This window comes from Diabrotica virgifera, chromosome 8 (assembly GCF_917563875.1).
Source record: "Diabrotica virgifera virgifera chromosome 8, PGI_DIABVI_V3a".
In the NCBI taxonomy this organism is placed as follows: Eukaryota; Metazoa; Arthropoda; class Insecta; order Coleoptera; family Chrysomelidae; genus Diabrotica; species Diabrotica virgifera.
The window spans coordinates 62,879,134-63,129,183 of record NC_065450.1 but is presented as its reverse complement, the minus strand read 5'-3'; the positions used below and the strand labels follow the sequence as shown (position 1 = coordinate 63,129,183).

The 250,050-nt window shown below is 33.4% G+C and overlaps 3 protein-coding genes across 3 annotated transcripts; 1 reads left to right on the top strand and 2 right to left on the bottom strand.

The window, feature by feature from the left end:
• Positions 1–107,239: 107,239 nt before the first annotated feature.
• LOC126889843 (C-type lectin 37Da-like) lies at positions 107,240–119,934 on the bottom strand. The gene is made up of 3 exons (XM_050658528.1): positions 119,655–119,934; positions 108,622–108,730; positions 107,240–107,641 (listed from the first exon to the last, which is right to left on the bottom strand). The coding sequence occupies exons 1-3, from the start codon at positions 119,814–119,816 to the stop codon at positions 107,373–107,375; spliced, it is 540 nt and encodes a 179-aa protein (XP_050514485.1). The 5' UTR covers positions 119,817–119,934; the 3' UTR covers positions 107,240–107,372.
• A 5,802-nt stretch (positions 119,935–125,736) lies between these two features.
• Positions 125,737–160,108, bottom strand: LOC126890167 (C-type lectin 37Da-like). Its single transcript, XM_050659020.1, has 3 exons — positions 159,935–160,108; positions 126,435–126,543; positions 125,737–126,008 (listed from the first exon to the last, which is right to left on the bottom strand). The coding sequence occupies exons 1-3, from the start codon at positions 160,106–160,108 to the stop codon at positions 125,737–125,739; spliced, it is 555 nt and encodes a 184-aa protein (XP_050514977.1).
• Positions 160,109–168,096: 7,988 nt separating this feature from the next.
• On the top strand, positions 168,097–248,501 carry LOC126890654 (chitooligosaccharidolytic beta-N-acetylglucosaminidase). Its single transcript, XM_050659771.1, has 9 exons — positions 168,097–168,319; positions 182,188–182,239; positions 207,828–208,001; positions 225,716–225,927; positions 233,590–233,911; positions 236,162–236,489; positions 242,744–242,961; positions 243,071–243,275; positions 248,192–248,501. Exons 1-9 carry the CDS (start codon positions 168,313–168,315, stop codon positions 248,420–248,422), a joined length of 1,749 nt encoding a protein of 582 aa, XP_050515728.1. The 5' UTR covers positions 168,097–168,312; the 3' UTR covers positions 248,423–248,501.
• The last annotated feature ends 1,549 nt before the right edge of the window (positions 248,502–250,050 follow it).

Sequence of the window (250,050 nt, the reverse complement as noted above, 5' to 3'; positions counted from 1 at the left end):
TCAAGGATTTTTCCACATGGATAGTAGACCAGGACTAATGTGTAAAAAACGTGTATTTTTGGATGTGAGAGGTGGCATTCGGATTTTTGCAGATAAAGTTAGGTGACACCTTCAGTAATAATAATTGACTTATGCTCCTTTTCAAATATGCCCGGAACATTAATAAAAAAATTAAAATATTTAAAAATTTCAAAAAACATCGATTTTTTTCTGCTTTCTTTGCTTATAACTTTAAAACGGTTCGTTTTGGAACAAAGTCCTACAGAAATAAAATAAAGATAATTGAATTTTGTATGACATACGGCTGGTCAAAAATGTCTTAAGGTATTAACTTTTCTGCAATATAGCAATAAATACAAAATAGGGGGCAAGATACACCTGTTGTTATCCAATGTTTCTTAACCACTTTGGTGGCACTTAGAACCTTAGTAATTCGCTTAGAAAGTTCTTATAACTTACTTAAATGGTCTGCCAAATTTCATTAAAATCGACCTAATAGATTTTGCATAATAAATTTGCAATATATTGTTGTGATCTTGATTATTGATATGAGATAATATTTTTATGTCATTTAATTTAATCAATGCATGAATAATAATCTAATTAATTTACCAGATCACATATCAATATGTTTTCAATCTCAGGGCTTTTTATAAAATTAATTACTTACATACGTGGCTTCTAAGTATTTCTTAATGGTTCCTAATCGGGATAGGAAAGAAAAGAGTAAAATAATAACACATATGGGTTACAATTGTAATCAAAATATTGTTTATTTTATTTAAATGGCAATCACTGCTTAATATTTGCTATATCTTATTATTCTTAAACATAACATTTACACATGGGAATCTTATTTCCTTTTGATTTCCAATTGAAAGTTTTTATTAACATTTAACTATTATGATTTATTAGCAACAATTCTATTTAAGTTTGATGAAGCTTTTCTGATATTATTGATTATGTTTCTTCAATTTTAAATGTGGTATTTACTACGAAAAACCCATACATTCATGTCCAAACAAATGAGACTGACCTTTTTCTGGTGAACTGAGAATGTCTTCACACAAGACCCGTTTCCTGCTATCCTTGGCTGCAATCAAAACCTCGTCCTGGCTTCCAGTAATGTTCTCCTTTGAAACTAGCTCGTATAGCTCTCGTTTCCTGCTTCTGTCGTGATGCTGTGTTCTACCTTTTTCGAAACTGCAATCAGCTACCGGGAACTCTTGGCTCAAGGAGGTTCTTTTACTCTCAACCTGGCCTACCTCTCGTTCTACGATAGATACTCCACACTCACGGAACTACACAGGCTTTCTCACTCTCCGTACACTACCGTCTACTACTCGACTTCACTTCTCGACAGCTCAAAACATTCTGATCTCTATTTGTCATTCATTCCCCTACTTTCTAAATATCCCTTCCAGATTCACAAATCAAACTTCCACCACCAATTCTCATTCGCAGTATTCCTCAAAACCAATTTTTAAACTTTCTAAATATGCTTAATGGATTTTAAAGAAAATAGTTAATTCCCATTCTAAAATTACTTTCTACTATATACAAATTTTAATGACCTATTCTCTATTTCCACTTAGTCTTATTTAGCATCGGCTAATGACCGATCCTTCCGCGAACAACGATAATGACCTATTAACGATTTCACTTGAGTCTTATTTAATCACTTCTTAAAATTAAATATAACAATTTGTTGTATACAGGTTGTTCTAAATTTATATGCCCGTGGTTGAGAAAATTGAAAATATTTTATATTAAATTGAATTTTGTCTATAATTATCAAATTTTAATTTTCATATCAAATAGAAATATAACAAATCCCCGCCTTGTATTCGATAAAATTTATCTGCATTTTTAAATAAATTTTCTCGAGGCAAAACCAACTCCCTGTATATTTCCTTACTTTAATCTACGTCTTATACCCCTTCTTCTTGTATTACTCTAATTAGTCCCACCTGTAGAGTAATTGTTTCCTTATTTTCAGTGTCCTCATCCTGTGTTAGAGTGTCGGCTATTATGTTGTCTTTCCCTTTTTCCCATATCCATCTTCTGTCTTTTTCCTCAGATTTTTCACATACTTTTACCGTGTATTCTGCATCCTCGTTTTCATATGCCTCCTCTTCAAATGCCACTGTTTCGATCATATCTTTTTCGCTTTCATTTGTTAGCTTTATTTCTTCTTCTCCTGAGCTCATCTCTTCTTTTGAGGAATCCCAGTTTTCTTTTGCTTTTGATACTCTCAATTTTTCTTCTTCTGGGCTCAACTCTTCTTTTGAGGAGCCACAGGTTTCATTTTCTTTTGTCTTTTTCTGACTTTTTCTCCCTTTTCTTCTTTGTCCTTGCTTCGTTGCCAAATTCATTTCCACTGTTTGTTCTTTACCTGATCCGTCCGTATTTTGTTTCTCCTGTTCCTTGTTCTGTTCTTCTTCTTTTTCTTCTGTTAGATTCATCGTATTATTTTTAAAATCTATCACTACATGTTTTTCTGCCAATTCGTCAACTCCTACTATCATGTCATGTGACATGTTTGGCATTATTACACATTGTAGTGCATACATCTTCTTACCCAGTCGTACCATTACTCGTATGCCTTCATTTATAGTTGCCAATGTCCGTTTGTTTGCGCCCACTAAATTTACCCTAGGTATTTTGTAAATTAAATTTGTTAATTTAACTTCTTCTATTAGTTTTCTGTTGACCAATGTTATTTCAGATCCAGTGTCTATCATAATTTTAATTGGTTTCTCGTTGATAAATCCATCCACAAATTTTAAATTAACTCCATTTTTCTTTTCGTTGTTTCTTGCCAATTTAATAAACTCCTTGGGGTTACAAAAAATTCCTGTTTGATTTTTGGTTTTTAGTGAGCGCCGTCGTGAAAAAACGCCGGTTGCTCATCGTAGTTTATATTTTCGTCATAATGTCTCTCTCCGTCATATTCATCTGTCTGGGTATTATTTACTTCTCTTCTATTTTCTCTTGGTCTGTCGGATCTGTTTCGGTTTTCTCGATATCCCTGTTCATTTTGTCTACCATTATTTATGTTTTCTTGATTTGCGAGTGTGGTGTTTCTATTCTGGTATTCTCGATTTCTGTCCTCATTCCATTGCCTATTTCTTTGTTCATAATTTCCTCTTCCGTTGTCTCTATTTTCGTTTTCCCTTCTGGGATTAAATTCTCGTCTTGTATAGTCCCTCCTATTTTGATTTCTATCTCTGTAATCCTGTTTTTCTCGGGGCCTGTAATCTTCTCGCGACCTTCTTGATTTTCTTTCTCTTAAACGTGATTCTCTTATTTGTAGGAATTGGCATAAACTATCTATGTCTTTGTAGTTTTGCAATGTGATATGGTCTTCCAGCGTTTCTTCGAAATGTCTTGCAATCAGTTCGACTAATTGTTCCGATGAGTAATTATATTGTAAATGTTTTGCGTTATAGTAAATTTGTAATGCATATGTCCTTTCTGATATACCCATCCTATCATTGTATTTCCCATTTTGCAATTCCTTGTTAATTTCCAATTGTTGGACTTTTCCCCAGAAATAATTCAAAAATTTTTGTTCAAATTGTTGCCAACTGTCAAATTCTTCTTCTTTGCAATCGAACCATAGGCTTGCTTCATATTTTAGATGGTTTCTGATAGTTTCTTTTGCTGTTTCGAAATTTCCGATGTGCTGTATTTTCTTTTTCAGGCTATTTATGAACGGCACTGGGTGTAATCTTCTTACGTCCCCGCCAAACCTTATCTTCACGTCATCTGTGCTATGTATAACCATTTCTCTTCTTTCTCCGACATTTTGTTGAGTATTGATTTCCGCAATCTTTCTTTCCACTTCTTCTATGTCTGCTTGAATAGCGTTTTGCAACTTGTTTTCCAAACTTTCCATTTCTTTTTTCTGGCAATTCGTTATCTGCTTTATTTTGATTTTGATTTCTTTAATCTCTAACTCCTGTTTCTCGCTCTTTTCTGCAATCTCTTCTATTTTTTTAACCATTTCCTTCTTAATACTCTCTATATTTCTGTTGTTTTCTTCTATGGCTTGTTTTGTTTCCTGTTGATTGTCATCCATTTTTTGCTCCACTTTATCCATTTTCTTTGATGTTTCTTCCTGATTTTTATCCATCGTCCTTTTTGCTTCATCCATTGCTTGTTTTGTTTCTCTTTGATTGTCATCCAGTTTTTGTTGTGTTTCATCCATTTTCTGTTCTATTCTTTGTGACTGGAGTTGCATCATTTGCAATAATTTATCTATTCCTGATAATTCTTGCTGTCCTGATGCCATGATTGTCGTGTCTAAAATATCTTCTTGGTCTGAATTATTCTCTTGATTTGAATGTTCTTTTTGTTTTTTTGTTGTCTTTGCTTTGGCTTCTTGTCACAGACATTTGTTTTCAAGAAGTACTGTCCCCGCCAAATATGAAATTTTACTAGTATGTTACCAAGACGACTTTTTCTCACCCAAATATTATAAATTGTCAATAAATATATCAAATGTAAATATCGTAAAAATAAAATATTAAATCAGTTATGTAAAATTTGTACCTAAAGAGATCTAAAATTTTATGTTATCAAATGTAAGTATCTCACTTTTTACCACAGGCATATAAATTTTCAAATACCGGCTTTACTCTTTCTATCCTTCAAATTTGCCACTAGAAATACTTATCAATGCTTTCCACGTTGGACGACAGTTGTTGTGATCTTGATTATTGATATGAGATAATATTTTTATGTCATTTAATTTAATCAATGCATGAATAATAATCTAATTAATTTACCAGATCACATATCAATATGTTTTCAATCTCAGGGCTTTTTATAAAATTAATTACTTACATACGTGGCTTCTAAGTATTTCTTAATGGTTCCTAATCGGGATAGGAAAGAAAAGAGTAAAATAATAACACATATGGGTTACAATTGTAATCAAAATATTGTTTATTTTATTTAAATGGCAATCACTGCTTAATATTTGCTATATCTTATTATTCTTAAACATAACATTTACACATGGGAATCTTATTTCCTTTTGATTTCCAATTGAAAGTTTTTATTAACATTTAACTATTATGATTTATTAGCAACAATTCTATTTAAGTTTGATGAAGCTTTTCTGATATTATTGATTATGTTTCTTCAATTTTAAATGTGGTATTTACTACGAAAAACCCATACATTCATGTCCAAACAAATGAGACTGACCTTTTTCTGGTGAACTGAGAATGTCTTCACACAAGACCCGTTTCCTGCTATCCTTGGCTGCAATCAAAACCTCGTCCTGGCTTCCAGTAATGTTCTCCTTTGAAACTAGCTCGTATAGCTCTCGTTTCCTGCTTCTGTCGTGATGCTGTGTTCTACCTTTTTCGAAACTGCAATCAGCTACCGGGAACTCTTGGCTCAAGGAGGTTCTTTTACTCTCAACCTGGCCTACCTCTCGTTCTACGATAGATACTCCACACTCACGGAACTACACAGGCTTTCTCACTCTCCGTACACTACCGTCTACTACTCGACTTCACTTCTCGACAGCTCAAAACATTCTGATCTCTATTTGTCATTCATTCCCCTACTTTCTAAATATCCCTTCCAGATTCACAAATCAAACTTCCACCACCAATTCTCATTCGCAGTATTCCTCAAAACCAATTTTTAAACTTTCTAAATATGCTTAATGGATTTCAAAGAAAATAGTTAATTGCCATTCTAAAATTACTTTCTACTATATACAAATTTTAATGACCTATTCTCTATTTCCACTTAGTCTTATTTAGCATCGGCTAATGACCGATCCTTCCGCGAACAACGATAATGACCTATTAACGATTTCACTTGAGTCTTATTTAATCACTTCTTAAAATTAAATATAACAATTTGTTGTATACAGGTTGTTCTAAATTTATATGCCCGTGGTTGAGAAAATTGAAAATATTTTATATTAAATTGAATTTTGTCTATAATTATCAAATTTTAATTTTCATATCAAATAGAAATATAACAATATATGTTTTTAAAAAAATTCAAATTTTTTAAAATCTTTCTGAACAAAAAGTATACCATTTGGAAGTTGGCTAATTTTTTTACATATAAAGAGGTGCTCTACCTATCTAATACCCTTTACAGAATTAAAAGCGGATTATTTTTAAGGGGCCTCAGCAATGTTTAAAATTATATACAATTTTTTGGTTTATAAACAAATAGCTTTGTTTAATAATAAAAAAATTTATTTTTAGCAATGCAAAAAATTAAAACCGGTATAATTTGACTTAAACTTTCAAATGCTGTCAGCAGAATTGCTATTTTATTTTTTAATCAAAAGTTATTCTCGTTAAAAAATTGCAATTTTTCGATTTTTGGAATGTTCCACTGCCTTTATCTCGAAAACTATGCATCCTACGAAAAACCTTTTAAGAACATTTTTTGCTTAGAATTATCCAAGAAATACAAAAAAATGTTTTATTTTGCGAAAAATCGATGTTATGTAATTCCTCAAGTTCTTTATTTATAACAACTTTATCGAAATTCGGATCAACTGTTACCCAAAAAATTCGTGTTTTACGGGTCAAAATACATAAAAAAAAACTTGGGTAAGTCAATCTAAATAAAGGAGCCCGTAGCACCCCCTCCTTGACACAGCACTAATTTGTTTATAAGCCAAAAAATTGTTTATAAATTTAAAACATTGCTGAGGCTGCTTAAATAGTCCGATTTCAATTCTGTGAAGTGAATTAGATAGGTAGAGTGCTTCATTATATGTAAAAAAATCGACAAATCTTTGTATGTTCTAGTTTTTGTTGTGCAAGATTTTAAAAAATTTGAATTTTTTAAAAACAGTTTATATTGCAAAATTATTATGCAAAATCTAGTAAGTCAATTTTAATGAAATTTGATGGACGGTTTTAGCATATTACATAAAGCATAAAAATTTTCTAAGCGAATCAGGAAGGTTCCAAGTGTGATGGAAAAACATTGAATAAAGACAGGCTTGTTTTGCCCCCTTATTTTATATTTATTGCTATTTAGCAACAAGGGTGTTAAATTAAGACATTTTTAACCAATCGTATCTGATAGAAAATTTAATTATCTTTGTTTTATTCCTATACGACTTTGTTCCAAAATGAATAATTTTAAAGTAATAAGCAAAGAAAATAGAAAAAAAAACGAAATTTTTTTAAAATTTTTAAGTATTTTATTTTTTTTATTAATGTTCCGGGCATATTTGAGAAGGAGCATAAGTCAATTATTATTAACGATATTATCACCTAACTTTATCCTCAAAAATCCGAATGCCACCTCTCACATCCACCTAAAAACAGATCCTTCCCGGTCTATACAACCTACTAGGAATATGCGCTCGATCGATAGTCGACTATGTAATCCAACGTCAAACTTCCCAGCTGAAAACCCCCCGACATAAGGGTATACCATGGATCAGAATGTGGATCCGACCATAGTTTACTTATGGCCAACGTGATAGTTAACTATCGCAAAAACAATAACAGTCAGCTACAGAATATAGAAAAGGGACAAGAAGTAAAATATCCTAAATATAACCTAGAAAGCTTAAAAGAAGATTCAACGAAATTTCTTTACAAATTACGACTGGCCACAAAATTACAAAATGTGGGACGAGAAAATATAACAGCAGAAGAATTATACCAGCAACTTAAAAAATACATTCATGAGGCTGCAAGTGAAACGTTGGGGTATAAACGAAAACATGAAACAAAAAATCAAGAGTGGTGGTCGGAGGATATGCAAACGTTAGTAAACAAGAAGAAATCTGCTTATCAGAAATGGATGTCAACAAGAAAGGAGGAAGATCACAAGACATATACAGCATTAAATCGAGATGTAAAAAGAGAAGTAGTGAAAAGTAAAAATGAGATGTGGGATCGAAAATGCGCAGAAGTGGATAGGTATATGGGTGGAACAAGAGTTGGGCAAGCATGGAAGGTGATAAAGTCTCTCCGGAGGAAAGGAATGGAAAAATCTAACATAAAGTTGATAGATCTGAGACAGTCGAAACACAATTATGAGGTCTTACTGACAGACGATAGATGTAAATTCCAAGAGATCGAAATGGAAGAATCATCCGAATATACACAAATAGTTGAGATAACCGGAGAGTTAAGCGAGGCCCTCAAAAGATCGAAAAACGGTAAAGCAGCAGGACCTGGTAATAACAGTTACCAACTCATTTGGATCCCAATTGAGTTGGTAAATTACGGACCAAAAATATTACATGAGATGTTGGTTCAAGTAATTTAAATGCTTAAAAGGACAAAATATCCCTGATGATTGGAATGTTGGATACATCAGCTCAATATATAAGAAAGGGGATAAACGCATATGCTCTAATTATAGAGGAATAACTGTTGCCAGCTCAGTAGGGAGGTTGTACGGTCGAATAATAAAAGAAAGAATAGAATCAGAATACGAAGACATGGAAGATGAAAGTGGATTTCGTGCAAGAAGATCGTGCACTGATATATATATATATATATTCGTTATATTCGTTCAGCAGCAGTTAATAGAAAAACGGAAGGCAAATAATCTATCTACCTACCTCTTGTTTGTAGATTTAGAGAATGCATACGATACGGTACCTTTGAAAAAACTGTTTAAAATATTGACGAAAGTAGGTCTTAGTAGAGAATATGTGGATGATATCGCAAATATTTACAAAAGTGCAAGAAGTGTCTTAAAGAAGAAAACTTTATATCTGAATCATTTCCAATAACAAAGGGGCTTAAACAAGGATGTTGTCTGTCTCCGACTTTATTTAAAATATATATTCAATCATTGCTAGAGCAGTGGAGGAAACAAGTATCCGGAATGGGAATAGACATAGGCGGTGGTAAATGTCTAACCACTTTGTTTTTCGCAGATGATCAGGTAGTCGTAGCGAATGATGAGGAAGACATGTACTACATATTTAGAAAACTATGAAATAATATGAAAAATGGGGCCTCAATATGAATATGTCAAAGACAGAGTATCTTAAAATAGGGGATGATGAAGAAGATCCAGATTTAGAAATTAGTACCACAAAAACATGTAAAGAAGATCTCGGATCTATAATATCTAAAGAAGGCACTACCAAAAGAAACATCGAAAACAGAACGCAGCAGGGCAGAAAAGCAGTAAACATTCTGAGCTCTCTACTATGGTCTAAAAAAGATATAAGACAAAAAACGAAATTGACAATCTATCGTACCTTGGCAGAGCCTATTATGACTTATGGGGCAGAAGTTTGCCAGATCACGAAAAAAGATAGAAAAAGGATAGAACTAGTAAAAATGGATTATCTAAGGAGAGCGTGTGGTGTATCCAAAGAAGATCACATCAAGAATAAAGATATTAGAAGGAGGACAAATACTGTATATTCCAGTGTAGATAGAATTTAAACGAAACAACTAGTGTGGTATTGTCACGTGAAACGAATGGATGAAGATAAATGGCCAAAGAAATCTTTAAATTACATATCAAAACAACGAAGAAGAAGGGGAAGGTCTTCAGTTGCCTGAGCCAAAGATAGAGCCATCAAAGGAGACAAATGGATGGACAGAAAAAGATGGCGGTCGAAATGCGAGAAGTGGCAGAGGCTGTAGGAACCTCGCTTATAGATAGATAGATTTATAAAGGATTTTTACCCATAATATTCTGGTGACTCAGGCATGTTATTTTTTGGCTTTTAGTAACACTGATGATGGATTTTTTAAACCGAAAACGTTGTGTGATTTAATGTAACCCTTATTTAGGGAATTTTAAATATACCTTTTACAAAAGATCTCGTATTGTGTGATTTATGGTATACAGTCAGCTACAGGAATTTTATTATCCTCGTGGATTTTTGTAACTTAAAATAAGTAATTCTTTTTTTTTAATTATTAAGAAAATACAATTCATACTTTCTTAAACAAAGTTCCTAAATTTTTTCTGACATGTCACTGGGGATGATGCATTAGCCAAACAGGCAGTGTATAATATAACTAATGGACGACAACACTGATTGAAAAATTTCACAAAACACAAAACGCCTCCAAAAGAGAGAATATGATTGAATGAGAATCCACGTTTCGCTCTTTTCACTGGATGCTGCTGGATGTATCCACCTCACAACAACTACAAACGCAGGTACGATGATAAATTCCATTTTTGTATCTCTTGATGCAAATATTACATTAGCATTAGCATATTGTTGATGTTGATAGCTACAAAGCGTAATAAACTTTAAATATAGGTATTTTAAATTAAATTTTAAATTAAATAATTTTAGATTTTATAAAGAAAACACTGTGTGATGGATTCGACCGTTACATCATACAAATTTATTTTATCTAACAATAAAACACTGAAAACTTTTGTTTTCAATACTTCCACAACGAGAGTACCGAAAAAGTTAATGAGCTGTGAACACGTAGTGTCTCGGCTCTTGATATTGTCTATTACCAGTGAAACTACCAGTTTTTATTTATAGTTAAAGTGATCAAACTAACTTTAAACTGTAAGTTTTATACCACATGTATTATTTAATCGTATATTTGCGTATTTAAACCAGTTTTGTTAGTTTATATTCCTGTCTACTACAGCAGTTATTGTAAATAGACACAGGTTTATAGATTATAAACAATTTTCCAGTTTGTTTTTGCGGGAAACGAAAGTAATTAATTTCGGTAGTACCGTAAATAAATTATCAATATGTCATCAGATGTTACTATACCCAATGTCCCAGCGAATAAATCTTATTCTACCGCAGCTTCACAGCAAAATTTCTTCCCAGGAAAAGAAAACCCAATACTTTTTAGCGCTATTCATAATACACCACTTCAAGATTACCTTATTTTTTTAGGTAACTTAATAAATCCCAAAAATATCTTATTCTCGTCTCGCCTATCTAATAATCGAATATGCATGTATTTAAGTAGCAAGCAAGCTGTTGAGGATTTTATGACAAACTATGGTTCTATAGAGGTACATGGGGAAATAGTCAGGGCTAGAAGGCTCATAACGCCTGCAGAAAGAATAGTGCTATCAAATGTTTGTCCAAGTATCACATACGAAGTAATCATCCAAGAATTAAAACATCTCGGTCTAAACTTAGTTTTTCCAATCACTTTCTTAAAGATCAGTGCCTCTCTTCCAGAATATAGCCATATAAAAAGTTTTAGAAGGCAAGTGTTTATTAGTCCGCATAACGCAACGATCCCAGATTCAATTCTTCTAAATTATGATAATACTAATAATAGAATATTCATTTCGCAGGATAGTATAACATGCTATATCTGTAAACAAATAAATCACATTGCTAGTAACTGTCCTAGCAATAAAAATTCCTCTTCTCAGCCTTCAGGACCCTTAGCCTCCCCTACTGTTCAATCTTCTGACTCTCATACCAATGCTGGTAATCAAGTAGACCAAACTTCTAATAATGATCAAAATAAAAATACCGAAATATTTCTACAAGTATCCACACCAAACACCTCTAACTCTACATCAGTGGAAATTATACAGCCCGTTTACAGCCCGAAAATACTCCACTGGAATCTTCTGCTACAGCCGAAAATATAGAGATAATTTCACAGACTTCACTAGCGATCACGAAAGAATCACCCTGTCCCTCCACCAAACGAACCATAGAGAAAACATTATCTCCGCCTGTCGAAAATATTGTTGATAATCAAACATTTCTTCTTCCTGCTGAGCCTCATAAAACCAAAACTCAAAAGAATAAAAAACCTAAACACTCATTACCTATCCCGGAATCGCTTGAATCATATCTAAGTAAACAATCAACACCGTCCATTTTAAGCTATGACCAATTAATGATGCTTATTGAAAATATTCAAGGCAACCAATCTCCTATCAAAATTGTTAAAGAGTTCACATCTGATTTCTTTGGCCTCATAAATTTGCTTACCGTCTCTTATCAATATATTCAAGACAGAGCTACAAGACATCGTTTTACAAGGCTCCGATGCAAGGCTAAAATTTGAATAGGATGCTTCACAGCTACTATCAGAATTATTTATTCTAGTTAACACACATTTTTCTATGTGATAGGTATGTCTGAAACCATTTATGTGGTGTACCTCTAATGCCGTAATAGTAGATCTTGTCCAGTAGTATTTGATGGTCTACGCAATCGAATGCTTTTGATAAATCACAGAAAATACCAAGAGGATGGTGTTTTACTTCCAAGATTTTATGCACATTTTCGATTAGAGAAAATGCTGCATCTGTAGTGCTCATATCAGATCTAAAGCCTCTAATAGACTCTAATAAAGACAGCTTACGGCCTTTATTTTGAATATGAAGAATTTGTAACTATTTATTAAAATAATGATTATGATCTAGAAGATGGATGTTCGTAGAATCTGTTTTTCTCTTATTGAAATATGTTCTGCTATGCGTTTGTCAAAGGTTCTGCCAGTTAAAATATTATTGTTAAAATTTTTGGTAGCGAAATGTTCATTCTAAATGTTTGTATGTAATAAAATTGTTAAAAAATAGTTTTTTTCAACCTAGTTTTGTTGCTTTTGTATTTATTTTTCTGATAAACTAATCACTTTAAGCATCATGTGTTATACATTTTTGAAATCAGTACAAAGAGGAGAATCCAAATATAAAATAAAAAAAGAGGGTAGCAGTTTAAAAAAAAAATTAGGGATGATAAGGATGATAAGGGTGAGAGGGTGTCTTCCCGGCAAGCTTAAATATGGCATAATGTCTCCCCCTTCAAGTATTATATTTGAGGTGTTTTACGTTTTTTCTAAAAATCAGTGGTTCAAAAGTTATTTAAGGTGGATAGTTTTATCTGAGGAGGACTGTGTATTTATACTTTATTATATTATACTATTATCGTCGGCTGTATGCAATAGTGGCTTAACTCAAAAATTGACAAAATTGAGTTAACATCACCAGAGGGCTAGAAAAAACCTTATTTATGACCTGCAAAACTGGCACAATACTAATAGAAAAAATGTCCGCTAGACGTCACTAGTGCCACTATGTGTGTGTGGAAAAAATGGCTTGGATGCGGGTCCGTTAGCCACAGATTTTTATTTTATTTTTACCTCAATTTATTAGTTATGTGATATTCCCACCTATCTGACTCAAATGACTATATTTGTTTCTTTCAAGTAGTTTATGAGTAATTTAAATATTTCCATTTTATGACAACTTAGTAGATATTCTATACTAATTGGAAAATGAACTTGTGTTTGTCGTAAATTTTAATACAATTGATTTATATATCTCTCGTTAATTTTGCATTCAAAGAAAATATGGTTCAAATCTCTAATCGAAACATTATCACAAAAACAGACTGATGAATTAACTATTCCTAATTTGTGCAGATGTGCCTCATATTTTCCGTGTCGAGTTTTTAATCTGACGATAGTAGAAATATCTTGCTTTGGCAGGTTATACTTAAATATGTATTCAGGTGGCGGAGGAAGTTCCAAGTAACTTGTAGTATTCTTTATTGAACCTTTATTTCAATTGATATTAATAACAAAAAAAATGCCAGTTTTGTATTTGCCTTAATTAGTTTTTGAAGGGCAAAATATTGATGTGCAATAGTGGCACAACTCAAAATAAGGGTCGAATATAAGAGGTCTGTGTTAAATCCCAATCTCAAAAATCCCGATCTATGGAGTAAAACAAATAAGACAAAATTATGGACACTCAAACTTTAAACGCCTGTTTTGGCAAATTACCAGTTTTTGTGTTGTGCCACTATTGCATACAGCCGACGATATACTCCTAACTATACTATATATACTATATAACCTATCTCTCCTATATAATATACTATATTATACTCCTAACATGGCTCTCTCCCTCGCTCATACGTTTATCTTCCGTGTTTTATAACTTTCATACAGATTTAAAGAACACTAACTAAAGTTAATTATAAATATTTTTTATTTAAGGAATATTTCAAGGTGATTCATATTTTTTATCTTATTTTATTTTAACAATCGTATACTAAAGCATTCAAATCAAACGCTGCCAAAGAGAAATTCATTAATTATCCACAAACCTATAGAGAAAATCTAAATTACCATTAAAATTAGTCCTGTAACTAAAGGGTGACAACGTTGGAATACGAAATACTTGACAACTTTTAATTCAAATACTAATAAATCTTATATTAAAGATGAGCCAAGAAATGTGTTAAATAATTATATTCTAAGACAGCTAAGCTTTTGTAATCTTTCTATCAACATCCGTTTAAAAACAAAACGAATCTTTTGATCAATACAACCAAAGAATTCCAATGACCTTAACATCAAACAGTCAATTGCGTCCACTGCTGGACATAGGTCTCTCTTAGTTTTTCCAGTGTTCGCTACACTTTTGTTTATGTGTTTTGATATTTTTCTGTTTTCCATTTCTTTCGTTTCACAGATTTCGTCGCATGTCTATTAATGCTTTTGTATCCTTGCAAATATTTTCGCTTTCGGTGTCATTTTGCAAAATTCTTGCAAAACATGAGTTGTGTGTTTTTAACCGAGTCTGTAATTATTAATTTTGTATATGTGGCAAAAATTTTGGAAAAGTGGCAATTTATTTCTCTAGATAGTCTCCTTTTAGCTTGATACACTTGACCCAGCGATGCTCCAACTTCTTTAAACCGTCTGAAAAATACCTTTTCTCGAGGTCTGCAAAATAGGCTTCCGTGTCGGCGATGACCTCATTCGACTTAACTTTCTGCTCAGCGAGTGTCTTTTTCAAGTATGGAAACAAATACTAGTCGCACGGGTCCAAATCTGGAGAATACGGTGGATGGGGCAACAGTTCGTAGCCCAATTCGACCAATTTAGCCATGGCGACGGCGGAGGTGTGAGTGTGTGAGCCGGTGCGTTGTCATGGTGGAAGGGCACTTTTTTCTTTGCCAAACGGGGTCGTTTTTTCTTCAATTCGGCGTCGAATCGGTCCAAATTTCGGCATAATAGGGCCCTGTAATAATCTGTATTTCGTTTTGCATTTTATATCAAACTATTCAGTTTGCGTACATGTCAAAATATACCAATATTAATCGAATTACCACAGAAAGTTAAGGGTATAATGTACAATAAAATTCCAACTAACTAGGGGAGCCGATTATTAAGGCTTCACCTAGCTCAGTCACTCAACCGTAAGTTTGTCTTATCGTAGTGAAAAAAGCGAACAATGAGTTTTAGAAGGGACAAATAAAACATAAAATTAATTAATCATATTTCTTTAGAATCTGACATTAAAATGAAATGAGATTTTATTATTACAAGTAAATCCCTGGACATAGATGGACAACTTATAGAACCTATAGATATAGGCAGCGGAATATGACCGGGAGACTCATTGAGTCCTATGCGTTTCAATTTAATCATGGATGAAATCATCAAAAACGTCAACAAAGGAAGAGGATATAGAATGGGAAACAAAGAGATAAAAATACTCTGATACGCAGACGACGCAATATTAATAGCCCAAGATGAAGATAGTCTGCAAAGATTAGTCCACAGATCTAACATAAGAGCAAAATAATTCAATATGGCCATTTCATCTCAGAAAACTAAAACAGTAGTAATCAGTAAAGAACCAATCAGATGCAAAATAGAAATTGATGGCATCAGTATTGAAAAAGTAATGGAAGTAAAATACCTTGAAATTACATTGTCAAGTTACGGAGACCTAGACAAAGAAATGAGAAATCAAGTACAAAAAGCAAATAGATTGGCAGGATGCCTTAATGACACTATATCCCTAATAACACAAAACATTCCAGGAATGTTCCTAGAAGATACACACAGGACATTGAAAACATTCCTGGAATGTCCCCAAAAGCACACGAATGTCCCTGGAAAGTCCCAGGAAAGTGCTGTGTCAGCATTTTAAACATTCCTTGAATGTCTTGTTGGAACATTCCATGAATGTCTACGAATGTTCTTTGAACATTCACAGTATATTGTTTAGACTGAATGCCTTTTTGAAACATTCCATGAATGTTCTTAGGACATTCAAAGTATATTTTTTAGACATTCTCTGAAATATATCGTCAGTGATGTGACAATACCTCATATATGTCTTTTTATGAGTTTTGCAGGAGACGAAAAACATTTTTTACGGTCACCTCCTGTTTTCATACGTAAGTTTTAACTTGTTTTGTAGTAAATAGATAGTTGAATTTACTACAAAACAAATCAAAAATATATGAAAACACGAGGTGGCCCAAACAAGTTTTTCATCTCCTACAAAATTCATGAAAAAGCAGATAGGAGGTATTGTCACATCATCGACGATATACCAGAAGTACAGTAGGAAAAATGAACGAATACCCATGAACGAACATATAAAACACGCTGTATTTTCCTGTCACCGTGTCACACAAAAAACTTTTCAGCACAAGTACATGTAATAATTATTGTTACTTGCACTGGACAATTTTCTTTTTGACACGGTGACAGGAAAATACAGCGTGTTTTATATGTTCATTCATGGGTATTCTTTCATTTTTGCGACTGTATATGTAGCCATACCAAACAATACATCCTTGATAAATATAAACATTTTTATTGCACAAAATCTTGTCATATATTTTTTTTCCATAATCATCACTACGATGACGATTCATTGTATTAAATTGTTCATTAGAATTACAATCTGGTCATAACTCTGACCAATGAGCAATTTTAATTTAACCTAAATTACTACTGTTCCTTAAAATGAAGAGCTTACCCATAGCGTCTCTTATCTAATCTAACAGGCACACAAGCACTATGCTCTGATTTTCTAACCGCACTATTCTAACATACACATGCACACAAGCATTATGCTCTGCTTTTCACTATCACTCAAACTAGTTCAAAAGGCTTTGTCCTCTTCAATCTTCTAGTTTGCCCAGTAGTATCCAGGAGCTGGATTTCCTCAATATTCTTGTAGGTACTTAGGAAGTTGTTGCTTGTGACTTCCAACTTTACTCCAACTTTAAAAACAAATCCAGCTGTAAAATATTTATGTACCTGAAGGCTTTTGTATGCTTTCATCTATAATATCTATAATAGTAATTTGGTGGAATTCACTTTATGGTAAAATCCAATTCTGACTGAATTGTAGGTATATGGATCTAAATTCCCAATTATTTTCAGCTTCAATAAATCTAAAACAATAAAAGAAATAATGTTATTGCTTGCAAAATTCATCAATATTGATAAATATCAGAGAAAAATGAACATTGATAAAAATTGTTTGCCCTAACTTTCTCCAAACATCTTGTGTCTCCAATAATAATTTCCTTAAATAATCACTTTGCAATGTGGTAAAGTTTATAAAGTTCACAAAATACAGCAAACGAAATCCAAATGAATCCAAAATATGACCATAAACAGTGAAATGATGAAATGAAATATTACAAACATAACCTCTGTAGTAACCTAGTTGCCATACCAACCAGAACCAGAAGTCACGTGGTTTGGATTGCCTAAATACATATACACGCGCAGCAAATTTGAAAATGAATGCAAATTAAATAGTAAATGGCCTCTCTTAAAATATAGGACATTGGTAGTATGTTCATAGAATGTCTTGTGGTAACATTCCACGAAGAACTTAATCAGATATTCACCGAATGTTCCTTGAATGTCCAGTACATTCAAACATTAATAGAACTTTGATAGTACATTCCTGGAATGTTTTGTGTTGTTAGGGATAGCGAAACCGACATATTAACACTGAAATGAAGTCAATAATTTATAAAGCCAGTGTAAGACCAATATTGACATATGCATCAGAAACAAGACTCGATACAGCCACAACACAAAAACTACTGGAAACGGCAGAGATGAGAGTACTGAGAAGAACTACAGGAAATACACCGAGAGATCGAAAGAGGAGCGAAGATATTAGAAGACAATGTAACATATATAATAGTGTATAAACGAATGGACACTACATAGAAAAAAGAATGGAACAACCACCCAGAATGGGGGAGACACGTGTGGTCAAAATAGCACGAGATAAATCACCAATCGTTAGAAGAAGTATCGGCCGACCGCGCAAAATATGGAGTGACAACCTTTCAGAGAGGTAACAATCCGCCAATTACCAAGCAAAATTGCTTATTAAGAGGAAGAAGAAGAAGAAGCAAACCCCCTTATGGCTTTATAGTAAAAATGATACTTACGACACTGTTGGATTGCTTGCTGATTATGGAGGATTGATGAACCTATACTAAATTTACAATCAAGATGCAGTAGAAATAAACAAACCAAGACACGTTAATACGTTAAATGCTACTAGGAGCACTTCCGAATCATTATTTACAATGTATATACATTGTAAATCCCAAATCATGATTACCGAAGTTTATACATTGTAAACTATGATTCGGGCTCCTAGTAGCATTTAACGTGTGTTGGTTTGTTTACTTCTACTGCATTTTGATTGTAAGTTTAGTATATTTGGTTCTGGATAATGTAGGTAGATATTAGGTATTTGCCATGCGAGTCCCTTAAAGTATCTGTTGTGGTCTTCAAGTCAGCTGCAGTTTTGAGTTGGTTTGTTTATTTCACGTGGGGGACCAAAAATTGATAAAAGGCAAAAAATCCAAGTGTTGACGAAATAAAATTAATTTTGCAGAGAAACATCGTCTTCAAATGACACAAGGTACAGAAAAATGTAATTGCAACTTTCATTTTAAAATTATAGCTGACGTGACACAAGTTTAATAGCTGCTAACTGACAAATATATTTTGTCGCTTGGAGTGTGGCATAGAACTATAGAAATTTTATATGCCTCTGTTTGAATTAGATATTGCCTTTGAATGTGGGAAAAAGGTAAAGACAGAATATTTTAAGTCAAAGTTTTAAAGTTTTCAACCTAATAAAAATATTAAAAATATTGAAAAATATTAAAAATATTCCTAAAAGATATTTATTTGAAAACTTATTGGACCATTTTCCTGGTAAAACCTCCATGGCTTCTAAAAACTGCAAGCCAGATAAAGGCTGAAGCGAAGAAGACAAGAGGGAATTCAAAAAATTACAATTTACGACCCAGTCTGTTCAGCTGGTATACATTTTTATTTTAACAGAATATTTAGCTGATAATAAAATTGGGCGCCAACTATTTTTAGAAGAAAAATAGTAAAATAAAACTGAAAACTAAAAAATTAATCAAATCAACAGAAATAGAAACTATAAACCGGAAAAAAACCTATAAAAACAAAAAATGTCTTTTCCTTCCCCCGGAATAAAATTATTCATTAATAAATTACAAATATGTGACTTTTATAATATTACATACCTTTATATTCAATACTACGTGCTTCACAATTAACTTGAATAAACTGAAAATTTGTCGAGGTACCGGACTAATTTTCTAAAACGAAAGCGACCACAATTGGAACTCCAGCGCCATCCAATTTCCCGAAACAGCATTAAAATTAGAATAGGTGGAAATCAGTCTGAGAAAAGGATGCAGGTTGTGATCTTGTCTGCGGTTGGTTCTATGAATACACCAATGATCAATGCTGTTAATAAAGCAAGCAAAGCAAGCAACTCCGAGTTGATTAATTAACCATCGCATCGGTACGTGTGGCGAGCTTTCTCTTATAGATACTCATTTCGGTCGGTAGATCTTGCCCCGAATGAATTTCGAGCAGATGAAAGAGGGATGTTTAATTGAATCCGCTTCAATTTGCTTCTGGATTAATTAATAAATTAGTCTTTTAAAAGTGACACAAGCAAAATTCAATCACTAAAGTAAAAAACGTCAGCCACAACATACCAAAGCTTTGTTCCATAAAAGTTTTGGTATTTCCTCTTTTTCCACGTTATAAACGTAACATGTTTTTTATTTTTTTTAAATGATTATTTAATTCCAAACTGGCGCCCAACTTTTCGAATAAATAATAATTTTTTCCAAATTGGCGCCCAACTTTTCGATCAATTAAATATTCTATTAAATCATTATTCTTACTTTTAAACTTTCACTTATTTCAATTATACCAACATTTACTTAGTGTTTGTATACCCCCGTTTTCATACCTCGTATCTCCTCCCAAGGTGCTACTTCTAGTCATAAAAATATTTGTATATTTTCAAGTCTGACTTCCGATTTGTCATATCAAGTTTTACTTTAAAGTAATGGAAGGGAAAGATTTTTTTGTGCCTTTTATCTATTTAAAGTGGTGTTTTAGTTCATAAACCCATTTCTTTCATATAGAAACCCGACACCTCCAACTGTCTATTCCTCTTCTCCTTTGTAGCACCACAAATGGCTTGATGGGAGTGAGATAAGATTCTCTCCCTTTTTACTAACTTCGCTGATACCCAAAATATCCCAATTCACTTTTGAAAGTTCTTCCTCCATTTCTTCGAAGCTTTCTTCGGTACAGAGTGACCGAGCATTACATTTGGCGATGTTGAGGTTTGTCTTTTTGATGCACTTTGAATGTGCTTGGTTTACAGTGGTCGGGTTTTTGGCATTTAAACACCGTGCTTGCCTTGCATATTGGTGAGTATTCATATGTATTCCCACGAGTAGCTGGGGATCGTTGTGGATTCCTCTAGAGCCCCGCATACAGGTACAAGGCTACTTTTCCATGGCATTTCGCCCGGTGTACCAAGAGCATTTTTTTTGCTTATTCCTTATGTTTTCATTGATACCCAAAGCATGGGAAGTGATACACTATCATATGCCTTTGTCACATTTATAAAGACTACAATGAGTTGAAAGTTTGTGGGATAATATTTTCTCAATAACCTGCTTTAGAGAAAATATGGTGTTCATACAAGATCTGCCTACACGAAAGTCATTTTGTTCTTCTACATCTGTCATCTATTTTTCAAATTTTTTTTTGATAGTATTAAGAGTGAATGTATGACACTGAGCACCCTGTAGTTTGAACAATTATTTCTATCTCCTTTTTTTATATTTGACTTTCTCTGATGGCACTTTTCGAGTGCCACTAGATAATTCTATTTTATAATCTTATTGTTTAATAACGGTTCATTTGGATTTTGTACTTTTTGTTGTTGCTACAGTTTTTATAATCCCTAATTAGTATATTTAATAAAAAAGGTCTTGCTGCAAAATTGGCATAACTCAAAACATTTTTTCTAAACTGTCATCTAAAAGATAATTTTAGGAAAATAAAATCAAAATGATTCACATATTATTAAAAATGATTCTTTAGGAAAGGTATCAACTTGAAGGTAATCTTCGTAAGCAAAACTAAAGCATTTTTATGCCTTTTCCTTAGCAATGAAAACTTTACCTCCATTTTCTCAAAGCATGATTTTTTGGGTTATGCCAACATTTTAGTTCGTGAGCGATACCTATTGTTCGAGCATTAATAACATTTTCTATTTTTTGTATATAAAATTACTAAAACAATACATTTACTTCTAATTATGGTCTAATATTTTGCTCACTTTTGAGCAAAAAGTCATTTAATTTTGAGTTATGCCACTATTGCAGAAAGATCTTTGTTCATTAAATAGTCTAACTAGAGAATATAAAACCTGTAGTAACAATAAAAATTACAAAATCCAAATTAAAATGATAAAATAGGAAAACCAAATATTTCTACAACACTGACCCAACTCAAAATATGTTGATCACAAAAACGTGCCCTGATCCTGTGGAGCGTAAACTGAGTAGTCAGTAAAACAGCCAATATTTGGGACTAATCACATAATATCACAGCGACACTCTGGCATCTTACGGCCTAAATTGAATTATGAGTTATACCGGTTTTGACGCTAAAAATGTGTATTTTATTATTGACAACTATTCCTAGTCCAAAACAGGTGATTTTTGAGTTGTACCACTATTGCAGCTCTAGAGCGATATTATAGGAGAATTAATACATTTTTTTATTTTTTCCGCATAAAATTACAAAAACATCACATTTACTTTTAATTATGGTCTAATATTTCGCTCACTTTTGAGAAAAAAAATCTCATTTAATTTTCCCTCCACCGTTTCAATTCTGAACTAAAATTAATTATTTTAAAGCTGGGAACAGCTGCGCTTTGTCACAGCTAGCTCTGATGTGATATGACAATCAGATTTCCAACAATGGGCGACGTCACAACATCGAGTTTTGTAATTAATAAAGTAGGAGCGCACTTGGTCTACTCGGTTCCTCTATTTCGACATTACACATGGAACAATTAACAGGGAAGAGGCGTGGTAGTTTGTTTTCAACAAACCCCGTTTATATGACTTTAATCATTGGGATAAATAGACTGCTTGCTCTATATACATAGAATTGACCATAAAATATCGAATATGTTAGTTAAATGTGGTAAAACAAACAAAACAAAAGAAAATAAAGAACAAGAGGTAAACAGTGAAGATACTAATCCATATTTTGATTTTTATCCAAGAATAATATTGCTCTCTATGATATTTTGTTTCCCTTGTTTGCTTTATTATTATCTTACAAAAAAGTTAAATGACAATATTTCCCTTCCGAGAAATGGAAGGAGGGTGAGCCAGGAGAGATTTTTGTATTACGACGTTATAAAACATTTACAATTTTTTTAAATCATCACGCAAAATTTATTGTTTTCACGTATGCAGTAATCTAATTAATATTTATTTTTTTTTATAATTGCCTTGATTTTAAATGATTCGTAATATCATTAAAAGAAGAAAAGTTTGGTTTTACAAATGTTTCTATTAAACGGCACACAGACGATGCAATTTGTTGTAGGTATTACAAGTTTTCAACAACAATTATGCAACATGTGTGTTGTTATAGTTCAGACGTTTTATGCGATTAAACTGTTAGGCGAAGAAATGAAGCACTAAAAAGTCCAAAACTTAGGAATTTTGTGCAGTAAGATGAATAGTCATGCAAATTTTTGCATTCGATTGGAGAAAGTATCAGGCAATAATTAATCTCCGGTAAAAAATTTTGTGCATAAGAAAATGCATTTTAAAAGTGCATCTCGAAGAGATGGAAAATGAATAATTTAGAACTCAGGAAATATTGACGGAAATGAGTTCAATTTTTATATTTGGGGGTTCTGGAGGTCACTGAACACGAATTTCGGCGATGGTCTCCGAGGAACCTGGTACCCAGGGTGGAACTCGTCGCCTGGGCCGATCGAATAATTCGCGGGACTATTGAATAATTCGCGAAATGAAGATTGGAGCGAAGAACTGAAAAATACATGTTCAATATTTTTCAAAAATCTATCGAATGACACTAAACACGATCCCCTCACTCCACCCTCTGGAGGTGGGCTGGGGTAACTTTAAAATCTTAAATAGAAATCCCCATTTGTTATTGCAGATTTGGATTGCTTACGTAAAAATAAGCAACTTTTATTCGAGATATTTTTTGAATTGTGAATAGAATAGAATAGAATAGAATAGAATAGAATAGAATAGAATAGAATAGAATAGAATAGAATAGAATAGAATAGAATAGAATAGAATAGAATAGAATAGAATAGAATAGAATAGAATAGAATAGAATAGAATAGAATAGAATAGAATAGAATAGAATAGAATAGAATAGAATAGAATAGAATAGAATAGAATAGAATAGAATAGAATAGAATAGAATAGAATAGAATAGAATAGAATAGAATAGAATAGAATAGAATAGAATAGAATAGAATAGAATAGAATAGAATAGAATAGAATAGAACAGAATAGAATAGAATAGAATATCTTTATTCATCCAATTCGATCACAATGCGATATAGGACAAGTCATGTAAGTACATAAAACATAATCAACAAAACATAATCAACATACAAGTCATATAGGACAATTACATAAAATACAATCAACAAAATACAATTTAATAAAAAAATAATAATTATGCAATATAGAGCGTTTCTCAACCCCGTCGTTCCTCATTCCCTGTAGTCTTTTATTAAGTCAAAGAAATCATTTAAATTGTAAACGCATAATTGGATCAAACATGATTTTAATTTATTTTTGAACCTTTGAATATTATTTTCATTTCTCATATCAAGTGGCAAACAGTTGTAAAACTTAGATCCTGCAAAATCAGGGCTAGTTTCAAAAAGAGTTGTGGAATGTTTACACACGCTTATCAACCTCCCGTGCCTTGTCAGGTAACTATGATAATCAGAGTTCAGGGTAAAATTTTGAAATTTAGACTTAACATGAATAATACACTTATAGATATATAAAGCATGGAAAGTCAGCAGTCTATGTTCAATAAAATATTTACGACATGATTGTCGATTATCAATATTCAGTATCAGTCTAAGAATTCTCTTTTGAATTATAAAAACTCTAGAGGAGTTCCTAGAGTTTCCCCACAAGACAACGTTATAGGCCATATATGACTAAACCAATGCATAGTACACACTTATCAATGGATTGGTATTAAACAGAGTTTTCAACTGGAGGATCGTATAGTAACCCTTATTCATATTTTTGCAGACTTTAGTAACATTCTCATCCCATGTCATATTACTTTCTAGAATGCTACCAAGAAATAATGTTTTATCACTAAAAGGTATTTTCTCAGAACTAACTGTGATCTTATAATCATGGGATGGCTTACTGCGCGAGTAAAACTGCATACATACAGTTTTCTTTGCATTTACCATTAAAGAGTTCCTTTTACACCAGGTTGTAAATTCGTGTGCTACCAAGTTCATTTTGGATATGAGTTCAACTTCAGTTGACGCGTCAACTAAAACTGTTGAATCATCTGCATAGAGAACTGTATGATCTGCAGTTAAAAAATTTATCAAGTCATTGACATATAATATAAATATTAAGGGTCCCAATACGGAGCCCTGCGGTACACCTTGATCAAGATTAAAAACAGATGACTTCTTATTATCGATTTTTACTAGGAATTTACGATGTTGTAAGTATGCCCTTAACCAGTTGAAGAAATGACCCCGAAAACCAAGCGCTTCTAATTTATGCAGTATAATTTCAATGTCAATAGAGTCAAAAGCCTTAGTTAAGTCAAAAAAGAGTGCACCCACATACCTTTTTCGATCCAAAGCAGCGTGGATATAATTAAATAATGAAATAGAAGCACTCTCTTTAGATTTATTAGGAAGAAACCCATGCTGACATTTATTTAAGATATCATATTTGTTCAAAAAATTTAACATTTTATTGTAAATACATTTTTCGATAATCTTGAAGAACGTGAGACAGAACTGGAGATATTATGAAGAAATGTATTTTATTATTTTAGTAGGGATTTGGTCAATACCTTCTGAGCTGGTATTATTTAAGGAAGATATAACATTCTCAATATCAAATGGTGAGACCTCAGAGAAAACGAATGTGTTATTAATTGTCATAGTTGTGAAATCTTTAAAGGTATAGTTATTGAAATATTTTAATAATGTGTCTTTAACTGATGTACAAAAATACTCACCAAATTTGTTTGGCGCTATAATCGGAAATCGGCGCTATAATCGAAAATCTCTCTCTTCAATCCTGACCCCCCGGAGGGAGTGTAGTGGTCGACGTGATGTCGTGTATTTTCCGTCTCCAAAGATCTCTGTCTCTGGTCATTTCTTTTAATTCATGCATAGGTCTTTTGCATATTTCTGTAATCTGATCGATCTATCTTGTTGGGGATCTTCCTCGTGATCTTCGACCTTCCACCTTTCCTTGTATAATGAGTCTTTCCATGTTTTCTGTGTTGGCTCTCATAACATGTCCAAAGTATTTTAATTGTTAGAGATGGACTTTACTGGAGAGCCGTTGGCTAACTTTTAGCTCTCTTAAAATCGAATTATTTGTTCTATAGTCGGTCCAAGGAATTCGTCTCCAACAGAACATTTCAGTGGCGTCTATCTTTCTTCTTTCCGAATTTCTCAGGGTCCAAGATTCACATCCGTAAGTCAGTATTGGGAATATTAAGCAGTTGATCAACCTCATCTTTAACGCTCTTGAAATTTGACAGTCCTTCCATATTGTGGTCATTTTTGCTGTGGCGACTTGTGCTAGATCACATCTACGTTTTATTTCCTCCTGTAGTGACCCTGTGTTTGTTATTAATGATCCCAGATATAAGTATGAGTTCACAACCTCAAACCGATCAATTGTGGTTATATGTGGATGATTGTTATGTAGTCTATCCACTATCATGATCTTTGTCTTTGATATGTTTAATTGCAGACCAAATATTTGACTTTCGTTTTCAACCAGTCGTATAAGATCAATCAGCTCTGCTTGACTATTTGCAAGAAGGGCTGTGTCATCTGCGAAACGTAGGTTATTTATTTTATGACCATTTATTGAGATGCCTTTTTCCCATCCTTCAAGTGCTCTTCTCATAATATGCTCTCCATATATATTGAAAAATTGTGGCGATAGTATACATCCCTGTCTGACACCCCGTTCTGGATGAAATTCGTTTGAAAGTGTGTCAAGCACTTTAACTGATCCAGTAGTGTGTTCGTAGGGGAGGTGGGCCTAAGACGGGATATGTAGGTAAAACGGGAAATGCTATTTTGGACAACACGGCAACGTCGCTAGTTTAGTTTTCCTACGGCTAAGTGTGACGCATACCGGTTATTGTTGATGTGTGTTGTCGTCGGTGAAATTTTGCAAGTAAAACGTAAGTATTATTTTTTTATGATTTATGTAAAGGGTCGAGCTGATATTTATGATAACCTAACGAGTTCCTAGCATGTGCAAAACGCATGGTAAACTCGATAAGATTAGGTTAGATTTCATGCATGAACTTCTGCTGCCAGTGTCACACAGTCCTTACGCGCTAAATTTAAAAGTGTGGCTGCAGAGTGTAGGTAAAACGGGATTCCCATGTAAAGGTAAAACGGGATATCCCGTTTTACCTACATATCTCTTTTATATATGATTTTATTTTTTTCCAGATGCCTTCCAATTATAAACGGAAATCTAACCGCAATTCGTGGTCCGAAGAGTCGATGGCTAGAGCCCTGGAGTCTGTATGAGATGGTACTCATGGTTTTCTGAGTGCTGCGAAAACGTTTAATGTTCCCAAGTCAACACTAAAACGAAGATTTAAGGATACAAATCAAGTAGCAAAAGGAACCGCAAAGAAACTTGGCAGCAGGAAGTTAACATTCCCGGTGGAATTGGAACAAAAGTTAGTAGAATATGCAAAAAACATGGAAATGATGTTATATATGGATTAACAATAAGAAGTATTTGTAGTCTTGCATTCCAATTGGCTGAAATTATTAATATCGAACATCATTTCCACAAGACCACCAAACTAGCTGGATGGCACTGGTTACGTTCGTTTTTGCAGCGACATAAGCTCTCTTTGCGATTGCCAGAAGCTACTTCTGTAGCTAGGGCTCGACGCTTCAACAAACAAGCAATAACTTTTTTTTTGATATTTTGGAGCCCCTTCAAGATAAGATGAAGTTTACTCCAAATCGAATTTTCAATGTGGATGAAACGGGGATCACAACAGTGCAAGGGCGTCCATCAAAGGTAGTGGCCTTGACAGATATGCAGCAGCACTTTATGCATGGCGTTCCACAGGAACTTTTGGGGGTAACACATAAATCTGGCTGGATGCAGATTGATCTATTCACTAAATGGTTTGATCACTTCCTCATCCACACTCAAGCCTCTAAAGACAATCCAGCATTGCTTATACTCGATGGACACAAAACCCACACTCAAAATATTGCCGCTATAGAAAAAGCAAGGGAGAATGGTGTGACAATTTTATGTTTACCTCCACACTGCAGTCACCGTATGCAGCCACTCGATGTTTCGTTTATGGCACCGCTAAGTACCTTTTATACTGCACAAGTGGAAGTTTGGCTGAGGCAAAATCCAGGCAAGTGTGTAACTCTACCTCAAATTGGTTCATTATTTGGCCATGCTTATCTACAAGCTTCAACACCGTTGAACGCCATAAATGGGTTCAAGAAGACCGGAATTTATCCAGTAGACCGTACTGTCTTCACACAGACGACATGTTTGCAGCTTCTCTGCCTACAGAGAGACCATTAACTGAGCCTAATGGAGACGATGGAGCAGTATTATCGGAAGAGCCCCCAGAACGCACAGATTCTATTAAAATTCCTAGGGAAGTTACGCCAGTGGAACAAATCGGACAAATCGGGCAGTCACTGGGTTCAATCGAATCCGAGGAAAATTATTTTCCAGTTGAAGACGATATTAGACCATCCACTAGCAAAATTCACCACTATATTTCTCCTCAAAAAATTGCCCCCTACCCAAAGGTGGCAGATAAGGTAGCTCCGAAAAAACCAAGGAAGGTGAAGAAAGATAAAGCGGCTATTCTCACAAGTACCCCTTACAAAGAAGAATTAGAGAAGTCTTTCAAAGAGCAAGAAGGGGAAAATAAAAGAGTGAGCGTTAAAAAAAATGAATGCTAATACAAAAATTAAATCTCTTCAAAGCAGTAGCCGAAATAAACAGTCTACAGAAATAAACATTAAGAATAAAAACAAGTCAATGGAGTTGGATAATATTGAAGTTACAAGAGGGAAAAGGAAGAAGTATATGAAGAAGGAAAGTAGCAGTAGTGAATCCGAAACTGAAGAAGTCAACGTCGCATGTTTATATTGCAGCAACAATTTCTTAGAAGACAGGCCCGGCGAGGGTTGAATAAGGTGCTCTGGTTGCCATAAATGGGCGCATGACGCTTGCGCCGGTGCCGAGGATGACGAGGACACATTTGTATGTGATGTGTGCAAATAATGTCTAATAATCTTTTGTTTCAGTTCTTTTTATAAAAATTAACTTTAAGAATATATCATTTGTTCAAAATTCTTATCCCGTTTTACCTCTATGCTATTTCCCGTTTTACCAACACTTATAGGTAAAAAGAGAAACTGTGCATCTGTTTGAATATAAATTTTTTCTGACTAGGTTTTTCAGAATTATTCATAAGTTTGATAACAATATTTTACATAATTGACTAATAAGAGACAAGCACCATAATTGAGTCTTATTTGACTTTATACTTGTGCTTCAGAAAATTTCAAAACAAAAGTATCCCGTCTTAGGCCCACCTCCCCTATAGTTCAGTTATAAGCGAAATAGGGTGTTGGGGTACGCCCACTTCTTTTAGTATTTGCCATAAGTGTCTCCACTTGACCCTGTCGAACGCCTTACGATAATCTATAAAGCATATGTACAGTGGATTATTGAATTCCCTAGATTTTTCGATTATCTGTCTTATATTTAACAGGTGTTCTCTAGTACCCCTCCCTTTGGTAAATCCAGTTTGCTCTTGTGGAATTTCTCTTTGAAGGAATGTTTTTAGTCTCTCGTTGATTATATGTAGCATTATTTTACTGGCATGTGATATAAGAGAAATAGTTCTATAATTGTCGCATTTATGGAAGCTGCATTTTTTATGAATTGTGGTTATTGTAGATTTTGTCCAGTCTTCAGGCCATTGTTTTGAATGCCATATTTGGTTACAGAGTAGATGAAGTAGTTTTACGCCAGTTTCTTCTGTGGCTTTGAGCATTTCTGCTGTTATCATATCTGGACCTGGTGTTTTATTATATTTGAGCTTACTGATCGCGAGTCTTACTTCATTTTCAAGTATATCAGGTTCTTCTTCCACCTCGTCAGAGATTTGGTTAACAGGTTCTTGGCGTTGAGCATCTTTATATAAGTCCCTGCAATACGATCTCCATGTCTCTGCTATATATTCTCTGTTTGTTCTCAGAGTTCCAGTGTTGTCTTCAATGGCCCAAGTTCTGGCTTTAAAGTCTCTTGTTAAGTAGCGTATTTTTCTAAATAGATCTCTCGGCTGATTGTTCTGATCATGTCTCTCAATTTCTTTGCATATACCCTGGTAGTACTGGTTTTTGTCTGTCTTGCATCTTCGTTTTATTTCTCTATTGAGGTTTCTTAAACTAGCTTTTTCCCTTTCACTATGCACGCCACTTTGACAAAGATTTCTTCTATTTTCAATGATTTGAAAGGTTTCATCTGTTATCCAGTGTTTCCGTTTCACAGGATTATTTATCTTTGGATGATCAATTGGTATTGTTACACAATGTTTAAAAGTCTCCCATATTTCTTGTGATGTTCCGTTACGAATAGAGGGCATTATTTTCTGTACTTCCTGGAGAAGGTCGTCCTTCTTTCTGAGTTCTATCCTATTTGTCTCTTTTCGTTTGTTGGGCGCTTTAAGTCTAAGCTTTACTTTAGCTACGAGTAGAGTATGATCGGATCCGCATATCGCCCCTGGATATGATCTGACTGTTTGAATTGACGATCTCCAGCGAATATTGGTAAAGATGTAATCGATTTGATTTCTAGACCTATCTCCAGGACTTTTCCAAGTATAAAGTCGACGTACATGGTGTTTAAATCGAGTATTCATGATCGAATAATTGTTTGTGATAGCAAACTCGATTAAACGGTCACCTCTTTCGTTTCTCTGGCCTATACCGAACTTCCCCAGTACATTCTTTATGTCGTCATTCTGTGTAGTGTTGCCAACTTTTGCATTGGAGTCGCCACATATTAAAGTAAGCTCTTTATTTGGTATGTTGGCGTTTGTCATTTCCAGTTTTTCGTAGAACTCCTCGATATTTATGTCATCTGATGTGCTGGTTGGCGCATAAACTTGTATGATATTAAGTTTATGTGGTTTGCCTTCCAGTTTAAGGAGAAATATCCTATCGCTCACAGCTTTAAATTCGACGACAGACTTTTGTAATCTTGGTGAGATCAGAATGGCAACACCTGAATAGTTCAGGGTCTCAGCACCAGAGAAGTAAATATAATTGCCATTATGTGTTCTGAAATGGCCCTCTCCTAACCAATGAGTTTCAGCTAGTCCAGAGATTTCTATATTGTATCTTGCTAGCTCGTTTTCAATAATTGCTAGCTTACCTGTGATCGTCTTTAGCCCTTGTACGTTCCATGTACCGACCTTCAATATTTGTCTGAGTTTCAGTTTTTCTTTTTGCAGACCAGTAGCTGAATTTCCACACGATGCCTGGTCATTAACATTTGCGTGGCCGGTGGCCAATTTTGCACTACTTGACCCAGACTCAAGGTGGCGCCGGTCGTCAACCGGGCTGCGTGACAACATCCCAGGCATTTCATTCGACGACATCACGCATAACTTTCTTGGGAATGATTATGCAATGGTTTCCCCTGCCCTATTGCATCGCAGTATCACAACCTTTCTGCTGGTACAGCTCCGCTTGTGAAAATCCAATGATAAGCCGGTTCAGGATAATTTCCTATACGCCTTAACTTGGTACTGACGGTCGCTGCTGCCCTCCGTCAGGAACGTTTATCGACCTTTCGGTCAAAGTTTGAGGAATTTAGGAGTGTGTGAATGGGGAGAGGCGCAAGTTACGCAGTTTTTGTGTAGGGTGCGCGACATGTATATGCCACACACCCCCCGCGCAAAATGGACCCCATCCACTCAAACACGGTCAAAAGGACTCATCCAACACTCGGGGTGTGGTTGAGATAGGTTTTAGGTAAATAGGTAGGTAAAGGACGAGATGGAATTTTAAGTAAGGACAACGGTCAGTTGCTCCTGCAGTCGCTTCTTACGACAAGGAGGAGATCCTGTGGGTGTATTCTACTTAGTGGCCCGCATCCCATATGAGATAGATGGCGCTATAATCGGAAAAAACAATTTATCGTAATACCATAGGAAAATTATAGAAACGATCAAATATCTCGAGAAATACACTTCCAAATAAAAAACCAAAAAGTACGTGTTTGTAGTGTGTTACTCTTTCTACATGGGTTTTCTGGTGTGGAGTTGACCTTCTGTTATATTTTTCTTGTTAATGAACATACCATTTGTCTTCATTACGTTTATGTTGAGTCCATATTTTTAACTGTAATACGTGATTTTGTTCATAAGGAGTTGTAGGTCTTCTAAGTTGTCCGCAAATACTATGGTGTCATCTGCATACCTAATGTTATTTAGCCGGTACCCATTTAATACAATACCTTTTTCAGTTTCGTACAATGCTTCGATGAATATTCTGTCAGTGTACACATTGAAGATTAGAGGAGACAGCCTTGCCACACTCAACGCATGATTTTCACATATTCGGTGTATTCACCTTCAACTCTGAGGTTTGCACTCTTAAAAGGATTCTGATTATTTTCGAATTTTGGTTGTTATTTCCTGTTTCTCTTAGTATTTGCATCACCTTGGCGTGCTGTACTCGATCAAACGCTTTCTCGTAATCAACCAGATAGGCTCGTACCAACAGCATTGATAAATCACAACTAGTTAGGGGAAATTAGACTTTCACATAGCTTATAAATTCTCTCATGGATTATACTTGGGGACAATTTTAGGAGCTAACCCATTAAGAAAAATTAAAAACCTTATCTTGTAAAAGGTATATTTAAAATCCCAAAAAGGGCTCTATCACAACAAAACGTTTTCGGAATTAATATTCCATCATCAGTGTTATCACAGCTTTACATGCTTTAAGCCACCAAAATGTACGGGTAAAAACCCTCAAACTGATTTTAAACAGTTGGAGTTACATTATACAGGGTGTAACGAAAATACAGGTCATAAATTTAATCACATATTCTGGGAGCAAAAATAATTTGATTGAACCTAACTTACCTTAGTACAAATGTGAATATAAAAAAAGTTACAACCCTTTGAAGTTACAAAATGAAAATCGATTTTTTCCAATATATCGAAAACTATTAAAGATTTTTTATTGAAAATAGACATATGGCATTTTTACGACAGTAGAATCTTAAGAAAAAATTATAGTGGAATTTGGACACCCTATAAAAATTTTATGGGGGTTTAGTTTCTTTAAACCCCCCCAAACTTTTGTGTACGTTCCAAATAAATTGTTATTGTAGTACCATTACTTAAACACAATATTTTTAAAACTTTTTTGGCTCTTAGTACTTTTTCGAAAATTCAGTTTTTATCGAGATATTTTAAATGTTTGTCAAATCCACCACATATTTGTATATGGTTAAGTACGATTATGGAGACTGTAAAAAATATGAAAATTTATGTACGATTTACATTTTTAGGTATATTTTGAACCGTATTAAAAAAGAAGCCATATCTCGATAAAAGTTGCCTTCTTGAAAAAATACAAAGAGGCAAAAAAGTTTTAAAAACATTTTGTTTAACTAATGGTATCACAATAATAGTCTAATTGGAGCGTACACAAACATTTGGGGGGTTTAAAGGAACAAAACCCACATAAAATTTTTATGTAAACATATTAAAAAAGAAGCCGCAACTCGATAAAAACTGCCTTATCGAAAAAATACTAAGAGCCAAAAAAGTTTTAAAAATATTGAATTTAACTAATGGCACCACAATAATAATTTAATTTGAACGTACAGAAAAGTTTGGGGGGGTTTAAGGGAACAAAACCCCCATAAAATTTTTATGGGGAGCACAAATTTCACTATAATTTTTCTTTAAGATGCTCCTGCCGTAAGAATGCCACATATCTATTTTCAATAAAAAATCTCTAATAGTTTTCGATATATTCGAAAAAATCGATTTTCATTTTGTAACTTCAAAGGGCTATAACTTTTTTTATGTGCATATTTGTACCAAGGTAAGTTAGGTTCATTCGAACTATTTTTAGTCCCAGAATATGTGATTTAATTTATGACCTGTATTTTTGTTACACCCTGTATTATCCGATTTTAAAGGATGTTAAAAATATTTCCAGAATAACCTGTGGCACATGCCAATCACATGACATCAACCATATTTGTTGGGAAATTGTAGGTAGAACCTTACATGGCAGAGTTTAGGTGACAACTGTTGTCACAGTAGTGACCTAAAGTGACCTCCTTGTAGTTTAGGAGTTGTCACCTAAACTCTGCCGTGTAAGGTTCTACCTACAATTTCCCAACCAATGTGGTTGATGTCATGTGATGCCAGGGGTTAATATGGAAATATTTTTAACGTCCTTTAAAATAGGATAATATAATGTAACCCCAACTGTTTAAAATCAGTTTAAGGGTTTTTGCCCGTACATTTTGATGGCTTAAAGCATGTAAACCTGTGATAACACTGATGATGGAATATTGATTCCGAAAACGTTTTGTTGTGATACAGCCCTTTTTAGGGATTTTAAATATATCTTTTACAAGATAAGGTTTTTATTTTTTGTGATTTATGGTATACAGCCAGTACAGGAATTTTTCCTTGTGATATTTTTAACCCATTAAGCTTATCGTACAGTATTCTTCGCATTTTTTGGCTCCTGGATTTTTTGGAAGTGCACTCTACTCACACTTCATCCATTCTGTTGGTATTTCTCCAGAGTTGTATATGTTGTTGAACTGTTATGAACAGATTTACTGACAGCAAATGGACCAAAATTACTTCTAGGATATGCGGATGACATTGACATTGTGGGAAACTGAGTCACCAATGTAAAGGAGACTTTCAATAAATGGGAGAGGCAAAGAAAGCTGGTTTAAGGGTAAATGAAGAGAAAAGCAAGTACACCTGCATCAACAGACAAAAGGCACGAGGATTGGGCAAAATGTTACGATAGACCCATATAACATATTGTAGGGGAGCCCAAGCGGGGATCTTTGCAGTTACTCGAGCGCGTCGGATTATCATATGGAAAGAAAACTGGTACCCTGCAGATGTACCTCTACCATATATTGGCTCTTCATACAGGGAAGTTCGTTAAGGGGGGCACGAAAAAAAATCTATCCTTAAAAATACTCGAAATTGGTAGATTAAGATAAGGTAAGTTAAGTACGTGCAAAAGAGTGTATTTTTCAAAAATCTGACGATTTTAGCGGGGCGTAAGGAAATGGCTGAGTCAAAAATTTTCACAAAAATAAAAAGCGAATATTTCGCGAAATGAACATCAAATCGAAAAACTAAAAAATACGTTTTCAATATTTTTCAAAAATCTATCGAATGGTACTAAACATGACGGCCCACGGAGAGAGGTGTGTGGTAAATTAAAAATTTTAACTAAAAAACCTGCGATATTTCGCAAAATGAACATCACATCGAAAAACTGCAAAATACACTTTCAAAATGTTTTTGAAAAATCTATCGAATGGTACCAAACACAACCCTCAACGGAGGTGGGGTGGGGATTTACTTTAAAATTTTAAATGGGACCCCCAAATTTTTATTGCAGATTAGATTATTTACGTAAAAATAAGCAACTTTTATTCGAGACATTTTTTCAAATTATGGATAGATGGCACTATGATCGGAAAAAACGATTGTTGGAAATGGAAAATTAAATTAAAAAATGGAAAGTCCCCACTAAAATGGAAAATTTTACTTAACTTTTTTTTGGTTTTAGGACCTAACAATCACTAGTACAATCAAATATAAACATCAATGCTGGTAAAAATAAATGCGTAAAATTCTTGAATGGGAAAAATCAATCTATGTAATTAAAATCTCTGTAGGTAATAATCTATATACAGTGGAACCCCGATAAGTCGGCATCCGATAACCCAAAAGTCCGGCTAACCCGGACTGATTTTCATCAAACAAAACAAACATTTTTTTCACTTTGACTGAGTTTTTTACCAAGAAATAAACAATATTGTATACAACTGTACGTAACTTAGATTGTATTGTGTATTGTGCATATGTATTTCTTGTTTTTGCAATTATAATGTGTATTTGTTTATTATTTTTATGTATTTTATTAATTTTTACCATATTATCCGGCTAATCCGGATTTTCGTTAACCTGGATCGGTCGCGGTCCCGATTAATCCGACTTATCGAGGTTCCACTGTATATGAAAATCTATGTACATCAATGTCAATTTATGTATGTATCAACATTGTAAACAAAAACCTTTGTAATACCAAGCGGCGCTAATAACCACATATGTTGATGCGCCTTAAATGTAAATAAAAAAATACATAGTATTTATTATAACACCTTACCTACTTTACAAACATGTAAAAAAATTAAATAATTTATTAAAATACAAAAGACCTAATATTTGGTCTTGGTCCGTTCGATTAGGTTCTAACTTTTTTTTAATCAAAACCGTATTCTAAAACTTTGAACAAAAGCCAACAAACAATGTACCAACAAATATTAAAAAAGAAGTGTATAATTTGCGTAAAAGCATCAATTATGATGTTTTTTAGATTGATTAAAATGGGGCTGCAGATATTATACGGCTGTAACAATGGCCAGATGTAATGATTGATTTTGAATGAAATGAATGATTTTTAATTCCGGAGTTCCGGACTCTTTGTTCGATCGAAGCGTGCACCAGATGAATATATATGATTTTATTCATTGCGCGTTGTTGCCACCCCTACAGAGACGAACTGTTCTAAGTTGTAGATGTCTATTAAATTGCTTATAGTTCAGAAATAATGTATTATTAAATTAGCCCAGAGAAATAAGATTTTTCTCGTGGCACATCCCCTTCCAGGCCGAAACCAAATTTTTTGAGTAGTATGGACATCTATAACCTTCCGATGACCAACCTTTTTTTGTTACACGGATGACCAACGGGGGTAAAAAATGACCCCAAGTCAAAAATGGCAATTGACAAAAAAATGAAGTTGTTTTAAGAAATGTAATAATGTATTCGTAATTTTAATGTTATTATTGTATTATTAAATTTTAAATAAACATTAGTAAAACATATTTTTAACTAAAATTGAACAAAAACAGGAATCATTATTCTGAACTTAGAACTAAAGACATTTTAAAATAGACACTAATTACGTCCCCAAAGGTTTAACAAACAATTTTTTTTCAATTTTGAAAGGTTTCTTTCATGCAATTCCACATAATAGACGGTATTTACTTAATATAAAATTGGAATATGGAAGACCAAGGGTGTTCGTCCTTGACCCCAAATTCAGAAAATATTTTTTTTTTCGTATAATATAGGGAATTTTTTTATTACAATCTATGAGGGTACCTAGAATGATATTAAGTCAAATAAAAAAATAATGAGTTTAAAATTGAAAATATTTCTGAATTTATTAAATAAAAACATACATTGTCAAATTTGCCCCCCTTGGTCATCCGAAGGTTAATAACCTATTATGTTTCCTGCAGCCGATTTTGATGATATACATAGTTATAAACAAATGAAAATCAAAAACGGTAAATTTTCGCTTTTTTCGTCTATTACTAAAAAGTAAAGCATCCTAAAGAAATTTGAGAATAAGAAACTCATAAATCATATAAAAAGCTTCAATATGGCGTTCGCTGAATATGTCTATCCTTATTTGTTGCTTAGAAAATTACAAAATAAGTCATAAATTTTGAGATTTTATAAATGTTCGTAACTTATGTAAAAATTAAGTTAGAACCTTCTTTTTTTTTTTATTTAATGTTGTAATATTTACAATCTGTCCTCAACTGAGAACAATAGGTAAATTATTTGACAAAAATTGAAAATTTTGACCTGTAGAGGGAGATCCAGTGATCACCCTCTTTACATAAATTAAATTAAAACAAATTAAAATAAGTTTAGTTATCACAGATTATTCGAATCTTCTTGCTAGATCCACTACTTTGAATCTCTTCAGGCGTCGTACATCATTGTGGTCATCAGTAAGGTTGCTGGCTAACTCATTTGGATGAGATTCTAGTCTCTTGGAATATTTTTTGTAATATTCCGTTATTACTGTTTTTATGGATGGCACATTGAGGTCTTGCTCTATCACATAGTTTGGCACGTACCAAGGGGCATTCAGCATTGTTCTAAGGACTTTGTTCTGGAATCTCTGCAATATTTCTAGTTTAGTTTGACTGGCTGTCCCCCAAAGTTGGATACCATAAGTCCACACTGGTTTTAATATAGTTTTATATATCAGCAGTTTGTTTTCAAGTGATAGTTGAGATTTACGACCGATGATCCAGTACATTTCTCGAAATTTTATTCCTAGTTGTTTTCTTTTTGTAAAAATGTGTTTTTGCCAAGTTAATCTCCTATCAAGATGGATTCCTAGGTACTTGACAGTATCGGTTTGTGGGAGTTGAGTTTCATTTAGTGTTACAGATGGACATGTTTGTCTTCTCATGGTGAAGGTTACATGGATGGATTTACTCTCATTCGCCTTTATCTTCCATTTTTTAAGCCATATTTGTATATTATTAAGGTATTTCTGAAGGGTTCTGGATGCTGTATTTGGATCATGGTGAGAGGCTAGTACAGCAGTGTCATCAGCAAAAGTTGCACACGTTGTTTTGTTACTTGTGGGTAGGTCAGCAGTGTAGAGCAAGTACAATATCGGTCCCAAGACACTTCCTTGTGGTACTCCGGCTTTTATTGGTCTTAAGCTTGTGTATTCATTATCCTGCTTGACTAGGAAATGTCGGTTGGAAATATAGCTTTTTAGGATTTGATAAAAAGGATGAGGAAGGTTTTTCTTTAGTTTAAAGAGCATACCAGCATGCCATACCTTGTCGAAGGCCTGACCAATGTCCAGGAATGCAGCAGAACAATACCTTTTATTTTCTAGATCACTTCTGATGTGTTTTACCAGTCTATGTACCTGTTCTATCGTTCAGTGTTGTGTTCTGAACCCAAATTGGTGTTGGGGAATTAGTTTCCTTTCTTCTATAACTGGGGATAATTGTTTAAGGAGAAGTTTTTCCAAAATTTTTGATAGAACAGGTAGCAGGCTTATTGGTCTGTATGAAGTCACCTGAGTTTTATTTTTCCCTGGCTTAGGTATGAGAATAATTTGAGCAACTTTCCATTGTTCTGGGTAGTAACCTAGCCTATATATTGCATTAAATACTTGCGTTATCATTTTCAGACCTTTGCATGTCAATTGCTGCAGTACTTTCCCGTTGATCAGGTCATACCCTGGAGCTTTTTTTGGACTGATTTCATGCTGGATCATATTTCTAACTTCTTTAGTGGTGATTTTTTGTATAGGTAAATCCATCTGGTAGGGCGATTCCAGGAAGTCATTTATTTCTTCCTCTGTGTCACCATCTTCCATGGGATGTGGCTGGAATACATTATTGAGGTGATTTGCAAATGCTTCGGCTTTTTCCTTATTATTTCTACACCAGTTTCCCTCTTGGTTTCGTATTGGTGGTATTTGTTGTTTCGGGTGTTTGATTTTTCTCGTGGCCTTCCAAAGGGTATATTCACTATCTGCGTTTGCTGATAAACCTGTAAGATATTCTTGTATTTTGTTATTTTTGATATTATGCAATTGTAGTTTAATTTCCTTGGTGATTTTATTTAATTTCGCCTTGTTCTCATGTGTTCTTTTTCTTCGCCACTCTTCCTTTATTTTTCTCTTTCTAGCAATCATTTCCTTTATTCCTTCTTGTTACAGGGAATGCTAAGACTTTTTGTGCTTAAATTATATTTTAAATTTCAAAGCAATTGGTCAAATAGTATAAAAGTTATTTAATTTGTTTATCCCAAATTCATTTTTTTGCAACATTTTAGGTCAGAAAATTATGAGGTTACAGTAACACTTCGCACAGTTTATGAAAGAAGAATATTTTTATACTATTAAATTATTAAAAAAAAATACAAAAAGTAATTTTAAACAGTGTAAAAATATTTTGCAAAAACATGTCGATTTTTTGCTTACTTATACAACAATGAGAATAACTTTTTAACCGTTACCCGTAGAAAAATTATTTTTTTCATATTTAGAAAGACTGAATTTTTATACACATTCAGAAAGAAAAACAATGGTCCTAGGAAAATTAGGGAGGAAGTAAGCCCCCCTTTTTTAATTCACATGTTTTTGCAAAATAATTTTGCAATATTTAGAATTATTTTTGTCATTTTTTTTTAATTAAAGTAATAGTGTAAATGTTCTTCTTTTATAAACTATCCAAAGTATTACTGTAACTTCATCATTTTCTGACTTCTAGGGTTGCAAAAAAATTAATGTAGGATAAACAAATTAAATAACTTTTAAACTATTTAACCAATTACTTTAAAATGCAGGGTATGATTTAAGCACCAGAAGTTTCAGCATTTCGTGTAATCAGAAGGTTCTAAGTTAATTTTTGCATAAGTTATGAATATTTATAAAAACTCAAAATTTATTATTTATTTTGCAATTTTCTAATCAACCAATAAGGATAGACATATTCAGCGAACACCATATTGAAGTTTTTTTATACGATTTATGAGTTTCTTATTCTCAAATTTGTTTAGAATACTTAACTTTTTGGTAATAGACAAAAAATCGAAAATTTACCGTTTTTTTATCTTCATTTGTTTATAACTATGTATATCATCAAAATCGGCTGCAGGAAACATATATATGTTCATTTAGATGTCCATTATTATAGATGTCCATACTACTCGAAAAATTTGATTTCGGCTTGGAGGGGGTTGTGTCACCAACAGGAACTCCATATTTTTAGTTGTCATTTGATACTTTTTGCTAACCTACATATACTCATATACTTAGTACGAAAATTTGTTTAAAGACCAATTTATTTTATTTTATTTCGTTTATATTTTTTAGGATTTATTAGACGCTGTTTAGCGCTTATTAAACAGGTATAATTGCTTTTAAAAGCTCTTCTTATTATTCGCCTTTTTCTTCTTTTCAAAACTCCTCCTACCCTCTAGAGTGTCGAATTTTTTTTTGTGTTGGCGTCTATTCTCTTTTTCCATTCTTTTTGTTACTCAATATCATTTTCATTTCTATGTAGTTCATCCCTCTGGCCTTACCTGCTTTTATCATTTCATTTAGCTATTATCCAGCCCTTTTTGGCCATTGTCTCTTTCGTCTCTTTACTATTTTAATTTCTAATATTCTCTTTGGCTTTCCATCTTTCGTGCCTCATTCTTTGCATGCATCAAATCATTCCAATTGTATCTGGATACTTTACTCATTATTTTTTAATTGATCATTTCCGATTCTCTCTTTCCTGGTTGTGTGTGTTTTTGTGTGTGTTGTATTTTCCTTAAGAGTGTAGGCTGTACGACTATCCCTACTTTTATTTTCTTAAACGGCAAATTATGTGTAGGAAAATTCTCACGCATGGAGATGTAAATATTAATTGACAATGACATTATTATTAACTTTAGAGATGGCTATTGAATGTTCTTCAATAACCATTACTTGTATAATGGCTCAAATTAGCAATTCAGTTAACTAATATGATTATTTTTTACTAACTATGTATTCAGTGATTACAATAATTCATATACTATACAATAAAAACTAATAAAATTGAGGATAGAGGAAAAGTGATAAAGTGATTTTTTTAATAATATATTGTTACTATGGAATGCTTAGATAAGTTTTAAACATCTCTAACAATAAAATACTTGGATCACAGAATGTATCCTGGTGTATTCTCTGCTTAGATCTTCCATAAATAATAAACAATAAATAACTTTTTATTAATTTCACGTCTTAAATCAATAAATTATCAAATACACTATCAACATAATTTAATAAAAAACTCAAAATATTCCTGAAGCCTAGTCAAATATTTAGTTGTTTCGTTTGTCCCCTATCTTGTCACAAAATTCTGTTCTACTGAAAATATCACCACGGATATGGTGTTCATTTTTGCGAATATTGGAAAAACTAATCAAAATTTTTGAAAAATTTAGACGCAGAATGAAAGATTACCGAGGGTAGAAAGTCCCTTAGAATAAACAAAAAGTTTTACAAAAAACCACACTCAATTTTCTCGTCTTTTTCACCCACGAGTAACTTATTAAAATAAACATTATAGAAGTTTTCAGGGACTTTCTACTTTCGGTAATAATGTAATCTTTTATTCTACGTTTAAATTTTTAAAAAATATTTATTAGTTTTCTCGGGATTAAAAAAATGTATCCATTTAAATAGCATTGGAGCCGAAAGTTTGCGCCTATCCCCTTAATACTTTTATTTCGATAGCATTTAATTTACTTTAATGTTTCTTTTGTAGAATTTCTCAGAAGAATTTCTGAGATGCATTGTTGGAATATTTTCCTAGTGTCGCCGGTTGGTATTTTAGTACCTGGGTCGACAGATTACTTGATTCGTTGTCGACATTCATTTCTTTCATTTCATCGTTCCCCGTTAGAGGTCGTTCTAACCATACTCCTGTATAAATATTTCATTAGTGATACCGAGCAGAACAGGGAGCGTTCAAGTATTACGTAACGCGAGTTTTGAAGATTTTTGACCCCCCCCCCAAGTAACGCACTCTAATGGGCGTTTAGCTATTGCGTAACACAATTTTTGAAGATTGTTGCCCCCCCCCCCACCTGCATTACGTAATACTTGAACAGTCCCACAGACATTTTGATTCAGATTGGTCTTCTTGTAAAGCTCCCTTGATAACTGGTAGACCTAGAAACAAAGTGTCAATGAATGGCAAGAGACCCGATTTGAATCAAAATGAAACCGTTTATTTTCATTTTTAAACTTATTTTTGTTTCTAAATAATAGTTTTTAATTATATCACGTCATACGATAAACTTCGCATATAGCCAATCCAGTCCTGCTATTCACTCTCACCCACCCCAAATCCCCCGGGTTTTAAAAAATCTCGGCTCAAATTAAAAAGTGATTCGTTGACTGTGTCGCTGCAGTAATTATTGGACGAACTATCGGTATTTTTAATTTTATATTTTGCGAATGCGAATTTTCAAGACCGCGCTTGGTTTGAGGCTATAGGCGGAGAGCGTAGAGAAGTGTGGTAAAAAATACATACCTACCAACTTTTACCAGAAACAAATTGTTTGAATTTTTTGTGTGGGTGGTGTTGGTTTTAAACTCACACTACACTCATTAAAATGTTTATGAACATGCCACATTCCACATCAAAATCAATGAAGACAAAAACCCGAAAAAATTCGACGTAAAGGTATTAGACAAGGATACTATTCCACCAAAACTTTTTACCTTAGTATTGGAAATTGTATTCAAACAGCTCGACTGGGAGGAAAAAGGTCTAACATTGATGGTCTACGTTTGAGTCATTTGAGGTTTTTGTCCAGGGTAATAAGGTTTTTCCCATGACACTCGAGCAGCCAGGGTACTGAAACGTTTTTTCGACAGGTAATACCTATAAGAGCAAATTGTAACTATTTCCTGCGTATGATATGGCGGGCATTTTTATTTATAAATAATTAAGTGTCAAAAAATGGCATTTTTCCCTTTTTTTCAAATCAATGGAAAACAGTGAAACTTATGGTTTTTTTAGTACAAATATCTTTGAGATTATGGAAAAAGCTTTAAAATGACGTATTACAAAGTTTGATATACTTATTTGTTGTTAATATAATTGCGAAAAAAGGTCGGAATTGCAAAAAAAATTAATTTCGCAATATCTATTGTAAAAATTAGTGTAGAGCTTTGAAATTTTTGTCATATAAGGGTTCTTTGGTGCTTAATATGTGATAAAAATTTCAAAGCGATTCATCTAATTGTTTAAATTTTATTCAAATTGTTTTTCCAAGAGAGCATTTTTTTGCAATAACATAAGTCAGAAAAACATGACGTTAGAACCGTTCCACAGGTGTAAAATGAAAGAGCGTGAGCTATATTTTCAAATTTGTTTAAAAAAAGCGATTGAAAAAGCATTTATTAGTAATAAATAATTATGCAAAAGTATCGTAAATCTTTGCTTATATTTTATTTTGTTATATAAGAAATTATATATATTTATTACAATTTTTCATCAATTATGATATAAATAACAGTAGTTGGTAGTTGTGCACTTAAAACAGGGTAAAAAAGTTAATTTTTTTGGAAAAAGTTATCCAAAAAGTTTATAAGGAAAGATTTACGATACGTTTGCATAATTATTTATTACTAATAAATGCATTTTTTATTCGCTTTTTTTAAACCAAGTTGAAAATATAGCTCATGCTCTTCCATTTGACATTTTCTAAAGGCATTTTTTTCTGACTTATGTTTTTGCAAAAAAAATGCTCTCTGAGATAAACAATTCGAATAAAATTTAAAGAATTGAATGAATCGCTTTGAAATTTTTATCATATATTAAGCACCAAAGAACACTCATTTGACAAAAATTTCAAACCTGTACACTAATTTTTACAACAGTTATTGCGAAAATAAATTTTTTTGCAATTCCGACTTTTCTTCGTAATTATAGTAACAATAAATCAGTATATCTCACTTTGTAATATGTAATTTTAAAGCTTTTTCCATAATCTCAAAGATAATTTTGTACTAAAAAATCATAAGTTTCACTGTTTTCCATTGATTTGAAAAAAAGGGAAATATGCCATTTTTTGACAGTTAGTTGTTTATAAATAAGAATGGCCGCCAGATCCTACGCAGGAAATAGTTACAATTTGTTCCTATAGGTATTACTTGTCGAAAAAACGCTTCAGTACCCTGGCTACTGAAGTGTCACGAACATGGTATATTTTTGCCTTATTACCCTGGCCTATTTGCGGACGACATAGTATTATTCAGTACACATATCAAGGAACTGGAGCAAATGATGAAGGCATTAAACCAGCAGTCAAGTAAAATCGGTCTCAAAATGAATCTTCAGAAAACAAAAATAATGAGTATTATACAAACTAATCTTGTTATTGGCAACGTCAGTCTTGAAAATGTAGACCACTATATTATAATATATCTTGGACATACCATTAAAATCGGCAAAGAAAACCAAATAGCCGAAATAAAAAACGCATACCATTGCCTTGGGTAGCTTTCGGCAAGTTAAGCTTTATTTTGAAGAATAAAGATATACCAATGTGTCTAAAACGTAGAGTTTATAACAGATGTATCTTGCCTTTAACTACATATGGACTGGAGACCATGACCTTTACAAAGAAAACCTTAGAGCAGCTCAGTACAATCCAAAGAGCGATGGCGAGGGCCATGCTAGGGATTAGTTTGAGAGACAGAATTCGAAATATCGACATTCGTGAAAGAACAAAGATTACTGATGTCGCAGAACGTATAGCAAGGCTCAAGTGGCAATGGGTCGAACATGTTGCCCGAGATAATCCTGAAAAATGGACACAGAGACTAACAAACTGGAGACCAAGAGAGAACAGGCGAGGAGTAGGCAGACCGCTGAAGAGGTGGGCACATGATATGGATTTTCTCAGAGAAACAATCTCTTCTGCCACTGACATTTCGGGTTTCAATTCCTCGAGTGCCCTTTCAGCTACAGCGTCAAGCCACATCTTCATCCATGCAGAGGTTAAGCTTTTTGTTGTAACACCCAGCCAGGTTTGATCAATAATTCCTAGGCATATCACAATGTTAAAGTAACTGGAAGGACAAAAAGGACGTAAGTTTTTAGCGAAAATTTTATTTTAAAATTGAATACTTTAGTAATAGTCCTGTCGCCAGGGGGTACAACGGCCTCCTTTATTCAGATGAACTTACCCAAGTTTTTTTTATGTATTTTGTCCCGTAGAACACGAATTTTTTGTGTAACAGTTGATCCGGATGTCGATAAGATTGTTATAAACAAAGTACTTGAGGAATTACATAACAGCGATTCTTCGCAAAATAAAACATTTTTTGTATTTTTCGGGTCATTCTAAGCAAAAAATGTTCTTACAAGTTTTTTCGTAGGATGCATAGTTCTCGAGATAAACGCGGTTGAACTTTAAAAAAATCGAAAAATTGCAATTTTTGAACCCGAATAACTTTTGATTAAAATAGCAATTCTGCTTACCGCATTTGAAAGTTTAAGTTAAATTCTATCGGTTTTGATTATTTGCATTGCTAAAAATTAATTTTTTTCTTGTTAAACAAAGCTATAAACACATAGTGTTTGAGTGATGTATTCAATGCATTTATCATTTAAAATCGAACGAGTAGGCTCGCCTACAAACAGGTGATTTATACATAGCATGCATTAAAACGCATGCATTGGGTACGGGAAACACTATTTGTTTATAGCTTTGTTTGACAATAAAAAATTTAATTTTTCGCAATGCAAATAATCAAAACCGGTATAATTTGACTTGAACTTTCAAATGCGGTAAGCAGAATTGCTATTTTATTTTTTAATCAAAAGTTATTCGGGTTCAAAAATTGCAATTTTTTGATTTTTTTAAAGTTCAACCGCGTTTCTCTAGAAAACTATACATCCTACGGAAAAACTTGTAGCAACATTTTTTGCTTAGAATGACCCAGAAAATACAAAAAATATTTAGTTTTGCGAAGAATCCCTGTTATGTAATTCCTCAAGTTCTTTGTTTAAAACAATCTTATGTTCATCCGGATCAACTGTTACCCAAAAAATTCGCATTTTACGCGTAAAAATACATAAAAAAATTTGGGTAAGTCCATCTGAATAAAGAAGGCCGTTGTACCCCTCCCCCCCTACCCACCCTGGCGACAGGACTATAAACTGACACATATTTTAAATTAAATGTAGTTAAATGAAGTAAAAACAAAGACGTACTCAGAATCATTCAACATTTAAATGTAATTAGTTTACGTGGTTTACTGTGCGATTCCTCGTATCTCAAATGTTGCTCTCATCTCACAGCAAAACATCGCTCGCTCGGCGGCTCGTGTCTCAAAACACTCTTATATTAGGACAGTCATATGTCGAGGTACATACCATGTTTATAGTTTAGCCGTAACCAAACAAAACTAGAATTTTGGCGCACCCTATATAATCGCATAAACACAGAACTCTTGGGGATTATATTATTTCTCTATTTTTTTTTTATTTACGAATTTAACAATAAATAAAAAAGATGATTTTAAAGAAATCAAAAGTAAAGTCTAAATTAAAATCTCTTTTTACCAAAGCATACCCTTCTCCTTTAAATAACGTTTGTATACAATGTAATAAATTAATCCGTATCTATATAACTCTCAAAAACAAGTACCTGTCTATACATTAGAATTTCGATTTATCAAAGCTTACCCTTCAATTCTCTCCCAACGTAAGGACCATACGTACATATGTATGTATATGTATACGAAGAGGAGGGTGAATGAAATTCTATTAACTAAACGCGTTTGAATTGACTTGTAAAGGATCCCACCCCTAATTTGATATAAACACCAGCTGATCTGGATAATGGGCCTATTTGCCAGAATTAGGTTTGACCCGTTTGATCATTCGCAATTATAATGTGATGATTTGGTTGTTTTTGTTTAAATGCATTCGGTTTATTTAAATAGATTAAATTATTTATAGATTAATAGACTAATTATATTATTACTATTATATCAGTATTATAGCAAATTAGATTATAATTTCAATATACAGGGTGTAACAAAAATAGAGGTCATAAATTAAATCGCATGTTCTGGGACCAAAAACAGTCCTTTTAAACCTAACTTACCTTAGTACAAATGTGCACACAAAAAAATGTTACAGCCCCTTTCAATTACAAAATAAAACTCGATTTTTTTCAATATATTGAAAACTATTCGAAATTTTTTATTGAAAATGGACATGTAGCATTATTATGGCAATAGCATCAATAGCGAAATTTGTGCACCACATAAAAATTTTATGGGGGTTTTGTTCTCTTGAACCCCCCCAAATATTTGTGTAGGTTCCAATTAAATTATTATTGTGTTACCATTAGTTAAACACAGTATTTTTAAAACTTTTTTGTCTCTTTTTAATTTTTCGATAAGTCAATTTTTATCGAGATATTTTGAAGATTTGTAAAATCCAAAATTTTTACATGGTAAGTAAGATTATAGATACTTGCTAATAATATGAAAATTTATTGTGAACTAGCTGACCCGGCAGAATTCGTACTAGTCCTGTCGCCAGGGGGGTACAACGGCCTCCTGTATTCAGATGGACTTACCCAAGTTTTTATTATGTATTTTGGCCCGTAGAACACGAATTTTTTGGGTAACAGTTGATCCGGATGTCGATAAGATTGTTATAAAAAAAGAAGTTGAGGAATTACATAACAGCGATTTCTCGCAAAACATAACATGTTTTTGTATTTTTTGGGCCATTCTAACCAAAAAAATGTTCCTACAAGTTTTTTCGTAGGATGCATAGTTTTCGAGATAAACGCGGTTGAACTTTCAAAAAATCGAAAAATTGCAATTTTTGAACCCGAATAACTTTTGATTAAAAAATAAAATAGCAATTCTGCTTACCGCATTTGAAAGTTCAAGTCAAATTCTATCGGTTTCGAATGTATACATTGCTAAAAATTTATGTGTTTATTGCTAAAAAAGCTATAAACACATAGTGTTTCCCGTGCCTAATACATGCGTTTACATGCATGCTACGTAGAAATAGCCTCGCTTGCACTTGTACCTACTCTACCTACTCGTTCGATTTTAAATGAGAAATCATTGAAAACATCACTCCAGCACTAGGTGTTTATACTTTTGTTTAACAATAAAATAATAAATTTTTAGCAAAGCAAATAACTAAAACCGATATACTTTGACTTGAACTTTCAAATGCGGTAAGCAGAATTGCTATTTTATTTTTTAATCAAAAGTTATTCGGGTACAAAAATTGCAATTTTTCGATTTTTTGAAAGTTCCACCGCATTTATCTCGAAAACTATGAATCCTACGAAAAAATTTGTAGGAACACTTTTTGGTTAGAATGGCCCAAAAAATACAAAAACATGTTTTGTTTTGCGAGAAATCGCTGTTATGTAATTCCTCAACTTCTTTGTTTATAACAATCTTATCGACATCCGGATCAACTGTTACCCAAAAAATTCATGTTCTACGTGTCAAAATACATAAAAAAAACTTGGGTAAGTCCATCTGAATACAGGAGGCAGTTGTACCCCCCCTGGCGACAGGACTATACTGCCTCAATAGATAAAAACAAACTTTTGTATACAATAAACTTAAAATAAATAAATGGAATTCGTAATTAATAAACCAAAAATGATCGATGTGAATGAGGTTTTATTATTATTTTTAATTAATTACACATGATATTTGAAGTGCATAATAAAGTTTGTAGTGCCAACCTTAGTTATAACCTTAAATGTGTTTATCTTATAATAAATATAACAGCTTTATTTTATCTACATTCAAAACAACCCTGTATTTATGATTGGGTTCGGGGTTGTCCAACTATATAGGTGTTGATTAATCAAAATAAAATTAAATTAAAATTATATATCATTAAATAAAATAAAAAAATTAAAATACTTAAATTATATAAAATTAAACAAAATTAACACGTTGACGGACAGTGCGTCAAATGTATAAGCAAGTGCTGTGGCCCTATTTGTATTTTGCAAAGTATATAAGGAAATAACTGAATTTCTTTTAGCGCTTATAATTTATGGAAACAATGAGTGTTTTAACATTTTTTGCAACCATGTGAACGACCACCATGGATATCGTCTCACATGTAATATGCATCTGTAGATATAATGTGACATTTTTTGCTACCGATTGTTTGTAACAACTCGTTATTTTAAAAATGTCGTCTATAGACGTTGTCACATTACATCAATGGAAATTAGAGGTCTATTGACGTTATGTCCGTTAACGTGTTAATTAAAATTAAATAAATGCTTGCCGATCGCCAGAAAAGTTCCGTTTAGAGACATTTTTTGAAAATTTCGATAAATTAAAAATTCATATTTTGCCCAATTTAATTCCAAAAGTTAAACAGTTACACTTTTCTTCGGTAAAATTTGTTGCTCTTTCTTCTTCTGTCCTCAGAATATTTCTACGGCTTAAGATATTGTATTTCGGACACCGATTACGCTGAGAAAAAATTTTTAGTACGGTTCTGCTCGGAATTCAGCAAGGAGTCTACCTACTTAATTTCATATTTTTCACGTCATTATTGTGGGAGTTATGGCGTCATGGGTAACCTTCTTATGACGAACGGGTATGAAATATAGATAAAAACCTACTCCCAGTCCGGTCGAATATACCTGCCAAATTTCATAAAAATAAATAAAGTCGTTTCGGAGGAGTATGGCAGCAAATACTGTAAAAATGGCATTTTATACATATAGATGTACGAATTTTGGTGGCTACTAAAATGACAATATAAAACCGTACAAACCTTCCCTGAACTTCCACAAATAATTCAACATCAAAATTAGCCAAATCGGTCCAGCCATTCTCGAGTTTTAGTGAGACTAACGAACAGCAATTGAGTTTTATATATTATAAGATTTACATTTTTGAGGTATATTTTGAACCATATTAATATCTCGATAAAAAATCGTTTATCGAAAAAATACTAAGAGGCAAAAAAGTTTTAAAAACATTGTGTTTAACTAATGGTACCACAATTATAATTTAATTGGAACGTACACAAACATTTGGGGAGTTTAAGGGACCAAAACCCCCATAAAATTTTTATGGGGTGTACAAATTTCACTGTTATTATTTTTTTCAGATGTCCCTGCCATACGAATACCACATGTCGATTTTCGTTAAAAAATGAATAATAGTTTTAGATTTATTGGAAAAAATGAATTTTTATTTTGTAACTTCAAAGGGCTGTAACTTCTTTTATGTGCACATTTTGTACTAAGGTAAGTTAGGTTCAATCGAACTATTTTTGGTCCCAGAATATGTGATTTAATTTATGACCTGCATTTTTGTTACACCCTGTATATAATATTATGTAGATCAATTCAAATTTTTTGTAATTAAAAAATATTGTATTTACTGTTTGTAATTATTATTTAAATAATGTGTTACCTTGCGACGACAGTAACCTTGTACATTCAGCAAGTTATTAAAAGGGTCACGACCTGATTGAGGTAAATACACACAGTTTCAAAAGTTATGCACCACCTAAAATTATGCTCATTTTCAGAGTTGCTTTTTTCGCGAAGAGATTAAAGAATTTCGCTATTTTTTACTTTAGATTAATCTTTGGTATTTACACAGCTGGGCAAAGGTTTAATCAAACTTAGTTTAGTCAAACTTATACGGGGTGGATGTTACAAATGTTTTTCTTATATTCAGTTTGAGACACCCTGTAGGGAGTACAAATTACAAGCATGGATACACATCGAAATGGTAATGTAGTCTTATGTTTTGTGGACATTTTATTTTTTTTTTAAATGCCCGTGATAACTTCAGAAATAAGAAAATATATTTTTTTAACTGAAACAAAACTAAATTCACAATAAAATATAACAGTTGACAAAACTTTAAAAACAGACAGGAACACAGCTCTGAACACCGGTAATTCGGATTTTTATGTAGAAGTTTTGCGTAAAAATATTGATATTTTGTATAATATCGAAAATGATCATCGATTTATATAATAAATACAAGACATTTTTAGGTTTCATCTAAATAAAACTAAAAAAGTATTTTTTGTTTTGACCATGATGACCCTGTATTTCGGAATCATCTTGAAAGCAACGCAGCAAAGACTGTAGAAAATGACACAAACTCACATTTAATTTTGGAAAATTGCAATGTAAACTTGTGAGTCGAGAGTAATTCAGATGTTTTTAAGAGCTGCATTATCAACGTAAGGCAAAGAATAAAACAAAATAATGAAAATGCATTCATTTTTGAACTCATTTTGAAATGCATTCAAAGGCAAACAATTTTGAAATGCATTCAAAGGCGAACAAGTATATTTCATAGTGAGCCTGAAATAACACGGCAGAGTTAATAACTCCTCGGAATATCCTGGAATAAGATTTGCTACAGCGCTTCCGGCTTACTCTGGATCGAGGATCGAGGTGATGATCCACACACTGTTGCGATTGTTGACATGAACAAAGGATCATCATCATCATCTGTGGCCACTGACAGCCGACGGAGAGCCATGGTCGCCCATAAGGTTTCTAAACTCTAAAGTTTTAGAAGATGTGAAGGCCAGCCACACGCATAACTCCTCAAAAGTTCCAACGTTATATCTAAAATAGTTACTTCCTAGTTGGTATTTTTTAATGAGATCATTTCAATGTCGTATATATTTTGCTTCCTATATTTGACCATTTTTTTCTTTCCTTTACCTACTTGTTTTTCGCATTCTCGTATTCCTAGTTATTCTAAATTCTGGTTAATATCATCGATCCATCTCTTTCTGGGCATACTTTTTGGTCTCTTCCCGTTTAACAATTTTCTAAATACTGTTTTTGTATTTCTCTTATCTTCCATACTTTCTACGTATCTCAACCAACTCAATAGTTTACTTCATATTTATTTTATGATAGTCGGTCTATTAAATATTGTATTTACTTTGGGGTTCATTCTTATACGCCATTTCCAATTCTCCTGTATAGGTCCAATTATATTTTCCTTAAAATTTTTCTTTCCCATCTAAGAAGTGTTTCCTCTTGTTCACTGGTCAAAGTCCATGTTTTTGATGAATACATTAGGTACAACGGATCTCATAACTGTTGTGTATATTTTTATTTTTGAATTAATAGATATCTACTAATAGTGCGGCAGATTCGTGCAAATATTATAAGAATTGTGCATTTAATGATAGAAGCATATAATTTGGACCACATATACTACACATATAAACGTTAAAATTTAGATGGGAGGCCATCTTAGATTTTGCCTTTTACAAAAATGGCGGGGATTCAAAATGGCGACTATACATATGTGACTAATAGCACGATAACTTTTGAACGAGACTTCAGATTTCAACCAAATTTGGTACATACATAGGTTCTTTTTTTGATGTATAAGATCGAGGTCTTGAACCGGAAGAATAGGTTTACCAGAAGTGGTGTATTTTTTTTAATTCTTTCACCCTGTATGTATTAATTTTTCAAAAAGTTAATACGGCCATTAAAAAAAGCCTAAAAATATTTTTTAGGAAATATTTTGAACTTTTTAGTTATGTTAATTACCATTTAATAAATGCAAAATGTATCTTCACATGTACCTATATGCTGCAGATTCGTGCAAATATTATAAGAATTATTGTGCATTTAATGGTAGAAGCATATAATTTGGACCACATATACTACACATATAGAGGTTCAAATTTAGATACATGGTCATCTCAGTTTCTGTTCCTTTTACAAAAATGGCGGGCATTCACAATGGCGACTATACATATGTGACTAATAGCGCGATAACTTTTAAACGAGACAACAGATTTCAACCAAATTTGGTATATAGGTTATTTTTTTGATGAATAATATCGAGGTGTTGAACCGGAAGAATCGCTATACCATAATTTGTGTTTTTACTGTTTTTTTTTTATTTAAAAATATGTTGTTTTTGCTTCAATTCTTTTACCCTGTATATGCTAATTTTTCAAAAAGGTAATACCGGCGTTGAAAAGAGCGTAAAAATATTTTTTAGGAAATATTTTTAACTCTTTAGTTATATTAACTACCATTTAATCAATGCATAACGTATCTTCACATGTAAGTACCTATGTGCGGCAGATTCGTGCAAATAATAATATAAGAATTATTGTGCATTTAATGGTAGAAGCATATAATTTGGACCACACATACTACACATACAAAGATTCAAATTTAGATATGAGGCCATCTCAGATTTAGTCTTTTACAAAATGACGTGCATTCAAATTAAAACTGCCGCCCATAGGTACATGTGAACATACGTTATGAATTTATTTAATGGTAATTAACACATCTGAAAAGTTAAAAATATTTCCTAAAAAATATATTTACACTCTTTTCAATGACGGTATTACCTTTTTGAAAAATTTATATGTACAGGGTGAAAGAATTAAAAAAGGAAGAACATATTTTTACAAAAAAAAACAGTAAAAACACAAATTCTTTTAAACCGATTCTTCCGGTTAAAGACCTCGATATTATTCATCAAAAAAACAACCTATATACCAAATTTGGTTCAAATCTGACGTCTCGTTCAAAAGTTAGCGTGCCATTAGTCACATATGTATAGTTGCCATTTTGAATCCCAGCCATTTTTGTAAAAGGCAAAATCTGAGATGGCCTCCCATCTAAATTTGAACGTTTATATGTGTAGTATATGTGGTCCAAATTATATACTTCTATCATTAAATGCACAGTTGTTTAATTTGTATTTGTGTAATTGTATAATTTCTACTTTATAATATTCTGTAGGCTGTAGAAGCATTTGTTTAGAAGTGAAATTCTCGCTGTTACCTCATCATTGTTTTTATTTCCTTCTGTAACTATTGATCCTAAATATTAAAGATGGTCTACTCTTTCAAATTTTTGCCCGCTTAAAGATATATGAGTGTCTTTAATTTGTACTTTTTTCCGAGTTGTTTTCATGTAGGTACTTTGTCTTTGAGACATTAACCTCTAGACTTGCGTAAATCCGGCATAGACGCCGTATTTTTACTGAGACATATCACAGAAAAGGCCATCAAGTACAATAAACCAACATATCTATGTCTTATATACCTCAAAAAGGCTTTCGATCACATCCAAGTCAAAGACGTCTTACACCTACTGTATAGAAGAAACATACCAATCAATATTATACAAACCGTCGAAAACATCTATTTCCTTAATCGAATACAGGCAAAGATAAATGGAAAACTAACACAGTTTATGCCAGTACAAAGCATAATCAAACAAGGTGACTCGTTAAGCCCACTACACTTTAATATATTAATGGACGAAATAATCCAAGCAGTACGTATAGGTCATGGTTACAGAATGGGGAACCAAGAAATTAAAATACAATAGAACCTCGATTATCCGTCAGGGCACCGGACCAAGGGTATGACGGATAATCGAAAAGACGGTTAACAGAACATTAAAAAAAAATTAAAAATTCATAGTACAACTCTCAAATTTTATTTGTATGATTTGTTTGACAATAAAAGAGGGATTTGTGTTCGTACAATCGAATCAATTTAAAATATTCTGAAATCTGTGTTTGTTTTACTGTTGCTTCACATTTTGCGATGGCTGAATTTCTTAATCGGCATACAATCTACTTTATTGGCTTCTTCTTGTTGAGAATACAACTCGATGACTTATTGCATATTTTGCGATAAGGTCAGTTACAATAAGTTCATCAACATAGCTATAATCAAATTCCAAGTCTGTGTCAGCTTCTTAATCTGTCTGGTCCGCCTTTGTTGCCATTTCAACGATTTCTTTATCTGTCAGCAATGGATAGCCGTGTGTGTCCTCATCACAAATCAAATTAACTTTTTTTTATTTTTTTGCATTAACATTATTGCTAATGTAGTCAATACAACTCTGTATGTACCCTGACGGTTAACAGAGGTGACGGTTAATGGAGAGACGGATAATCGAGGTTCCACTGTATTATGTTATGCAGACGACGCCGCATTAATCGCCGAGACAGAAGACGATGTTCAAAGATTAACACACATCTTCAATACAACAGTCAAGAAATACAATATGATAATATCAGCAGAAAAAACCAAATATATGACAATATCTAGATACCCACTACGATGTAAAATCGAAATTGATAGGAAAATAATAAAGCGGGATGCAAGGTTTAGATATCAGGGAATAAGTATAATTAGTTACGGAGATGTTGAAGAAGAAGAACGAGAACAAAGCTTAAAAGCAAGTAAAGCGGCGGAATCTCTTAATGACAGAATCTGGAGGAACAAACAGCTAAGACAAGATACAAAAGCAAGAATATATAAAGCAGCAATTAGACCTATATTGACATACATTTAAAAATAAATAAAATAAAAATTATACACGCTAAAAAATAAAACAGGGACTAAAATTTGAGTGTTCGATTTTTTATCTAAAAGTTTATATAAAAATATTAATATTTTGTATGCAAAGTCAAAGAAGTTATAGAAATATAATACCAACTGATTAATGGATGTTGTTGTTGATAGATACATATTAAATACACGAGAAAATTTCAGGTTTCATCTAAATAAAAATAACAATGTATTTTTTGTTTTGACCCCGATGACCCTGTATTTCGGAACCATCTTGAAAGCAATGCAGCAAAGACTGTAGAAAGTGACACAAACTCACATTTAATTTTGGAAAATTGCAATGTAAACTCGTGAGTCGAGAGTAATTCAGATATTTTTAAGAGCTGCATTATCAACGTAAGGCAAAGAACAAAACAAAATAATGAAAATGCATTCATTTTTGCAAAGGCGAACAAGTATATTTCATAGTGAGCCTGGAACAGCACGGCAGAGTTAATAACTCCCCGGAATATCCTGGAATAAGATTCGCTACAGCGCTTCCGGCATACTCTGGATCGAGGATCGAGGTGATGATCCACACACTGTTGCCATTGTTCACAGGAACAAAGAATGGATCTGGTATATTCTTAATATTCTGCATTGTCGCGATGAGAAGATTGCTATAAATACTCGGATTCGGATTACTTTTGCTTTTTTGCCTACAGGGTGGCTACTTTCTTCTTTGCTTAAGTAATTACACGTGTTGACTTTTACAGAACAGGTAGCAGATAAATACGGCAGTAGTGTTATCAACCTGCTTCCTTATTGTTCTAATCTTATTGTTCTATAACTTAAAAAAATATGTTTATGCGGTGGCGTAACAAACTCCGTCGCCCCCCCGCATAATTGGAAATGGGGCCCCCTTTAAAAAATTACTAAATGCGACATGTGTAATAAATACCTATATATTGTTGTGAAGCTCTTTCCTTGTGGCATTTTTATAGTTAACTATTTAGATGGGAAATAAGCCACAATTAAATTGAAAAAATAATTTTATTAACGTTTCGACGCTCAAATATGGTTATCCATACTGAAAGAGGAAGTCAATAGAAAGAAAATACAACGATTAATAAGTCAATAACGTATGGAGTTAGTACATATTTTATATTTTAGTATTACTTATATATCTATGTATTATTAATAATATTTTTAATTTAAACACCATATATATTAAAGTCAGAATTTGGTATTATTTTTGAGAGGAAACTAAATGTAAGACCAAATACTTACGATGTCGGGCTAGTATCACGAGGTTTTTCCTGGTTTTCCCTCGTGATTTACTATGGAATCTCTAACGCGAGAATTTTACTGTCACCGTTGCATTTGGTTATCTTTTTAAAGACAGATCACATGCTATGATATTTTTGTGACGGATATTCTTGGATTGGGGTTGATTTCATGTAATCGAATGAACTCTCTTTCAGTAAAGTCGTCCCAGGAACGCAACTCATAAATATTGGCAATATCATTTTAAAGTCTTCTACTTTAAAATGTATAATATATGTTTGAATTGCTGATATAAATGAGTCAGATTAAATAAATTATTGAAGTTATACTTCTTTATCGGCGATAGAGGGTGAATTTTTATATGGTAAAACCTAGCGACCGGGCGCATGCGCATTATAACTTTGTTCTGATTGGATGTTCAAATGACATGTCAAAAATTATTCAATATGGCGGCTGTGGCACAGCTGTAGTTAGATTATTTATGGTTGTTGCGTTTTAAAATTTGTGTGAAAAGAAACAACAAAAAAAAGTTAGTTAATAGTTATACTGCCTTTTTAAATAGTTTTCATATACCTATATTTTTGGAGTTTTGGACTATTTTGGACAAGGAAAACTCATTCTAATTTGGTAAGTAGTTTTTATTGTAATCATATTGTAATTATACATTTGGATTTGGTTGAAATACATACATTTATTTTCTCAAGAATGCGGATTTTAGAGGGAAATCCCAAATTAGGTTCGATTTTTATTTTTAAATTATGATTTTTTGGCGTAGATTTATTTATCTAGTAGGTATGTAATGCTTTGATTTACATACTTAATTTGATTACCAACAAAAGTTCTACCAATCTTCATCTAATATATTGTTTTCTTACTGTTTTGTTATATTATAATATTTTCTTCCACAAAATTTAAACTACATAATTTAATTATATTCAAAACAACTGTCAAACAGTAAAACGTTCAGTTACCCTATTTTTCCAAATGATAAATAATGTGGAATTGGCTGAGTGAGTTTAGGCTTCGATTACGAATCAAAGCGTCCCGAAATTCACGGGTTCGATTCCCGATGCAAGTTTTTATTTTTTTATTTTTTTATGCATTTTATGATTGTAAGTATATTTGTTATATAATTTTTTTTTTCAGAAAATGCGTATTTAAAATTTTTGCCAACAATTATTATCGTTCAGAAATCATTTTTTCTTTGTGGCATTTTTCAATGTGTTTGTGTGCGTTTTATTCTTTTATTTTTTAAAATTTTTGGTATTGTCTTAAAAATCACATAATATGTAGTAGAAGTATAACTTCTTACGTGCGTACAAAGTACACACACATTCTTTTTTAGAAGAATTTTTTACTAAGCAACAACATTCTTGTTTAATCTAGTAGTATTTTGTATTTTGACAACGACACCCGATTTGGGCGTCGAAACGTTAATAAAATTATTTTTTCAATTTAATTGTGGCTTATTTCTCATCTAAATAGTTAATACCTACCTATATGTGTTACAGTCCAGTAAATGAACGTAAAATATGGCAATACCATGTAATTTCCAGTGTTAACACCGAAGTGGTCAACTCAAGACTTTTCGAGTTATTTATGAGTTAAAATGTTTATTGTTTAGCAAAAAAAACACATTTTTAGGCGATTTTTTGCAAATAGTTCAAAGAGTAAGTATTTGATCGAAAAGAACATTGTTAGCAAAAATGTAGCTCCAGTAAAAGAAAAGCTGTAGCTCATGAAAAGTTTTTCTTATGCGTCAAATTGAAAATCGAATATTTCAACGTGAAATAACAAAAAAATAAAATAGTTTTCGGGGAAAACTCATTAGAACTTTTCTTTAAAAAGCGTTATTTTTATTTTTTACAAAAGTTTCTATCGTCAAAACTAAGCCAGTTACGCTCAAAATACAGTTAGTCCCATTGTTTGGAAAAAAAATTATGAAAATCTCCCCTATTTAGCATCCGAAATGAAACTAATCATTATCGCTTTACAAATTTCTTAACTTTTTTATATGTCTTGTAAGATTCACCGGTTGAAAGTGCTTATTTTTAAAAGGGTTCTAGTTGAAAGAGCTTGAACGAGTCACTAATCACGAATATGCGCAAATTTTAAACAGCCATAACCAATTTTTGTCTTACAGAAAAACAAAATAAAGTCAAAATATTTATAAAAGCAAAACCTACATTTCTTTACTCCTTGAGATTTTTCGTATCACTAATACTTTTTACGTTATTTTGAAAAAAGGCATTTTTCCAAAATAATAAACTTTTTTTACTATGAAACCAATTGTTTTCAAAAATAAAAACTTTGAACCGGTCAAACTTACAGATCATGTAAACAATAAATATTTAAAATAAATGGTGTAGCTCTAAGGATAAATTTTATTTGGGGTGCGAAATACTAGGAGATTTTTACGATTTTTTTTACCAAAAACTTTATTTTCAGCGTAACTCGTATAGTTCTGGCGCTAGAAACTTTTATAAAAAAAATAAATCTTTTTTTTAATAGTTAAACAAAGTTTTAATGAGTTTTTTCTGAAAAGTGCTTCATTTTGGTTATTTAAGGTTGAAATATTCGATTTGGAATTAGACGAATAAGAATAATTTTTCATGAGCTTCAATTGTGCTTTTACTATGTCTAAGCTACTAAGCTACTAAGCTAAATTTTTGCTACAAATATTTTTTCAATATCTAATATTTAATTCGATAAAATACTTACTTTACAGTTATTTTCTAGAAACCCTTCTGAAAACCTGTTTTCTTGTTGAAAAATAAACATTTTCATTTGCAAATGACTTGAAAAGTATTAACATAGATAAAGAAACTCTATAGAAAAAAAGTTGGTTATAATTAGTCAATTTACACATTTCCTGACTTATTTTAAACGTATGTTTTCACCACAAGAAGGGATGTCACCCCCTGAAGTAAAATTAACCAATGGCATAAGTCCAACTTTGAAGTGGAGTGTAACTAGAACCTAAATCCAAATTGTCAAGCATCGTGACTCTGAGAATTTCACTCCAAATCTGTCATTTTATTTGGAATTGAATGGCATACTTGTTGGTATAGAATAAAATAGAAAAAAAATTACTAAATGATTACATTAGTATTATTCTATGAGATAACTTTCTTCGTGCACTACTATTAGCGAATATATCTACATTTATTAATTCGGATGGGCAATATCATTTGCAATGTTGCACTGCTTAGAAAACGTATGTATGCGAATAATATAACAACACATTTTTACATATATTAGACGACAAGATAGGGCCCTGACATATTGGGACCCCCCGTAAGCTTCATGCTGCGGGGGCCTCTGTTACGCCTCTGGATAATTATATCGAAATACTAAACGTAGGTAAAGAAAAAAGAGAAACGAAATTTTTAGATTTAGAAATATTGTTCTAAAATTCGGTAAATTGCAATTCTCAAATCTTTCAATAGTCACGTACAAAGCATTATAGTTTATTGTCGTCACCATAAAAGTTCGAAAGACCGAAAAGGATTAAGTTCTAGATATGAGATGAGTCACTAGCTGAATACGCCTATTTAGAAATTTACGTTTTTAAATTTAACCACACAACGTAAAATAATATATAACAGATTTTTAAATAATATCAGATGACAAGATGGAACCCCTAATCGATTGGGACCCCCCCCCCGCAAGCTTCATGCTGCTTAGGCCTCTGTTACGCCACTGTGTTTATGGTACATTCCATGTCAAATCACTCAGGCAAAAACATTTGGATCTTTGATTTTTCTGAAACTTGGTGTATAGCTTCTACGGGACGTAAAAATAAAATATATAAGGTCAAAAAGTCTTCTTCTTCTTCTTATTTTTTCTCAAAATGTTATTTAATGCGATTTTACAGTTATTTGGTGTTTATTTAAACTCATTCTTTAAATATAATTACTTTTCATTCAAGCGCTTACTGTTTCAAATTTTTTATTAAGAATTTTTTAATTTAGTAAATTTTAATAAGTCAATATTTTCTCAAGTTTTACGGTCTGCCGCCTGATAGGCGAGGAAACCTACCGGTTTCCATTTGGTGATTTTTTGATAACTGCTTCTGAATTTGTCCTTTCTATATTTCCATCTGAGTCTCTGTGCCTTGATAAATCTGACGATAATTTCTGTTTTCAAAAGTTCTCTTTTTTTTTCATTATTACCTAATGTAATGCTAATGCTGCTCAGAAAATTTCCAGTTTAGTATTCTGAGTAGGCTAACGGAATATGCAACGGAATGTGATTGTATATTGTAGAAGCCTTTCCGTTTTCTATCTTCGTCGCCTCTATGCCTTCTAATATAGGCGAGGCAACGGAGCATTAAACCTAGGAATCTTGTGCAGTAAGATGAATCGTCGTGCAACTATTTGCAATCGATTCGAGAGAGTGTCAGGCAATTTTGTGAACTAAATTAATCTCTGGCAAAAATTTTTGTGCATGAGAAAATTCATTTTCAGTGCATCTCCAAGAGATGGAAAATGAAAAATTTGGAACTCAGGAAATATTGAAGGAAATGAGTTCAATTTTTTACACTTGGGGGTTTTGGAGGTCATTGAATACGAATTTCATGACGGCGATGGTCTCCGAGTTTTCTGGTGCCCAGGATGTAACTCGTGGCTTGGGATGATCGAATTATTCGCGGAACGATCGAATAATTATCGAAATAAAGATAGGATCGATAAACTGAAAAATACGTGTTCAATATTTTTCAAAAATCTATCGAATGACACTAAACACTGAAACCTCTTTACTCTGGGTATAGAGATTTTTGAAGAGAAGAACTGAATAAAGATGGGTAAAATAAATGATAAGAGATTTAAGACGACAAGAAGAGGGGCTTAGCTCAGGAGAAAAAAAAAATTAAAAGGGCAGAGAGACACTAAATCTCAAGTGAGTATTCGGGCTAGCTTCAATATACCGAATATTGGCTTTGGAGATATGAGAAGAAAATTTGGTAATGAAATGATAGTAACTAGGAAGAAAATGAGACTGTTAATACAAAAATGGAAGGAAAATAGATCAGAATGCTAGAGATAAAATAATATCGAGTTACAACAAAGAAAGAAGAAGAAAAAAGGGCGCCAACTCGAACGAACAACTCGGCTCTCAGAACCAAGAAGTTGGACAGGTTCGAGATTTTGAAATAACGAACAACAGGAACTCTATGACACTGGTTACAACCACCTGAAATACAAAATACTAAATACTGATCTTGTCTTGCTATGTTATATACTGGTAATACAGACTGAAATAAAACACCAACCTTAATACATACAAATATATTAATGATAAATGTTAAATACTAACAATTTACATATAACGCAACGTGATAACAGTGATAGTGGATGGGGAAAAGATCAAATAGGACCGCAAAGGCCACTTAACAAGCAATTATCCACTATCACTGGCCAAGCAAAGGTATTAAAATCAAAATCCAAAGCAAAAGTCCGTCAGAATAGCACTAAGTCCTTACAACTAAAAAGTTAGTAAATATTTCCTAAATTGAACTACGCTAGAGTGAGATCCGCAACAAGAACGCTACGGTTACCAAAAATAATAAAGATCTCACCTAGCAAAACAAAAACACTAATAAATAAATATATAATGAGTTATATAAATGAGTTATATAAATGAGTGATATAAATGAGTTGTATAAATGAGTTGGTCAGTTACTCTTTATATACAATGTAAAAACCTACAAGACATATTCCCTATTTGAAATCCGCGACAAACCTTTAACGACCCCTTCCCTATCAAATTTTTAAGCTACAATTATTATTTATAATGATTATTGAACAAGACCTAATTTTATTTATTGGAAACTACTACTTATATTAAATCAAAAAAAACCAACGACCTAAAACCTTATGTATCAAGAAATATGTACCTAGTTTACCTCAATTGTATGCATACAAGAAGTTTACAGTGCAAGCAACTATAGAGTACCCAAAATATGTAAATAATAAGATTAAACAACTTATCTTAACCACAAGTCCTATTTAAAAAGGTCCAGATAGGAATGAATTTCCTCTTGGCACGGCAAAAACTAGTGGGCTGCTGTGGTGATAAATCCAATCCTGGATGTTGTGAAATAGGTACTATCCAATCCAATCAAAAGTAACTCTAGGGGTAACCCATACCCTAGCTGCTTACAGTAACTGGCACATATTTATATGATGGCACATTAAATGATGATACAATCTATATAAATTGACTAGGCTAAGTGTCTATGTGACAAGTAGCTAAGGGACGGAATCTAAAATAAATTTTATCAATTTAATTACATTATTTATAACACTATGTGTAGACAGCACAGGGTCACTGCACTGGAAACCAAAACAAAAAAACTCAGGTTAGGTATACATATGTCATGTCAAACTGAAACTAATTCAAATCATCAAATCAGACATGGCAGGGACATGCGCATGACATGTCTGATATTCGTTAAAACTTTTTTATATTATTACCTCAAAAAAACCTAGAGCAAAAAGTCTAATGAGAAATTGGAATTTAACTTTAGCACTAAAACATATGGCCTTGACTGTTCCTTTGCAAATGGAAATGAATATCCTTACCGTAATATAACTTATAATGTGACATTTAAATTATTTCTTAACTGAAATTAATATCTACAGATAACGAACGAGATATCTAGGATGGTGAATTTGATTTTATAATGAAGAAATAAAGAGAAATATATCAATATACTCACTTGAGCAAAGCAACACATCGGCGGTATTATAACCTTTTCCTTTCTTGTAAATAAGTCTCCAGATATAACTACTGCTTGATTTTTATTAGTATGGGTTATTGGCTGATGTTCGAGGTCTTTTAGTTATATATTTTCCCAATTTTGCCCAAACTCCGTCACCTAAGTAATGACGATGTGTTGCCTCTTTGTGAGTTCGTGACCAACTAAACTAGAAATCGACAATCATCGATTTTCTTTCTATTGGCGCGCCTGTGCACCGAAAAATCGTAGTTGGATCTTCGCGGGCGTCACCCAAGGATTTTGTAGAGGGGTATATTTTAATCCAATTTTAATTAAAGTAATTTAATTAGTAGCGTGGTCGCTACAACACGACCCCACTACTCCACCCCCTCGAGGTGGAGTGCGGGTAACTTTAAAATCTTAAATAGAAACCCCCATTTTTATTGCAGATTTGGATTGCTTACGAGAAAATAAGTAACTTTTATTGGTGACATTTTTTCGAATTTTGTATAAATGGCGCTATAATCGGAAAAAGCGATTTATTGTGATACCATAGGCCAATTATAGAAACGTTCTAATATCTCGAGAAATACACTTCCAAATAAAAAATTTAAAAACACTTGTTTAATAATTTTCAAGACCCTATCGAATAACATGAAACACGACCCTTCACTTCACCCCTGGAGGTGGGGTGGGAGGTAACCTTAAAATCAAATAGGAATCCCCATGTTTTATTGCACATTTGGATTCCCCATGAAAAAATAAGTAACATTATTCGAAACATTTTTTGGAATTGTTGATAGCTGGCGCTAACAAATAGTATTTTTCCGATTATAGCACCATATATCCATAATTCGAAAAAATGTCTTAAATAGAAGTTACTTATTTTTACGTAAGGAATCCAAATCTGCAATAAAAAATGGGGGATCTTATTTAAGATTTTAAAGTTACTCCCCACCCCACCTCTAGGGGGTGGAGTAGAGAGTCGTGTTTCATGTTATTCGATAGTTTCTTGAAAAACATTAAACACGTATTTTTTGGTTTTTTATTTGGATTTTTATTTCTCGACATATTAGACCAGTGATAGTCAACCTGCGACTCGCGGGTCGCATGCGGCCCTCTAAGCTTCTTTATGCGGCCCGAAGGCCAACTAAAGGGCCCTGTGATCAAATTATTTGTCAAATTTCACGTATTTTTCAAATTATTTGATAGTGTGCCGATGTGTTTGAGGCGTGTTTGTGCGTGAGGCAGACAATTTAATGACTTTAATTTTAAATTATATTGACATTTTTAAGAACTCTGATTTAAAAGCAAGGTATTATTGACTTTTAACAATAAATTATAAAAGTTAATGAACAAATACTCATTTCAAAAATAATCAACATTTATTTATTACATAGCAACGACCCATTTAGTAATCACAAGAAAAATTCAGGTTCAGATTAATAAAAAAAATTTAAAAGAATTGTGACCTTGAAAAAACACCCTCTATATTAAAATTTTCAAAATTCTTCTACACATTTGAAAAGAGCACAAAAAACTAAGTTTAATTGCTCGCTTCAATTTTTTGCGCAAATAATTTAGTGACATTAATTTTGAAATTATATCGAAATTTTTGTTTTGAAAGTTCGAGTCCTTAAAAATTTCGACATATTTTATGTAATTTCAAAATTAAAGTCATTGAATTGTCTGCGCAAAAAATGGAAGCTCCATTAAAGCTCTTTTCAAATGTGCAAACGGGTTTTGAAAATTTCATTATACAGGATGTTGTTTCAAGGTCACAATTAAAATGGATTTATAATTTTGTTTAATCCGAACCTGGTTTTTTCTTCTGATTAGTAGTTGGATGGTTTGGGTTTTAAATGTGACATATGTGTAGCAAATATCAATAAAATATACAAGGTGGTTATAAAGTTATGGGTCCAAAAAGAAATGGGCAAAATCGATAAAACACCCTGTAACTCGGTTATAAGGTCGATAGAGCAATAAATTTAGTGTGTCTAAAACCGCCTCATTTACCTCTATTCTCTATTCCAATATTTTCGTTTCCCAATTGAAACACCATGTATACTATTTCATCTTGATTGCGACCCGCAATCTGTAGCAATAGCTACTATGTGTCCCAGGAAAGAAAAAGTTTGAGTATCGCTGTATTAGACCGTTTTTGTAATTTACCTATAACAACACGATAAATATTTTTATCCGATTATAGCGCCATCTATCCACAATTCAAAAAAATGTCTCGAATAAAAGTGGTTTTATGTAAGCAATCCAAATCTGCAATAACAAATGGGGTTTCCATTAAAGTTACCTTCACCCCACCTCCAGGGGTGGAGTGGGGGGACGTGTTTAGTGTTATTCGATAGATTTTTGAAAAATATTGAAGAAGTATTTTTCATTTTTTCGATCCAATCTTTATTTAAAGAAGTATTCGTTCGTCCCGCGTATTATTCGATCGTCCCAGGCGACGAGTTCCACCCTGGTCACCAGGTACCTCAGAGACCATTGCCGTCATAAAAGTCGTGTTCAGTGACCTCCAAAACCCCCAAGTATAAAAATTGAACTCATGCACTCATGCAACTCGTGCAAAGTGTGCAATGCACACGGACGCCATCCTTTAGGAGCGCCAAAACCCGGGGTCAAAAATTCCAAAAAAAGCAAAGAAACAAAAAAACAAAAATTAATTTTAAAATAAAAGTTGAGAAATTAAATAGGATTCAGCTTAAACACACACGAAATTTTATTAGTATATTCAGGTAGTCAGGCATTTTAATTTATTTTGTTATGCTTTTATTCTATTTGTTTGATTTTGATATTTTAGCCTACTAATAATAGTCCATTTACTCACGGTTTTTGTTGTAAATTTTAAAGAACCGCTTATATTGACATAAAATTTGTCATACACCTGGGAGTATTCTCGGGGGTGACAAAACATTCGTTCAAAGTAAGTCCGGAATTGGATAAACTGACTAATTCTAAGCAACTTTTGCTGTGTAGAGATTTTCACTAAGTCAATTCTTTTCGAGTTATTTGCGAGTGAGTATGTTCATTTTTCAACAAAAATACCCCGTTTTTAGACGGTTTTTCGCAATTAAAAACTAATTATTTTATCGAAAAAATACCCTTGGCAAAAATATAGCTTACAAGAAAGTGAAAAAAATAATTTATATAATAATACAAAGTCTGCAAAACCCAGTAGAAAGCAGAGTTGTAGCTAATGAAAAGTAGGTTCTTATTCGTCAAATTTAAAATTCAACGTTCAACATGAAATAATCAAAAAATTAAGCACTTTTCGAGGAAAACTCATTACAACTTCTTTAAAATGTTCAGTGTAAGAAAAGCTTTATTTATATTATCTGTAAGTTTCATCGGTTTAAAGTGCTCATTTTTGAAAAAAATTGGTTTTAAAGTATTTTTGTTTCAATCTTGAAAAAATTTCTTTTTGCAAATAACTTTAAAATTAATTAGTGTTACCAAAAATCTCACGCAGTAAAAAAATGTAGATTTTGCTTTTCTGAATAATTTGGATGTTTTATTTTCCTGTAAGACAAAAATTGGAAGCAATGGCTGTTAAAATTTTGCATACACTCATGATTAGTGACTCATTCGGCCCTTTCGCCCTTTTAACTACAGCCTTTTCAAAAATAAGCATTTTGAACCGATGAAACTTCAGATCATATAAACAATACATAAGTAAAGTAACTTGTGGTGAAGCGGTAACGATTAATTTCATTTGGGATGCTAATTAGGGGGTGTTTTCATGATTTTTTTTAACAAAAAAAGGGACCAACATTATTTTTAACTTACTTACTTTTGATGTTAAAAAAATATAGCTTCTTTTAAACACTTTTAAAAAGTTGTAATGATTTTTCCCTGATAAGTGCTTGATTTTTTGGTTATTTTAGGTTGAAATATTTGTTTTGTAATATGACGAATAAGAACCTCCTTTTCATCAGCTACAACTCTGCTTCTACTGGGTCTGCAGACTTCATATATAGGTACATACTTACACCATTTTTTTCACTTTTTTATAAGCTATATTTTTTTTGATATAATAGGGAGCGTTCAAGTATTACGTAACGCGATTTTTGAAAATTTTTAACCCCCCCCCCCTACGTAACGCATTCTTATGAGAGTTTAACTATTGCGTAACGCAATTTTTGAAGATTTTTGACCCCCCCCACCTGCGTTACGTAATACTTGAACGGTTCCATACTTACTTTTTGAGTTTTTTGAAAAAATCCGTCTAAAAACTTGTTTTTTTTTTTGTTGAAAAATGAACATAAATTTACTCGCAAATAACTTGAAAACTATTGAAAAGTACTGACAGAAAAAAATCTTTATAGAAGAAAAGTTATTTAAAATTAATAATTTTATCCAATTCCGGACTTTTTTGAACGTATGTTTTTTCACCCCCGAGAAGGGTTGAAACTCACATTCTAAAGTTTAGTTTTCTGGTTTATTTCAAGCATCTACCTACCTTCACAAAATAAATAAAAAACATGATCCAAAATGCCTTAAGGGGCGTCAAAATCCTTTTTGCACACAGGCGCCAGTACCTCTTACGGGGCCCCTGTCCGTCAATATTTCCTGAGTTATATAATAGCAGTTACTATCCATCTATCCATCTTAAGTCATCTTCGTTTTTAGCAATTAAGATTGCATCAGCTGAAACAAATAGACGACATGGAAGATATGAACGGGAGCTGGGAGAAAATTAAAAATAATATTGAAGAGGCAGCAACAGAAGCTCTAGGGAAACGCAAAGTCATACTGAACAAAAGAAACAACAACAATACATCATGATTCAGAAAAGAAATAAAAGAGAAATGTAAAGAGAAGCAAGAGGCCTACATGAAGTATAAAACATCAAACACTCCAGAATCCAAAGACACCTATAGAAGAATACGAAATGAAGCAAAGTAATTGGTAAGAAGAACAAAAAATGAACACTGGAAATAGTTTACAAAAGAATGGAAAGCGACATCTACGGAACACAAAAACAAATATGAAGATTTATAAGAAACCAAAGGAATGAAATGGCAGAATTGAAGGAATACAATAACATACCAGCAAACGAATGGGAAAGATACTTGACGGAACTGTTTGAAGGAAAGGAAAATAATAATCGAAACAATAACCTACCTGAATTAGGACACGAAATAGAAATCAGTTTTCAGTAAGTAGAGATAGCCATAAATTCACTCAAAAATAGAAAGTCACCAGGACCAGGCGGAATAACCAAGGATCTTCTAAAATACGGAGGAGAAAGTATAACCCTAGAGATGACAAAACTTATACAAAAACTAATATTGCACTGCAAGATACCAGACGCATGGAGAAACAGCATAATGTTACCAGTGTTCAAGAAAGGAGACAAACAACACCCCAACAATTATTATAGAGGTATAAATCTACTGAACACCGCACTTAAGCTAACCTCAAAAGTCCTAACCAACAAAATCAATAAACTAACAACTTTATCAGATGAACCACAAGAATTCAAATCAGGAAAATCCTGCGTAGACGCCATATTTGTACTGAGACAAATCACAGAAAAGGCCATTGAGTACAATAAACCAGCATATCTATGTTTTATAGACCTGAAAAAGGCTTTCGATCGCATCCAAGTCGAAGATGTCTTACATTTACTGTATAGAAGAAATATACCAATCAATATTATACAAACCATCGAAAACATCTACTTTCATAATCGAATACAGGCAAAGATAAATGAAAAACTAACGCAGTTTATACCAGTACAAAGCGGAGTCAGACAAGGTGACTCGTTAAGCCCACTGCTCTTTAATAGAATAAGGAACGAAATAATAGAAGCAGTACGTAAAGGTCATGGTTACAGAATGGGGAACAAAGAAATCCAAATATTATGTTATGCAGACGACGCCGCATTAATCGCCGAGACAGAAGACGATCTCCAAAGATTAACCCACATCTTCAATACAACATCCAAGAAATAAAATATGATAATATCAGCAGAAAAAACAAATGTGTGACAATATCTAAATACCCACTACGATGTAAAATCGAAATTGATGGGAAAATAATAAAGCAGGAAGCAAGGTTTGGATATCTTGGATATAACCAGTTACGGAGATGTTGAAGAGGAAGTACGACAACAAAGCTTAAAAGCAAGTAAAGCAGCGGGATCTCTTAATGACACAATCTGGAAGAACAAACACCGAAGACAAGACACAAAAGCAAGAATCTATAAAGCAGCAATTAGACCTATATTGACATACACGGCGGAGACAAGACCTGACACATCTAAAACAAGACGACTACTAGAAACAACAGAGATGGAAATACTCCGACGAATATCAGGGAAAAGTCTGTTGAATAGGGAGAGAAGCGAAGACATACGAAGATCATGCAATGTAGAAGACATAAATGGATGGGTGACAAAAAAGAAACAGGAGTGGAACGAACACATTAGTAGAATGGCAGAGGATAGGATAGTACGAATAGCACGAGATAAGTCACCAAGAAAAAGATGGTGCGATAACTTAAACAATTTAGTAGGCTATATAGTATTGAAGAAGAAGCAGGCTTTAAAGGCCACATACAAGAAGGAAGAAGAAGAAGAAGATTGCATCATCTGCATAGCAAAGTATTCTCATGGTTCGGTTAACCATTTTGTATCCCTTACTCATTTTGTTAACACTAGCTATGACTTTGTTCATTATTAAATTAGATACGCATGGACTGAGGCTGTCCCATTGTCTAATGCCGACGTTGATTTTGATTTCTTCCGTGAGCACGTGTGTGGTTCTTATTTTTGTTTTGTTGGATTTATTGAGCTCTTTTATTGTGTTTCTATATTTCTGACTTATGTCTTTCCTTCCAAGGATAGTTAGCATGTTCTTCAATCGTACTCTGTCGAATGCCTGTTTCAGATCTACAAAGAATGTGAACACGGGCTTGTCGAATTCCATTGATTTCTCAACTAATTGTCGCATGATGAAGATAGCATCGATTGTAGATCTGTTTGGGCGGAAACCCAGTTGTTCTTCCGAGACACCGGCTTTCTTGATAATTTTTCGGGATAGAATTTTTGTGAATAGTTTTGATCTAGAATTGAGTAGTGTAATTCCCCGGTAGTTCGTAGGATCGTATTAAAACTTAATTAATTAAATTAATATTTACTTATGAAATTAAAAATAATTCTTAATTAAAAATTTGAAACAGTAAATGCTTGAATGAAAATTAATTATATTTGAAATCTTTAATGCTGAAAAATTAACTACCCATTTCAAAAACGAAGATAAACAAAAAGACGGTGTACAGTATTGTATAACAACCTACTACCGAAATCTCCACAAAATCGAGTAAAGGAGGAACAACAGACTTGTTGCAGTTAACTCGGCGCACCAATAATAGCATTATCTCATTAAGGGAAGCAATGCGTCGGCGTTCCGAGCGTCGCGGCGCCTGGAAGGCGTCCATCAAGCGCCAATGAAAACAAACGCAGGGTGGAGTCTCCTTTAATTTCAACTATTACATGCTATTCCGAAGGCACAGTTTGATTTTAACTGCGTTAACGAAAAGCCAGCAAATGGCAGGGCCGTACTTGCCCTCGTTGCCTGGAGATCTGTTGACTGAGTATATGTTCGGTAGAAGACGCCAGAGAAGAAATAGAACTACGTTTAGTCCTCAGCAGTTGCAAGAGTTGGAGGCGTTGTTTCAGAAGACGCACTATCCAGACGTTTTTCTGAGAGAGGAAGTCGCTTTGAGGATTAGCTTATCTGAAGCTAGAGTTCAGGTATGTACTTACCATTTATACGTTTATGTTAAATTTACTGCGATTTGACATGTGACAGTTTAAGAAAATTTCAACTATTTTCAATGGGAACTAAGCCACAATTTGACCAAAATGATGATTTTATTAACGTTTCGATGTCCAAGTCGGGTGTCGTTGTCAAAATAAAAATAGTACTAAATTAAACAAAAATGTTGCTGCTTAGTAAAAAATTCTTCTAATAATTTATTTAATCTGACTCATTTATATCGGCAATTCAGACATGTATTATAAATTTTAAAGTAGAAGATTTTAAAATGATATTGCCAATATTTATGAGTTGCGTTCCTAAGACGACTTTACTAAAATATAGTTCATTCGATTACATGAAATCAACCCCAACTCAAGAATATCCGCCACAAAAAAATCATAGCATGTGATCTGTCTTTAAAAAGACAACAAATGCAACGATGGCAGTAAAATGCTCGCGCTAGAGACTCCATATTTTTTTGGTAAAATTGTGGCTTATTTCCTATTGAAAATAGTTGATTATAAAAATGCCACAAGGAAATAGCTTCAGAACAACATTAAGAAAATTTCGTAATAACTTCGTTTATCTTTCTCTTTAATGGATAAAAATTATTTGGTATGTAATTTAGTGTGTTAAAAATTATAAAAAACAAGTGGTGTCCGAAATAATTTTGTTCAGAATAATATAATTAATTATTAATTAAAAAATATGTTTTTTATGAATTCAAAAAAAATTTCGGTGCGGACAGATATTATTTTAGATTTTTTGGATAATTCAAAAGAACAAAGGTCTTTTGTAATTTTTCTCTTAAGTTATTCTTTTTTGAGTTATATACAATTTAAAACTAAAAAATAAAGAACAGTGATGATTTTCAGGGCTCAAAACCACAAGTAAAAATATATTATTCTTGTAATCATTAAGTACCTAAGTTCAATTCCAAACCTTCAAACGTTTATTTTAAAATATATTTTTTTAATTGTTAATGAGGAAAGTTCCCTATTGTCATTTTGCCTAAAATCGGAATTTTTCGATTTTTTAGTTTTAAATTGTTTATAACTCGAAAACGATAAACTTAAGAGAAACATTACAACATACCTTTTTTGTTTCTAATGATCCAAAAAATTTAAAATAATATCTGCCCGCGGCAAATAATTTGAGTAGAATTTATAAAAAAAGTGCTTTTTGCATTATTAATTAATTATAGTTTGGACAAAATTATATCAGGCAACCCTTGTTTTTTTTTTATAATTTTTAACATGCTAAATTACATATCAAATAATTTTTATCCATTAAACAGATCGGATTGTGTTAAATTTACAATTTAAAATACAATTTGACACGTGAGAGTTTAAGAAAATTTTTTGGACTGAAAGTTGTAATTTGATTTTTGGCGTAAAAGTTGTTATACATTTATAGAAAAGATTGGTCATAAATTATACCACATATTCTGGGGTCAAAAATAGGTTGATTGAGCCTCACTTACCTATATACAATAGTGCACACAAAAAAAGTTACAGCCCTTTGAAGTTACAAAATGAAAATCATTTTTTTTTCATATATCGAAAACTCTCTATCGAGATTTTTCATTGAAAATGGGCATGTGGCATTCTTATGGTAGCAGCATATTAAATAAAAATTAAAGTGCAATTTGTGTACCCCATAAAAAATTTAAGGGGGTTTTGTTCCCTTAAACCCCCCAAACTTTTGTGAACGTTCCAATTTAATTATTAGTGTGGCACCATTAAACACACTGTTTTTAAAATATTTTGCCTCTTGGGAATTTTTCGATAAGCCAGTGTTTTTCGAGATATTTTGAATATTTATCGAATCCACTACATATTGGTTAAGTAAGATTATAGAGACCTGTAATGTATAGAAGACATGTACTGTTAGTAATGTGAAAACCTATTTATAATTTACATTGCTAGGTACATTTTGAAAAAGAAGCGTCATCTCGATAATAGGTGACTTATCAAAAAAAGACTAATAGGCAAAATAGTTTTAAAAACACTGTGTTTAACTAATGGTACATACCACAATAATAGTTTAATTGGAACGTACACAAACGTTTGGCAGGTTTAAAGGAACAAAACTCCCATAAATTTTTATGTAAATATATTAAAAAAGAAGCTGCATCTCGATAAAAGCTCGCTTAACGAAAAAATACTAAGAGGCAAAAAAGTTTTAGAAACGTTGTGTTTAACTAATGGTACCACAATAATGAATTAATTGGAACGTACACAAAAGTTGGGCGGGTTAAGGGATCAAAATCCCCATAAAATTATATGGGGTGGACAAATCTCACTATATATGATCCTGCCATAAGAATTATACATGTCCATTTTCAATAAAAAATCTTTAATAGTTTTCGATATATTTAAAAAAATAAATTTTCATTTTATAACCTCAAAGGGCTTTTTTTATGAGCACATTTGTACTAAGGTAAGTTAGGTTCAATCGAACTATTTTTGACTCCAGAATGTGTGGTATAATTTACGACCAATCTTTTTGGGACACTATGTATGTTATACTCAGTATTGTAAGTAGTTGTTTTTACTTAATTTTTGTACAAAAAATATTCCTGAAATTTAACTATTCCAAATTATTTCATGTTGTTCATATTGTTCTGAGCTATTTTCTTGTGGCATCTTAATGCAATTTAGTATTTTTGGTAAGAATAGGTCAAAATTTTACTTTAAAATTAATTATTTGACGTTTTGATTTCCATTTGGAAATCGTTATCGAAATAAAAAATATTTATAAATTAAACAAATTTTGTTTTTGTCGCTTGGTAAGAAAATCTTCTAATAATTTAATTTTTTCTGACTCATTCATATTGGTACAGGAGGAAAATATGCTGAATTTAGAGTTACTCGAGCGTTATGGGGGTCTATTAGGTTGTGAAGAGTAGGTCCCAAAACCAAAAAAGTTAAGTTAAGATTTCCATTGTAGTGAGGACTTTCCATCTTTTAATTTAATTTTCCATTTCCAACAATCGTTTTTTCCGATTATGGCGCCATCTATCCATAATTCGAAAAAATGTATCGAATAAAAGTTACTTATTTTTACGTAAGGAATCAAAATTTGCAATAAAAAAATGGGGGCTCCCATTTAAGATTTTAAAGTAACCCTCCAACCCACCTGCGTGGGTGGTCGTGTTTGGTATCATTAGATAGATTTTTAAAAAAATATTGAACATGTATGTTTTAGTTTTTCGATCTGACGTTCATTTCGCGAAATATTCGCTCTTTTTGTGAAATTTTGCGACTCGCCCGTTTCCTTACGCCCCGCTCAAATCGTCAGATTTTTTAACTATACACTGTTTTGCATGTACTTAACTTACCTTATGTTAATCTGACGATTTCGAGTTTTTCTAAAGATAGATTTTTTTTCGGGCCCACCTGAACGAACTTTCCTGTATTAAGAGCCAATATAAGGTAGAGGTATATTTACAGGGTACAAGGTTTCTCCCCATGTGATAATCAGACGCGCTCGAGTAACTGCAATAATCCCCGCTTGGGCTCCCCTACTATATCGATAATTCAGGCATAGAAATCTCGAGATAAAAAAAAGTATCGACATGCGTTTTCGCTATTCTATTGCTAATTTAATCTAATTTTATAATACAGGATTAAAAATACATACTTGTATTTTATTTAATATTTTCCAAAGAAAACTAGATTTCTGGAAAAATTAAATAACCCCTCCTAGCTGGCATATTACTTATTAGGCTGGTTCGAAATTAGAACTCTTACATTGACGAAAAAGATTTGTTTTTAACAAGACCAAGTTTGCAAAATTCGATTTAGCAGAACCGGACTTACAGCCATTTTTTCAAAACAAGGTTCCCACTCACCCCTATCTCTTATTTGCAAAGGTCGACTTAAACTTGTGAAACCAAATATGCGTAGAATTTTATGAAGAATACGATGATCAGATTTCCAGTGCACTTTCATTAGCCAAATTTTGTAAAATTTAGATTTTTTAATTTTTGATATTCAATTACGGCTTCTAGCGGTGAACCTACATTTATGAAAATAATTTCCAAAGCTTTTCCCGAGACAATTTTTGTTATAATTTTTTTCTTCTCAAAGTTGTACTATAAACGGTTCCTCAGACACGAAGTTCGAATATTTCTCAGACACGATTTTTTCTTTCTATTTCTTCCACTTGTCCTATGTGTCCAAAATATGTGGCCTTTCGTAATTTTATTGTTCCTGGTTTCTTTTCCTCAATTATCGTTCGCACATCCTCGTCATTTAGCATAACAATTTGCTCTCATGAATACATTACCGGGACTTCGCTCCATCGATTACAACCATTAATATGGTTTGCTGCTGTGTTGAATTCAAACTCGGTCGTGCCGACATTAATACTAACAGCTCGTTCCCACTCGTCGTGTGTCGGATCCGTATTTTAATCGGAGAATTAATAGATTAGTCAAAAATCATTACTCTGCGGTTTTTGGGTCCGTTAACGATGAATATGACATCAGAAGTGATCTACGGAGTACCTGGTGCCCAGGGTACCTACTGTTTACCTCGTCTTGTGGAGTTTTCAGCAAAAAAATTATTAAAAAATTAGTCAAAAATAATTACTCGGGTGTTTTTGGGGTCGCTGACGACAAATATTACATAGGAAGCGATCTCCGGAATACCTGGTGCCCAGGGTATGGTTCTTATGCAGTTTTCGGCAAATTCATTAAAACATTAGCCAAAAATCATTACTCGGGGTTTTTTTATGGGTCTCTGACGACGAATATGACATCGGAAGTGATCTCCGGTGTACCTGGTCCCCAGGGTACCTACTGTTTATCTCGTAGCTAATGATGTTTGACTAATTTTTTAATGAATTTGCCGAAAACTCCGAAAATTGTTTTAATTTATATCGAGAACCTACAATTGTGTTGGTGTAAATTTGTCTTCCTCAGAGCCTCCTTGACAACAGGTAGACCTAGAAATAGTACTATCGGAGGATAAAGGGAGACAGATTTGAATCAAAACGAAACCGTAGATTTTCTTATTTTACTAAAGCCATACTCTGTATTAGAGTACATAGACTCGTTTCATATATGTTCTCTGAACCGTAAATTGGAATATTTTCCTAAAGGTGCCTTTTGGTATTGTCATACCTGGGTTAAACAGAGAACTTGAATCGGGTCGAAATTCATTTTAATATAATATGTATCCAAAAATGTATATGATTTAGGCATAATTAGGTCGTCACAGAAGGTGTTGTTTCTATAATCACAAACAAAGCGAAGGTTGATTGATAGAGTTTGTCCAGGTAACCCCGCAAGTAAGTAACGATACTCACGTACCGTTTACTTTCAAAGTCCAAAATAAAGAAAGATATAAAGAGCCCGAAGAGGAATAAAATAAATTATTATTAATAAGATTACTATTATAGTAGCAGTCATGCGAGACAATTGTAAGCGCTCTGGAAGCAAAATTATTAAAAAATATCAAAATACATCAAGATACCCGATAACATCAAAAAACGCTGAAAATTATTATGGAAAACCACAAAGTGAAGTTGCAGTAAAGAGCTGATATCCTAAAGTTATCAAGGGGTAGTGTTTTGGTATGGTAATATTCGAACATTTCGGTAAGAGAAAGTTGTTTTCCAATTCTGTGCCGCGTTTTCTCACACCACAGCAAAAACAACAACGAATTGATGACTCTCATCACTATTTGGACATGTTTAATCGAAATTAATCGGAGTTGTCACAATGGATGAAATATGGATCCATAACTTCACTCCGGAATCAAATCGGCGCAGTCATAATGAGTGGCCGAGGTCCGGACAAATAATCCCCGGACAAATAATCCCAGACAAAAAATCCCTACAAAAAATCCCGGACAAATAATTCCTACAATTTTTTTTTAACAAAATACTCCCACAAAAAAATCCCGGAGAATAAATCCCCAAGAAATATTTGCTGCCGAATATAGTTCTCTAAAAATGTTTCCCGAAATTTTAACAAATTTTGAATTCCAATTCCACGCTGAAAACTTCATATTTTACATGAAAAAAGAGTGTGAGTTTTTTCAGAAATCGTGGAAGATATGGGGAATGAGCTAAGGCCCCGTTTTCATGACAGGCGCTTAACGCGAGATTTGATAATGCGCGATTACAACTATACATTTTACTGAAGACCGTTCACATGCTAACGTGCGTTTTAGAACGGTCTCAAGTAAAATGTATGTAGTTGTAATCGCGCGTTAAGCACCTGTCATGAAAACGGGGCCTTAGCTCATTCCCCATATTTTATACGATTTTTGAAAAAACTCACACTTTTTGTCACGTATAAAAGTTTTCAGCCTGGAATTGGAATTCGAAATTTGTTAAAATATCGGGAAACATTTTTAGAGAACTATATTCGGCAGCAAATATTTCTTGGGGATTTTTTGTCCGCGATTTTTTGTGGGAAAATTTGGTTCAAAAAAATTTGTGGGGATTGTCTGGGATTATTTGTCCGGGAATTATTTGTCCGGGGATTTTTGAAAAAACTCACACTTTTTTGTCACGTATAATTTAAAGTTTTCAGTATGGAATTGGAATTAGAAATTTGTAAGAATTTTAGGAAAACTTTTAGAGAACTATTCGACAGCAAATATTTCTTGGGGATTTTTTGTCCGGGATTTTTTGCCCGGGGATTATTTGTCCGGGGATTTTTTGTCCAGGGATAATTTGTGGGGATTTTTTGTCCGGGATTATTTGTCCGGGGCTTATTTTTCCTAGCTTGAAGTGGACAGCACCTGGATAAAGCAGTCCAAAGGGACCAAAGACGCAACATGCCGCCGGAAAAGTTATGACCTCTGTATTTTGGAACCCGTAAGGAATTATTTTCATTGACTATTTAAATCAAGGAGAAGCAATCAAATTGCAAAGAAAATGCATCATTTGTTCAAAAAAATTGTTGTTTCACCAAGACAATGCACCGTGTCACAAGGCGATGAAAACGATGGCAAAAAGGCACGAATTGAGCTTTGAATTCATTCCGCACCAAACGTGTAGTCCAGATATGGCCCCCAGCGATTACCCCTTTTTTTAAATCTATAAAAATGGTTCCTTGGCAAGAAATATCGCTCCGTTGAGAAACTAGTAATGTCATAAATGATACCTACTGTTATAACTGTGTAACTTGAGTATTCATCAAAATATAAGTTGGTTTATTATTGTTTACGAAAACTTAAATAGGATATTTCTTTAGGTGTGGTTTCAAAACCGGCGAGCCAAATGGAGAAAACAAGCGAGACTGCAACTTCTTCAAGACGCTTGGAGAATGCGATGTCTGGGAATAACTTCACCACAATTAATCTTATCAGGTAACCGATCAATTATTTATAATGAACTAAACCCTGTTTAGACTAGGGGGAGTAATTCAAATATACCGTATTTTAAAGGAGTAAATATAGGAGTATTCAAACAGAGTAATACAAATAGGTAATGAAATTTATGACACTATTGACATTTACGAAATTTTAACACTATTGGCAATTCAAATTCATTCTTGACATTTTGATTAAATTAAAAAATTAAAAACCAAAAAAATTTGAGAAATAAAAATTATATAAAATTTAATTCTCTCCATTTCTGTATAAGGTACTTTTTTATCGTAAAACTAATAATAAACGAGACAATTCAATATATCTACTCCGAAAATATCGACCGCACAAAAAAGTATACCTTTTTATAAAAGAAATTACGTATATAAAATCGCATTTCCAACAAATATTTTGAGACCTCACACTTTTTGTCGAAAAGTTGAAAATGGCATGGAGATATTGAGCAAAAACGGTTCTCTTGAAAATCACGATTGCGATTAATTCAACAGCGGAGTTCATTCACGATTTTAAAAAACGTACACTACTATTGACCCCCTAACTAAAGAGTGGACAAATAAAATTTTGGGCATCTCGGAATGCAATGTCAAATGCTATCCCAACAGGACTATATCTATATTTTTTACTCTGATATGACTGCCTGTAGCTTTTTTTATCGTAAAAATATAAAAATCCTTTAAAGTCCTGTATTTTGGTTATCTTTGGGAAAATTTTCAGCCAAATCGAAGGATATATATTTTGGGAATTGAGCCTTTTAACGTTTTATACACTAAAATATGACTAGACCAGGGCGCATCTGTAAAAATATTAGTACATTTGGACGTTGAGAGGTGACTCAAATTTTTTTGCAGAAAATGCTTGAAAATAAATCATATAATAATATTTGAGTTATCCTGCCTCTCAAAAAGGTCCGGAACATTGTTTAAATAATCAAAATGTCAAAAAATTAAGGAAAAATTCGACATTTTTCTTGGTTTTTTGATTATAACTTTATAAGTATTCATTTCCGCGAAAAGTTGTACTGACATGAAAGTTGCGTAATTAAATTTACTACAATATAAAATTGGTTAAAAATTTAAAAAATAGTCACCCTTGTTGCAAAATAGCAATAATTGTGAAATAAATATACAAAAACAAGTATTCGCATTTTACGTTTTTCAACCATTTATGCTACACTTAGGACCTTCATATTTCACCCTGAAAAACTTTATGATACAATAAAATAATACTGTAAATTTCATTAAGATCAATTCAACAGATTTTGCAAAATAAATTTTGAAATCCAGCTTTCGCAAAAAAAATTCATATTTTCAAAATTTTACAGGACTGAAAATAAAGCAGATAGCAAGTTGAAAATTTTTTTACGTATAGAAGTGTACTGTACCTTTCATTTGCAATTTTGCAAATTTAAAATCGATTAACACCACGGCGTCAGGATTTTTTTTAAATAAACATTAGTTATTGGTGCTACGCGCAGGACAGCGGATACTTTGCTCTGATTGGGCATTCCAATGACCTTTGATAATGATTGATGCATTTTAATTTTCATTATATTTCGATATAAATAAATAAATTTGTTTATTGCAAAATAAAAACACATGCTCTATCCTTTGAAATAACCCTTTTATTAGCAAAAACTTTCTTTGTTCATATATTTTAACTTAAATAATAAAAGTTTATTATTTTTAAACATATGCAATTGTTTAAACAATATTTCACAAACAATAATAAAATTAGTTTGATTTTTGTGGAATTAAAATATTAAAATACAACAAAATATAGAGTAAGAAAATAATATGTTAGATAAAGTTTGGAAGAAATTTTGATGGAAATCAACTTGTGTGAATCGAACACCGCTGTCCTGCGAGTAGCACCAAAAATTATTGTTTATTTCAAAAAATTCCTGACGCCGTGGTAATTAATCGATTTAAATTTTGAAAATTGCAAATGAAAGGTACAGTACACTTCTATAAGTAAAAAAAAATCAACTTGCTATCTGCTTTATTTTCAGTCCTGTGACATTTTGAAAAAATGAATTTTTTTGCGAAAGCTGGATTGCAAAATTTATTTTGCAAAATCTGTTGAACCGATCTTAATGAAATTTAGAGTATTGTTTTCCTGTATCATAAAGTCTTTTGTGGGTGAAATATGAAGGTCCTAGGTGTAGCATAAAAGGTTGAAAAACGTAAAATGCGAATACTTGTTTTTGTATGGTTTTTTCGCAATTATTGCTATTTTGCAACTGGGGTGACTATTTTTTAAATTTTCAACCAATTCTATATTGTAGAAAATTTAATTATGCAACTTTTATGTCAGTACAACTTTTCTTGGAAATGAATACTTTTAAAGTTATAATCAAAAAACCAAGAAAAAAATCGAATTTTTCCTTAAATTTTTGACATTTTGATTATTTAAACAAAAGGGAAAAGAGAAGCTTTCAAATCCTTCCTTGCTAAGCTCGACTTCCAAAAAGACGGCGTCAAAGCGCATAGGTTCGTTACTACGCTAAACAATGATGGAAACAAGCAACAGCAAATGCCAATGAGAGGCATGGCTAGAGAACTCACTACACATGCCGATATAGCAAACGAACTCTGTAAACACTACACAAAAGTGAGTAATATTAAGATAAATACGAGGGAGAGAGCAAGACTGTTGCGCTATCCCCCTCTCCGGCTGATGAGCAAAAGTATAAAGGACATCTGTACAGAAGATTTCTCGATATCAGAGCTGGAAGCGGCTCTCTCTGACACAAAAACGAAAAAGGCAGCAGGGATTGACGAGTTGTACCCGGAATGCTTAAATATCTGGGAGCCGCAGCCAAAAACACCATTCTGAACTTGATTAACCTAACATGGAATTCAAGAGTCCCAAGTCAATGGAGGAAGAGCGAGGTCATACCCACCCTAAAGAAACAAAAAGACCCGAGCCTGACTGATAGCTACCGGCCAATATCCCTCACAAGCTCCTTATGCAAAGTAGCCGAAAAAATGGTTCTGGACAGACTGAACCGAGCCATAACCCATCTTGAACTGATTGACGACGCACAAGCTGGCTTCAGGAAACACAGGAACACCATGGACCATGTAGTCGAGTTTGCTCAAAAAGTCAAGGATGCTTTCCACCGTAAGATGTCAACAGTTGCAGTGCTAGTAGACCTCAAAGCTGCATACGACACAGTATGGAGAGGTTTGCTGTTACACAAGATAGCGAAGTCTGGAATTGACGGTAAACTGTTCAATTGGATAAAATCTTTTCTCGGTGAAAGGTATCAGAGAGTCAAATTTCACAACCATTGTTCCAAATTCAGACTACAAAGACAAGGGCTGCCACAAGGAGCTGTCCTCAGCTGTCAATTGTTCAACCTAATGATAAACGATGTGCTCGCAATGATTAGAAAGACACCTGGTGTTGATGCCCTCCTGTATGCCGATGACCTCCTAATATGGGCATCAAGTAGCAATCTGAAAGCGCTCGAGGGAGTAATGAACCAGGCTCTCAAAAATCTAGAAAAATGGGCGGATAAAAACTGCCTAACTGTCAGTACAACCAAAACCGTATATCAAGTACTTACCCTTTCAACAAAGCAGACTGCTGTCAAGCTGACATACAAAGGAGTCGACCTGGAAAGAGAGGATGTAACAAAATACCTGGGGGTGTACATAGATAAGAAAATCACGTGGAAACCTCAAATCGACGACATTGCAGAGAAAGCCACAAAGAGATGTCGACTGCTCAAACGTCTCACAGCAACAAAATGGGGCGCTACGCAAGATGTCTTGGTAGCAACATACAAAACCTATGTCCGGCCGATACTAGAATATGGGAGTGAAGCTACAATAACTGCGAGTACAAACACCACCTCCAAGCTTGAAGTCGCCCAGAACACTGCCCTTCGCGTCATCACCGGTGCTCCAAAATCAACACCGATTACATCAATGGAAGCCCAGACCGGTATTGAACCAATACAATGCCGCAGAGAGCAACACGCGTTAACCTTCTGGGAAAGGCAAAGACGAATACTTCCACAAAAATGGGACGAATATAGGCAAGCAGCCTCACGTCTTAAAACACAAACCCACTCCGCTTACAGTAGCAAATCAAATCATGGAAAAATACCACATTGACCTGTCGAAAGCCGCCCCCTTCCCAGCGCAAACTACACTCGCCCGCTGTCTACCAAACACAGAATTGCGTCTTGAAAACCATAACGACCCGAAGCACTTATCGTCAGACATTGTCCTAAGGAAAGCCACCCTAGAGACGATACATACCAATTACCCAGCGCATGAGTGGCTCCACATCTACTGCGATGGCTCCTCGTTGCCGGACTTGGGAAGAACAGGAGCAGGATATGTCTCAACGTTCTCCAAAGGCTCCATAGCTGTGGGTGCCCCTCTCACCAACTATGATGGCGAAATTGCTGCTATACACGGAGCCGCTAAAAGTCTCGAGAATCTTTAACACCCCCAAAAAGTTGCCTTCTTCATCGACTGCCAAGCCGCAATCCTCGCCCTGTCGACAAATCGATATACCGACTGTGCCCAAACAATATCTTGCCGCGTCCAACTATCGAACTTGCTGGAAAAAGGGTGGCTGATTACTTTACAATGGATCCCTAGTCATGTCGGTGTTGAAGGGAATGAAGCGGCGGATGAACTTGCAAAAGAAGGCACTACTCTTCCACAGCCCCCTAGCTTCCAATCGTACACATCAGCAAAGTCCACCATTAAAAGAGGAATCAAAGCGAAGATAAAAGACCAGCAAATACAAGCCGGTGCTGGAAAATCTTGGGCCCACCTAATAGAGTCACCAATCCCTCACAACTTGCCGAGACCCATCAGTGTAGCCGCGTTCAGAACAACTACGGGGCATGACTACCTGGCCTCCCATCTACATCGCATCGGCGTCCGTGAAAATGACAACTGTCCACTAAGTAATCAGCCCCAGATGGATGCTGCTCACCTCCCAGAGTGCCCAGCCCTGATAACAGACCCACCCGAGGAGGATGAAGATCGCCTACGAGAAACGGCTCGTCTATACTGGTCAGCGCGCCGCCAAATGGCTAACATGCCAAGGGTGGGCGTTGGCTAGTAAGTAAGTAAGTAAGATTATTTAAACAATGTTCCGGACCTTTTTGAGAGGGAGGATAACTCAAATATTATTATTTGAATTATTTTCAAGCAATTTCTGCAAAAAAAATTTAGTCACCTCTCAACGTCCATCTCAAAACAGATGCGACCTGGACTAGACCGATAACATCAAAATAACTTGTTATAATGCCGTTTATTGACATTTTTGAGTCCCTTCGGTTGAAACATTATTTTTCCATTGGTACTTGATGATAGAGTGACAAATTTATTTGAATAACTATCAAATCGTTACCACAAGATCTAAAAGACAATCCTGGATAAAATATGTAGATACGATCAATAATTACACTCCTGTATCAAAAGTTTGGAGGAAAATAAAGAATATAACAGGCTCGAGTTCATATCAAGGAATAGAATCATTAGAATTAGACAATAAATCATCAATAACAGACCATGCAGAAATCGTAGAAAAAATAGCGGAAACATTCCATTTAACATCCTCAAATTCTAAGTATGATAAAGATTTCCTAACATATAAAGAACAAAAAGAAAGTATTCCTATCAACATAGTAAACAACTATGAACCTATAAATGTACTTATCACAATCAGAGAACTAAGAGAGATGTTAGATCCTTTAAAGGACACATCTCCAGGCCCGGATGACATTCCAGCTTCTTTTCTGAAACACCTACCTGAAGAAGCTGTAGAAATTTTATTAAAAATAATATACAATCGTATATGGACTAAACATGAATTTTCCAGATTATGGAAATCTGCTATAACTGTTCCCATCTTAAAACCTAATAAGCCACCAAACAAAGCAGATTCTTATCGTCCTGTCTCTCTAACTTGTGTCATGTGCAAGCTTTTAGAAAAAATTATAAATAAACGTTTATTGTGGTGTCTGGAAGAAAATAACCATCTAATTAATGAAAAATCTGGATATTTAGATAATAATGAACAATCTGGACTTGATATTTGAGGAAGGTGGAAAAATCATATGTATAACATGGGAGTAAAGTGCCTTTTTCTCCGTTGTACAAATAGCTATTAATTATCAAACTATAAAAGTCCAGCCTAAAAGATTCACTCTATTAATTTATGTAATAATTTGCACTAAAACCGATGCGACTGACACAAAGAGACGTGTGCCCAAATACGAAGGTGTCTGTGACTTCACTGATTGTTTTTTGTTTATGACAAATAGTCGTTTTTTAACGATTTGCAGATTCAAACTGGTTTATGCGGCTAGAAAAAGGCTGAAATATTTTTCGTTTATTGAGATTTATCTGTTATTTATCGATTCAAAGTTTATTGACGTCGTAGTATTTTTTCGTTGGTTGTAGTTAAAAAATATATACCTATATGTTTTGGAATATAAATAATCAAAGGCAAAAATAAATTATTTTAACAAGAAAAACAATTGATTTAAACAAAGTAACATAAAATTGTGTTCTACAAAATCTAAAATAACGAGATACCTAATTGACCTACAAAACTTAACTAAAAAATGCTAATAGTTTGTTGGACCTTATCGTGAGCCAATTACATTTATACTCTATTAGGTATATTCTCAATTAGGTAATGCATTCAAACAATTCTGATCCAAAGTTGCCCATATCGCCGCTCCGCAAAAACGCAGGCTTAAGTCAAAATTTGACGAAATTGATTTACTAAAGATTTACTAAAAATAAAAGTATCTATTGCGTGAATAAAGACTTATGACGTTAATATTAATAGTCGCTAAGAGATGGCACCAAGTGTCTATATTTGTTTAGCGCGAAATTAGTTAAATACTTATTTTCGTATGAATACAGACCCAAGCTTAACTAAAAACTACTTAAATTGCGAGCCAAAATGCTTCATTTCCTCAATCGACTATTGGGGCCGACCGACCGGCTCTGTCCCGTCATACAGCTGGCCGACTATAATAACTTTTATTTATATTTAATTTAGAATGTGTTGTGATTTTCAGCCTTAGTAAATGGAAATAATTATCTTCGTAGGAAAGCAAATTTTATACCCTCTCAGTAACCCCTGTTCTACGTTTCGCTTGATCGACCGCAGTATGTTTCTCTACACACTCACAGTAATCAACTGAAAAATCTAGCTTTAGTAAATTCAAATAGATTTTTCAGCACTGCCTCTCTGTCTATAAGTACGATTATAGAGATCTGGTAATAATATGAAAATTTATTTATAAATTACAGTTTGAGGTATATTTTGAACCATATTAAAAAAGAAGCCACATGTCGATAAAAGGTGCACAAAGTTCACTAAAATTTCTTTTTAAGACGCTCCTACTATAATAATGCCACATGATTATTTACATTGAAAAATCTCTAATAGTTTTCAATATATCGGAAAAAATCGATTTTCTTTTTGTAACTTCAAAGGGCTGTAACTTTTTTTATGTGCATATTTGTACAAAGGTAAGTTAGGTTCAATCGAACTATTTTTGGTCCCAGAATATGTTATTTAATTTATGATCTGTATTTTTGTTACACCCTGTATAATATACAACTAATAAATAAGAATACCTACTCAACGTCAAAAAAACTGTCAAAGTGTTTAGACAAATTTAAGAGTTCCTCCGGAAAATTTGTAGATTTAGTTAGTTCTAAAGTCTTTTTTCATTCAACTCAAATCGATTGTGAAGTATTAAAGTGTGTTTCAAGAGATTCTACAGAGTGTTTAGCCGATTTTGTTTGTTTTTCCGTATATTTTAAGTTTTGTTATTTGACAACTGTACTGTAAGTAGAAATTTTTTTTATATACTTATATTTGAACGTCGCTCGTGCCCCGGGATGTCCGTGGGCAAAAATGGAAAGGATCCACCAGATCCTGGTGTAGAAAATATTGGGTTCACAGATGAGAGCGATATAATTATGCAGACAAATGATTTAAATCAGAATAATTCTCATAGTGAATGTTTAAATGATACTAGTAAAAGTACTAATGATACCATAAACTTGACATCTACTTCAAATAAAACAAATACTATTCAAAAAAGTCAGGAATTTAATTCATCTAATCGATTTAGTTTAAATGATACTGGTCCGTTTTTTATATTTGTTCAACACATAAATTTGAGTATCGGTCGTTTGCATCCAATGAAACTTGAAGAAAAGCTACTTTCGCTATCTAGTTATGATAAACATATTATTGAAATTGTTAGTGTAGGTAAAAATCGCATTAAAATTCAAGTCAATTCAGGTGCTGTTGCGAATAAATTAGTAGTTGAAGATTTTTTCGGAAAAAATAACCTAATTGCATATATTCCAAATTATTTAACGGAAAAAAAGGGTCTCGTTCGCGGAGTGGACACTACTCTAACTGAGAGTGCACTACTTAATACTATTAAATCTAATATTCCAATAAAAAAAGTTCATAGAATGACTAGAATAGTTCAAAGTGACGGTGTATCAGAAAGAGTTCCTAGACAAATGGTTATTATTAGCTTTGAAGGTAAATTAATTCCCCAGTATATTTACATCAATAAAGTTAGGTGTCCAGTTGAAATATATGTTAGTCCTGTTATGCAATGTTTCAACTGTCTTCGTTATGGCCATTCAACGACTCAATGCAAGTCAAAAAAAAGATGTAAGAAGTGCGGTAATGAAGGTAACACTGATTGTCCCGATAAATGTACTACATTTTGCGTTTATTGTAAAAATAGTAGCCACGAGTCAGTTTTTAAAGAATGTCCCGAATATTTAAAACAAAAAAAGACTAAAGAAGCTATGGCTAACTTAAATATTTCATTTAAAGAAGCCGAAAAAGCTCTTGAAAATCCATGTTATTCCAGTTTAGTCCAAAAAAATAAATTTGCACCTTTAATGACCTGTGACACAGACTTTCCTCCATTAAAAAGCTCCTCCCCTAAACCCTCGAATTCCACCACTACTTATAAAAATAATAATCATCTGAATATAGCCCCCCCTAACGATAACCCCCCCCAAAAAAAGGAAGACTACTGATACAACTCCTAATTTTCCTCCTGTGCGTAGGGAATACCCGACCAGTTTCTGTTCGGGATCTGTATTTCAATTTGGAAACCATGAGCCCCGTAATGAATTTGATATATTTATAGGCCAGCTCAGTGCTTCACTCAAAAATTTAATCAAACAGAGTATCCTTGACTATTGTAATTCTTCATCAAATGTAGAAACTAATTTTAAAAATTACGAAATTGAATTAGAAAATAAAATTAAAGATATTATAGGTAATATTTTTACATAATTTTAATGGATGACAAAAGTATTAAAATTATTCAATGGAATATTCGTTCGCTAAATGCGAACCGATATTCTTTACAGCAATTACTGTTTGAAGAACGTTTTGACATAGGTCTTTTATCAGAAACTTGGTCAAAACCATCTGATACTGTTTGCTTCAATAATTTCAATGTAGTTAATAAAAGTAGAATTAGAGGATATGGAGGAGTTGCCATAATTTTAGCAAATAACATTATTTATAATCCCATTTCATTTGTTAACAATTTCAATCCTAATTTAGAAGTTTGTGGTGTAGATATTAAAATTGACCAAAAAATGTATACTATCCTGAGTGTGTACCGTCCATCAAATGTTAGAGTAACAGTGCAAGATTACGTTAGTCTTTTTTCTCAAATTAGCAATGATTGTATTATTACCGGAGATTTTAATGCACATCATGGATTATGGGGATCAAATTCATGTTGCGTCGATGGTAATATACTAGTAGAAGCATTAGATTTCTTTCCTAATTTAATTGTTGTTAATGACGGGTCGGCTACTAGAGCTACTCCTCCAGGGAATATGAAATCTGTTGTAGATCTTACTATTATATCCTCTAGTTTATGTCCATCCTTTGACTGGACTGTTCTTCCAGATACCTATGGATCAGATCATTTTCCAATTAGACTTTCTGTGCAGAATATGAAAATTGAAAATAGAACTTTTATATCTTCGGCTAAATGGTCGATGTCTAATGCAAACTGGGATAATTTTAGAAACAACGTAGAAAGTGCCTTCAGACACGAACCAAATAAAAACCAAACAAACGAAATGATTTTCTTTTTATTAGATTCTATTACTGATGCAGCCAACAAATCTTTCAAAATTATCAAACCGTCAGTCAAATCTTTCAAATCGCCACTATGGTGGGATGATGAATGCCTCACTGCTTCTAACGCTAGAAAAAATTCCTTTAAAATTTATAAATCTTATCTTACCCTTTCAAACTTCATGGAATATAAGAAGAATGAAGCTATATGTAAACGAACTTTCCGCTCAAAAGCTAAATCTAGTTGGGCTCGGTTTTGTTCCTCACTTACTAGGCAAACTTCACCTTCAGAGCTTTGGAAAAGGGTAAACAAAATTCAAGGTAACAAAAAGTACACCGCTAATGATGAATGTATGGTAGAAAGGCTCTTTACAAAAATCTCTCCGGATTATGTCCATTTACCACTATTTATGCCGAGCATCTCTACTAATGACCACTTTTTACTAACCCCCATTTCAGCTGACGAACTTAAAGCAAATATCAAGAGTTCTAAAAATACAGCCCCTGGTATTGACGGCATTAACTATAGTATGCTATTAAACCTACCTGCAATTGCTATATATTATTTGTGCAAAATATACAACAATATTCTACTTAAAGGAGATCATTGTGACGCCCTCAAACAATGCCTGGTTATTCCTATACCCAAACTAAACCAGCGTACCGACTTAAGGCCTATCTCTCTCATGTCCTGTTTACTTAAAACATTTGAACGAGTTATGAAAAGCAGAGTAGAATGGTGGTGTGAGAACAAAAATATATTTCCAGTGTCTCAGTATGGCTTTCGTAGGAACAAGGGAACTATTGATTGTGTTTCTCAATTAACAACTGATATTCAATTATCATATTCAAATAATAATTATCTATCTGCCATTTTTCTTGATATTTCTGGGGCTTATGACAACGTCAATTTAAATCTATTGTTCGAAAAACTGAAGCACATAGGTATTCCACCTTTGTGTGCTTATGTATTAGTAAACCTATTCCTTAATAGACAGGTATTTATTAGATGTAATGATAGATTGATTGGCCCAAGAGTAGTGCATCAAGGTTTACCACAAGGATCAGTCCTCAGTCCCTTGTTGTTTAATGTATACACTCTAGATCTCCACAGTATAGGAATTAGATGCAGTATATTACAATATGCAGATGATTTCTGCTTTTACAATGTGAATAAATTGTACCAACAAAGTATTAATTCAACTAAGATGGTACTGGGTGATGCAAGAGAGTATTTTTTTAAACAAGGATTTGACCTTACTGCAAATAAATCAGCGGTGGTGTTTTTTACGCGACATCGCTTACCAGTTATGACCAGCATCATGATTAACAACCTAAGTATACCCGTTCATAAGCACTACACTTATCTTGGTATTACTTTGGACACCAAGTTAACATGGGATGAACACATTAATAAGTGCTTAATAAAATGTGAGAAAAGTTTAAATATTCTTAAAGTAGTTAATCGCTATCGATGGGGTGCTGACCCTAAAATTAATTTAATGTTTTATCGTGCATATACCAGATCCATTCTCGACTATGGAAGCATTCTATATGGATCTGCCACAAACAGTCGCCTTAAAAAACTAGATCGCATTCAATATAAGGCTCTGCGGTTAGTTCTAGGTGCGCTCAAGTCTACGCCTATAGAGAATCTTTTAGCTGAATCCATGGAGCCTCCTTTACATTTAAGACGACTATTTTTGGCTGAAAAATTTATTCTTAAATGCCAATCTTACAACCAAACTGAACTACTACAAAAAATATGTGACATCTCTGTTTCTAATCTTGTCGACAAATGGTGGCACAACAGGAATTCTCCTATTTTAGCAGTAGCATACTCGAACGTTTCTCAGCACCTAAACAGTCCAGGTGAATTAACTTTCTTTAAATCGAGTTTTAATATATCTTATGCCAATGTTAATGTTTGGTTCCCAAATTTTGACAGTGAGAATCCAGTTGACTTTCAGCAACATATAGCCAAGCTTGATAATCCATGCAGGATTTTCACGGATGGTTCAAAATCAAGATTGGGAGTTGGATGTGCTGTATATATTCCGGATCACCAAGAATCCTTGATGTTCAAGTTAGATAAACAATGTTCCATATACTCTGCAGAAATGTTCGCGATTTATCAAGCTCTAGAATGGGCTGTCAACAAAAAAATTTCTAACAAGCAAGTTGTAATTATGTCAGATTCAAGATCTTCGTTATTAGCTCTAGAAAACACACGTAAACATTTATATAAAAATAGCCTTGTCGTCAAAATTTTAGAAAACCAACTAAAGCTACTGGAAAAACAGACTTCTGTAACTTTCGTCTGGGTAAAAGGACATATTGGTATTTCCGGTAACATAAAAGCAGATTTTTTTGCTAAAGAGGCAATCTTAAAAGGATCGGAAATAACTTGGCTAGATAGAAGCGATCTAACAGCTACTCGCAAGAAAAGTTTGAAACAAAATTGGGATATTGAGTGGCAGGCTTTCTGCAATCGAAGCAACAATCTCTACACCAAAATTCATCCTAGTTTACCTACTGAGCCTTTTGCTATCAGAAGTTATCCCAATAGAAATATATATGCCATGTTTATTAGATGTCTCTTTAATCATGCCACTGTCAAGTCATACCTCTATAGATTTAACCTATCCGAATCAGATCTTTGCGATTGCAATGGATATGTTGACGATATTAATCATTGGTTGTTTGGATGCAAACATAATGATGTTGCAATTAAGTTTTTGATGAACAATCTGGTTCAAGAAGAAATACCTTTCCCACAAAATAATGCTTCTCTTTTATATTTGTCTCGTAGAAATTCTAAAATTAAACAAATCATCTGGGAGTTTTTAAAAAGGACTAAGAGGAAAATTTAACTTGCACTGAATGAGTCCGGTTGAATGTGTTTAGCAATAATTATTGTTTTTTTATGTTTATCCTTATTATGTAATATTGTCTCCCTGTGAAAGTTCATTAAGTAGATTTTGCAGGGAGGTAATAAGAATAGAATTGTATAAAAGTTTATATTGAAAAAATTAAAAAAAAAAAAAAAAAATTATACAAAAAAATATGTATACAAAAAAATGTATAAAAAAAATTAAATCTTATAAAAAAAAAATAAAAAAATAAATAAATAAATAAAAAAAAAGTATAATAAATTATAAAAAAAATAAAAAAGAGAAAAAAAATTAAAAACACAAAGAGGGTGTAAACCTCCGCGGGGTTGATCCGGGTTGAAGCCTTATGGCTGTGTAAAAAAAAACATATATTTATTAGCATTTAGTATTAGTATTTAGTATTAGCATGTAGTTTTTTTTGTCGATTTAATTATTTGTAAATTAATTTAAGTTGGTTAGGGCCATGAATGAGGAGTATACCTACTGGTCAATTAAATGTTTCCACTTCTACATATGTATGTATGTATGTGCGTGCATAAGTATTATATGTGCGCACATGTACCTAATGTATTATGTAATGCAATGTATTATATTTGGAATATTGTAGCAAACAGTAATTTATTATCTATCGTGGCTGAATGGATCAAGTAATCCAAAGCCAATAAGAAAGAAAAAAAAATACCTACTCCACTATTTAAAACAACTGAACCCAAACTGTGTTAATATGTACTTACTTACCTACCAAAATGAATAAAAATCGTGCAAGAGGTTTGCGAGATAAATTTTTGACAATGCTCTTTGTTTCCAATATTAACAATGCCGTTTTTGTTGTTGGATTTTAGGAAGACATCCACCTCCACCTCTTCCAGGAAACCTCCAAGACATTCCAGACACTCCACCTCCAGAATATCATCAAGTTGGAAACCCCAGTATCCCGTTGTCGTGCAGCTGTTCACCAGGAGCTGAAAACAGAAGTCCGCAAAGCTACCGAAGTTCGCCTAGTCCTACTCAATTATCACCAGGTGGACCAGATGACTTGTCACTCACCAAAAAAATAGCGGAAGATAATTTGGAAATCAATAAGTGTTTAGCTCCAAATGACACTCACCGAGTAGCAAAACCTATTCAGTAATAATGTTTTATTTGTGAATAAATTAGAGGTAACGAAAAGCAAAGTAGAATACAAATATTAAAAAAATAATTATTTCAAACTAATTATTTGCAGGAAACAAAATATTTTTTAGTCTGTCTTCAGTCCGATAAGCTTTATAAATCATAACCTAGGCACGACAGTATTAAGGTAGTAAGGCCGGCATTCACGCTACTAGTAGAGGATCCGATATAAGGTCGATTTGCACCGATCTGTTTAACGGATAAAAATTATTGGATATATTAACATGATATTTAGCAATTACAAAAAACAAGTTAAACAAGGGGTGCCCGATCTAATTTTGTTCCAACTATAATTAATTAATAATTAAAAAATGACATTTTTTATGAATTTAAAAAAAATCGACTCGGCCAGATATTATTTCAGATTTTTTGGATCATTCTAAACAAAAAAGGTCTTTTGTAATTTTTCTCTAAAGTTGATCGTTTTCGAGTCATAAGTAATTTAAAACTGAAAAAAGAACGAAAGATGAAAATTTTCAATGCTCAAAAACACAAGTAAAAAATATCATTTTTGTAATCATCAAGTAAACAAATTCAAGTTCAAACCTTTCTCCATCAGGTTTCGATAAGAATTTTAGCCATGTCTTATTCTAAAATATATTTTTTAATTGTTAATGAGGAAGGTTTCTTATGGGGAGACGGGCAATAACAACTAAAAAAACAATATTTTAGAATGAAATAAGTCCAAAAGACTTATCAAGAACTGATAGAAGAAAGTTTTAACTTGAATTTGGACACTTCGTAATTTCAAAAGTGATATTTTATACTTATGTTTTTGAGCCTTGAAAATCGCCATCATCGCCAAATTACAAAAAACTTTTTTTGTTTAGAATGACCTAAAAAATCTGAAATAATATCTGCCCGGATCAAAATTTTTTTTAATGTATAAAAAATGTCATTTTTTAATTATTAATTAATTATAGTTAGAACAAGATTAGATCGGGCAAACTTTGTTTTTTGTAATTGTTAACATGTTAAATTACATATCCAATTATTTTTATCCATTAAACAGATCTGTGCAAATCGACCTTATAGGCCAGGAACAGAAGCTTTTCACCTCGCAATTTTTACAGAATGGATCGATTTGCTTGAAAATTCGAGAATAAGTAATGGATAATCCAAGGATCAAAATCTATATGATGCCGAAAGCCGCTTTTACCATGGGGGTAGTTGTCACCCCATCTCGGGGGTGGAAATTTTTTTATTATATTTTGACACATTCATTCTATTTTTTTCAAACCAATTTCTTGGGAATTAAATAATCTACAATTTTATTTGAAACATTTTTTTGTATCTCTGATGCTAATCTTTCTATTCTGAAGAAAATGGCATTTTTACCAAACTACAAAACTCGGTATTCGCTTTTAACTCAAATTTTTTAAAAACTAATTATTCTAAGCCAGTCAAACTTCTAGAATATATTAATAATACATAAATAAGTAAGAATGAATAAGGCCAATGACTTAAAACACCGCTAACTTACATTATTATGCTTCCAATTGGTTTCCCCCTTTTTGTTTTTCAAAAAAATATATTGATTTTTTAACCGTAACTTTTTTATTTTCTATTTTAGAAAGTTTGGAAAAAAAGAATTTTGTAGGTTTTTACAAGACCTATAAGACTATTAGTTACAAATCTTTTTAAAATCCTCAGTCGCAAAAAGAGGTGATTTTGAAAGGGTTGGTAAAGGTGGTTTTTGCATGTTATTAAAAGTTTTAATTGTCAATAGCCCACTCAATTTTTATCGTAGAATAAGTTATTGCAAAGCAGGTTCTTGGGAACTAAGTAAGCTACAATTTCATATTTAAACATTTTTTCGTATCTCTGATCCTAATCTTGCTATTTTGAAGAAAATGCCATCTTTTCCAAACTACAAAAATTCGTTATTCGATTTTAACTCCATTTTTTTTTTAAACTAATCATTCTAAGCCGGTCTAACTTCTAGAACCTATTATTAATACACAAATAAAAAGACCAAATAAGGTCAACTACTAATTTTAATTAGGGTGGTGATTAGGGGGTTGCTTCCGAACACTTTTTCGGTGAAAAAAATAGGGACTGATATTCTTTTTATAATAACTCAATTAACTCTTGAGCTAGAGACTTTTTTTATTTCTGGAGATAGATATTTTTAAAAACTTTAAATTAGTTAGAACAAGTTGTCCTCGACAAATGCATAGTTTTCACGTCTTTTGACTTTGAATCTACAATATTGACGAAGAAGAGCCAACATATAATAAAATATAGCTCGATCACTATTGGTCTTAACGAAATTAAAAAAAAAACGGTTTTGTTTATTTTTTCAAAAGGTACATTTTTGTTAAGTAAAGTTGTTTTGATAAAACGAAAACTTTTTGAGTTATTAGCAGAAAACTTATAAAAACATTGATTTTTTCGATATAAAACTAACACTATCGATAGCGAATAAATCGAAAACTATCAATTTTATCACAAAAATGTATAGACCGTTTTTTGCTTAGAATGAACGTTTGGAATACTTGGAATATTATATCGTATCTTACTACTATACGTTGTATTATTGTCGGGCAAAACGGTCGACAAAGTGTACGTTTTATCCACTGTGTTTAAACTCAATTTATTCACATAAGCCATGCAGGAAAAGTAAACATTAGTTGACAGCGATGTCGTCATCAGCCACGAACGAGATGGCTATTTCGTTCAGATTTTAAATATTTTTGGTTAACATTTACTTGCATAATCGCATAAATTATTCATTAATTTGATTAATAGGATTATTTTTCACTATCTATAGGACCTCAGTTCCAATCCACAGTCTTGAGGAGTGGAAAGTTTGTTTAGTGAATCTTTTTGAGAGACATTTTGTTGACTGTGGAGGATACACAGCGGTTTTTTTTATTTTTACAATTATGTATAACGATACAACGACTGAGAAGCAAAGAAATGAAGAGAGAAAAGATAAAATGATCAAGGGAAGTGACTTCTGAATATAATCCACTATTCACACGTTCATTCACTTTACTGAAAAACTGAGAGGCAAACCTAATGATTGGCGCAATTATTTACGAATGGACACGTCATCCTACTGTCATTTCCTAGAGGTGGTAACACTATTCATACTAAAAGAAGATACTTACATAAGAAAAGCCATTACAGTCCATGAATGCCTCACTGCCAACTTTCAGATATCTTCTGAAACTCATGGTCATCCTTTATAATTTCTCGTGGTATCTCTTGATCATTAAAAAATTCCAATAGGTCGAAATACATACCACAAAGATGGTTTGTATACCCATATGTTCATCTCTACATAGTTCCAAGCATAACTCATACCCTCACCTTTTTTAATTCTTCTTTTATAAACCAGTCTCGACGAGTTTTTTTTGTAACTTCTCTTTATTTACCATGGTATCTATTTCTTTGAATTTTTTTTTCAAAAATCTTTCAAAAAAAAATTGTCTTATCGACAAAATTTATAAAATTCAAATTTTTTTTAAAAATCAATTGTCTTATCGACAAAATTACACTCATCCCTGCTGTTGTAGTACTCATTCCTTGTTAATATTGCCTTGTAGAGATCGATAAAATTGATCAGTTAATAATTTTGTACAAAATACAAAACATTAAACGTTGCTTCAAGTTTGATCTCTAAAACTAATCTAATCCGTTTTCTGCAATGTAAAAATACCTATGTATCTATACTAAATTTACAATCAAGATGCAGTAGAAATAAACAACCAAAGACACATTAAATACTATTAGGAGCACTCCCGAATCATAATTTACAATGTATAAACTTTGGAATTCATGATTTGGGATTTACAATGTATATACATTGTAAATTATGATTCGGGAGTGCTCCTAGTAGCATTAAACGTGTCTTGGTTTGCTTATTTCTACTGCATCTTGATTGTAAATTTAATATAGCTGTCTACCCTTTCATAAATGTATAATACTTTGCTTTGCCATTAATGTACATAAATTTGATGAGATGTAAATAGATTTAATAATTGAGGGGCAGGAGTTAAAGGGTAAGAAAATAATGAAGAAAATAAGACTCGTTATAATTTAACAATATGTTTGGTGAATATTACTTATGTTTCTATGTACTTACTAATCAAGTTTATTTTTGTTTATTGGTATATTGATTTACTACTTCAGTTGGTTGTTTGTTTTTACTCTGGGCTAATTAGCCAAATACAAGAAAAAGTTATTTACCAGCAATTTTATTGCTGGAATGGAATCTTATGATTGTATATATTAATGATATAGGTATGCAAAGTCCACAGATAGTGTGCTACTTTTTTTATAAAAAAATGGCGCCCGAAAATCGTGTTTTTTTCAATTTTTTCTCTATAACTCCGAAGATTTTAACTTTAAAACAAAAACACTCAAATAAAAATTCACCGCAATTAAATTGTGCATAGAGACGTGTTTTTCCCGATTCACTTCGACGAAAACTTTCCCCGGAAAAAGCGGGTTTTTCCAACAAAATCTTTAATTTTCAACTAAAATTTTAGATAAGTAATTGTTAATCAACAATTAAATAACTTGGTAATATAAAAGCCCTTTTCGTATAAATTATAATTCCGGAAGTCGATAGAAATTGAATGAACAGTTTAGCAACAATTGAATTGTTAATTAAAAATTTACGGTCACTATAATAACGACAATAATTATGATACATAAGAATAACTATGATTTTTTCATAAAAAGACACTATACCTATTTGATGTACTTTACAGAATTGAAATTGGAATATTTAAGCGGCCTCAGGAATATTCTAAATTTATAAACAATTTTTTGGCTTATAAACAAATAGAATATCTCGGGAAATATTAAACTAAATTAAATCGTGAAAACGGTATTCGAAAAACAGTGGCAGGACGCTTCTTTTAAAAGAAAAAACGTTTAATTATGACGAGTGGTTCCTGAGATACAAATGGTCAAAGTTGACTGGAATTTACGGCAAAGGTATAAACAATAGGATCATAATTTTCAAACCATCACCTTTTTATTTTTGTCCTCTTTCTCCACACCAATTTTCATATTTTCAAAATGCTCATAACATATATTATTATAATAAAAACTATCGATAATACGTGTGAAAGTTGCCAAAAATAGCCAAATTCCACTCAAAAATTAGGTTGGAGAAAGTGTAACCCTCAAAGTTCAAAATCGGTATACGTTAAAAAAATGCATTTTCTCGGCTTTTCATGGAGCAATTTCCTTCATTATTTTTTTGTTCCCTAATAACTCGAGTAGAGCCATCGAACTAATGCATTATTAAATGTCAAACTTGCTTTTGTTTTGTTATAATAGATTAATTTATTTATAAGAACAGAAAACTACATATTTGTTCCAGTTGTAGGCTTTTTTTTTAGATAAACTTATGGTAGGGGAGCCCAAGCGGGGATTTTTGCAGTTACTCGAGCGCGTCAGATTAGCATAGGGGAGAGACCTGGTACCCTGCAGATGTACCTCTACCATATATTGGCTCTTAACACAGGGGAGTTCGTTAAGGGGGGCCCGAAAAAAAAATCTATCCTTAGAAATACTCCAAATTGTCAGATTAAGATAAGGTAAGTTAAGTACATGCAAAAGAGTGTATATTTCAAAAATCTGACGATTTGAGCCGAGCGTAAGGAAATGGGTGAGTCCCAAAGTTTCACAAGATAAAAGCGAATAGTTCGCGAAATAAATGACAGATCAAAAAACTAAAAAATATGTGCTCAATATATTTTAAAAATCTATCGAATAGTACCAAATACGACTTTCCTCGGAGAGGGGTGGGGGGTAAATTTAATATTTTAAATACGAATCCCGCGATATTTCGCGAAATGAACATCAGATCGAAAAACTGTAACATACACTTATTTGATACTTTTAAAAAATCTATCGAATGGCACCAAACACGACCCCCCAAGGAGGTGGAGTGGGGGTCACTTTAAAATCTTAAATAGAAGCCCCCATTTTTTATTGCAGATTTGGATTCCTTACGTAAAAATAAGTAACTTTTATTCGAAACATTTTTTCTAATTATGGATAGATGGCGTTAAAATCGGAAAAAACGATTATTGGAAATGGAAAATTAAATTAAAAAATGGCAAGCGCCCACTAAAATGGAAAATTTTACTTAACTTTTTTTGGTTTTAGGACCTACTCTTCACAACGCAATAGGTCCCCATAACGCTCGAGTGACTGCACATTTAGCATACTTTGCTCCCCTACCATTACTACAAGTGTACCTTTTAAAGTTAAAAACATAAATATTCTCATTTGAAAACTGTATAATTATTTAAACAATTTTTATTTAAACAAATTAAAATTTTGTGTTATAATAAATAAATTAATTTATTATAACGAAACAAAAGCAAGTTTGACATTTAATAATGCATTAGTTCGATGGCTCTACTCGAGTTACTTGGGAACAAAAAAAGAATGAAGAAAATTGCTCCATGGGAAGCCGAGAAAATCCATTTTTTTAACGTATACCGATTTTGAACTTTGAGGGTTACATTTTCTCCAACCTAATTTTTGATTGAAATTTTGCTATTTTTGGCAATTTTCACACGTATTATCGATAGTTTTTATTATAATAATATACGTTATGAGTATTTTAAGGATATGAAAATTGGTGTGGAAAAAGAGGACAAAAATAAAAAAGTGACGGTTTGAAAATTATGATCCTATTGTTTATATCTTTGCCGTAAATTCCGGTCAACTTTGACCGATTGTATCTCAGGAACTACCCATCATAATTAAACCTTTTTTCTTTTAAAAGAAGCGTCCTGCCACTGTTTTTCGAATACCGTTTTTACAATTTAATTTAGTTTAATATTTCCCGAGATATTTTATTTGTTTATAAGCCAAAAAATACTTTACAATTTTAAAATATTCCTGATGCCGCTTAAATAGTCCAATTTCAATTCTGTAAAGTACATTAGATAGGTATAGTGTCTTTTTATGAAAAAATCATAGTTATTATTACGCATCATAGTTATTGTCGTTATTATGGCGACCGTAAATTTTTAATTAACCATTCAATTGTTGCTAAACTGTTCATTCAATGTCCATTGGATTCTGGAATTATAATCTATACGAAAAGGGCTTTTACATTACCAAGTTATTTAATTATTGATTAACAATTACTTATCTAAAAGTTTAGTTGAAAATTAAAGATTTTGTTGGAAAAACCCGCTTTTTCCGGGGAAAGTTTTCGTCGAAGTAAATCGGAAAAAACACATCTCTATGCAGAATTGAATTGCGGTGAATTTTTATTTGAGTGTTTTTGGTGTAAAGTTAAAATCTTTGGAGTTATAGAGCAAAAATTTAAAAAAATACGATTTTCGTACGCCATTTTGTTTATAAAAATAGTAGCACACTATCTGCGGACTTTGCATACCTATATTATTAATATATACAATCATAAGATTCGATTCCAGCAATAAAATTGCTGGTAAATAACTTTTCCCAAAAATGGCCTATTCTCCGATAATCAGCCCAGACTATTTGACTTGTACGGTCGATCCCACTTTGTCCTCGTCAGTACAATAGCTCCAACTTAACACTCTCCCTAGTCTCCCATCACTTTTAGATTTGTTTTGACAGTTACTTCCCAACGGTATTTTTAAGTCCGCCTTATTTTTTCAGTCGTATCTTTTTAAAATAGAGTACATATAAATCTTATTGTGTATTTAACACGAAATCGTTTGAATGGCATTTGAAATATTAAACATTTCTAAAAAATTACTTCAACATTTGGGATATAAGATATAAGGATACCCGAATCTGGTGGTACTTAAAAGTACCGTCGTGAGATTATTGTTAACTCTGGTCTGTTATTACTCATATGCTACTTAATTGTATATACATAGAAAAAACTTAGGATCCACCCAATAACAGACTGTCCCTTTAAGGACATAAACTTTAAAATTAATAACAATATTAAGAGTTATATCTTAGAGATTTTTAGTCTGCTAAATAATTTATAATGTACAAATTTGCAATATGTAAATTATATATCTAATATGTATTAATTTTTTATTTGTAGAATTTAAGAATGTTTCCTTTTTAGTATATGAATAAAATGTTGTTTATTATAAACTATTTTTTTTATTTTGTATTACTTTATCAAAAAAATGTTGATTGTACATGTACATGTATTTATTATTTTACTCCTCCTTATTCTGTTATATAATTCTGTTTCCTTATGTTATTATTAGTCATATGACTGGAATAAAAATATTTATTTTTCTTAGAAAAGAGAAGGTTGGCCATCTATAGGGCTATCTTAACTTTTGATGCTGCTGGTCTAAATATGTAGTTCAACAGAGTTTTGTATCAAATTGTTTAGCCAGGATATAAGTGATCTTAATATGCTTCTTCTAACCAGTATATTTCTCTGTATCTTCAGCCACAAATGGGCCATGACTGACATGGCTCAGATAGGTACTATAATACCTTTTTTAATTGTATTCGAAACCCCTTTTTCTTTTCATTCTTTTGAATGGTGTTCGTTGCTTAAACTGTCCAGTTTATTTTTAAGATTTTAAGATAAGAAGCAATGGAAATACGACATGTTGTGAGACAAGGGTGTATTTTATCGCCTCTACTTTTTAATATCTACTCCGAATTTACTTTCAAAGCAGCCTTAGATCAAGATGCAGGCATTTAAATCCACGGAAGTCAACCACTTGTAAACAGGACGACCGAAACATATTGTTACAAAACTGACTTGACTTTCCTATGATTTTTTAGGCACTAATGTTTTAATTTTAATTGACTTTATTTATTTTTAATAACTTACAACTTAAACAAATGAAAAACACTGAATTTGTATCCTTTATTTTACAAACTACGATATTTAATTTAATTATTACACCAAATCTACTAATTTGTCTAATTACAAATTCATAAAAATACCGCGACCGTTACATATCAAAGTACACCGACGGTTTCAAATTCACAACTAACTTCTGCTTAAAAATCATGCACTTATATAGATACGGCTCTGCTTCGAGAATCCACCGTCGAACATTTCGAACGCCTGGAACAGGTTTCTGGAAAATTCTCGCTTAAGCAGGAAACCCATTATGAACGCCCGGCACGGCACAGCAGAGGCCGGCACGTCCAAAAACCCATTTGTAACGGCCGGCACGGCACGGCACCGGAAAAATGATCATTTGCCATGTAGACCTCGTCAGAAGAAGATAATAATAGTAAGTGAAATTTGTGCTGAGATTGAAACAGACGAAAATGCAAAATTACGACGGAAACATCGGTTTTTGGGTTCACGAAATGTTAAAAAAGAAGAGAAAATGGCGATTTTCATCATCTTTTCCCGCTTAAAGATGATCCAAAATTTCTCAAATATTTTCGAATGTCTCAAACCAAATTTTATATTTCCATATTTCAAAACAAACAACCCGTTTTCAATTAAAAAATCAACAATATATCTGCTTACTACCAACAATTATGACGCACTGGCGCCGACTGTTCGACTTCAACGGATTTTATTCTCCTAGGAGAATTTTGACCGCCCGCCGTTTGCGTGCTGGACTGTGCTGGGCCGAGCTGGCCGCTCATATATGAATTTGGACTGTTGTTTGTTTACTGCTAGGGACAGGGCCGGTCTCAGTTATAAATTCGTCACAATGTGATGAATATGGGTTAAAACTTAATACTTCTAAGATAAAACCTATAGTTGTCAACAAAACGAAATTACAACCAATGAACATCACAGTGTATTGTATAACGCAATATTACCTATTTGGGCGCCAACGTTAAAGATAACTGGGATATAAACGAAGAAATAAGAATACGCATTTCAAAGGCCAGAGCCGCCTTCTGCTAAAGATAAACTAAATACCTAAAACCCTTATTAACAGCGCTATTATATTAAGCGATAAAATATGATTAATACGTTGTGACATATTATCCATATTGCTGTATGACATAAAGAGTTGGACCCTTACAGATATGCTGATGAAAAAATTGGAGATTGTATGTAAGTGTAAGATGAATATTTATCTTATTTATTTTACAATCATTTTTAAATCACAATAATGACTTAGCTATGGAATGAGTTAATGAATAAGTGCCTTAATATCATAACATACAGTCAATTTCTTTCTGCGAACATACCTACTCATCTTCTACATTAATTTCCATATTTGTAACAAATAAAGCTAAGTTCGTCCAAGCAATATCGATCGTTCCAATAGAGCCCTTTGGGCCCAGCTAGTCTGGTTGCCTCTACGCAATTTTCGGTCAAATTCTTTCCGTCTGAGCTATTTCCAGAAGGTTCATCGGGATGCATCTAAACATTCCGTATATGTATTTGGCACCTAGGAGTTTTCTATTGGTTTCTTGCGGCACGCGGTCATATTGCAACCAATACGCAGCGAGATGCCAAACGCATTTGCGGAATGTTATTCGGTGCGAAATTCACATACGGAAAGTTAAATATTCGTAGACGGAAAAAGATAACTTTCCATTAGTCAGTTAAAAGGAGATTGATTTTAAAATACTTGTTAATGTATTTTTAAATAAAAATAAAAAAATTAGGTATAGTATTTGGAATGTTATTTGGTGCGAAATTCATATGCGGAATGTTAAATATTCGTTGACTAAAAAGACGACTTTTTATTAAGTCAGTTGAAGACTGATTTTAAAATATTTTGTTAATGTATTATTAAATAAAAATATGATGGCAAACTTAACGAAAGAGACACAGGATCTGAAAATTCACGTAAAATAAATTAAAGAGGAGCAAAAGCAATACAGAGAAGAAATGAGGGAACTCCGAATTGAATTAGAATAATTAAGACAAGAGAATAGTGAAGTGCGAAGAGAAAATGAACATATGAAAAAGGAACTGGAAGATGTAAAAGTGCGTCTTGAAAGACTCGATAGAGCAAGAAAAAAAAAATGTTATAGTACAGGGAATAACAATACATACGGAAGATAGAAGATTACTACAAGAAACAATGAAGAACTTTATAAAAAAATAACTAGATATTAATATAAAGATAGAAGAAGCTGTGAAATTAGGAAACCAAATATGTTTAGTCAGATTGCCAAACAAAGAGGAAAAAATAAAAGTAATGGAAAATAAAAGAAAACTTAAAGAAATGAAAGAAGAAAGAATATATATAAACAATTATTTAACGAAAGAGGAATTACAAATACAAATAGCCAAAATAGCAAATGATGAAATAAAGAAAGGAAAACGTGTCCAAATTAAGCACAATAAACTGATAATAGATGGACGGGAGAGGAAATGAAATAAGAACAAGAATCAGTTGGGGGTTTTTCAAAACGTTTCAAAAAACTAGCAACTGATGAGAGAATACAAGACAATACTTATTTGGCGACGGACGAGGTAAATAAAAAGGAAATGGTTGCAGATAAATTGATGTATCAGAAAAAAGAAATAAATAAGAGCAGACAAAGTAACAAAAATAAAAGACGAAAGCAAAAAAATAAAAGACATAAAGAACTGAAAATAAGCACAAAATAAAACAAGTATAGCATATGGAATGCTACTTGGTGCGAAATTCTAAATGTTCGTAGATAAAAAAGATGACTATTTTCGTCTGGTAGCACACAGCCCTAAACTTCAACAGAAATAACAGAATTGAATAGCTGAAACATAAATCTAAACGTACTATAAAACACGTGCAAGTCATTAAAAATTCTGCGAAAGAGAAATAGTCAAATAAAGAAATAATAAAATCTCTTAAATCTATACCATACCATTCCATTTATAAATTTCGCATCAAATAACATTCCATAAAGGTAATAATTGTTTTATTTTCTTTAATATACATTATCAAAATATTTTAAAATCAGTCTTCTTTAACTGAATTAATAAAAAGTCGTCTTTTTTAGTCAACGAATATTTAACATTCCGCATATGAATTTCGCACTAAATAACATTCCAAATACTATAATTGTTTTATTTTTTTTTATAATACATTAACAAGTAGGTATTTTAAAATCAATCTTCTTTTAACTGACTAATAAAAATCATTTTCCGTCTACGAATATTTAACATTCCGTATATATGCATTTCGCACCGAATAACATTCCGTATAGGCGTTTGGCACCTCGCTGCCTATTGGTTGAAATATGACCGCGTGCTGCAAAGAACCAATAGAAAACTCCTAGGTGCCAAATACATATACGGAATGTTTAGATGCCACCGGGATACCAGTTACTGTAAACTATAGCATTAATAGAAGACATGGAAAACCTAGATACCCCAATGAAACTCATAAAGTTTACGAAAATGACAATGGATGGATCGACGGCAGCAATAATAACAGATGACGGCATCTCCAAAAATATAGAAATAGAAACTGAAGTACAACAGGGCGACTCTCCATCAACATCACTATTTAATGTCGTTATAGAAGGAACAATAAGAGCTACCGAAATAAAATGTAGCGACGCCGCAAATTGTGGCGTGCGCGCATTGATTTAGCAATAACCAAAACAGTTTAAAGGAAGAATTTGAAAAGTTGTGCAAAGAAACATCAAAGAGAGGTTTTGCAATAAATCAAAATAAAACAAAATACCTAATATGCTTTAGACAAAATACCGTTAATGTGACAAAGTTAAATAATATAATGTAGGTATTGGCGAATATGAGTTTGAAAAGGTAGAACATTTGAATAATCTTGGGGTCTCAGTAAATAGAAGTATAGACAGAAGCATAGTAATCAATGAAAGAATCCTGGCAGGGAACAGAACCTACTGGAAATACAACAACTTCCTTAAAAATATGAAGCTTACTCAGAAAACTAATCTGAGAATTTACAGAGCAGCAATTAGACCAGTAGTCACATATGGTGCTGAAGTAATATGCTTGACATAAAAATATGAAAAATCATTCGGAAAATAGCAGTCCCACTAAACTTAGCTAATAATGAATTTATAAAGCTGATGAACTACGAAGTAAGAGAACTTTTGAAAGGAGAAGATTAAGATATCGTCAAATTTATCAAGGCATAGAGACTAAGATGGATGGAACATTATACAACGGGAAATCCAGAAGCAGTTATCAAGAAAATCACCAAATGAAGACCAGTGTCAGGCAGACCACGAGGAAGACCCAAAACTAGATGGGAGAACCAGATAGTGGAGGACCTTAAGAAGATAGGAGTTAGAGATATAGTTAGAAGAGAGAGAGAGAGAGAGAAGGAGTTAGAGAAGGAGTTAGAGTTAGATAGGAGTTATTACAGAGACGGTTATTGAAATACTTGGGTAAACGTCAGGAAAGAAGTTTGAGGATAAAGAGACTTGGTGGTGGTCAAATGAAGTACAAGGAAAAATAAATGAGAAGGAAAAATTATATAAAAAGTGGCAAGAAACCAGATCGGACATAGATCTTCAAAACTATATGGTCGCCAAAAAAGAAGCCAAAGTAGCAGTAGCAAAAGCTAAAGCAGAAGCGTATTCAAACTTGTACGATCAACTTGATACCAGGGAAGGCGAAGCAAAGATATATAAAATAGCCAAACAGAGAGCAAAGAAAGCAAGATATTTTAATCAGATTAGATGTATCCGAGATGAAAATAATAAAATACTAATAAAAGGATGTCAAAAAGAGATGGAGAAAGTATTTTGACAGTTTATTAAATGAAGAATTTGACAGACAGCCTGTGGAGTTAACGAAGACAGTAACAGGAATGGTTACCAGAATAACAAACGAGGAAGTGGCTCAAGCGCTTCAAAAAATAAAGAAAGGAAAAGCAGTCGGACCAGATGCTATTTATGGGGAAGTATGGAGAGCATTGGGAGAGACAGGGATAAGTTGGCTAGCAGATCTATTTAATATAATTATGGAAGTTGGACAAATGCCAGACGAATGGATAAGCAGTATATTAGTACCTCTCTACAAAAACAAGGAAGACATACAACAATGTACAAACTACATGGCTATAAAACTACTTAGGCACAACATGAAAATATGGAAGACAGTAATAATTGATAGACGGATACGTGAAGAAACCGAAATATCCGATAATCAATTTGGCTTTATGCAGGGCAGATCAAAAACAGATGCAATTTTCATTGTAAGGCAACTGATGGAAAAATATAGGAATAAAGAGACCAACGCTCATATGGTATTCATTGATCTTGAGAAAGTATATGATAGAGTTCCTCGAGAGATTCTGTAGTGGGCACTCAATAAGAAAGGAGTCCCTGGCGAATATGTAAAGATTGTGAGAGATATGTATGAGGGAGTAACGACTAGTGCTAGGACAGGTGTGGGAGAGACTGATAAATTTAATGTGAAAGTAGGATTGCACCAAGGCTCGGTGCTTAGTCCTTATTTATTCTCATTAGTTTTGGACCAGATAACGGCGAAACTACATGACATCTACACTCCGCTAGGAGTGTAGATGTCATGATGATAATGACTAAAAGTATTCTAGGACCATATAACTACAATCTTTATTTTACAAGTATCTATAAAACTTCGAGATAGAATAGTTATGCAATAAGTTAATGAATACTTAATATAATAACATACAATACAGTCTATTACGTTCTGCGAACATAATATATTCATCTTCTACATTCATTTCCATATTTTTCGCATATAAAGCTAAGTTCGTCAAAGCAATATCGGTCGTTCCAATAGAGCCCTTTGGGCCCAGCTAGTCTGGTTGCCTCTACACAATTTTCGGTCAAATTTTTTCCGTCTGAGCTATGTCCTGAAGGTTCACCGGGGTACCAATTACTGTAAACTATAGCGCTACCAGTTGATAACCAGATAAATCTGTAGGGATTGGCTAAGTTGGTTCCAGAAGTCCAAAAATGTTCATATTGTAAGCCTAAAAATAAAAAAGAACATGTAAATAGTGTATTTCATGATCATCTCGCTCCCTATGTAAACTAAGCATCAAAATTAACGCACCACTTTAAAAATGGGACATTTTTGATGTCTCGTATTTCCTAAACCTGTTGTCCGATTTGAGTGATTTTTTTAGTATATTATAGCGTTGTTGTTCAAGAATATTAAAGTGTCATTGCATAAAAAGGTAAGTGTCATTGCATACCGGGTGCAACAATGATTCCTCAAAGTTTGGAAAACCCTGTGGAATATTCTATCCTATATAAAATATTGAAATTAAAACTTAACTGTAGCCTTAGGCAACAGGTTTAGGAAATACGAGAAATCAAAATGTCCCATTTTTAAGGTGGTGCGTTAATTTTGATGCTTAGTATATATCGGAAACTTATATGTACATATTATGAAAAGTGGTTTATGAGTACCTATAACGAGATATAACGAACTTAAAGAAAATATTTTGACAGAAACCCCACTTCCTGTTATATGAATTGAACAGCAACTTTGTTATTTAAAATGGAACACCCTGTATATTATTCCATTTTCACATTCTGCGTAAGATTTTAGATCAAATTTGTATAAGGAACTATTGCTCAAAACTTTATATTTTTTGAGTTAATCATCATTTTCCAAAAATTTTGACAGATAAAAACAAACTTTTTAAAGGTAATAGCTCATTCATTTACAAACATAATGGCTTGAAAACTTTTGCACCTTCATCGAAATCGAATTTCTAAATATAGGGTGTTCACAAAATGATACACCATTTCTTTAAATTTCAAATTATATTAAGTAATTAATGTTAATTGAAACCCCCTATGTTTTATAATTTTAATGAAAAAAGAAGTGAATTATCTTTCAAATAATATTAGGGTTCTTGAATATTAAAGATAAGATCTTTATTGTTTTATTTTAGAAGGCCGTGTATGAAGATGTCATAATCAGTACCTAATATTTTCTTACCTATTTCATCTGCAAATTTTCCTAATCTATCGTTTTCAGCATCATTCATAATACTAACCAATTGCATTCCTTGCTGACGGCAAAATTGAAAAGCACCGTAAAAGTTAGCCTAAAAGAATATTAAGTCTTGAGAATTAATTTAACACACATAATTCAAACACACTCTTGGGCACACTTATAAATAAATGAGTCAATTGAAAAAAGAATTTGTGTGTACTTTGTACGCACGTAAGAAGTTATACTTCTATTATAATATAATCTAACTTCATATTATGATTTCAACGAAATCAATATACCTATCTACTTTAAATAGTTTTTTGTATTGTATTTAAATATTAAACTAATTTTAGAAAGAAAAAAAAAGAATACCAAAAATTAAAATAGAAAAAAGAATGATATGACTTTGTCAGGATTTGAACAGGGGACCTCTCGATCCCTAGGCGAATGCTCTACCGATCAGCTACCACGGCTTTTATATTCAGTGGATCATTTCTCGGACATAATTACAATCTCGGTGAGAGATACTTTAACCCTTAAATGCATGATTTTTTTTATTGATGTCAAATATCAAAAAAAGCTTTTAGCAGAAGCTTAGAAATGATGAAAAAATAATAAAAAAAATTAAGTTTAATTTTAAACACTTTGTTTTTGACAATAACAGGTTTGTTGCCAAAATGCTACATTGTGCATACAAGGTCAAGTTAGGATATAAAATCTGCATTGTTACTTTACATGAAAATTATAAAAACAATTATAATTTTTATTGAAACACAGTGCCACACCACATTTCTGACATTTTGTATGTGTAAACCCCTTACAACTGGGATATTTATACCGTTGTTTGTTTCTATAGTCGGCCAGTGTCCATATTGGTCCCTACTAATATCTTTGGGGGGAATGTACTGAGCTAGTCCTCTCTTTTTCTTGTCTTAGATGTCAGCTTCCAATGTACTTGGTCTCCCTCTTTTTGCTGTGGCTGTGCTCATTTTGCACAGACACTCTGCAAGTTCTCTGCGAAAAGCTGCTTGTGTTAAAAGCTTTGCCTTGGGTTCTTAGCAACCGTCGCTCTTTTATAGAGTATCCAGTATTGGCAACTGTTTTTTTCGCAGTCTTATCAAAGCGTTTTATTTGTATATAGGAGATATACCTGCAAAAGTGGAAAGCAAGACGTTATTTTTATTATCTTTGTAGATGAGATATCTACGCCGTCAACCGTTGCAGTATATTCATGACTGTCACCACGAGGAAATTCTTCATATTCGTATGTGTTGGTAATTTGCAATATGGTATCCGGTGCCTTTGAACTGTTCCCAATGATAATATTCCCCTTTTGGCATTATGTACAAGCAGCGGTACACCTGTTTAATAATTATCATGATAAAGACGGAAATTTTGATGCTCTGGAATAATGCGAGCCAAACGAACAACTACATTACCGGGTGCTACAAGATCGGTAGATGGCAAGCTTTCATTCTCCTGGATGATTTGCTCACTTTCTAGCATTTCCATATTTTTTGTTGTGTCTATCTCCTCTGCCATATCTTTAGCCCCATTGCACGTTTCTTCATCAGATTCGTCGCCATAGTTAGGTTCAAATTCAGGGTCTGCAATACTATCTGTGTCGGAGAAATCACTTTCATCTTCACTACTCAGGCCTGTGAAATTTGCCCAATATTCCTGCAGATCCTTTTCCGACAAATAATTCTGACGATGCATTCTGTAATAAAGAATCAGATGTAAATATTCTGTGTCGGAGATTCTTGAGTGCGCACTGTAGCAAAACAGCAACAAAGAATGTTTTTCATTTTTCTCATGAATGCGGTAAAAACAACAGCATAATAAAAGTAAAAAGTAGATAACTTACCTAGTAACTAGGATATTTTTTCAATAATAAATCACTAATATTCTAACTAGATACGACTCACAAACTTCATCAAATAATACACGACGTTACAGGTTAGCTGCCAAACAACTCAATGGGTCGAAGTGCATGTTTATGCCATCTGTGCAAAAAGTGCCAAACTATTTAATATTTACACTATGTAGACTACAGGCAACGCCATGCAGTTACTTCAAATTCGAATCAGAATAGACATATTATTGAATCGTTTACCTATGTTGCCGAACGGCAACACGATGCATTTAAGGGTTAAATGAAAATAAACATTTTCAATAATACTTATTAGGATGGAAGACAAATCCACAGACTTAAAAATTATAATAAATATATTTATTAAAAACACTAATAATATATTCTTTCCACGCACACCTTATTTGCGCTACATAACTTAAAAGATGTAGCGACTATTACCATACTGTCCGTGTGCACATGCGTCGGGGAATGTAAAAATTCACCCTCGTGCCTAAAGAAGTATAACTTCAAAAAAAAAGTACATTAAAAGTGTGAAAAGCATTTAATTCCTAGAAGAGTAGTTTTTCGCCATCTTCAGAGCTATGGGCAAATTTCGAAAAATACTACTACAAGAAAGCGATCCCATCATTAGAAAAAGAACAAAAACTTTAAAAATTTTTCGAAAAGATATTAAAAAGACAGCAGAAAAAACGTATTAAAATGTAATTGTATGTAATGTATTAAAAGGTTGACTTTCAAATCAAATAGTCCAGAAAGCCACTGCGCATCCGCTAGGAAAAATATTCGAATTCGGATTTTTTGCACAATCTTACTCAAAAAGGACTCCTTTTAACAAATTTGCATGTTGCCAGGACCAAAAGGTGGTCAAAATTTTTTAAACGTTTTTTTTTGTTTTTTTCCTAAAATTATTTTTTTTGCATGGAAAAAAGTTTTTTTAGGTTTTTTGGATCATTCCAAAGAGAAAAGGTCTTTAGTGACTTTTCTCTAAAAATGACAGTTTTTGACATATAAGCGATTAAAAATTGAAAAATTGCGAAATCGGCCATTTTTAACCCTCAAAAACTATGTGAAAAACTGAAAATTTGAATGTTGCCAAGGTAGGTAGATATTCTTTAAACATCGATTGATGAAATCCCGAAGAGTTTTTTGCAATACAATATTCAAAACTCCTGTGTTTTTTAATTGCTAATCAAGCGTGTGCGACACTATTTTCCACCGACAGTATGGTGCAAATGAAAGGAATAAATTCGTTATTTCGTAAACCGGCGGCTTTAAGGAAAAGTCCCGAAACAGGTCGATTTTTATTTTTAAGTTATGATATTGTGGCATATATGGTATACTAGTGACGTCATCCGTCTGGGCGTGATGACGTAATCGATGATTTTTTTAAATGAGAATAGGGGTCCTGTGGTAGCTCATTTGAAAGGTTCTTCAATTCTCTATTCAGTAATGTAAACATTTACATAATTATTTATACAGGGTGTCCTTCTACTTCTTTTTTTGTCAAATAATTTAATTTAATAAAAATTGTTTGGACACCCTGTATAAATAATTATGTAAATGTTTATATTACTGAATAGAGAATTGAAGAACCTTTCAAATGAGCTACCACACGACCCCTGTCCTCATTTCAAAAATTCATCGATTACGTCATCACGTCCAGATGGATGACGTCACTAGTATACCATATATGCCACAATATCATAACTTAAAAATAAAAATCGACCTGTTTCGGGACAGCTTAAAGCCGCCGGTTTACGAAAATACGAATTTATTCCTTTCATTTGCACCATACTGTCGGTGGAAAATAGTGTCGAGCACGCTTGATTAGCAATTAAAAAACGAAGGAGTTTTGAATATTGTATTGCAAAAAACTCTTCAGGATTTCATCAATCGATGTTTAAAGAATATCTACCTACCTTGGCAACATTCAAATTTTCAGTTTTTCACATAGTTTTTGAGGGTTAAAAATGGCCGATTTCGCAATTTTTCAATTTTTAATCGCTTATATGTCAAAAACTATCATTTTTAGAGAAAAGTCACTAAAGACCTTTTCTCTTTGGAATGATCCAAAAAACCTAAAAAAACTTTTTTCCATGCAAAAAAATAATTTTAGGAAAAAAACAAAAAAAAACGTTTAAAAAATTTTTGACCACCTTTTGGTCCTGGCAACATGCAAATTTGTTAAAAGGAGTCCTTTTTGAGTAAGATTGTGCAAAAAATCCGAATTAGAATATTTTTCCTAGCGGATGCGCAGTGGCTTTCTGGACTAAAAATAGTGCAGTCACTGAAGGTTTTCATGGTCACTGAAGACTGAAGACATGGTGTCACTTGCGCCTTTACCCTGGGGGTGGATGCCACCACTTCTAGGGGGTGAAAATTATTTTATTAAAAATAATACCATAAATCGATAGAGAAACAAATTCTAAGCAAAATTCGTTATATAAAGATATTAATATAAATCAATACTTTTTGAGTTATTAAAGATCAAAGATTTTATTTTTTCGTAAAAGAAATATATATATATATATATATAGTCGGTTTAGAACGTCTTGCGGCGTTGTCCGATTCCCAAATTCCATTCCTTCCTATTTTGCCACAGGTCGTAAAAGAAATGCATATTTTAAAGCTGTTTTTCACGTATAAGTCAAAAACTATAAACTTTTACAAAAAAGTTATTATTACCAAAAAAAAAGATAATAAAAAATTGAATACACTCCTCACTCTCACTTAAAGAACTAAACTAAGGTTAATTCAAAGTAAGTTATGGGTAATTAAATGTATATTTTTGTCGACGAGTACTCAAATCTAAGTCTTCTTCTTCTTCTTCTTCGTCTAGCCATTCACGTCCACATCTGAACATAAGCCTCTTCAAGTCTTCCTTTCCATTGTTTTTTGTTGTACGCTACTTGTAGCCAATTTTTTCGGCAGTTCGTTTCAGATCACCTGTCCATCTCATAGGAGGTCTACCTCTGGGTCTTTTGTGTTGGTATGGTCTCCAGGTTAGAATTGTTCTGTGCCATTTGTTTAGATAGCTCCTAGCTACATGTCCAGCGTATTCCCATTTCAATTTTAATGATTTTTGTACCACATTCGTGACTTTGGTTTTCTGTCTTATCCATGTGTTTGTTTTCCTGTCCTTAAGTGATATGCTAAGCATTGCTCTTTCCATCGCGTGTTGAGTGGCTCTGTGTATGTTCATATTCATATTCTCTAGTAAAGTCGTCCCAGGAACGCAACTCATCAATATTGGCAATATCATTTTAAAGTCGTCTACTTTAAAATGTATAATACGTGTCTGAATTGCCGATATAAATGAGTCAGATTAAATAAATTATTAGAGGAATTTTTTACTAAGTAACAACATTTTTGTTTATTTAGTATTATTTTGTATTTTGACAACGACACCCGACTTGGGCGTCGAAACGTTAATAAAATCATTTTTAGGTAAAATTGTGGCTTATTTCCCATTTGAATATACTTGATTATAAAAATGCCACAAAAAATAGCTTCAGAACAAAATTCATATTTTTTTTGTGATTGTCCAGGTTTGCGCCCCATATATTAATATCGGAATAATGCATGCATCAAAAAGTTTAGATCTAAGATGTAGTTGAATTTTCTGATTTCTGAGTACCTAATATAGTTCAGTTTACCGAATGCTGCCCATGCTAACTTTCTTCTTCTTTTTATTTCTTCCGTTTGAATTTCCCTATTTAGTATTATTTTTTGTCCTAGTACCTATATTCTTCAACTTTTTCTATAACTTTTATTATTATTTATTATTCGTTTATTATTGTCACGGTTTCTTCGGAGTGCATGACTTTTGTTTTGTTTAAATTCAGTTTCAGCCATATTTTAGAAGATTTTGTGTGTAGTTCTGAAAGCATGGTTTGCAGTTCTTGTAGGTCAGTAGCTATCAGGATTATGTTATCGGCAAATCGTAGATTACTGAGGTAGCGGCCATTGATGTTTATTCCCTTATATTTCCAATTTAGATTTTTAAAAACATCCTCCAAAACTAAAGTGAACAGGTTGGATGATAGAGTGACTTAAATCTAAGTAGGTACTCAAGCTGAAATAACGGGAAAACGATACAATTTATAAGATATACCTATTAAATACTTGTCAAACTACTTCGAAATACCTATCAAATGAACTCTAGAAGTTAATACATAGCATCAAACTTAAGCAAGTTATGATGAAAATAAGAGAACCTTTCCGATTTTTTAGGAAAAAGTGAAAAAGTAAAACATTCGTCATTTCCACAAAAATTAAAATGTATAGTAATCCTTACAAGATTTTTTTTTATATTAGGATAACTAATGATTTCAACAATTTTTACCGGTTTAGAATGCATATTTTTGAAAAAAGATATAATTAAAAAAAATCAGAATCTTTAAAATTATCCTAATTTTCATTTCCTCTTGATAATAACTCCAAACATACTCAATATACGGAAAAAAGATATATAACCAAATTTTACTTTTTTCTATATCAAACATTTTACCTGTCTTACTATTTCTTTAGGGTAAAAAATAACCGAGATAGAAACGTCTAAAGTTTAAATTTTGCTGCGAAAACCATATAACCGGGACCATTTAATCTTTTATTTTTAAAAAAGAAAGGGGTTGAAAAGATTAAGTTTATCGTGATTTAATAGTAATTGTCATTAGCTTTCAAATGTTTTTTAGGTGAACCTGATATGTTAAAAACTAATGAAGTTATTAAAAAAAAAAAACAATAACATTTTTTGGCAAAAGTTTTAATAGATAAATTTTGAAAAATTTTTGCAGCATAAATTTTAATGCTATCAACTTGTTCGGGGGCTCATTTGTTAGATATTTCTAAGTACTTTGACAAATATTTAGTAAGTTTATTTCATAAAATGCAACATTTTCCCGTTATTTAAGCTTGAATACTCGCCGAAAAAAATATACATTCAATTACCTATAACTCACTTCTGTTTAATATTATAAGATTTTTCTAGCAAGAAGTTTATTTCATTATTTATTATCTTCAATTTTCTAGAATAACTTTTTTGAAAAAACTTATAGTTTTTAAGTTATTTATGAAAAATCGGTTAAAAACATGCATTTTTCTCACGTAAAATTATGATCATTAATAACCCTGAAAGTTTTGATTTATTTTAATAACTTTATATATCAAATTTTGCTTATGATTTGTCGCTCTATCGAATGAGGCGGTTATTTTTTATAAAACAATTTTTACTCCGGAGAAGGGGTTGCATCCACCACCTAGGATAAAGGCGCAAGTTGGCACCATGTTACCTTTGTTCCTTGAGATATCCTCTAACCACTAACCAATTTTCATGCAAATCGATGGAGGTTCAACGAAATGGGAGGTAGTAGCTCATGTCCACCTTCAGTGACTGCATTAAAAATGATTTTTCTATATTTGAAAAATAAATAAAACGTAATTATGTAAGTTTTTAACTATATTTTCATCAGCACTGCCTCTTTGTTTTTGAATAAATAGTAACTATTTATTAACATTGTTTTTATAAATAATTAAAAACACATCAAACAAGAATTTGTCGATGTTTTGTTAATTTCTTAGATCGTTTAGATTCTTTTACGGTAATTTACTAAAACTACTTCGAAAAGAGGATGTATTAAGTAATTTAAAACTCATTTTAAATAACTACAATAATCTGCAGGTCATTCATATATTTTTAATAAATTTACAATATATTATTTGGATGTACCTAAAGCCAGAGAAGTTAAAAAGAGATCATTATTCCAGTTCAATCAGAGAGTACAGCAAGCCCCTCTACCGGTTTCGAAACTTATTAGTCTCTCATCAGGAGGCACATATGCTGCTCTCTGACCCAACTAGGACAAACCCCGGCGTGCAGTCACGGATTGCAACGAACGAAATGGCATGGATGCCCTAGCGGCAACTGCTATCAAAAAACTAAGTTTTCAATCTAATAGCACATAAAACAACATCCACAAATGCTATTCCACATCCTACCAGACTGAAAACAATGGGGACTTTCTCTGGTAACACCTCCGAGGCTTCTACAATTTGCAAGCCATAACGGATGCTGAGACTAAGGAAGATGAGGGAATTTTACAATTTATAATTCACGTCCCATCTGCTGAGCGCGGTAAAGTTCCAACGAGAATGGTTACCTTCGTACTCCAATGGGAGTAAATGTAAATCAAAAATAAATAACCATTTTCAATTTCGTTGCAACACGAAACTACAGCCGCATCATTATTCCAGTTCAATCAGAGAGTGCAGCAAGCACCTCTACCGGTTTCGAAACTTATTAGTCTCCCATCAGGAGGCACATATGCTGCTCTCTCTGACCCAACTAGGACAAACCCCGGCTTGCAGTCACGGATTGCAACGAACGGCATGGATGCCCTAGCGGCAACTGCTATCAAAAAACTAAGTTTTCAATCTACTAGCACATAAAACAACATCCAAAAATGCTATTCCACATCCTACCAGACTGAAAACAATGGGAACTTTCTCTGGTAACACCTCCGAGGCTTCTACAATTTGCAAGCCATAACGGATGCTGATGAGATATGTGCCTCCTGATGAGAGACTAATAAGTTTCGAAACTGGTAGAGGTGCTTGCTGCACTCTCTGATTGAACTGGAATAACGATGCAGCTGTAGTTTCGTGTTGCAATGAAATTTAAAATGGTTGTTCATTTTTGATTTACATTTACTCCGATTGGAGTACGAAGGTAACCATTCTCGTTGGAACTTTACCGCGATGAGCAGATGGGGCGTGAATTATAAATTGTAAAATTCCCTCATCTTCCTTAATCTCAGCATCCGTTATGGCTTGCAAATTGTAGAAGCCTCGGAGGTGTTACCAGAGAAAGTTCCCATTGTTTTCAATCTGGTAGGATATGGAATAGCATTTTTGGATGTTGTTTTATGTGCTATTAGATTGAAAACTTAGTTTTTTGATAGCAGTTGCCGCTAGGGCATCCATGCCATTTCGTTCGTTGCAATCCGTGACTGCACGTCGGGGTCTGTCCTAGTTGGGTCAGAGAGAGCAGCATAAGTGCCTCCTGATGAGAGACTAATAAGTTTCGAAACCGGTAGAGGTGCTTGCTTCACTCTCTGATTGAACTGGAATCTGGAATAATGATGCGGCTGTAGTTTCGTGTTGCAACGAAATTGAAAATGGTTATTCATTTTTGATTTACATTTACTCCGATTGGAGTACGAAGGGAACCATTCTCGTTGGAACTTTACCGCGCTGAGCAGATGGGACGTGAATTATAAATTGTAAAATTCTCTCATCTTCCTCAGTCTCAGCATCCGTTATGGCTTGCAAATTGTGGAAGCCTCGGAGGTGTTACCAGAGAAATTTCCCATTGTTTTCAGTCTGGTAGGATGTGGAATAGCATTTTTGGATGTTGTTTTATGTGCTATTAGATTGAAAACTTAGTTTTCTGATAGCAGTTGCCGCTAGGGCATCCATGCCATTTCGTTCGTTGCAATCCGTGACTGCACGCCAGGGTTTGTCCTAGTTGGGTCAGAGAGAGCAATATATGTGCCTCCTGATGAGAGACTAATAAGTTTCGAAACCGGTAGAGTTGCTTGCTGCACTCTCTGATTGAACTGGAATAATGATGCGGTTGTAGTTTCGTGTTGCAACCAAATTGAAAATGGTTATTCATTTTTTTTTAATTATGATCAAAATCCATCAACAGCCTCCGAAGATATTAATCGCAGCATGTGTTTGAAGAATCAATTTCATTTTTTGAGTGCCCGGATTTTAATATTTCCCCTCCACCGACCACGAATCGATTTCGTCATTTTTAAAGCTTTATGTTGAAGATCAAAGTTTACTCAAACTTGTACACATAAACTATATACCTTTAACTTTAAAATGGTGGTAGTTAGGTTGCTTGATTGTTATAAACAAAGTAGCTGTGAATTAAATAAAAAAAGTGGATACTTTGACCATAATTAACCTAGGCAAAAGTTTTTTTTTTGAAAATTCGTGTAAAAATGCCAGCTTTTCAAATCTCAAAGCAGTTTTAGTCTACAGTCAACATTAACAAAATTATTCAAATTGTTTATAAGCCAAAAGTGAGTCTCCTTTAGTAAAATGTTTTCGGTATGATTAAAATGACTTTTTAATGATTTTTTTAAACACGTTGAAAACATAACTATTTTCCTTTCATGCGTTTTCCACAGAATTGCTATATCGTTATAATTTTTTGAACAATGACATTGCAAAAAAAAGCTCTTTGGGATAAACAAATTGAATAAAATTTAAACTAACTAGCGAATCGTCTTAAAATTTTTTGTGTATTATATTTTACTCAACTTTTCATGCAATTTGAAAGTCTTAAGGTTATTTTCGCAAATTAGTAAATTTTTTATTTTCGAAATTTTAGTTTTTTTGAAATTTCCGAAGCAACAAATGATTAGACCAAAATTCAAAAACTGCCATTTTAAACCTTTGCTCATCTACTAAAAGAAGCATACTATAAATAAGATATTTAATTACTCTATTTTTACCTGTGTCGATTTAAATGAAAAAACTGACATTTTTGACACTTATTTGTTAATAACTAAAATTCTCGTCCGAACTATGACCAACATTTTTGTATTTATAATGTATTAGGTATATAGTACTCAAAAAACCCATTTGCAACCTGGCTGCTCAACCCATGCTGATCGTGTTTTTCTATGTATGAAATTTAATAAAAAAAATGTTTCATCCGGTAAGCAGATAGGTGCATTTCGTCCTCCTATTCTGAACTTAGACTATGGCAACAGTAAACTTTTTCTGCCAAAACTGACTTATTGTGCTCAAAATTTACACGTAGGACGCTCAAAAAAATAAGGGACAACGAACAGAATGTATCTAGTCACAGACAAAGAGGATACACAAAACGAAGAAAACAACTGAAACTTCCTGACAGGCAAGATATAGTAAGACCGCGGGAAGAAAGGTAAGACGTAAAGAGATTTTATAAATACTGAATTCTTAGACTCATTTAAATAATGAAAGTAAAGAAACTAATAAATTTAGTGCCTTCTTTGAAATTAAATTAAATAATCTCTTAATTATTATTCGTTATTATAAAAAATACTTAAAATTTTATTAAAATACTTAAAAGCACTTAAAATTTACATTACTTGGTACTTACCCTAAAAACATTTCCAAAATAATACGTTTTGCCAGCATAATTTAAATAATTTGTTGGCTTCTGTTTCTTAACATGCGATGTGAAAAGAACATCTTCTGGAACGCCAAATGCAAAAAGAAAAACTGTCAAAAAATTCACAAACCAAAACAGGATCTTATACATTTTTTATGCCTCTCGGTCGCTCACCGTTGAGTGTTTAGTTAGTTTCTTCTTGTCAGGCAACATTTTACAATAATAAAAACATAGAGTTGGGCAAAGAGCTTCTGAAACTGTTTTCTTCTTAGACCATGTTGTGAGACTGATTCCGTACGAAAAAAATTCTGATTCGGTTTCTTTGCGGATTTCGACTCTAAAATACACTCACTGGCACAAAATTCCGCCACTAAAATTTTTGATTAAGTTTGACAATTTATAAGTTTATTATTTGTACTCCGATTTTCAAGATCCTTGCATCAGTTTGTAGGTACATGTATTGATATCGTTTGTTATTATTTCGGCAACAAAAAATTGTTGCTTAGACAGCATTATATTTTCTCCTAACTTTAAAAAATTCTGGTGAAAATGGAATTTGTTTAACACCCCTGTCGTATTACTATCACTAATATTTTGTTTTTTTAATTATCCGAATATCTCTTTTCTTGTAAAAGCTGTAAATAAAAACACTGCTTTAAAGGTTTATTTAGTTAAAAATATTAAACGCACTAAAATTAACAACAAAAACAAAATTAACAACAAAACAATTCAATAGCGGGTATGACCTCTCGCAGCAACGACTGCTCGCAATCTAGGCATGGATCCTGCGTACCACGTACCAAAAGAAAGTTGATTAATAGCAAGCTGAAAATTTGTTAATAGCTTAACGGTGTCTAGTCGGAAAAATTTTGATATATGGTAACACTGGAACAGGGAAAGTTTTAAATGTGGAAGAGGTTAAAAATTTGGAACGTCAGACTACGAAAACGTTCCATGTATTTTGTCGGACAGAACTTCCAATTGATTTGTTATCATTTCATTAAACTCTCATGTAAAAATCAGACGGGTATTTACCACCAACTGGGAATTTTAATAAGTCCAACACGAAGAACATGTCAAATGACAAGAATTATATTGGTGATAAATAGCAGTCTGATTTTTGCATGCTAGTTTAACAGGTTGGCGGACAGAACGTGTACAGACATCTAATTTCCATTGATGTAATGTGACACGTCTATAGACGTCATTTTTAAAATAAAGAGTTGTGACAAAAGCTGTCACGTTACATCTACAGATGCATATTAAATGTGACACGATGTCCATGGTCGTCGTCCACATGTTTACAAAAAATGTTAAAAAACTCAACTCAAAAAATTCAACAATATCCCTAATTTACTTTGCAAAATACAAAATAGTGTTACAACACTTGCTTATACATTTGACGCACTGTCCGTCAGCGTGTTAATGAAACGGTAACAAATCAATTGGAAAATCTGTCCGACAAAATACATGGAGCGTGTTCGTAATCTGACGTTCCAAATTTTTAAACTGTTCCACAATTAAAACTTCCTCTGTTCCAGTGTTCCCGTATATCAAAGTTTGTCCGACTAGACACCGTTAAGCTACTAAAAAATTTTCAGCTTGCTATTAATTAACTTTCTTTTGGTACGCGGGATCCAGGCCTGGCATCGAATAAATAAGATTGATGTTTTTCCTTGCCTGGGCAATAGCCCCATATTCCTCGACCAGGGTCATGAACGTGCCAAATTTTCTAGAGGACTAGGATGATGGCGAATAGCTATTTTCAATTCATCACATAAATGCTCAATTGGATTGAGATCTGGGCTGCATGCGGGTCATTCTAATCCTATCAATCCAATCTCTATTTAGTTCAGAGAAATAAGAAAAAAAATATCCTGTTGGTGACACAACCCCCTCCAGGCCGAAACCAAATTTTTCGAGTAATATGGTCATCTACAATAATAACCTATATGTTTCCTGCAGCCGATTTTGATGACAAACATAGTTATAAACAAATGAAGATCAAAAAACGGTAAATTTTCGCTTTTTTCGTCTATTACCAAAAAGTTAAGCATTTTAAACAAATTTGAGAGTAAGAAACTCATAAATCGTATAAAAACTTCAATATGGCCTTCGCTGAATATGTCTATCCTTATTGGTTGCTTAGAAAATTGAAAAATAAATCATACATTTTGATTTTTTATAAATATTTTTAACTTATGTAAAAATTAATTTAGAACCTTCTTATTACACAAAATGCTGAGACTTGCTGAGAGCTTAAATCATACTCTAAATTTTAAAGCAATTGGTCAAATAATCTAAAAGTTATTTAATTTGTTTATCCCAAATTAATTTTTTTACTAAACACTATAAGTCAGAAAATGATGAAGTTACAGTAATACTTTGGATAGTTTATGAAAGAAGAAGATTTTTCATCAAAATTAGATTTTGAAAGAATGAGAGAAGAAGATGATGAAAGAAGAAGATTTTATCAAAAAATAATTCTAAATATTGCAAAATTATTTTGCAAGTACATGTGAATTAAAAAAGGGGGGCTAACTTCGTGCCATATTGTTTTTCTTTATAAATGTGTATAAAAATTCAGTCTTTCTAAATATGAAAAAATAATTTTTCTACGGGTAACAGTTAAAAAGTGGTTCTAATTGTTTATAAGTAAGAAAAAAATCGATATTTTTTGGCAAAATAATTTTACACTCTTTAAAATTACTTTTTGTCATTTTTTTTTAATTAAATTAATAGTATAAATGAATTTGTGATAAACAAATTAAATAACTTTTAAACTATTTGACCAATTACTTTGAAATTTAAAATATAATTTAAACACAAGAAGTCTCAGCATTCCGTGTGATAAGAAGGTTCTAACTTAATTTTTACATAAGTTATGAACATTTATAAAATTTCAAAATTTACAACTTATTTTGCAATTTTCTAAGCAACAATAATTGTTGCTTAGAAAATTGTTGCTTAGATAATTGTAATGAATTGTCTAATTGTTGCTCAGAATCTCCTATCGGAGATTCTGAGCTCATTAGAAATTCTACAGAGAGCTCATTAGTGGTGCAGCCAAACCACTCTCTTAACTTCCGCAACCATGACATTCTTCTACGGTCTGGATTCCGTTTTGCTTCTATTTTTCCTTACAGTATATTTTAAAGTAATGCGTATTTATGTCCTCTCAGCAGGTGACCCAAATATTCGAGTTTTCTTCGTTTTATCGTTAACAAAATTTCTGGGTTTTTTTCCTATCCTTCGTACTACTTCACAGTTTGTGACTCTTTCAACCCAACTTATCTTCGGCATTCGACGGTAGCACCACATCTCGAAACTTCAATATTTTTTATGTTGTTCTGTTTGAGAGTCCAAGCCTCTACACCGTATAACAGCGTATTAAATACGTAGCGTTTTAGCATTCTTAATCGTAGAGGGATGCTATATCTCTGTTGCAGAAGAAATTTCTCATCTTTATGGTGGTGTCCCTGGCAATTTCGATGTCTTTTTATTTCATTGTTTTGGTCTTCTTTGTATAGTCCGCGCATCGAATATTATTTAACATTACTTAACATTTTCATTAGGTGGTGACACAAGTGATAAAAAAAGGAGTTCATTGCAAGGTCTTTCTTTGGTGGTTGAGATAAAGGTTTTATTATTTTTTGACCATATATGTTTGGACATGGAAAACCAACTTTTCAAAAAATATTCGTTGAATTTCCTCAGCGATCTCATTTGTGTCGTTAACACACTGGTTATTTGCAGTAAATATTTCTTTGATTTTCATTATTATAGTTATTCATTATTTTCCACAAGATTTTTAAAGACTTGTTTTTCATAATTTCTTCTTTAATGTAATTTTTCTCTTCTAGTGAATGAAAATTATAGTTTATATTTATTTTTGACGTTTATACTTCACTTTGACATCGAAAATCGTTTTCAAAAAAATTATAAAAAAATTTAAATTAAAATAAGGTTATGTAGGTAGGTACCTACCTAAATACCATATACATATATAGAGTTGGACGATGCTCAGATTTTAGTTAACGTTAACCGAATCTATTTTGAGGCGGATGTGAGAGGTAGCCTTCTGATTTTTGCAGAAACAGTTGTGTGATAAGTTCAGTAATAATAATTGTATTTTCCCCACTTTCAAATAGATCGGGAATATTTTCGCTTTGTTACTCCATCTTTTGCGCGGTCGGCCGATACTTCTACCATTTGGTGATTGGTCCCTTGCTATCTGAATTTCTTCTTTTTCTACTTTTTGTGTAGACATGACTGTGTCAGTTTTTCAATGTGCCTCCAGTAATTTGTCATTCCATTGTTTTCTTAGTCTTCTTACTGATCGTCTTCCTATTGGGGAACCATCTCTCGCCGTCCTTACTACTCTATTTTTGTTGTCATTCGGCTTATGTGGTCGTTCCATTCTACTCCTCTGTTTTTCTACCAGTTATTAATGTTGTCCACCTTGCATCTCTGTCGTATATCTGTACTTCTAGCTCTATCCCATAGTGTCTCACCATAAATTTTTCGAGGTGTTTTCATCTCTGCTGTTTCTGGCATTCTTTTTGTCCTTTCTGTATCAGGTCGTGTTTCTACCGCATTATTGGTATGATGAACTTGCCATCTGAACTTGTTTCATTCTACGCCATTCTATTGATATGAGCGTTCTATTCCTTTTTTATTTCTATTTAGTGTCTACTCGTTTATACCCTGTACAATACATTTTGTTCCGATTTCGTCATTCCTTATTAAGTATCTCAGTGTGTTTGCTGTAATTTCTGGGAGAATTGGAGATAAAAGAGGAAAACCACTAGAAGGAGCGAAATATACAGGTTATAACAAAAATACAGCTCATAAATTAAAGTACATATTCTAGGACCAAAAATAGTTCGAATGAACCTAACTTACATTAGTACAAATATGCACATAAAAACGTTACAGCCCTTTGAATTTACAAAATGAAAATCGATTTTCTCGAATATATCGAAAACTATTAGAGAATTTTTATTGAAAATTGACATGCTGCATTCTTATGGCAGGAATATCTTAAAGAAAAATTATAGTAAAATTTGTGCAGCCCCTAAAATTTTTATGGGGTTTTGTTCCCTTAAACCCCCCAAACTTTTGTGTACGTGTTAATTAAGATATTATTGTGGTACCATTAGTTAAATTCAATATTTTCAAAACTTTTTTGCCTACTAGTATTTTTTCGATAAGGCAGTTTTTATAGAGATGCGGCTTCTTTTTTAATATGTTTACATAAAACAATTATGGAGGGTCTGTGCCTTTAAACCCCCCAAATGTTTGTGTACGTTTCAATTAAACTATTACTGCGGTACCATTAGTTAAACACAGTGTTTTTAAAACTTTTTTGGCTCTTTATATTTTTTAGGCACCTTTTATCGAGATGTGGCTCCTTTTTAATATGATTCTAAATATACCTAAAAATGTAAATCATAAATAAATTTTCATATTATTACAAAGTCTCCATAATCGTACTTAACCATATTGTACAAATATGTGGTGGATTATACAAATATTCAAAATATCTCGATAAAAACTGACTTTTCGAAACCGCACTAGGAGGAAAAAAAAGTTTTTAAAACATTGTGTTTCACTAATGGTACTACAATAATAATTCAATTGGAACGTACACAAAAGTTTGGGGGGGTTTAAAGGAACAAAACCCCCATAAAATTTTTAAGGGGTGTCCAAATTTTATTATAATTTTTTCTTAGGATACTACTACCATAATATTGCCACATGTCAATTTTCAATAAAAAATAGCTAATACTTTTCGATATATTGGAAAAAATCGATTTTCATTTTGTAACTTTAAAGGGCTGTAACTTTTTTAATGTGCACATTTGTACTAAGGTAAGTTAGGTTCAATCGAACTATTTTTGGTCCCAAAATATGTGATTAAATGTATGAGCTGTATTTTTGTTACACCCTGTATATTAAGTGAGAAAAAAATTGAAGGGAATTGATAAAGTAATAGCTGTGAGTAGCTTTGACGTTTTGTGTGGAGCGTAAGATGAAAAAATAAAGAATATCAAACAGTCTTTATTTTTTAGCAGTTATTATCATATTTCTCACAAATGAAATTCATTTCATCAAGACAATATCGGTCATTCCAGGAAAAATCATGCAACGATGAATCCCTTTGCAGCTGCACACAGTTTTCAACATAATCCTTTCCATCTCTGCGTCCAAGTCCAGTAGGTTCCGCTGGAGACCAACGTTGATATGTGAAAGGATTGCCATTCGATAGCCAGATAAAAAATTTAGGCTTTGCTAAATCAGTTCCAGAAGTCCAGAAATCTTCCCTCTGGGCCCCTTGGCCTGAAATAAATAAATAATAAATTATCAATAATTGTTAAAATAAATAATGTTATCTTCTAGTTAGCTCTGTTTAAAACCCTAGATGCAGAGATAATACGAAAAGTGTATATCCAAATCAAAATCACAAATAAAAATCCATTTATTTTTACTTTACTTGGCTTAGACCGGAATATCTTTTATGTATCTCTAGGCAGTGAGGACATAAAGGCTTGCCTAAATTTAAATTTTTTGCAACTAAAATTATTTTGACCAAATTCTCGGACAGATCGATTTATATTTTTAAATTATAATTTTTTTGTCATATTTTATCATACTAGTGAAGGCCTATATCTGGGCCTGATGACGTAATGGATGATTTTTTAAATGAGAATAGGGGTCGTGTGAGAACTTATTTGAAAAAAATTCTTAAAATAAATTTTAACTTACCTATCTGTGTGGCAAACTCACTAATTTTGTGATTTTCAGCATCACTATTAATAGTTAGCAGTTGCATTCCCTGTTGTCGACAGAAGTGGTGAGCAGCATAAAAGTTCGCCTTAAATAAAAAACATTTGACTATTACAATTAATGTGAAATCTTTCCTGGCTATATCTAATATTTGGATTCTTCTGGAAAACGCCCAAAACTACAAATTGGTCAACCTATGTCATTCACGTTAATAGCAACAAGCTAAATAACCTCAGATTCACTGATGATATTGTGATTATAGCGAGCTCATTCAAGGAACTGCCAATAATTTTGATGGAGGAACTCGCAGGTTGCTCCCAATACGTCCTCTTAAAAATGAATGTGAGAAAAACAAAAATAATGACAAACGCAGATGACTCCAGACTTATGACTATAAATGGCAGTGAGATAAGTCCAGGAATATAATATCTACATAGGCCAAATCCTGAAACTTGGCAAAGAGAAGCAAAGTGCGGAAATTACTAGGACAGCCAGACTAGCATGGACAGGATTTGGAAAAGTTAGTTGGATACTAAGGGCAACATACCCAAATACTTGAGGTGCATCCTTCCCATCATGACATATGAATATGAATAACATGAATATGAATTAGTGCTGTCGCCAGGGGGGTACAACTGCCTCCTTTATTCAGATGGACTTACCCAAGATTTTTTTATGTATTTTGACCCGTAAAACACGAATTTTTTGTGTAACAGTTGATCCGGATGTTGATAAGATTGTTATAATTAAAGTATTTTTGTTGTTGTATTTTTTGGGTAATTCTAAGCAAAAAATGTTGCTACAAGTTTTTCGTAGGGTGCATAGTTTTCGAGATAAATGCGGTTGAACTTTCAAAAAATCGAAAAAGTGAAATTTTTCAACCCGAATAACTTTTGATTAAAAAATAAAACAGCAATTCTGCTTACCGCATTTGAAAGTTGAAGCCAAATTATATCGGTTTTGATTACTTGCATTGCTAACAATTAATTTTTTCTACGGCCGTGCTAAAAGGGCCACTTTCACGCACGCATTTCGTTTCCGAAAGTTGCACTTTGCGTGCGTGAAAGTAAATTTTCCCGCACGGCGTGCGGGAAAGTAAAATATCTTGTAATATGGCATTATAATATATACATGCAATAAACTAATATTTAGATATTATTTACTAATTTATTTCAAATTTATCTTATTGTGTTCATGTTTTTATGAAATTAGTGCGATTATTTCATTCATAGGAGATTCTGACCAATAGAAAGTTACAGAAATACAAATGAAACTGATTATTTTTTAATGATTTGATCTTCCAATCAGTAAGATATTTTATCACGTGTTTAATTCTGTCCAATCAGATTAAAATTATACTGATAATTATCTACTCTAGAAAATTACCGATAGAATTTTTTTAAGTAGATTGTTTTTGTTTAATGGCAACCAGTTTCCTAGTTTTGACAACTGTCAGATTTAAGAAAATATCCATAATATACGTATTAAAAAATAATCTTACGAATATCACACGACAGTAAGAATAAATAAGAAAATATTGCTTCATTTTTACTCAAATTTGTTGTCATTGGGCAATAGCCACTCTAGTGCACTCATTGAAGCCTTTTAGCTCAGAAAAATAGTTGACTATGAACCGATTTACATGAAATTTTGGAATTAGGCTTATCCTACTCTTAACTTCAAAAGTGATATTGACCCGAACTACGTTTCACCCTGGGGGTGGTTGCCACCCCTTTTCGGTGGTGGAATTTTTTTTTCAAAAGAACCTTAGATATTGATAGAAGACCTAATTTTAAGCAAAAAATGTTGTATAAAGTTTTTTCAAAAACCCAATACTTTTCAAGTTATTGGCAATTGAAAATTCGGAATTTTCTCTCGATTTTCAACAGTTTTGTGCAAATACAGTATTGCCCAAAATAAACAATACTGAAATTGAAACACAGATGTATTTTTGTGCGCGCTGTCATATTCAAATTAACTAGCATAGACCTGTCGAGTAATCTTTAAATAATTACTTATTAATGCCTAATTGTTAAAAATGGTGTTAAATACAGAGAAGAAAGTGTTTCTCGTGGGGCATTATTTTCGCTCATACGGAATCAGCCGACTTAATAGTGCACGTCTGCAATACGTGTGTGATCAATTCACACAACGCAACGGTTTAATAAACGTTCTAATGCTGTAATTTTGAACAACTTTCCAAATTACTAGTCGGAGAGATAGAAGCGGATTTTGTGCGTGATAAGTAATATGGAAAAACTATACGGCGATATGTTGAATCAGTTGTGTACATGAATTTCACCAACGGCCGGAAACCAGAGTTGGGGCCGAGGGTAGTTATAAGGGGTCAAATTCGCGGATTTTATTATTTTTTTATGACGCTCATGATCGAGATAGTGCACCAAAATTTGGGAATATGTAGGTCATGACGTAACTAAGTAAAACCTCTAGGGGCGGAACGCTGCGTGGCCGACAAAGGGGTGGGGGTAGGGGTGAATATAAAAAATATAAAGGGTTTTTTGCGACGTTCCTGATTGAAATAGTGGACCAAAATTTGGGAATAAGCAGATAATGACATTAATAAGTAAAATCTCCAGAGCCGGAAACCAGAGTTGGGGATGAGGGTAGTTATAAGGGGTCAAAGTCGCCGTTTTATTATTTTTTTTTGTGACGCTCATGATCGAGAGAGTGCACCAAATTTGGGAATAAGTAGGTCATGACGTAACTAAGTAAAATCTCCAGCGGTGGCACGCTGCGTGGCTGACAAAGGGGTGGGGCAGGGGTGAATAGAAAAAATATAAGGGGTTTTTTTGCGACGTTCGTGATTGAGGGAGTACACCAAAATGTGGGAATAAGTAGACCATGACATAACTAAGTAAAATGCTCAGAGCCGGAAACCAGAGTTGGGCATGAGGGTAGTTATAAGGGGTCAAAATCGCAGTTTTTATTATTTTTTTTGTGACGCTCATGATCGAGACAGTGCACCAAAATTTGGGAATAAGTAGGTCATGAGGTAACTAAGTACAATCTCCAGGGATGGAACGCTGCGTGGCCGATAAAGGGGTGGGGGTAGGTGTGAATATAAAAAATATAAGGGGTTTTTTGCGACGTGCTAGATTGAGATAGTGCACCAAAATTTGGGAATAAGTAGACCATGACTTAGCTAAGTAAAAGCTCCAGAGCCGGAAACCAGAGTTGGGGATGAGGGTAGTTTTAAGGGGTCAAAGTCGCAGTGCGTATTATTTTTTTGTGACCCGGCACAACATTTGTCCCCCACGCAGTATTCCGCCCCTGGAGATTTTACTTAGTAATGTCATGATCTACTTATTGCCAAATTTTGGTGCACTATCTCGATCACGAACGGCAGAAAAAACCCCATATATTTTTATACTCATCCCTGCCTACCACCCCTTTGTACCCCAAGCAGCGTTCCGCCCCTGAAGATTTTACTTAGTTACGTCATAACCTACTTACTTCCAAATTTTGGTGCACTATCTCCATTATGAGCGCCACAAAAAAAATAATAAAAACCGCGACTTTTACCCCTTATAACTACCCTCGTCCGCCACTCTGGTTTCCACCTCTGGGGATATTACTTAGTTATGTCATGGTCTACTAATTCCCAAATTTTGGTGCACTATCTCAATCACAAACGTCGCAAAAGACCCCTTACATTTTTTTAAATTCACCCCTGCCCTACCCCTTTGTCGGCCACGCAGCGTTCCACTCCTGGAGATTTTACTTAGTTACGTCATGACCTACTTATTCCCAAATTTTGGCGCGCTATCTCGATCATGAGCGTCACAAAAAAAATAATAACAAACGGAAATTTGGCCCCTTATAACTTCCTTCCTTCCCGACTCTGGTTTCCGGCTCTGGGGATTCTAATTATTTATGTCATGGTCTACTTATACCCAAATTTTGGTGCACTATCTCAATTACGAACGTCGCAAAAAACCCCTTATATTTTTTATATTCACCCCTACCCCCACCCCTTTGTCGGCCACGCAGCGCTGAGCCCCTAGAGATTTTACTTAGGTACGTCATGACCTACTTATTCCCAAATTTTGGTGCACTATCTCGATCATGAGCGTCATAAAAAAAATAATAAAATCCGCGGCTTTGACCCCTTACAACTACCCTCGGCCCCAACTCTGGTTTCCGGCTGTTGGTGAAAGTCATGTACACAACTAATTCAACATATCACCGTATAGTTTTTCCATATTACTTATCACGCACAAAATCCGCTCCCAGCTCTTAGACTATACAGCATTACTTGGACAACGTTTATTAAACTGTTGTGTGAACTGACCACACACGTATATAGGCCTTGGGCCCGCATATACAATTATTATTTATGACCACACCGTTGAAACTTTTTGTACTTGTTATTTGGATGGAGTCGGACAAATTTTGAGCTTGGCGCATTATGGTAGTGGGGCGTTTGTCTGTCAAGCGGTGACGAAATTGTCAATTTTATGCAAGAAAAAAATTTATTACCACATTGGTCATTCTATTTTAATCAATGGATTTTATCATATAAACAACGAAAACAATTTTGTCGGACAAAAATATTGGGGCATATGACGCGTCGGACACGCTAAATATGTCAAATTTATGAAAATAATAAATTTATTACCACATCGATAATTTTAACGGTATCTATCATAAAACCTTTTTACAATAATGTGGTAACCTTGTCGGACAATTTTCACGGGGCATATGCGCAGTCGGACGCGCCGAAGATGTCAATTTCCTGAAATTTTTTTATTTACGACCATTTTTCCGACAGCATTAGTAGGTTATGAGTAATTATATTCTTAACCAAAAAATCAAAGCGTCGGACAAAAATATTGGGGCAACTCGACAGTCGGACAAAAAATTTAATTTTTATTAGTAAAGTATACTTTCAAATTATGCTGGGTTCGTGCATCCCTTATCTTTACAACCATTTTTCCGACAAAAGTAGTAGGCTAAAAGTAATTATATTCTTAAACAAAAAATGTAATTGTCTGACAAAAATGTTGGGGCAAACGAACAGAAAACTTAATTCTTTTAGGCTATCGACGAGGAGGTATTATCAAAAAAAAAATTTAAAACAGTGTTTCTCGGTTACTTTTGAATCGATTTAGCTCAAAATTGGTACACACACTAAGTAAAGCATTTAAAAGGGTATGACGCAGATCGGAACCCAAAATTTTCTTAAAAAATTTTCCGACAAGAGGGAAAATTTTAGAAAAATTGTGATCTGATAATTTGTGTACATACTCCTTGAACAACGACATATATCGTTCTGTATTTTTTTTCTCAAATTAAAAAAAAAATTTCAGCACATGTATCAGGTTATAAGTAGTTATATTTCAAATCAAAAAATCTAAGTGCCCGACATAAATAGTGGGGCACATACAAAGTCGGACAAAAAATTTAATTTTTATTAATAAACTATACTTTTAAATTATTCTGGGTTCGTACATCCCTTATCTTTACAACCATTTTTCCGACAAAAGTAGTAGGATACAAGTAATTATACTCTTAAACAAAAAATGTAATTGTCTGACAAAAATATTGGGGCAAACGAACAGGAAACTTAATTATTTTAGGCTATGGACGAGGAGGTATTATCCAAAAATGTTTTAAAACAGATTTTTTCGGTTATTTTTGAATCGATTTAGCTGAAAATTGGTACACACACTAAGTAAAACATTTAAAAGGGTATGACGTAGCGCTGTACCCAAAATTTTCCCAAAAAAATTTCGGACAAGAGGGAAAATTTTAGAAAAATTGTGATCTGATATTTGCGTACATACTCCTTGAACAACGACAAACATCGTTCTGTAGTTTTTTTTCTCGAAATAAAAAAAACTTCCGACACAAGTATCAGGTTATAAGTAGTTATATTCCAAATCAAAAAATCTAAGTGTCCGACAAAAATATTGGGGCAAATCCAAAGTCAGACAAGAAATTTAATTTTTATTGATAAACTATACTTTTAAAATATGCTGGGTTCGTGTATCCCTTATCTTTACAACCATTTTTCCGACAAAGTTAGTAAGTTACAAGTAATTATATTCTTAAACAAAAAATGTAATTTTTTGACAAAAATCTTGGGGCAAACGAACAGAAAACTTAATTCATTTAGGCTATCGACGAGAAAGTAATATTAAAAAATTTTAAAAGAGTTTTCTCGGTTATTTTTGAATCGATTTAGCTCAAAATTGGCACACACTAAGTTAAACATTTAAAAGGGTATGACGTAGAGCTGTACCCAAAATTTTCTTAAAAAATTTTCCGACAAGGGGGAAAATTTTTGAAAAATTGTGATCTGATATTTGCTTACATACTCCTTGAACAACGACAAACATCGTTCTGTAGTTTTTTTTTCCAATTAAAAAAAATTTCTGACGCAAGTATCAGGTTATAAGTAGTTATATTCTATATCAAAAAATCTAAGTGTCCGACAAAAATATTGGGTCAAATCCAAAGTCGGACAAAAAATTTAATTTTTATTAATAAACTGTCTTTTAAACCTTACTGGGTTCGTGCAACCCTTACCTTTAAAACCATTTTTTCCGACAACATTAGTAGGTCATAAGTAATTATATTCTTAATCAAAAAATCAAAGTGTCGGACAAAAATATTGGGGCAACTCGACAGTCGGACAAAAAATTTATTTTTATTAGTAAAGTATACTTTCAAATTATGTTGGCTTCGTGCATCCCTTATCTTTACAACCATTTTTCCGACAAAAGTAGTAGGTTACAAGTAATTATATTCTTAAACAAAAAATATAATTGTCTGACAAAAATGTTGGGGCAAACGAACAGAAAACTTAATTCTTTTAGGCTATCGACGAGGAGGTATTATCAAAAAAAATTTTTAAAACAGTGTTTCTCGGTTACTTTTGAATCGATTTAGCTGAAAATTGGTACACACACTAAGTAAAGCATTTAAAAGGGTATGACGTAGATCGGAACCAAAAATTTTCTTAAAAAATTTTCCGACAAGAGGGAAAATTTTAGAAAAATTGTGATCTGATAATTTGTGTACATACTCCTTGAACAACGACAAACATCGTTCTGTATTTTTTTCTCGAATTAAAAAAAAAAATTTCAGCACATGTATCAGGTTATAAAAAGTTATATTCCAAATCAAAAAATCTAAGTGCCCGACATAAATAGTGGGGCACATCCAAAGTCGGACAAAAAATTTAATTTTTATTAATAAACTATACTTTTAAACAATTCTGGGTTCGTGCATCCCTTATCTTTACAACCATTTTTCCGACAAGAGCAGTAGGATAAAAGTAATTATACTCTTAAACAAAAAATGTAATTTTCTGACAAAAATGTTGGGGCAAACGAACAGGAAACTTAATTCTTTTAGGCTATGGACGAGGAGGTATTATCCAAAAATATTTTAACACAGATTTTTCGGTTATTTTTGAATCGATTTAGCTGAAAATTGGTACACACACTAAGTAAAACATTTAAAAGGGTATGACGTAGAGCTGTACCCAAAATTTTCCCAAAAAAATTTCGGACAAGAGGGAAAATTTTAGAAAAATTGTGATCTAATATTTGCGTACATACTCTTTGAACAACGACAAACATCGTTCTGTAGTTTTTTTTCTCGAAATAAAAAAAAATTTCCGACACAAGTATCAGGTCATAAGTAGTTATATTCCAAATCAAAAAATCTAAGTGTCCGACAAAAATATTGGGTCAAATCCAAAGTCGGACAAAAAATTTAATTTTTATTAATAAACTGTCTTTTAAACCTTTCACGGTTCGTGCAACCCTTACCTTTAAAACCATTTTTCCGACAACATTAGTAGGTTATAAGTAATTATATTCTTAATCAAAAAATCAAAGTGTCGGACAAAAATATTGGGGAAATTCGACAGTCGGACAAAAAATTTATTTTTATTAGTAAAGTATACTTTCAAATTATGCTGGGTTCGTGCATCCCTTATCTTTACAACCATTTTTCCGACAAAAGTAGTAGGTTACAAGTAATTATATTCTTAAACAAAAAATGTAATTGTCTGACAAAAATGTTGGGGCAAACGAACAGAAAACTTAATTCTTTTAGGCTATCGACGAGGAGGTATTATCAAAAAAAAAATTTAAAACAGTGTTTCTCGGTTACTTTTGAATCGATTTAGCTGAAAATTGGTACACACACTAAGTAAAGCATTTAAAAGGGTGTGACGCAGATCGGAACCCAAAATTTTCTTAAAAAATTTTCCGACAAGAGGGAAAATTTTAGAAAAATTGTGATCTGATAATTTGTGTACATACTCCTTGAACAACGACAAATATCGTTCTGTAGTTTTTTTTCTGGAAATAAAAAAAAATTTCCGATACAAGTATCAGGATAAGTAGTTATATTCCAAATCAAAAAATCTAAGTGTCCGACAAAAATATTGGGTCAAATCCAAAGTCGGACAAAAAATTTAATTTTTATTAATAAACTGTCTTTTAAACCTTTCTGGGTTCGTGCAACCCTTACCTTTAAAACCATTTTTCCGACAACATTAGTAGGTTATAAGTAATTATATTCTTAATCAAAAAATCAAAGTGTCGGACAAAAATATTGGGGCAACTCGACAGTCGGACAAAAAATTTATTCTTATTAGTAAAGTATACTTTCAAATTATGCTGGGTTCGTGCATCCCTTATCTTTACAACCATTTTTCCGACAAAAGTAGTAGGTTACAAGTAATTATATTCTTAAACAAAAAATGTAATTGTCTGACAAAAATGTTGGGGCAAACGAACAGAAAACTTAATTCTTTTAGGCTATCGACGAGGAGGTATTATCAAAAAACAATTTAAAACAGTGTTTCTCGGTTACTTTTGAATCGATTTAGCTGAAAATTGGTACACTCACTAAGTAAAGCATTTAAAAGGGTATGACGCAGATCGGAACCCAAAATTTTCTTAAAAAATTTTCCGACAAGAGGGAAAATTTTAGAAAAATTGTGATCTGATAATTTGTGTACATACTCCTTGAACAACGACAAACATCGTTCTGTATTTTTTTTCTCGAATTAAAAAAAAATTTTCAGCACATGTATCAGGTTATAAGTAGTTATATTTCAAATCAAAAAATCTAAGTGCCCGACATAAATCGTGGGGCAAATCCAAAGTCGGACAAAAAATTTAATTTTTATTAATAAACTATACTTTTAAACTATTCTGGGTTCGTGCATCCCTTATCTTTACAAACATTTTTCCGACAAAAGTAGTAGGATACAAGTAATTATACTCTTAAACAAAAAATGTAATTGTCTGACAAAAATATTGGGGCAAACGAACAGGAAACTTAATTCTTTTAGGCTATGGACGAGGAGGTATCATCCAAAAATATTTTAAAACAGATTTTTTCGGTTATTTTTGAATCGATTTAGCTGAAAATTGGTACACACACTAAGTAAAACATTTAAAAGGGTATGACGTAGCGCTGTACCCAAAATTTTCCCAAAAAAATTTCGGACAAGAGGGAAAATTTTAGAAAAATTGTGATCTGATATTTGCGTACATACTCCTTGAACAACGACAAACATCGTTCTGTAGTTTTTTTTCTCGAAATAAAAAAAATTTCCGACACAAGTATCAGGTTATAAGTAGTTATATTCCAAATCAAAAAATCTAAGTGTCCGACAAAAATATTGGGGCAAATCCAAAGTCAGACAAAAAATTTAATTTTTATTGATAAACTATACTTTTAAAATATGCTGGGTTCGTGTATCCCTTATCTTTACAACCATTTTTCCGACAAAGTTAGTAAGTTACAAGTAATTATATTCTTAAACAAAAAATGTAATTTTTTGACAAAAATCTTGGGGCAAACGAACAGAAATCTTAATTCATTTAGGCTATCGACGAGAAAGTAATATTAAAAAATTTTAAAAGAGTTTTCTCGGTTATTTTTGAATCGATTTAGCTCAAAATTGGCACACACTAAGTAAAACATTTAAAAGGGTATGACGTAGAGCTGCACCCAAAATTTTCTTAAAAAATTTTCCGACAAGAGGGAAAATTTTTGAAAAATTGTGATCTGATATTTGCTTACATACTCCTTGAACAACGACAAACATCGTTCTGTAGTTTTTTTTTCCAATTAAAAAAAATTTCTGACACAAGTATCAGGTTATAAGTAGTTATATTCTATATCAAAAAATCTAAGTGTCCGACAAAAATATTGGGTCAAATCCAAAGTCGGACAAAAAATTTAATTTTTATTAATAAACTGTCTTTTAAACCTTACTGGGTTCGTGCAACCCTTACCTTTAAAACCATTTTTCCGACAACATTAGTAGGTCATAAGTAATTATATTCTTAATCAAAAAATCAAAGTGTCGGACAAAAATATTGGGGCAACTCGACAGTCGGACAAAAAATTTATTTTTATTAGTAAAGTATACTTTCAAATTATGCTGGCTTCGTGCATCCCTTATCTGTACCACCATTTTTCCGACAAAAGTAGTAGGTTACAAGTAATTATATTCTTAAACAAAAAATATAATTGTCTGACAAAAATGTTGGGGCAAACGAACAGAAAACTTAATTCTTTTAGGCTATCGACGAGGAGGTATTATCAAAAAAAATTTTTAAAACAGTGTTTCTCGGTTACTTTTGAATCGATTTAGCTGAAAATTGGTACACACACTAAGTAAAGCATTTAAAAGGGTATGACGTAGATCGGAACCAAAAATTTTCTTAAAAAATTTTCCGACAAGAGGGAAAATTTTAGAAAAATTGTGATCTGATAATTTGTGTACATACTCCTTGAACAACGACAAACATCGTTCTGTATTTTTTTCTCGAATTAAAAAAAAAATTTTCAGCACATGTATCAGGTTATAAGTAGTTATATTCCAAATCAAAAAATCTAAGTGCCCGACATAAATAGTGGGGCACATCCAAAGTCGGACAAAAAATTTAATTTTTATTAATAAACTATACTTTTAAACTATTCTGGATTCGTGCATCCCTTATCTTTACAACCATTTTTCCGACAAGAGCAGTAGGATAAATGTAATTATACTCTTAAACAAAAAATGTAATTTTCTGACAAAAATGTTGGGGCAAACGAACAGGAAACTTAATTCTTTTAGGCTATGGACGAGGAGGTATTATCCAAAAATATTTTAACACAGATTTTTTCGGTTATTTTTGAATCGATTTAGCTGAAAATTGGTACACACACTAAGTAAAACATTTAAAAGGGTATGACGTAGAGCTGTACCCAAAATTTTCCCAAAAAAATTTCGGACAAGAGGGAAAATTTTAGAAAAATTGTGATCTGATAATTTGTGTACATACTCCTTGAACAACGACAAACATCGTTCTGTAGTTTTTTTTCTCGAAATAAAAAAAAATTTCCGATACAAGTATCAGGTTATAAGTAGTTATATTCCAAATCAAAAAATCTAAGTGTCCGACAAAAATATTGGGTCAAATCCAAAGTAGGACAAAAAATTTAATTTTTATTAATAAACTGTCTTTTGAACCTTACTGGGTTCGTGCAACCCTTACCTTTAAAACCATTTTTCCGACAACATTAGTAGGTTATAAGTAATTATATTCTTAATCAAAAAATCAAAGTGTCGGACAAAAATATTGGGGCAACTCGACAGTCGGACAATAAATTTATTTTTATTAGTAAAGTATACTTTCAAATTATGCTGGGTTCGTGCATCCCTTACCTTTACAACCATTTTTCCGACAAAAGTAGTAGGTTACAAGTAATTATATTCTTAAACAAAAAATATAATTGCCTGACAAAAATGTTGGGGCAAACGAACAGAAAACTTAATTGTTTTAGGCTATCGACGAGGAGGTATTATCAAAAAAAATTTTTAAAACAGTGTTTCTCGGTTACTTTTGAATCGATTTAGCTGAAAATTGGTACACACTCTTAGTAAAGCATTTAAAAGGGTATGACGTAGATCGGAACCCAAAATTTTCTTAAAAAATTTTCCGACAAGAGGGAAAATTTTAGAAAAATTGTGATCTGATAATTTGTGTATATACTCCTTGAACAACGACAAACATCGTTCTGTATTTTTTTTTCTCGAAATAAAAAAGAATTTCCGACACAAGTATCAGGTTATAAGTAGTTATATTCCATATCAAAAAATCTAAGTGTCCGACAAAAATATTGGGTCAAATCCAAAGTAGGACAAAAAATTTAATTTTTATTAATAAACTGTCTTTTGAACCTTACTGGGTTCGTGCAACCCTTACCTTTAAAACCATTTTTCCGACAACATTAGTAGGTTATAAGTAATTATATTCTTAATCAAAAAATCGAAGTGTCGGACAAAAATATTGGGGCAACTCGACAGTCGGACAAAAAATTTATTTTTATTAGTAAAGTATACTTTCAAATTATGCTGGGTTTGTGCATCCCTTATCTTTACAACCATTTTTCCGACAAAAGTAGTAGGTTACAAGTAATTATATTCTTAAACAAAAAATATAATTGTCTGACAAAAATGTTGGGGCAAACTAACAGAAATCTTAATTCTTTTAGGCTATCGACGAAGAGGTATTATCAAAAAAAAATTTAAAACAGTGTTTCTCGGTTACTTTTGAATCGATTTAGCTAAAAATTGGTACACACGCTAAGTACTACACTTAAAAGGGCATGACAAAGAATTGTACACAAAATTTTCCAAAAAGATTTTCCGACAAGAGGGAAAATTTCGGAAATTTTTTTAAAAATTTTAGAATGTTCTCTACAAGGCGGAACCCGACATCCAACGCCCTGAAGGGCACTAAGGTTTATGAGAAAGAAGAAGAAGAAGGAATGTTCTCTACGTTACGTCCTTATAAATATTATAAGGTGTATTTCTACAAATTTTCAGTTTGATCTATGTAGATCTAACCGAGAAAAATTGTTTATAGTTCGCTTTGGTCTCCTTGATGCTTATTATTTTTTTATATCCCAGAGAACGGCTGTTCCCGTACATGCGACACTATATTATACAAGAAATTTTCGATTTTCTAAATGTGACTGAATTGAAAAAATTGGGCCAAATCCAATCTTAAAATATAGGAAAAGAGATATATGTCAACCATCCATTTTGGTCCAAGGGTGTGGATTTTACGTCCCATTTAGAGTCTGTTTTTCGTTCTCGTCCCCAAAACTCCCAAAAATTTAGAAAATTTAAGTCCGACTTTACAGCTTCCTTTAGTACTGAACATTACCTTTCCAAAGCATGTTTAATTTTGAAAATTCTTCTCTTCTTCTTCTTCTTCTTCTTCCTTTTATATAGACATTACTCTGTCTGTTTTTCAATGTGCCTCCAGTAAGTTGTCATTTCACCTTTTTCGTGGTCTTCCCACTGATCGTCTTCCTATTGGGGAACCCTCTCTGACCGTCCTTACTACTCTATTTGTTGTCATTCGGCTTATGTGGTCGTTCCATTCTACTCTTCTGCTTTTCACCCCATAGGCGTAACCAGGGGGTGGTTTTGGGGGTTATAACCCCCCTTTTGGGTGTACTTTGAGCTCTATACGCTTAACACAATTATTATTCCATACCCCCAGAGACCTTCAAGTAGACGTAACTCCCCCTTAGGATCATCCTGGTTACACCTCTGTTTCACCCAGTTATTAATGTTGTCCACCTTGCATCTCCTTCATATATCTGCACTTCTAGCTCTATCCCACAGCGTCTTACCATCGATTTTTCGCAATGTTTTCATCTCTGCTGTTTCTATAGCATTCGTTTTGTCCTTTCTGTATCAGGTTGTGTTTCTGCCGCGTATGTCATTATTGGTCTGATGACTCTTTTGTAAATTCTGCCTTTCACTTCTTTTCTGATGTTTTTATTTCTCTATATTGTTTCATTCAGGCAACCTGCGGCTCTGTTTGCTTTATTCACCTGATCTTCCACTTTTGTTTCGAGCTTTCCGTAGCTGCATAGTGTGATGCCTAGATATTTAAACTCCATGACTTGTTCTATGGAGTCTAGGTTGAACCGTGATAGTGTGTACATGTGTGTGTGATCGCTCCGTATCAAAGTTCATACATTGGGCCGGTACGAGTTTAGTCATCCACACTACATTCACTGAGACAATTACAGGTAACATTAGATTGTAATTAGCATAAAATAAATAGATAATTCTTTATACGTATTTGTGTGAAACAGTGTTATAAAGAAAGATAAACAAACAACAGAAAAAGCTAACAGGGATAAGCTTCTTGACCTTCGCAAGGTTGAATTGGGTTGGGTAGCTTTGCGCTCTGTCAGAGTTCTATTATTTACAACAACAATACATTGTTATACACACACAGATATATTTATACAGAGTGATACAAACCACATAAGGATGAGCGACTGGGACGAAATCAAAAATTAATAACAAATTTGACGTCGGAAATGCGTAAAGATCTGAAAGAAATTAAAAATGATTTTCAAGAATATAAAAAAACACTGAAAATTTTCAGAGAAGAAAATATAGAATTAAAGAAAGAAATTAACGAACTGAAGATGAAAGTTGAAAATTTGGAAAAATTGGAAGAAAAAGTCGAAAACATCGAAAAATACAAGAAGAAAAATAACATAATTATAAGTGGATTTAAAATACGGGACAATGAAGAAGAAGCGCAAGAAGAAATAGAAAAATTTGTCGAAAACAAGCTACAAGTTGTTATTAAAGCGAAAAAATTGACAAAAATAAACGAAACAATGTGCGTACTAAAACTGAACAATCGAGAAAAAGCAGATGTAATGAAAAATAAACACAAACTAAGACACGTCAAAAGCCAAAAAATAAAGCCTACAAGAAATAGCAAAAGATAAAAGAAACCAGAACAAAAAGGTAGTAATTGGGTACCAGAAATTAATTATAAATGGCGAAAAATTTATATGAAATAAAAAGAAAAATACGATTGAAAGTACGAATACTCTTCATGATAATTCAAAAAACTAGTGGAACATATACAGGACGGAAACATGGAGACGACCAGCATAAGAAAAGGAAAACGAAATATGATAAAAGGAAGAGCGAGCACATGGAAAATTGGAACATGGAATATTCGAAGTATTTACGGAAAAGAACAGGATTTAATAGAGGAATTTGAACAAGCACAACTAGATATACTAACAGTATCGGAAACAAAGAAAAAAGGCAAAGGCGAAATTAAACTTAATAAAGGTCATTTGATGATATATAGCGGAGTGGGCAATAAACAAAGAGCTGCAGCCGGAATAGGATGCATAATACATGAAAAGCTAATAAATAGTGTAAACACGTGGGAGGCAATTAACGAAAGAATATTAAAAGTAGAACTAACAGGCATAAACGGAGAAAACTGGATAATATTAGCCGTATACGGACCAAGCGAAGACGAGAATTCAGCAATAAAAGATAAATTTTGGGATGAACTGACGAGAATTACAGAAGAATGCAAAGGAAGAATATTAATTGCTGGAGACTTCAACAGCAGAGTTGGTAAACAAGATCACAAATATAACACAGTAATAGGTACACATGGGGAAGATACGAGGAACAATAACGGCAAGAGATTGCTTGAATACTGTCAACTACATAATCTAATAATAACAAACACACTCTTCGAACATAAAAATATCCACAAATACACACGGGAAGTTATAAGCAGAGGAGAAAAATCAATAATCGATTATGTAATAGTGGAAAAAGACTATAGGGCAAACATTACCGACACCAAAGTACGAAGAGGTGCAGAAATCAATAGTGATCACTATCTGGTGGTAACAAAAATTAAACACCAAATTATGAAGAACGAGGAGCGGAAAATAAATAAAGAAAGAAAAGTAGAATTTGAATCAATAAGATCTTACAAGTTGACAGAAGAAAAGTGAGAACTAAATATGAAGAAATAATAAATCGATAAATTGAAAAAAGGCTATTAATAATGAGAGATGCAGATGTGGATCAGTTATGGAATAGTATAAAAGAAATTATTATTGAGGCATCCAAGGAGGCATGCGGCGTAAGTAGAACAACTAGCAACAGGAAACAGACATCGTGGTGGAATGAACAAATTAAATCAGAAACAAAGGAAAAGAAAAGACGATGGAAAATATACCTATCAAACAAAACAACTGAAACGTATGAAAAATATAAAGAACAACGAAACATAGTAAAAAATATGATAAAAGATGCAAAAGAAGAAAGTTGGAAACAATTCGGGGAAAAACTAGAATCAGATAGTAAAAGTAACCAAAAGCTGTTTTATAAGACCATGAAAACATTAAGAAGGGGAAAAAATACAGTTCAATTGACAATTAGAGACGAAACAGGAAACATTTTGACACAGGAAGAAGAAATAATGGAAAGATGGAAAAGGTATTTTCAAGAACTATTATCAACTGAAAACGAAACACCACATTATACCATTAACGTGACAAATACCGGAGAAACCATAGAAGAAACGCAAGACACTGCAATAACATGGGAAGAATTTACACAAGGATTGGCAAAAATGAAAAATGGAAAGTCACCAGGGCATGATAAAATAACAACTGAGATGCTCAAATATATGGGAGTACAAGGACAACACATATTATTACAATTAATAAACAAGATATGGAAAGCTGAAAGAATACCAGAAGAATGGAAGATCTCGTTGATACTACCCATATTTAAATCTGGAGATAAAAAAGAATGCAAAAACTATAGAGGCATAATGCTCTTATGCTCGGCGATGAAACTGTACGAACAAATATTACAAGAAAAGTTGACAAAGATAATCGATACAACATTAGCAGAAACTCAAAGTGGCTTTAGAAAAGGAAGAAGTGTGCAAGATCACATCTTCACTATTAAACAGATCATTGAGAAAACGAAACTCAGAAGAGGAAAAGCATATTTTGCGTTTATCGACTTACAAAAAGCGTTTGATCTTGTTCCTAGGCAAAAAGTATGGTCGCTCCTAGAACAAAGAGGAATAGCAACCAAACTAAGGAAAAATATTGAATGTCTATATAAAAATACGACGAATTGTGTTATAACTAGAAACCTCAAGTCAGAAAATTTTATAACAAAAGATGGTCTAAGACAGGGAGGAGGACTAAGTCCAACATTGTTTACGTTGTTTATGGACGAAATAATTAAAAAATGTAGTCAGAGAACAAAACACCTATTTGTAGGATACAAAAACTTACAACCGATCGAAATATCAGAGTGTGCTTTTGCAGATGACATCGTTATAATGGCAACAAAAGAAAAGGACCTACAAGAAAACTTACAAACGTGGAGTGAAATATTAGAAGAAAGTGGCATGAAACTAAACCTAACAAAAACAAAAGTGATGGTAGTAGCAGAAACTAAAGAAAACGTGAGTATACAGATGAATGGTATACATATACAACAAGTTGAATGCTTCGAATACCTGGGTGTAAAAATTGAAGATTCAGGTCAACAAGGTTTAGAAATCGATAAACGTATAGAGAAAGCAATAAATTCATATTATGCAATGAACACAACTTTTATAGGAAAAAAGGAAATAGCGCAAAGTACAAAAATGAAAGTTTTTAAGGCAATATATAGACCCATACTCACCTTCGGTTGTGAATCGTGGACATTAACAGAGAGACAGAAGAGCAGAATACAAGCGACAGAAATGAAGTACCTAAGAAGAGCGAGAGGAGTTACAAGACTTGACAGGGTAAGAAATGAGCAGATAAGGGAGGATCTGGAGGTGGAATCAATCTTAGAATTCATAGAAAAAAGACAAATCAGCTGGTGGGGACATTTACAAAGACTAGACCATAGAAGACCGGTAAAAATGATTTGGGAAGCGAAAGTAAATATCAAGAGGAAGAGAGGAAGACCAAGAGAAACATGGGACCAAGCTATTGAAAAAGTTCTACAAAAGAGAGGCAAATCCTGGAAAGAAGCAAAAGTATTGGCACAAAATAGAAGACAGTGGCGTAAATTTGTACACAATATCTAAGTTAATATTGTAATCCCGACACCAATAGGTAGAAGGGAATTTGATTATATATATATATATATATATATATATATATATATATATATATATATATATATATATATATGACTTGTTCCATTATTTGACCCTCCAGCTCTAATTTACACCTTATTAGATCTGCTGTTATAACCATGCATTTAGTCTTTTTTAGGGAAATTTACATGTTAAATTTTCTAGCGGTTATATTAAATTCGTGCAGCATACGTTGTAAATCATCTTCACTTTGAGAGATTAGTATTGCGTCGTCTGCATAGCAGATTATTTTAAGTGGTTTTTCTCCCATTTGGTATTCTTTTTTTGTTCTTACTTTTTTTATTATTTCGTCCATGATCAGGTTGAACAACAGAGGACTCAGGGAATCTCCCTGTCTTATCCCATTGTAATTTTGAAAATTGTATATACCATTCAAAAGTTACCGATCTCAGAAATTTTATTCAATTTCTATTTAAAAAGGGAAAAATGTTTTTTCTCAAAGTTCGCATCACCCCGTGGAATATTCTAGCATCTATAAAATACTAAAATTAAAACCTAACTATAGCCTCATTCCTTCTCAACATTCAGTTTTTTCATTCATTCGTTTATGTTGGATAATAAAAAAGTTAAGGACTTTAATAACTAGCCATGTTTTTCATAGACAAAGTGTGTTTTTAAATGGCAAACTTTAAGGAGTAATTGTGCATGACAAAATAAAGTCAGTTTGCTTTACGAGAAAAACGTATGTCCACAAATGCATCGTTTCCGAGATAGGGGGTGTTGAAGTTTTTCTGACAAATTGACGATTTATTTATTGCTTTAAAACCAGTTGAGATATGCAAATGAAATTTGGTGGGTTTTAAGAGGTAGTTATTGCACATTTTTAACTACAGTTAAGAATTTAATATTCACCATTGGCGCGCATACGGGTAATATGAGCCGAAAAATACGTAATTTAATATGAAGTCAAAAATGTATAAAAATTAATTTTTTTTAAATTGTACCAAAACGCCCCATTATTTTTGTCCGACAAGTGATCCAATATGCATTACACATGTAAAAAAACAGTACAAAATAAAAATAACATCTGTGGTAATAAATAAAAAAATTTCAGGAGATTGACATTTTCGGCGGGTCCGACTGCGCATATGCCCCGTGAAAATTGTCCGACAAGGTTACCACATTATTGTAAAAAGGTTTTATGGTAGATACCGTTAAAATTATCCATGTGGTAATAAATTTATTATTTTCATAAATTTTAAGTTATTTTTCGGGTGTAACTTCAATGATATTATGCTAAAAATGATGGTGTATCGCATATTTAAAATGCGTTTATCTCGAAAACGGTTGAGTTTAGGAAGATGAAAGAAGTATACCTTTATTAAGTAAAACTAATAGGAAAATAAAAATTTTAATGTCAAAATTATACAGAGTGAGGGATAAAAAAAATTGAACGTAATAAATGAGTGCTGAAAGGCATATGTGGCGCCCTCTGGGCAATGCATAATTTTTGGTAAGGAATTTAGATTTCTCGACCCAAAAAACCCCCAAATATAAAATTTCATGTTATTATCTCATACCTATCAGGAAATATTAAATAATAAATAAAAAAAAAGTTTAACTTTGACACCCTGTATCTCGGCTATTATAAACTTTGTACTAAGGTAAGTTAGCTTAAATCGGCCTATTTTAACCTCAGGAACCTGAGGTTAAGCTATGGCCCATTCTTTACCAAACACCCTGTATGCATAAAAATTACTTCTTCTTTTAATTGTACCAAAACGCCCCATTATTTTTGTCCGACAAGTGATCCAATATGCATTACACATGTAAAAGAACAGTACAAAATAAAAATGACATCTGTGGTAATAAATAAAAAATTTTCAGGAAATTGACATCTTCGGTGCGTCCGACTGCGCATATGCCCCGTGAAAATTGTCCGACAAGGTTACCACATTATTGTAAAAAGGTTTTATGATAGATACCGTTAAAATTACCGATGTGGTAATAAATTTATTATTTTCATAAATTTGACATATTTAGCGTGTCCGACGCGTCATATGCCCCAATATTTTTGTCCGACAAAATTGTTTTCGTTGTTTATATGATAAAATCCATTGATTAAAATAGAATGACCAATGTGGTAATAAATTTTTTTCTTGCATAAAATTGACAACTTCGTCACCGCTTGACAGACAAACGCCCCACTACCATAATGCGCCAAGCTCAAAATTTGTCCGACTCCACCCAAATAACAAGTACAAAAAGTTTCAACGGTGTGGTCATAAATAATAATTGTATATGCGGGCCCAAGGCCTAATAGCAGACTTGCACTATTACGTCGGCCGATTCCGTATGAGCGGAAATAATGCTCCACGAGAAACACTTTCTCCTCTGTATTTAACAGCATTTTTAACAATTAGGCCTTAATAAGTAATTATTTCAAGATTACTCGACAGGTCTATACTAATTAATTTGAATATGACAGGACGCACAAAGATAGGTACATCTGTGTTTCAGTTTCAGTACTGTTTATTTTGGGCAATACTGTATATCCAAAAATATGCATTTTAACGATAATATTATACTAAACAAAATTATAGCAGGTAAAAAATGAACAAATTGGTTTTTAAAGAGTGTTCCAAATGCAATATTAAGCGAGATATTGAAAATCAAAACCGTTTTTTATTTTGTGTAAAATTTAATCGATGTATTCAATGCCATCTAGCGGAGACCGAATAAATTTTATGCATGCTAATGAGAAAGGATTTTATAGTGCTTAAAATAAGGTTTAAAATGAACACTGTTAAAAGTCTTTTGTACGTAAAATGTGTGAGGTGTAATGAAAAAAAGAGAACATCTAATGGTTTTTTTGTTAAATCAATGGATTTCATAAATGCCATTTCCACCAAAATTAAAATTAATCATATTCCGTCTAGAATCAACTTTAATATAAAGAGTTTGATGGATTCTAGCAGTTTTGCTGCTTTGGAACACATATTTTTTGAAAAAAATCACGATTTTGAGAGAAAAAAAAATTTAGAATTTAAAAAAAAACACCTTCTTTTAATAATATCTCAAAAATAATGAAAGATACATAAAAAAGTGTAATAATAAAAAATAGGTTTTTTGTCAAAAATTTCGGTTTGTTGGTTTTTCCTATCACACAAAAATGGACGAAGATATGATTGATTAAAGAGCGCGCGGTAGCGCAACCACAGTCTCTCTCGAGCCTTTTGACCCTTCACCGTTTCAAAATAAAAGCTTTTTCACTACATATTATAATAAAAAAAGTTGTAGCTCTTTTAATTACCTTCAAAATGTTTTTTTATAAGTTGTGATAGCTTCAAAAGTGAAGTAGGTACGGCCCAAAAACTAATCGTATTTTTTTTTTCTACTTAGTCAACTAAACATTTTTAAATGTATAATCATACATATTCAGTGTTTTAATTTAGGAGTAGTTTTAAGGGTTAAAGAACTTGAGCATATGATTTTCCAGCATAGCTTTTTCGAGAACGTGGAACGATATTTAAATCCCTTTTAGTTTATCAAAAGAAATTTTTTATACAATTTTTAATCGAGGGGTTGATTTTAAGGGTTGAAAGGGGTTAACAATTAAATAATTATGATAGAGAACGTAAAATATTATTTATTCTATTTTTAAGTCTTCTTGTCAACCCAAAGTAATTTTTTGTAAATTTTTTCTATTTAGGGGTGGTTTTTAAGGATTGAAAGGGGGTTAACAATATGATAATTACGATAGAGAACGTATAATATCATTTACTCTATATTTAAATCTTTTTGTCATACTAAATTAATTTTTTGTAAATTTCTGCGATTTAGGGGCTGTTTGCAAGGGTTGTACAGTTTCCAAGGGAATGAAAAAAGGCTTAACATGAGGTTATTCTGTTATAAAACACTTCACAATGTCACTTTTTATTATTAAACACGTTTTCTGGCGATGTTTCTGCTCAATGTCAATTTTTCCATTAAGGGGTTGTATTCATCCCTTAAAAATAAAAAGCGGAGTTCGGATCAATATCACTTTTGAATTTAAGGGTATGATAAGCCTAATTCCAAAATCTCATGTAAATCGGTTCATAGTAAAAAATTTCGGAGGTAAAAACCTGTTTTTCCACCTACCTCCACCGAAAGTATACTTTTCCGGACCTAATTGTAGGGAGCAAAGTTGTACTTTTCCTCCCTAGGGAGGAAAGTAAAAGTGACGTCACGGTATTTCATTCATAAAATATAACTTATTGACGCCCTGTACAATATCTATTTTCTATTACGTAAGTATCTATACATTTTAACGTTTATTTTTAATACACCCTGTATTTTGCAAAATGGTAAAAAACAGTAAATTTCTATTTTGATTTAACAATGTTTACATTAATAATTTAACTTATATTTGACAGTTGACAGTTATATTGTACCTACTTGTTAGATTTAGTTTTAATAAAATTTGTTGGTTACTTACATAAATAAATTAAGTAAAAATGAAAAATGACTTGTTATTAATTTGAGGAAGGTGGAAAAACCATATGTATAACATGGGAGTAAAGTGCCTTTTCCTCCCTTGAATGATTACTGCCCTCCGCTACGCGTCGGGCAGTAAACTTCATTCTCGGGAGGAAAAGTAGCACTTTTCTCCCTTGTTATACAAATAGCTATTACGCTTCAATGACTGCACATTTGTGTATTTTCGCTTCTAAATAAAAATTGATATAATTCTATTTTTTGTGGCTTTTTTTTAAACGTACGGCCCTAGAAAAAATATTGTTCCTGACTCATGCGGAAAGTATCTTCACCGCACTCGACTGCTTGCCCGAACTCCGCTATTGCGTCGTTCGGGTCAACTAGTGTTGCCCAAAATCGGTCTTGGTCTTGCAGTCTTGGTCTTGTTCTTGCGTTTTAGCAAGACCAAGACCAAGACCAAGACAGCCTTATTTTAGCAAGACCAAGACCAAGACTGACCGTGCAAGACTTGAGCAAGAACAAGACTAAGCCTGCGAGACTCTTGCGTCTTGCAGTTAGGATTGAGTGTTGTTTTATGTAATAATACAGGGTGTAACAAAAATACAGGTCATAAATTTAATCACATATTCTGGGACCAAAAATAGTTCCACTGAACCTAACTTACCTTAGTACAAATGTGCACATAAAAAAAGTTAAAGTTAAAGTACAATATATCGAAAACTATTGGAGATTTTTTATGAAAATGAACATGTGGCATTCTTATGGCAGTAGTATCTTTAAAAAAATTATAGTGAAATTTAGACACCCCATAAAAATTTTATGGGGGTTTTGTTCCTTTAAACCCCCCCAAACTGTGTACGTTCCAATTTAATTATTATTGTAGTATTATTAGTTAAACACAATGCTTTAAAAACTTCTTTGCCTCTTAGTACTTTTTCGAAAAGTCAGTATTTATCGAGATATTTTGCATATTTGTCAAATCCACCACATATTTGTATATGGCTAAGTACGATTATGGAGACTTGATAATAATAGGAAAATTTATTTATGATTTACATTTTTAGGTATATTTTGAACCATATTGAAAAAGAAGCCACATCTCGATAAAAGGTGCCTTATCGAAAAAATACAAAGAAGCAAAAAAGTTTTAAAAACACTGTGTTTAACTAATGGTATCGCAGTAATAGTTTAATCGGAACGTACACAACCATTTGGGAGGTTTAAAGGAACAAAACCCCCATAAAATCTCTATGTAAACATATTAGAAAAGAAGCCGCAACTCGATAAAAACTGCCTTGTCGAAAAAATACTAAGAACCAAAAAAGTTTTAAAAATATTGAATTTAACTAATAGTATCACAATAATAATTTAATTGGAACGTACACAAAAGTTTGGGTGGGTCTAAGGGATCAAAACCCCCATAACATTTTTATGGGGTGCACAAATTTCACTATAATTTTTCTTTAAGATATTCCTCCCATAAAAAGCCACATGTCCATTTTCAATAAAAAATCTCTAATAGTTTTCGATATATTGGAAAAAATCGATTTTTATTTTGTAACTTCAAAGGGCTGTAACTTTGTGCATATTTGTACTAAGGTACTAAGGTCGAACTATTTTTGGTCCCAGAATAGGTGATTTAATTTATGACCTGTATTTTTGTTACACCCTGTATATTAGTTCGGGTATATGCTTAGAGACTATGAGATACAAAAAAATATGTAACAAAAATTTGGAAAATTGGATTTATGCGCATTATGAACAATACGATAAACATATGTACCGAATTAAAATATTCATATAAGAACACTCTTATTTATTGGATACGTACTCAGAGGTCATAATAAATTATTATACAATGTAAAAATAAAATATTTCATTCTTTCCTAATATCAGACGACGCCTTCGCTCCGAAATTAATGACAATTGAGTATTGTCTAAATTTTGAGAATAGCTAACCTTTCATAAAATAATCTTCTTGTGTTGTGTTACGCCGACACGACAGTATAATATCGCATTGAAACTTTTAAAGAAGTATGTCGCCTAACAAAGGTAATAAAAATATAATACGAATAGCATATATCAAGTGTTACGGACAACCGCTCAATTGTTTTTTCTTATCCATATCGTAAAGACTAAACGTCCTACTTATAAACTGTTTGCCGTGTGTGCAATTAGATATTAGATCAATCGGCCAAACAAAATTTTTTACTGAAAAAGCACTAGATTAGATAATGCTTGGCTACCCTGTATAGTCCATTCACGCACGGTAAAATGTTACAAAACCTTAAAATTTCAAACAAAGAGATATTATTATATAAAAAGAGATATTGGCCGATGTGTGATTTTGCCCTGGGGATGAGTTTCACCCCTTCTTGGGGGGTTAAAAAACAAAGGTTCAACATAAGTCAAGGTTGAATAAGCTGACTAATTCTAAGCAACTTTTGTTATATTTTATTCATCTACAAATAAACCAAGTCAATACTTTCCGAGCTATTTGCGACTGAATATGTTCATTTTTCAACAAAGAAAAAACACGTTTTTCGACGGTTTTTGCGCAAATGACTCAAAAAGTAAGTATTCTATTGAAAAAAATATTCTAAGCAAAAATATATCTTATAAAAAATTGAAAAAAAAATGATGTATTTAATGGTAGGGGAGCCCAAGCGGAGATTTTTGCAGTTACTGGAGCGCGTCAGATTATCACATGGGGAGAAACCTTGTACCCTGTAAATGTACTTCTACCATATATTGGCTTTTAATACAGGGGAAATCGTTAAGGGAGGCCCGAAAAAAATATATATCCTTAGAAAAACTCCGGGGCCAAAAATATTGATTTTTGCAATTTGATTAAAAAAATTGTTAAAAAAAATTGGACCACTTTTCGCGAGGGCGACTTCTTGAACCTTATTCTGGGGTGTCTCACGAATGTGATTATGCAAAAAAATCTCACGGGAATATTTTTTCCAACGAACCCGCCTTTTTCTCCTTGTCTATTTTATCTGACAGTCGTATATTCTCCTTTCATGACCATTTTTCAGTGCGTCACAAATTATAGAAAAAAAGGTAAGTCCGTGATAATACCAATGAACTGTCAATACAGATGGAATGGCCCCGTCCCATTCAAATAGTGAAGCGAGATTGACGCCAACATACAAGAGAGAGGTGGTGAGAGAGACAGAAAAGGATCAGGTAAAATTTGACAGGCAATTCAATTGCCAATATCAACTTAAATCGGGGAAATGGACCTTATATTTTTTTAACTTGGTATCAGGGCTGATAGACAGTATTTAAAAATTAAGTTAATTTAATAAAATAATATGATGTTCATTTTCCCGCAAATTACACGTCCTGTCAAATTTTACCTGATCATTTTCTGTCTCTCTCTACTCTCTCAGGACCTCTCTCTTGTATGTTGGCGTCATTAACTTTCTTCATGCCTATTCCATCCGTATTGACAGTTCGTTGGATAATACACATTTATGACATTTATTCTAACATGACATTTTAGTTAAATCTGACAGTTGTCACATTTTATTTTCAATTTGGAATAAAGACAAATCAATTGTGTCTGTTGCATTTATAAAATGGTATTTTCTTTGATTTGTATAGTCTTATAAATTGTACAAATTATATTGATAAGATTATTATTTTATTTAATAAATAATTATTTTTTGATTATGGCGCCATCTATCGACAACTAGAATAACTAGAAGAAATGTTATAAATGTCTGTAATCACCGACGTACCTTTTTTTCTGTCTCATACAATTTAATGCGTTAGAGAGAAATCGAAAAACTGTTACGCACTGAAAAATGGCCATGAAAAGGACTATACCTAACATTGCTTTTTCCATTGGTCTTTCTGTTTTGGCTAGTTTATTCATATTTGTCGTATTTAGTCCTGTCGCCAGTGAGGTACAACGGCCTCCTTTATTCAGATGGACTTACCCAAGTTTTTTATGTATTTTGACCCGTAGAACACGAATTTTTTGGACAACAGTTGATCCAGATGTCGATAAGATTGTTATAAACAAAGAACTTGAGGAATTACATAACAGCGATTTTTCGCGAAACAATACATTTTTTTTGTATTTTTTGGGTCATTCTAAGCAAAAAATGTTCTTACAAGTTTTTTCGTAGGATGCATAGTTTTCGAGATAAACGCGGTCAAACTTTCAAAAAATCGAAAAATTGCAATTTTTGAACCCGAATAATTAAAAAAAATAAAATAGCAATTCTGCTTACCGCATTTGAAAGTTCAAGTCAAATTATACCGGTTTTGATTATTTGCATTGCTAAAAATTAATTAATTTATTGTTAAACACAGCTATAAACACAGCTATAAACACATAGTGGTTGAGTGATGTTTTCAATGCAACCCTCGATTTAAAATCGAACGAGTAGGCTCGCCTTCAAACAGGCAATTTCTACGTACTAGCATGCATTAAAACGCATTAAAACACTATTTGTTTATAGCTTTTTATAGCTTTGTTTGACAATAAAAATAGTTACATATTTTCCTAACTAGTTCGGAAAGTGATACTTTCACGCACGAGACTGCCGTTGACCCTAGTGTTGCCCAAATGCAACACCAAGACGAGACTTGGACAGTCTTGGTCTTGGTCTTGCACCAGTACACCTGGTCTTGGTCTTGGTCTTGGTATTGCACTCCAGTCTTGGTCTTGGTCTTGGTCTTGCAGCAAGAGTCTTGCAAGTCTCGCAGTTACCCACTAGCATATTGCTATTAATTAATAAACAACTCACATTAGGTGGGTTTGTACCCACGATCTAAACTATCCCTGCCTATACTCTAACTAACTGGGCTATCTACCATGCACGGGAGTCAGTCTGTACATCTTCTTTTTTGGTTGACCATATCGGCTTTCGACCGTAATCCATACATACTATATTATACTAATACGTCGCTAAAGGGTCCCAAAAACAACTACTGTTTTTTATATAAAAATAGACTAAAAATCTAAAAATTAAAGGAATAGCACAGAAAACACAAAAATCGCCGATATAACTTAATTAACCTATGAAATACCAGTAGTGTCAAAATTTCATAACAGAGGAGTAAATTTGGCGGATGTTGGACCAGTTACCAACTAGCATTACTGTACGGTAAATTTAAATCCTCTTTTGAAAAAATTCCTTTTTAATCCACTTTTTTAAATTCATTTTTCATTTCCAATTTTTGCGTTCCAATTTATTTTTACGTAAGGAATCCAAATCCCAAAATTAAAGTACCCCCCACCCCACCTCCGCAGGGATCGCGTTTGGTGTCATTTGTCATTCGATAGATTTTTCAAAAATATCGAATACGTGTAATTTTCAGTTTTTCGATCTGATATTCATTTCAATATGGTCAACCAAAAAAGAAGATGTACAGACTGACTCCCGTGCATGGTAGATAGCCCAGTTAGAGTGGGTGTATACAAACCCACCTAATGTGAGTTGTTTATTAATTAATAGCAATATGCTAGTGGGTAACTGCGAGACTTGCAAGACTCTTGCTGCAAGACCAAGACCAAGACCAAGACTGGAGTGCAATACCAAGACCAAGACCAAGACCAGGTGTACTGGTGCAAGACCAAGACCAAGACTGTCCAAGTCTCGTCTTGGTGTTGCATTTGGGCAACACTAGGGTCAACGGCAGTCTCGTGCGTGAAAGTATCACTTTCCGAACTAGTTAGGAAAATATGTAACTATTTTTATTGTCAAACAAAGCTATAAAAAGCTATAAACAAATAGTGTTTTAATGCGTTTTAATGCATGCTAGTACGTAGAAATTGCCTGTTTGAAGGCGAGCCTACTCGTTCGATTTTAAATCGAGGGTTGCATTGAAAACATCACTCAACCACTATGTGTTTATAGCTGTGTTTATAGCTGTGTTTAACAATAAATTAATTAATTTTTAGCAATGCAAATAATCAAAACCGGTATAATTTGACTTGAACTTTCAAATGCGGTAAGCAGAATTGCTATTTTATTTTTTTTAATTATTCGGGTTCAAAAATTGCAATTTTTCGATTTTTTGAAAGTTTGACCGCGTTTATCTCGAAAACTATGCATCCTACGAAAAAACTTGTAAGAACATTTTTTGCTTAGAATGACCCAAAAAATACAAAAAAAATGTATTGTTTCGCGAAAAATCGCTGTTATGTAATTCCTCAAGTTCTTTGTTTATAACAATCTTATCGACATCTGGATCAACTGTTGTCCAAAAAATTCGTGTTCTACGGGTCAAAATACATAAAAAACTTGGGTAAGTCCATCTGAATAAAGGAGGCCGTTGTACCTCACTGGCGACAGGACTAAATACGACAAATATGAATAAACTAGCCAAAACAGAAAGACCAATGGAAAAAGCAATGTTAGGTATAGTCCTTTTCATGGCCATTTTTCAGTGCGTAACAGTTTTTCGATTTCTCTCTAACGCATTAAATTGTATGAGACAGAAAAAAAGGTACGTCGGTGATTACAGACATTTATAACATTTCTTCTAGTTATTCTAGTTGTCGATAGATGGCGCCATAATCAAAAAATAATTATTTATTAAATAAAATAATAATCTTATCAATATAATTTGTACAATTTATAAGACTATACAAATCAAAGAAAATACCATTTTATAAATGCAACAGACACAATTGATTTGTCTTTATTCCAAATTGAAAATAAAATGTGACAACTGTCAGATTTAACTAAAATGTCATGTTAGAATAAATGTCATAAATGTGTATTATCCAACGAACTGTCAATACGGATGGAATAGGCATGAAGAAAGTTAATGACGCCAACATACAAGAGAGAGGTCCTGAGAGAGTAGAGAGAGACAGAAAATGATCAGGTAAAATTTGACAGGACGTGTAATTTGCGGGAAAATGAACATCATATTATTTTATTAAATTAACTTAATTTTTAAATACTGTCTATCAGCCCTGATACCAAGTTAAAAAAATATAAGGTCCATTTCCCCGATTTAAGTTGATATTGGCAATTGAATTGCCTGTCAAATTTTACCTGATCCTTTTCTGTCTCTCTCACCACCTCTCTCTTGTATGTTGGCGTCAATCTCGCTTCACTATTTGAATGGGACGGGGCCATTCCATCTGTATTGACAGTTCATTGGTATTATCACGGACTTACCTTTTTTTCTATAATTTGTGACGCACTGAAAAATGGTCATGAAAGGAGAATATACGACTGTCAGATAAAATAGACAAGGAGAAAAAGGCGGGTTCGTTGGAAAAAATATTCCCGTGAGATTTTTTTGCATAATCACATTCGTGAGACACCCCAGAATAAGGTTCAAGAAGTCGCCCTCGCGAAAAGTGGTCCAATTTTTTTTAACAATTTTTTTAATCAAATTGCAAAAATCAATATTTTTGGCCCGGACAATTTTTTTTAGATTTATCGGACCATTCTGGACAGAAAAGGTCTCTTGTAATTTTTCTCTAAAGTTGATCGTGTTCGAGTTATAAGCAATTTAAAATTTAAAAACCCGAAAATGGCCATATTTAAGACTTAATAACTCGGTTTAAGATTATTATTATGAAAGTCAGAAAGTGACTAAATCAAATTTAAAGCCCCCCCTTCATGATTCTGAAGAAATGTGTGTCATTAATTTATTACTAAGCTGTTATTTTTATTTATTAATAATGAGCGGTAAGATCGTATTGACGCGGCTGTAAATGTGAGTGCGAGTGAGATGCGCTATGGACTGCTTGGATGGCATCTCTTTCGTACTCATCATGGACGGCCGCCTAATACGTGCATGGCGCTCATTATTTTTAAGTAAAAATAATGAGCGCTTAGTAATCAAATAATGACAAAAAATTCTGCAGGATCTTGTAGGGAGGGCTTTAAACTTTGATTTAGTCACTTTCTGACTTTCATAATAATATCTTTTATGTAACCGAGTTATTATGCTTTGAAAATCACCATTTTTCCTTTTTTTTTTCAATTTTAAAATGCTTTTACCTCGAAAACGATAAATTTTAGAGAAAAATTATAAGAGACCTTTTTTACCCAGAATAGTCCAAAAAACCTAAAAAAATATTGCCAGGGCCAAAAATATTGATTTTTGCAATTTGATTTAAAAAAAAATTCAAAAAAAATTGGACCACTTTTCACGTGGGCGACTTCTTGAATCTTATTCTGCAATGTCTCACGAATGTGATTATGTAAAAAAAATCTCATGGGAATATTTTCTCCAAAGAACCCGCCGTTTTCGCCTTGTCTAAAAAAGGGAACGACTGGGTAAGATCAAAACCAAAAGTCAAGGACATAACAATAAAAGTAACCAAACTTTAATTGAGCTTCGCAATCGCAGGCCATACTGCTAGACAAAAAGACCAACGTTGGAATGCAACAATACAACACTGGTAACCTTACGAAAGTAAACGACCAAGAGGAAGACCACAGATTAGGTGGGTTGATGATATTAAAAGAGCAGCCGCAATAAATTGGAAATATGTTGCTCAGGATAGAGACCTATGGAAGAAGTTAAGAGAGGCCTTTGTCCAAACGTGGACGATAGAGCGCTAACAAGAAGAATAAGAAGAAGAAGGAGAGCGTCCTGTAATAATATGCATAGAATTGGAATAGTTCCGTCAAGATATCTTTTGACCTTGCATAGCGAGCTGCTCCAAATTTTATTATTATAATCTTTAATAGTAGTAATACTTAATAGTAGTTTAAATTTATGATTGCGACTGCAATAAATAAAAAAATATTTCTGCAATATTCAAAAATATCCACGAGGAAAAAATTTCCTGTAGTTGGCTGTATACCATTTATTACAAAAAAAAAACATGAAATCCTTTATAAAAGGTATATTTGTTAAAATCCCTCTACAGGGCTACATCATAAAACAAACAGAACTAGTTTTCAATCGGTTGACCGATCATCATCAGTGTTTCTTGAATCAAACATGCTAACCACCAAATTAAAAATATTAGGGTAAAAACCCTTTAAAGTTAATCCGTCATAGGAACATATAAAAATGATGTGATTTTACACATGGATGTATAAAATATCCAATGTTTCGCTCTAGAGGTACCACTGAGCTAAATATGACTTGATCACATCATGGCTGTGTAGAAGCAAGTGACTCTGATAGCGGAAACCCTGAATGGTGACATGACAGAAATGACAGTTCCACAGGAAGTTAAAATTTCCCTGATGGTTTTGTGATATTTATTGTAAAGTTTGTTAAATCATTAACAATAAAAACAGTCGCTCACACTATGGTAAATGATCTGTTTAAATGAAAATGAACTTGATGTAAAAGGTAGAATATTTGTAGTGAAAGAGATAGGCAAACCACATTACACGTTGAACGAAAACCGAATAAACGTTATCAAGCCCTGTTATGTGGACATCTAGAGCTTAAAAAAGCCATTTTATGTTGGTATCAAGTTATCGATTTTATTCGAATGGTTGGAAGTTGCCATAGTATGTGAAAGTACCATAAAAAATCACAATGGGGAGACCTAGATGTAGAAATGTCTCAAAATCAGGGGGGATGTATAAGACAAGCTCAGATCCATGCCATTATTTCCCAAGGCCCCCGCAGGCTACCCGGAACTCTAAGGGTTCGACAAAACAGACCATCATATAATATAGTCAACCATAGGAGAGAGGGTTGAGTGTTAGAGGTTTATGAGATTATAATGGAAATGAGACATGAACGGGACCCAGAAAGAGTAGTGAGACTATTAAATTTGGTAATAATGTGAATAGATGAGGTGAAGATAGTCATTGAAAATTATGGATGAGTTTAAAGATGGAGATGTGTGTGAGTGATGATATAAGATGTCAGTTTGTATGTGTATCATTGGATAGATGATAATGGTTAAAGGGTAGAGATGAATAAGAGAGAAAATCATTATGGATTGTGCCAAGTCAACTGTAGATGTAACTATAGGAAAGTGATGGGGGTAATAAAGAGGTGGAAGTAATATGGTAATTAAGAAGAAGTTAAGAAAAGAGTTGTCGATGAAGTGGGTGGAAGTCCCGGTTGAACGATACATGACGGTTGACACAATTTGGACTTTTTTGTTTTTCTTCAACTATTTCTAGGTCCTCGTACAAGTCCAACTTTAAGAAGTCTCTCTGTGGGATGTTGTGTAGAAGAGAGACGTCATCTGGGATATTCAGAGTATGATTTTTCTCTTTAAGATGTTGTGAGAAGGTAGAGTTCTCTCTTTTAGTGTGTTCAAGAGAGCGAGAAGCAAGTGATCTACAAGTTCTTCCTATGTAAGTGGCATCACAGTCAGACATTGTAGCTTAGAAACACCACTACGATTCATATAGTTGATAATATCTTTGGAGTTGGATAGAGACTTTCCTAAGTTATTGGATACCTTAAAAGAAATTTGAACATTATCAACTGATCTTTTTATAATATTTAAAATATCCCCAGACAGCCTGTCTTCATAGAAAGGTATGGAAGCATAAGTAGGTTTGGTTGTCAAATCCCTAGGGAACGCAGCATGTCGTAAGACCTTGAGCTGTCTTTTATGAATGAGCTTGCTTATGATGTGTGGATCATAGAGAAATAAAAAAAAAATTAAAAACTTCTCTTTTTATTTCTCTATGGTGTGGATCGTATCCGTTATTGTAAGCTATTTGACGTAGTATATTTAATTCTTTCTTGTAGTTGGATTGTGATAAGGGAATGGTTTCAAGACGGTGTATGTAACTGTGAAAAGCAGCAAGTTTGTGTGACATAGGATGGTTGGAAAATGATGGGATAACATGGTCGGTCTGTGTTGGTTTCCCCGAAGTGTTCATTTAATCTGGTAATAGTAAGGTCGAGGAAAGTTATTGATTGGGAAGACTCTAATTCTATGGTGAATTCTAAAATATGTTATGGTTCAACAGAACTATTTCAAATATTTTCAGAGCAGCAGTGTGCAAGGTACAGATTGCCATGATGGTCGCCGACATCCGAAACGGATAGCCTCTGCAAGAAAAAGAAGAAGGTAATGGTGGATTAAACTTTTATTTTACTTACCTTAATTGTCGTGGAAAAGTAATATATTTTTCCAGCATAATTGAATATATTGGGACTTTTTGGCGGTTTCACGTGCGATGTATATAGAACAGAACTGGTATCTCCCGAAACCTGCGTCCAAACAAACAAACACACCAAAAACACTTTAATCACCCACGAGAGGAATGTAGACATTTTTAATATCATTAGGTAAAACAGATACAATGATACAGATGTTGATTCTATATATGTTTAACGTAAAACCCATTTAAACAAAATAATAGTAGAGTTGGGTGTTGGGTGTTTATGTTTGAAAGAAATTAACTCTTTGTAAGCTGCTGTATGTAGGTAGATAGTAAGTATTCAGATTGTCAAGGTTCTCCCACCTCCTACAAAAATAACAAAAAAATTTAGTAAAATTATAAAATATGGAAATATTATTTGTCTCAAAAAACTTGTTTGGGAAAACCCGTGATCAATTTGACAGATGAATAATTATTTAGATGGAGGTATAATATTAAAGTTAATATTTATTGTGGATCAATCTATACACAACTCGATTTTATTTTTTTTTATTTGAAGAACTATTGTGTTCTTAAACATTATTGGTTATGTTATCAGATTACAAAAGACAACCTAACGAATTGGACATACAGAGAGAATTCGATTACACAGAAGAAATGGAAAGAAACGTAGAAGAAATTACGAGGAAAATTCATCAAACAATGGAAAACGATATACCAAAATAATTTACGAACAGAAGACTAAAAATTACGAACGAGCTAAGTCATAAAAAAAGACAGAAGAACCAGAAGAGCACACCAAAGAAAAAGAAAAATAGAATTCAAGGCCTCTTCGAAAATAAATGTCTTCTTCTTCTTTGAGTGCCTCTCCTATCGGAGATTGGATATCATTAGGGCGATTCTAATTTTATTTACTGCTGTTTTGAACAATTCGTTAGTGGTACAGCCAAACCACTCTATCAAATTTCTCATCCAGGACATTATTCTACGGCCTGGATTTCTTCGTCCTTGGATTTTTCCTTGCATTATATTTTGTAGGAATGTGTACTTTTGTCCTCTCATCAGGTGGCCTAAGTATTCAAGTTTTCTCTTTTTTATACTCCGTAGAACTTCTGGCTCGTTATTTATTCTGCGTATTACTTCTTCATTTGTAATTTTATCCACCCAACTTATTCGTAGTATACGGCGGTAGCACCACATCTCAAAGCTTTCAAGATTTTTAATATTCCTCTGTTTAAGAGTCCATGACTCAACACCGTAGAGCAAAGTACTGAATACATAGCATTTTAACATTCTAGTTCGTAGATGAATACTAATATCACGATTACAAAATAATTTTTTCATTTTTATAAAAGTAGATCTGGCAATTTCAATACGTCTTTTTATCTCGTGATTTTGGTCACCTGTTTCATTGATAAGGGTTCCCAAGTATTTGTATTCGTTTACTTTTTCAAGTTGGGTACCGTTTATTGTGATACTAGTGTCATTTATTGGATTCTTACTGAAGGTCATATATTTGGTTTTTTTGACGTTCATCCTTATGCCGTATAAATAAATGTCACAAAAGCATAAGAAAAGCAGAAGAAAAGTACGGAAATGTATAAAAAATACTAAAAGTCAAGAAAAGCTTTGCCAGTTTCGTTACAAAAAAAAATTAATTTGAGATAAATAAATAAAATAACTTTTTAACTGAATTTAGTTATTAAGTTACCAAGGGTATTTTAAGGATAATAACGCTTGAGGTATATACGTTGACCGAAAGCGTTATTGTCTATAATACCCGTGGTGCCTTCAACGTTTAATGTCCGACTAAATTCTTCTGTATGTGCAAAAAATTTGAATGAATTTTGAATTAATTAGTTTTCAAATAAGTACATTTAGCAGCAATAGTCGTAGCGTAATTGTGGTAACCATAGTTTTACTTAGGTTTTTATTTGTCAACTTGACAGTACTTAACTAGTTATTTAAATATAACGCCCAAGGGCGTTATTTTTTAAGGGCTTTATATCATATTATTTAATTGACTTCGAAATCATGTCATTATTTGTCAAATAATATACCAGTCAGATATTAAGACTATTTTAAGCATCACAAGTCCAAACACTCCTTGTGTTATGTAGGTTTATTTTTAAAAAGTTATTAACATTCGTACAAAACCAAATAGGTCTGGATCCCGCGTATGAAAAAAAAGTTGATTAATAGCAAGCTGAAAATTTGTTAATAGTTTAAGGGTGTCTAATCAGATAAACTTTGATATATGGAAACACTGGAACAGGGGCAGTTTTAATTGTGGAACAGGTTAAAAATTTGGAACGGTCAGAGCACGAAAACGGCACATTTCGGCGTCTCCGAACAGAAATTAAACTCTCATGCAAAAATCAGACTGCTATTTATCACCAAATGGGCGTTTTAATGAGTGGAACATGCAGAATATGTCAAATGACAGGAACTATGACAGGTAATAAATAGCAGTCTGATTTTTGCATGAGAGTTTAATCTCTGTTCGGAGAGTTTAAGTCTATTCTGTCGGACAAAATAAACGTGCCGTTTTCGTGGTCTGACCGTTCCAAATTTTTAACGTGTTCCACAATTAAAACTGACCCTGTTCCAGTGTTCCCATATATCTAAGTTTATCCGACTAGACACCCTTAAGCTATTAACAAATTTTCAGCTTGCTATTAATCAACTTTTTTTTCATACGCGGGATCCAGACCTAAAAATTTCGGACTCATTTTGCAATTTTCTAAGCAACAAATTAATATAGAAATATTAAAAAATGCCATTTTGAAAGTTTTTTATATGACTTATGAGTTTCTTGCTCTTAAATCAGTGTAAAATACGGATATTATGTCGTCAATGGTCTCTGTGATACCTTGTGCCCATAAAGTAGATGGCGCTTTTTTACGTCCTCACTGAAACTGTGTAGTTTCAAGACACGGCGTTCATCTTCTGGTTGTGTCGTTGCATTCAGCTCGGATGACTGACCAAACTGAGAGTTCGAAACATGTATCATTCTATTTAATGCCATTTCATAATCAGAAGGAGAACGATTTGTGCTCTTTTATGTACCATTTATTAATTTATTTGGTCTTTTACATCGTAGCGTTGACAGCGCTCTCTGCCAAAGGAAAAATGCACTACAGATTAGGTTTTTTCCAACCCGTCACAAAAACCATTCTTGGACGGTTACGAGTATGCGCTGTAATGAAAAATGTGCGCATAATTATTCAAGAACGGTTTTGCATGGAGTTGAAACAAACCTATTGTATACAGTACAAGAGAAAACAGAAACCGTCTGCATTCGAGAATGCCCGCCCGCACAGCCATCAGAGTAGATGACGCTCTTGTATATTCTTGCAATCAAGAATTTCATATTCACCATTGGCGTGCATACGGGTAATATGATCGGTCATATTACCCATATGCACGCCAATAGTGAATATAAAATTCTTGATTGCAAGTCAAAAAATTCGCAATAACTATCTCTTAAAACCTACCAAATTTCATTTGCATATCCCAACCGATTTTAGGGCAATAAAATAAATCGTCAGTTTGTAACAAAAATTAACATCCCGTATCTCGTAAACGAAGCATTTGAGGACATAAGTGTATAAAGCAAACGGTCATTATTTTTTCATGCAGAATTGCCCCTTAAAGTTTGTCGCACTTATTTACAAACAACCTATACTGATGAAGAACATGACTAGCTGTTAAAGTACATAACTTTTGTATTATCCAACACAAGAGAATGAATCAAAAAACAGAATGTTCAGAAAGCCTGAGGCTATAGTCGGGATTTCATTTCAGTATTTTATAAAGGCTAGAATATCCCACAGGGTGTTGCGAACTTTCAGAAAAAAATACAGTTTGATTCGTACACCCGGTATACAATGAAAATTTACCTGTTTAGCAAAAATATTATTACAAGGATATTGACAAAAAATAACGCTATAACATATTCAAAAAATCACTTAAATCGGACAACAGGTTAAGGGGATACGCGACATCAAAAATGATCCATTTTTTAGGGTGCCTGTTTTCTATGACGCGCAGTGTATTTAGATGTCAATTGGTGACATATCTTTAAGTGAATGCATTCATGTATGAATGATGTATCTAGGTCCGGTCGTCGTTATAAATTTGTATCAGATTTTCAGCTTCTTTAATAATTTCTTCATTGTTTATTTTGTCAAATTTGTTATTACACGAAAATGTTGAAAAAGAAGTCAATAAGATTCCAGACGTATATTCAGGTCTCCTACCAGAGTGTCGATGATAATATTTAGAATGTGTGGATTTTCATCTCATCACTAGCTGAAAAGTTTAGTTTATCATCGGTCCCTCGCCAAATTGAATTTTTCTTTTTCTCTTTCTTATTTCATTATATGTTTTATTTGAGCATAATTTTTTGGCTTCCTAATAAACGACAAAATTATTTCTGATTAAGGTAAAACAATTTTAAAGAGCTTCATACTCTTTAACGACAGAACCCAGATCCATTGCAGGACTATGGATATATTTATTGGATAGGTTCACTCTTTCTAAAATACCGGGTGTCCACTTATATTTTCCCCCATTTTAACTGCCTTTTACTTCTAAACGGCTCGAGATAAAAATATGCGGTTTTCACTGAAATGTTTTATTTTAGTAAAAGTTTTGTCTGAATGGATTGAGTCTTTTATATCGCTTTCAAATACGAAATAAAATATAACGGATTTTTGAAAAAAAAAAGTTGCTGACTTTTATTTAATGGAACACCCAGTATATTCTTTTGTAAATTGAAAGAAAGGTCATTCACCTATCTAGCGATATAAAGTTTTTCAAAATCGGTTGTCAAATCACTGAGTAATTAATTTTTAAAATGAGAGGTGCAACGTGGATATCACATACCTAAATAGCATAACTAACCAAGTTATGTGATTTCCACATTGCATCTCTCATTTTAAAAATTAATTTCTCAGTCATTTGGCAACCGATTTTAAAATATTTTATATAGCTGGATAGGTAAATGACCGTTTTTTCAAGTTTTTAGGTAAGTGACCATTTTTTATATCGCTTTTAAATAAAAAATGGCGGATTTTTTAAAAAAAAAACGTTGTTGACTTTTTTTATTAAAACACCCAGTATATTTTTTGTCTCTTGAAAAAACGGTCATTTACCTATCCAGCTATATAAAATATTTTAAAATCGGTTGCCAAATGACTGAGAAATTAATTTTTAAAATGAGAGATGCAATGTGGAAATCACATAACATAATATCATTTTGCTCAGTTATGTTATTTAGGTATGTGATATCCACGTTGCACCCCTCATTTTCAAAATTAATTACTCAGTGATTTGACAACCGATTTTGAAAAACTTTATATCGCTGGATAGGTGAATTACCTTTCTTTCAATTTACAAAAAAATATGCTGGGTGTTTCATTTAAAAAACAACGTTTTTTTTTTCAAAAATCCGCCTTTTTTTTCGTATTTGAAAGCTATATAAAAAATTCAATCCATTCTGACAAAACTTTTACTAAAATAAAACATTTCAGCGAAAACCGCATATTTCTATCTTGAGCCGTTTAAAAGTTATAGGCAGTTAAAATGGGGGAAAATATAAGTGGACACCCGGTATTTTGCAAAATGACAGCTAATACAACCATTTCAAAAGTGTAATCTTTTCAAATATAGAAAGTGCTTGATGGCTCATAGCTGCAGTTTGACAATCGTCGTTAGAGATATTAAAAAGTGTATTTCTTATTTCGTTGAAGCCAGTGTATAACGCTTTAGTTGCATCCGCCCTTGCGGATCACCTAGTTTCACTAAGAGATTTCACAATAGGTGATTTTATGTGGTCATTCAAAATTTTCCATCTTATATATTTTTTTTTCTCATATATTTTACACATGTGTGTGGAAGCCGAGAAAAATGTATAAACTGTGGAAGCCCACTTCTATTCCATTGATGGATGTATTTAAATGTTATTAGATTTTACTTTTTATATACAAATATTTTTTGCACAATATTTTTGCAGCCCTCTCAAAATTTGCCGCCCTCTCAAAATTTGCCGCCCTAGGCAACTGCCTATATTGCCTAATGGATAAAGCAGCCCTGGTCACTAATAGTATGATATACACGTTAAAAAATCATAATTTAAAAATAAAAATCGACCTGTTTCAGGATTTTTCCTTAACAGACTACAGTAGCGATTAACAAGTAGCAACAAACGCGGTCCAAGATTGCGGCTGTAATTTGTCGAGGTATTTGGCACACATACTCGTAATATAATAAGGAATGGCGGTATAGAGCCCAATTTGAGAAATATATTAGTATTGTCCTTTTCATGAGCATTTTTCAGTGCGTAACAAATGATAGGAAAAACGGTAAGTCCGTAATAATACACATTTATGACATTTATTCTAACATGACATTTTAGATAAATCTGACAGTTGTCACATTTTATTTTCAATTTGGAATAAAAACAAATCAAAGGTGTTTCTTGCATTTATAAAATGGTATTTTCTTTGATTTGTATAGTCTTATAAATTATACAGATTATATTTGTAATATTATTATCTAATTAAAAAAAATTATTTTTTTATTATGGCGCCATCTATCAACAACTAGAATAACTAGAATAAATCTTGTAAATGTCTGTAACCACGGACGTGCCTTTTTTTCTGTCACATAAAATTTAATGCGTTAGAAAGAAATCGAAAAACTGTGACGCACTAAAAGATGATCATGAGAAAAAGAATATGTGGAAATTACTCTGTAATTAAATACAGTATTAAAAAACAAGCCTGTACCGCCATTAAGAAGAACAAAAAAAATACACTTTCTTCAAATAAACTTATTTATCCCATGCCTAGATTTTGTGTCATTTTGGACCTACTAAATTTTTTTATTTCTAACAAGAAGTCGAACATATTATACCTAATAACTAAATAGGCAACATAGAGAAATTGTCACTGTCATTTTGACAAACCTGCGTCAGATTTTCTCTTATCTGTACTATCTTTATCGATATATGTTCAGTGCAGTAATGTATTATTTTAAGGATTCGTTATTATTGTTTCATAGGAAAGTAATATTTATTTATAGTTAATTTATTATATTTTTTTGTAATAGAACGAAGTTGTTGGCCTATTTGAAAAAATAGATTATCGTTAATTGTGAGTTTTAGTTATATGTAGGTAGGTAAGTATATTTTATACTAAAATATTTCGAATTCTAATGCGAGTATACAGTGATGAGCGCGCTAATAACCGGCAAAATAACGCAAAAGATGGAAAACATAATACATTGCGAAACAAAAAGAGATGAAACTAGTGGAGGTGGAAATTATCGTTACAAACGTATAAATTAACATTATATTACATAGTTTCCCACCTTTAGACGTATCTTAGGAGTATGACAACTGTCACTGTGACAGTAGAATTTTATAAAATACTCCTATCATAGACGTCTAAAGGTCGAAAACTATGTAATGCAATGTTAATTTATACGTTTATACCGATAATTTCCACCACCACTAGTTTCACCTCTTTTTGTTTCGCAATATATTATGTTTTCCATCTTTTGCGTTATTTTGCCGGTTATTAGCGCGCTCATCACTGTATAAAGTTAGAGTGCGTTTGGCGCTCTATGAACTAAATAAAACAAGGCGGGTCTTGTTTCGCTTAACAACGAAATGATTATTTATTATTATTATTTCGTGCAAATACCTATGTTAACATAAAATTTTCACCCATTTTGGTTTATTTTTATGAATATTTATTTACTAATAACAAAATTGTTTTCTATTACTTTTATTTAGCTCTCTTATGAGTACCTATAATTATTGTCAATATATTGATCTTAGATAATGTCAAAGATTACCACTGTTGCCAAAGATTCGCAGACCTTACGAAAAAAGGTATGATACTATATCCCGAAGTTATATTGATGACGCGCTACTGTATGGTCTTAAATTCGCCGGCTTATGAAATATCGAATTTATTCCAAACATTTGCACCACAACACACTGTGTACCCAAAACATAACCTTTATTACATAACAAATAACTATTTGTTTATAAATATTTATGTTTATAAGTAATTATCAAAAAACTCTTATCAAACTCTTTTCCATAGTAAACGCCCATTACAGTATTAACGTACATATTTATTATAATATTGACAGTATGACAGTAAAACCATAATCAGCGCGATTATAATCATTGAGTACCCCACGCACTCCAATTTAGTATCGTCTTTTCAAAATACTATTCACAACATCGTGCAGTCTATAAACAGATATTATTGTTCATACAAAAATGCCATCGTACAGTAGTGTTCCGTGATTTTATGTTTAGTTTGAAACTGTATAATTTGCCTACTATTTAAAACAATGATTGGTAAGTTAACGGCTCATTAACATTTTATTCAAATTTCACTATTGATATAAAAAATTAAGCAGAAGTTTTAATTTATTTTTGCTTTCCAAACATATTAAGAAGTATAAATTATTTTCAAATAGTAAAATTTTATTAACACCGATGTTTTCTACATGATACATAGTTCGCTCATAGTCCAATATCATATTTTATAAAAAAAAAACTTATTATTCTAAAAATTATTATTTAGTAATTATTGGTACCTAATGGATATAAGAAACTATTCTTTCAGTACCGGCTTACTAATAGTTGATACGTCTACATTAATTCAAGTTTATAATTATTAATTACCGTCCATTTATTATATCATTGAATATTACTTATACGCCAGTCAATGGGAGCAAGAATAGAATATTACCACCGAATTCTATCCTACTGCATGGATTTTAACGAAATTTTGGGCCTAGCCTCTACTTATCTCCTAATTCAAAGTCTACCCTATGCCGATGTGTGATTTTATCTTGGGGGTGGTTCCCACCCCTTCTTAGGGGTGGAAAAATGTTTGGTTAAAATTGCCACGGAATTCGCTAGAGAATCTTATTCTAAGCAAAAACTGTTCTATAATTTTTTTTTAAACTAAATACTTTTTGAGATATTCGTGGTTGAAAACTGGCAATTTTCATTGAATCATATTACCTTTTTGAACGGTTTTTGCGAATACCTTAAAAACTCTGCATCTAACTAAAAAAATTATATTAAACATTTTTGTAGGTTATAAAAAAAAACAAAGAGACACTTGCCTTCATAAATCTTCTAGTTGTAATACAAAAAGGGATATATGATAGGTGAAAATAGTTTGTTTTTTGGTACATTCTCAAATTAGTGTATTCAACTTGAAATAACAGAGAAACGGCCAACTTTAGGTGTATAATGCTACTAATATCTTTTGCAGTGCTTGAGAAGACCTTTAAAGTGAGCTATATTAGAGTTCTATTACATTAAAACTAAGCGAGATATGCTGCAAACAAAATTGATAACTAATGTATTTTAAGAAAAAAATGAGAAGTTATTTTAACCCCCATCAACCAAAATGTAAATGCATCGTTTTCCTTATACAATACCTTTTATTATAGTGTTATTTCTATATTCAAACAGTTGGACGGGTTTAAAATGAATGTTTTTTGAAAAAAAAGATCAAATTATAGAGCGCATTTTTAAATTTTCTTAAAAATCTTCCTTTTTCTCCATGTGATTTGAAAACGATAATAGATACAGTAATGAAAAATAAAAATCAAATTTATATCTGAAAATACCCTATATTTTTGTGTGGTATCTTTTTTTCCCATATCTTATCTTTTTCGAGTTATATGGAGAAAAAGAAAATTTTTAAGAAAATTTAAAAATGCTCTCTTTAATTTAATCTTATTTTTTTCAAAAACCGTTCATTTTAATCCAGTCCAACTTTTTGAACATAGAAATAACACTATAATAAAAAGTACTGTAAAAGGAAAACGATGTATTTAAGTTCTGATGGATGAGGGCTTAAATATACTTCTCATTTCTTCTTAAAATACATTAGTCATCAACTTCTATGCAAGATATCTCGCTTAGTTTGAATGCGATCGACATTTAGTATTGCTCATTTTAAAGGTCTTTTCAAGCCCTACAAAAGTTATTAGAATCATTATACACCTAAAATCGACAGTTTCTCTGTTATTTCAAGTTTCTCTTTGTTATTTAACTAGAAGATTTATGAAGGAACAAATCTCTTGGTTTTTTATAACCTACAGAAATATTTTATATAGTTTTTTTGTTAGATGCATAGTTTTTACGGTATTCGCAAAAATCCGTCCGAAAAGGTGTAATTTTTCAATAAAAAATAATGTGTGTGTACTTTGTACACACGTAAGAAGTTATACTTCTATTATATGATTTCTTAAAAGTAAATATATTTTAAACAGTTTGTTTTAATTTTTTTTTAAACACCAAATTAATTTTGTGCTTACCGCTTTCAAAAAACTAAAAAAAAGTATAGGATTGCGCTGGATTCGAACTCACGACCTCTCGATCTCTGGCCGAATTAGTCGAGGTATTGAAGCACAAAAAAAGGCCTTAATCTCGATTTTTGGCGCAGTAAGACGGATTTTAATGCAGTTTGGTGCGTTGGATTCGTGAGAATGTCAGGAAATTTTGTGAACTATTGTAATGAATAAGAAATCTGAAATTGCATTTGTGCATAAGAAAAATTCATTTCAAAAGTGCATTTTGAAATAGGCAATTATTATAAATTTGCAACCCGGTAAATAGTTGGGCAACATCCCGATTAATTATTTTAATTATTTTTAATTATTTTTAATCATTTATAAGTCCATATAATAATAGTCTAAGATGTCAATAACCATTAATAATAAACAAAAAAAATTTCCTTATGTGGGAATTGAACCAAGTACTAACGGGTCCGTAGCTAAATACACATACCGCTAATCTACGCAGACACTTGCTAGACAACGGCGGTATTAGGTATAAACAAAACAAATTGGTAAGTAAAAATTGTAAAGAAAATTACTACATACTTAAATGTATTATAAAATTAATATATTCCTAAATTTTAGAAGAAACATTCGTAAATAGGTATTATTAATATCTATTAATGTTACTAAATGAAATATAAATATTTTGACGTTTCACAATTTGACAATTCACTTTTAACTGCAGTGCCTTAAAATTTTTAAAGCATCGGTGCTTTAAAGTAGCATTTTTAACGCTCCTATGGAGTGCTGTAAATTGCATTTTTAACACGTTTGTAGAAAAATATATTTAAAAACACTAATATATTCTTTCCACACCTTTTCTGGACTGATAAATACATAAATTAAAACATTTAGTAACGAACTCCTGCCTGTGTGCGCAGATTACTAAAATTTGACCCTCAATGAAATCGCGCCTAAAGAAGTATAACTTCAAAAAGGCAGTATAACTATTAACTAACCTTTGTTGTTTCTCTTCCCACAAATTTTAACACGCAACAACCATACATTACATAACCAAACCGTCAACCGTCCACACCACAGCTGTGCTACAGCTGCCATATTGGATAATTTTTGACATGTCATTTGAACATCCAATCAGAACAAAGTTATAATGCGCATGCGCCCGGATCATAGGTTTTAACATATAAAAATTCCCCCTCATATCGCGCGTAAAGAAGTATAACTTCAAAAAGGCCAACTTTCAACCACCAATAACTCAAAAATTATTGAGTTTTCAAAAAATAATTATGGAACAGTTTTTGCTTAAAATTAGGTTTTCTAGCCTATTCCATGGCTATTTTAACAAAAACATTTTTCACCCCCGAGAAGGAGGGGGAACCACCCCAAGATAAAAGCTCACATCGGTATAGGGTAGACTTTGTTTTTTGGGCTATTGCCTACTTACTGTGAAAATATCAAGTAAATCGATGTAGTAGGATGGAATTCGGAGCCAAATACTCTCATTGACTGCCCTATTATTGATCAGCTGTTTATTTTTATTCTGTCAAAATTTACAATGTTTCCTGTTCTTGTAGGGAAATAAACAGAGAAGAAAGTACACACATCAAAACTGTGTGTTTGAACAGTAAACAAAGTTTGTTTCTTATCTTCATAAACTTTGATTGAATTTTAAAAAGTGACATCCCATTTTAATATCTGAGTAATCAGCAATAAATCTGTGGTTCCTTCAATAGCACTAATAACAGGCTGACACTGCGTTGGCATGGTATGGTACGGTATGGTACATCGGGGCAGGGTCCACTTGTGAGCCCTTCATACTCTTGGACCTGCTGTATTATAAAATAGGACATTCTGTATAACATATGTTTAAAACTCATTCAAAGTCATTACTTGATGTAGTATCTGTTCTTGGATTCAATAACCGCGAATAACATTGGATTATCATGTTTGTTATTATTTAAAGGTGTATATACGGTGTACATTAACTCGGGCGATAAAGATATTATGATTCATCATCATCAACCCGTACGCGTCCACTGCTGGACATAGGTCTCCCTCAGCTCTTTCCATTCATCTCTATTTTGTGCGGCTTGCATCCAGTTACCGACAACATGTTTCAAATCATCGGCCCATCTGGTTAGTGGGCGTCCTCTGCTCCGTAGTGCTTCTTCTCGCGGCCTCCACTCGATAATACGTTTTGTCCATCGGTTGTCTGGCAATCTGGCGACGTGTCCTGCCCAATTCCACTTAAGCGACGCGATTTTTTCGACAGCGTCTGTTGTTTTTGTTCTACGGCGTATTTCTTCGTTTGGGATTCGGTCTCTCAGGGAGACACCCAACATCTGGCGCTCCATAGCCCTCTGAGTTACGCGAATCTTGTTCACTACCTTTTTTGTTAGTGTTAATGTTTCGGCTCCATAAGTGAGTACAGGCAACACACATTAGTCAAAGATTTTCCTTTTGAGGCATATGGGCAAGTCCGATTTAAATACATAGTTAAGTTTACCAAACGCTGCCCAGGCTAATCCTATGCGACGTGGGAGTTCGCACGTCTGGTTATCTCGTCCCAACCGAATTTCATGTCCTAAGTACTTATAAGATGCAGTCTGCTCAATATCCATTCCATCAACAACAATATTACGATTTAGCACCAGATTAGTCATTATTTGCGTCTTGTTGATATTAATCTTTAGTCCGACCTCTAAGGAAGCGTAATATAATTTGTTCAACATTATTATTGCATCATCCATACGATCGGCTATAAGGACAATGTCATCTGCGAATCTCAAATGACTGAGCTTCTCTCCATTTATATTGATACCATATTCGTTTAGATCTGCCTTCTTAAATGTGTGTTCTAAAAGGGTTGTGAACAGCTTTGGTGAGATGGTGTCTCCCTGCCGTACTCCTCGCTGTATACAGAATGTATTTGTTTGTTGTTCAGACAGTCTTACGCTAGCCGTTGCCGTTTGGTAGATATATTTGATCATGTTAATGTAGCGATGGTCTATTCGGCATTCTGTCAATGCTTTTAACATTTTCTGCTGGCTTATGGTATCAAATGCTTTCTCGTAGTCCACGAATATCAGTGCCAATGGTTTGTTGTATTCCGCAGACTTCTCTATTAGATTTTTTATTACCAGTAAGTGGTCGTTAGTGCTATATCCAGATCTAAATCCAGCTTGTTCTCTAGGTTGATAGAAGTCTAACTTAGCCTCCAGTCTTTTTTTGATAATTTTTGTGAAAAGTTTATATATGTGTGATAGCAAACTGATAGGACGGTAGTTTTTCAGATCTGTTATGTCACCCTTTTTGTGTAATAAAACAATGACTGCATTGTTCCATTGAGAAGGAGTTTTTCCTTGGTAAATGCATTGGGTGAAAAGTTTGGCCAAAGCCTGGATAATTTTATTTCCACCTTGTTTGATTGCTTCGATTACTATTCCGTCATCGCCAGGGGATTTATTATTTTTTATTTCTGAAAGTGCCTTTTTAACTTCATGTGGTGTTACTTCTGGCATTAATTCTGATCCCTGGTTTGTGATTTTGGGCAGGGGCTGATCTTGCCTTTCGTTGGTGCTCTCATACATTTCGCGATAAAACGATTCGACAACCTTGAGGATTTCGGCTTTATCCGTGGCAATGTTGCCATCTTTGTTTCTGATTTTGTACATATTTTTGTTACCAATGTTATTCGTATTACGCCTCAAAACTTTTAAACCTTTGTTTTCTTGAATTATGTGAGTTATTTCTCTTGTGTTGTTTTCTCTTATGTCTTTTCGGATTGATCGGTGGATATCTTTATTTAATTTCTTCAGTGTTGTGTAGTTGGAGTCGTATTTTTCCGTCAATTGTCTTCTTTTACTTATTAACTCTTTGGTATTTTGGCTTAAATTTTCTTTATGGGTCACGACAGTCGGGCAGCACTCCCTTTCTGTTTCTTTTAGTGCTTTCGTTATGACATTATTTGCTTGTTCAATGTCTTCTATGTCGTTTTCAAGGTCTTGTATACGTCTGGTTAGTACATCTTCATAGAGGTTGTTGTTTCCTGGGGGAATCCATTTCGTCTTTCGTGTTTTGAAGATCATCTTGGTTCTTTCGAAATTGACATTTAATCGTATCTTTGCTCGGATTAATCTGTGGTCGCTTCCTACCGAAAATTTGTTAAGTATTTCAATGTCTTTAATGATTTCTTTTCTGTTTGTTATGATAAAATCTATCTCATTTTTGACACTGCCATCTGGGCTTATCCATGTCCATTTACGCTGAGGCTTTTTATCGAAAAAAGAGTTCATCATGGATAAATTTTCCTGGTGTAAGAAATTAAGCAGTCTTTGTCCTCGTTCATTTCTGTCGCCATACCCATACTTGCCCATTGCTACTTCTGCATCATCTTGTTTGAAGCCAATTTTCGCATTAAAGTCGCCCATAATTATTGTATAATATGCTGGTGTAGTATGTAATGCTGTTTCTAGGTCATCAAAAAATTTTTCAATTTCTTCATCGGAGTGGCTTGTCGTTGGAGCATATGCCTGGATTATCTTAAGGTTATATCTTGCATTTAGTTTGAAGATGAGGTATACAATCCTGGGGCTTATGCTGTTAATTTTAGTTATATTTTGGGTGTGTTTTCTATGTATAATAAATCCTACTCCACCGTGTGAAGTGTCTTCTTCTCCTCTAAAATGAAATAAATGTCCCGATTTAAGAGTAATTTGGGCTTCTCCTCTTCGTCTGATTTCGCTGAGGCCGATGATGTCCCATTTTATTGTTTTCAGCTCTTCCTCCAGTTCCATCATCTTCTGGTCCGATATAAGGGTTCTAACATTGTATGAGGTGATATGCATTTGTCGTTCTTTGTGGTAGCCTGATCTTTTCCGGGGATTCTTAGCACCCTCTGCTCCAACCCTTTTCCATCCGCTACCTTGGTTGGGGGTATTGGAGCGGCCGGAGACTGAGGGCCGTTCAGTACTATCGTCTTTCATGAAAATTTGCCTTTGGGGTTTTAAGCCATTAAAACGCCACACTTGGCTAGTGCGTGTTGGCGAGTTGGACTGGATGTGGAGGGAGGAAAGGGTGGAGATGGGATTGCTTTGGGATAGGACATGGTTTCCCCGGTGAAGGGATGCTGGGGAAATCCATGAGCTCGCGTGGGCAGGTGTGCTATTCCTGAAGTAGATCTATTCCCTGCCGGGATCGCAGAGAAGTATCTACCCGCTACCACCTGATTATCCAAGTGATCCACCCGCTACCATATTATGATTATGATTATTGTTATTTTAGCTAGTATTCACGGTTATGGTAGGTCGCGTCTTTATTGTAAATAACTTATGGTTGAATCACCGAGAGTTCGATTTAAATATAATGTTATCGAATAAACGGAGTTTTAATTAATTGGGACCAGAAGGCATTAACAACACGCATATTTATGACATGGCGAATCCTGCAGACTATAGGAATGTCTTCTGAAAGGAGCAAAGATGGTGGCGCCAGCTTGGAAATGGAGACGGCTGAAATGGACCAGGGCCCAGGAACCGAACAGGAAACCCAGTGAAAAAGACACAAGTGATAAAATGTAAGTAAGAATGTCTATTTTTTATTAAAAATGCTTCCCTCGTATGTTTATATATTATTATTGAATATTTTGAATATTTACCTTTGCTTATTTTTGAATATTTTATGAAGTGTCGATTTTTTTTTAAGAATATCTATGAATTTTTAAACATGAAGTGATTTTTGAATTGAATATTTTTTTATCGAAAGTTTATTATATATGCTATTATTAAATTTTTATGAATTTTTTTCGAATGTGTATACTAGTATTGAATTTTAATAGCCAGTTGTTTTTACTATTGATATTTATTGAGTATATAGATACAATTTCATCGATTTTGTGTTAAATTTTGTGTGATATGAACCTGAATTAATAATTTTTTGTGTGGTAAATGATATATAAATGATATTTTTTAATGATTAGTGATGACATATGTTGATATAAGAGCTTAAAGACAAACATTGCTATAAGCAAGAGATATATTTTTAACGAACCGACCTGATGAGTCGAGATAAGGAATTTGGAGAAGAATTATATAGATTAGAAGAAGAACTGAAAATAATATAAGCTGAATATTATGAGACAACTTGCAGTAGCGTATAACTAGTCTGACTGCTCCCCAATGCAAGTATTCCCCGTGCGCCCCTATTAGTAGACTCATTTTCCAGAAAATCAGTTTTTTGCGCCCCCCTAAGGCCTGCGCCCCAATGCACCGCATTGGTTGCATTGTCGTTAGTTACGCCACTGGCAACTTGAGACAATAAGAAACCCACTGCTCTTGTCAAATTAAGAAGGTATTAAGTGATTTATAAAAGCTTGAAAGCTTATTAGAGACCCACTCTGTGTTTTGAAGGGAAACTATTTTATTCGTGATTAAACAATGGATTCAAAGCAAGCAGTTGAGGTTGTGAAATAATGTAGAAGAATTTGATATATACAACGAATTTATACCCGCTTTTATTTAGTTAAAATGCAGAGGTTTCGTGGCTAGTATTGAGTATTATGATTGTTATATGGAATATGTAGAAGAATTGGAACTGTCCTCTTGAGGGAAGCAACTTTGATTAGTCGAACGTAGGCATCGAGGGATAGGTAAAGGAAGTGATTATTATGATAGGATATGAAATAAAATGATAAATGATATAGTTAGTTATATGTATTTGAAGATGAATTATGTACACGGTAGAAGTGTTATTATACATACAACTGTATGAAGAAAAATGAAGAAATATATAGATGTAGTACTAGACAAGAAGAAGAAGAGAAAAAAGAGAGTTTTTATTAAAATATTGGAAGGGAAAAATATAAGAAGAGACATAAAAATTTGTCAGAAATGTAAAAATAAACAAGCAAAATTAAGAATAATATACTAATAAAATAAGTAGCTAATCATTCAATTAAATCTAAGAATTAAGCTTAAAATTTTTTTTTGAAATCTCTAAAGTAACGTAAATTATAAATAACTTAAAAATGTTAAATATAGTTAATGAATTCAGGTTATATTTTCGCGAGAAATAATGGAAGTGTTTGAATTAAGGATAGACAGATCTTACAATAAGTGTTAGTAGATAATAAGCAAAGAGACACAAAAAAAGTGAAGTTTAAGAGAGATTAATATTTATTATAGGTACATTATCCAATAACCGCGAATAACATTGGATTGTCATGATTGTTATTATTTAAAGGTGTATATAAACATTAACTCGAGCGATAAAGATATTATGATTATGATTATTGTTGTATTTAGCAAGTATTCACGGTTATGATAGGTCGCGTCTTTATTGTAAATAACTTATGGTTGAATCACCAAGTGTCCGATTTAAATATAATGCTATTGAATAAACTGAGTTTTAATTAATTGGGACCAGAAGGCATTAACAACACACATATTTATGACACTCCTACGGCTGGTCCATTGTATCAACCCTATCTTACGGACCAGGTCCATAAGAACCTAGTCTTCGGCGTTTATGGGGCCCAGGCTGCAGCGCTCTCCAATGTCTGTCAAAATCAAGAAGGTCTGCAAATCTGCCGACGAAATCTTCCCATGAAACCTTATGGTCTCACAGAAAGCCACAAATCTCTTAAGAGACAGCCCCCTTACCTGGCTCGGCTGCCTAGATACCGATCCCAAGATCTGATAGGCCAATGCCGAGCATTCCCAGAGGATATGTTTCCTCCTTCTCATTGCATAGACGGCATCGTGAGTCATCCGTAATCAACACTACGTATAAAATATTGGCTTCGATATTATTAAAAAGATTAGTACCATACGCTGCAGAAATAGTTGGTGACTACCAGTATGGTTTCAGGCCTGGCAGATACACTATTGGTCAAATATTTACAATAAGACAACCGCTTGAAAAGTATTGGGAATATAATCAGAACGTGCATCAGATCTTTATAAGCTTAGTATGGTGTAACTAGACCCAAACCCAGATATCCAAAGTGAAAGTTATCCTCCAACACCAAATTGTTCTATACGGTCCACATAATGTTCAGAAAAAAGTCACACCATTTTGAACGTCTGGTTTGGGGGGAGAGGGGGAGAAATCGGTAAATTCGTAGTTTTTTAGGTTTTTCGTAAATATTTCTAAAACTATACGATTTAGCATAAACAACCTTTTATACAAAAATGTTCTACATTAAATTTAAAATAAAAAAGGCTCTATGCATAATCCTTCTAAAATGAACAGTTTCAAAGTTACGGAGGTAGTACAGTATAATTTGTCCAAAAAAAGGCCTAATCTAAACATCCAAATAAAAGTTTTCCTCCAACACCAAATTGTTCTATATGGTCCACATATTGTTCAGTAAAAATTTACACCATTTTGAACGTCCGGTTTGGGGGGGGGAGATGGGGGAGGAGTCGGTAAATTAGTAGTTTTTTTAAGTTGTTCGTCAATATTTCTAAAACAATGCTTTAGCGTAAACAATGTTCTATACAAAAATTTTCTACATAAAATTTAAAACAAAAAAGGCCCTATACATAATTGTTATAAAATCAACGGTTCCAGAGTAACGGAGGGTGAAAAGTGGAGGTTTTCGATACTTTTTATATTTGTTGGGCAATTTCCTACTGATTTTCTTTAACAGGATTGGGTTTTATAAATCAAATTTGCTATTTTAGTGGCCGATGGTATGTTAGTAATAAGCCCTTAACCCTTAAACGCCCAACCTTTTTTAGGTTCCATGTACGCCCAAGGGTGGGTAAAAAATGTCCACCTCGAAAACAGTTAAATATTTGTTGAGAGTTGTTGGAAATGGATTAAACTTAAGAATATTATTCTTAATAAACACAGCATCTTCTAAAATATTAATATAAACAATTTACAAACCTTACAACAAAATTACAGTGTACATCAAAATTAACATAACAGTAAAAGCCAGTAATTCAGATTTGTCGATTTTCTCCACATTCTTCCTTTCAGCCTTCTCATTGGCAGATAATTATGTCGATTATGTAATTATACGTCGATAATTATATGGATTATGTTCCTACCAATAAGAAATTATATAGAAACCTTTAGTAACAAATTTTATCAAGGTTGTACTTTTTATGCCGGCTCATATTTAACTCAAGATATTACTTTTATCTTTAAAAATATTGGTAAACCAAATTAACATTCGATAAAGGGCTGTCTTTTTAACAATAAATAATTTTTTTTAAATTTTAAAACACGTAATAAATATGTTACAAAGGAATACGCATTAGGTGGACATTTTTTACCCACCCTTGGGCGTTTAAGGGTTAAAGAAAGGTCAACCTCACCACCCAAAATCATCATCAATTGCCCAAAAAATATAAAAAGTATCGAAAACCTCCACTTTTCACCCTCCGTAACACTGGAACCGTTAATTTTATAATAATTATGTATTGGACCTTTATTGTTTTAAATTTTATGTAGAACATTTTTGTATAGAATATTGTTTACACTAAAGCATAGTTTTAGAAGTATTGACGAAAAACGTAAAAAACTACTAATTTACCGACTTCTCCCCCATCTCCCCCCCCCCAAACCGGACGCTCAAAATGGTGTTACTTCTTACTGAACAATATGTGGGTTATATAGAACAATTTGGTATTGGAGGAAAACTTTTATTTTTGATGTCTGGGTTAGGCCTTTTTTTGGACCAATTATACTATACTGCCTCTGTAACTTTGGAACCGTTCATTTTAGAAGGATTATGCATTGGACCTTTTTTATTTTAAATTTATTGTAGAACATTTTTGTATAGAAGGTTGTTCATGCTAGACCGCATAGTTTTAGAAATATTGACGAAAAGCGCAAAAAACTACGAATTTACCGATTTCTCCCCCTCTCCCCCCCCCCAAACCCGACGCTCAAAATGGTGTGACTTTTTTCTGAACATTATGTGGACCATATAGAACAATTTGGTGTTGGAGGAGAACTTTCACTTTGGATGTCTGGGTTATGCCATCTTTTGGATTAATCTTATCATACTAACTTCAAACAGGCTTATGATTCAATTAATCGTGCAACGTTATGGAAGGCAATGATCGAGCTCGGCGTACCCAAGAAACTAGCTGCGGTAACACAAATGTGTGTTATATCAAACGTGGGGGGGAAATATCAAACGCTTGCTGCGTAAATTCTGGACTGAGACAGGGAGATCCGTTGCCCCATTGTTGTTTAACCTGGCCTTAGAATATGTCATGCGGAAAATATATCACATAATCAAACCAGACATAACTGCTCGGGGAGCAAAAATCATACTCGCCTTTGCCGATGACGTAGATGCAGTAGCACAAACAACATTAGAAATTAAGGATATTTTCTCGAGCTTTGAAGAAGCTGCATTAAACATCGGTCCCAAAATAAATGAAAACAAAACAAAATACATGGTCGTCTCAAAACAAGAACGACAGCTAATAAGGCAAAACATTACTATAAACGATCACAACTTCGAAGTGGTTGAAGAATTTAAATATCTAGGAGCAACAATCACAAATGACAACAAATTAAAGCGAGAAGTTGAAACGAGAATAATGACAAGAAACAGATCTTTCTTTGCAATGCAACATCTAATGAAGTCAAAACTTCTTTCACGAGGTGCAAAAATCCAGATATATAAGACCATAATACGACCAGCAGTCGCGCATGGAAGCGAAACATGGACGCTAACAAAAAGAGAAGTTAATAAATTGCTGGTGTGGGAACGTAAAATCCTTCAAATGATATATGGCCCTTGCAAAACAGCGCGACAAACGAATGGAGGCGCAGATACAATAACGAGCTAGAGTCTCTATTCGGAAAAGAAAATCTAGTCAGATATATAAAGGCCAATAGACTCAGATAGGCAGGGCATGTGATACGCAGTAACGACAATCGCATTATAAACAATGTGTTCTAGGAAAGGCCAGATGGAAGAAGGTGTATAGGCCGGCCTAGAAAAAGGTGGAAAGATGCAGTCAAAGAAGATCTAGAGACAATGGTAGTGCGACAATGGGAATTAGTGGGAGAGGACCGACAAACATGGAAGTCAATAGTAAACGCGGCAAAGACTCACAAAGAGTTGTAGCGCCATTGATGATGATTATTTATTATGCTAGATAGGATTAAAATCTGGCCATTGTGCTGGCTACGATGAAAGTATATCGCCTTGATGAAACCTATTTGTTTATGTCCTTCTTTCTTAGATTTCGTATGAATATCCAAGCCTCCTAAGATTTACTTCCACCTAAGCATAATTCCACTTCCTTTTATTTCCGTTCCCATGTTTGGTTTTTATGTCTTATAACAACCATCCTTTTTAGTAAATAGGATTGCACCAAGTCTTCGTCCGTAGTAGTAGGTACTTATTTATATTCATATTAGTGTTGGATTATTAGATCACAGGAAATAGTAGACGATCCGATGTCAGAAAGTTCTTTTTCGATCTGTTTAATAGATTGATAAAAATTATTTGATAAGTATGTAATTTTAGTATGCAAAACATTATAAAAAATAAGGGGTGTTCGATATAATTTTATCTGGACTATAATAATTAATAATTAGAAAACGACTTTTTTTATAGAGGCTACTAAATTTCTTTCGGCCTGGGCAGATATTATTTTAGATTATTTGGATCATTCGAAACAAAAAAGGTCTCTTCTAATTTTTCTCTTGTTGATCGTTTTCGAGTTATACCCAAACAATTTAAAACTGAAAACAATTGGAAATTATTGGATTTGATGGAAACATCAAAATATTAGTTAATTAAAAATGTAATTTTCATTACACGAATAATAATTGTCGCTTAATCCCTATATACATATAAAATTAGATATGATGCCATATTAATAAACTTTAATTTTATTTAATTTTATTTATATATTTTAGGTGTTAATGTAGTACTAGCTGTTTTATGGGTAGTAGTCAATGCTGCCGATAGGTAAGTAAAAGAATTTTTTTTAATATACAATAAATGCATCTTTAAATATACAGGGTGTTCAGAAATTCTCCCGACAAATGAAGACCGGAGATTCTTCAGATAATTTTAAGACAATTTAACCCAATTCACCTTATCCGAAAATGCTTCTTAAAGCAACTAGAGCTCTTTAAAAATGGCAACCTTGTTTTAGCTTTTTTTTTTAAATACCATCAGAAAGCCTCTATTTAGAAAAACTAAAATTGGTACGCCTATTTATCTTCCAGAAGTAAATCGATTCCATCAATTATGAATTTCTAATACCAGTCATAGGTGTCCGTTTTGGGTTGGGAAAAGTTATTTTATCAGCATTATTGTTACTGGATTATTAAATTGTGAGGTATTATAGTACTAAAAGGTACTCTTGATTTAAGTCTGTAGAATGCACCGTTTTCTAGAGAAATCTATTTGAAAATTTTTCGTTTTTTTAATTTGAAAAAAAATTTCCAATAAAACTATTTAGAAAAACGAAAACTGGTATATTTCTTTTTCTTCCACAGATAAATCGATTTCCTCTATTGGGAATTTCTAGTAGGTACCGGTTATATGCTTCGATTTTGGGTAGGCTATTTTGTGTCATAAATTTTTTGTCTTCAATTTTTAAGCATTTTCGACACTTGACTATTAAATTATAATGTACTAGTACTAAAAGCTACTCTTGCTTTAAGTAAGTAAAACACACCGCTTTTTTTAAATTTTTTAAATTTTTTGTCAAATTCAAAAAACGAAACATTTTCAAATCGATTTTTCTAGAAAACGGTACCTCCTACCGACTTAAAGCAAAATTACCTTTTAGTACTAAAGTACTCCACAATTTAATAATTCAGTGTCAAAAATACTTAAAAGTTAAAAACAAAAAAATTATTCGTTAAAAAATAATCGTTGCCCTACCCAAAACGGACGCCTATGACCGGTACTAGAAGTGTGAAATTGTTAGAATCGATTTAGCTCTGGAAGGTAAATAAGCGTACCAGTTTTAATTTTTCTAAATAGAAACATTCTGGATATATTAAAAAAACTAATTACAAGGCGACATCTTCAAAGAGCTCTAAGCTCCCTTAGCATTAGAAAGCGTTTTAGGACTAGGTGAATTGGGTAAAATTGTCTTAAAATTATCTGAGGAATCTCCTGTCTTCATTTGTCGGGAGAGTTTCTGGACACCCTGTATAAGCAATAATTTACACGCAAAATGAAACAATAATAGCAAAATTTAGTTACTTAATAAATTTTGCGGCTTATTCAATGGCACATAGACCGCACGCTAATCTTTTAAACTAGGTTTACTCGTACGGTCAACCACTGTCGGGTATTTTCATATAAGATTAGATAACTAAATCTATTTTATGTAAATACACAAACAATTTAAACAAATTCATTTTGCACTGAATACGATAAAACAACCAAGTGAATTTCCGGTATTGATAGCACTACTATACTCGGTTCGCTGATGCAAATTGTCAGTAACAGCGTTTTCTATAATTTTTGAAGTTATACTTCTTTACGCGCCATGAGGGTGAATTTTTTATATGTTAAAACCTATCACCCAGGCGCATACGCGCATTATAACTTTGTTCTGATTGGATGTTCAAATGACATGTCAAAAATTATCCAATATGGCAGCTGTAGGACAGCTGTGGTTTGGAGGTAAAGGTAAACAAATGTATAATATATTAGTTTTATTGTTGTGAGGACAGAAACAAAAAAGTTTATAATATTGTAGTGACTTTTAAATAGTTTTTAAAAGCAACAGGTACGTAATAATTGTTAATGTATCATGGGTATAAACCTACCTGTTTGATCTGCCAAAATACATAGTATGTAATACTTTTATTTATATAATTTGATTACCATCAAAATTTCTATCAATATTCACAATATATTGTTTTCTTACTATATGTTTTGTTGTATTTTTTCAATTCTAAATCATTTCAATTCAAAATTAAAATGATTTGATCAATTTTCAAAATATCACAAGTTTAATGACGTTCTACACCTTCGGCAAAGAATTAAGGATTTGCATGAAATTTTAGTATGTTATAGTTTACTTCAAAAAACTAAGACTTGATTTTTTAAAAAATGTTTTACCGTGCCGTTTAATTACTATTAAGGGTCAAAGTTAAGTTTTAACATGGGCTCTTATGGGAATTCTTAAAAAGTTAATAACTTTTGATCCAAATTTACGATTTTTAATTATTTGTACTTAAATTAAAGGTATTTTTGTAAGGAATAACATATTAAAAAATGAGGATTGTTTACCGTACCATTATTAAATAAAAGTGAAATTACTGTTTCGAAATTTAACAAAGTTGGTAGTAGTGAGATCAGCTGCACTCATAATTATTATAACGTGTCAATCAAATGAGCCTCGGTGGTCTAGTTGTTGAGCGTTCGGTCAGAGATAGAAACGTCCCGGGTTCCAATCTTCTACGATTCATTTTTTTTAGTTGTTTTAATTAAAATTTTTTGAAAGTGGTAGATAAGAAAGTTAGTTTAATATTTAAATAGAATACAATTACTTCGTTAAAATTATATAATAGAAGTATAACTTCTTACGTGCGTACAAAGTACACACACATTCTTTTTTTAAAATAAGGACACAAGTAATTTTATTCCATAAGTTATTTTTGCACACTATACTTTCAACAAGACTAAAAAACCGCTAAGCGCGGTAAAAATGAGTGGCGCACAGTGGCGTATTAAGACGATTGGGGGCCCCTGGCGGGAAAAATTTCGGGGCCCTTCGATAAAAGCGAATAGTCTTAACGATAACGATTTTATGGATCTTTTAACTTGCCAGTAACCAATTTGTCTGCAACTAGCAGTCGTTAGTAGGTGGTTTAAATAATACACGCATGCGATTTTGAACGAAACAAAATTATGTTTATTCTGAAAAAAAAACATTTACAGTAGGTAGTATGTACATATGACTTAATAATTACTATTGTTATATAATATATAAGTACATATACTTTCCCTGAATATACATACGCATTTCAAATGAATTTACGCCTCACTTTTTCTTTTGAAAATTCATCAATTATTTTGTCGATCTCAATTTTATCCAATATATCTTGTTCTATACAGGGCTGGATTTACATAAGGGCTGAATGGGCTATAGCCCAGGGCGGCATATTTCAGGGGGCGGCAAAATTAGATAAAAATTAAAAAAAAATTATTCAAAAAGTTAAAAATATATGAAAAAATACTTGTAATAATTTGTAAAATAACAATTTGTAAATTAGAATTAAAAAAAAATCATTCACTTAATATATTCTATTTATTTTGTAGTTCTAACGTAACGTTAATCAAATATAGTATGTTCCTTGACGCAATAGTATTCGCGCGCCGCGCGCAACTAGTCAGCCGACGGGCTCTGAGGCTTTGAGGTTTGGAGGTATCGTTTGAAGTAGCCGAGCCCGCCGCCGCCCGTCGGCGCCGTCAGGCTAGGTCGCCGCTCCCCTCCCTTACTATCACTGCCCCCCCCTACAGTGGTTGGCAACCACCGTACGCCACGCGCCGCCGCTCCGCGCTTCCGATCGCATCAGTCAGTAGTCAGTTCAGTTGTTCAGTTTGTGTTGGTGGTTTACTGTGACTTTATAGGTTATGTGTGACAGTTTATGAGTGTATTGTTTTCTGAAATACTTTTAATTGAAGATAAGACAGGTAAGCAAGGGCGCCCCCAGGGAGGGGCCAGGTGGGGCCATCGCCCCCCCTGAGAATTTGGCGAAAGCGTGTAAAAAATATTTAGCTCTCTCTTACTTTATATTATAAAATAAATTCCATATTAATCATAATCGCTCACGAGATATGCCAGTTTAAATGTATTTTTTCTCAATCCCTTATCCCTTCTGACTGAGACGCATATGTTTGGATGGAACTTCCTTGGTTTCACCCCATTAAAAAGTTTAGATGCTGAACATATAGCAAATGCTATTACTTTAACATTAACAAATTGGGGCTTGAACTTGGAAAATGCAGTTGGCCAAGGATATGATGGTTGTAGTACAATGGTTGGGGAAATAACTGGAGTACATAAAAGAATAACTGAGAAATACCCAAAAGCTCTATATTTTCATTGCGCCAGTCATCGGCTAAATTTAGTAGTCAATGATTTAAATGACATACCACAAATCAGGAATACAACTGGCACAGTTAAAGAAGTTATAACATTTTTTTCGGCAGAATGGCCAAAGAAGGGCAATAGTGGGAACTCTTCAAAAACTATGTGAAACCAGATGGACCGAAAAATATAAAGCAATTCGAAAGTTTAGTGAGCAGTTTGTTAGCATCGCTGAAGCACTTCAGACTCTATCGACTGAAGGTAACCGTGACACAAGGCAGAAAGCTTTCCAGCTTCATTGCGCAGTTACAAATACAGCATTTGTGATATGTCTACATGTGATTGCCAAATACTCTGCCAAATTAGAAATCGTTACGCAAATGTTACAAGGTGTCAGTGTAGATATTTTGAAGATATCAAAACACATTCAGAAGGTTACTGAGCTATTCAGTTCAGACCGACAAAATGGAGAAAAAGAGTTTGATAACATTATGGCAAATGTTGAAACAACAGCAAACAAGCTTGGAATCGAGCTCACATGTCCTCGTGTTGCTGCGAGACAGGTTCACAGACCAAATCACTCTACCCAGACTATCAACGAATACTATAGAAAGTCCATTTTCTTGCCTTATTTGGATTCTTTGGTTCAATCGTTGAAAGATAGGTTTTCAGATAGAAACAAACCATCATTTGAAATTTTCAATCTGCACCCTAAAATCATGAAAGATCTTTCTAAGGAAGATTTTGAAAAGTCTATTAACAATATAAACAGCACGTATTGTGAATTGTTAGACAACTTTAAGGAGCAATCAATTCTGTGGTTCGAGCTTTGGAAAAACACGGAGATAGATGCCAAAGCCTTGGAAAAACTGAACTTAATAGAGGTTCTTGAGCATGAGCATGCCTGCTTTTTGCCGTCAGTAGCAAAAGCCATCCAAATAGCTCTTTGTCTGCCACCAACAACTTGCACCATCGAGCGATCATTCAGGTAACTAACTATAATTTTATTACGTTATATTCTTATCCATGTGTTTCAGTTCTTCTAAAACTTACATTACAATATAACAACCTCGATACTTTTTTACAGCACTCTCAAACGTGTGAAGACCTGGATAAGGAATACGATGCCGAACAATCGTCTAAGTGGGCTATGCCTGTTATCTGTACACAGAAGAAAAATAAAAGAAAATATAGAAAACTTCATGCAGAAAGTAATTGATTTATTTGCGATGGACACCAGAAGAATTCAATTATTATTTAAGTAACATTTTACTGACACTAACCGTGTTGCGTTTTAAACAGCAAAACAATTTTTCTTGCATTTTTTGTTTCAATACCCTTTGCCCCCCCTGAGGAAATATCCTGTGGGCGCCCTTGCAGGTAAGTCAAAGAGTTTAGTATACAATCATTTTATTTCATTTTTGATTTAAACACCAAAAAGCGCTATCCCGTTATTCTGATTAGCTTATAAGGGAAATTTATCAAGTCGTCCTAACTGCTTAACTTCTAACCCTAACCACATATTTTCAGGCCACTTGTATAAATATTTTTTTGTAAAGTCTTTTATTTATACAGTAATTTATTTATATGAAAAGATTTTTTTGCTCATATATTACAGTTCGCCCAAAGTATCTGTGCACATGACTAGCCATTCAAAAAACATTCAAAATATTTCCATACAACAACACAGAACTGTGTAAGCCAAATAATAATGGAAATAAACAGTTTTTTCTCTCTATCGTCCTCAGTAGACATGTTTTTCATCGGCTGCCTAAAACTTTAAGGTCGTGTTGTGATGACAGCAGAAGGAACCAATAACTAATGTTTTTAGAAAAGAGCCCACTCTCCATTTAACTAATGTTATTACAGCTGTTACAGTCAAGTGCACAGATACTTTGGGCGAACTGTACGTGATCCAGTAACAACAGTGCTCGTATAAAACCTTTATAAAACCCAGGCAGTAGGCCTACAGTAGAGTCCCGCTCTTGGATAATTAATAGACCTTGTAAAACATACGTTACTACATAGTGCTTAAAGTAGTCCTTCAGAATAGTTTCCATTTTTTCTTTACATTTGTTTTTAACAGTTAAAATTGAAGTTCTTAGTTTTGTGTTATGTAATTAATCAATTATTTTTGTAGACATAACATCCTAAACTATTTATACTTTTTCTACTACAGAAATACTTTATACTACAGAAATATTTTATTTTCAGAAAATATTAACGATGAGTGATGGGCGGAAACGATTGAGTGGTTCTGGCTACCGAAAAGAAGCTCAGAAAAAACTGGAAAAACAAAGAGAAGTAGTAGAAAAAACCGCAAAGATATCAAATTTTTTTAAGAAAAGCAACTCTCAAGATGAAAACTTAAAATGTACCCCTACCGACGACAATGTCACTCCGTGCGGTAGTGGTAGGCCTAATTATGGTCAGACTCACGTAAAAGAAGGTGATGATGCTCTTAATGACGCTGAAGCATCGATTAAGGAACCAGAGCGTCCATCCTCATCACGGTCTTCAAATGAAGATAAGGTGATACCGTATCCTTTGGATGTTAAAATTGTGGATGACCCAGCTTTGTGGGAGATAAATGACCGTACTCGTGAATATGTGGTTACGAGAGGAATCAACCAAAACATAGATGAAATGGATTTATCACGGTAAAAAAGATTAATTGGAGGGCAAAATCGATATTTATCTAAGTCCCTTCTGAAAACAAAGCTGATAAACGGCAAAGAGATGAAAAGATCCTACTTGATGTATTCCGAGAGCAGTGGCAAATTGTATTGTGTTCCCTGCCAATTATTTGGTGGCACAACAAAACTTGCGAAAGAAGGTTGTGATGACTGGAAGCATGGCAATGACATTTTGAAATCGCATGAAAATTCCTCTGACCACAAAACATGTGTATTGGCAATGAAAACCAGGATGTCATCAAAGGGAATACAATCACTGCTCAACAGTCAAATTGAAGACGAGCAAAACTACTGGCGCAATGTACTGAAGAGAGTGGTTGCAGTAGTTAAATCCCTAGCAGCTGCAGGTCTTCCTTTAAGAGGGCACGATGAGAAATTCGGGTCATTGTCAAACAGTGGCAATTTCATCTTGTGTCTAGAATTGATTGCCGAATTTTACCCATTCATAGCTGAGCACATCGCTAAATATGGAAATCCCGGACAGGGTCATACTTCATATTTATCCTCGACTACTTATGAAGAGTGTGTAAAACTAATGGCCCATAAAGTCGTGAAAGAAATAGTAGAAGAAGTTAAAGTAGCGAAATATTTTTCTATTATTGTAGATTCTAGCCCAGATATTACGCATACAGACCAACTCGCAATAGTCCTTCGGTATGTGTTACCTAACGGAAAGTCCGTTGAAAGATTTCTTTGTTTTCTTCCATCAGTTGGCCACAGATCAGAAGCTCTGTTTGATGCAGTTATTAAAGTTCTGGCCGAAAATGAAATTGATATTGAAAACTGTAGGGGTCAGTCATTCGATAATGCATCGAATATGTCCGGTATGTATACTGGCTTACAAGCCAGGATTCGTGAGGTTAGCCCTTCTGCCATGTATACTCCATGCTCTGCACACTCTCTTAATTTAGTTGGAGACAACGCTGCCAGCTGTTGTACAGAAAGTACTAATTTCTTCTTACTTCTTCAAAACCTTTACGTTTTTTTCACAAGCTCTACCAAGCGATGGGAAATATTGAAAGAATTATTGGTGAAAAAAGAGAATGTTAGTTTAAAGAAATGATCAGACACTCGTTGGTCCGCACGTGATGATGCTTGTCAAAGCCTTAACAGAGACTGGAATGAAGTAATTGAGGCACTCACCGTCATATCAAATGATGAGAATGAGAAACCTAAAACAAGATGTGAAGCTTCTGGATACCTTCAGCAAATACAACGGCTAGAAACAGCGATTCTCTCTATTTTGTGGGGAGACTTGTTATCTAGGTTCAACCTGACAAGTAAAAAGCTACAGTCAACATACGTCGACCTATCAACTGTCGCAAAACTCTATGAGTCATTAATAGAATATGTTAACAGTATTCGAGATGAGTTTGAAATCTATGAAAATGGAGCCCTTGAGAAGGCTGGTATTGCTGAGTACGAAGACCAGACCAGAAGAAAAAAGAAACGAAAGCTTTTAGCGGGCGAAACCAGAGATAATGAAACTGAGCTCAGTGGTGGAATTGCATTTAAAACCAACACTTATCTCGTCATCGTTGACAGGCTCATATCCGAATTGACCAGAAGAAAGGAAGTGTACAGTTTGCTTAGCGCAAGATTTGATTTTTTAATCAGTGGAGCAACTATGAACTGTAATGACATAAAAGATAATGCAGCGAGGTTGAGCAAAGAATATCCTAATGATTTGCCAGATGCGGAAGAATTCGGCAATGAATGTCTACATTTCTTTGGATTCATTGATGTATGACCTTTTCATATGATTCATGACTTTTTGATGTATGACCTTGTAATGAATGTGAGTTTTATTTAATACACTATAAGAATTACAACTCAATTAATTATCGTCCAGAATTTCATTTTCTCCCGTTTCCTTTTTAGTATTTTAATTTTTAATTTAATACGTGCAAATTACAAAATAATAAATTTTAGATGACCTTAATTCTAAATCTAAGTACGCCTACAGTATTATTAAAATCCTAGGCAAGTAATTGTATTGAAATTCCTAAATACATCTTCTTAAATCTATTGATTAAATCCAACAGGAATTTTTCGATTAATTCATGATCTTTTTAATAATTTGCCAGTTGATAAAAATGTTGGAACATACGTTATCATACTTTATGGTAAAAACAATAACTGCAACTATAAGAAGCGTAACTTCAATGTTGACAGTTCAACCTATGTTATTTGAGCTTATTACAAGCTTAGCGTGGCCGCCTCGCCGCCGCTACGTCGCGTCGGCCCATCACGGTACCGAGGTAATCCTACATGGTTCCCGGGGGGGGGGCGGCAATTTGTAGATAGCCCAGGGGCGGCAAATCTTCAAATCCGCCTCTGGTTCTATATACAATATAGCCATATTATTTAAACGTTCCTCCCCCATCGAACTTCTTAAATAGTTTTTTACTCTTTTTAGTACAGAAAAAGATCTCTCGCCTGATGCGTTCGAAATTGGTATCGTTAAAAATATTTTTAAAATTGGCTCAACATTAGGAAAAGTCGATGACATTTCTTTGGCAGCTCGGTACATATCTTTTGCGGTGGTCATTAACTCGTTATTTTCCTGCAGGAAGAGTAGAAATTGGTTTAATTCGTCTTCGAAGTTGGACACATCAATATCGTTCTTGTAAATTTCTTTCAGAGAATTTACTGCGGATGTTTTTGATTCGTCTGACAATGCTTTATCAAAAAATACCATAAAATGCTTTAGGTTTGCATCGTATGTCTGATTTCTCCGAGCTAACTCTGCCTTGGTGTTGTCACATATAACGTAAAATGAATTTACAAGGAAATTTTCCTTCTTTCCAAATTCGTGTTCACCTCCTTTCACTTCGTCATGAAAAGTTTTTCTCTTAAGAGGTCGTCGACTTTGTCCGTCTTCTTCAAATGTCAGGCCTGACAAATCAGTTGCATCTTCTTGTACTTTTTCAAATTCATCTCTGAAATTGTCAATAAAATTGTACAGAGACTTCAGGAGAGATGAACCTTTTGACAATTCACACTCAACTGATTGAAGTGATTTACTCGTAGCGTTTAGTCGCTGTAGAATCGTGTTCCAAATCACTGTCATCAGCGCGGTTTCAAATTTGCCCATTTTTTTCAAAATTGAATTTGCCTCGATAATCGTGACTTTTTTCTCTTCGCTCGAATTGCAAATCTCAGTTAATGCCGCTTTTATATACGTGTACCCAAGTCTTATAGCTCGTACAGCATCCGCTCTTGCTGACCATCGTCTATCTACCAGTCTCTTCACCGAAACGGCATTTTCACACTTATTTAACTGTTTGCACAAAATTTGCCAACGATGAGTTGATGAAGAAAAAAAAGTAAATAAATTCTGCACAAACATAAAATATTCAATCGCAGCGTTGCAACTTTCTGCTGCAAAATTTCCAATCAAATTTAATGAGTGGCTGGCACAAGGGATATATGCCGCACTCGGACTGTGTTGTTTAACCCGCGCCTGAAGTCCCGAGTATTTTCCTGACATATTGGCAGCATTGTCAAACGATCGCCCCCGACAGTTTTTAATATCTATTCCCAATTTGTCCAACATATCCAATATTTGTTGTTCCAAATATGAACTTGTATGCCCTTCTATTGGTATAAATCCGACAAATCTCTCTTTGATGTCACCATTGGACGTAACATATCTTATGACAAATGTCAATTGATCTATATGCGAAACATCAGGCGTAGAGTCAACGATGATCCCATAATAATTTGCAGCCTTAATTTCATCAATTATGTGTGCTGTGACTTTTCTACCAATAATGGTGATAAATTCATCACAAACATTGTGAGACAGATAATTCACGTTTCCTCGTCCTTTATTGCCGTATTTTTGTAGGTGCAATTTCAAGAAGTCGTCATACTCACTTAGGTATTCTAAGCATGTTAAATAATTCCCTTTTCTTGTGGAATCCTTGCCTTCGTTATGCCCTCTGAACGCAATCCCCAAACTACTTAACAGTTTTATTGTGGATATAACCCGCTGCAAGACTTTCTTCCAGTAGTTTGCCTCATTTTCTTTTCTCAATAATAACTGAGTATCAACTCTGTTAAAATTTGAAGTTCTTTTATATAAAGTGCATATAGCTGCCATGTGCTCCTTTGAAAGTTCGTGGTCCGATAACGTAACGATAATCGTTTTCCAGTTCTGGAAACCAGTAATCAATTTCGATTTTGATGCAGAAAACAGTTTGCAAGGGTAGCAATAAACACTTTTGCTTGTTTCTGAAAACTTTAACCAGTCTCGGTCTTCCTTAATTCCATTTGACTTCGTTCGATAAAAATGTTTGTGAGAAAGTCCTCTATAATAAACTTCATCTCTATCTTTGTACGCTGATTTTAATTCTTCAATATTCCCTACATTCGTTGGCTTGTTTCTAAGAATATATATATATATATATATATATATATATATATATATATATATATATTGATGTGATCTTGATTATTGATATGAGATAATATTCTTATATGTTACTTAATTTAATCAATGTATTAATACTAATCCAATTAATTAACCAGATCACATATCAATATGTTTTCAATCTCAGGGCGAATTATAAATTAATTACTTACTTCCGTGGCTTCTAAATATTTCTTAATGGTTCCTAATCGGGATAGAAAAGAAAAGAGTAAAAAAAATACACATATGGGTTACAATTATAATCAAAATATTTTTTATTTTATTTAAAAGGCAACCAATGCTTAATATTTGCTATTTCTTATTATTCTTAAACATAACATTTACAAATGGGAATCTTATTTCCTTTTGGTTTTCAATTGAAAGTTTTTATTAACATTTAACTATTAGGAGTTATTAGGAACAACTCTATTTAAGTTTGATGAAGCTTTTCTGATATTATTGATTATGTTATTCAATTTTTTATGTGGAATTTAATACGAAAAACCCATACATTCATGTCCAAACAAATGAGACTGACCTTTTCCTGGTGAACTGAAAATGTCCTCACACAAAACCCTTTCCTGCTATCCTTGGCTGCGATCAAACCTCGTCCTGGCTTCCAGTGATGTTCTCCTTTGAAAAACTAGCTCGAATAGCTCTCGTTCCTGCTTTTGTCGTGATGCTGTGTTCTACCTTTTTCGAAACTGCTATCAGCTACCGGGACACTCTGGGCTCAAGGAGGTTCTTTTACTCTCGACCTGGCCTACTTCTCGTTCCACGATAGATACTCCACACTCACGGAACTACACCGGCTTTCTCACTCCTCGAACACTACCGTCCACTACTCGACTTCACTTCTCGACAGCTCAAAACATTCTGCTCTCACTTTGTCATTCATTCCCCTACTTTCTAAATATCCCTTCCAAATTCACAAATCAATCTTCCACCACCAACTCTCATTCGGAATATTCCTCAAAACCAATTTTTAATCTTTCTAAATATGCTTAATGGATTTCAAAAGAAAATATTTAATTCCCATTCTAAAATACTTTCTAACTATTTACAAATTTTAATGACCTATTCTCTCTTTCAAATGAGTCTTATTTAGCATAGGCTAATGATCGAAACCTTCCGCGAAAAACGATAATGAACTATCATCTATTTCACTGAGTTTTATTTAGCATAGGCTAATGATCGACCTTCCGCGAAGAAACGATAATGGTACGCGTCATTCACTTTGTTTATTCTAAGCACATTGTTCCGAGTTTCGTACGCTTATTCTAATCACTTCTTAAAATTACATATAACAATTTGTTGTATACAGGTTGTTTTAAATTTATATGCCCGTGGTTGAGAAAATTGAAAATATTTTATATTGAATTGAATTTTGTTTATAATTATCAAAATTTAATTTTCATATCAAATAGAAATATAACAAATCCCCGCCTTGTATTCGATAAAATTTATCTGCATTTTTAAATAAATTTTCTCGAGGCAAAACCAACTCCCTGTATATTTCCTTACTTTAATCTACGTCTTATATCCTAACTTACTATCTACTTCATGTAATTCTGTCTTTTATTCGTGATATTTGTATACATCGTGAATATTATAAATTCCTCGGATCTTTTCCGAGTTCCTGTGCCTCAACTCATAACTATTTATCCCATTTTCATTATTCACGATGTACGGGCCTTCGAAAACAGGCATCAACTTTGCGCAAATGCCCCCAGGAAGATTTGATACTCGTAATGCCCTCACGAGTACTTTTTCACCCTTTTGGAAAGTCACTGGTCTTCTTTTTCTATTTTGTTCCTGTCTTTGGATATATTTTTCGTTGCTTCGCCGTAATCTTCTCTGTACGGTTTCAATCACCTGTTGATATTCTTTTGGCTCTTGGTCTTCCCATGGCCTTATCGGCAATACACCCTTCATGATGTATTCTGGGGTCTCTTTTGTTACTGTGCTCGGAATTGTATTTAGATACCTTTCTATTTCCGCCATTTTCCTGTCCCAGTGGCGATGTTGACCATCTGTTGCAATGCGAAGAAATTTCGTCACTTCCTGTATGAATCGTTCCGAAGGATTACTCTGTGGATGCCTGATGCTGACAAAATTTGTCTCTATTCCTCGTTCTCGAAGTTGTCCCTTGAAACGATCATTTCGGAAATACGTTGCATTGTCCAGTAGGATCTTTTTTGGTGTTCCTACTATGGCTATAAAATTGTCGATTTTTCTTAATATTTCCTCCCCCTTTGTGGTGCGGCAACTATATAATTTTACGTATTTTGAAAACACATCCACCATTACCAGAATATGTTTGTTCCTTTTAGTGGTCATAATTAGATCGCTTAACATATCTATTGCTACAATGTCTAGTTTGTTTCGGGCTTCAATATTTTTGGCAACATTTTCGTTTTTGAAATTCCGACTCTTATATTTTTGACATACATCGCACTTCTGGGTAATTTCCTTTGCAATGCGGTAATCCTGTCGGCTGATGTAATTTTCCCTAAAAACGAGCCAAACTTTTCTGCTACCGATATGCCCATTGTCCTCATGTAATTTCTTTATTATCTTTTCGGCCAATGTCTGTGTCACTAAATATAGTTCCTTTCCGTCTATTCTCTTAAAATATATGTCATTTTCTACTTCCGCTCTTCTTTTCTCTCTTTCCTCTAGGTCTTCTTGGTTTGTCCTTATCTCATTTAACGAATATATCCCTTCTTCTTGTATTAATCTATTTAGTCCCACCTGTAGAGTAATTGTTTCCTTTTTTCCCGTGTCCTCATCCCGTGTTAGAGCGTCGGCTATTATGTTGTCTTTTCCTTTTATATATCGGAACTCAAAATCATACTCCTGTAATAATAGAATACCTCTATGTATTCTATTATTTACTAATCTATTCTTCATGATATGTACTAAAGCTGCATGGTCTGTTTCGATTGTGAATTTTGCTCCCAATAAGTAAAACCTCAATTTGTTCACGCAATATAGTACACTGGCAAACTCCAATTCTGTAACACTATATTTTCTCTCATGTGTTTTAGTCACTCGCGATATAAAACATATCGGAACTTCTTGGTCGTTTTGTATTTGAGACAGAACTCCTGCAAATTTTTGTATGGACGCATCAGTTCGGAGTATAAAAGGTAAATTGTAAATGGGGTGGTATATTTTCGTTCCTTTTGCGAATTCTCGTTTTAATGTTTCGAAAGCTTCCTCCTGTTCTTCTTTCCAATTCCATTTTATTCCTTTTTTAAGCAACTTTATCAGAGGGATTTCCTTTTGGCTCAAATCGGGAATCAGTTTTTTAAAATAATTAATCGTGCCAAGAAAACCTCTCAATGTTTTCAAATTCGTTGGTCTTGGGTATTCATCTATGAGCTTGACTCTGTCTTCGGATAATCTTACTGTTTTGGTGTCCAATTGAAAACCCAAATAAATGACTTCTTTTTGAAAAAATTGACATTTTTCAATGTTTAATTTCAATCCCGCTGTGTCCAATTCTTCCAGAATTATTTCTATGTGTTTCAGATGACTCTGAGTATCTTGTGAAAAAATTAATAAATCATCGATATAATGAACTATGAAATCTTCGTGGCGATTCAAAATGGTATGTAGAGCTCGGACGAGTGCAGCACAAGCACTCTGCAATCCAAACGGCACTACCTTAAACCGGTAGACAATACCATCAATAGAAAAAGCGGTGTAGTTTCTACACTTTTCAGCTAACGGTATCAACCAAAAACTGTGTTTTAAGTCAATTTTCGAAAATATGTGTGACCCGGTGATTCTTCCAAAAATGGCCTCGATGTTTAGAGGTGATTCATATTGTGATACAGTGTGCTGGTTGATATTCCTGGCATCTAAACATAATCTCAATTCTCCACTGCTTTTCTTTACTATCACAATCGGGTTAACATACGGTGAATCACATCTTTCGATGATTTGATCTTCCAACATTTTATTTATTTCTTCTTTCACCTCTTGTCGATACTTGTATGGAATCGGGTAAGTCTTTGATCGAAAATTTCCCAAGTTTTTCACCTCAAATGAATGTTCGTACTTTTTAGCCACTCTGTTTTCCTCATTGATCAAATTTTCGTAGTTTCTTAACATCAACCGCAATTCTTTTTCTTTCCCTTCTCCACATATCAATTTTCTGTCTTTTTTCTCAGATTCTTCACACATGTTTACCGTGCATTCTGCATCCTCGTTTGCATATACCTCCTCTTCAAATACCACTGTTTCAATCATATTCTTTTCACTTTCATTTTTTAGCTTTATTTCTTCTTCTCCTGAGCCCGTCTCTTCTTTTGAGGAATCCCAGGTTTCCTTTGTTTCTGATACTCTCAAATTTTCTTCTTCTGGGCTCAACTCTTCTTTTGAGGAGCCACAGGTTTCATTTTCTTTTATCTTTTTCTGACCTTTTCTCCTTTTTCTTCTTTGTCCTTGCTTCGCTGCCAAATTCATTTCCACTGTTTGTTCTTTACCTGATTCGTCCGTATTTTGTTTCTCATGTTCCTTGTCCTGTTCTTTTTCTTTTTCTTCTGTTAGTTTCATCGTATTATTTTTAAAATCTATCACTACATGTTTTTCTGCCAATTCGTCCACTCCTACTATCATGTCATGTGACATGTTTGGCATTATTACACATTGTAGTGCATACATATTCTTGCCCAGTCGTACCATTACTCGTATGCCTTCATTTATAGTTGCCAATGTCCGTTTGTTTGCGCCCACTAAATTTACCCTAGGTATTTTATAAATTAAATTTGTTAAGTTAACTTCTTCTATTAGTTTTCTGTTGACCAATGTTATTTCAGATCCAGTGTCTATCATAATTTTAATTGGTTTCTCGTTGATAAATCCATCCACAAATTTTAAATTAACTCCATTTTTCTTTTCGTTGTTTCCTGCCAATTTAATAAACTCCTTGGGGTGACAAAAGATTCCTGTTTGATTTTTGGTTTTTAGTGAGCGCCGTCGTGAAAAGACGCCGGTTGCTCATCGTTGTTTATATTTTCGTCATAATGTCTCTCTCCGTCATATTCATCTGTCTGGGTATTATTCACTTCTCTTCTATTTTCTCTTGGTCTGTCGGATCTGTTTCGGTTTTCTCGATATCCCTGTTCATTTTGTCTACCAGTATTTCTGTTTTCTTGATTTGAGCGTGTGGTGTTTCTATTCTGGTATTCTCGATTTCTGTCCTCATTCCATTGCCTATTTCTTTGTTCATAATTTCCTCTTCCGTTGTCTCTATTTTCGTTTTCCCTTCTGGGATTAAAATCTCGTCTTGTATAGTCCCTCCTATTTTGATTTCTATCTCTGTAATCTTGTGTTTCTCGGGGCCTGTAATCTTCTCGCGACCTTCTTGATTTTCTTTCTCTTAGACGTGATTCTCTTATTTGTAGGAATTGGCATAAACTATCTATGTCTTTGTAATTTTGCAATGTGATATGGTCTTCCAGCGTTTCCTCGAAATGTCTTGCAATCAGTTCGACTAATTGTTCCGATGAGTAATTATATTGTAAATGTTTTGCATTATTGTAAATTTGCAAAGCATATGTCCTTTCTGATACACCCATCCTATCATTGTATTTCCCATTTTGCAATTCCTTGTTAATTTCCAATTGTTGGACCTTTCCCCAGAAATAATTCAAAAATTTTTGTTCAAATTGTTGCCAATTGCCGAATTCTTCTTCTTTACTATCGAACCATAGGCTTGCTTCATATTTGAGATGGTTTCTGATAGTTTCTTTTGCTGTATCGAAATTTCCGATGTGTTGTATTTTCTTTTTCAGGCTATTAATGAACGGCACTGGGTGTAATCTTCTTACATCCCCGCCAAACCTTATCTTCACGTCATCTGTGCTATGTATAACCATTTCTCTTCTTTCTCCGACATTTTGTTGCGTATTGATTTCCGCAATCTTTCTTTCCACTTCTTCTATGTCTGCTTGAATAGCGTTTTGCAACTTGTTTTCCAAACTTTCCATTTCTTTTTTCTGGCAATTCGTTAACTCCTTCATTTTATTTTGAATTTTCATTTCTTGTTCTTTCATGTGGTCCTTCATTCTCATTTCTTGTTTTTGCATGTGATCTTTAATTTTCATTTCATACTTTTCTATGCGTTCCTCTATAGACCTAGGACCAGATGGAGCCATGAAGTTAATGATGACCTGAAGTATCTCAATGCAACCAATTGGAAAGAAAAAGCGAAGAACAAGCAAGAATGGAGGAAGATTGTAAACCAAGCCATGAGCCTGCTTGGCTCGAAGTGCTAATGTATATATATATATATATATATATATATATATATATATATATATATATATATATATATATATATCTATATATATATATATTGTTATATTTCTATTTGATATGAAAATTAAATTTTGATAATTATAAACAAAATTCAATTCAATATAAAATATTTTCAATTTTCTCAACCACGGGCATATAAATTTAAAACAACCTGTATACAACAAATTGTTATATGTAATTTTAAGAAGTGATTAGAATAAGCGTACGAAACTCGGAACAATGTGCTTAGAATAAACAAAGTGAATGACGCGTACCATTATCGTTTCTTCGCGGAAGGTCGATCATTAGCCTATGCTAAATAAAACTCAGTGAAATAGATGATAGTTCATTATCGTTTTTCGCGGAAGGTTTCGATCATTAGCCTATGCTAAATAAGACTCATTTGAAAGAGAGAATAGGTCATTAAAATTTGTAAATAGTTAGAAAGTATTTTAGAATGGGAATTAAATATTTTCTTTTGAAATCCATTAAGCATATTTAGAAAGATTAAAAATTGGTTTTGAGGAATATTCCGAATGAGAGTTGGTGGTGGAAGATTGATTTGTGAATTTGGAAGGGATATTTAGAAAGTAGGGGAATGAATGACAAAGTGAGAGCAGAATGTTTTGAGCTGTCGAGAAGTGAAGTCGAGTAGTGGACGGTAGTGTTCGAGGAGTGAGAAAGCCGGTGTAGTTCCGTGAGTGTGGAGTATCTATCGTGGAACGAGAAGTAGGCCAGGTCGAGAGTAAAAGAACCTCTTTGAGCCCAGAGTGTCCCGGTAGCTGATAGCAGTTTCGAAAAAGGTAGAACACAGCATCACGACAAAAGCAGGAACGAGAGCTATTCGAGCTAGTTTTTCAAAGGAGAACATCACTGGAAGCCAGGACGAGGTTTGATCGCAGCCAAGGATAGCAGGAAAGGGTTTTGTGTGAGGACATTTTCAGTTCACCAGGAAAAGGTCAGTCTCATTTGTTTGGACATGAATGTATGGGTTTTTCGTATTAAATTCCACATAAAAAATTGAATAACATAATCAATAATATCAGAAAAGCTTCATCAAACTTAAATAGAGTTGTTCCTAATAACTCCTAATAGTTAAATGTTAATAAAAACTTTCAATTGAAAACCAAAAGGAAATAAGATTCCCATTTGTAAATGTTATGTTTAAGAATAATAAGAAATAGCAAATATTAAGCATTGGTTGCCTTTTAAATAAAATAAAAAATATTTTGATTATAATTGTAACCCATATGTGTATTTTTTTTACTCTTTTCTTTTCTATCCCGATTAGGAACCATTAAGAAATATTTAAAAGCCACGGAAGTAAGTAATTAATTTATAATTCGCCCTGAGATTGAAAACATATTGACATGTGATCTGGTTAATTAATTGGATTAGTATTAATACATTGATTAAATTAAGTAACATATAAGAATATTATCTCATATCAATAATCAAGATCACATCAACTGTCGTCCAACGTGGAAAGCATTGTAAAGTATTTCTAGTGGCAAATTTGAAGGATAGAAAGAGTAAAGCCGGTATTTGAAAATTTATATGCCTGTGGTAAAAAGTGAGATACTTACATTTGATAACATAAAATTTTAGATCTCTTTAGGTACAAATTTTACATAACTGATTTAATATTTTATTTTTACGATATTTACATTTGATATATTTATTGACAATTTATAATATTTGGGTGAGAAAAAGTCGTCTTGGTAACATACTAGTAAAATTTCATATTTGGCGGGGACAGTACTTCTTGAAAACAAATGTCTGTGACAAGAAGCCAAAGCAAGGACAACAAAAAACAAAAAGAACATTCAGACCAAGAAGATATTTTAGACAAGACAATCATGGCATCAGAACAGCAAGAATTATCAGGAATAGATAAACTATTACAACTGATGCAACTCCAGTCACAAAAAATGGATGAAGCAAAAAGGACAATGGATAAAAATCAGGAGGAAACAAAACTAGCAATGGATGAAGCAAAAAGGACAATGGATAAAAATCAGGAAGAAACATCAAAGAAAATGGATAAAGTGGATCAAAAAATGGAGGAAACACAACAAAAAATGGAACAGAAAATGGATAAAGTGGAGAAAAAAATGGATGACAATCAACAGGAAACAAAACAAGCGATAGAAGAGAACAATAAGAAAATAGAGGAACGCATAGAAAAGTATGAAATGAAAATTAAAGATCACATGCAAAAACAAGAAATGAGAATGAAGGACCACATGAAAGAACAAGAAATGAAAATTCAAAATAAAATGAAGGAGTTAACGAATTGCCAGAAAAAAGAAATGGAAAGTTTGGAAAACAAGTTGCAAAACGCTATTCAAGCAGACATAGAAGAAGTGGAAAGAAAGATTGCGGAAATCAATACGCAACAAAATGTCGGAGAAAGAAGAGAAATGGTTATACATAGCACAGATGACGTGAAGATAAGGTTTGGCGGGGATGTAAGAAGATTACACCCAGTGCCGTTCATTAATAGCCTGAAAAAGAAAATACAACACATCGGAAATTTCGATACAGCAAAAGAAACTATCAGAAACCATCTCAAATATGAAGCAAGCCTATGGTTCGATAGTAAAGAAGAAGAATTCGGCAATTGGCAACAATTTGAACAAAAATTTTTGAATTATTTCTGGGGAAAGGTCCAACAATTGGAAATTAACAAGGAATTGCAAAATGGGAAATACAATGATAGGATGGGTGTATCAGAAAGGACATATGCTTTGCAAATTTACAATAATGCAAAACATTTACAATATAATTACTCATCGGAACAATTAGTCGAACTGATTGCAAGACATTTCGAGGAAACGCTGGAAGACCATATCACATTGCAAAATTACAAAGACATAGATAGTTTATGCCAATTCCTACAAATAAGAGAATCACGTCTAAGAGAAAGAAAATCAAGAAGGTCGCGAGAAGATTACAGGCCCCGAGAAACACAAGATTACAGAGATAGAAATCAAAATAGGAGGGACTATACAAGACGAGATTTTAATCCCAGAAGGGAAAACGAAAATAGAGACAACGGAAGAGGAAATTATGAACAAAGAAATAGGCAATGGAATGAGGACAGAAATCGAGAATACCAGAATAGAAACACCACACGCTCAAATCAAGAAAACAGAAATACTGGTAGACAAAATGAACAGGGATATCGAGAAAACCGAAACAGATCCGACAGACCAAGAGAAAATAGAAGAGAAGTGAATAATACCCAGACAGATGAATATGACGGAGAGAGACATTATGACGAAAATATAAACAACGATGAGCAACCGGCGTCTTTTCACGACGGCGCTCACTAAAAACCAAAAATCAAACAGGAATCTTTTGTCACCCCAAGGAGTTTATTAAATTGGCAGGAAACAACGAAAAGAAAAATGGAGTTAATTTAAAATTTGTGGATGGATTTATCAACGAGAAACCAATTAAAATTATGATAGACACTGGATCTGAAATAACATTGGTCAACAGAAAACTAATAGAAGAAGTTAACTTAACAAATTTAATTTATAAAATACCTAGGGTAAATTTAGTGGGCGCAAACAAACGGACATTGGCAACTATAAATGAAGGCATACGAGTAATGGTACGACTGGGCAAGAATATGTATGCACTACAATGTGTAATAATGCCAAACATGTCACATGACATGATAGTAGGAGTGGACGAATTGGCAGAAAAACATGTAGTGATAGATTTTAAAAATAATACGATGAAACTAACAGAAGAAAAAGAAAAAGAACAGGACAAGGAACATGAGAAACAAAATACGGACGAATCAGGTAAAGAACAAACAGTGGAAATGAATTTGGCAGCGAAGCAAGGACAAAGAAGAAAAAGGAGAAAAGGTCAGAAAAAGATAAAAGAAAATGAAACCTGTGGCTCCTCAAAAGAAGAGTTGAGCCCAGAAGAAGAAAATTTGAGAGTATCAGAAACAAAGGAAACCTGGGATTCCTCAAAAGAAGAGACGGGCTCAGGAGAAGAAGAAATAAAGCTAAAAAATGAAAGTGAAAAGAATATGATTGAAACAGTGGTATTTGAAGAGGAGGTATATGCAAACGAGGATGCAGAATGCACGGTAAACATGTGTGAAGAATCTGAGAAAAAAGACAGAAAATTGATATGTGGAGAAGGGAAAGAAAAAGAATTGCGGTTGATGTTAAGAAACTACGAAAATTTGATCAATGAGGAAAACAGAGTGGCTAAAAAGTACGAACATTCATTTGAGGTGAAAAACTTGGGAAATTTTCGATCAAAGACTTACCCGATTCCATACAAGTATCGACAAGAGGTGAAAGAAGAAATAAATAAAATGTTGGAAGATCAAATCATCGAAAGATGTGATTCACCGTATGTTAACCCGATTGTGATAGTAAAGAAAAGCAGTGGAGAATTGAGATTATGTTTAGATGCCAGGAATATCAACCAGCACACTGTATCACAATATGAATCACCTCTAAACATCGAGGCCATTTTTGGAAGAATCACCGGGTCACACATATTTTCGAAAATTGACTTAAAACACAGTTTTTGGTTGATACCGTTAGCTGAAAAGTGTAGAAACTACACCGCTTTTTCTATTGATGGTATTGTCTACCGGTTTAAGGTAGTGCCGTTTGGATTGCAGAGTGCTTGTGCTGCACTCGTCCGAGCTCTACATACCATTTTGAATCGCCACGAAGATTTCATAGTTCATTATATCGATGATTTATTAATTTTTTCACAAGATACTCAGAGTCATCTGAAACACATAGAAATAATTCTGGAAGAATTGGACACAGCGGGATTGAAATTAAACATTGAAAAATGTCAATTTTTTCAAAAAGAAGTCATTTATTTGGGTTTTCAATTGGACACCAAAACAGTAAGATTATCCGAAGACAGAGTCAAGCTCATAGATGAATACCCAAGACCAACGAATTTGAAAACATTGAGAGGTTTTCTTGGCACGATTAATTATTTTAAAAAACTGATTCCCGATTTGAGCCAAAAGGAAATCCCTCTGATAAAGTTGCTTAAAAAAGGAATAAAATGGAATTGGAAAGTTTGGATGTTTTTTTATATATAATATTCTGTGTGTCCGTCGAATGTACACTAGATTTTTTTTCTATTCGGAATAGACAGAATAGAAAAAAATATTGGGATGACTGTCAAATGAACTCAGCTTGTCCGATCAACTTTAACGTCGTAACCACTAGAACTAGACTATTTCGGAGATGATGGTTAAACGGATTATACTTTTGAAGCTCGATAGCTTCTAAACAGTTTAACTAATTTTGATCATTAAACATGAATTTGAAAGGTATTAACAAGTAGTGACTGATTTATCCAAGGTCTAATATGATATCTGAAGGTAATATAGGATTTAGTGAGCTTTAACACCCGTTTCTCCCATAGGAAATGGATTTGATCATACTTATGAGACTTATAAGTTATGTAAAAATTTGAATTTTTCCAGTTATGCGATATACATCGTTAGACCCGTGTGTAGTACTCCTACAAGCGCTTAGTTATTGGCGGAGTTCGTACCTGTAAATTTTGAGTATTTGTCGAAAAGTTAAATTTTTCAAAGATGAAGTAGTTTTCAATCCTAATACAATATTATTAATATTTAAAAATATTAAAATATTAATAAAAGATTTTTAAATTGAAAACTTATTGGTTTATTTCCTTAGTAACACCTCCATGGCTTCTAAAATTTGCAAGCCAGATAGATGCTAAAGCGAAGAAGACAAGAGGTAATTCAAAAAACTTACAATTCATGACCCCGTCTGTTCAGCTGGTAAATTCCAACAGAAAATGGACCTAAGTTACTCAAAGAAGTAACGACCAATATAAAAATAAAATAAAAATTACATTTGTATTCAGCTGCAATGCGAAGGCAAAACAATCTTATTTTTCACTTAAAATACGGAGAGCAGTCCAGCCCTCTGAATCGACGATTTTCGACTCTTGTTGGAGTCTCTTCGGAGATAACGTAGGCCTGCTTCTCCATACTTTAAGTGATCAACACCGAGAGTTTATCCCCCACACCGCAACCGACGTGAATGGACTAGGTGACTAGCGTCATCTGGTAATTGAAAGATGAAGTAGTTTTCAATCCTAATAACAATACTATTAATATTTAAAAATATTAAAATATTATTAAAAGATTTTTAAATTGAAAACTTATTGGTCCATTTCCTTGGTAATACCTCCATGGCTTCTAAAAGTAACACCTCCATGGCTCCATGGCTTTTAGAAGCCATGAAGGTGTTACCAAGGACATGGACCAATAAGTTTTCAATTTAAAAATCTTTTCTTAATATGTTAATATTTTTAAATATTAATAATATTGTTATTAGGATTGAAATCTACTTCATCTTTCAATTGCCAGATGACGCTAGTCACCTACTCCATTCACGTCAGTTGCGGTGTGGGGGATAAACTCTCGGTGTTGATCACTTGAAGTATGGAGAAGCAGGCCTACGTTCTCCCCGATGAGACTCCAACAAGAGTCGAAAATCGTCGATTCAGAGGACTGGACTGCTCTCCGTATTTTAAATGAAAAATAAGATTGTTTTGCCTTCGCATTGCAACTGAATACAAATGGAATTTTTATTTTATTTTTATATTGGTCGTTACTTCTTTGAGTAACTTAGGCCCATTTTCTGTTGGAATTTACCAGCTGAACAGACGGGGTCGTGAATTGTAAGTTTTTTGAATTCCCTCTTGTCTTCTTCGCTTCAGCATCCATCTGGCTTGCAAATTTTAGAAGCCATGGAGGTGTCACCAAGGAAATGGACCAATAAATTTTCAATTTTTAAAATAATTTTAAAAATCTTTTATTAATATTTTAATATTTTTAAATATTACTAATATTGTTATTAGGATTGAAAACTACTTCATCTGGCAATTGCCACCTAGTCACCTAGTCACCTAGTCACCTAGTCCATTTACGTCAGTTGCGGTGTGGGGGATAAACCCTCGGTGTTGATCACTTGAAGTATGGAGAAGCAGGCCTACGTTCTCTCCGATGAGACTCCAACAAGAGTCGAAAATCGTCGATTCAGAGGGCTGGACTGCTCTCCGTATTTTAAGTGAAAAATAAGATTGTTTTGCCTTCGCATTGCAACTGAATAAAAATGGAATTTTTATTTTATTTTTAAATTTTTCAGTTTTTCGGCTATTCTGAGCCGTGTGTTGTGTATGTCCGATCCTGACCACTTAAACACGATTTGAAAGCTGAACTCAATAGCCATTGATTTAGTATATCTGCAGTTTTCCTGTCTCTATTTTAACCTAAGATACATACACATACACATACCCCCGAATAATATGATTAATATGCCGTGTTGTACCTAACCAGTCATATAGATGGCTTATGGGTGGTCAAAAGCCATAAAATACAGTGGTTATGAATCGGCCCTGTCCGTCTCTTGAAACATGGAAAAAAATTCAGATCAGTGGATCTTTTCCACACACATGCAAACATTCATACCTATAAACATTTTCCCCTTTTTAAATAGAAATTGAGTCAAATTTCTGAGCTCGGTAAATTTTGAATGGCATAACCGATTTTCAAAATTAGACATGCGTTGGAAATATCATGATCAGTACCATCAGAAGCCGTAGAGGTTGGATTAAAATTTTCAAAATTTTTGGAAGTTTTGGGGACGAGAACGAAAAACAGATCCCAAATGGGGAGGGCCGTAAAACCGTAAAACTTACACCCTTGGACCAAAATGGATGGTTGACCTATTTTATCCTGTAATATTCGTAATAGACCCTATATGATATAGTTCATTGATTGAGCTGTTAAGCAGCTTTTAAAAATGTGCAGGGTATTCCATTAAAAATAAAGCTTATGAACCATGCTACATGAATCACCCTGTATAACTAAATTTATGTTTAAAAAGCGCATTTATGTATAAAACTCGGTGGGCCTCACCGTTTTTTTTAGAATTCTGTACAACAAGGACAGAATTAAATTTATTTCATAAGTGATTTTCACACTTTATATAATAATTTATATATTTTTTGCATTTGTAGTTCTAACTGGTTATGTGAAAATGGTCATTGTATAAAAGAAAATAGTCAATCCGAACGTGAAGGATACGTTTCACTAGAACTATGTCGATTAGTGTGTTCCAAGTACTTGAATATTTGGCCTCAACCTACTGGAACAGTGCAATCTACACAGGAGACCATTTTTATTAATAGCAAGTAAGTCATAAAGGTTTCTTTTATTTGTTAACTAATATTTATACTTAAATCGAGAGTTTTTTGGGAGATCATTTGAGAGGAATGAGCCTGTGATGACTTATGGTGCCGAAACTTTGACATTGAGAGCTACAACTTCTAAAATGCCGCAGATAGCCCAGAGAAAAATGGAAAGGTCAATGCTGAGTATATCGCTTCGTGACCGAGTTAGAAATGAAGACTTAAGACGAAGAACATGGGTTAGACCGATGTAATTTCCCGTATTGCCACCCTGAAATGGAACTGGGTTGGACACGTCGCCCGAATCAGTGATGGGAGGTGGACGAAGAGATTACTTGAGTGAAGGCCGAGATTAGACAAAAGAAGTAGAGGAAGACCACCTACTCGTTGGACTGACGATCTCAAGAAAATGTCACGAAATTGGATGCAAAGTGCTCAAAATAGAGCACAATGGACAAAAATGAGGGAGGCCTATGTCCAGCAGTGGACGCAAAGGGCTGGAGGAGGAGGAGGAGGATGATGATGATGATTTGAGAGGAGATGAGAATTTCCATATTATTATACAAACTTCACAGCGGACAGGGGACTTGAAAAAGAAGAAAAGATATCAAACTCGAGCAACACTGAAAATATCTAAGTAAGAAAAAATCAAGCAACACTACAGAAACAAGGTCTGAAATAAGTAGAACAAAACAAATAATTGAAACAACAGAGTTGAAAATGCTAAGAAGTGCAAAATATTTTGAGTTAATACATGAGTACACATACGCAGACGATAAAGTAATTCTGTCAGACAATATTGAAGGTCTCCAAATTCTGCTTGATCATATTCATGAGGTAGGAGAGAAAATGGCTTTCAGTTTTAGTCGTGGTCGTGACCAGTAGCGGATCCAGGGGTGAGGCTCGATGGCACCTACCCCCCCCCCCCCCAGGCGGATCAAAAATACACTAGATAGAATAGATTTTATTGGGGTATATTCCAGACTCCTTGAGTTTGTACCCTATGTGCCCCCCCTAATCGATTTTCGGGATCCGCCCCTGGTCGTGACCCACATCCAGATGCAGAGCATCAATTAAATGGAGTCCAAGTTAAGAAAGTTCACAAAATGACATAATATTTGGGAACTGTGATAGCCAACTAAATCCAGATATAGAAATAAAACGTAGAATAGCAGTGACTAAAACTGTTTTTATGAAAATGAAGTTATTTCTTTGCAATAATCATCTCAGTTTAGAACTAAGACAAAGAATGGTTAAGTGCTATGTTTAGTCTCTACTTTTGTATGGTGCAGAAGTGTAGATGCTAAAAGTATCGATCATGAACAGAATTGAAGCACTGGGATTGTGATTTACAGACGGATGCTGAAAATACCTAGAACAGCAAGAAAAACTAATGAAGAAGTACTAAGGATGGTCAACAAAGATATAGGACTGCTAAAGATTGTTAAATACTGAAGAATGTCTTATCTGGGACATATAGTGAGGGAAAATCGATATAAAATATTACAACTGATCCTTAAGGCAAAATAGAGGGCCGTAGATGTGTAGGAAGAAAACTAGTTTCTTGATTAAAAAACATTTGTGAATAGACTCAGATATCAAATGCAGGACAATAATAATTATTCTATATTGCAGAAGATCGGGAAGCCTTCACAATTAGTCCAGAGAAATAAGGTTTTGGTCGGGACACTTGAGCAGCCAGGTTGCGAATTGGTTTTTTTGGGTACGATATACCTAATATATTATAAATACAAAAATGGCTGTCACAGTTCGGACGAGAATTTTAGTTATTAACAAATACGGGTCAAAAATGGCAGTTTTTTCGTTTAAATCGCTACAGGTAAAAATAGGGCTATTAAATATCTTATTTAGAGTATCCATCTTTTAGTAAATGAGCAAAGGTGTAAAATGCCAGTTTTTGAATTTTGGTCCGATCATTTGTTGCTTCGCTAATTGCAAGAAAAAGTTAAAATTTTGAAAATAAAAAATTTGCTATAACTTTTGCGAAAATGAACTTAAGACCGCAATTTTTACAGAACGGATCGATTTGCATGACAATTTACGAATAAGTAGTGGATAGTCCAAGGATCAAAATCTATATGATGCTGAAAGGTGCTTTTACCATGAGGGTGGTTGCCACCCCATCTCGGGGGTGGAAATTTTTTATTATAGTTTGACCGCAAAAATTGGTAAAAACATTAATTCTAAGCAAAAAACGTTCAATACATTTTTTTGATAAAATGAATAGTTTTCGATTTATCCGCTATTCAAAATATTAGTTTTATATCGAAAAAATCAATGTTTTTAATCAGTTTTCTGCTAATAACTCAAAAAGTTTTTGTTTTATCAAAACAACGTTGCTTAACGAAAATGTACCTTTTGAAGAAATAAACAAAGCCTTTTTTTCTAATTTTTTTTACGACCAATAGTAATCGAGCTATACTTTATTGTATGGTAGTTCTTCTTTTTCAAATGCTAAATATTGTAGTTTCAAAGTCAAAAGACGGGAAAACTAAGCATTTTTCGAGGATAACTTGTTTAAACTAATTTAAAGTATTTAAAAATATCTATCACTAGAAATAAAAAAAAACTCTATCTCAAAAATTAAGTGACTTATAATGAAAATAAGTCCCTAGTTTTTTTCGGCGAAAAAGTGATCCGACACAACTGCCAAATCACCACCCTAATTGAAATTAGTCATTGAGCTTATTTGGTCTTCTTTACTTATGTATTATTAACAGGTTCTAGAAGTTTGACCGGCTTAGAATGATTAGTTTAAAAAAAATGGAGTTAAAAGCAAATAGCGAATTTTTGTAGTTTGGTAAAAAATGCCTTTTTCTTCAGAATAAAACGATTAGCATCATAGGTACGATAAAATGTTTCAACAAAAATTGTAGCTTATTTATTTCCCATGAAGTTGGTTTGCAAAAATTTTTTCTACGTCAAAAACTGAGTGAGCTATTGACAATTAAATCTTGTAATAACATGCAAAAACCACCTTTACCAACCCTTTCAAAGTCAGCTCTTTTTGCGACTGAGGATTTTAAAAGGATTTAATATCAATAGCCTTATGACCTTGTAAAAATCTACAAAATTTTTTTTAAAGAACTTTCTAAGATAAAAAATAAAAAAGGTACGGTTAAAAAATCAATAAATTAAAAAAAAAGGGAGAAATCCAATTGGAAGCATAATAATGTAAGTTGGCGCTGTTTTTAGTCATTAGCCTTATTCGTTCTTTTTTATTTATGTATTATTAATAGATTCTAGAAGCTTCACTAGCTTAGAATGATTAGTTTTTAAAAAACTGAAGTTAAAAGCGAATAACGAATTTTTGTACTTTGGTAAAAAATGCCATTTTCTTCAGAATAAAAAGATTAACATCAGAGATACGAAAAAATGTTTAAATATGAAATTGTAGGTTATTTAATTTCCAAGAACTTGGTTTAAAAAATTTTCTCTACGGCAAAAATTATGTGAATCGTGAGTATAAGTTCGAAAAACATTGATTTTTTAGATATAAAATTAACACTTTCGATAGCGAATAAATCGAAAACTGTGAATTTTATCAAAAAAATGGATAGAACAATTTTGGCTTAGAATGGATGTTTTTATCAACTTTTGCGGTCAAAATATAATAAAATATTTCCACCCACAAGATGGGGTGGCAACCACCCCCATGGTAAAAGCGCCTTTCTGCATCATATAGATTTCTATCCTTGGACTATCACTACTTATTCTCAAATTTTCAAGCAAATCTATCCATTCTGTAAAAATTGCGAGGTAAAAAGTTTCGGTTCCTGGACTATATTGCAGGAAAAGTTGAGTCAACCAGTATATATAATGCCCTAAAAATGTCAAGATTATTTGGCGATTAGTTTAAATTTTATTGAATTTGTTTATACCAAAGAGCATTTTGTTTGCAATGTTATTGTTCAGAAAATAATAATGATACAGCAATTCTGGGGAAACCTCTTGAAAGAAGAATACTTATATTTTCAAAATGTTTAAAAAAATCAATAAAAAGTCATTTGTATCATTCCGAAAACATTTTACTAAAGTAGAGTCATTTATGGCTTCTAAACAATTTGAATAGCTTTGTTAATATTGACTGTATTAGAGTAAATCTACTTTGGATTTCAAAAGCTAGTATTTTTACACGAATTGTCAAAAAACTTTTTGCGTAGGTTAATTACAGTCAAAGTTAGCCATTTTTATTATTTAATCCACAGTTACTTCTGTGTACATAAAATTCTCCTGTAACAGTTCTAGTTATCATACTCCTTCGAAACATCTTGGCCGATTTTTATAAAATTTTACACATTTATCCTGAAGGATTAAGAATAGGTTATAACCTATTTTTCATACCCATAAGTTGTAAGGGTATTGCTCCCTGAGATTTTTTTATTTTTTTGCACAAAACTGTCTATCTTAATTTTTTATTATGTAGCATTAAAAAATACATGCAACCCTTAATTTTCACTCTTCTATCCGCAACCACTATTTTTTAATAGCCATCCATATATTTACATCTATAAAATTCTCCTCTCGCAGTGTTAGTTGCCCTACTCCTCCGAGGCCGCTTGACCGATTCTTATGAAATTATATATGTATATTCGGTAAGTGTAGAATCGGTCGTAATCGATTTTTCATATCCCTGAGTGATAAGGGGGTTCCCCTAACATTTTGTAATATTTGGTAGGGGTATGTATACATAACGTTTTCTAAAGGACTACGAGTACATGCAAATTTAAAAAATTATGATCAAAATCCATCAACAACCTACGGAGATATTAATCGCAGCATACGTTTGAAGAATCAATTTCATTTTTTGAGTGCACGGATTTTAATATTTCCCCTCCACCGACCACGAATCGATTTCGTTAGGACGTCATATTTAAAGCTTTATTAACCACTCTGTTGAAGATCAAAATTTACTCAAACTTGTACACATATACTATATACCTTTAACTTCAAAATGGCGGTAGTTAGGTTGCTTAACTGTTATAAACAAAGTAGCTGTGAATTAAGTAAAAAAAGTGGATAACTTTGACCTTAATTAACCTAGGCAAAAAGTTTTTTTTTGAAAATTCGTGTAAAAATAATAGCTTTTCAAATCTTAAAGCAGTTTTAGTCTACAGTCAATATTAACAAAGTTATTGTTTATAAGCCAAAAATGAGTCTTCTTTAGTAAAATGTATGATTAAAATGACTTTCTAATTATTTTTTTAAATACGTTGAAAACATAACTATTTTGCTTTCATGTGGTTTCCACAGAATTGCCATATCGATATAATTTTCTGAACAACGATATTGCAAGAAAAAGCTCTTTGTGATAAAAAAATTGAATAAAATTTAGACTAACTGACGAATCGTCTTCAAATTTTTGTGCATTATTTGGACTATTTTACTCAACTTTTCATGCAATTTGAAAGTCTTAAGACCATTTTCGCAAAAGTTATAGTAAATTTTTTATTTTCGAAATTTTAGTTTTATTTTGAAGTTTCCGAAGCAACAAATGATCGGACCAAAATTCAAAAATTGCCATTTTAACCCTTTGCTCATCTACTAAAAGAAGCATACTATAAATAAGATATTTAATTACCCTATTTTTACCTGTGGCGATTTAAATGAAAAAACTGCGATTTTTGACACTTATTTGTTAATAACTAAATTTCTCGTCCAAACTGTGACGGGCATTTTTGTATTTATAATGTATTAGGTATACAGTACGCAAAAAACCCATTTGAAACCTGGCTGCTCAAGTGTCCCGAACATGGTATATTTTTGCCTTATTTCCCTGGTGTAAATGGTGATCGGCAACGTCGGAGAATTCTGATGTAGAACATGAAGAAGTAAAAGAAAACATGGGTATAAAAAAGAAAAATATAGTTAATTGAATTAACATATTGACAGAATAGCATAATACAAATTAGTAAAAATATAAATAATTTTTTTATATCTCTACTCTAATATGATTGTTAAGAAGTTACCGAAGATTGGAACAAATATTTTGGCTATTAAGAAGAAAAAAGAAGAAGATCGATACGTTTGTAATGTTTGCTAATATTTTGTTTAAAATATTTAAATAAACTTTGCGAGGAAATAATGAGGTAACAATGAGATTAAATAGTTCATGCTGAATATATTAATTTCTTATTATATTTGAAAAGGTCAAAGTCTTGGAGATCACGGTTAACTGCTGATTTTTTATGTGTTTCTATTATAACGTATAATCATCTACGTGAATGCAAGCGATCTAGGAAAAGTTTATTACTTAAGGGCATAGGCGCAAAATTTCGCACCAATGCGTTTTAAATTCATTAATTTTTTTCGAATCTTGAGAAAATTAATAACAGTACGGGATCTGAATCTAGGTCGACCTTCACCCATCGGCTTTCCGAATGAACATTTTTTTATTAAAAAAGACTAAGTTTTCAATCTAATAGCACACAAAACAACATCAAAAATGTTGCTCTACATCCTATCAGATTGAAAACAATGGGAACCTTCTCTGGTTACACCTCCGAGGCTTCCAAAATTTGCAAGCCATAACGGATGCCGAGACTAAGGAAGATGAGGGAATTTTACAATTTATAATTCACGTCCCATCTGCTCAGCGCGGTAAAGTTCCAACGAGAATGGGTCCCTTCGTACTCCAATCAGAGTAAACATATAAATCAAAAATAAATAACCATTTTCAATTTCGTTGCAACACGAAACTACAGCCGCATCATATTCTGATTCAATCAGAGAGTGCTGCAAGCACCTCTACCGGTTTCGAAACTTATTAGTCTCTCATCAGGAGGCACATATGCTGCTCTCTCTGACCCAACCAGGACAAACCCCGGCGTGCAGTTACGAATTGCAACGAACGAAATGGCATGGATGCCCTAGCGGCAACTGCTAGCAAAAGACTAAGTTTTCAATCTAATAGAACATAAAACAACATCAAAAATGTTGCTCTATATCCTACCAGATTGAAAACAATGGGAACCTTCTCTGGTTACATATAAGAGGCTTCTAAAATTTGCAAGCCATAACGGATGCTGATACATTTTATTAATTCATATTCACTTACTTTTCACATTTTTATTAATTCCTTTTCACATTCATACATAGACAAGGTTGCCTATAAAAATCTTGTCATAGCTATCTTTAAGGGGCGGGCGTAAGGTTTGAAATCAACATTTCAAATACATTTTTGTGAATTTTTTTTAAAGTGTGGTAGAATTATTTTATTTTTAAATTAAATAAGCATTATTCAGTAAGATTCACAGAGTAATTAAAAAATTCAAGGAAAAATAATGAAAAATAAGCCAACTGTGGCAAATTTTTAAAGACACCTCAAAAAACAATGGATTATGCGGTGGACATAAAACTCATCATTGGATCATGATAAATAGAGTTCGGATTTAAAAGCATAAAGAAACGCAAAAAAAGCGCTTAAAAAGCATAACAATTTTACGAAAAAAAGCATTTAATTATACAAAAAAAGCATGAAAATAAGCATATAAATTTTGACAAAGCGTTTTTTTAAAGAAAATATTATATAATTATCTTTAGGCTTAGCTTAAGAACTAGTAAAAACCTATTATAAATATTATAATAAAATAGAATAAACAAAAAAAATAGATAACTGAAACAAAAATGCTTTAACCTAATTTTTATCGACACTCTTTAGATGAAGGAAAATATATCATATTTGTTTAAAGCATGAAATAACTAATTACTCATTTAAATGTTCCATCGTAAAGTTTCGGCACCTATCACTCAAAATATTTTTGTATATCTAAAAGCTTCTTTCAACGTCCACACTGGTTATCGTTGCATACTTATACTTTGCCACTACTGCCCGATCCATATTATTTATATCTTCAACGTGTTCTCAATTTAAAACTGAAAATATTTTCTTCATCTTTTGAAATCCTTCATTTTTTGGTAATACATCTTTGAATTTTGTTAATATTATCTGACCAATTTTTCCAGGGATACCTTCCATCTTTTTTTCAAAACTGTTTATTTTTTGGATCGACTCAACTAATGACATTTGCTGTTTCTCCAAATATTTTATCGTTTCACTCACAGAACAAAAGTTGCTTTTGTTAAAAGCAAGATTGTTTTGCAATTATGTTTCACCTAAAACATCCTGACAATATTTTATCGATTTGCTAGCAGTCTCTTTAAGTTCCAATACGAAGCTTTTAAAATTTTCGAAATATTCGGCGTAGTATAAAGCTACATCTAACCATCTACCCCACCGAGTTAACACTGGTTCCGATGGTAATGGAGTGTTAGGGAATCTGTCTTTAAAAAGTTGCACCCTTAAAGTAAAGGAGCTTTAATGAATTTTTTTCCATTTTTTATCAACTCATTAACAAGTGGAAAATGCAGCCGTATAGTCTCAGCAACGCAATTCAGGCCGTGTGCTAGACACGTACAATGAATTAGATTTGGAAAAAACACTTTAATATTTGATGCTGTTTTGATCATATTATATGGTGCAGCGTCGAAAAGCATTAATACTATTTTGTTGATGGGCACAGCCTCGGGAAGATAAAAATTTGTTAAAGCGTCATTTACGAATCTTGGAACTGTATTGTTATTTGTTGCTTCTAGTTCTTTTAAGCACACTAAATAACCCTTCGTCAAGATTTCTTCGTGAAGTACACCTATGGTAATAATTGTTTCCCACTAGTGTTTTTTTTTGTGGTTTTATTGTAAATGCAATTTTTTTTTTTTTATTTAAGAAAGACAAAGTCGCATCCACCCGAAGGTTATTAGCGACATTTCTGTAACATTTGTAACAATATTAAATCAAAAATTGGTAAACATTAATTACAATTTGTAAACAATTAAACCTTTGGAGCAATAATTGGATTCCACGCACTAACACTTTATTTTTGAAATGAACTTTCAGATCTATAGCGACACTCCGACACTCTCTTTCTGATACATCATTAGTGATAGCGTTACGCGCACTAGTATTCTGCTTGTTTATATTTCCTTCTATGCCTATGTGAGATGGTATCCACAGGAAGATTCTTCTGAAACTTTCTTGAGCTTCCATTAAATCGACCTTGATTCTTTTCTCAATGGGGTGTTTGTGGTATATATTTTGCATAGCTTTGACTATGCTAAGAGAGAGTCGGAAAGGACTAGACAACAAGGGAGGTTTTTAATATTTACACGTTTGATGGCTTTAAACAAACCAAAGAGCTCTGCAGTATAGATGCTGGAATTTAGAGAAAGATGTTGAAGCATAGCTAGGCGATGGATAAATCCATCAATATTCGTTTGAAGTAGAAACTTAAATCTTAATGTTGACTTAATTGAGATGTGTCACTTTCCCAGTCCGATGCCTCCTCATTACCAAGGTGTTTAAAAATTTTTTTCTTTAAGGACGTGATTTTGCGTTTTATAGATCTTTCCTTTAAATGGGGGTAAACCTCAGTGAGCATATCGGTTAAGGCTTCTAGGTCTGTGGTATATTCCTTAATCGTGGCTATATGATCTGTTGATCCCGTGATATTCGTTAGGAGCATGTCAAGTTGATCAAAGTTTAGAGGGAAAGGTCGAGGGTGATTTTCTATGAAGTTTTTGGCAGGGTCAAGTAAGAGAGAAAATGAGCGTTCAGAAGTGCTTGCTGAACTAATTTTAGCTTTTTTAGATTTTGCTTGGGCTTTAGGCGGTGGAAAAATGTTACGTTCTTTTGAAGATGGGTCTGCTTCAGGTGAAATAATTTCATCAAAGTTACGTTTTGGTTGATTGATTATGTGACTGTCCTTATTTGATGCATCTACTTTGTTCGGTATCTTCGGGACATTAGAAATAGACATTTGTTCACACTGAGAAGGGTTTGTATCATTGGGTGCTTGCGAAGATATATTTGTTGCGCTGGATACCGATGCTTCATTGTTTTGGTTAATGTTTAGTTGAGCTAGTGGTTCGGAGCAATGGGATGCAATGTGACCTGGCTTCTTGCATCTAAAGCAAACTAAACTGTCTTGAGAAATGAATATTCTATATATCGTGTTGTCAAAAACAAGAGTAAATGTATCTGGTAGTGTTAGACTGTGAGGACTGATATAGATTTGTTTTCGAAAACTAAGGATGTGATTGTACTCAGGCATAGAAGCACTAATTTTGAGGAATGTCATGGGGGAGACAGGAACTATGCCGATTTTTTGTAACTCATTGATTAGCAAGTCGTGCGGTATTGAAGGACATACGCCGGAGAGCACAAGTCGTTCCGCTGGTGTAACTAACCTTCTCGCTCTGACAATTTCACCTTGTATTTCTATTTGACCATGATTATTCATAAAATCATCCACCATTTGTTTACTGGATAAATACATACATATGCGATTATTAGATAATCTAGAAGAGAAGATTATATTTTTCGGTTGAATTATATTTCCAAGTGGGAGAAGGTAGTCTTGAAGTTTGGTGTTTTCTAATGCACTAAAGATAATTCCTTGGGACTTTAAAGGAAATTGCACTCTCGACGCTGCCAAAGAGTATGACTGTGGTGCGTTTATTTGACTTTGATGGTCTTGTATTGTAGAACTGTTGTGTGATTCCATGTTTGAATGCATTTCGATAAACGTTAAGTGAAAAGTAAGTCCGACCCTGTATACCTGCAAAAATAGGTATATGGGTCTTTACTAAAAGTGGTTATTTTGCTGGTAAAACTGGATTTGTTTATTGACAACAATAACAAATAATTGCAATTTGCTGACTTCAATGCTAATTTAACTGGATATTAGGTAACGAGCTTGTACACTTACAGTTTGTTTCCATATATCACTGAGATTCACAATTTATAACTTATATTAAACTTTGTTAATATTAGAAATATTCGGAGCCCACATTGAATACAACATTATAGTTATCGATCGTATCTACTTTTTTTTTTTTTTTCGTAAATGCAATTAATAACATATTTTTTCGCAGAGTACTTTCATATTATCGCAGAGTCAGAGTACTACCTTCGATAGTAGGTACTTTTCCAAAAATGATTTAAAACTTTCATTTTACAATTATTTATTTAATGGGAGGTAACCCTAATAGCACACGACGTCCAATGGACGTCCAAAATAGGTCCATTTTTGGTCCTAACGTCCATGGACTATAAATGGACGTCCTTTGGACGTCCCATGTTGGACGTCCTTCGGAAGGAATAAATATGGACGTCCTTTGGACGTCCGACGTTGGACGTCCTTCGGACGGAATAAAAATGGACGTCCTTTGGACGTCCGACGTTGGACGTCCTTCGGAAGGAATAAATATGGACGTCCTTTGGACGTCCGACGTTGGACGTCCTTCGGACGGAATAAAAATGGACGTCCTTTGGACGTCCGACGTGGGACGTCCTTCGGAAGGAATAAATATGGACGTCCGACGTTGGACGTCCTTCGGACGGAATAAAAATGGACGTCCTTTGGACGTCCGACGTTGGACGTCCTTCGGAAGGAATAAATATGGACGTCCGACGTTGGACGTCCTTCGGAAGGAATAAATATGGACGTCCTTTGGACGTCCGACGTTGGACATTCTTCGGACGGAATAAAAATGGACGTCCGACGTTGGACGTCCTTCGGATGGAACAAATATGGACGTATATATACTGGACGAAATACGGACAATTCCCTAATAGCACACGACGTCATTTGGACGTCCAAAATAGGTCCATTTTTGGTCCTAACGTCCATGGACTATAAACGGACGTCCCATGTTGGACGTCCTTCGGAAGGAATAAATATGGACGTCCTTCGGACGGAATAAATATGGACGTCCTTTGGACGTCCGACTTTGGACGTCCATACTGGACGAAATACGGACGTTTTATGAACGCTTATATTGGACACATTATACCAATTACGAGATCAAATAGCAAAATAATTCAATAAAATATTAACTTGCGTTAACTTTACGTTAATGAAATACAGTCAAACCTGTCACTAACGGCCACTAAAATGAAAGAACTATTGGCCGATATAGAAAAGTGGTCGTTATTGCCAGTTTTTGTAGCCTAGATATACAGTACAACCTGTGTTACTGGCCACCTGTACTAACGGCCAGTTTAAAAATTCCCCAAACCAATTATATCTAGACTACAAAAACTGGCAATACCGGTCACCTTTCTATATCGGCCAATAGCTTTTTCATTTTTAGCGGCCGTTACTGACAGGTTTTACTGTAATTAGTGTGGGGAATTTTTAAACTGGCCGTTAGTACAGGTGGCCGGTGTTGGCAGGGGGCCGGTAACACAAGTTTTACTGTAGTTTAAATCGATTAGATCGAAAGATTAAATCTTAATTCAAAATTGTATATTAAATTATTACAATTATAAAACTATATAGTTTAATATCCAAAACATGTTTTGATTTCATGTAATGTAATGAAAATCTTATTTGTAAATTATTGGTTACAATGTTTAACAACAGGAAATATTCAAGAATAAATAAAATAAAAGTTTCCCCTAACAACAAAACATTCCAGGAATTCTACTATCAAAGTTCTATTCCGTGAACATCTGATTAAATTATGGCTGGAAAGTTACCACAAGATATTCTATGAAAAGAGTACAATGTCCTCCTGGAGGGGTAAAATTTTCCATACTCTAAAGAGAGGCCATTTACTATTCAATTTGCGTTCATTTTCAAATTTGCCGCGCGAGTATCTATGTAGCGTCGCGTGGTCATTGGTCATCAAGTCATCAATTATTTCATTTTCATCATAAGATAACCTAAAAATTTAGTAAAAATTTTGATTGGAAAAAAATGCATCGATAAGGGGGTGAAAAATGGAAATTAGTGGCTTTTTTTGCTATACTCAACTGTACTGTTTAGTATGCTAGTTTTGGCTATGGCTGGATCTCTTAAACAATTATGTAAGTATTATAAAATCCGTTTTCAATTTTCTTTATGAAACGAATCATTTATGCATGTATTACCTGTAAATATTTTGATTTTTAATTGTAAAGAATAGAAAAATTACCGTTCATTTTAATTTTTTTTAGAATCAGCTGAAAGTGGTCTACAAAAAACCAGATATAACCAAAATAAAGATATAAAAAGTGTATTGGCTAATTGGAAGAAACAACATTGTCCATGCATAATAAGTTATTACTTTATAAACAAATATTAATACCTAGGAATGGAACCTGGATATAATCATCAAGAAGATAGCAGGAATCCCGACAAACAACTTAAATAAGTACAAGAATATTGAGGAAATCCTCCTCGATACTACTGGGCAAACTAGAAGATTGAAGAGGACAAAGCCTTTTGAACTAGTTTGAGTGATAGGTGATAGTGAAAAGCAGAGCATAGTGCGTGATGTGGCTGTGTATGTTAGAATAGTGCATGATCTTGTTAGATTAGATAAGAGACGCTATCGGGTAAGCTCTTCATTTTAAGAAACATTAGTAATTTAGGTTAAATTAAAATTGCTCATTGGTCAGTTATGACCAGATTGCTTTTTTTATGTTTGGCAAAAAGGGCGTAAGTCAGAATTGCACATTGCTAATGTTTTGATGATTTCTGGACCAGCAAAAAACTGTTGTAGACGTAAACTGTATGTACCAATAAAAAGAGCCGATTTTTCTGGTCCAGAAATCATCAAAACATTATCGATGTGCATTTCTGACTTAAGCCCTTTTTCCCAAACATCAGAGAATTGTAATGTACAAATTCTCCTATCTGATTTTTCATGAATTTTGTAGGAGACGAAAAACCATTTTTAGGATCATCTCCTGCTTTCACATGTAAATTTTGACATGTCTTGTAGTAAATAGATAGTTGAATTTACTACAAAACATGTCAAAAAATATATGAAAACAGGAGGTAACCATAAAAAAGTTTTTAGTCTCTCTTACAAAACTCATGAAAAAACAAATCGGAGGTATGTCACATCAGTGACTATATCCAGGGAATGTCTAAAAAATATACTTTGATGTCCCAAGAACCAAATATAACCTTTATATATATACAGGGTGTAACAAAAATACAGGTCATAAATTTAATCACATATCCTGGGACCAAAAATAGTTTGATTGGACCTAACTTACCTTAGTACAAATGTGCACAAAAGAAAAGTTACAGCCCTTTGAAGTTATATATTAATAGCACCAAGGGCCTTAGAGGCCCATGGCTTGAAAAGTTTGTTTTTTCTTCATTTTCACGTTTCTTTATGTACTGAGATCTTCTCTGGCTTGATATGTGATTTTTCTCCATTCCTTCCTCTTATTCATTTTTCTTTTCTGACCCTGTAACACCATTCTTTCCAAATCTTTTTCGACCTCTTGCTTCCATCTATTTTCCGGTCTTCCTCTTCTCTTTCTTGAAGCTATAGTGTAGTTTAGTACCCTTTTCGGAGTCCTCGTTTTTGGCATCCTTTCAATGTGACCTCGTGATCTAAGTCTCTGTGCCTTTATCACTCATTTGAAGTTACAAAATGAAAAGTGATTTTTTCCAATGTATCGAAAACAATGTGCTTTTGTGCACGTTTCAATTTAATTATTATTGTAGTACCTACCATTTAAACAACGTTTTAAAAACTTTTTTGCCTCTTATTGCTTTTTCGAAAAGTCAATTTTTATCGAAATATTGTGAATATTTGTCAAATCCACCACATATTTGTATATGGTTAAGTACGATTATGGAGACTTGGTAATAATATGCAAACTTATTTATGCTTTACATTTTTAGGTATATTTTGAACCATATTAAAAAAGAAGCCAGACTCGATAAAACGTGCCTTATCGAAAAAATACAAAGAGGCAAAAAAGTTTTGAAAACACTCTGTTTAACTAATGGTACCTCAGTAATAGTTTAATTGGAACATACAACATTTGGGGGGTTTAAAGGAACAAAACCCCCATAAAATTTTTACGTGGACATATTAAAAAAGAAGTCGCAACTCGATAAAAACTGCCTTATCTGAAAAATACTAAGAAACAAAAATATTGAATTTAACTAATGGTACCACAATAATAAAATTGAATTGGAACATACACAAAAGTTTGGGAGGATTTAAGGGATCAAAACCCCCATAAAATTTTTATGGGGTGCACAAATTTCACCATAATTTTTCTTTAAGATATTCCTGCCATAATAATGCCACATGTCACATGTCCATTTTCAATAAAAAATCGCTAATAGTTTTCGATATAATCGAAAAAATCCATTTTTATTTTGTAATTTCAAAGGGCTGTAACTTTTTATGTGCATATTTGTACAAGGTAAGTTAGGTTCATTTGAACTATTTTTGGTCCCAGAATAATGTGATTTAATTTATGACCTGTATTTTTGTTACACCCTGTATATACAGCCCATTACGCACCACCTTAAAAATTGGGCATTTTTGATGTCTCGAATTTCCTAAACCTGTTGTTGCATCTAGGTGATTTTTTTTATAATATTCTAGCCTAGGCCCTAGAATATGTTACCTCCTTATGCTTGTCATGCACAGGGAGCTATACTGTAATATATATTATATCACATTACTATAGAGAGCGATATGATATAATATACATATATTACAGCATGACAAGCTTAAGGAGGTAACCTATAGCCTAGGCTATAATATTATAAAAACATCACTTAGATGGGACAACAGGTTTAGGAAATACGAGACATCAAATATACCCCATATTTAAGGTGGTGCGTTAATTTCTTGGAGAAGTGTATTGTAATTTAATGTAAATACTGTAATATCCAATAATTGTAATTTGATATAAGATGAAATATAAGTTCCTTAAAAAATATATTTTTTATTTCCCACAATACATTCTCCACAGGTCTAAATATCGTCGCTAGACGTCCACCGAATGACCTTCCAGGACGTTAGATGGATGTTCAGCAGCAAGACATTGGACCAAACTGGGACATCCTATGAATGCCCAAATGACGTCCACCGAACGTCCCCTCCGACGTTAGGTGGACCTCCATTGGACGTTTAACAACTTGGCCTTTGGACCAAAATTGGACGTCCTGTTAAGGTCCAATTCACGTCCCCTAGGACGTCCGATTAAGGTCCAATTCACGTCCCCTAGGACGTCCGATTAAGGTCCAATTTACGTCCGATTAAGGTACAATTTACGTCCGCTTAAGGTCCCATTTACGTCCGATTAAAGTCCAATTTACGTCCGATTAAGGTCCAATTTACGTCCGATTAAGGTCTAATTTACGTCCGATTAAGGTCCAATTTACGTCCGATTAAGGTCAAATTTACGTCCTATTAAGGTCCAATTTATGTCCGATTAAGGTCCAATTTAGGTCCGATTAAGGTCCAATTTACGTCCGATTAAGGTCCAATTTACGTCCCCTAGGACGTCCGATTAAGGTCCAATTTATGTCCGATTAAGGTCCAATTTACGTCCGATTAAGGTCCAATTTACGTCCCCTAGGACGTCCGATTAAGGTCCAATTTGCGTCCGATTAAGTTCCAATATACGTCCCCTCGGACCTTAGATGGACGTCCAATGGACGTTCGGTAGCGCGACATTTGGACCAAAATAGGACGTATAAAGGACGTTCCTCGGACGAAAACGGACGTCCAAAGGACGTCCCTAAAGTCCGTGAAGGACGTCCAATGGACGTCCATTGGACGTCCTTGTGCTATTAGGGAAGAGTCCACAATTGCACTACATAGATCAAAATTAAATTTCTGCTGTTCGCAAATGCAAAAAATGATAATAGCATATAAAAAAAGCACCAAATAAGCACAAAAATTAAAAAAAAAAGGCATAATAATTTAAAAAAAGCAAAAAAAAGCATAAAAAAGGGCTGTCAAAATAACTTATTTTTGCATATTTCGTTCATATTTAAAAAGAAAATAGTCCTGCTTGTATTATTTAACATAAGCATTATGCTTAGAAATCCGGACTCTAATGATAAACAAAAAATTCAAAAAGATTTTATTGGCTTATGAGTTTCTTGAGGTAACGCCAAAATTCAGAGTTGGCGCAATGATCTGAAATGATTGTAATCTCGAGGCAAATATTTTAATGTAAATTTTGTTGCATGATATTGAGTGATATTACAGTTTATAAGATGTGTGCGGTGTCCTTCCAATTCTTTTTTAACACAGAACGAAGAGAGTAAAATTTTAACGCAGAAAGTAAAATTTAACGTTAAATTTTTTATCCAGAGTAAAAATTTAACGTTATAACTGTGTAACGTTGTAACAAATATGTGAACCACATATATGTATTTTTTGCAGGAGCATCGTATTTTCTTTCAGTGGACCAAGTATCTCATATCTGCATTAAGGCAGTATAGTTACTCTAATTGGCTTAGCTAACGATAAGTTAAGCCGTTTCCAGTAGCGACTAGGCTAATAATATTTACGAATATGACAGTTTTATGGACTTCAAAATTGTGATTTTCATAAACTTTGATTACAATTTACGCCGTTACTAATGAAAATTCAGAGCTGGCGCAATGATATGAAATGATTGCAGTTTAGATGCGAATATATTAATTTTAATGCATTTGAGTGACATTACATTTTCCATAAGACGTGGGCGGTGTCCTGTCAATTTTATTTTAACATAAAATTTATTAAAACAGTAAAATTTTAACGAAAGGAGTAAAATCTAACTTTAAAATTTAACTCTAGAGTAAAAATTTTTACTGAAGAGTAAAAATTTAATGTTACAGAGGTGTAACATTGTAACAAATATGTGTAGCAAATATATGTACTTTTTGCAGGAGCATAGTGTTTTCTTTCAATGGACCAGCAAATACAATCGGCCATCTAAATAAGTTCACACATTATTTCGAAGAACAGTTAAAAAAGGAAGAACCATTCTCCTGTGAAGATAATGCATACAATCTCAAAGTGTATTTAATTCCTATAAACGATGATTTAAGGTTAGACTTACACACTGATGAATCGTACACCATAAAAATGGATTACAAAGGTAAGATCTAGTTATATACAGCCATGGGACTTATAGGCCTTAATGGCCCACGGCTTGGAATTTCTCCACTGTTTTCCTCTATTTTCTTCTGTCCATGGCCTTAGTTCTCCAATTTATTATCCTGATTGTTTATTGCTCTTCCTTACACAACTTCTTTCCTTCTCCTCTCAAAAGCGAGTCCTTTGTCCACCTTTCATCAGCCATTTCCGGTACAGCTCTCTGATCCCTGCATTTTTTCGTCTCCTCCAACGGTTTTTGTTCCCCCGAATGTCTTCTTTAGGACACTCCGCTCCCAGATGTTCAGCATATTGTCTTGATTTTTGTTCATAACCCATGTTTGGCTTCCGTAAATGACTGTGGGCTGGATCACTGTTCGGTATAGTCTCAATTTGGCTTCTCTGGAAACGTTTTTGCTCTTAGTAGTTTGTGTAGGGCATCGACAGTCTTCCTTCCTCTCGAAACTCGCTTTTCAATTTCTTAGTTTTCTTCCCCTTTACTTGTTATAGTTACTCCTCTATACTCAAACTCCGTCACCTTTTTGAAGCAAAACTCTTTACTCTCGTTGTTTGTGGTAGTCTTCAGTTGTGTGTCTTTATATGTGATCTGCCCCATTTCCATGTAATTTGTTTTTTGCTCATTAATATTCAGTCCATACTGCCTATCCGTCGCGTCGCTTCAGAGTTTGAAAATCCTTAACAGTTCCCTTTCAGCTCTTGCCATTAACACATCGTCCACAAAGACCAAGAACTTGGCTTCTGTTGTCATAGCTCATACCTTTCTTTCATGTTTCTCTCTCTCTCTCTCTCTCTTTATCTTTCCTGTCTGTTGAATACCTTTTTCTTTAGATTTATTAGAATCTTTTTGTTTTCCAAAACATCACTGGGTCCATTAATTTTAATTCCGCGTCGTTCTATATCTTGTTGTTCTATATCTGGAATCAATCCTTGCTTTATTCATTCCTTCTAATACGGCCCAGAGTTCTATGGAATCGAATGCCTAATTGTAATCCACAAATGCCAAATGAAGTTTATTGTATTCGTTATACTTTCGATAAGTATCCTTATTGTCTGGAGGTGTTCTATGGTACTATAACCATTGCGGAATCCCGCTTGTTTAACAGGCTGGTAACTATTGTATTGATTTGATAGTCTGTTGGTAATTACTTTGGTAAGCAGTTTGTACAAATGTAGTAAGAGGCTTCACTTATTCACTTATTTCTCTTATTAATATAAATAATTATTTTATTAGTAAATACAATGAAACTAAGACGAAAAAAAAATAGATATAGGTATGACGTAAAAAAGAAGCATAACAACTTAGAACGTGAGAAATTTTAACATTATCACAAAACATAAAAAATTAAATAATAATAAAATAGAAAAATAAAAAAATAATAATTATTGGTAGATCATGATTTTAATTTTTTATGCTTTGCGATAATGTTAAAAATTTAATGGACTAACCTCACGTTGTAAGTTTTTATGCTTCTTTTATACAATGTTTATTATACCCGTGTTGAGCTGGCCCCCCCCCACTTGCAAAAATTGAAAAACAAATAGCCCTGATTTATGAGCTATTTATGAGCTCTCATATTCCGCAAACTAAAAATTTTGAGCTCGTTCCACTGAGCAGGAATTTAATACCCTAGTGGGGGGGGGGGGCTGAGTCAGCCCCCCCACTACTTAAAAATAGGAATATTGAATCGGTTTTTGCGGCAGAATTACGAGCTATTTATGAGCTCTTGAAATTATATAGTTTCGATTTTTGAGCTCATCCCCTTCACCCCCAAACAACCCTTTAATTGATTTAACTTAAGAGAAAGATGCTGAGAAAACTTAAAATATATCGTATTGCGGATATAATTCCTATAGCTTATATACTCTAAGAATAAACTATTAAATCAAGGGCATTTCGATTATTGAGCTACAACCCCTTCGCAAGAAAACCACCCTATCTTCCCGGCTTAAGAGAAAGTTGTACTTAAAATGCGTTAAACTAATTATTTGGCGACTACATATCATTTAATAATTTATAAGCTTCCAAATTACGCGCATTTAGATCAGTAAATTGCAATTTATTTTGTATAGTGCAGTCATTGAAGGTAAAAATCAACGATTACCTTCAATTTCGGTGAACCTTCATCGATTTTCACGAAAATTGGTCAGTGGTTAGAGGATACGTCAAGAAACAAAGGTGACATGGTACCAACTTGCGCCTTTACCCTGAGGGTGGATACCGCCCCTTCTCCGGGGTGAAAATTATTTTATAAAAAATAACTGCACAAATCAATAAAAGAACAAATTAAAAGCAAAATTTATTATATAAAGTTAATAAAATAAGTCAATACTTTTTAAGTTATGAAAGATCAAAGATTTTAATTATTTGTGAAAAAAAATGCATGTTTTGAAGAGGTTTTTTTAAATCACTGAAAAAGCTTATATTCTAAGAATAATCTCTAAAATCACGCGCCTTTCGATTATTGAACTACAACCCCTTCGCAAGAAAACCATCCCATATTCCCGGCTTAAGAGAGGGTTGTACTTAAAATAATTTAAATTAATTATTTGTCGACTATATATTGTTTAATAATTTATGAGCTCGCAAAATATACGCATCTCAATTATTGAATTGCCATTTTCTTTCTATAGTGCAGTCACTGAAGGTAAAAATCAACTATGACCTTCGATTTCGGTAAATCTTCATTCATTTTCACGAAAATTGGTGAGCGGATTTTGAATAAAAATTTTTGATACTATCAACTTTTTCTGGATCTTATTTTTGATGGGTATTTCTAAGTACTTTGACAAGTATTTAGTACCTAAGTGTTATAAATTGCATCTTTTTCCCGTTATTTAAGCTTGAACCCTTAGATTTGAACAGTCGCGGAAAAAAATATACATTTAATTACCAATAACTTACTTTAAATTAACATTAAAGGTTTTTCAAGTAAGCAATTTATTATATTTTTTATTAGCTTCAATTTTAGTGATGAAAACTTTTTTGTAAAAACTTACAGTTTTTGAGTCATTTATGAAAAATCGCTCTAAAGCATGCATTTTCTTTCCAAAAATTAAAATATTTGATCTTTAATAACTCAAAAAGTATTGATTTATTTTAATCACATTATGTAACAAATTTTGCTTACAATTTGTCCCTCTCTCGATTTGTGGGGTTATTTTTAATAAAGTAATTTTCACTCCCGAGAAGGGGTGACATATACCCCAGGCTAAAACCCCAAGTTGTTATTGTCAATTCGTGAAAATAAATGGAGATTTACCGAAATCGAAGGTAATAGTTGATTTTTACCTTCAGTGACTGCACTATAGAAAGAAAATGGTAATTCAATAATTGAGATGCGTATATTTTGCAAGCTAATAAATTATTAAACGATATGTAGTCGCCAAATAGTCAATTTAAATTATTTTAAGAACAACTCTCTCTTAAGCCGGGAAAATGGGGTCGTTTTCTTGCGAAGGGGTTGTAGCTATATAATCGAAAGGTGCGTGATTTAAGGGTTTATTCTTAGAATATAAGCTATACGAATTAAACTACTATTAACTTTCTTGTAAAAATTTACAGTTTTTCAGTGATTTAAAAAAACCTCTTCAAAACATGCATTTTTTTCACAAATAATTAAAATCTTTGATCTTTCATAACTTAAAAAGTATTGACTTATTTTATTAACTTTATATAATAAATTTTGCTTTTAATTTGTTCTTTTATTGATTTGTGCAGTTATTTTTTATAAAATAATTTTCACCCCGGAGAAGGGGCGATATCCACCCTCAGGCTAAAGGCGCAAGGTGGTACCATGTCACCTTTGTTTCTTGACGTATCCTCTAACCACTGACCAATTTTCGTGAAAATCGATGAAGGTTCACCGAACTTGAAGGTAATCGTTGATTTTTACCTTCAGTGACTGCACTATACAAAATAAATTGCAATTTACTGATCTAAATGCGCGTAATTTGGAAGCTTATAAATTATTAAATGATATGTAGTCGCCAAATAATTAGTTTAACGCATTTTAAGTACAACTTTCTCTTAAGCCGGGAAGATAGGGTGGTTTTCTTGCGGAGGGGTTGTAGCTCAATAATCGAAATGCCCTTGATTTAATAGTTTATTCTTAGAGTATATAAGCTATAGGAATTATATCCGCAATACGATATATTTTAAGTTTTCTCAGCATCTTTCTCTTAAGTTAAATCAATTAAAGGGTTGTTTGGGGGTGAAGGGGATGAGCTCAAAAATCGAAACTATATAATTTCAAGAGCTCATAAATAGCTCGTAATTCTGCCGCAAAAACCGATTCAATATTCCTATTTTTAAGTAGTGGGGGGGCTGACTCAGCCCCCCCACTAGGGTATTAAATTCCTGCTCAGTGGAACGAGCTCAAAATTTTTAGTTTGCGGAATATGAGAGCTCATAAATAGCTCATAAATCAGGGCTATTTGTTTTTTAATTTTTGCAAGTGGGGGGGCCAGCTCAACACGGGTGTTTATTATAGTAAAGTTTAGTATTATTATAAACTTATTTTTAGCATATCCTGATTAAGCAAATAAATTTTGCGAAAGCTCGATATTAGCCAAGAGTTTCTCTTATCATACCCTTTAAATTAATCATTTCATTTCAAAAATGAATAAGCATTTTCAATTTCGTTGCAACACGAAACTACAGCCGCATTATATTCTAGTTCAATCAGAGAGTGCAGCAAGCACCTCTACCGGTTTCGAAACTTATTAGCCTCTCATCAGGAGGCACATATGCTGCTCTCTCTCTCTCTCTGACCCAACTAGGACAAACCCCGGCGTGCAGTCACGGATTGCAACGAACGAAATGACAGGGATGCCCTAGCGGCAACTGCTAGCAAAAACTAAGTTTTCAAGCTTTGAATTACATGTTTACTCTGATTAGAGTACGAAGGGAACCATTCTCGTTGGAAGTTTACCGCGCTGAGCAGATGGGACGTGAATTATAAATTGTAAAATTCCCTCATCTTCCTTAGACTCAGCATCCGTTATGGCTTGCAAATTGTAGAAGCCTCGGAGGTGTTACCAGAGAAGGTTACCATTGTTTCAATCTGGTAGGATGTTTAGTAACATCTTTTGTTACTTTAGTTTTTTTTTCATTTCATTTCAGTTCAGAGATAATACACCATCCCCATACGTCCGATTCGGTCTCTCCAGGCCTCTTCAGTAGGGCTATATAAACAACTCTGAATCGAAAAGAAACCAAGCTGCCCATTTGAACAGAATTTCAAAAATAGTTCTGCATATCGTACGCTGTGTGGTAGCGACATATATTAAAAATAAATGAGAAGTCCCAGTTCTAAGCAATAAATCTGAAAATTCTCTTTTAACCACTTTCTGGTAATATCCTTAATCGCTGCCTTTTACCATTTATAAGGCAAGGAGACGACGAATAAAAGGAGACCATATTCTTCTCTCCATACTCAACTATCTTTTTCATTAGCTTTTGGAGGTCTTGGAGCTATTCTGATAGTATCGTCCGCATTTCTAATGTTGTTAATTGTCGTTCCATTTACCTTTATTCCTGCTGTTTCTTCCTCAAGAGCTCTTTTCATAATTTCTTCCGAGTATGCATTGAATAGTAGTGGTGACAATACACACCCCTGTCGCACTCCTCTTTTAATTTCGAAGTCTTCTGATGTGTATTCGTTGATGCGTATGTGTGCCTGCTGATTATGTATTGCTATTATATATTTGGTATAATTCGAAGATCATTGTATTGTAACTGTTTTGCTTTGAGGACCTTCATTGGCTCTTTGTGGCAGACTTTATCGAAAGCCTTGTTGTAATCTATGATACAGACGTACATATCCTGGTTCACATCCAAGTATCTCTGTATTAGTACGTTGAATGCAAAGAGAGCTTCACAAGTACCTGGGTACGCCTCTACGGAATCCAAATTGGGTTTCTTCAATATCCATATCAAGTTTGGTAAATGCGTTTATTAATGATCTTTAAAAACATTTTATGCGTGTGAGACATCAGGCTGGTGGGGTTATCGGTATGATAGTCCAGGATTACTAGGGCTATCTTCTCCCGGTAAGGGTGGTTAACCCTTATCCGAGGGGTGGAATGATTAATAGCCGTTTCACTGTTAAAGTTGTTTTATTATACTCGCATGAGTACAAGCTGGTAGCAACCTACGTAACGTCGTCTCGCGGAGTGTAGATGACACTATCTTTTAATGTGAATAATCTTACATCTAATAAAATAGAATGACGAATGTGGAATGTGTAATGAGGATTCCCTTATTATGTTTTGGTTGTATAAATATATTTAAAAGTGCAAAGTCAGCGTCGACCCTGAAAAGTGTTTATAGTGGCTGTATGTATAATTACACCTCACGATCTAGGTCAACAATGTTTATGTAACGAAAGAAGATTGGAATTGTTTATGATGACATTTAAATAACCGAAAGAAATTAGCGTAGATAATTAAAGGGTGTTTTTAAAAGATATCTAATGAGTACAGATGAATTCTTGTACACCTTTCCCTCCTAAGAATTTTCTGACTACGGGCAGAAAATTTTGCAAGTAGTGCTACCAACCCATACTGTGTTGTAATCAATACAAAAAAATTTATTTTATATACAAACTTCCTAAAACTACGTAAATACATAAATAAAAATAAAAATGTTCGTTTAACAACATTGTTTCATCACACTTGTCACTCACTGTGTTTTCGGATTGTAAGCATATAATCTATTCTTATGTATTTCCTTGATTTTATTGTTTTCTATTCTGATTTTACAATTAACGTTATTTACTTCTGTTATTGTGAAAGGACCTACATAAAGACTATCAAACTTACCATTCTCTTCCCTTTTTACCAGGACTAGGTCTCCTATTTTAAAGTTTTGAGGTGTTGCTTTGAGCTTATTCTTTTCTTGCCGCTCTTTTTTGTGTTTTAATAAGAAGGTTCTGGCTCTCTCGTGTGCGCTTTGTAGTTTGTATCGTAACTCATTGTAATCCTGGCAGGATCGCCATATGATAGTCCAGGATTACTAGGGCTATCTTCTCCCGGTAAGGGTGGTTAACCCTTATCCGAGGGGTGGAATGATTAATAGCCGTTTCACTGTTGAAGTTGTTTTATTATACTCGCATGAGTACAAGCTGGTAGCAACCTACGTAACGTCGTCTCGCTAAGTGTAGATGACACTATCTTTTAATGTGAATAATCTTACATCTAATAAAATAGAATGACGAATGTGGAATGTGTAATGAGGATTCCCTTATTATGTTTTGGTTGTATAAATATATTTAAAAGTGCAAAGTCAGCGTCGACCCTGAAAAGTGTTTATAGTGGCTGTATGTATAATTACACCTCACGATCTAGGTCAACAATGTTTATGTAACGAAAGAAGGTTGGAATTGTTTATGATGACATTTAAATAACCGAAAGAAATTAGCGTAGATAATTAAAGGGTGTTTTTAAAAGATATCTAATGAGTACAGATGAATTCTTGTACATCGGTGCATTCTCTAGCATTTTTCTTTTTTGGGACACAAATAAATGTTGAGGTCAAACACTCATTGAGTATGTCACCTGACTGATAAACATTAAAGACTAAATACGTTTAATACTTTTACTAAATAGATTTTTAATACCACATACATTTAATTATAATTTTAAGGTACCGACCTCTACGCGAATATTACTGCGCCGACAGTGTTTGGAATAAGGCATGGTATGGAAACGTTACTACAATTACTGATACCTATAAATGAGGATGGTACGAAATGTTTAGTTACCGTAAACAATCTAGTACTAACTGACAAACCCAAATTTCATCACAGGGGCCTCCTAATTGATACTGCAAGAAATTATTTAAGCGTTAAAACTATCAAAAAACAGCTGGAAGGCATGGCTGCTTCTAAACTCAACGTATTACACTGGCACGTGACTGATTCGCAAAGCTTTCCATTGGTTTCGCCTAGGTTGCCAAATATGACGAGGTAAGTCACTCAACAAAATCCCAATCCTATCACCTGTCCAAGGCTCTTATCACCTGCCTTACCTTTACTATCCTTTCTTTAATATTTTCTTCGTTTCGTTGTCCACTCGTTAGTTTTATTCCCAGATATACAATTTCAATTGCCTCTTGTTCCAGGTTTAGTTTCTCCGTTTGTTCCGTTCCTACGCATAGATATTGTGTTTTTTGGTATTTACCTCCAGACCCCAATTTCTATATTCCTCTATTAGTTTCCTTGCCATAAATTCAAGATGTTCCGTGTCCTGTACAATTACAATTTATTGGTCATCTGCACAGTGCAGCATGTGTATTGAATAATACTGGCGACACACAGCACCCTTGCCTTAATACTTTAGTTGCCAGGAAACGTTTTGATATTTTCTTACGAGTATAAATTTTTGAAACTATTTTCTTAAAAATTTTTTTTATTTGCAAACTCGCATCAGCCTGTATGGCTATTATTTTGCAAACTATTTTCTTAAATATTTTTTTTATTTGCAAACTCGCATCAGCCTGTATGGCTATTATTTTGGAAACTATTTTCTTAAATATTTTTTTTTATTTGCAAACTCGCATCAGCCTGTATGGCTATTAGCGAATTAGGATCGATATAGATCCTGTGGAATTTGAACAAATATGCATTTGAAATATAACTACATACCATTTAAAGGGTTCTCACCCTGGAATTTCATTGGTGGATCACCTAGCATTCAACCTGTTTATTATAACACTGATGATGATTTTGTAAGAAAATCGAAAACGTTTTGTTGTGATGTAGCCTTTAAAGGGATTTTAATAAAAGTTTTTATACCTTTTACAAAGGATTTTTTCAATAAAATTTTTGTAACTGATGGTATACAGCCAACTACGGGAAAATTTTTTTTCCTTGTGGATTTTCAATAAAAAATGTTTACCTAACATGGGGCGGTGGAAAGGTTGAACTACACCATCACTGTCTTCATTTTCTTAGATGCCTTATCCTTAAGGACGTTGGCAATTACATTTGCCCATTTAATCTTATTTGCAGCCGCCCTGAATAGTTCTATGGAGGTCAAATTCGTCCATTGTCGTAGGTTTTTAAGCCAAGAGTTGCGTCTTCTTTCTGGTCCTCTTTTTCTATTGATTTTGCGCTCGATTATAAGTTGTAGCAGTTCATACTTTTGATTTCTCACGATGTGATGAAAATATTGTGCTTTCCGTTCCTTTATTATAAGCATAAGCTCTCTTTCCTTTTTCATCCTCCGCAAGACTTCCGCATTTTTGTCGTATGCCTCATGTAGGATATTCTGAGCATTTTACGGTGACACCAGCGTTCGAATGCTTGGATTCTTTTTTATGTTGCTTCTGTCATTGTTCAGGTTTCAACACTGTAGGTAGAGCAAGGTGGAGAAAACATAGAACTTAAGTAGGTGTTCTAGTTCTCAATGAGATACCCAGCTGGCGGTTGCATAGAATTTTTTGCATTTTGTCAAACACTGTATGTGCCTTTTCCAGGCGTGTTCTTATCTTCAGTGAGTGGTCCCAAGTTTCATCAAGATTACTTCCAAGGTAGGTACGTTATTCTTGTTACTCTTTCCTGATCTGTTCTGTCGACATTGACCTTCACCCTTCGGTTTTGGTGCTTGCTGATGACCGATTTTGTCTTCTTTGTATTCAATTTCCTATATGTCTCAAAAGAAAAGTCTTTGATCAGTGTGTGTTGCCAGTACTTACCTATGGTGCAGAAATTTTAACAATAACCAAGAAAGTAAGAAATAAAATTTGTGTTACCCAAAGAGCCATGGAACGCTCAATGTTAGGCATTTCTCGTCGGGATCGAATTATGAACAGGGAGATAAGACGGAGAACAGGAGTGACGGATGCCATAGAAATAATTATGACTCTAAAGTGGAACTGGGCTGGACACATAGCTAGAATGTCAGACAACAGATGGGCACAGCGAATAATACACTGGAAACCAAGACAAGAAGCATATCGAAGTAGAGGTCGTCCGCCAACTAGATGGTCTGATGACCAAACAGCACAAAACAGAAATGTATGGAAAAGACTGAGGGAGACCTATATCCAGCAGTGGATAGATCCGGGTTAGATGATGATGATGATGATGTATTCAATTTCATTCCAAATTCTCTATAGACTACCCATTACTGTAAATACTCATAAATATAAGTTGTTCCTTTTTAGATGGATGATAAAATAATAATTGTAAATCTCATCACTTCTTCTCTTTTAGGTTTGGAGCCTATAGCCCCAAGAAAGTTTACACACCAGAAAATGTTAAAGATATTATTGATTACGCAGAAACTAGAGGAGTAAGGGTTCTTGTCGAAATAGACGGTCCATCTCATGCAGGAATGGGGTGGAATTGGGGTTCCGGGGCCGGTTTGGGATATCTGGCAGTATGCGTGAATAAACAGCCATGGAGATCTTTTTGTATTCAACCTCCTTGTGGACAGTTGAACCCTTCTAATCCAAAACTCTATGATGTTTTGACTGAATTATATAAAGATATTGTAGATGTCACCCCAGATAGACATATGTTCCACATGGGAGGTGACGAGGTATGTAAAATATAATTCAATATTTATATATTTCAATATATTTACCAACCAGTAGGTGAGCTTTGATTCAATTCAGTCTTCAGTCAAACAGGCCAAAAAAATCCTGGCTCGAGAATTCATATAAAGAAATAAAAGACCTCCAAAAAAAGCATGACAGTTTCAACCTCCACAAGAAACTTAAATGTACCTCTTGAATTAGAAAACAGAAAAATGCTCACGTACTTAAAACCGCAGACGGAAAAATTTGTGATCACGAACAACAGTGCAAAGAATGGGAGATACACATCAGTGACCTTTTTGACGATGCTTCTCGAGAAAATGCTCCAAATACTAAATGTGACAACCAATTAGACAGAGGTCCCAGTATACTGAAGTCGGAAGTCATAAAAGTAATACAACAAGCCAAAAACAATAAAGCACCTGGACCAGATTAAATCCCTGTTGAGCTACTTAAACTTCTAGATGAGGAAAACATACCTACTTGACTACTTTCTTCAACAAAATTTACAACGAAGGAAAAATACCAGATGATTGGTTGGAGCCACTGTTTATAACATTACCAAAGAAAAGCAGGCCCACCAAATGTAGCGATTTTAGACTAACCAGTTTAGACTAAGTAGACACTTAAGATACTTTTACGTATTATACAAAACCGAGTATTCCTTCTGTGCGAAATTAGAATGGGTAATAAGCAATTTGGATTTAGAAATGGTCTAGGAACTAGAGAAGCACTATTTTGTATGCGCGTTCTCTTACAAAAAAGTTGTGAATTCCGAAAGAACGTTTATGTTTGTTTCATCGACTTCGAGAAGGCATTCGACCGAGTACAACATGATACACTCTTCGATTGCTTGCGGGCAGCAGGACTTGACCACTACGATATAAGACTGCTGAAATACTTATATTACAATCAAGTAGCCTCTATCCAAATTGGAGACAGTCGTACTGAAAAGCTACCGATAAAACGTGGAGTACGCAAGGTTGTGTTTTATCACCCACCCTTCTTAATCTGTACTCTGAAGAAATCTTTAGGGAGGCTTTGGATGACAGACAAGAGGGAGTAAGGCTAGGCTGAGAAGTAATCAACAATATTAGATACGCTGACGATACAGTCATTCTTGCTAAAAATTTACAAGATCTTCAGACACTACTAAATCTAGTCAGTGAAGCAAGTTATCGGAGAGGCCTTAAAATCAACATTTCAAAAACAAGGTGGATGGTAGTTGGAAAGATTAATATAGATCAGGGTCAGCTTTCTCTTGATGGAGAGGAGTTAGAACGGGTGAATCATTTCAAGTACCTTGGCAGCTGGTTAAATGTAAATTGTGACTCTGATGAAGAGATAATAACTACAATAACAGAAACCTGTCGATGAATATTCGAAAGAAGGTCCTGAAATGTTATGTGTGGTCTATCTTATTGTATAGTTGTGAGACATGGACGTTAAAAATCACAATGCTAAACAAAATAGAAGCATTCGAATTGTGGTGCTATCGACGAATCATAAAGATATCATGGGTTTCGCACACTTCCAATGAAGATGTTCTTCAAATGATGAATTCAGAACGTCTGCTCATAAGCATCATAAAGAGGAGAAAACCAGAACACTTCGGCCATATAGTTCGAGGACCTAAATACCATCTGCTTCGTCTTATAATACAAGAAAAAGTGGAGGGAAAGATTAGGATTGGTCGAAAGAAACTTTCATGGCTGCGTAATATTAGACAATGGTGTGGCTGCACAGTAGAAGAATTATTTCGCGCAGCAGTCGATAGAGAGAGGTTTCAGAAAATTGTAAATGTGATGACGGCCAACTTCTGAATACAGACACGGCACCTAAAGAAGAAGAAGCCTTCTTACAAACCCTCTTTGATAACGGGTAAACCTAGAAACATGTTCCCACATGTTCCTTGCTCTATCATAGATACATCACAAGAAAAGCCCGTAAAGATAGCAGAGCTATCTCTGCTATGCTCCTATGTCCTACCCTAAAAGGGAGCAAGACTCTTTTTTGAGCACTAAACTATGCCACGTATATGTCGCAGCTACAGAACAACTCTTTTCTTAAGCGTTAAAGGATGTGAGATATATGTTGCAGCTATGGAGCAAAACTCTTTTCTCATGCATCAAATAATGTCACTTATCTGCGGCAGCTATGTATCAGATATGTTTTAGTTTTGTGTCAACTATGTCTCGTAGAGTGCACGTTAAAAAAATATTTACAATAAAATTTCTTCTTTAACTTTATATTATTGTAGACAGTATTTTTACTTGACATTGTAAATATATAATTGACATTCTAATTAAAGTAAAAAAATATTCTACGGCAATATAAAGTTGAGGAAACTAGTATTATTACTATGTGTTGTGGACAAATTAAATACAAACGTTATATAGTTTGCAATTTTTTATTATATAATAAAATGTTAGGAAAAATTAAGTCACTTATTTATTCTGCCTCTCCCTTTGGTGGCGCTGTTTTCCTTGACGGGTCCAATCCGCTGCAGGCTGCAATAGTTTCAAATTTTTTCTCAGAATACCATTCATCAGTATGTACAGCATGTACAGAATATTCAGAAATTATTTCACTAATAATTCAGTTTGTTCATTTAAAAACTACAAAACAACTTTTTTCAATCGATGAACCAGGGGAGACTCGCGTGACACACGGCACAGCACACAGCACAGCACAGACCACAGGCATAACCTCAACTTTTCTTTTTTCACGGCTCTTAGCTCTGTTCTCTATCTGAGAAACGTTACAGCTAGGAATCTAAACTAGGTAATAATGCTCTCTTTTCACGCTTAATTTGAAATATCGCTATAAGGTAGAAAATCTACTTCTACGTTATAAAGTCTACTTCTTACGTAATACGTAACCGCTACAATGTATTTACATAGTATCTATACGTTCGCTATAAATATGGAGCATGATTTGCTCCAAAAATGCAGCGGTGACAGAGAAAATTTATATAGTAATGCTCCCTTTTCTATCTTTAAATTCTATATCACAGCGACATAGATGGTCACTTGGGACACGTGTCAGAGGATAGTAAGAGACTCGAATTGGATCAAAGCGAAACCGTCTATTTTCATTTTGTTTCACACTATACTCGGTACAATGTACACAATGATAGAGGTTTAGATATGTAAATTGCCGATGCGTTGGTGGAATATTTTCCTAGCATCGCCCGATGATATGGTTATACCTAGGTTAACAGTTTACTTGAATCGTTATCGACACTCACTTCATCTCTCCTCGAAAGTGGGCATAACGTGGCCATCGACGGATAATGCCAATGTTTTCCACAAAGCATTGGCATTATCCGTCGGTATTGGTACATCCACTCGTAAAAATCCGTTCTCTCGGCAACAAGTACGTACAACGTACGATCAACGGCTCTAACACCAGTGCCAAAAACCTCCTTAAAACAACTTGAAATAGGTACGGAAACAGACTGACCAACCAGGCGGAAAACAATTTTGCCGCCCTCTTATTTAGGTATTTTAATTTAATGTATACTATACATTAAATACATTAATTATAGAGAACTTTTCGGCGAGAACAGTAATCATAATTTTTCATTATACAGGTTAGATTTTAAATAAAACAGTTTATCTAAGTTTTACAATCACGTTTATTAATACAAAAATTCTTTTACTTTAACCAATTAGATACATTTATACACTGTGTCCGTAAAGTATAGAACAAATTCTTTTTTAGCTAAACAGAGCATTTTAAGAAATACTCCTGAAACACGTCGATTTTTGATTTTAATTTACGGTGTTTTAAAATAATATTCTAATATACAGGGTGAATTACTTTCGAGTAATGACGTCACCGTCATTTTTTTTTAAATGGAACACCCCCATTTTGTCTCAATTTTCGGATGTTTCTAGCTGAGCTGATTCCAAAAATGTATCACATATTGATTCAAATTGGTACAGGGTGGACAAAAATACAATAGTTTTGTGTATGCTCATATTATTAAAGTTTAATTAATTTTTGATATTAAATTAAAATATTCAACTAAACTAACTAACGCGTTACTGTATGAACACACACAAATCTATTGTATTTTTGTCCACCCTGTACCAATTTGAATAAACATGTGATACATTTTTGGAATCAGCTCAGCTAGAGTAATCCGAAAATTGAGACAAAACGGGGGTGTTCCATTTAAAAAAAATGACGGTGACGTCATTACTCGAAAGTAATTCACCCTGTATATTAGAATATTGTTTTAAAATACGGTAAATTAAAATCAAAAATCGACGTGTTTCAGGATTATTTCTTAAAATGCTCTGTTTAGCTAAAAAAGAATTTGTTCCATACTTTACGGACACAGTGTATAACTCAGGTACCTACCACTTAAGATTAGATACACCTTGACGATCGACAAGATTAAATAAAATCAATTTTTAATTAGAATTAGAACGATACTACAATGTTATATTTTTATTTTTATTGAAAAGTAATATGAGTATGTGTTAGAATAAAAACAAAACTTACGTCTTCAATTAAAAATGTATACGTCTACTTTTTTTAAGAGCAAAGTCTTTTATTGCACCGTCAATGTCTATCGCATCACACACCTCTTGCTCAATAGACAAAATAGTTAGTCTTAGAGTACCTACTCATTGTCGATCTTAAATAATTTTTAATCAACTTCAATTTTGAAAAACATCTCTCACAGCTGGCATTGCTTATAGCAACTGTGAAAAATATTCGGAACATTATTAAAATATTGGCCAAAGTATCTTCCAGCTTGGATTTAACAATAAATTTAAATAATTCAAGTGAGTCTGCATTAACCAATTTATTTTCGTTGCCTGTACCAGAAACGAAAGTCCGTAGTCGAAGTCTTTCCAGCTTAAAATCCTGCTCGTCAATTTCGTCAGATGCGTAGTCAAGATTACATTCAGTGTTGTTTGGATCTAATAATGTTAGAGTTGTAGCTGGAGTTAGATATGCAACCTTATCCGTTAAATTCTGTAGCTGTTGGAAACGCTCACGAATTTCTACAGTAACTATCTAACGAAGAAAATAGCTTTCGTCTCAACTCCTTTTCACAAGACAATTTAGCATCTCTAGTTCCGTCATCTAAAATATGCGGTCTTGTTCTACGCCTCCGAGGTTTTATGGAAATTCCAAGTTCTTCACACATATTTTTTGCATAACCTACAGCGCCATTTGCCCATTCCTCTCTTTTCTCTGTCAATATCATCTGCAAAGAATTTACTTTCTAAGCGCACAATCTTATGTCAAGTCTCCTTGTTTGTAAATATTTTTGTGCATCATTCACTTCATGTAGCAGCGGTTGCCACAGGTCCAAAAAACAAAGAAAGGAAAATGACTGCATTGAAACTAGTAAACTTTCACCTGCCTCTGTCAGTTTTTCCAAAGTGACGAGAATGGCTTTGTAATGGTGCCATGTCACATTTACGACATCGCCTCTTGCACTCCACCGCGTATCTTGAACCCTTTTGCCTGTAGCTGCTATCAGAACTTCCCAACGATGTGTTGATGAGAAAAAAAAAACAAACTAGGTTAAACGAATGATTTGAGCAAGGTACGAATTCAGCTTTAGGGTTTATTTCTTGAATTATTTGCCAAACTTCTGAATACTTTCTTGCTTGGCCTCTGTAGTTGCTTATATCTAGGCCATCAGCTTGAATCTTGTCCAAAATCATCTTTGAAATTCCTTCAGTAGTTTTGTCTTTAGTTTCAATGAAATCTATAAAAGATTCCATTACTTTTACTTCCTGATTTTCAATTACTACGTATCTTAATACCTGACTTGTTTGATCTTTATGAGAAAGATCTGGAGTGCTGTCGAATATGATTGAATAACACTTAGTCTTTTTCATTTTTTATCAACAGGATATGTTGACGAATGTTGGTTAAATTAAAAGTGCCGCCCGGGGCAGACCACCACGGCCGCCCCCACTAGGCTACGCCACTGTACAATTGGCCAGAAACGAACTTCCTGATGAGTACTACAACATACTAGAACAAGTCCAATATATCGCAGATAATAACAACCTGCGTCCCCAAACACTGGTCCAAAAACCGTTTCCAAATAAAACAGGTAGCAGTTGGTTCCTTCGCTGGTTTGGCTAAAAGGTTGCTCACAACTGTTGTCATTCCTATGACTAAGAATGTTACATTCTTTCTACTTTCACTTTCCTCATTAGCTTCTGCGCTAATTATTCAAATCAATAGTATCAATAGTATATTTTATGTATTCTAGGTTTACATTCCATGCTGGAACTCCACTCCAGAAATTCTAAAGTATTTAAAAGGTAAACCGTTAACGGAAGAAACTTACCTAGGCCTATGGTCTGAATTCCAACAGAAAAATTTAGCGGCATTTGATAAAGCTATTGGACATAATAAAACTTCCATAGTTGTTTGGACAAGTACCTTAACTGATTCGAAGATTATCCAAAAGTATTTGCCAAAGGAGAGGTAATGTATTTTTCTGAGACATCATATTATTGTGGTACCTTCTATCAATATTATGTATCTCACTGTCTGTCCATGTCCTCCTGGTATAATAATTATATATGCATTTTAGGTACATTATTCAAACTTGGGTACCAGAAAGTCAAAACAACCTGATAACGGAACTTGCAAATCTTGGATATCAAATTATTATATCAACTAAGGATAAGTGGTACCTTGACCACGGTTTTTGGGGTACCACGGAGTACCACAAATGGAAATCTGTTTACGATAATAAAATGTATGATAAATATGTCAAAGGTATTTTAGGTGGTGAGGTGAGTAAAACAATTCACTCTAGTATTCTAGAGCGTGTGTGTTTTTGTGCCTATCAAATATATTTTTTGACTAAACCGCGCATATACCCAGAGGATGGAAAACACAAGACTGCCGAAAACGGAATCGAATACCTAAACCTAAAATTTAAAGATGTGGCACCAAAATATGTAACAGTCAAGTCAAGTCAAGTCAAGTCAAATTTATTCATCACATGCGACATTGTACAAAGTACATGTATGAGACAAGTCAAAGTTACAGACATACAAAAGTATATAAATTAATAAATATGACAAAACATACTTAAAAGTTATTTTTAGAATATGGCTCTAGCTCACAAATGTATTGATGTACACACCTCCGAAAGTTTGGCTGATGTAAATTCATTCGTATATCTATTGGCAATTTGTTAAAGAAACTTATGGCTGCATAATGTGTGCTACCTTCCAACAAAACAGAACGATGTTGTGGAAGCATAAAGTGATTGTCTCTGAATCTTGTTGAATAAACATGGTTAAATTGAAATTTATTGAATTCATAAATTTTGCAATGTAAATACATTATACACGAAAATATATACAGACCAGGAATAGTAAGAATATTGTTTTGTCTAAAGATGCCTCTACAAGAATCTCTAAATTTCATTTTATAAATTATCCTAATAGCTCTGTTCTGAAGTACGAATATCTGCTCTAATTCAGAGGTACAACCCCAAACTTCAATGCCATATTTGGCTATTGAGTAAAAATGGGCAAAGTATACTGTTTTTAACCCGGCATCTGCCACGTGGCTTTGCAAGGCGCCAACTGCCACGTGGGGTGCTCACAGCACCCATTAAAAATTTTCTGTGATCTACTTGTTTAAAAAAACAAAATAATGTGTTAAGTAACACAAGGAATATAAATAAACATGTTTTATTAACTTATTAGCCACTATCTAATATGTTACAAAAGTTAAAAAATAAAATGAAAAAGGTGTTATAAGCAAATTAGCAAGTACCAAGCCATAATAAATGAAGTCAAGTAAAATATCTAAAAAAATTAAGATTTAGCGAGTATAGAGTCTATATTAATAATTTAAATCAGGTACTTCAATAAAAAATGTAAATTTGATCTGTTTATCAAAAATACAAAATAAATTTAAAACTTAAAGTGCCACATGATGACACCCCAATTCGACTTTAGAGCTATAAGTTCAGAATGACACTAAATAACCACTTCAAACACTAACACATATATGCTATATAATATTATAGAAAGCTACTATGACGCACAGCTCGGTTACCAAACTTGAAGTACCAAATATCTGATAAAAATGTGTTATGGGGTGCTGGTAGCACCCCACGTGGCAGGTGCCGGGTTAATATTGATGTATTAAAGAGACGTGAAAGAATTCTCAATGCATAACATGCGCTACTTAATCTGGATTTCAAATTAGAAATGTGGTTTGACCATTTAAAATTACTGTCTAACAGGACCCCCAGCAACTTCGTGCAGTCTGTTTTATCTATTGCTGCTTGTATAGTGGCTTGATGGTTTAATAAATTATTTGACGTGAAAATCATATACTTTGATTTCTCTTCATTTAAAACTAGTTTGTTGGATAAGAAATAACTGTTGATGGTGGATAGTATCTGTGTAGTTTTATTTTGCAAATTTTGATCGGATGTTGCTGTGACTAGAATGTTGGTATCATCCGCATAACTGATGATGTTAATTCCACTCAGTGAATTAGTTACCAAAGCTATATCATTAATATATACTATAAAAAGTAGAGGACCCAATACACTACCCTGAGGGACACCATAATGGATATCCAATGTGTTTGATTCGTTTACAAGTCCATTAGATGTTATCTTTACTTTTTGTCTTCTATTTTCTAGGTAGGAAGTAAACCATTTTAGAACTACACCACGAATACCAATCCTCTCAAGTTTTGTTAGCAACAAATTATGATCCAAAGTATCAAAAGCCTTGGACAGATCGAGAAATAAACCACATGCCTTCTCTCGTCTGTCCAAAGCATCCAACACTAAGCTGACGAAATTTGCAAGAGCTGTAGTTGTAGACTTAGAAGATGTAAAACCATGTTGAAAATTATGCAAGACACTATGCTTTTTTAGGAATGCGTTTATTCTAGTATAAACCAGAGTTTCAATTATCTTTAAAAACACAGATAAGAGACTTATGGGACGGTAGTTGTTAAGGTCATCTTTATCACCACTTTTGAATAAAGGGATTACAATAGATAGTTTAAACATACTAGGAAATATTCCTTGTTGAAAAGAGGCATTACAAATATCCGTCAGTGGATCTGCGAGAGCGTGAATGCATTGTTTTAATAACCTAGGGGAGATCTGATCAAAACCACAACTGTGTTTGGATTTAAAACTTCATTAACAAAAGAAGAACGATGTCGCGTTGCTCAGAGTTGGAAGAGATGAATCGGTGATTTTTTGGGGGTGGATCATTCTTGCTAGTACATTAACACAAAATAAAATTGAAGAAAAGGGAAAAACTAAAAGATGATAACTACTAAAGCTAAACCAGAAAAATTATTAGATGATAGCTACTAGAGCTAAACCAGAAATATAAACCAGAAATAAATAAGAAAATAATTTGTCAAAAAGGGCGCAGTTTGTCTTATCTTTAAGAGATACAGAAACCCTTAAAACCAAAAACATATTTAACCAAATAACAAGAAATAATCACCCTCTGACTAAACACTGACAAAATTTTATTATTTGTAAAGAAATGGGGTTTTTTCTTCCACAGACAATTTCAGCTTCAATTATTCCATAAAGAATGGATTAAAAATAAATATTAGAACTTACAGTTTATCCTGCTTTCACCAAAAACTTTATAGACTGCAAATACACTTTCCACCTGCATACAGCAATTATCTTATAGTTGATTACCTCATATTATTTCATCGACTGCATAGGTACTACCAGTACAACCACCAAAAAATACTACTGCCAAAGATACTTTTGATCTAAAAAATGATCAAACATCGCACTATCGGCGAAAAAGAAGTGTACCGCCTTACTAGCTGACCCTATATGATTCCTTTCGTATCCAATTCGGGAATGAATTCAAAAAATTCGTCACTGAAACCTAATTCACACAACTTTTAATCTCCAGCCGCTTCTCACGATCTCCCTATTCCTATCTCGCAGGCGATTGGTTGCGATCGCTGAGTGCATTTGGCAAATGCCTACAACTACCTTTAATTCTCTCAGCGACCATTTCTGATACAAACAAATTATTTAATTTTTTTCAATCCAATCTATGCTTTAGACTGAGTTCACACAACATGATATTAGTTTGTGTAAACAACGACCCAGCAAACAGACTTGAGCCCAGTTACGTGATAATTACGTTAAATTTACGGCAAATTTCAACGAATACGTAACTCGGTAATTTGTGACGGGAAAAAAACGTATTTAACCAACTGAGAGTTGGTTGTTAACCTCTCACCTGATCACAACAACCTTGTGCAAATTCCGAGCAAGGATGACATACATCCACATGTGATATATTTTTAATCTTAAGACATCGACTTATTGTCGATTACTATACAGCTCATAATGTAGCAGTAATGTTATTTTGAGGTTTTACACCTATTCAAGTGGCTAGTTTCAATTACTTGTACACTGGACGTTTACACTGAGGATGGTCAGTTTGACCGAAAACGTTTTGTTGTACTTCCACTCCCTTGTGGATAAATTTTAAGAATTTTTTAATAAATTTATATACCTACATACAACAGAAGTGTTTACTTCATTCTACGTTGTCTTAACAAAGGTATACAGCCAACTACAGGGTTTACCCTTTTAAAGTTTTAATGTTTTTAAAGTCTCTAAATTGTACTAAATAAATACATTGTGAATACTTTATATGCTTGTTTTATTTATAGCATAATATGAGAATAATATTTACGTGATTCATAAGTTAATTAAGGTCGAATTATTTACGTGAACCGAGGACGTCTCTTTCACGTGGAAAATAATATATATACGTTCCCTTAAAAAAGATACGTTAATCAACACGTGTTTAAAACGTGAATTTCCCCAAACATTTTATTGCTATTTAAGGTAAATAACACGTCTATTGAAGACGAGTTATTCACGTAAATTAAAGACGTATTTTCAATGTGATATTCCAACCAAATTTTCACCTGAAATTCACGTAAGCAATTCACGTATATTGGTGAAAAATGTACCCAAAATTCACGTCATTAACACGTCGGTCTGTTTGCTGGGGAGAACGTTTATTCTAATCGAAAGGCACTAAAGTGTGCTCCTGCTTTTTAAAGAAAGCATTGCATTTGGGACCCATTTGCGACAATGGTATATCGAGAATAATATTCAACTACGAGTTATACCAATATTACAACGAACCCTCCATAGCAAATTATGCAAAAATACAAAGATTGTGCTGGACAGTTCACCTTATAAGAATGGCTAATGACAGAACACCTAGTAGAACGCTTAGTGGAACTATTTTGGGACGTCGGCCAGTAAAAAGACCAAGGAAAAGGTAGATAGACGAAGTGAAAACCGAAGCTAAAGAGATATTGAGGGTGAACAACTGGAGGAGAGCAGCCAGGGACAGAGATACTTGGAGGCGAATGTTGGGGGAAGCCAGGGCCCGACTTGGGCTGTAGCGCCATAGGAGAGAGAGATACAGGGTAGCATAAAAGTTCTAAACCAAAAATATTAAAAGTGTTTTGGATCGAAACAAACAGACCAACAAAACCTACTCAGTGTTATAACTGAAAGTCCTTGCAACACACAAGCCATTAATAATGGTTGAAGCGGTATTTTTATTAATATATTTTATATGTTATTTATAATTAAAAAAACGTTTGTTACCATTGGTTTTCTTTGATATTAATGAAGCTATTTAATTTACAGGTTTGCATGTGGGGAGAATTGGTAGACGACAACAATATAGACAGCAAAACATGGCCTAGAACAGCTGCCGCAGCTGAAAGATTATGGACTTACCCTGGCACTGATGCCACTTCTGCTCAATATAGATTTTTCTCCCATAGGGAGCGTTTAATCAAAAGAGGAATATCTTCTGATGCCGTTATGCCAACATGGTGTATTGAGAATGAAGGAGAATGTAAAAACTATAGGTAATGGATTTTGACAAGAGCTATTGTGAAGTTGTTGTTTTAAACTTACTTAATGGATGTAAATAAAACATTTAGTTAGTAAACATTTATTCGCCTAAGGGTAGGTACGAACGTGCCGAAGATACATGGATAAGCGCGGTGTAGGTCACGATCGCGGTCGAGGTTTACATCGATAACGGGCAGAACATACCGAAGATACCTTCCTTTCAGTGTTCTTTGCGGTCTCCATATAGGTAACTAAAAGTTGTCGCAACCTGATGACAACAAGAAATGAATAAATACACCAGCCGTATCCAGGGCTGTTAGTCCATTCTTTCATGGTTTTTGCTCTAAATTTTAAAGAACCGCTTGGATTGACATGAAATTTGGCATACATATAACTTACATGTCAAAGAAAAAAAGTGATATTGTGCCGATGTGTGCTTTTGCCCTGGGGGTGACTTTCACCCCCTCTGAGGGGTGAAAAAATATATGTCCAAAATACGTCCGAAAATGGGTAAACTAACTAATTTTAAGTAACTTTTATTCTATAGAGCTTTTTCGCCAAGTCAACACTTTTCGAGTTATTTGCGAGTGAATATGTTCATTTTTCAACAAAATAACCACATTTTTAGACGGTTTTTTGCAAATATGTAACTCAAAAAGTAAGGATTTTATCGAAAAAACGTTCGTAGCAAAAATATAGCCTATAAAAAAGTAAAAAAAAATGGTGTACACGTTAGGTCTCTGGATCTCGTAGAACCAGAGTTATAATAGCCAATGAAAAATAGAGTCATATTCACCAAATTTCAAATAGAATATTTCGACGTGAAATATCCAAAAAATTAAGCACTTTTTGGGGAAAACCCATTCATTATAACTTTTTTAAAGTGTTTAAAAAATCTTTATTTCTGTTTTTACAAAAAGTTTCTAGCATTAAATTTAAGCAAGTTACGCTCAAAATAAGGTTGGACCCGTTTGTTTTTGCAAAAAAAATCGGGAAGACCATCCCCTAATTAGCAACTTAAATCAAATTAATCGTTACCGCTCCACAAATTATTTTACTTATGTTGTGTTTATATGATCTGTAAGTTTCATCGATTCAAAGTGCTTATTTTTGAAAAAATTTGGTTTCAAAATAAAATTTTTAAAAATTAAAATTTTGAAAAATATGCTTTTTTCAAAATAACTTAAAAATTGTTAGATACCAAAAATCTCGAAAAACAAAAAAAGGCAGATTTGCTTTTATTAGCTAAAACTCTGCTTCTACTAGGTGTAGAGACGTGATATATACACCATTTTTTTAAAAATTTTACAGGTTATATTTTTGCTAAGAATGTTTTTTCGACAAAATTCTTACTATTTGAGTTATTTGCGAAAAAACGTCTAAAAGCATGGTTATTTTGTTGAAAAAATGAATATATTCACTGCCAAATAACTCGAAAAGTATTGACTTAGTGAAAAACCTCTATAGAACAAAAGTTACTTAAAATTAGCCAGTTTATCCATTTCCTGACTTTCTTTGGACGAATATTTTTTCACCCCCAAAAGGGGGTGAAAACCACTCCCAGGGCAAAAGCACATATCGGCACAATATCACTTTTTTTCTTTGACTTGTTAGCTATGTGTATGCCAAATTTCATGTCAATCCAA

Coding starts and splice junctions, on each gene's coding strand:
- LOC126889843 (XM_050658528.1), bottom strand. CDS start 119,816: ATGTATAAGATCCTGTTTTGGTTTGTGAATTTTTTGACAGTTTTTCTT. Junction 108,731..119,654: donor ATTTTGGAAATGTTTTTAGG/GTAAGTACCAAG, acceptor ATATTCTTTTAG/GCTAACTTTTACGGTGCTTT. Junction 107,642..108,621: donor AAAATTTGCAGATGAAATAG/GTAAGAAAATAT, acceptor TTTTATTTTTAG/GCTTACAATATGAACATTTT.
- LOC126890167 (XM_050659020.1), bottom strand. CDS start 160,108: ATGTCTACATTCCTCTCGTGGGTGATTAAAGTGTTTTTGGTGTGTTTG. Junction 126,544..159,934: donor ACTTTTCCACGACAATTAAG/GTAAGTAAAATA, acceptor TTTTTATTTAAG/GCGAACTTTTATGCTGCTCA. Junction 126,009..126,434: donor TGAGTTTGCCACACAGATAG/GTAAGTTAAAAT, acceptor TATTTATTTCAG/GCCAAGGGGCCCAGAGGGAA.
- LOC126890654 (XM_050659771.1), top strand. Junction 208,002..225,715: donor ACCATTTTTATTAATAGCAA/GTAAGTCATAAA, acceptor TACTTTTTGCAG/GAGCATAGTGTTTTCTTTCA. Junction 242,962..243,070: donor AAGTATTTGCCAAAGGAGAG/GTAATGTATTTT, acceptor TATGCATTTTAG/GTACATTATTCAAACTTGGG.